The following is a 288,358-nucleotide window of genomic DNA, read 5'->3' as shown; positions in this document are numbered from 1 at the left end:
TTTCATACAGTTGCCTTGGCCAGTTTTACCTCCTGTTTTATGTTACTGAGTTTGTCTTGCCCTCTGTTGCATTTAGGTAGGTGGACTTCTGAAAATACTTAGACCCTTGCCTTCACATGTTTAAATAATGTAAGACATTAATTTTATTCAGACAACACTGAGCCCAACTCACTTGGGGAAATGCATCTCAAAGTATAATTCATCATCCAGGGCCTGTCCACTAGTCTGTTACTCCCTGGGAGTAAATTAGGCACTTTGAAAGGTGCATTAAACTCTTCCTGATACTAGGTATCATTTAGGACTTCAGAGAATATAATTTATTCAATAGTACCTTGGTGACCTCAAAAAGTGTATGTTGTTTTGAAAGTTTTTAATTTTCTTCTGAAAGGTAATTTATACACTGTGAGGTTGGATGCACTTATAAATATGTTTCTAGGAAGGCAACAGCTATTTGGTAGAATAAATAAGATTAAATTGTCATGGCACTACAGAAATTAAGTACTCACAAATGTGTGGTCTTGCCTATTCATGGGATTGATGCATAGATCACTTAACAATTCTTGCTTTATTTCATATTTTACTTTATAAGTTAAATTATATTAATGCCCCATAATGATAAAGATCTTTAGATCTACATAAAAAGATCTTTGTTTATAAAACATAGTTATCCAATGTTAAAATAAAGTGCCAAATATATGATTCTATCCATGTCAGAGTTTACACTACATTAAGTAAGTTGATTGTTGAGACTTGATGTCTACTACTTCAGCCTAAAATTAATCAAGTGCCTGAGAGACAGATCATCAGTTAAGAGTTCTGACTGCTCTTACAGAGGACTTGGCTTCAGTTTCCAGCATCCACAGTAGGGTCTCACAACCACCTGTAACTTCAGTTCCAGGGAATCTAACACTCTCTTCTGGTCTCTTTGTGCACCTTCCCATAAACTCATGGAGGCACACACACACACACACACACACACACACAAATAAATAATTTTAACAAATCAAGGTAAACTGTGTCAACTAAATTAATGTATTGATTTGTGCTTTTATTTGGAGAAAGTGTGCTTAACAATTCTAAGAGGAAATTATTTTCCACACTTTAGTATCTCTAAAATCAGGATATATCTTGTAACTAATAGCTATACTTTTAGGCAACAGCTTTTCTCTATGATTTTCATAGTTGGTAGCCTCTTTCATGTTTTGGAATATGCCAGGCATATTATTTTGAGATATTAAAAGTAAAAATTTGAAAAGAATAGAGGATGACTTTAGTAGTATGAGCAGACTGTCATTTGTGAGGCAGAAATTCATATTTTTATATCCAATTTGTCACCCCTGTCATTCTAAAGACGAGTTAATTTCCATCAACCAGCTTTTTTTTTATGTTTCAAAGTGAACACACACTTAGAATTTTATAGACGTGAAAAATATGAGAAATTTTAGGGGAAAATACACATCCTATAACAAAGCAGTAGAATATTTATTTAAAAATAACTAAAGTTCATCATTATCACTCCCCAAGCAATAAGGGGTGAAATTAGCACTCAATAACAAAGTCCAGCTTTGGTAAGATTGATCCAATAGAATTCATGTTTATAACTGTCATATTTTCATTTCGTCAGAAAATAACTTTAAGAGACTGTCAGTTGGCATGCCTTTTTTGGAATAGCTTCTATACACAAATATCCTGACTTGGTTGCATATACTATTGATACTGTTCCCTTTGCATGCAACACCAAGTTTATATCTAAATTCTAACAGAGAAGGTGGGTGGTTAGAAAAACTACAAACAAAATTTCTTATATTCAAGAAATTTTGAATTCAAGCCATGAAGTCCAACAAATTCGCAAGCAACCCAAGAACAAGAATTGTTATATGTTCATATACTGTTGTGGAATAACCTGAATTTTCCATGTCTGTGAATAGAGGAGCTAAAGAAATGAAAGTTCTGAGGTTTTCTTTTTTCGTTTTTTGAGCTGAGGATTGAACCCAGGGCCTTGTGCTTGCTAAGCAAGCACTCTCTACCACTGAGCTAAATCCCCAACGAGGTTTTCTATGATGTTTCTGTGCATCTGAAAATTAAGTTTATTTAAATCTTCAACATGCATTCAAACTCTGAACATTTGAGTAATATCTTTTTCTTATCCGCAAATTGTGCATGTACCCATGGTTAGACTTGACAGTGTCTCACTGTCACAATCTTTATACTTATAGAAATGATTAACATGACCAAGAAAATTCTAGCTTTATTAGGAATAGAGGATAATGGAGCTATTTTTTTTTCCTTTAGGGTTTGCTTTCAATGATACATGTATTTGTACCTCACATGATTATTCATGGTCTGACAGTCAGAGGTTAAGTATAAACAATACAATTTGAGCCCTCTTTGCTACTTACTACCTCCCTATTAACCAGCAATTCATTACTTTTTTTTTTTTTTTTGCCTCTGGTTCCACATCCCTAAGAAGATAATGGTAATAGCTATCTTTACAGTTATTTAAACAATTAAGTGAGTTATTGTGTGGAGGATACTTGCCACATAGATATATTCCTTCACTTATAACTAGTCTGTAGCAATTGAAGACTAGCTTAGCTTTTTTAGTTCTGTGTAACCAGAATGTATCTGGAAGATCAGCTTTAATTTTTCAGTAAGGTTCATCAATGATGCTAAAGTTTGAATATGGTTTTCCCTTCTAAAATTCACACTGAAATTTAATCCTTTTATGAAATTTTAAGATGTGGGGTTAGGTAGAACCTTTGTGAAGCTTTTACAGCTTTGCCCTCCTGAATAGATTAATCATTCAAGGGACTAACGTATTATCTCAAGAGTGGGTCTGCTATCAACTCCAGTTTGGCTATGTTCCTCTTATGCTTCCTGCTCCATGTGGAGCCCTGTGCCAGCTGGGAACTCTAGCTGCAAGAAGATCATCACCAGATGGGGACTCCCAACATTGAATCAGAAGTATGAGCTAAAAGAAATCCTTTTTCTTTATACTTTACCCAGTCTGTGGTATTGTGATATGAGCAACAGAAAACAGATTAAGACACATAAGTTTCAAATGCAGTCAGTAGTTCAACTGAATAAATATTTGCTAACTACAGTGATAGAGCCAAAGGAGAGAGAAAGTATGCAGGGTCGCCCATTAGTGTGTTGACAGAGCAAGAAGCTGCATCAGTACACATAAAGAAGTTCTCTTAGACTCCTTGCAAGTCTTAGTAAGAAATATGGGACTCCATTTGATGAAACATGGTATGGTAAATTAGTTACAACAGGAGTCATGAAATAACTTCTAGAAGTGGACTTGAAAATTCTCAAAAGAAGTGGGGAGGGAAAGGAAGGAAGTAAAAAGAAACAGCATCCGTAAAACAATTAAAGGTGAGGAAAGCCATACAAAGACAAACTGACATTCAAAGAATTTTCAAGATATCTTGGAGACAAGAGCCAGCTAATATGTCAGGTATGAATAGTTTCAAATGAAGATTTCAGCCACCTGAATAATTTGGTAGGTAAAACCCGTGTTGTCTTTATCACGGAACAGAGATAGATTATCAGAGAACAGTTTTTCATAGTTCTTGGATCAGGGTCACTGGGTCTTTGAAGAAAAGCCAGTGTCTCTTGTTTGAAGCCAAAGGTCCACAGGCATGGGTGATTTATTCTCCTGATAAAGAAATGTATGAAGGGAGAAAGGGAGATAAAATATGACCCAAGACTTCGAGGGTCATGAAAGGGGCCTTTATCACGGCTCTCAGCAGCTCTTGTATCATTTGTTCACATTTGCCTCCAACATCACCAAGTCTTCCTCTGACTCATGCAGAGCAGATGGTCTTTCCATTTGGCAATTTAGAATCACAGCTCTATCCAAACAGCCATATCGACAACCCTCCCCCAAAGGCATTTTCTTCCATGTGAAAAGAAATTTTGTGCAGCTGTTAGGAGAATATTGTGTTCTGCATTTCAGCACACAGACTATCAGAAATACCTCCAATTCTCACGCCTTCCTTGCTCTGCTCCAGTAGTCATAAAGCTTTAGGGAAGAGCTTTTAAAAGCACTGCCTAATCCTACCACCATGCACAATTACCTTGTTACTGAAATCAGTAATAAAATTAGTATCTAGTAGTGGTGTCCTTGACAATGACGCATTAGATTAGTTCACTGACTATGCAAACTTCTCAAAGAATTTCATTTTCTCTATATTACTTGCTTGTTACAAGTAAAAAGAAAAAGTTTATAAAATTATTAGCAGAATTCAAAGCACACAAAAATGCTAAATTTTTTACTCACTCCCAAAAATTGCTTAGTAGCAAAATTTCTTCGATGATTTTATTTTTTTGTGAGACAGGATTTCATTCTCTATCACTGACTATCCTGGAACTTACTAGATCAAACTAGCCCTTAACACAGAAATCTGTCCAACTCTGCCTCCTACATGCAAAGATTAGAGGTTTGGGCCACATCTAATGGCTCAGTGATTTAGAGTGATTATTACCTATGCAGAGGACTTGACTTTGAATCCAGTGCCCACACAGTAACTCACAGGATACCGTACTTCCAAATCCAGGGGATCCAACACCCTCCTGACCTCCTCAGGCTGCTGCAAGCATATAGTACACACATACACTTGGGTATACACACATACACATTAAAAAAATATCTAAAAATCAATATTTTAAGAGGCACACATAGGCCACCATACCCAGCTGATACTTCTTTTTAGCCAAAAAATGTATTTAGAAGGAAAGATGGTAACCAGAGATAATACAGTAAAAGAAGCCATGTGGCTGATAGAATGAAGAAATTTGCCTGGTCCAAATGGGATTTTTTAAAATATTTATTTATTTACTATGTTCACAGAAGAGGGCGTCAGATCTCATTACAGATGGTTGTGATCCACCATGTGGATGCTGGGAATTGAACTCAGGACCTTTGAAAGAGCAATTGACGCTCTTAACCTCTGAGTCATCTCTCCAGCCCCCCAAATGGGATTTTTAAGAGGGAGAAAAAAGTATATATTCCACAGTAAGGCATCATCAAGTTGGGGGGTGGGATGGGACATGCCTTTGAAACAAGCCTCTAGTACTAACACTCAGGAGGCAGAAGCAAGTGAATCTCTATGAATTCAAGGTCACCCAAGTCTACATAGCAAGCTCCAGTCCAGCCAAGGCTACACAGCAAGACCATATCTGAAAATAGGGGTTGGGGGAGGGAAGGAATCATATAGATCTGACTTTTCTTTATAAGCAGTAGATACTGCTGTTTCATTATGCATTTCACCACAGAGATTGAACCATATGGAGCCTCAGGTGTTATGTGCGATAGAAAATTATGTATAAGCAAAGCATACATGTATGTGTGTATGTGTACATAGGTTTCTCTGAAGGCCAAGCTCTTGTTTATTTTCACACTTTGCACAACTCCACGCATAATGTAAGACTCCAACATGGCAGGCATTCAATACTCACTGGAGCCAAAGAAGAATGGCTGCACATTTGTGTTCATTAAGGTGTACATATTGTAAAATATTGGTGAAAGCATGGGACTGGGTGCTGCAGAAAGTGACAGTTAGATTCTGGGCTTGTTAAACAGTACCCTGGGGATCAGATGCAATTTCTGGGGAGCCTGGGACTCTCTCCTGCCCCTGAAAAAGCTCTAAGTTTACTACCTTCATCTCACACATTCCTAGGTGATTTTATTTAGCATTGATAGATTAAGCAGCATTCAGCCAAGAATTCTGTCAGTTCTCCTCTGAGATTCTTTAAGATTCAGTCTGGTTTCATATTGTTGTTATAGCTATAAGATAAACATCTCAGAGAGTACTTTCAAAGAAGGGTGATGGAAAGCCCTTGTTTACAGCACCTGCCACTACTGTTTAAATTACTTGAGATGATGAAGTGGCCCCCACAATAGCAATAGCCCCATTCTTATGATATGTTCTAGGTAACTTAGTATACATTTATCTTGTGCTCACAGTGACCCGTCAACAGCTACTCTCATAGACAACACTTCTTGGAATAACTATAGCCATGACCAGTCAAAGAAAGGGTAAGTTGAGACTGGGAATTTGGGAGAAAAGCCCACTTCTTCTTTGGATCACAACTTTTGTTGTTACAGGAAAGTTTTTGTACAAATTTGCACTTGTAGTTTGAGTTTATAATATACTATTGCGAGTAGGGGTTCTTTTTTATGGAAAGGGGAGAATTTAGGGAAGTTTGAATGGGTCCAATGGGTACTATCAACTTTCATTGGAAATTTCCTTTATTAAGTTTTCAGATAGATCTGTTGGAATTGGCTTTACTCTGTAAGTAGACAAGATTTATGATTATTAAAAAGTGGAAAATATAAAACAGACTAATGGAATCTATCAATATCATCTTGCCAGATAAACAAATTGTAGATCAATATGGTGTATTCATGGAGTCAAACTAATATACAAATATGTTAATATATACATATGCTTGCCATTGCAACTGTCTCAGGAAGACATAACTAGTCTCAATTATTTTTAAAGACAAAATAATAATAACAACAATAATAATGTTATTTAGAGCATGAAGGCCTCCTCCTTCTCACGTAGTTAATGGTTGTTAAATTAAAATAAAATAATTTGGTAGGTTTTGTTTAATGATAATATTACTTTCTGTCAGAAAATAAAATACCTAATTATAGCAAAATGAATACCATTCTGCAACAATTTATCATTTCTAAGTAACTCTTCAGTCAAATATTCATTCAGATTAAAGTGATCTTAAGACAATAATTGTTATTTTAGTTTATCTTTTTTTCCAGTTCTAGTATGCAAGTTACTTTGAAAATAGAAACTAATTAAATATGATGGCCATAACAGTCACCCTCCCTGTACATGTTCCCCATGAATCTCAAAGCCTAACCTCAAAGATAATAACCAGAATTTCAAAGGAAAATAACTGCAAAAGCACTTGGTTATATACTGGCATCAGACATAAAAATACAATGATGTCTGCAAAGCTTCAGGGACTGATTAAGACTTTAATGTGGTCCCATCATTATCTAAATATTAAGAACTATGATTCAAGAAGCCCTGGGTCTCACAAATGAAAACAAAAGTAACAGAGGCAGTTTATTAAAGTGTTCCAGGACTGAAGTTTAATGAAAAGCTTTAATAAATACACATTGGATCATATTTTATCATTATCAGAGGGAATCATTAGGAAAATTAAGACTGTTATGAATTGCCCACATTCCCAGTTTTTATTTTTTTTTAAGTAAGGTCAAAAGGTAAAATATGACAGCTGAGCAAGAGAAAGAAAACAAACTGTAAATTACCTTCTGCAGATGGAAGTGCCGAACCCAACACTGCAGTGGTTTCCATTTTCATTGCCCATTATAGTTTGACACCCTTGCTTAGGAACTTGGATTGAAGAAACACAAACCTGGGTGATGGGAGTGTTCTGTTTCAAATAAGAGGATGGGACCCAGAAATTCTCAGTTACAGAGGGAAAGGGACAAATATAAGCCACCATCAGAACTGAGAAATCTGCAACAAGATGAAGAATAAAGAAGTCAGCCCTAATTCTGGGGGAAAGGTGGAGAAAAGCTCCAACATCCTTTTCCATTTATGTTGACAGCATATAGAAATGAAATGAAAAAGGGAAGTATCAAAGATGAGATCTGTTTCTCATTATCTGGATCGTAGGAGGAAAAACATAATGCATATTTGTCTGACATCAGTTACTGATGGTCATACCACTGAACAGGAACTGAATGTCCTGAGCATGGATACTAGAAGCACACTTCTCATCCAGTAACAATCTTGTATTTCTTTTTTTTTTTTCCTTTGAGATAGGGTTTCTCTGTGCAGCTTTGCACCTTTCCTGGATCTCGCTCCCCAGGCTGGCCTCGAACTCACAGAGATTCACCTGGCTCTGCCTCCAGAGTGCTGGGATTAAAGGCGTGGGCCACCACCTCCCGGCTTGAAGGTGGTGTTACATCCCCTGGAATTAGAATTTTAGATGGTTGTAGGCCACAGAACATGGGTTCTGGGAACTGAACCAGGTCCTCCGCAAGAGTACAAGAGTAGCAAATTCTCTTAACTACTGTATCATCTCTTCAGCCCCTGTAATTTTTTCTTTCTTTCTTTCTTTCTTTCTTTCTTTCTTTCTTTCTTTCTTTCTTTCTTTCTTTCTTTCTTTCTTTCTTTCTTTCTTTCTTTCTTTCTTTCTTTCTTTCTTTCTTTTTTTTAAGGGGTATGAGGCAGATTAAGACTGAGCAGGAAGGAGAAAACATGAACCTGCCCAGCTCCATTAAGACTGAGCAGGAGAAACATAGTTGTCTGCCCTGGGGGGGGTGGGAGTGGGGGTGGGGAGAAAACATGGGCCTGCCCAGCAGGCACTGTCTGGCACTATTGTGATTAGCAAATATACGACGACGGGATATGGAAGATAGTGAGACAGAATAGTTCATGTCCTGTGGAGGGCGTTGGTTGAGGTGGATGGCCTGCTTGTCACCAGGGGCCATAGTGACAAGAGGGCCTGGGCTGCTGCAAAGGCATGTCTGGGCCCATGGTCCTGCCACAGCCATGGTCTGCGCTGATGTCCATGGCTCCTATTACCACTGAAAGCCGAGGATAGGGCTGCTCAGAGTTAGCTCTGCTCCTTCTGGCAGCAGCACGCGAAACAGCAGGTCCTGCACCAAATGCAGGCAGCACAATAGAGCTAACCCTACTGGTGGGGACATAGTGCCGGTGAGCCTGTTCTGATGGTATGAAACTGGGAGAATTGGTCCTGCCCCCACCCTGTCTGCCATGTGGTGGTGTGCCTGAAGGAAAGATGGGTCTCCACTGGCCATGGCAGGTGGGAGAGCTGGCCCTGAGGTCACCAGAGTGAGAGAGCTGAGAGAGTTGACTGCCTCTCACCAGCTGCAGCACTTGGGAAAATGGGCCTTGCATCTCACCTCTGCAACACAGTAGAGCTGACCTTGGAGATAGATGTGTGTCTACATGGAGGCTTCGAGCTATACTGGATTAGTGCCAGCAGTCCTGGGGGAGTAGACGTGTTAAACTCGCTGTTGCTTGAAAACTGTGAATTCTGGTGCATGTGTATAACAATAATAAAGAGAGGAGACCATAAATCTGAGAGAAAGAGGAGGATAATGTGACAGGAGGGGTGAAGGAAAGGAGAAGAGAAAATGCTGTAGTCCCCCTGCCCCCCAAGACAGGGTTTCTCTGTGTAGCCTTGGCTATCCTGGAACTCACTCTTTAGACCAAGCTGGCCGCAAACTCACAGAGATCTGTCTGCCCCTGCTTCCTGAGTGCTAGGATTAAAGGCATGCACCACTCCACCTGAAAAAGCAGTTTTTAAATTGACAAAAGATTATTTTAAATCTTCCAAACAATATTCCATTTCTGGCTACCTATATGTTAAAGCTAAACTCTTAAAGCCAAAGGTAACTAATTATAGATGCCCCAAATTTGGGTTCACTCTTCTGTTCAAATTATAACAAAAGCCATCAGCTTCTAATAACAACATCATTCATAACGATTTATCCCTTATGTAGCAACAATTCCTGATCAATTTGAAATCTAAGATGTTAAAAATTAAGTAAGCAGTATTTGTAATCTAATAAAAAGGAAACGGAAAGTACTAGAGTGAATCTTCTTGGGCCCCACATTAATTTCTAAGTATGAAAATAAAAAGCCAGGTTTTGTTATGGCTAAATAAAAAGCTAAGACTATATTATGACTCTAAAATCTGGATCTCTAATAGATCTGGTTCCTTGTTTCTTCAATGTTATTAATATTTGGTCCATAAAAAGATAATCTTGGTAAAAGAAAGTTTCAAAATACTATATTGTTATTTAATTTCTCCTATAATGTGACTTTCTTCTTTTTAAAAATAAATCTGCTATAATACCAATATAATGACACAGACCAACTCAGAACCCTTAGAAAGAGCTTTGATAATTTGTGATTAAAGATCGGTTTTCCCTGGAGTTATAGGTGGCCACTCCATCAAATCAGACAAAAAGGTAGAAGATAAGGATTTGTTTAAACTCTCCAAATATAAACAAGTTATTTCATAAGTACAAATAACTGAAATAGCAGGGGAAAGATAAGAAAAATCGATACATTTAAAAATATGTACATTTTGGTTAAGATGGGTGTTTCCTTCATCTTTTACCTTTACTCCTTTAAGCCAAATAGTGCTCTTTGTTATTTTAATTTTAAGCATAATACTCCTATTACACAACATATGCAAAAGTTACATCACATATAGAGGATAATATTCTTTAAAATTTCAGATCTGGATCATGATGACTAATAGTTTTCATATGGAAATATATTCTATTACTGTTGGAAGGAGCATTATCATCCCATGTGGTGTGACTTTACTTAAACTGTATGTATGTATACATGTATGCATGTATACACGTATATGTATGTGTTGAAATATTGTATATATTTATTTATTTAATATGATTCCCTATGGGTTTCTCAAACATACTGTTATTTATCTCTCTTCTATAACTCTTCTTCCATATTGGCCCCCTTCCTCCCCAGTTGAAGCTCTGCCCCTGACATTTCTCATTCCCCCCTTCATAGCACCTGTGTCCTGCTGTTCATTCCCATTTCTACGGTTCTTCCCACCACCACCATGGTCTCTTTTCACTTTCCTAGTTTCTGTAGTCACTCCAAGTTATGTATGTACATCTGGAGATTTGGATGTGGGAACCATAAGTAAGAGAGAACAGCTTTTGCCTCTCAGGTTCTAGGTTATCTCTCTCAGTGTATTCCTAGTGTTATCCATTTACCCTCAAATATCATGGTTTTTTTCTTAACATCTGAATAGTGTTCCATTGTGTATATGTGCTACATTTCTATTGTCTATTCATCGGTTGAAGGCATTAGGCTGTTTTCAGTTCCTGCTATTGTGAACACAGCAAAAATGAACACAGCCAAGCAAGTATCTGTGGTGATATTTTGTTTGTGCTCTAACAGATAAGTCTTGCCTGGAGATCAGAGTATGGAGCTATGTGGAGCTAGCCCCTAGTTAACCATAGAGGCCAGGCAGTGGTGGCTCACACCTTTAGTCTCAGCCCTTGGGATCTCATGCCTTTGATCTCAGTACTTGGGAGTCCCACACATTTTGGATCCCAACACTTAGGAGGAAGAAACAGGAACTGTTACAGCTGGGTGGAGAGAGGAAGTGAGAAGGCAGGTTGGAGACGGGAGCTTGGCCCCTTTTGGTCTGAGGATTCCTAGAGGCAAGAAGTCTTTCTAGTGGCTGGCTGCTCTGCTTCTCTGATCTTTCAGCTTTCCCCCTGATATCTTCCTCTGGGTTGTTACTATTAAGACCAATTAGAATTCTCACTATAAGTATCTGGGGAGCAGGATGTCTAGTCCTATGGGGTATGACAAGGAGTGGCAGAGCTGAGTCAAATGATAATTTATTTTTAGCTTCCTGGGAATTTCCCACAGATTTCCGAAGTGGTTGCCCCCAGTTTTCAATCCCACCAACAGCGAATGAGTGATCCCCTTTCCCCACAATCCCACCAACAGTGAATGAATGATCCCCTTTCCCCACAATCCCAACAGTGAATAAGTGATCCCCTTTCCCACAATCCCACCAACAGCGAATGAGGCCCCTTTCCCACAATCCCAACAGCAAATGAGGCCCCTTTCCCACAATCCCACCAACAGCGAATGAGTGATCCCCTTTCCCACAATCCCATCAACAGCGAATGAGTGATCCCCTTTCCCACAATCCCACCAACAGCGAGTGAGTGATCCCCTTTCCCACAATCCCATCAACAGCGAATGAGTGATCCCCTTTCCCACAATCCCAACAGCATTTGCTGTCAGTTGCTTTTTTGAACTTAATGATTCTGACTGGAGTAAGATGAAATCTCAAAATTGTTCTACTTGGCATTTCCCTAGAGATGATAAACAGTTTATATGATATTTATTGGCGATTTTTATGTCTTTTGTTTGTTTATTTGCTTGTTTTTTGAGACAGGGTTTCTCTAAGTAGCTTTGGAGCCTCTCCTGGAACTCGCTCTGTAGACCAGGCTAGCCTTGAACTCACAGTGATCTGCCAGCTTCTGCCTCCCAATTAAAGGTGTGTGCCACCACTGCCTGGCTATGCCTTCTTTTGAGAACTGTCTATTCATATCAACAGCCCATTTTTTTAATTGGGTCATTTGTTTCCATGACTCTTTAGTCTTGGTGAAAGTTTCTCTCTCTCTCTCTCTCTCTCTCTCGTGTGTGTGTGTGTGTGTGTGTGTGTGTGTGTGTGTGTGTGTGTGTATACATGTGCTTGTGTTTATGTTCATGTAGAGGTCATATATAAACCTCAGATATCATTCCTTGGGAGCTGTACACTTTGTTTTTTGAGCCTGAAGCTTGCTTATTTGTCCTGGTAGCTGCCCAGTGAATTCCAGGAATCCCCCTCTATTGCCCCTTGTACTGAGATTTTTAAGTGCACACCACCATCCTCAACTTTTTATGTGGGTTCTGGAAATTGAACTCAGCTCCTCAGACTTGTACAGAAAGTTCCTTATTGAGTGTGCTATCTCCTACCCTGGATTTATTTTTAATATTATTATATTCATATTGTTAAGATCATTTAATAATGATAATGATATTTTTACCATATTTGACATTTGATTGGATATGGTGCCTAACCTTTTAATGCTTACTCTAATGACCAGCAGATTGCACCTTAACTAACATAACCCTGATCTGCCATGATGAGGACATTACTGGCAATAGCCTATCCTGCTCCCTTCTGGATCCCATTTCCTCTGCAGTATTCCATAACATCTTCAGTCTGTAGGATGCAGGCCAAGCCTGGCTAATTCTTTGTCATGACTTAGCATTTGAGTCATTTTGATTGTTCTCTGATGTGTGTTCACTGAATGTCCTTTGACAGTGCTATGTGCAGAACTGTGCATAGCAGCGTTCCCCAGTGCTACTTCATCGGCACTTTATGTAGTGCCAGGACACCATCAGCACCAGGAAGGATGCTTCATAATAATCTGACTGGCTTCCCTTCCTCACTTGTCCAAGATCACGAGGACAGGTTGCTGAAAAGTCCACATTTACTCCCACAGTGTGTTCCACACTTTAATTTGATAATAACCTCTTACTTTTCATTTCTAATCAGTTTTATTATTAAAACAGCTTTGTTTTGTGGTATAGCAACAGCTTTCTCCAGATGAGAGAATGGAAGCCCATTCCTGGGGAGTGAATGATTCACCACAGACCATGTCTTCTCTGTAGTCTTGACTGTGGTTTAAAATACTGGAGAGGAGAAGGTTGACAGGATGCTCCAGACAAAGTTAGAAGCTCCAAAAGAAATTTCCTTTATTATCATTTTATCTGCATTATACAATAATTATCAAGCCCTTAAAATGTGGCTGTTGTGCTGGGGAAAATAAGCATTTAACTTACTCTGTTTTGACTAAGTTATAATGAAATATCCCATGTGGCTAGTAGCTATCACATTTCTATCATAGTCCCAGAAATTAACATGATAGGACCAGGGGCCCAGAAGCCAATAAAAAGTTAAGCAGGTATCTCTGCTTCCAGCATTTCTGAAGTCCTGTTTTGAAGAACATTCTGTATTTGACTCCACCTTACTAACATGGGAAGGGGCACTATATCTGCCTCTCTGGGCTACAGTGAAGGGATAATCTATGCAGAATGTGATCCTTGTTACATGTATCCTTTGGATATATACTTTGGACAATAGTTGGCAGTACAGTAAAATGTAGATTCAGAAGCTGAGATCAAGTTTCCTTTTCACACCCAGTTCTGAGGATAGCATTGGGTAGTAGAGTTCCAAGGCCGCAGAAAACTCTTTCCAAGTGAGCTTTGCAAACTAGGAGCCTCAACTTCCTTTTGCACACACACAGTTTCCATCTTGACATTTGATTCTTTTTTGTTGTTTGTTTTTTTTTTTCTCTGTGTTCTTTTGGTTCCTGTCCTGGATCTCGCTCTGTAGACCAGGCAGGCCTTGAACTCACAGAGATCTACCTGGCTCTGCCTCCCGAGTGCTGAGATCAAAGGCATGTGCCACTACCACCTGATGATACTTGATTCTTAAAAGTTTTCATTTTTCACTTTATCTTACTGTTAGATGTTTAAGGATGTGTGAATTTTTCATAAAATTAATTTAACTTCATGTTCCCTATAAGATCATTGTAGAAGCTAAGAGATGACTGTGAATAAAACTTTAAAATAACAGCACCCACCTTTGCAGGTGGCATATTCCCATACTTACAGAACAGAGCAGTTACTGAGAATAATCACTTTTGCAAGTGGTATGTTCCCATAATTAGGGGACAGAGCAATTACAGAGTATTTAGTTTGTTAATAGGGCTTTAAAGTAGTATGACAATTCAGAAAGAGAACATTACTTTGTTATTTGACAAATCAGTTACATTTCACCAGATGTTTTCAAATCTTCACTCCAAAATTAAATTACAGTAATTTAACCTCCAGATCTTAACTGAGGTGCTCTTCCTATGCCTCAGTCCAGTCAGGTAAGTTCTAGGAACTAGCCTACTGAGACCAATTCCCAGACATAATCCTAGTAGGACACACTGTGCATTGTCCCAGTCTTCTTCCCAACTGAATGACTGAATAAATACAGTCAGTATAGCCAAAGAACAGTCTCCTCCCACATGTTCCTAAAAATCCAAGAACTCTGCATGAGGTAATATCCACTAATGTCCCTTTAATCCCTTTAATTCCAGCATTTGGAGAAGTCTGTCTTTTGTAATAAGAGGAATTTCTTATTTTATGATTCATTTTTAAAAGTTTTTAATTAATTTATTTTTATGTGTGGGGTGTTCTGAATATATGTATATTTGTAGATCATGTGTGTGCTGGATGCCCATGGAAGCCAAAAGAAGGCGTCAGATCCTCTGGAATTGAAGTTACAGACCCTTGCAAGCTGCCACATGGGAGCTCAGCATCCAACCTGGGTTCTCTGAAAGAGCATCCAGTGCTCTTAACCACTAAACTATCTCTCCAGCTCCTAACTGAAATTTTTTAATAAGAAAAGAAAATAGAATAAAACCATATCCACTGCAAATTTTATATAGAAAACAGGTACTATACATTAAAAGCATTCTGTGTATGTACTACATAGTCACCACCACTTTAAGAACATAGAACCAAAAATATGCCTAGTGCCTAAGAAGAGTTTCTTGAATGTAATGTGATTCTTAAGATGAGAGAAGAAAGAACAGCAACAGTATTGTGAAATACACTTTGTAATAACCTGGCTTGCTTTTCTTTGTCTACCAGTTCCTTGGTTGGCTTATCTCTCTGTCAGCCTAACCCAAGCATTTTCTCCAGGGCTTAGCGGTTTGCAAATCAAATGGTGAGGATTGTTTCTTCAATGGTAAAATAAGAATGCAACTCCTATTATGCAACAATCGCAATATAAAGAGTACCTAAGAAGTTCACTGTGTAACTGGGGAATTGACAGTTCATGGTGAAAAGGACAACTTGGAATATGTATATATCCTTAGGAATACAATAAAGACAAGAAAGTTGAGAATTACTGAACTGAGCTTGTAGAACATCCATGAAGTAAGAACATAACCTGTGAGTAGTGTGATACATCACATTTTTTTATTGATCCTATTAGGGACTTAAAATTGTCTTAACTATCTTGTATTATCACCATAGTGTTAGGGACCAAGATGTCAGGAACCAAACATGAACCATGGGAAGTACTAGCTAAGCCAGAGAACAAGTCATAAGCCCACTGCCCCTTCCCAGAGCAGTAACCAGAGGCCCCCAAAGATAAGAGAACATCCCACAGTCAGGTGCCATGACAACCGAACGTAAAGAGCATTCCATGGTCAGGTAGCCTAGCAACAGAATAAACGGCCCCTGACCAGTGACCTTAGCTGACATCTCGCAGTTGCACGATCTGCCTCACACGTTTTGCACCCCTTCCATGTTCTGCACGCCCCTTTTCCCTTCCCTCCTTCCTGCCCCTTCCCCTCCTATGCTATATAAGCCTTGCGGAGAAAAATAAAATTGGCAGCTTGATCAAAATCTTGTCTTGCTGTCCATCTCTCGTGCCCTCTGTCCCTTTCATTCACTCCCACAGGTGGGTCGCCCCCATTGAAACCCCGCTGGCCGGGGCATCTGGTGCCCAACGTGAGGCTCGACCCTCGCCTCGTTGGGAGTTGAACATCCTTCTCCAGGAAAGTCCAGACGTCTGGTGGAGATTTGAAGCCCATAGAACCCACAGAAACATAAATATAACTGGAGAAGGACCCCCTTCCTCCTAAGTAGCATATTCTGTGAGTAGATGTGTCTAATTTCATGGCCAGTTATACAAAGGGCTTTATTTTATTTTTAGGATTCAGCTATTTCCCTCTCATATTTTCTTCAAAGTCACCTTCTATTTAAGTATGGTCAGTTCTTTGGGAAACTATTCCTTCTCTCCCTGCTTGCAGAAGACCCCAGTTGTTCCTGTGATCTCCTCAGCATCACTGGATCTTCTGACCCATAACTAAATCAAGCACAGGCCCCAAACATCATACTGTTAAGCAGCATGCCTCTTAGCTTGGGAACTGGGCTAAGCATTTAACATGCCTTGTCTGTCTCTAATAACCCACATAGAAAATACCTATTTTTCTCTTTTATAGAATACATATGAATCTTAACTATAAACAGATTTTCTATGGCTCCTAATAAATAAGTGGTTGAATTACTAAAATAAGCTATACTAATATGACTCGTAAGTGCAAGCAAGCAAGCTCTTAGCAGACAATTAAAAAAATAATTTTATACAATGTTTTAATGATGTTTTCCCCTGCCATAATTTCTCCCAGATCCTTCACACTTCCATCCCTACCAAATTTTATGTTCTTTTTTCTCTCTGCTTAAAAAAAGAAAATAAATACATATATAAAATCAAACCCACAAAAACAGAAACCAAAACAAACAAGCAAGAGACTACAAAAACAAACACACAAACAAACAAACAAAAACAGACAAATGAGATATAAAGTTTACAAAACACCTTTGAGTTCATTTTGTATTGGCCAATTACTCACGGCATGAGGCCTGACCTGAAGTATGAGTAATATACCCAGTAAGAGTCCATTGGAGAAATTGGTTTATTTTTCCTTTTCCAGTAGGTATTGATTACAGATAGCTTCTTCATAAAGCATAGGAATCTGTGTCTACTCCCCTTCTCAGTGCTGGGACCCTTTTGGGTTGAACATGAGTAGGCCTGTGCAAGGTCTCTGTGAGTGCATATGTGCATCAGTCTTGTGTCTGGATGATACTGTTTCCTTGAAAACATGCATCCTTTATGGCCCTTAAAATCTTTCCACTTCCTCTTCATAATTAACCCTGAGCCTAGAGGGAAAGGTTTTAATGAAAGCACCCCATTTAGGACTAAGTATTCCAAAATCTCTCAATTTCTTCAACTTGTCTAGTTGTGGGTCTCTGTAGCTTCTTTGATGAGGCCTGAGTGAGACACTGATTTATGAAATAGCAGTGTATCATTAGGAGTTATTTTATTGCTATGTTTCTTTAGTAGAATAATAGTATTTATTGGGTTTTCCCCTAAGCCTTAGAAATAGCCTGTGAAGTTGGGGCATTTCCATGGAGCCACTTTGGCCAATGGCTCAACAAGATGAAACCCATCCCTAGAACTGGAAGTTTTACTTCATGTTGTAAGATATCTAATTGGATGATTCTTTCCCCTATCATTCAGTGACTCAGTTTAATATTTATATATTGCAGGAAGCTTCTACAGTAGTAGGATTCCATATATTTTTTCAAATAGCCCTTAGTGTGTGTTGTGCCTCTCCATAGTCCCTCCTTTACCTTCTCTTCCATCCCCTCCCTATTTAGTACTGAATAGATTTGGAGAGAGTGTACATCCTCATCTTGTTCCTGACTTTAGTGGAAATGCTTTGAGTTTCTCTCCACTTAGGTTGATGTTGGCTGTGGAATTGCTGTAAATTGTGTTTAGGTATGTCCCTTGTAACTCTAATATTTCCAGAACTTTTATCATAAAGGCGTGTTGGATTTTGTACAAAGGCGTTTTCTGCATCTGATGAGATGATCATATGGTTTTTGTCTTTTGGCCTGTTTATGTGGTGGATTATGCTTATCCATTTACATATATTGCATCATCCCTACATCTATGGAATGAGTCTGTTTGATTATGTATATGAATTTCTGATAACTGTTCTATTATATGTAATTTTAATATGTTAAACTTAAAACATTCTTTTTTGATTAGACAGAAAAGGGAAAGCACTCTGGAATGTTGTTCTGTATGCTGTTAAAGTGTGTTGCTCTAATTGGTTGATAAATAAAATGCTGATTGGCCAGTAGCCAGGCAGAAAGTATAGGTGGGATAAAAAGACAAGGAGAATTCTGGGAAGAGAAAGGCTGTGTCAGGAGACACCATTACATATAATGGTTTATACGGCCTATAAGCTGAAGAACGATGCCCCAACACAGCAGAGGAACTTAGGGTAACTTTCCAGGTAGCCAGCTGTCTCTGTCATTCTAGATTTTGGGGAGTTGCTTACAATGTATTTTTTATTTACTTAGGTAGTATTATATCCTTCTGGGATCTTTGATGTAGTTGAAGACTAGTTATACTGTCTTCTTTGGTTACGATAAAAGATAAATTAGATATGAAACTTTAGACTCACAAATATAGGATAGAATATTTTCTTTAATTTTGCCAACTACAAATAGACTAGATATTGTAACTGTGATTCTTGCTTAATAACTGTTTTGTTGCATGTAATTTTACTATGTTGAAGTTAAAACCTTCCTTTTGATTAGATAGAAAAGGGGAAGTGCTGTGGAATATCTTTCTGTATGCTGTGAATATGTGTTGCTCTGATTGGTTGAAAAATAAAGCCGTGGGCCTATGGCAAGGCAGCTTAGAGACAGATGGTAAATCCAGGCAGAGAGATAGGAGACAAGAAAGGAGAGTGGGGCAGACACTGCTAGCCACCATCAGGAGAAGCAAGATGTAAAGTACCGGTAAGCCACAGGTATGTGTCAAGGTATAGATTTATAGGAATGGGTTAATTTAGGATATAAGCTAGCTAAAAAGAAGCCTGCCATGGCCATAGTTTGAAAATAATATAAGCCTCTATGTGTTTACTTGGGTCTGAGCAGATGCAGGACCAGACAGGACACAGGAAAACTTCCAACTACACTTGACCATTGTAATTAATCTCTTCTTTTGTCCTCTTGATGTCAGTTTATAATTATTTTATTGAGAATTTTTGCGTCTTTGTTCATAAATTATATTAGTCTGTAATTTTCATTGTTTGGTGGCTTTTTATATTGTTTAGGTATCATGAAAATAGTGATAGTAGTGGATTTATAAAAAGAATTAGAAATTTACCCTAAGATTCTATTTTGATGAATAAATTCAGTGATGTTGGTGTCAGTTCTTTGAAAGTCTGGTAGAGTTATGCACTGAATCTATCTGGTCCTGGGCTTTTTCAGTTCAGAGATTTTTTTTCATTACTTATTCTATTTCCCTAAGGGTTATGGGTCTATTTTAAATGTTTCATCTTGATTTGACTATGGTAGTTCATATATATCATATACATCCATAAATCAAACCATTTCTTTGTAATTTCATTAGCTTTTGTTGGTTTTCTTGTACTTAAATAAGTTTTTTTCTGTCTTCTCCAAGTTCATCCAAGTTTTTTCTTATATCATCATGAAATTCCACAAGTTATTTAATCACATTATATTTGTTCTTTTAAATTGTGTGTCCTCTGTTTCATTCAAGTAACTCCCATTGGAGAACATTTACATAGAACTGGTTATCGTTGGAGGGAGTGTGTTGTCTTGGTCTACCATATTGTTTGTGGTTTGTGACAGGACCTGGGTGTGTGGATTTTGTTTGTTGGTTGTATGCCTGATATGTGATTTTAGCATGCCTAAATTTTGTGGAAATTTGGTTCTGTTTTTGCTATTTCCCAAACTCTATTAATTGCAAGTCAGGAAGGATTGAGCATGTTAGTGTTGATTATTGATTAGAAATACTAAAGTAACTCCAATCCACTAACAGCTAGTGTGACAGGGTAAGAATCGGTCTTAAGAATACTGTGAAATTGGGTGAGATCCAAAAAAGCACTCTTGTGCAGGTCTTAGCTTCATAGGCTTTTCTCCATCCAGTTTGGCATGCACATTGGTGTCATCCTTTTTAGCTCATGTTTGATCAGTCATGTTGGTGAGACTTTATGGGGGCACCTTCTGCTATTAGTAGGAGACATAACCTCACAGCTTCCTGGTCCTCAAACCCTTAAAATCTTTCCACCCCACTTTCTACAATGTTCCCTGAGCCTTAGGTATGGGAGTGTGTGGTAGATGGGTCCATTTGGATGGAGCTCCTCAACTCTGCATTTTGATTGGTTGTGGTTTTCTGTAGTGGTCTCGTATATTGCAAAGAGAAGTTTCTTGATGAGGAATTTTTATTTATTTTTATCTGTGGATAGAAGGAAAAATGTTCATATATTGTTATTAGGCTTTATACTGGTTTAGTAAATTATTGGTTGTAGATTCTCCTGCCATAACCATGGCTTCATTAGCAGTGAGTAGTTAGCTAGGTTTCTCATACCAGAAGGTACCATGCAAGTTTCCAAAGGAAGGAGGCAACCAACAGTCCTACCCAGCTATGATTCCTGTGAACTATATCAATGGCCAGAATAGCACAATGTCCTTAACAGTACAGTAGTGGCACACATACCTTGGTGATGACCAACATCTCTCTAATTGGACGTAAGACTTTCTCAACAAGAGGGATACGATGCCAACCTTATTTTTAACATTTGAAATGAGTATATTTATCATTCAATCTGTTTTATAAAATGTTGAGTCATGACTAAGAACATACTAATAATAATCAGGATGGTGTGTTGGTTTGAATGATAATGGTCCCATAGGCTCATATATTTGAATCTTTGGTCCCTACTTAATGGAACTATTTGGAAAAGATAAGTAGGTGTAGCTTTGTTGGGATATGTGTGATCTTGGAGAAGGTTTATCACTAGGGGTGGAATTTGAGCTTTCAAAAGCCTGCACCAGGTCCAGTTTCTCACTGCCTGCACTTGCTCTCAGCTACTTCTCCAGCACCATGCCTGCCTGCCTGCCACCATGCTCCTACCATTATGGTCATGGACCATAATTAGACATTTCCTTCCATAAATTTCCTTGGTCTTTTGGGGAATATTATTTTAAGGTATGCTATTTTTGTTTATGTTGCACTTGTTTAACTCTGTAAAGCTGTGATACTTTGCCTGTCTAAAACACCTGATGGTCTAATAGAGAACTGAACAGCCAATAGCAAAGCAGGAGAAAGGACATATGGGGCTGCCAGGGAGAGAGACTATATAGAAGGAGAAATCTGGGGAGAGAAGAAGTTGCCAGAGAAGGAGAAAGGCCCAGGGGCTGGCCGCCCAGCTACACAGCAAGCCACAGAGTAAGAAACAAAGAAAGATGTACAGGAATAGAAAAGGAAAAGCCCAGAGGCAAAAAGTAGATGGGATAATTTTAAGTTAAAAAAGCTGTCAAGAAATAAGCCAAGCTAAGGCCAAGCATTTATAATTAAGAATAAGCCTCCATGTGTATGTTATTTGGAATCTGGGTGGTGGGCCCTCAAAAAGAGCAAAAACAAACAATGTTGGTCATGGTGTTTCATCACAGCAATAGTAATCCCAGCTAGACAAATGGGATGGCTGTTAGCCTTCACAGTCAAAATTAGGATTTCATTTTCAGATGAAACATGGAATTTTGCCCTTCAATTCCCTAAATTCTGAGAGAGACCAAAGGTCATTTTCATTGGTGGTAGTCATAGCTCCAAGACATTTACATTTATTATTTCTGCTAAAAAACAGGTCAGAGTTTTGGCTTGCTAGGGCTTCAGTAACAAACTACCATAAACTAGTTAGTTTAAATCACAGAAAGTTATTGCCTCACATTTCTGGAAGATACACTACTAGGGTCAGGGGTGTTGTTTCCTACTGTAGAAGCACTGCTTCTGCCTTTATTATCTTCGTGTTTCTCTCTCTCTCTCTCTCTCTCTCTCTCTCTCTCTCTCTCTGTGTGTGTGTGTGTGTGTGTGTTTGTGTTCTTGTTCAGTGTTCAAAGATCTCATTTTTAGTAAGAACAATTGCCACATTAGATTAGTGTTCATTCTCATGACCTCAGTGTAATGAATTATCTACGGGTTTATTCCAAATAAGACCTTATTTCAGAGATACTGTATAACAGAACTTGAATTTTGAGGGACACAATTCAACTCTTACTAGTCAACAACAACCATTCCAAGGCCAAATAGCCCTTCCCCAAGCTCATGCCTGTCGATGGGTACCTACTGAAGGTAATATGAAGCATTGGGTATAAGCCTCTGTCTGACCACTGCCTGCTCATGTTAACGTTTATCAGAGAAAACTGGCACCTCTAGCCTGTAGCTCACCCTGTCCTGGACTTCTCAGTTTAAGGAGATGCCCTGTGCACACCCAGCTGGAACTCATAGGCACTGTGATCTCTGGCCCTGTGCCGGTACTGGTTCTCCAAGCAGATAAATGGTGAGCCCCCAGAGTTTCCCACTTGCCTACCTCTTTTTGTCAAGCTAGTTATCCCAGTGACTGTCATAAAGTGAGTATTTCACTGTTCATTTCTCAGACTCTATGAAGACCCAGGACAGCTTAGCGATGATCTGCACAATTCCGTTTAGGTCTAATACAGGCCTTCAGCTTGCTTAACAGCCCAGGGACTATAACACAGACTTTGATGTTCATATAATTTTGGTTCATTTGTCCATTTTAAAATAAGATGTGTTTAGCAAGTTTTTCTGCTGTTGTTATAATTCTGAAAACTGGCTGCTTCTTCTTCTTCTTCTTCTTCTTCTTCTTCTTCTTCTTCTTCTTCTTCTTCTTCATCTTATTCTTATTCTTATTCTTATTTTTATTCTTTTATTCTTATTCTTATTCTTATTCTTATTCTTATTCTTATTACCCAGCAAAACGCTGCGGCAGATTTAGGAACAGAAACTTAATCAAAGAAGAAACCATAATCTAAGATTCCAAAAGCCTGCCACAAATAGCTTCCATGATACTTCTGAACATGAAAATTATACCTTGTAAGTCAGAAAAAATGGTTATAGAAGAGCAAACACAGTGGAGGCTGAGTTCTCCAATGATGATGGTAGAAGTGGTATAATCCTGTCCAATTTCCCTGTTCTTTAGAGCAGTGAGACTCAAAACTATATTCCCTAGAGTCACAAAGCAGCATCACCTGAGGTCACAATGGAAATGCAGGTGCTGGAGCCACACTCCTGGCACAAAGTCAGAACCTGGAGGATTTTAACTAGCTCCTATGGGAGAGGCTTTACTCTACAGAACTGGATCTTATCTGTGACTTCACATTAGCATTTTCAAAGCTATAAAGAAAACAAACTGTTGTCAGAGTCCTAAACCCATGGTTAGATCATAAACTCTTTGGTGAGGCTGGGGATGGGAATTTTGAGGAAGCTCCTCAGATGGTCTAAAAGGGCAGCCAGAATCCACCTATGAATCAGCCACTTCAGGCCCTGCTCCAAGGAGGAGGAACCCCTATGGGTTGCTGTCAAAGGCATGGGTCCAGCCTCCTCCTCTGCCCCCTCCAAACCACTACCCCCCAAGAGCAGCTGGAAACTTATCTCTTTCCCACGTTTGAGTGCAGCACAATATATTGTTTGAACAATGGTTTCTGTGGCTAAAAAGTACAAACATTAATTCTCTAAAGGATAATAAATTGTAAAAGTCCAGAGCCCCTATTTCCTTCTACTTCTGTGTCATGGGGAAAGTGTAACAATAAAATAAATTATCATCAGAGACTGTAAGGAAAGAAGGGTGACAGGAGACTCCTCCTGAGGTGAGAGGAAATGGAAGACCAAAAATGAACTCATGGGCAGGCAAACCTGTAGGGAACTTCAGGAGGCTGCAATTCCAGAAGCCGCTTAGCTAACCGTATCCTCTGAGACCCCTTGCCCATCAGAGCAGGAGTTACCCTACCACAAATGACAAAAATGTTCAACTTTTGATAAAATTTATGGCAGAAAGGCACAAATTAGAGGCCTTTTCCTGGCTCTCAGTATCCAGTATTAAGTCAATAAGTAGAAGTCAGTATACATGAAGTACAGTGGTTTAAAATAGTGAAATCATCAAAGATGGGGGGCAACCACAAAGACAGCCCATACTGGAATTTTTCATGGAAAAATTTATAAAAGGAAGTAGAATTTTAGGATATCTATTTTAAATATATTATTTTAACTGGGGTCATTTAAGTACCTCAGTGAAGGTATATAAGGAAGAAGAAATTTTTTTTTTTAAAGTTGGATAGTTTTATTAAGCAAGGTAAGTTGTAGTTTGAAAGTCAGTACTCCCTCTTTCCTGTCCCATACACACATATACACACACTCAATAGGGCTTTCCCACTTATTTGATTAGGAGCTGCCAAATAGCCACTAGGTCCTTGGAAAAATGGAACGTACTAGCAGTGGCCAGGCCGATGACAGGTGTAACCTCTGAGTAAGCACAAAAAGAGAACAATAGTTAGATTTGAAGAGGTATGAAAACAAAAGGCGACATATGTCATCAGTGTCAACCAAACGGATGGAGAGGGTAGCAAGCCTGGCAGTTGGGAAGACAGAGGTGGCTGTCAAAGGTTTTGAAAACAGGAAGCTCCAGTGGAGGGGATGCATGCCTAGGATTATACCACTAAGTGATCACCACAGGCTCTTTCTTCCATTCCTCACTCCAACTGAACAAATAAGAAATCAGAGTCGGATGAACTCCCCATAAAATACTCACAAAATTATGTTGTGATTTCAACTGTCATGAATGTGCACCTTGCTCTGGAATTCCTAACAAAAGACCACAAGTATCCTGTCAGAGAAGAGCTGAAATGAATTTTTTTCCTTTGGGGGAAACAAGAACCAAGAAATAGTGAAAAACAAAACAAAACAAAACAAAAAAACAACCCACACACAAGTGAAAATACACAGCCCTGTAGCTTGACTTCAGGGACCTTTTGTGATGACTTTGAAATTCCTGAAGGACAGGATCTATGTAACTCATGGTTTATGACACCCAACAGCAAGCACAGGACCTTTAATTTGAAAGAAACTATGCAGAGAAACATAAACATGCACAGAATGTTTGCATTGCTTCCCAGGGCTTTTTGTAAAAAAAAGTTCCTATGCTTTATCTAATAAACACAGATTATATTTAAAAAATAAATGAAAATTAGAGTTAAAAGTTCTCCAACCCTATTTGTATAATATTTTTAAATGATCCATGGAGATGACATGTAGTCTCTATCTATCCTATGCATCTATCTATCCTATCCTATAGTATTTTCAAACACCAGAATCCTGTTTATCCACTCACTCTTACAACCAGTTAGCAAAACTGAAGCTGAAGTTTTCTCCAGTCCCATCAGGACCCATAGCCACTCAGACCTAAATAAACACACAGAGGCTTATATTAATTAAAACTGCTTGGCCATTAGCTCAGGCCTACCACTGACTAGCTCTTACATTTAAATTAACCCACAATTTTTACCTATGTTTAGCCACATGGCTTGGTACCTTTTCTCAGTTCTACCTTCACATCTTGCTTCCTCTGTCTCTGGCTGGCGACTCCTGACTCAGCCTTCCACTTCCCAGCATTCTCCTCTCTGCTTATTCTGCCTATACTATACTCCCTGCCTGGCTATTGGCCAATCAGAGCAACACATTCACAGCACCCTCCCTTTTTAGAAAGAGATTGCATTTATAATCAACTTGCTTTAAATAAAAATAAATATTCATAAACAACCCAAAGGGTACTCAGAGGAATTAAATCTGGCAGATAGATGTGTTTCACTTTGCAGAATTTGGAAAATTGAAATATGTACACCATACCATTGATACTTAGTCAGGATTTCAATGGGCAACTGCTTTGAGTTCTGAAAAAATCTGTTTCTGTAATCACATATTTGCTAGAAGTTATGGCCATCATGGGTATACCTGAACAAATTAAAACTGACAGTGCTCCAGCATATGTCTCTGGTAAAATGAAACAGTTTTTTGCTTATTACAATATAAAGCATATTACAGGTATACCACATAATCCTACAGGCCAAGCAGTTACAGAAATATCAAACAGAACTATAAAGGATATGCTAAATAAACAGAAAAGGGTTACAAATCCCCCCCCCCAAAATAGACTGCATAATGCTCTATTAACTTTGAATTTTCTCAGTGATAATGAGAAAGGCACAACAGCTGCAGAGAGACGTTGAATAATGGAAAAAAAAAACTACACAATTTAACCAGCCAGGTATTATAACCGCAATTATTGCTTGATAACTGTTTTTTATATGTAATTTTACTCTGTTAAAGTTGAAACATTCCTTTTTAATTAAACAGAAAGGGGAAATGCTGTGAATGTGTTGTTCTGAGTGATTGATAAATAAAATGCTGATTGGCCAGTAGCTAGGCAGGAAGTATAGTATAGGCAGGATAAGCAGAGAGGAGAATGTTGGGAAGTAGAAGGCTGAGTCAGGAGATGCTGCCAGATGCTGCTGCCATGAGAAGCCAGATGTAAAGTACCTGTAAGCCACAAGCCATATGGCAAATTATAGATTAATAGAAATGGATTAATTTAAGATATAAGAACTAGTAGCAAGAAGCCTGCCACGGCCATACAGTTATAAGGAACATAAGTCTCTGTGTGTTTACTTTGGTCTGAGTGGCTGTGGACCCAAATGGGACTGGAGAAAACTCCAACTACACAAAACTAATTAAACTAGAGATTCCCTAGGTGCTACAAGGGCAGAAAGGCAGGCAGTTCAGATGCTGCTGGGTCACCTTCTCTTCATTCCAGATTTACCTGGAAAGTCTTCCATGACCCACTGGGGCACTTAGCAGAGCTCATTGAAAACCACATCTGGTGTTTATAATGTTATATAGCATATGAAGCATATGGAACAAGCTAATACAAATAAAGTGATGTTCAACCGTAGCAACTGATCACTACTTAAGCCATTAACATAATCATTGATTCCTATGTCCATCATCTGGGTAATATCTGCATAGACTTGCTTGTTCCAAGATTATCAACTCCTCAATTCAAGTTTTATTTGGGGAGGAAAGAGTTCCCCTTAAAAGAAAAGATAATAATGAAAGCAGCAAAATGTAATAACCAAATCTGTAATCCCAGCTACTCCAGAAATTTAGGCAGGAGGATTACAGACTGAAGCTAGTCTGAACTATATAACAACTCAAGACCCACAGATTTAGCAGATCGGCAGTTTTAGCAAAATTTTGCTAAAGATTTGCTAAAAGATTTGCTTCAGAAATAAAAATAAAGGAGTTGAGGTGATAGCTCAGGGCAGGGTGCTTATCTACCACAGACAACCTAGTAAAACTCCATCACCTGGTGAGAGAGGCCCTCTTTTAAGTTGTTGGTCAGGGTTGTCCATGAGGCTCCCAAAACATTGCAGCCTATCTCTACTACCCCTTGTTGCCCCTGTGAGGTGGAGTTAAGTCCCTATTGCTGAAGACACCATGCACTTTGGACACAGGGCCCAAATGCCCTGAGTTGGAACTCACCTGGAAACTTCTTCCCTGAGGACAAGTGTTTATGGAACAGAAGGTATGAAGGAAGCTTCTGGTGGGGGAAGAACCAACAGCTCTCAACCTTCTGGTTTCCATGCACTGAAGGAACTGTCATTCCACATATCCTTCTGTAGCTTTCCTGCTCTTACCACTGCCTTTACACCACCACCACCAGCCCGGCCCTTTGTCTACAGTTACCTGTTTTGCTATGTTCATCATCCTCACCAGCCCAGCCCTGTGTCTATAGTTATGTTTTGCTATGTGGCTTTACTTCACAACAACTAACATATTGGAATGGAAAAACTGTAAGTACATCTGACAGTATCACAATAGTCATAATGGCAAACATTTACATAACATGTGCTATGGGTTATGCACTATGTTAAGCATTTTATACAAATTAGCACACTCAATTGTGTTAAGAACCTGTTTCATAGATGAGGAAGCTAAAGCAATAACCAAATTGCCTAAGGTCATGTGGCCCCTTACTCATAAGTGAGTCTGGCTGCAGAATCTTTGTTACAAACTCCTCGCTTCCGAAAATAAAAATGGTTCATGGGTACAGGATATAGTAGGGAAAGCCAACTGAACATGTTTGTGATAAATTTTTATATAAAAAAAAAAGTCGGGGATAACAGACATGGGGAATTTATCTGGCAAAGATCCCTGGAAGGAAATGGAAGATAGAAAAAATTCCAAAAGGCTTTAAAGTATCCACTTCCATGTAAATACCAGAAGGAACAGAACTAGTCATCCGGCCAATGTTACAAGGAGGAATTCCTGACGGAAATGCAGTGACTCATCTACAGAGAGGGATATTTGGGGGTACTCCAGAACAATTACTTAGACTAAGTTGATATTTATAGATTAAAGTATAATGACAGCCCATACATTATAAAAATTGAAAGTGCAAGTGCATTGCTCTCTATCATGCATCAAATGAGGTGAGCTAAATGGGTAAACTAATTGATTTGGCAGAAATTAAACCACATGTAATTTCTTCAAGAACATAGATAGCAGTTAATTATTTTCCATATCATATTCACATTTCAATATGGGAGCTGCTACACTTGCATGGATGTGTGGTGGGAGTAAAGGTGATGGGTGTTTGCAGCTGGTTGGGAAACCACAAATAGTCAGGAATTGTTAAACCATTACTGAGACAGGTGTTTTGTGCCTTTCAAGTTTTTTTTGTTGTTTTGTTGAGATAGCGTCTCCCTGTAGCTCTGGTTGGTCTATAGACTCATAGAGAGTGACTTGTCGCTGCCTCCAGAGTGCTGGAAGGCTGGAGTTAAAGGTATGTACCACTAACTATGCCAAGCCCCACTCAATAAAAAAAAATGATAAATAATAAAAAAGAATAGAAAGTGGCATTCCAATTTTCAAATAAGAAAATTGAGACCCAAAGTGATGGTGTAACAGCGTGCTGAGGCAAAGAGAAGTGGTGTAACAGGCACTCCAGTAATGAATTACAGGCAGACGAAGAGAGCAAGGCTGGCTGCTACAGCGGGAACCAGAGCCAAAGTCAGAGACGGAATGGTGCCTATGAGCTGTCCAGATACCACTGTTAGTAAAGTGTTTGCCTCACAAGCTTGAAGACCTGAGTTCAATCCCAAGAACCTTCGTGAAAATGCTAGGTGTAGTGAGGCATATTTACAATCCCACTGCTGCTGAGGTGGAGACAAGAGGATGCCTGAGAACCATGGCCAGCCAGACTGGCCCTACTGGTACATTCTAGGCCAGTGAAAGACCCTGTCTCAAAAGACGTAGGCAGTGTTTTTGAGGCTAGCAGTCAGGGTTATCCTTTGCACTGACCCCACACATGCACACACCAACATATTCAATATATACACACATACGATGTTTTTAGGTTATATCCATATGAAGCAGTTATTATGTAATTGTTAATTAAAAGGCATCACAGAGATGTGAGATGTTTCATCTAAGATTACCATGATGTAATTCTGCCTTTTCTTCCACATACCTTTTGTGGTAAGGCCTGAGTTCTGCATGAAAAGGTCATTGGTTGGTGACTACACAGTCCAAAAATTCACTAGAAGTGAATAATGCTAAATATTTCTGTTTTCTATGCTTTGAATATTGTTCTAGCTTACCTAAACTTATTTTATTATGAAATTATGCTAACAGTATTGCACAGAAAATTACTCACTGTTTGCATTCTATAGCAAGAAAGTAACTTCAGGTCTACACTCACGCTAGCACCTTAATCTATTGCTTTTCACTCTTGACTTCAGGCTTTCTCCTTGGTTTAATTCAGCTGATACACCTTGTCTCGTGACACCTCCAATATTTAGTCCCTTTTCTCCAGTGAGTATATTTTTAAACTTAGGAATGATGTTTGAACTACATTCATGGTTCACATATTTTGTAATGGGCTAATAACAAACAACATCAATATGAATAAATAATGATAGACCATTTGGAAATACATGTATTTTTGTTTGTAGCCAGATAAATATATTTGTAGAAATTTTTCTGTAAAAGAGGTGATATCCACTGAATTTCAAACTTTATTGAAACAATAAAGTTCAAATCGACACCAAAGTCAATGCATGAGGTTTCTGCACAGACAGGAAAACAGACAGATGTGGGTGGGAGCTTGGATGGATTATTGGTTTCATCTGTCATTCCTGACTGGTCAATAGTCATGAAATCTTTTGGTTGACTAATATTCAATAAGTGCCTTTTCTCCCAACTTTGTTCAAAACCTAGAAAAATATTGACAGAGATTAAACATGAAGAGTAAGGTAAGCACTCTGGTAAGACCATTGTACACATACTTGAAGAAGTCTGATGTACATGCTATGTTAGGAGCACTGACTCTATTTTATTGTTCTGGTCTGGCAGAAATAAACCCTGGCACAGCTGATTTACAACTTTGGGCACTGCAGTCACTGATCAGTCCAAATGCATCAATCCTACAAAAGTTGTGTTTCTTGTGTGGTCACTGGTGGCTATTTGACAACTATGATTTTTATCATCTGCAAAAAGAAACATGTATTATAGACACTTCAAGGAGGCATAAACAGAGAAGAAAGCTCAGTGCAAGAGCTCACAGTCAATGACAAAAAATGGAAATGCTCTATTGTCAAAGTATTTTTGCTTTTCCTTAACTTGTATTATTTTAAGTGATTTTATTTTCAGTTGTTTTTGTCTTAGAGCACAGAATACAAGAAGAGCCAGGACTGTGATTTCCATTGAATTCTAGATTTGAAAAGGAAGAATTCTTTGAAGGTAAACTGTGAAGGCTGTGTTATAATTCTTCAAATCTAAGATAACTTTGCTTATGAAATGGAACTCTGGTTCAATGTTGGCTCTAAGAAGAAACACTATTGGCAGTCAAACACGTGCCCCTTCTGTCTGAGAAATATTTCTACTTCAGAGAAGGTAGGAGATGGCAACACCACTTGAAACTGGTAAAAGATGAGTTTCCTTCCTAATCATCATCGTATCAACATCTTTCAAAGGAAACTACATACACACTACGTAACAGAGAAAGTCAGGAAATCTGCTCATCTTGGGCGGGGGTGGGGTGGTGGGGTGGTGGTGGGGGTGGTGAATTTACTTTGTAACTGCCCAATGGGATAGGGCATTGGTCATTGATTCTGTCATCTAGAAACCCAAGGGATCCTTAAACCAGCCCTCTTCCCATCAGCTACTGCAAATGCCAAAGTAAAGAAAATGTTCGCTGCTTGTAAGTGGAAATTGAGGTGTTCCTCCACGGTATTGTATAGAACAAATGATTCCAGGAAGAATCCCAATTCTCATCCAGAATAAACTACTAACGAAGGTACTGGAGTAGGAAGTCTGGGGATCAAGAAATAAATATTTGGAGTCTCAAGATGATGGTGAAAATCCTCTGAGAGTGCGTCAGGGTTCCCTTCTCCTCAGTAGCCCCATTTTAATTCATGGAGCCATAGCATGAGGCATTTCATCACTCTGGAAGGTACTAAGGACAAGAAGTGGAAACTGTGTTCCAAAGGGGTTGCTGGGGCTAAACCAGGACAGGAAATCTCAATACTAATGAAGGAGGCCGAGGAAAGCAAGCCGACAAAAAGAAAAAAACTGGGTCACAAAAACAGGAAAGGAAACTGACAGTGACCAAGTGACAGAGTTCAGTCTATCCATGTTAACTTCAGAGATAAATAGAAGGGTGCACACACTTCTATTCTGGTCGATTAGCCACAATATCCCACAGGATGAAACCAGAAGCAATCAGCCAGAGTCTTTTACTGGTTTCTTTAACTCCCAGTGATGAATGAGGCCACCCACCAGGACTTTCAAAACTATCTCACCACAAAGTCTCAGGAAAAAAAAATCCAAATTTTAAAGAGAGTATAGGGATGCTATCAATGCCCCAACATTCTCATATCTGTATGCCTTAGTTACAGAGAGAGAAAAAACAAAACAAAAACAAAAAACAAACACCTAAAAGCGAAATCTGCTCTCATAATACAGTCTACTAACTCTCTATAAACCTTTCTTAGTAAGAATCTTAAAACGTTGCCCCTAAATTTGAGATTTTTGGTTTACCTTTTAGTCTCACTAAATATTGCTCCTTCTTTAAAAGGAGGATGGAATAAATAAAAGATGTATAGGACTAATGTCTACTTGGCAATCTACATAAGCAACTCATCACAATGAGAGTCAGATTCTAGTGTGCCAAACTTCAGGAAGCCGAAATCATTGAACCCAAACTGGGGTGAAGGGAGGGCGGGGTGGAGGGTGGGCGGGGTGGGCTGTATTTAAATTTAATCCCAAGTGAGCGTAGGAATCTACGGAAAGGACAAAGTAAGCCGGGTGTAATTCCTCGTTCAAATAATTTTTCAGCTACTGTAATTTCAAATACGTGTGGCTTGTATATGCATGACTCTACAATTTTTGATAGATTTCAGGAAATCGGTTCGGCTCTGGACCTCAAGGCTTGCTAGCGTGTTGGAATGCTGCCCTTAGCTCAGTGGGTGCTCCAGGGGGCGAACAGCTGCAGCACTTGAAAGGCCTCCCATTGTGCCTTTCTCACTGTGGCCCTGGGAACTGCAGCTGAGGGAGGTCTATCCACCCTGCTCTGCCTTTATTGCTGCTCAGTGTACCTTCCTTTACTCTTGATGCCGAAAATGAGTTTCTTCCCGTTGCCTTCCATTTTGTATTAATAAAGTTAGTCTACTACGTTCCCACATAAAGAATTTGGCTATAAAATACAATTTCCTCCTCAGTTTGAAGTGACTGTTTTACTGAGTCACGTGATGAAAAGGACACCGATCCTTGCAATTTCCTAATGGCAAACCTCCTAAGAAATATTTGTGCAGGTTGAACGGAGACTGGCCTGGCCCTATGAAACAGAGCCCTCCTGGGGCTTGTTCCACCAAAATAGCCATACTTTTCTTCTTTAAATGTCAAAGACCCTCCTCCAAATACTCGATTCACGCAACTGCTGACTATGCGTGCAGACATTGTCATCCCTTTAACCATATAGGTTCTGCTGTCAAAGGGCCCTGAAAAAACAGGAAGCAGGTTAGTTTGCTTTATATTTTGTCACACATTTATCCTGTGTTGAGTGCTTCCTCATAGCTTTCACTTCTCTAGTCTTCGCAAGCCTGAAATGTACCTATTTAATACTCAAATTTTAAAGAACAAGGGTCCAGGGATGTTCAAGAAATTGTTCACAGAAAAAATTCAAGTGACAGAATTAGATTTTGGACTGAGTTTTGCCGACAGTTTAAGCTATTTTTCATTTTATTTCTAAAAAAGCATGCTGGTCCTGGCACTGTCAGTTACCATTTTCTTTCCTTTTATCAAGGCATGCTTCAGTGGAATTTTCCTCAGAGGTGTAAGGCATAATTGCATTTGGGCAGCCATAACAAAATTTCGTGTGGGAGGGAGGGAGAGAAACAGAGCTGGGAGAAGGAGAGAAGGAGGGAGACAGAGAGAGGAAGGGAAATAGAGGGAGAGGGAAGGAAGGTCTGTGGGGAGGCGTGTTCACTTGCCAGGTAAGAGAGCCCAGTCCCACCCTAGGATACAAAAGTCTCTCATGCAAGGGTCTGGGTTGAACTTCCCCTTAGCAGTTTGATTAGACACTGGTTAGTTCTGTAGCTCTCTCAAAGGCCTGGGTATCTTGTTCAAATGTTGATCCTGGTTTTCTGGATCTGGGCTGGAGAGTTCAGCCTTTCAGGTAAGACTCTGGATGCCGCTGTGGCTAGTGGTTCACTGACCACACTTTGAATAGCAAAGGTGTAGAGGCTATACATATGACAATGGGAGGCTAATCCCACTTTCTAGGACAGGTCGTCCCCCCCCATCCCCCCCCGCCCCCCCGCAAAGGAATCCTCTTGCAGACTTTCTTAGCTGGAGGAAGCCTTTGGTGTTCAGAGATTTGCATGACTCGCCCTGTTGACAGAAGGACTTGCTTTGATCACTCTTGCATGATCTTGTGATCCATTTGTTTCTTTTCTTTCTAGAAGTGCCAAAAACTGCCAGCAATAGGTAAAAAGGGATATTTTCTACATCTATGCTCTGATAACTGTACCCTGCCTTTAGCAAGACATGAATTCCAACTTATTAGGTATGTTTGATTATAGCTCATTCTTAACAGACTTACTGAAAAATTTTTGACTAAATGTTAATTAGAAACCCATTTGTGTGTGTGTGTGTGTGTGTGTGTGTGCGTGCGTGTGCACGCATGCGTGTGCATGTTTTTAAATATAGCTATGGTGTTAAAGTTTTGCATATGAAGTTTTACCATTATAGCAAACATACAGGAAAGAAAGTTGAGTAAAAAAATTACTTATTAGTAGTGGCATGAGAGTTGGCTTCAAATAGCAGTTTTATATGTCAGCATATGTTCGTGTGTGTGTGTGTGTGTGTGTGTGTGTGTGTGTGTGTGTGTGTATGATATGTGTGTGGTGTGTATGCATGTGTGTCTGTGTGATTTGTATGCATACACACGTGTGTACACACATGCCATGACAAACATGTGCAGAGACCAGCTAGGAGGAGTCAGTTTTCCCCTTCCACTAAGTAGGTTCCAGGGATCCAACTCGGGTTGTCAGTCTTGGCAGCTAGTGCCTATACTCTCTGAACCATTCCACTAGCCTGAAAAATAAACATAGTTTGAAATATTTAATGAGCAGTTGCTGACGTACTTAACAGAATGAATGTTGTGTCTGCCTTGACTGTGCCTGCTGTGATTTTTGTCCTGCTGTCTGTCTGTGCTGTTGACTGGAGTTACATTTCTCATCGAATTCTTTATGAAGTCCAGAGTCCACGTTTCTGGAAAAGTGCTACACTCTTGGTTTGCTCCTAGAGAGCCACCTTCTCTTAGACCTGTCAGGTGCTAAGCATGCTGGAGGGATTCCTTCTGTAGTAAGTGTGCTCTAGGTAAGTGTGACATGTGGAGGAGAAGGAGCCGGAAGAATGAGCCTATCCTAATGTCTGTTCAGATGAGAAAAGAGAGTTTATGATGGGCCAGGAGTTAGCAAAACCTGGTGGAAAGTGTGTTTCAAATTCTGAGTCACTCAAGCTGTGTGGTGCTAAGATATGCCTGAATGACAGGGCAGTGGCATAATACAAATAATTTAGAAATAAATTTAAATAAATAAAGGAATTTGGAATATAAAAGAAGCATCTAATCCAAATAAGAAGAAAATGCACATAATTAAATAAATGATTGGTTCAATAGAGAACACCTTATAGCAAATGTACATTTCTAATAGGCCAAAGGTTTAGATGTCTGAAAAAAAATGCATAGACTTAAAGAGAAAGCAACAGAGAAATAATCAGTAATTTGGGTATAAGAAAAAAATCATGATGGGGTAGGGGAGACATAGCTCAACAGTTAAAAGCACTTTCAGCTCTTGCAGAGGACACAAGTTCTCTTCCCAAAACCCATATGGGAAAGCTCACTCATAACACCAGTTTTAGGGGTTCTAATAGCCTCTCCTGGCCTCTGTGGGTACCTACACTAGAACACACATAGATAGATAGATAGATAGATAGATAGATAGATAGATAGAGAATTTAAACTAAATTTTTTTTTTAATGAATCAGGTGTCTTCTCCTTTTATGTACCACTGTATACCATACACCACTCTATCACTCTGCTTCTCACCATATCTTCTCATAAGACTTTATGAATCAGGTAATTCCTAGCCAAGAAACAAAAGCAAAATGGTCCTGTTCACCCAGTGGGTACGTATGAAAACTGGTAACAAAATCAAGTACAACTCCACGAGAAGACACTGGAGGAGAACCAAGTTGGGCCTGTAAGGATTCACACACAATCTGTGACTGAGGGTTTATGCTGAATCATGGTCATCTATCCTACCAGATGGAGCTGAATGTCTTTAAGCTCTGGAGCTGTTTAAATGTTTAAACTTAAACTCAGTCATATTTAAATGGTGGTCTTACTTGCTATTATCCATTCTACATGAGATAATTGGTTTGTTCAATAAAACAATGTAGACCCTATCAAAAAAAAATTAATTGTGGGCTGGTGAAGGTTAGGAAAGGGCACTTTCCAAAATGGATGACCTGAGTTCCATTCCTAGGACCACAGGGTGGAAAGAGAATATGTGTAGGTTGTCCTTTGACTTCCACACACAAGCATGGGCATGCACACCTAGACACACACACACACACACACACACACACACACACACACACACACACACTAGATAGATAGATAGATAGATAGATAGATAGATAGATAGATAGATGATAGATAGATAAATAGATAATAAATCAACGTAATAGCAAAACATGTAAATGAATGAGAGCAGGCTCTGAAGATATAAAAGAAAGGAGAAGACAACTTTCTACACACAGCCTTACAGCCATTGCTCCACTGTACCAGTGGACTACAGGACTTGAGTAGCAGATATTACTGGTTCTGAAGCCCCTTCTTGTCTGCTCTTATACCAGTCTTGACTAAAGCACAGAATATATTTCAAATCCTTGACTTTCACTCAGCCTTCCACTTTACTGTGTTTGAGCTGATCACTGATTGCCTTTCTTCCATGCCACCCAACAATAGAGCCTTTCTGTGGTGGGTATTGTGTTCCCTGAAATATTGTGTGTTCCCCAAAATAAACATATCTGGGGTCAGAGAACAGACAGCCACTAGAACAAAGCCAAAAATGGTGGCTAGAAAATGGGTCAGAGAAAGCCACAACAGAAGTTGGGCAGTAGTAGCACATGCCTTTAATCCCAGCACTTGGGAGGCAGAGCAAGGTGGATCTCTGAGTTCAAGGCCACTTTAGAAACTGCTAAGCATGGTGACCCATGACTTTAATCCCAGAAACCCAACCTTTAATCCCAGGGAGTGGGGGCAGAAAGAGAAAGGTATATAAGGTGTAAGGACCAGGAACTAAGGAGTTAAGCATTTAATGAGTTAAGCATTTGGCTGGATAAGCGTTCAGGCTTTGGAGCAACACAGTTCAGCTGAGATTCATGTGGAGGAGGACTCAGAAGCTTCCAGCCTGAGGAAACAGGATCACCTGAGGAACTAGCAAGGTGAGATAGCTGTGGCATGTTCTGTGTCTCTGATCTTCCAGCAATCACCCCAATAACTGGCCTTGGGCTTGAGTTTCATTAATAAGAACACTTAAGATTCATTCTACACCTTTCTTTTAATTTTGCTGTTTGATAGCCTTTTATATTTGTTTTCTCATGCTTTCTTAGATTAACAAATGAAACCAAACATTTATCAACACTGTCAATGGCAGAAACAAAGAGGATAAGAATTTCAAGACTTAATCTGGTTTTTGAGGACAATATCCATCTTACTTGTCTTTGCTCCCAGAGAAGAATAACCTTCTCTTAACAATCAAATACTTGTCTATCTTAATTAACTAAGTAAGGAGAGTACAGAGCCTATCTGCTGTACTCTTGCTCCTGAAAACTGTGCTTGTCCACACACTGAGTTGCTTAAAAGGAATATTTCTTCCTAAAGCACAGACCAAAGATATAGAAGATAGAACTATTCCTGCAGTGGTTTGAATGTAACTGGTCCCCATAAACTCATAGAGAGTGGTACTATTAGGAGGTGTAGCTTTGTTGGAGAGGTTACAGCCTTGTTAGAGGGAGTGTGTCACTGTGTAAGAGGGCTTTGAGGTTTGCTATGCTCAAGATATCACCCAGTGAGTCAGTCAATTTCCTGTTGTCTGCAAGATGTAGGACTCTCAGCTACTCTATCACTACATCTGCCTGCATGGTGCCATCACGATGATAATGGACTAAACCTCTGAACTGTAAGCCATCCCAATTAAATGTTTCCTTTATAAGAGTTGCTGTACTCATGCTGTCTCTTCACAGCAATAAAAACCTAAACTAAGACAGAAGTTGATACCAGGGACTGGGGTGTTACTTTGCTAGGCCTTGATTTTGTGTTGGTTTGGAGGAATTTGGACTTTGGTACTTGGGGTTAGGAAAGCAGTGGAGTGCATTAAGCAGTGCTTAATGGGCCATACTAGTAGGAGCATGGAAGACAGAGGTGCTAAGAGTTATTTGAACTGTCAGTGACTCCCTCAAGAGTTTTCAGAGGAGAAAATTTTAATATGTTGCCTAGAGATCATTCTTATGATATTTTGGTAAGAAGGTTCCTGCCGTTTGTCCTTGTCTGAAGAGTCTGCCTACGGCTAAAGTGAAGAGTTTTGGGGTAATTCTATTGGCAGAAGAAATTTCAAAAGTCTAGTATAGACTCTGTTGTGTGGATATTAGTAGTAACTCTAGTAAAGATTTATAATGAAAATTAGTAAATTTAAAGATGTAAATTTTGAGGGAAAAGAGAGCACCCAGGGTGAGATCCCACCCAGCTAAGTTTCCAACTTGTGAAAAGTAATTTTTTAAAAAAGCTTAAAACTGGGTGTGGTGGGTCACAACTTTAATGCCAGCACTGGATCTCTGAGTTTGAGGTCAGCCTGGTCTAGAGAGAAATTTTCAGGATAGCCAAGCTTAGGCAGTGAAACGCAGAAAGCTGGTGAAGATGTAATTGAACAAAGGGGCCATGTTCCAGCCATAGTGAGCATCAGAACTTGGCAGCTTCAGCCACATTGTTCTGGCTTAAGAGTTAAGGATAGAAGAAATGGGTTATAGAATTTGCCTCTGTGCCCAAAAAGAGCTGCTGAGGCCAGGCATGTGTCAGGAGTGTCCTTGAATGGACACTAGTAGAGTGAAGCTGTGAAGATGAAGCCTGGATTGCCTTGGAGACCCAAAGATATTAAAGGTGCTAGAGCTGTGGGGTACCTGCTGAGGAGAGCTTCTAACAGGAAGTGGGAACAGCCCAAGAGAAAGAAGCTGCAGTCAACAAAGCTGAACAGAGTTGGAGATCTGAAGAGCATGTTGACATCAGACATGGAGATGCAGAGTTTGGGGTTTGCCCATCTGGTTTTTTATCTTGCTTTGGTCCAGTGGTTCCTCACTATGCTCCATTCCCTATGTTTTGGAATGATAAAGTATATCTTGTGCCATTATAAGTTGGAAGTATGTGATCTGCTTTTTAATTTTGATTTTTATAGGGGATTAAGTTAAGAGATTATATGAACTTCAGAAAAGGCTTTGGAATTTGGACTTTTAAATATTGTTGAGACTGTGATAGACTATGGGGACTCTTGAGGTTGGACTAAATGCATTTCATGTTATGATATTGTTACAAGCTTATGGGGGCCATGGAGTGGAATGTGGTAGTTTGAATATAATTGGCCTGCATAATATCATAGGGAATGGCACTATTAGGAGGTATGGCTTTGCTGGAGTGGGTATGGCCTTGGGAGAGTCACTTTGGAGGCAGGTTTTAAGGTTTGTTATGCTAAGGATACTGCTCAGTGTCTCAGTCGACTTCCTGCTAGCCAAGATGTAGCCAACACACATATGCCTGCATGCCACCGTGCTCCCTGCAATGAGGATAATGGACAGAGCCTATGAAATTGTAAGCAAGCCACCTCAATTAAATGTTTTTCTTTATAAGAGTTGCCATGGTCATGGTGTCTCTTCACAGCAATAAGAGCCCTAACTAAGACACTTCCTTTTACAGTTGTTTAATTAAAAGAACATAAATCAGGGACCACAAATGCTCAAAGGCAGTTCCTATTATAACTTAAATAAATCAGTAGTGGGATGTCTGACATTCCTGATGAAGCTGATAATGGGATTAGTAAAGGTTTCATGAGTCAACCCTCATTACCAACTATCCCAAGTATTTAAATATTACTAAGCACCACTGATAAAACATATTCTGTTCCAACCATTGGCATATTAGGGCTAGAGTGTGCTTAAATATAATCAGAGACTATTAAGAGCATATGCAAAATTAAAACTTAGAAAACAGCAAAAGAAGTTAGGTTTGAAGAAAAAACAACACTGCATTGAAATGAAGGAAAAAAAAAAACACAACAACAACCTATAGTTCATGGTAAGTTTAAATTACAATTGGAGGAGTGCCAGCTAGTTACAGCATGCAGAAAAGGTGAAAATCTCCCAGAGTACAATTGATGTTGCCTGAGCTCTCTGGAATCCTTTCCAAATATATTTCCACATAAAATGTTCTGCTTCGCTGTTGGATGCCAAGAAATGCTAAAGCCCAGGAATGCTAAAATGGGAATGTAAAGCCCAGCAATGGCCAAGAGCTCATTAACAAAACACCTTGGATGGGCCCATTTCTCCACAGGACATGAGAGAAAAGTTTTTCTTCTTACAAGCAATCCTACTCACCAGGCATTCCACCAGTTACTAACAATGCCTTGTCTTTGTCCCTTTGCTAGAAGATGACCTGTAGACACCACTAATCATAAAACTACCAGAAAAGTCTTCACATTGATTGACTTCTCAGTTTCTTGTTTGGTGGATGCTGGCCATTTTCTTTTTCTTCCTCCATATCACTGAAATGTGTCCAGAGATGAGTGGCATAAGATGAATTGCAAGCAAACAGTGGTCTTTGCTTTCAATTATTATACTTAGTTAGTAATAACACATATTTACTGGACACTTTGAGTGAGAGTATGAACAAAATTCTTTACACACATATCCACCCATACTAGAGTTACACAATAACATTCATACCCTAAAAGTACTATCCAGAGACAAAAGAAATCAAAACCGTACGATATGATTGCTAATAATCCAAGCATAAATCTGACAGGATTATTGTGTAGCTTTTTCTGGGACTGGAATTGACTTAAATTTGGGGATATACTTATAGGGAAGGAAAAATAGTTTTCCCTCACCTATTCTTGATTCATGGTTGAGTCCTATACAGAAAAAGATAAATTACCAAGAGAAAAACAATCAATTTTAAGTTTCATATGACATGTCTTCATAATGAAATGAATTCCCAAAGAAACTCTTAAACATATGCATTTTTATGTTAAATCCGATGATGAAAGTGGATAGTCATGGATAAGTAAGATTGAACAGTAGGGAATGTGGCCAAATGACATGAAACAGGGGAACATAACAGGGTCTGCTTGTCCACATTTTCCATGTATTGTAAGAGTCATGTCTCTTCATGGGTTAGAGAGCAGCCAAACCCTGAATGAGAATCTTATGATCTGTTTCAGGGGAAGGTTTTAGGACCTGCTGCAGGGTAGAAGATTGGGAGATGGGGACTGTTCTAATTATGATTGTTTATCTGAAAATTCCTCTAGTTTAAAATATTTGGGGTAGCCTGTCTTAAACTCCACTACAACTATACCTAACTTTTATTAATATTGAACATAGAATCATCTCAAACATCATGTCTCAATGATTGTAGCCAATTGAAACACTTAGCACACAAATGTAACTTGTCATTCTCTAGTTTCTAGCAGCATCTGATTGTTTAGCTGATATTTGGAAATGAGGTTGAATGTCAATTGTTTTAAACTGAAATATAGCTAGAGTTTTCCTGCCTGGCCCATGGTCAGGACAAATCTCTCTCACCCACCAGTCCTGCAGCTGCTCAGACCCAACCAAGTAAACACGCAGAGAAATATATTGCCTACAAACTGTATGGCCGTGTCAGGCTTCTTGCTAACTGTTCTTATATCTTAAATTAACCCATTTCTATTAATCTATAAGTTGTCACCTGGCTCGTGGTTTACTGGTATCTTAACATCTTTTCATGGTGGCAGCTGGCAGTGTCTCTGTGCCTCAGTCTTCCATTTCCCAGAATTCTCTTCTCTGTTTGTTCCGCCTATACTTCCTGCCTAGCTACTGGCCAATCAGTGTTTTATTTATTAACCGATCAGAGCAACAATTTAACATACAGAACATCCCACAGCACTGAAAATCCATTGTCTTTGATGCAAAAGACCAATAAAAAGCTCACTAAGCCTAGGTGTTCCCACTGCAGTTTAGGCAAGAGAAAGAAGTTGGGAAGAACTTAGATAACATAGAATTCACTTAATAGACACTAAGTAATACATAAAACTAAGAGGAAGGACTGTCTTTCATAACACAGACTGTCTCATATCATTATGGTGGTCCTACTTCTTAAATGAAAGATGTTTCTTAATTCTAAAATTTATATTTATTCCCAGATACTTGTGGGTGACAATCAATAGAAAAAAAGAGATACAATAGAGACTAATATGGAGATACCAGGTAGTGAGGCAGCTCATTGGGCCTGACGTCAAGCTGGATGACATGAGTTTGATGAGTTTGGCAGAATGAGAGAATCTTACCTTACCTTGCCCTCTGACCTCCACACTAATTCCATGACACATGTGCTCCACTCCACTTCCAATAAATAAGAATAGATTTACATTTTTATATATTTATTTTTATAGTAAGAGACTCGTTTTCTTGATCTCTTTGTCTCTCAAGGAGCCTATGATTTTTGAGTAAGCAAGACGAGGCCAGATGACAAAAGACTAACACAGATTATAAGAATGGTAAATTATATTTGGATTATGTTAGCCTTCTACCAATGTGACAAATAACCTGACAAAATCAACATACAGGCAGGGAAGTTTTGTGTTGGCTTGCGATTACTCAGTTTTTCAATCCAGTGTTGCTTGGCACCGTGATCTTTGGATCTGTGATAGCACAGCATGTCATGGTGCCAGTACACAGGAGAGGGTCTGCCCACCCCACAGCAGCTGAGAAGCAAAAAAGAAGAGGAGCAGGGGCCCCATATCCATTCCCCATACCTTCCTTCTAGTAGTGCCTGCCTTCTAAAGTTTTCAGCACTGCACTTTGTGTTCTGGCTTCAAGGGAAAGCCTTGCACATATGGGCCATGGGAAAGACTCAAGTCTGCAGCAGACTCTGCTCGTGTTGATTTTCACTTTGATTTACTACTGAGTTACAAAACAAATGGTGTATGTGATAGGTCCAGATAAACATGCCAGAGAGAAAGTGTGCAGCTTTCTGAACTCTGTCTGAGTGTCAATGCTCAGTACTACAGCTTACAGAGTGAGAAGCCCATCTTTTCTCCAGAGCCAAGGAAGGAAAGATCTCATCCTGTTCTATGCTACACTGGGAAAGAAACCACATTGGCCCAAAAATGTCTACTGTCTCACAAAGCAATTCTCTGCTGTGATATCATTCTGTGCCTTCAGGTTTTACTTTATGTCATGTGGCCTAGACAAGCTGTGGCCATCCACAGTAGGGAGAAAATTCTTAAGGGAGGAATGGAGAATGAGATGTGCCTAGAGTTTATTTTTTTCCAGATGGAAAGAAGGGTACATTTGGAGTGCCTGTGCCTCACTTTCCCTTCCTGCTTTTGAAGAGGATCATGTGTCCCAAGTTCAAACAGAAATATCATGGCTGTTCTGACCAGCAGAGAAAGGCCAACCACTGAGGCAGGCTGAGAAAGGTTAAAAATAATACTAGATTCCTGATAAATTATAAAACTGCTAAAAGTGTTAGCCCTGGACTCTTCTATCTCAATTAGAGAAGAAAGTGAAAGCTGCATTTGGTGGAGTTTATTATGAAGTTTGTATTGCAACTGGTTCACTAATCATCAAGAGCAGCAGCCCTTGGGCAGGAAAGGAGGCTGTCGAGCAAATAGTCCCTGAAACAAAATGAATACCAGCTCCTTATTTTCCTTGCTTTGGTCCTCATGGACAGTACTTCTTCAAACCATTTCTGATACTTTTATTCTTTCTTTTTAACAACATCTTTATTGAGCATGCATCAGAGTGTGAAAATTCAGGGACATTTTATAGGATTCAATTCTCTTCTTTCACCAAGTAGAAGATAGTACTCAACTTGTCAGACTTGGCAGCAAAACATTTAGCCCTAGAACTTTCTCACTGGTCCCTCCAATCCCTGATTCTTAATCGAGGCCCTATTTGCACATCCATCCTGTTAGCCTTCATTTATTACTTAATGATTTGTTCAGTGTCCATGGTCCTTGTGAAGCAGAGCACTAGCAAGCTCCAGAAGCAAGAGCAAGAACTGTAGCTGGATTTTGTCTCTCCAGGTCCTGTCAAGCCCCAACAGTCCCATAGCCCACTTATACAGTAAACACACAGAGACTTACATTATTTATACTGTTTGGCCTAGTGGCTCAGGCTTCTAGCTATCTTGTTCTTACATCTTAAATTAAGCCATTTCTATTCATCTATACCTTGCCACATGGCTTGTGGCTTACCAGTCAGTATCTTACATGCTGGTACTCATGGCAGTTGCTGGCAGCGTCTCCTGACTCAGCCTTCCACTTCCCAGAATTCTCTTCTCTGCTTGTCCTGCCTATACTTCCTGCCTGGCCACTGGCCAATCAGCACTTTATTTATACAGAGCGATATCCACAGCACTTCCCCTTTTCTTTTTATTTTTTCTAAAAGGAAGGTCTTTAACTTTCACATAGTAAAATTACATATAACAAAACGATTATCAAGCAAGAATCACAGCTCCACAGCAAAGAACTGACAAAAAACCTATGTTGTTAGCCATGCCACACATGGCACACAGTTTATATTGAATTAATATTTCTAATTCTCTGAAGGCCAACCTCAAGCTTCAGCAATACTCATGTGTAGGTGTCTTCAGTGGCTTCTGTATTTCTTTCCCCTCTTCCTTTTATAAAAATCCTGTACTTCCTTTGCTGCAGCCCTAACTTTACTTCCTCAGAACTCCTAAATCCAGGGGTTTAATTCTGTTCCCTCATGTAAGTCTTTCAAGCCAGATATAGTGTATAGTTCTACACATGCTTTTAATTATTTATGGCTAATAATATATACTTAAGAGATATTGAATAAATAAATACATGAGTGAATTAATGAACTGTGCACTGGTGCTAAGTGGATACTATCTTTGAGCCTTATTTTTTTAAATATGTTAAATAGAGATTTGACCCAAAAAATCTTCATTTAACAGGTCATATATACAAGGCACCTAATCAATGACTTTATGTTTCTCCACATCAATCCAATTATTTCACTTCAGTGGTAAGCTAAAATATCATATCCTTAAGGGTTTTATTTTTGTCATACTTGAAAATGTTCTAAGCTTGTGGGATAAAACTGATTAGCACATTAGTTTATATTCATTTGTTACAGTAATTAGGCAGTATCTTGGCCTCTGAAGGAAGCTAGCTTGGCCTGGGAGAGCAATCTTGCCATTGGACTGTAGCTTGAAAACCCATGTTCTGATGTTCTCAGTTTATAATCATTTTAGTAAATGCTAAAATTTGAACCCAAGTACATTTGTTTTTGTTGCTGTTGTTAATGATTTATTAGAAGATCAGTAGCTTAAATAACATTAATTTATCACATGTGGGAGATCACATTCCTCGTGGCTACCTTCTTCTCTCTCTCTGTAAAGCCTGAACACTCACATCTCTCTCACCATCCATCTGCTGCTGTACCTCATTCTGTCTGTGGTTGGAAAGTCTCTCCTAAGAATCTATATAAATTAGATTGGGTCAATCTAGCTAATTCACATATTCTGGAAATTAGGATGTGTATATCACTGGGGGGGGGGACACTATTACACCACAGGGAGAGTTCTAGCCATATATTAACTAATATATATGCATGAACTGTTCATGCAGAAGCACAATTCTCTGTTGAAGTGTACCAGGAAGGAAATATTAGAGGGAAACCAATCTAAAGACTATTGCTTCCTGGAAAGGAGAGACAGACATAGGGTGATGGTAATGAAAATGGAAGGAAAGGAACAGGTGATGGAGTAATAAAGATAATGGGCCACAGGTTTAAAACACTTACATGTATGAAAACTCAGCATTCATACTGACAGCTTGTGTCTACATATAATTTTTGTCTGGAGCATTTGGCAGAAAGTTCTCTAGAATTTTTTCTTAACTATAATGTTAATAGCTCTAAGACAATTCGGAGTTGAGATCCTGAGCCAGTGCTTGGAAAAATGAAACACACTGATTCCATCCGGGTGAGGAACCTTAGGTAAAGCTTTAGAGCTGGGAAATGAATCAAACAGGAAGCATCAGGAAAGAGATGACTGGAGGAGTGGGGGGAAGAGCTTTAAGAGCTTGATTTAGGGTAAGAAACAGCGTGAAAAGCATGGAATGGAGAGATAAGCATTAATAGACTGGTTAAGCAAACTTTTTTTTTCTTGGTTTGGTTTGGTGTGTGTGTGTGTGTGTGTGTGTGTGTGTGTGTGTGTGTGTGTAGGTGTGTGTTTTAGATTTAAAACAGTGTCTTGAGGGAAATAAAAGAAAAACAAAAAACAAAAACCCTCCAAGCTAAGTAACGAAAACCTAGGAAAAAAGAATACACCCTGATGAAGGTACAAGAATTTCACTATCCGCCAAATATTAGTTTAGCAAGGACTAAGGCCACAGTGCCGTGCTGCAGACTGAACCTCTGAGATTTGATTATATCTCTGAGTTCTCTGGAATATGTTCTGACATCCTGTTAGTCTCCCAACTTGCTATTTCAGAGTTAATTTTTCCAGAGAAAACCTGGACTGCCTCTTCTTTGTGAGCGTTGGCAAATTCTTAGTCTGTTGGTGGTATGGCTGGAGGCCCAATTCTCATCTAGTGAATGTAGGCAGTGACTGCATGTTTTTGGTATGCAGGCCTGTTTATGTGTACCAGAAAAAGAACTTCAGTGTAAAGGAAAAAGCCTTTAAGGTATTTCAGCCTTACAACTACTGCTAAGTGAGAGATGGGCTACCTCCTTATTACTGCACAGGTTTTCCTGGTTCTGTTAATAAAAGCCAGATTGTTATTTCCATGGTTACCGTATCGCAATGGTAGGTAAGAAGAGGAGAAAGAGCAGATGTTAAGAAGTTCAACAAGTAATGAAACTTATCCTTCTTTCCCAGTGTTAGATGCTTGCTATTAAAAGATATGGAAAGGTAGCTGACATATTTTCTGATTTGTTAATTCCATGTGGCTAAAGTAAAAGCCATTGCTTAGATAATAGTTAACATTAGCATTCTACCTTTCTAGTGTAATATCAAAAGTTCAGACTCAGTATCTTTAACAAATTAAATGTCTTCAGAAACTGAAAACTTTCAGTACACCTATCCAGATGTTTGGCCATATGGTACCAAACACCTGCACGTGCATTTTATATCAATTCAAACAGCTCTTGTTGAAATGTTCAAGCAATCACGTGAAGGTAAACCAGCTCAAAGAACAGCAGGCCTGGAAGGGGCCAAAGGTCATCTAGTTTCTCCATTCTAGAGGTGATGGTCGAGTGAAGAGAGCAGGATCAAGTGCTGGAAAAAGCTATAGTGTTTCCTGGAGATGATGATCACCCTAAGAAGTGATCTTTGCTGAGGTTCTGTTCATTTTCATCCTGTTAGCTGTCAGGCTGGTAATATTCTTGATTTTTAATACTTGACCAGCTAGCTGAGTCTTAGAGGAGTGTTACAAAGAAACAACTACCATCAAAAAGTACCTAGAAATCTAAAGAGAATTCTAATTCTCAGAGTGATGAGTTAGCCCCCAAATAGGAAAAAATAGAAGCTTCTATTCATTTACTACTAAAACTCCATTGTTCAAGGACAGACACTGGCCATAGTGTGCATATGAAAACAATTTGGTGTGCCTATCAATACAAAATGTATTAGCTAAAGTCCTTGGACTTGAAGTTAACAGGGGGAGGTTTAAGATTAATGGGTCTAGAAATATCATCATTTTCCCTTGGCATGGCCTTCGCAATGTGTTCAGATTCTTAAAAAATGCAACATTCTGCTATGAATCTACTATTTCATCCCTTCAGATGATTTTGTGAATTCCCCAGACCATGGAACAAAAAAATCCTGGCATGAGTTTTGTGTTCTGTGCCCACTTGTCTGGAGATTGCAGTGATTTCTATGAGATTATCCAATGAAATTAAATAATCTAGAAAATAAGTTAAACTACTATCACCTTAAATAGCATTATTTCAATATTAACAGCTTAAATTATATTTCATATAATCAGTCATGAGGTATTTATTAATGTTAAATGTAACTTTACATCTTAAATACTCTTTGAAGGATATGAGATAATTATTCGATTTTCCCACTTCTCTGACTTTTCAGTCCAGATCGTGAAATAAAATCCAGGTAAAATTAGATCAAAATTAGGCAAAAGCCTTATAATTACTTCCTAAGTACTAAGTTTCAAACTCCAGAAAACTTTAGGATTGAAAGCAAAGCAAAATAGTTTGAACAAATGTATTCCTGGTAAGCCTACACATAATTAGCAACACACAATTTCAAATGTATACATTGTAGGGCTTGACTTCTGACACCTCACTTCTGTTAATAAAATGCCACAGAAATGGTGACTCTCAATTGAAGATGTAGTATTTATGTGTGGCAATGACAGTTGGTAAGACTAGCAGGAAAAGTAACGCGTGCTTGAACTCGAAAGTTTTCAGGCATCTCCTGTACGTTTTCTTGTGTGGCTCTCGTAAGAACTTAATGAAGAGACGAAATGCAGAACACTCCACTGATTCCTCCCCAGGTTGCATAACTAGGAAGAGAAAAGTCAGATTCCAGATCCAGTATCTTATTACAACCACCTGATGGTTAATTCTCATGTTGTGGACACACGAGCATTTAAAAACGTAATTACCCCAGAGTTAAGATGAGAACATGAGACTGAGACAGACAGATGGACTCTAACTTAACTCTGTCACAGACTCAGTGAGTGACTGTGTTTCAGTCACTTCATTAGAGCAAATTCCACTTTTTCATATACAAAGCATAAAGTTTCTCTTGGTCATTTCGGAACAGCACAGCTTCCAAATCAAATGAGTGTTTGTGTCTCTGAGATGACAAATTGTAATGACTAAACCCATCAAAGGGGTAAGCAGATTTCAAGCCAAACTCATATTTAAAACCATGTGCTTCTCTAGGATCCATTTTGATAACTAATTCTAAGTAGCAAATATGGGCTTTAGTCTGTATTTGACAGCACTTCGTCTAGGAAACAAGTTAGGACATGCAGAGAAGAAATTCTTAAGTCTTCATAAATAGTATTCTTTTTCTCTTCATTACAAATATTATTTTGAATGTTTATGGCTTTTCTCCTAGGTTTTATCTTTTCTGAAGAAATCTTCATAGACTTGGTTAAAATTTTTTCAGGGAATTTTTAAAATAAAGGCAAAAAAGTAGAAACTGATTGCATAATAGTATTGGGATTAGAGGCAACATATAAAACCTACTTTGGAATAAAAATTCCTATCAATCAATTATACAGTGTGTCAATGGAGCCGTAAATATGGAAGGAAGACTGAATTTTAAGACATTACTTAGCCATCATTCTTTCTACTCATTTTCTTATTAAAATGAAAGGAATTTTCCCTCTATTTTAATGATATCTTTCCCATTTACAAACTCATCCAAATATTTTATAAATGGGGACTAATTTCCTGTCTCAGTTTTACTGTATTTTGCCAAAATATCCTGAGTCCAAAATCAAATAGCAAAACCATGATTCTGAAATGGACTTCAGTGAGTCATTTTCCCCTAACCTAACTCAAGGTCTGTTTCTTCTTCTCTTCTCTGGCCTTCCTTCATCTCTCCTATTCAAATGGTTCTCCCAGTCCTCAAACAAGCCATATTTTATCCATGGGAAAGAAAATCCTTTCTGGTAAAACAATAGTCTTTGCTTTTATAACTCAAAGATGCCTTGAGTTCTAGTACCAATCAATCATTATTTCCTTGACTTGAGTCTTAATAGAAAATATTTTTGTCTACTTCCTGCATGCTGACAAGTGATTACTGTTTCCCATCCAGCTTCCTTACTAGCTTAACCTGTGCTCTTGCAGTGAATTAGGAGATGAATTGTGAGTTTCAGACTAACTGAAAATAAAATACACAACTCAGTGAGTTTCACCACCCCAGTACACCTACAACTCAAATTTTAAGCATTGTGTTGCTACAGAGTATAAAAAAAATATGGATAGTGTTGCTTACTCTTCACTTAAGTGAGCAGGGTGGTATTTCTATCTCACATCTTATTGTAAACTGTAGGTATAGAATATAGTTAACTATGTAGATTTTAGGCAGGGTATGATGCTATTCTAGAAATATATATTATTTATTTTTACACATTTTGTTTTATTTAAATGCCTCTTTACCTTGCCCCACAAGTCCCATATAAAACATGTAGAATATTAGAGCAGAAGTATACGAGAATGAAAGCAAGCCAACAAAGTTTAATAGAGAAGCTGTTAAAGAAATGAAAACCATTACTTTCAGACCATCACTTTGGCTCTGTGCCTTCATGAAGCCAAAGTTGGAGGGCTGTAGAAGAAGGAAATATGATTATGAAATGATTCCCTACCCCAAAAATAAAGAACTCTAAAGAACTCAAAAAAAATTGAGTTGTTGAGAAGAAGAAGGAGGAGGAGGAGGAGGAGGAGGAGGAGGAGGAGGAGGAGGAGGAGGAGGAGGAGGAGAAGGAGAAGGAGAAGGAGAAGAAGAAGAAGAAGAAGAAGAAGAAGAAGAAGAAGAAGAAGAAGAAGAAGAAGAAGAAGAAGAAGAAGAAGAAGAAGAAGAAGAAGGAAGAAAGTAGGAAAGTAGGCCATAATCATTTCAATGACTGAAATTTGGAGTACTGTGAAGCCTAGCTATCATGCTCAATAATAGCCTCACTCTCCAAACAGTGAATGGCCAACAACTCTTTTCAGATACTGGTCTCTAACAAAGGCCAAAGGCACTTGAACAAAATGAGTTAACGGGAAGGAATGGTTCGAGCCACTGTGGTTGAAGTATAACAGTTGATGGTCTATTTCAACACAAGTCTAAGGTTTGAAATGTCTACCAAACGGACCTTCATCAACTAGTATGCCCTGGACTTCACATATAAATGTTGCTCCAGAAAACAAGTCATTCCATGCAGTTGACAGATGCAAGTCTTTGTCACTGTTGTGTCCCCACTGTGGGATCTATAATGGGGGCTTTGTGAAGAAGAGCATCTACACGGTACAGTCAGTGAAGACTTATTGCTTTGTGCTTGTAAGAAGGTGCTTGGTAACTATTTCTCAAGACATTGATACTTTTGTCACTAATATGATTTCTTGGGAGAAACTCTGTTCTTGGCCATGTCACGGTGGCTTGGGGATGCAAACTTCAAAAAGACCCTCACAACTCACAGAACTAGTAGCACTATGTACAAGACCTGCTCTGATTCAAACCAGACAGGGTCCCAGCCCTGAGTAGGGGAAATGGGCACAAGGTCCCACCCCTAACCAAAAATCTACTTGCAACTGATATTCATTGGAAAACAGGGGAAATCAGTTTTCTCCAATGGAGTGTCACTTGGTATATGGGCCACCCGCCAGTACAGGCCCTATGCCCAAGAGTAGTAGGCAACGTAAAACAAACTCTGTGGAATTGTTGTTGCTGCTGTTTGTGTGTGTTGTTGTGTGTGGCTTTTCATTTCGTTTTGTTTTGTTTTGCATTTGTTTTGTCTTACTGACTTTTGCTTGTTTGTATTTTTACTTTTGTGGGTTTCGCTATTTGGGTTTTTGTTTGTTTTTGTTGAGAGAGAGAGACAGAGAACATAAAGGTGAGTGAGTAGAGACGTGGGATCATCTGAGTCACAAGAGGAGGAAAAACACCATCAAAATATATGAAAAAATTAATCATACAAAAGACCCTCAGGATTTGCAGGCAAAGGCAAGAGAACAGGCTCACAAAGCTCTGAGCTCACTGATATGAAGTAGAAAAGAAGAAAAGAAGGCAACATATTTCCAACTAATTCAGTGTCAGGGAGATGATAAACTCAAGTGTTTTGTGTTTTCTCCTCTTTCTTGGTGAACTCAGTGGAGGTAGTCCTGACTGGAACAACCTGCATGGGGTCAGGTGTATAATATGTGCAGTTTCTGGTTTGAAAACTGAAATCAACTTTTAGTTTATTATTAAAAATTATTGAGTTTATCATTGAACATCTTAGGTAATTAGACTTCCCTCTAACCACATTAAACTTGGACTTCTCGAGTGGGGCCCAGTCTCAGCGTGGCTGGCTGCACATTCACACACCTTGCCCTTGAAGTATGCATGAGTAAGAACCACCTCCAAAGAGCACATGGATTTAAAAGTGCAGGGGTTTCTAGAGAAAACACTTCATACAACAGTTTAACTCCATCTTGCCAACTCAACTGCGCTAAGGAGTCAGCTCTGAGACCACAAGAGAAAAGGAGCAGAGACCTGTTTCATTGTGGCCAGAGCTTCTCTGCATAAGTTCCCCAGACACCATTAAAGTGTACTTTTCTAAAAGACTTAATGATTTAACTTCCTGATATAGGACAGTATATGCTTAAGAGGCCAGAGAAAGCTGAAATAGGATAGCGGATAACATGTCAGCTAAAGATCTTTCTTTCTCTAAGAAAACTTTCAAGGATGTTTGAAGGAATAAAATGCCAATTGTACCAAGAGTAGAAGTCAGGTCTGTGAATTCTCGTTAAATTCTTCCTATGAATTTGATTCTATAGAATAATTCTGAAAAGCAAACCTTATCATATCCAGGAAAACCACTGTATATATTTAAAACCTCTTAAGTTTCTATTACTTATGCTGTATATTGTATTAAGCCCATTTAAAGCATACACGCTGGCTTCCTTAAGCCAGTGTTTTTACAAGTTCATGACCATGATAAAATATATTGCTTTTCAGAATAAATACCCTTTATGCCTATCATAACTGTGTTCTACCAATTAAATTATAGCAACATTCATAGGAGAAAGTGTCTTAGCAATAGGCTGTGTGTAATGCCTGCAGTGACATCTACTGGTAAAGACACACACCTAGTTCTTCAAAACAGTAGACTCCCAGATTCATGTCTTCATTCTCCAGACATGAATTCACCACCAACCACAATTCCTCTCAGTTGACTTGTTTTTAGCAGCTTTTTTCATAATAATTTACATGAAAATGACATTTTACAAAATAAAATTTACATTTTATTTGAGGGGACTAGGATTCTCCATGCAGTCTTTTGTCTTGGGAGAGCATGATAAAGAAATGCCTTCCTGCTGGTAACAGGTTGCCACAAATCATCTTACTTATGCCCATGCAAAAGCAGAAGCCTTCCTCTTAGCCAAGATGCCCTTGAGAGATGGTGGTTCTGACAAGTTGAGAAGAAAATGAAGGGAAAAGAATTGTTTTTGCAGAAAAAATGCAGAGGTGTGGGTTGGTCAGTGCTTCTATAATCTCTGAGAGCCTTTGACACATTTCACTTCAGCTATGCAGACTTTCTGCAGGGTTCTTGATGCAAACTTCATTGATTTATCCCTAGACTGTACCTTCCGTCTGATCATGTTTGAAGGCAATATGCATTAATTGTGTCCCTCTCACGTGTCTCCCTCTTAAACTAATTGTGCACTGCTCTTCCTCACTCTTCTATATAAAATCAAGTTATTAAAAATTCTGAGGAAGCTGGGCCTGATGGTGCTTGTCTTTAATCCCAGAACTTAGAAGGCAGAGGCAGGCAGATCTCTTGAGTTCCAAGACAGTCAAGGCTACACAGAGAAACCTTGTATTGAAGCAACAACAACAAAAATTCCTGAGGGGCTAATATGATGTTTCATCAGGTATGGATGATTGCCACCAGGACTGATGACTTGAGATTAATTCCTGGGACCCATTTGATGGAAGGGGAAGATTGACTCCTGTAGGCTATCCTTTGACCTCCATGTGAGCTCTATGGTATGTGAGCTTATGGCTACACACACACACACACACACACACACACACACACACACACACACACACACAATAAATAAAGAAGAAATACTAAATAAATAAAAATGAGAAATTCTTAAGAAGGGAAATGGAGAGATGATTTGCTTGGTAAAGTGATTACAGAAAAAGCATAAGTACCTGAGTTCCAATTTCCAAAATCTAAAATTGATAGTCAAGGCCCTTATCTATAACCAGTGCTGCTGGGCCAGCCAGTTCAGGCTTCAATGAGAGACAATGTCACAACGAAGTAAGACAGATGATGTTCCTGATAAATACACCCAGTTTCCCTTTGGCCTCCACGTGGGTGTGTGTGTGTATCCCTCACCAAACACCACATGGAATAGAACTCTAAGATACCTCCCGTACCTTCCCATTGCCAGCACATTTCCTGCTTTTGAATTCTCATTCTGCATTGGTGTATATTACTCCAGTAAAAATTGTTTATGTCCTCCCCTGCTCTCTCTCTCTCTAATAATTAGGTGTCATCCAGTAAAGGCTGAAAGCATGCTAAGTGGAATGCAATTGCTTGATTTCTCATACTGGCCCCTCAAGGTATGTGCTGTCATCTCTACTTCTCAAGGAAAGAAGAGGACATTCAGAGAAGCCAGAATCCCTGTTCAAAGTAGTAGAGTTTAACAAAGATTCTAAATCTTATTTTTGTACTTACTTTCAAACATCTTGTTTCTATCTGATGTATAACTGTTATCTCCAAGTTCTTCCCACCCAACTTCCATCTCCAGTGACAGCTGGAACATTCCACCCCCACAAGCCATTCCTCTTCTTTAGTAATGTCATCTTCCTAGAAGGCTGGTGCTTTCTGTCCAAGACAGATCAAATGTATACTTTTGCCTAAAAGTTAAGGTTTCTGTCAGACAAGGGACCTAAGGTAATTGTGCAGAAAGTATCACGTGAGCATTTCTGGATACCATATATGCTGTGGCCACTTTTCTATACCGAGTGTGTCTCTGTGGACCTCCAATACTAGTGTATCTTATAGCAAACTGCCCAAATCTGCAAAAATATATAATACTAAAAGGGAGCTGTTCCTTAAGCAATGGCTTCTTAAATTGTGCCCCACATACCCATAAATTAATGTGAGGGTTGCAATAAAAAGGGCAATAGTAGAGGGTTCCTGAACACAAAACAACCAAAAGTTAGTTCAAAGTCAGGCCCAGAGAGAATCCAAGATGTTTCTGGAAGCACTAACCTGTGTTGCAGCTCTGGACATCACTGCAACTTTGTTTTGAACATACAACATGAATACTTTGCACCATATAAGCCACATATTGTTTTATGTTTAATTAAATATATATGAATATATATCTATGCCTGTATACTTGTACTACTTGGGGTGACAATGTTCCCCCAAGAGTCATTGACTGTTTAGCAAGAGCCCCAGTACTAGGTATGATAAATGTCCTTTCAAGTTATTGATCAGGGACAGCCAAAAGACTCTCAAAACAATATAAGCTATTGCTGTTGCTTTTGCTTGCTTCCAAGAACTTGCTAATATTGTATATGCTGAAGATAAATGTTGGACACAGGACTTGAAGAAATTGAGCTGGAAATGAGCTGGAAAAAATCCTTCTAGATGATTCACTGTCATAGTACCAAAACAAGCCATGCAAGCTGCCAAGGGAGAAAAATAGTCAATAGTCCAACTCAGCTATGAAGCCTGTGAACAACAATGACATTAATGGCAAGATATTCTGAAAGGTGCAATAGTTGCCCTTATATCTGGATGTAACCAACATCTGTCTAATTGGACTTGAGGACTTTTCAATAGAAGAGGATTCATACTAGGTATTGTTAACCTAGACAACTATCCCTGGTTAATGATGTCATGGACCTTAGAGGAGAATTTACTATTGCCATTTTCCTAAAGCAGTATAATTTACAACTGTATTCTAGATGTATATCCTTATACCCATGGATAAATGTAACACTCACTCCTCATCAAAGAACTCTTTTTTGAGCAGATAGAAGCTACTATAGAAATCCACATCTGGTTAAAATGCAGATAATAACTGTCGGTGAGGTTCCTATCCTCATCTGATATATCTGCAAAACAACCCCTGAACCCAGTCCTCTGGGAAGAGGAAGATGGAGTACACAGATTGGGCAAGCAAGAAGACCAGCATAGCCCATCTACTGTGACATAGTCTCTTCTGTATATAGCAAAGAACCTTCAACCAGGAAATTGTAGCATTATGATTGCCTAAGCAAGGCCTACAAAATGACACCACCACTTGGCATGACAGTGTGGATGGATTAAATTATCACAAGGCTTTACCCCTAGAATGAAGAGATTCAGGCAGTGGTAGTTGCTGAGAAAGGGAGAGTCAGTTTTCTCCAGGAACAAGAACTCTGATAAGTTATTAATTCCCAAGAAGTGAACCCTAAATACAACACACAAACAACACTAAATGAACTCAACAGTGTGTGTGTGTGTGTGTGTGTGTGTGTGTGTGTGTGTAAAACAATAATAATTAAAGAATAGGAGGCCATGAATTGAGGAGTGAGGGAGGATAGACATAAAAGAAGTTGTAGGGAAGAAAAAAATGAAATTATCAACAATTAAAATAGATTAAAAAAGAAGTATTAAAGAAATTTCAAAATTATTGAAGTCTAAAGTGTCATAAAAATCTAATATATAAAACTAGTTAAAGAAAATAAACAAATCTTTTTAAAAAGATTATTCAATGAATTTTGGTGAGGTTGACATAATCTGTGATTTGTGAAATGACCCCAAACAGACTTAAACCAATTTCTTCTACATACACATGGGAAGTAGTGTTCTCAGCTTGATAATGGTAAACTCAAAACTTTGAAAAATCTCCTGGTGGTGGTGGCACACACCTTTAACCCCAGTACTCAGGAGGCAGTAGCAGGGATCTCTGAGTTCAGGGTTAGCCCAGTTTATAGAGTTCCAGGACAGCCAGAGCTACACAGAGAAACCCTGTCTTGAAACAAACAAATAAACACACACACACACACACACACCAAAAAAAAAAAAAAAAAAAAAAAAAAAAAGATTATGGAAGATGCTCTATGTTCTGTTCTATTCACATATCCAAACAGGATTTAATTCTATACATTAAAAAATAACCAAGCATAACTATTTCACTAGTATTCATATTTTCTTTAATCTTTAATAAATGAAAGAATTATATATATAACAAAGAATTGTTTTAAAAAGAAATTTCTTATCTGGAGTGTGGCAGTGCATGCCTTTAATCCCAGAACTTGGGAGGCAGAGGCAGGCATATCTCTGAGTTCCAGGCCAGCCTGGTCTACAGAGTGAGTTCCAGGACAGCTGGGGCTACGCAGAGAAACCCTATAAAAGCCAAACCAAACAAAGAAGGAACAAAATTTCCTTATGATATACTATCAGTGAATGTTTAACTTGTACGTATCAATTTTAAAAGTCTTGGGCAAAAGGGGGTCTGGAATGGAAAGAGTTTAAGAAACCCTGATTTAGTGCACAGTCACATATGAGGAAAGCCTGCTGTGTAGGGGGAATTCTTCAGATGTAACAAGTGCACCATTCTTCTTCTGGATGTTGACAGTAAGGGAAATTGTACATGTGTGGAACCCATGGCACATGAGAAGTCTGCAATTCCTGCACAAATTTAAATTCCATGAATCTAAAGCTGCTCTAAAAAAAAGTGTATTAATTTTTATACTTTATTAAATAATGGATGGCAGGTCCATTGTTTTAAAATCTCTGGGGCCAGGCATTTGGACTTGTAGCTGTTTCTTTTACCAGGTGACTCTCATGTGCAGCCCAGGTTCAAAACTGCTGTGCTGATATCTCCTATGTACCTGCAGTGCTCTGGTTCTCAGTCTGCGCCAGCTAGAAAGGGCCACTTCAGGCTTTGCTCTTTGTGCAAGCATCCTGGGGCCATCTCTATTGTTACTCTTCAGCTTCAGCCTTCCTTGTTACAATGATCATTGTTATACCATACATGACAATATAATGCATTCATATCTTACAGAGACCACATATGTATCTAACACAGAAAACCACTACCAACCTCATTCCTGAGTCTTTGTCCCAGAACCCCCAACATCTGACTTTAGTTCTGTATCTTCTAGGAGACTAGAATTGCTAACAGCTCCATTGTGGCCTTGATTTGGCCCTCACATCCCAGAGCTCATGCCTTTTTGTCTTCTTCCATCAAGAAGTCTCTAACATGTTTGCTGAGGTCATGAGGTTACCCAGGGTTAGTCTCCTTGCCGTGGACAGCATTGGTCTGCTACTTCTTCCACTGTTAGTCTGGCTCATGTTATACCCATTCACAAAAAAGTTGCAGGCCTCTTACATCCAAGGCATCATGGGATCTCTAAACTCATTCTCTATACCTTAACAGACAATTCCTTGGCTTGCATGAGCATGTGCATCACAGTTGACATCAGATGGCAAGCTCTTAGAGGGCAGGAGTTATGCCTTATTCATCTCTGCCACCTAAATAGTGCTTGACAAGCCTCAGTAGATGGAAAATGTAACCCCCACCTGTAGATGAATTTCTAAATGGTCTTATTAAATAAAAAACATGGAGTCAAATATAGGGGTGAAAGCCTTAGAGAGATCAGCAAAATAGGGAAAGCCACCAGCCAACCTTACCTCACCAACTCTGCAGCTTCCAAATGCGAGTTACTTCCTGTCTACCTATGCTTATATGCCTCACTGTTCTGCCATCTAATTTGCTCTCTGTCCATCTACATCACTTCTTCTTCCTACACAGCTCTGTCACTTTCTGTCTGTACAGACCTCCAGACCTCCATGGTTAACTAGTGTTGGAATTAAGGTGTGTTGTCACCACACTGGCTCTGTTTCCAGTATGGCCTTGAACACTCAGAGATCCTGCCTGCTAAGTGATAGAATTAAGGGGATTTGTTTACTTATAATGGCTGGCCTTTTCCCTCTGAACTCCAGGCATCCTTTATTTAGTAAAGTACAAATAAAATATCACCATATTTCAGCACAAATAAAACACCACCTCACTCATCTACCTTCCTGAGGTCCTGAAGTGTGTCTCGAGCTTTAATGCTATTTATTGTTCATATTAAAATATGTACCTGGTATATTTTTCACATTAGTGACTAAAAGAGTTTTTGTTCATTTATTTGAGCACTTCTCTGAGAGACTCTTGATCAAAGTTTAGACTGTGAGACAGTGATATAAAGCAGCATCATTTGGGAGGGGGCATCTGCTCCTCATTCTAAGCAACCACAAGGATCACCAGAGAGCTATGAGATGCCATCTTATTAGATATTTCATTTGTGGACAATGGTAAGTTGCCTCCCAATAGGAAGTTCTTTTCTTAAGGAGAAAACTCAGAACCTGCTACAAAGCCTCTGCTGTAACACAGTGTCTGAGCTACATCCTGTGAATTTTATTATTATGTATTTATTAAAGTAAGAATATTGTAACAGGCACAGAGAACATAATGATGATAATCATCATCCTCATTACTATAGATATTTTCTTTACTTTTCCATTAAAAAATGAGGATTTACCTTACAATTCAAATATGAAACTTTGCATCAATCTACACTGTATTAGACAGTTTTGCAATCAGCTAGATCAGCCAATAGTCTTGGAATCTAGCCTTGTTTTCCCAAGAATACATTATTTAGAACTGATCTGGCTGCCATAGCTCAGAAACTTGATTATGTCAGGAAAATGTTACTAATGCAACTTGTATTTATTTATTGTCTACATCAATCAAGTTGTGTCCCAATGTCCCTGGTCTCAGTAATTTGCAGGAACACTCTAGATCTATGAGACTTTTCTATGACTCACCTGAGCAGTAGAGAGCTCTATGGTCAGCTCCACTTGTTATAGCACAGCCAGGCTTCTGGTCAAACACTGGAATATTTAATTGTCTGATATTGTTTTGATGGCCTCTAAGTAGAAGATTAATATTTTGGAATAGGAATGCTAGAGCTAGACAGGCCAGATGTTTGGCTCAGCGTGTTTGGGCTGTGATTGTTTAAATACAACCTAAAGGAAGGCCTAATGAGTACTTGCTGTGGTGGTGAAAGTTCCCACAATGCCTCCAGGGTTGCCACAGCAGTAGGTTTGCATTTCAGCCTGATGTCAGGACGCTGGTGGAGGCCTATTAATGCTATTTAAAATACGTTTTTTGTGTGTCTAATTTGGTATACATTTAAGTGTGTACATGTACACACATAAATGTTTGTGCTTGTTATTTAAGGTATTCCAAGTAAGGCTTAAAACATTACAACCATCTGATTTGCATTTTTCAACAAGAACCAACATTCATATGTATTTATGGAAACATTTTTGGCATAAGACTTTCTACTAAATTATACTAAAAAGCTTTCTCTATCACCCTGGGGAATCTGGCCATTAGCCTACCTCCTACCCAGATCAGTCTTCTCCACCTGCCCCTGTGCTCCCCCACCCACTGTAGACAGAACTAACAACTCTGGTCTTTCCTTGTTGAGTGGGTATTTGAGGAGAAACAGAAAGTTTGGTAAAACTGGGCATGGTAAGATGGCTGTGATTCCCTTGTTTTCTGAGGAGATTTAAGTATTCACAGACTGACTATCTATCATTTACATAGCTCTATTTTCATTTTCCTAGACAGTGGGCACAAATATATTTCACTCTTATGTTTTAAATTTTAGCTTTTAATAGCACCCCAAAGACTAATTCAATATGATTCTGGCCTAAGGCCGATACAGCCATATCACATCAACACTTCTCATCTATAATCAACCTATCTTTGGAGTCCAAATTGATCAATAACTAGTTCCAAACTAAACTTATGGTTTTAATTATTATTACTTACTCCTACCAGGATAATGACCATAAGACATACTGAAACTGTATCCTTCAGGCAAATGCAAGAGTCAGGTAAACACACTTGTGAGCAACCATGACTTCATTTAGTTCTCAAGATATAAAAGTTGCTCAACTCACAGATGGCAAATCCATAAATTCAAAAAGCTAAAATGGGACTGGGAAATGGAACAGAGGTCAGTTTGTCACACAAATGTCACAACCTGAGTAGAATCGCTGGAATCCATGTGACACTGGACACAGAGGTCTGCAAATCCCAGCATTCCTGCAGAGAGCTGAGAGGCGGAAAAAGGAAAGTCTCCACAAGCTGTGGGGTTAGCTGGCCTGTAATACACAACAACAAACAGTATGCGTCTCTGTCTCAAACTAGGTGGAAGGTGAAGATCAACATCCAAAGTTGTCCTCTGACCTCCACCTGTGCACTGTGCCAGGAATGTACACATTGTGTGCCAGGGGCGGAGTGGGAGTGTCCTGTAAAGTGACTTGTCCAAGATCATATAATTAGAAATTTATGGTAAGATGGATTAGAGGATAAAGGCGACTACCACCACGTCTAATGAGTGATCCAAGTTCAATTCCTAAAGACTCGTGTTGTGGAAGGGGAGAACTAACTCTCTCTGGTTGTTCTCTGACTTCTACATGTATGCTAGTACATATGTGCTCCCTCCAACATATTCATTAAATAAATAAACAAATAATTTGTAAAGACAGTCATAATAAAGAAATCTCATTTCATTCTAAGATACATAACTATACTAGTCCTGGGCAGCTAGCTACATTTCCAGTACCAGGCATGATTTCCCTCCTATTAAACAAGCCTAATGTCTAATTACACAGCTGTTGGTCATCATCAAGTTATGCATGCCACTATTGCACACTGTGGTGGTCATCATACTTCATGGGCTTCACGGCTAAGTAGGACTATTGTTTGTTCCCTGCCTTGGAAGCTTATTTAGCACCTTCCAGTGCTATGAAAGCTAGTTCTCAGGGAGGAGGCTTGCAGGTCAAGTTCAGCTCCTATCTCCATGATACAAGCTAAGCAAGTATCTGTGGAGTAAGCTGTTGAGTCCTTTGGGCTTGTATAAGGAGTTTTAGAGCTAGTGGGTCCTATCGTAGATTTACTTTTAGCCTTTTGAATGTTCTCTACACTGATTTCCAAAGTGACTACACTACCAAAGAGTGAATGAGGATTCCTCTTCCCCACATACCTCCCAGCATTTGTTGTGAATTGTGCTGTTGATATTTGCCATTTGGACAGGAGTGGGATGAAATTTCAAAGCTGGGGATAATGAACATTTTGTGAGCTATTTCTTAGCCACTTTTATTTTTTCTTTTGAGAACTCAACTGTAGCTCTCGCTCCTCACCAAAGAAATTTCTCTTTGAAACAGAAGAAGACCATTACAGAAAATCACAAGAAGTCAAAACACAAAGACCATGTTGTCATGGGCTTGCTAGCCTCCAATACATCTACAACACAACCTGTTTACCTGTGGTTCAGAGATCAACAAAGAACAGGAGGATGGGAAGATTATCAAAGCCAGAGGACCTGGAAAGCTGGTGTGAGATTGTGTCTCATAGAAATGATAAGGAGCTTCATCCATGATACCCCTTAACAATATGGCTGCTTAGACAAGCCCTGAAGAAGGGCACCACCAGAGACTTGCAGACATGGAAGGTAGGGCTCTAGGAATAGACAACAAGAGGCATCTGAGAAGTGCTGAGAGTGGAAAAAAATGGTCTTTCCCCAGGGAAGAGCCCTTTAACTGGCAATCTAATGTCAAGTGGTCAGCCATGAAATCTTATACATACAAGCAACACGAAACTGACTGAGCAGGTTGCATTTATATATTTACATATATGTAACAAATAACAGCTACAGAAAAAGAAAATGTGATTTCAAGAGAAAACTGGAAGGAAGGAAAGGAAAGGGGAAAATGATGTAATTATATTTTATTTTTCAAATTTAATAAATAAAAAGAAACCTAGTTTAAAATGCAAATATGTGTTTATTTCATTTTGTGAATATCATGTTTCTACTTAAATAAATATCTCTAAGTACATTAATATTCTGACTTACTATGAAATCTACTATAGATTAGTAGTTTTTAATCAATAATAGCAAACATAGGACTGGAGTTTTGGCTCAGCAATTGCTATTCTTGCAAAAGACTGAATTTGGTTCCCAGCACCAATATTGAGTGGCTCATAACTGCTTGACACTCCAACTTCAGGGGATCTGATGCCAACTTCTGGCCTCTGTGTATTCCCACCCATATGCCATGCACAGCCTCCCTTACAACACAGACATTCACATAAATTATTTTTTTAATGAACACAGATAGGCATGCATTTTCCCCTTGGTTAAAATCACATTCAATTCTCAAGTAATTCTCACATACCTAAACCTGGGCATAATTAACTATACCAGAGGCCTTTTCTCTGCCCATATTGGCAAGTCTTGGTTGAGAATTGAGAATATCTAAAATTAATATTAAAACCACAATATTTAACATTGGAGAAAATGTGGGAAGTATGGGAAGGGTGTGTGTGTGTGTGTGTGTGTGTGTGTGTGTGTGTGTGTGTGTGTGTACACATAAATGCTCCTACCACTTTAAACTAGCGATGCCTCATCAATAAACAAATTCACCATAACTAGGAATTTTGTTCTAGGTAAATATTCTCAAACATAAAGGACTTATCCAAGTTTATTGGCAGCATTGTTTCATGTATAATAGTAAAATCTGGAAGTTCTGTAAATCTATGGTAGTACACATTTAGTTACAGTTCAGATGAGTAAACAAGTCTACAGAGATCTCAAAATTCCTTTGTTGAATAGAAAACAAATGACAGAATAAAGTGCACATGGATATTGGAAAATAAAGCATGGCTATCTCTGAAGTGATCCCGGGAGTTGCTTTAAGGGAGAGACAGGAAAGGCACCACAAGTGGGATAAAAACACCCCATCTTAGTGATGTTGAATTATGCATAAGCAATCACCGAAAAGGGGGAGATGATTCAGAAGAGCCCCGTGCAAGCATGAGGACCTGAGTTCTGATTGCCAGCAATCATATGAAAAGCTAGGTCTGGCCGTATGCACACCAGTGATTCCAGCACTGGGGAGGAGGGTTGGGTAGCAACAGGAGGATTTGTTGGACAGATAATCGAATGAATCAGTGAGCTACAGGCTCATGGTGAGATCCTGGAACAAGGAAAAAGGTGGCAAGAGCAATAGCGGAAGATGCTGATATCCACGGGCACATGCGCAGGTGAACGCACCTGTAATACAATATGCATGCACACTTCACTCACACGCAGAAGCAGCTAAAGCGAAAATGTCAAAAATATCACCATCACCTGCAAATTCTGCATGTGAGTAAAGGAGAGCTAGACTGTATCCTTTAAAGAGAAGGAAAATACATCTTCATGGGTCTCTTACCATTTTTAATGTTATTTTTCAATATTCTCTGCTACTCTTGATGAACAATTTTAGTTTTACAAGCAGTGAAATTCAGTGACTAAACCTAGAAATAACTATAGAAACCAGGACTAGAGTTTATCAGCTTATTATATATTACATTAACCTTTTGCTAATCTCAGTACAAGAAGGTAAAATCTCCCAATATATACTTTTCAAAGGATTATTTGTGTACCTATGTACAGGTGTGTGGGTGTCTGTAGAGGCCAGAAGAAATCATTGTATCCTCTGGAGGTGGAGTTACAGTCACTTTTGAGTTTCCCAGTGTGGGTGCTGGGAACCAAACTCCAGTCCTCTGAAAGAGCAGAAAACATTTTTAACTTGTAAGCCACCTGTCTAATCTCCCCAATGTATCTTAACACTCTTAAGATCTATTTTTTTGCCAGGTGGTGGTGGTGCACACCTTTAATCCCAGCACTTGGGAAGCAGAGCCAGGCAGATCTCTGTAAGTTCGAGGCTAGCCTGGTCTATAGAGTAAGATCCAAGACAGGCACGAAAACTTCACAGAGAAATCCTGTCTCATTAAAGTACTACATGTATTCAATACCCATGTCTGCTTTATTATTTTCTGTCTTACAGTAAGAAGAGGATTGGGAAAACCTTACAGGAAAGGGGCTAAGGAAGCAGGAACTGAGTCAGCAATGGGGCAAGAGCAAGAAGGACAAAATATAAATGGGTGCCTAGGGAGTAGAACACAGGAGCAAAGAGGTCTGTGAAGCCGTCCATATTCTCAGTCCTAACCTTCACTCAGAATCAAGGTGTCTAGAACACACCAGTGTGGATGACAGTGTTGGAACTGGGAACTGGAAAGTTGGACAGTATGGAAACAGCCTTTGGGTCAAAGTGAACAAAGTACTGGTTGTCATGAAGAAAGTTGCTGCTCATAGCTGGAAGGTCTTCCTATTGAGCTTCCAGATACCTCTACAAAATTTGGAGACACACATGATAAAACAATATTTGAAAGCTCCAAAACCCAGATGCCTTAAAGCTGGACAACCAAACAGCCTTATTTGTAATATTTTATATCGAAGAGAATAAAATGGGAGTCAAGAAAGGTCTTGTGAACATCCACCTCCCTTGAGTGTTCTGCTAGAGATAAAAGTACGCCCACTGAGCTGTGGCTGTGTGCAGCTGAGACACCCCACTACATGGCAACTAGCCATGCAGATGCATTCAATATTGTTTGACATTCTCTCAGTGTACCCTATGGAAGCAATGGCTTCAACAATGAAATCATATTCCCTAACATAAAGTTGATGGGTTCTTTTCTTATTATTGTAATTTTTGTCATAAAATTAAAAATATTTTTGGATGAGTATGAAGAAATCTCACTTTGGCAACTGTAGAGTGAACAACAATGAATCATTTTAACAGATGAGCTAGGGATTTAGTGTTCCTGGACAGCAAGTGTTGTACTGCACGGCTTACAGCAACTCTGGGATGCATGAAGATTTTGCACGCATGTGATATACGTGCCATGGAAAGTTAAGGTTTGAACAAGTCCTGCAAACATTTCACTTGGCTATTGTAAGGAAAAACCAACGGCCAATTAGGTAGGAAACAAAGAGAAAATAACACCTAACTTGAGGAGGCTGTGTCTTAAAACAGGAGAAAGCATTTCACAAGACATAAAGCTAATAAAGCATATATACAACTTCCAAAAGAGTGGAGAAGTAGGAGTTTTAACTTCCTGCTAACTTAAAACGTTGTTGATAAAATAGTTGCCAGTTGAGTTTTCTTTCTTGTCTTCATGAATAAGTTATTTGTTTTAGCTGTTTCCTATCTGTTCTTACATGATTAGTAAATGCAATTCCCCAGGTTTCCTACATCGTTGCTTGGGAATTTTCTTGGTTTGGTTTTCAAAAGACATTAAGAACATTTTCCAAGAACTACTCCAGATTCTAACTCATTGAACTTTCAGCCAAATGAATTTTACTTATCAAGCTTCTTGGTTTATTCTTTTAAGATACTGTATCAAAAGTTGATCAGAGATTTTTTTTTTCAAGAAGAGAAGAAGAAAGAAACACAGATTGAGCTTTAACAGATGTTCAGATATTTTAATTTTTGGAGTCTCCAATTCCCACTTGACTTTAATGAGCTTGTCCAATAGTTCTGGCTTTTAGTGGAGGCTGTGTGTTCTCACGCTTATTCCTTCAGCTCTAAACCACACAAGAATACTGAAAGGCAGAGCACGTAAAGCAAGTGTACTGTGTGGGAACGGAATTCTCACATGCCTGTGGCTTCAGAGTGAGAGAGCATCCTCAGCTGGGGGGTGGGAAAGGAGAAGGGATGACAACAAGAAAACACTTTACTAATAAATGCTGCACCATGGAGTTAAATGACTTGTCTCACTGCAAGCCAGCTCTAAATCTCCTTGGATATTTTTAACTTTCTGATCACAAGAGGAATTTTATTATTGATAGTTGTTTCCTGTCAACTTTTCCATGGAAAACATTAAATTTCATATTTTCAGATTCTGTCCAATTGAATCACATCGAATCAAGTTTACTGTCTTTTGAAAATAAGAGAGCAACCCTTGGAGCCTTGTGCCTGACTCTTCTGTAATGGGCCTAAATGTCAGTATTTGTTTTCTTATGTCAATAGCTCAACAATTATGTTAACACTCTGAAGTTTCTAGTTCTTGGCACTGAATGCATAATCGCTTCATCAGTTAGATTACTCTTACCCACTCCAGACTTTTCTGGATGATGGTGATGGAATTAACTGATGGGAAACAAAAGAAAATCCATGCTAGATACCATATACAGCATAGTACAATAAGGATAAACCTCTGAAATTATAGTTTACTTTAAATTGGTATACCAGATTTTTAGAACTATTAGAAGTACGCAATTAATCTCCTAGGGAAAGTCTACTATGTAGACTTCTAAGCTATTGCTGGGTTCTAACTTCATAGTGATTAAACTAAAATAAGGAACACAATAAAAAGAAGAGAGTATTTATTTTTCAGAATAAAAGAAACCTAAGAGGATGGTTACTAGTTACATCCGATTAAAAACTAAAAACAAAACTGTAGGAAGTATAACAAAAAGACAATTAGGTTAATAAACCTTGGATTATTAAGCAGTGTCAGTTCCAGTGCTCTCTTGTCTGCAATTATTATTTCAAATGGTGTCACATGTCTATCATTCACTTCAAAGAAAGTTCTAAAACTGTAACATGAAGTAGTAAATTTATTAGATTATTCTAGCTTTAAAATGACAGTTCATTGATGAAAAATTACGAAGATGAAATAACAGGTCAGCAATTCAAAATTAAAATCAAGCTATATACATACATATATGTTTAAGGCTAAAATGCAGGTGATAAATTCTAATAACACTTGAATAAATCTCAGAATATCTCAAAGAGAATTAAGAACTACCATGCACAGTGTATCTTAACATCAACTGCCAAAATCATATTAGATGCAAAGAGGCACTCTCAAAAATATGATAAAGATAACAAAGACACCTCTGTGTGTGCCCTTTTCCTTTGGTCGAGACCCTAGTGGGAAACAGGGAAGAGACAAGCTGTATTATGTGTAATGGGGACATTACTTAGGCACAGGTGTGAGCCAGAGAAACTCCAAATGGTCCTGCAGTACACAGACTGCTGAAGACCGCTGAGAGCAGAGATACACTAGCTAGCGGGAGACCATCTGCATACAAAAGGCTCTGAAAAGGCACAAGAGTCTGGAAGGATGCAGTTTCCTGACCAGCTAAGCAGAGCAGGAGGCCTGGAGAGAAATCCCTCCCTTTGGTTTCATCCCCTCTGATTTCTGGTCAGGACTCTCACTGGCTGACATGTGTGGGATACAGTGCAGGAATGGAGCTCTGGGTGGTGGTGGTGGGGTGGGGTGGGGGTGGGGTAAAAGACAGATGCTGAGACAATCAATTGTGCAATCCATACAGAAGGGACAACCTGGCTACAAGACTGGGTTTATAACTCCTGCTTCGTTCCAGTTCTCCCCAACCATGAAGTTACTATGTGGGTGCTCTAAAGGGAAGGCTGATTTTAAACCCAGTGGCAGAAAAAAAAATGTGTCACTATGTAACAATACTTAAATCATAAAATATACAGGAGTAAATGTTAACAGTGTGTAGGGACTACAGCAAGAAAGCATTCACCAAGGATGTTAACATGATATGTGCCTTAGTTGAAAAGATAAAATAGCATTCCTTCCAAAATTAATTTTAGACCTTAACCTAACCCAGTTAAGTTCTTCTTAGCATCTTTAATAGAAATTTATTTTAAGATTGGATTTAAAGATAACTTGCAAAGGAGAAATCAATGATTACTTTTACTAGAAATTATTAAGTAACTACTTGCCCATTAAATCGAGAAATTAAACTAAAAAAATTCAATGATAAAACACACTATATTAAAAATCAGATGTAGAGAGTAGTTCTTAATCTTTTCTATTGGTATTTAATAACTGTTCAAAATTGTCATTATGACAATTTCATAGGTACATAAAATGTACTCTGGTCATATTGACGCTCTATTATCCCTGTTCTGGCTTGCTCTTTCATTTCATATCTATTTCCTGTAGGTTCTACACATGATATTTGTTTTTCAGAGTCTCACTTAACATAAGATGAGTCTCTAGTTCCATTCATTTTCTTGTAAATGACACGATTTCATTTCTATTTGTGGCTGACCAGTACTCCACTGTACATTTTTGCCACAACCTTTAAATCCATTCTTACAGGGATCATAGCTGACACCACAGTTTGTCCATTATGTTGTGATAAATACGGGCACACAGATGTCTCCAGTGTCAGCTGACTTTTATGACTTCAGAGTCCTATCCTCCCGCAATGTACTATAGCTGGATCACATGGTGTCTTAGTCACTTTTCTATGGCTGTGATAAAACACCATCACTAAGGCAACTTATTAAATCCTTTTGTTGTTGTTTGTTTGTTTTTTGTTTGTTTGTTTTTTGAGTCAGGGTTTCTTTGTGTGGCTTTGGAGCCTTTCCTGGAACTCACTCTGTAGCCCAGGCTGGCCTTGAATTTACAGAGATCGACTTGGCTCTGCCTCTCAAGGGCTGGGATTAAAGGGATGTGCCACTGCCACCGGGCTCTAAGGCAACTTATAAAAGGAAGTGTTTAATTGGGTTTATGGCTCCAGAAGGTTAGAGTCTGTGATAGCAGAGTGAAGACATGGTAGCTGGGACAACTGGAAACTCATGAAGGGGACTCCCACACTGCAGGAGCTCCCGTCCAGACTCTGGGTTAGGCACAAACCACACCCACACACCTGTTTCCACAGAGATATACTTTATTAAGAGGGCTAAGAGGGGAAGAAAAGTTAAAATGGCTGCTTTCTGACTCAGGCAGAAAAACATCATCAAATGGCTATGCAGAAGTCCATTCTGAAGAAGAGAAAATGGGTCGGCGGTAGTGGCACACACCTTTAATCCCAGTACTCGGGAGGCATAGCCAGGTGGATCTTTGTGAGTTCAGCCTGGGCTACACAGTGAGTTCTAGGAAAGACACAAAGTTACACAGAAAAACCCTGTCTCAAAAAACAAAAGAGAGAGAGAGAGAGAGAGAGAGAGAGAGAGAGAGAGAGAGAGAGAGAAGAAAGAGGAGGTCTGTGTTAAGATGGGCTAGGATGCTAGAAAAGAGACAAGGGGACAGAGATATTTGTCCCTGAAGGACAAAGGTCTGCCTCTACATAGAGAGGGGACAGACTTGGCACATAGGCAAATGGAGGTTTACAAAGGGGGATACCCTGTGTTAGGATGAGGTGTTTAATTTTAATTGGGCATGTTAATTAGGTGAGCCAAAGTGAGGCTTCTGATTGCTGGATTTTTGGTAGTCAGCCTCAGGAGGAAGAAGTAGCCAAATAAGGGAATAGACCTTGGTGACTAGCTTTAGGAATGTAATGTAACAGTTTTTAGCAAGGCAGAGGGGATAGGGAGAAGGTCAAGGTCTGCCAGGTTCACATGCTCTAGTGGGCTAGTGTTCCTTCAGCTCACATCTCAAACTGCAAGCAAGAAGCAGAATGCACACTGGGAATAACACCAGTCTTTTGAAACCTCAAAGTCCACCCCTAGTGATACACCTCCTTGACCAAGTCCGCACCTCCTGATCCTCCCCACACAGTTCCACCAACAGAAGACCGTGTATTCAAATATATAAGCCTATGAGGTCCATTCTCACTCAAACCACCACATTTGGCAAGTCTATTTTTAGTTTTCCTGAGAAACTGCCTACTAATCATGGCTAGAGTAATTTACATTACCACCAACTATGTAAAGGGGATGTTAGACCTCACAGAGCAGATTTGTAATCCCAGCTACTCAGGAGCCTGAAGCATGAGGGATACAAGTGCAAGGGCTTCCTGGGATACAAAGTGAGCTCTGAGCAATTTAGCAAGGCCTCTGAAAACAAAGTATTTAAAGAGAACTGGGGATATAATTCAGTGGTAAAGTGACTGTCTAGCATGTAAGAGGCCATAAGTCCAATCTTAGTACACTTAGACACACACACACACACACACCACAAATTCATTTCCTGTAACTTCACCAGCATTGAATGATCTTGTTTCTAGATAACAGCCATTCTGGATGCCAGAAGATAGAATCTTAATGCAGAATATTGATCATTATTAAGTTTATTAGTTATATCCTCTTCTTTAAAAAGGTTTCTTTTAGTTCGTTTTCCTACTTATTGATCAGATTACTTCTCATTTTGAGTTGAGTTTTCTGTTGAACATATTATGTATATTAATTCTGTAAAATAAATTGCTAGTAAAATTTTGTGGGCTGTTTTGTCATTCTGATATTTTCTGGAATTAAAAAAAAAGCTGTGTGGGTATGGGGGTGTGTCTGTCTGTGTGTATGTCTGTGGGAGTACATGTGAAGGTCAGAGGGCAACTTGTGAAACTTGGCTTTTTCCTACTACCGTGTGGGTCCTGGGATGGAACTTAGGTCCTTGGGCTTGGCAAAAAGTGCCTCTACCTGCCAAATCGTCTCACTGGCTCCTGTTGGTCTTCTTTCTAGGAAGAAGCTTTCAAAACTGATGCAATCCCACTCATCAATTCCTGTTATTATGTGCTCACTATCTAAGAATGATGTAGCTGAACTATACTGGCTTGTATGTGATTCTTTTATTTTGCAGTATTGAGCTACATGTCTTGTTTATGTGTTGTTACCATGTCTTTGTTACAATGTGTTAGTTCAGTTTGAAATTACCCCTTTTGCTCAGGATTGCTCAAGGCCTTTTGTCCTTCCATACAAATTTTTGAACTGATTTTTTTTCTCTCTGTGAGAATGTCATTGGAAGTTTGGATTGGAATGGTGTTGAACCTTTACGTTACTGTGGGAAATAGAGCCATTTCAACAGTTTCAGTTCTGCTCGTACAGACCATGAGAGGTCATTTCATTTTCTAGTGTCTTTGTTTCTTCATTATGGATTGCATGGTAAAGTTCTTTTACCTTCTTGCTTAGATTCATTGGTAAGTATTTTATTTAGTTACAGCCTATTTCCATTAGGATCATTTTCATGATGAGTGAGTTCATCATTGGTATATAGAAAGTATATTTATTTTTGTATGTCAAGTCACTATCCTGCTACTTTGTTGAAATTATCTGTCAAATCTGAGGTTTTTAGTGGTTTCTGTAAGATGTCTTAAAAATAAAATTGTGTCATCTGCAAATAGAGATAATTTGATTTCTTTCCTATTTGTATCACTTTTACTTTTTTTCCTTGGCTTTATTGATTTATCTAAGATTTCGAACAATTTTTGAATAAGAGTAGTGAGAGTGGACACCCGTGAAAATCCCCGAGTTCAGAGAAAATCCTATCTAGTATTCTACTGAGTGTAGACAGACTATATTTTCTTAATTCACTCATCCATTAATGGATACTTAGGTTATATTTGTATCTTGAATCTTGTGAATAATGATGAAAAACATAAGTCTGTTCAATTATTATTGTCCAATAATAAGAATATGCCTTGGGTCTAGGGAGGTGGGTTAGAAGTTAAACACTTGCAATGGATCTCCAGCACCTACATACATGCCAGGGGGATGTATCAACTCTCTGGATGTCCCAGCACACAGGAGGCAGAACAGGGGATCCCCAGAGCAAGATTGGCAAAACTGGTGAGCTCTAGGATCAATTGAGAAATGATGCCTCAATATATAAGATGGAGAACAGGTGATTGAGGATGATATATGAAGCCAACCTCTTGCCTCCACACTCAACACACTTGACATGTGTACTCACATGTGAACACAGATACATACAAGTATAGTGTGTATATTCCTTGGACACCATTAATACACAATTCAACTAGATTTTAGCTTTAACACATTTTCATGTAGTAAACTTTCACTTAAATTTTAGAAACTAAATATTTTCTGGATCTAAAGCAATGCTTCAGTGGTAGAGAGCACTGTCCATTCTTCTAGAGGACTTGGATTTAATTTCAAGTATATGGTAGCTCACAATGAACTGTAATTCCAGTCCTAGGGAATCTGATGACCACTTCTATCCTTTGAGGGAACTGCATGAAAGAGGTATACAGATATGCATGCAGGCAAAATAGTCCCCATACATCCACAAAAATATTAAATAGTATATATGTTTATCTCCTTCTGGCCATATAAAATATACTTGACCTTAGAAAGCCTAAATATAAAAACAAATACAAAGAAGAACCTTGCAATGCAGTAAGTAATAAAACCATATCTCCCTAAAGCATGCTCTTAATGTACATGGGTGATACTTAGAAATTAACAGATATCACAGGGAAGCAAATTATGTATGTATAAGGGAGAAAGATCAGCCAATCAGAAAATGACGAATTATTAAACAAATCAATCTATCTTTAATTGTTTATTTACATTTTACTAGTGTTTATTTTGTGTACGTGCGTGTGTATATGAGCGAGTGTGTAGGTGCATTTGTGTGTGTGTGTGTGTGTGTGTGTGTGTGTGTGTGTGTGTGTACGCAGGCAAAAGAACAATCTGGTGTCATTCCCTATGTGTCATCCTTCTTTTTTATGAGATCACTGGCCTGGAACTTACCAAGGAGTCTAGGCCAGCCAGCCAGTGAGCCCAGGGAATCAATCTGCCTTTGTCTCCCCAGGCTTGAAATTACAAGTCACACCACCATGCTTGTTTTCTTTTTTTATGGGGATTTTGGGAAACAAACTTGGAAACAAAATTTTTGTGTATGTAAGACAAGCACTTTACTGAGCTAGCTTCTAATCCAGTGTTTACTTTCTGTGTGCAATTACTACACAGATACTATAATGGAAAACTCATGCTCACATAAAACAATAGAAAATAAGTAGAGAAAGAATTTTAAGTCTTTTTTACTTACAATGCAGTTCCTATTTCCAACCCCAGAGGTAAAGATTGTTTTAGTAGATTGAAGTCCATCCATTTAGTAAATTAATTTATACATCTATGTACATAACATATTTTTAAATAAAAACATCGGCCAGTGAGGTAACTCAGTGGGTAAAGGCACTCGGTATGCAAGTCTAGTGACCTAAATTAGATCCCTAGAAAGTACAGGAAGGTGAGTAGAGACAACCAACTCCAAAAATCTAGCTTGTGCCCTCCTCACAGATGCCATAACATCATTATGTGTGTACATGTCATGTACCATGCACACAAGCACACACTCAAAACATTTTCCATGCAATCAAACCAGAAGTTATCTTGTGCTTTCATTCTCTAATTAAATGTCCTAGAAGTACTTCTATGTCAGTATATGGACATTTATTTTATTGGTAACATGGTTTTCAACATACATCCTGCATGTTTTCCCATTCCTTCCCTTTCAATGACTACTGGCATAGTTGATGGATTTATACTTTGGACTTTTCTTCCTGTCAACATCTTTACCTGAATATAACCATAAATAAATTTAAGATTCAAGTAAATGCTCATGTGAAACTATAGCAAATATCTCCAAATAGCCTTAGAAAGTAGCTCATTTGTTTAATTTCCACCAATTTCATCTTATTTTCTCACACACTTTCCCCAACATTTGAAATATTTTTAATTGAGAAAATAATATATTTATAGTGTATAGCATGATGTGTTGAAATATGAGCACATTGTAAGTAGATAAATTGACTAATTAACGTCTATTTCTTCACATGCTTATCTCTTCATTATATGAACATTTAAAACTTACTCTTACCACTTTTTAAGTATGGGAACATTATTACTCACTATCCTCACTGTGTTGTATAACTGAACTCTTGAGCTTGCCCCCCAGTAACCTGAAATGTTGCATACTTTGACCAACATTTTTACAATTCCCCTTTCTTTCCCCCTAAGCCACTGGCAACCACACCCTACTCTCTGCTTCTGTAATTTCTATTTGGATCAATTCCACAAGTAGGTGAGAATGTAAAGTATCTACCTACGACCAGCTTATTTCATTTAACATAATGTCATGTGTGTTCACCCATGCTGATGAAAATGACAGGCTTTCTGTCTTTTTAAAAGATAAATTTTCCATGGTGTAGATGTACCATTTTTTTTTTTTATCATGTATCTATCTGTGTACATAGGCTGCTTCTATATTTTGGTGTTTCAGAATGATCTTCATCCACAACACGACATTTGCCCTTTTAATTTTCCAGAAACTGTGATTAACCAGAGGATATGTTCAAGATTGAGCCCATTAACTTCCTGTCATGGCAAGGAGAAGGGCTCCTAGGAATCTGTGCACCCCCAAGGATTTCTGTGCAATTAATAGTTATTAGGGGAAAGTTCACAAGGCCACGCCCCCTTCCCAAGGATTGATACACCGTAACTGTTGTTAGGGAGAAATACCTTCTTCAGTGGTGTAGCCACCCAAAAGTTGCCAATGCTCTTTCATCTAACCCTTCACCCATGCAAGTACCCCTAACTTAAACCCACTGTTTCACAAAACTAGGCTTGAGTTCAGTCATTTCACCAAGCCATGCTGAACTCGGCACTCTCTAGAGTGAAGAGAGATTTGTTGTTTCAGGAAGAGGTCACAGAAAGTTTGGCTATTGTGAACAATGTTGAAATGAACATGAGAGTTCAGGCATCTATTCTTGTGGGTTCACATCTAGTAGTGGATTTCTTGACTCTGTGACAGTTCTGTTCTGAACTTTGGAACAATGGCCATATGTGTTCCACTATGAGACACCAATCTATGTTCTCACCAACAGTGTACAAAGATTCTCCCATCACCTCCCACATCCTTGCCAACATTTATCTTTCCTCTTTTTTTTTATTAGAACCATTGTAAACAGGTTTGAGGCAACAACATTGTGGTACTAATTAGCATTTTCCCTATGGTCAATGATGTTATCAATTCCTAATATACTTAACAGTTTAACTACTCAATGAATTATGCTATTTATACATATTGGATAATAATATAGATGGAAAAATGCAACCAAGAATGCCAAGAAAATTTAATTAAAAACAGTCAAAATGTTAATTTCAGGGCACAAAATATATTTGTAAAACAAGTGGTCTCATTTCTGCACATTTGTGTGCACATGTGACAGAGTCAATAATAATGGTTATTGAATACTTACTGTATGACATAACCTGCTCTAAGTGTTTTTTCAAGGTCTGCTTTTCTCAAGTCCAAATTCATCCTTTTTTCCTCCTGTGCTTTTCTATATGGAGCAATCTCAAGCTTTGTCAGTAGAGGGTGATAGTGAGACTCTTCAGATACAGCAGTCCTCAACCTGTGGGTCGCAACCCCTTTAGGGGGGGTCAAAGGACATTTTCACAGGAACTGCATATCAGATATTCTGCATAACAGATATTTACATCACAATTTATGACAATAGTGAAATTGTAGTTATAAAATAGCAATGAAATAATTTTACGGTTTTGGGTCTCTACGACATGAGGAACTGTATTAAATGTTCACAGCATTAGAAAGTTGAGAACCAATGCTGCAGGAGATTTTACTTTCTGTTTGTGTGGCTTTTCTGGCACCAGACCCCAGCAATCTTGTAAAGTAGCATAACCATCATCATTAACCCCTATCCCTTCCTGCTGCACTCAGCTTGGTAGTAGAGTCTCCTATGATTGAGACAACCCACACCACCATGATTCATGAAAGCTTGTCCTGACCATCTATAGGACAATTTTTTTTGGCAAATTCCACCAATATGTCATTAGAGTAAATTCTCTTCCATTGATTGAGCTCCATCTGATCCTTATTAATGATGAGGTTTGGGTGAGAAGGGAAGGAATTCATCCTTGGGCTCCTTTAAGTGGATTATGTCATTAATGCACATAGGAACTCTAATAACTGGATGAAAATGAGTAAGTGACCACTCCAAGGTATAGTTGAGAAGAGGAGTTTATTAAAGATATGAGGGAGAGAAGAGGAGTTTATTAAAGATATGAGGGAGAGAACAGGTCGAGGCACTTGAAAGAGTCCAGACTGAACTGGGCCATGAGAGGAGGTAGGTGAAAGGGGTGGAGCTAGAGAGGAAGGGAAAAGGAGAGAGAGAAAGAGCAGAGGAGAGAGGGAAAGGAGAGAGGGAGGGAGGGAGGAAGGGAGGGAGGGAGGGAGGGAGGGGAGGAGGGAGGGAGGGAGGGAAGGAAAGCGGAAAAAGAGCAAGCTAGAAGACCAAGAGGCCAAAAGAGATCAAGCCTGGGAACCAAGAGAACAGTAGCCAAAAGGGCTGAGTTACATAAATTTCAGAGTCTGGGGAAAGGGAAGCCTGGTCCCTGGGCTGGAGAGGTTTAGCATAAGGGGCAGGGTGAGAAGTCCTGCAGGGAGGCACAGGTACTGAATGAGACTTGTCTGCGGTTTCTTTGGGACCTGACAATAACTAGAAGAATCTAGAAGCTAAAAGATTATTATTTGTTACAAATGAGTAAAAAGAGCCATTCGATGAGACAGAAGCTGCGGAACTCCAAACAAAAGCACTTTGGCCCCAAGTCCACACTTGTAGACATTATTAGAAAGGCTTCTGAACGGTTGAAAATACACGCACAAACCGTGAAAAGGTCTTTGAAGAAGAAACTTACATGTATGTGGTCGGTCGCTTATATGTTACATGTTTGTGGTGGTTGTCTTTATATGGCAAAAATCACAGGTGTCTCGTGTAACTGATGTGAAATTTCCCAATTTCCTTCCCTGTGTGAATATTAATTTTATAATCAGATAGATACATGTTTAAGCTAGTAAATAAAATTCTGAGGCCTCTTTTCCGGACCACATTCTTCATAAAACCATACTACCTATTCAGCAAGGCAAAGTCACCAGAGCTGACTTTCCCTTCACTTCAAGCCTGTTATGTTTGAAAGGACTGTGAGAGGACAACACCACACTTGCAGAAGAGCTGTGCTGGCAACCTACTTGGCACTGAAGAAAAGGAACTTTAGTTAACTTGTTATATGCGTAATTACAAACCCACACAAATAAAAAGCATTTGTTATGGTTGCAACCGAACTGGCACCAGCTTTTATCATTCCCTGGACTATACACAGCTAATATCTTCCATGGTGCATAGTATTTTAAAAATAAATCTGAAAAGTAAAACTATGAACATCATTTCCTGTGCTGGTCAGCTTTAGACAAGCTAGAGTCATTGGAGAGAAGGGAGCCTAAATTGAGAAAATGCCTCCATAAGATCAAGCCATAGGTAAGCCTGCAGAACAGCAGTTCTCAACCTGTGGGTCGTGACCCCTTAGAAGTCAAATAACCCTTTCAAAGGGGTTGCCTAAGACTATCTGCATATCAGATGCACATGCATTATGATTCATAACAGTAGCAAAATTGTAGTCATGAAGTAGCATAGAAAATAATTTTTCTGGTTGGGGACCACTACAACATGAGAAACTGTATTAAGGAAGGTTGAGAACCACTGGTTTAGGGCATTTTCTTAATCAGCGATCCCTCGGGGAGGGTCCAGCCCATTGTGGGTGAGGACATCCCTGGGTTGGCGGTCTTGGATTCTATAAGAACACAGGTTAAGCAAACCATGTGAGCAAGTCAGTAAGCAGCACCCCTCCATGGCCTCTGCATCAGCTCCTGCCTCCAGGTTCCTGTCCAGTTTGAGCTGCTGCCTTGGTTTTCCCTGATGGAATGTGACATGTAAGCCAAAGAAAGCTTTTCCTCTCCAGGTTGTTTTTCATGGTGTCTCATCACAGCAATAAAAACCCTAACTAATACATCTCACAACTTCAAATTGTATGAATTCTTTCTCTCTTTTGCATTTTACCAAATGTATTTTTCTTAAAATTTTAAGCCATACTCTAATAGAATCTGAGGGAAAACCAGCTTTGTTTTCTAACTCTGTTGCAATTCTGGACAGCTTTTAATGAAATCATCTTTTCCATGTAGTGTCTTGTAGGCACTGGTCTCTTCTCCCAATTGATTGAAGTTTCCTGACAATGTTCCCTAGTTTCCATCTAGTTTGACCCATTTCATGCCCAGACTTGGAAGACAGAAAACTCACCATATTTAGTTACAGGGTATCTTCTTGAACTAACTACATAGCAATTTTCCTCTCTGTGTTTCCTTTGTTACTGTCTATATTTTAATCTCAGCTTGAATTTCTCCCATATCTTGTCTTTTCTTGCTTATTTCCTGATTTTTCTTTTGTGCTTTATCTCCTGGTAGATTTCAACTTAATTTTTAGAAAAGGGCTTTAAAATTCTGCCACTTTTTATTTTCCAACAGTTTATATTTTTTTCTTTTTAAAAACCATTCTAGTTTAATACGTACTCTAACGAAAGACTTTACAGATGGCATAGCCATATCCAAGGAGAAGCACGATGCCCAGGCAAGCACCAACTAACGGACTTAATGATAGATAAATTACATGTTCACACGGTTGGGCTTGCCCGGCGGACTGCGTAACTATTTCCGGTGTAGAATAGCCATCTCCGGGTCAGACATCTCGCGGGACCAGGACTCTGTGGCCTTACGTGGTTGCGTAAAGCGCGCGCGCAGCCATGTAATCTATGCGCATGCGTGGAGTACCCACAGGAGTCCCTGTACGCATGCGCGGCCCAACCTTTAAAAAGCCAGCGCCATTTTGCATGAGACCCCTTATCTCCTCACCCACGTGTGTTTCACGCAGGCCTGTCACCTCTATCCTCTTTAATAAAACTCTTCTGTGGTTTTGTCGTGTTCAGGACGTGTTCCTAGCGCCACATAACTAACACTTAGAGGTTAGGAAGAGCCAGAGCTGGACTGTCTTTCCATACCTGAGTTCTAGGCTGAATGCAGCCATCTCCACAATTGCTTGGCACCAGAAATAGCAGAAGATTTTGTTTTTTTCTCAGTGTCCCAGATTTCCTGGTGGTTTTGTACCTGGATTTATTTGTTTATTTATTTTAGATTTAACATCATCATTAACTTGGGTATCCATTTTTTCTATCCCATGTTCAATGCCAGAGGTGATTTCTTCTATACCTGGTACTCTATTGGTGAGGCTTACCTCTGAGGTTTTGTTTGATGTTGTAAGTTTTTCATTTCCAGTTTTATCTCAGGTTAGGTTTTCTTTAGTGGTTCCAGTTCCACTTCAGTGTTTTGAACTGTTGTCCTCATTTTATTTTACTGTTTGTTTATGTTTTTATAGATTTCATTAATGGATTTATTCATACCTTCTTTAGTGTCCTTGAAAAATACTCATTATAGCTGTTTTGCTTTAGCTATGTTACATTCCCCAGGGTCTACTATAGTAGCATTGCTGAACTCTAATGGAAACATATTGTCCTGGCTGTTACTAGGTCTTCTAAGTGTTGATATTTGGTCTTGTCTTTGCTAAGTAGGTTTTTCATTCCTTGCTTTCTGGTGCTCTCTTTGGATCATAAGAGAATGTAATGGCTGTGGTTTGGCTAGAAGGGAGTGCTTCTGAGTTCCTGCCAGGTATGGTCACTAAAAGTTCTGGTAAAAAGTATTTCTAGGTATTAGGGGCTGATATGGAGGAATGGGAATGGGCTAGAAGGATGTTGTTGTTGTTGTTGTTGTTGGTGGTGGTGGTGGTGGTGGTGGTGGTGGTGGTGATGGTGGTAGAAGAGAGAGTCTATGGGAGGCAGGGAAGCTGGATCTACCATGATGATTGGTGGTGCCCCCCAGGAATGGAGGAGGAGATGGAAAACAGGTCCCAGCAGGTGTTCTATTACTGGTCTAGGGATGAGAATGGGGGATTGGAAATAGAGGATAGAAAAGAGACTGAAGGTTGCCTACTTGATTCTCAGGCTGGATGTGGCCAGCAGGTTTCCAGGGAGAGAGATTTTTGTGTTACCTGCTGTGAGAGGAAGGGATGGGTTGAGGAGGGAGGGAGGCTGTAGAAGATCTGCTTTGTTCCCTGAGAATGGGGACAGAGAGGAAGGAAAGGACAAAGCAGGTGGTTTTCTAAAAAGCTGGGGATAAGACTGGGGAATTAAAATTAGAGGACCTTTTGAAATGTTCTTAATAAATCTTATTCAGTGACTAACTGTGGATCATTGTGCTAGATAATCTTCCTTCACTGGAAGAAAATAGAACCACCTATTCTCATAGTTATCAAGATAAGTTATAGTATTGTTACTATGGAAGGAGTTTAATAAGCTAACTTTTTAAAGATTACTATACTTTTCAAAAACACCTATCACTCAAAAGCATCTTGGTACTTTAAATTCAAGCCTAGCTAGTTGCTGAATAGTATGTGGACTTTGTAGCATATAACTATTTCACAGCTCTCATTATTTTATATTATGTGTAAATAAAAAAGGAATCAAGATTTGATTATTAAAACGAAAATAGAACTAACCATAATTTGCTACAGATAATATTTTTTGCCAGACATGGTGGCAAATGTCTTCAATCCTAGCACTCAGAAGGCAGAAGCAGACAGATCTCTATGAGCTCAGGAGTCCAGCCTGGTACACATAATGAGTTCCAGGACAGTCAGGGCTATGTAAAGAGACCCTGTCTCACAAAACAAAAACAAACAAATCTTTTGTGCATATTTAGACTTCTATGCAGTTCATCAGAAGTTCTGTTGTATTTCCTCTGCTAAAAGCTGATGCAATTGTTATAAGATTATTTTTTACAACAGTAGAAGTATTTTAATGTGTTGTAATTGCAGAATCCTCTTAATAGTTGTTTAAAAAAATCTCAAAGATGATAACATTGTAATCCCTGGTTCTACATTAAGGAGCAAATTCTTCCCAAGATACTAATGCATAAAGTAGGGTAGTAATAATAGGTATGTGCAAATGTGTGCCTGGGGAAAAATATAACCTTTTAAAATTACTTACAAGTAGAAATGCATGCCAAAATACATTTCATCACAAGTAAAACTAATTTTCTTTTCTTGCAAATACAATTACAAAAATATCAAATGAATTCCAAAGAGTAACTTAAGATCAAGTTTCCTAATTTCAAGTGCACATGTAACACTTGGGTGGGATTGCATGAACCATTCTCCAACACAGCCACCATTTCCAGGGTTTATAAAAAATAAATTTAGAGGTTTTTCTTCAAATAACTCTTATCTAGAACATTGCTTAGCACACAATTTTTAAACAAATGCTTTTCTACATAAAATAATCGAAGAAGTGACAAGAGGCCTCCAAAACAGGCCCTCTGACCCCAGTTTCCACCAAGCAGGTTTTCAGAGAGGTTCACAAAGCACTTCTGAGAAATAAATTACTAATATGCTCAGACACTTCATCAACAATATCTCATTGAATAGGTTTTACTTAATATATAGAAATTCTTTAATGGTCAAGAGCTCTAAACTTAACTAAGGTGTAATTTTAATCTCTCACCAAAATATCAAATGCAAGTAGAACAAAATAGATATTCTATAGCATGAGTATATTTAATATTCTGGCTAGGTTGCACTGAGAACATGGTAATTTACAGTAATTACAAGAAGCCATATTTTCCTAAAGAGCTTTTGATTCATGAGGAGTTTGGTTTGGGGCAAGAAATGTGTGTGCTTATTTTTCTTTATTTGTTAGGAAGATATTATTTTGGTCATATATTGAAAATCAGGGAAAATGTGGACTATCTTAGACTACTAGGAATAGTGTCTCCTCAGTTATCTGCCTCATTAATTGTTGTGTGTCTGCATAAGAGAGTTTAGAATAAAGTTATGGATAAATGTTGTCAACATTGTTCTTAGCCAGTATACTCAGTTTACATTGCACACTTGCCACAGAGAATTGAATAACAATGTTGTTGGGGAAAAATGATATTGATCATGACAGAGAAAACACCTCAGAAACCATTCCTGCCTCCAGATCTTGTTTGGCCACCCAGAGTGTTGAGAAGGTCAGTGTCCCAGTGGTGGTCTGTCATCAGGTGCAACATACCTTCTTAGAACAAGTACATAATCAGAAATAGCGAGAAGACCTAAGAAAAAACATTTTTCCCTTTCACCAAAAGCAGCCACACAAGGTATCCTAAAGCCAGCTGGCCAGAGCAAAGACCATCTGTGTGGAACAGAGCAAATGACCCCACAGAGAGCGCAGTCAGCAAGAGTACTCAAAAGCATTGGCAACAATTATTGAAAGAAGCATACAAGTACCTCCATCCCTAAATACAACTGTATCATTACCATCTATGTTGTCAACAGTATAAACTAAATATTTTACTCAAAAAATAAATAAAAGTCTATGCCTCAAAGAAGAGATTCCAAATTAAAAACCATTAGGATTTCCATACAAATAACGTATTAGCTGAAATCAAAGATTAAAAAAAAAATATACAATGCTCTCTGATAAGCCAATCTAGATTAAGCCTGCTATGTACAAACCAGGTCCATTCAGTGATGCTGGAGACAGGGAAGAAAATCTATTAATCAGTTCAAACTCTTTAATCATTTTACTTCTGTATAAACTAAGATACTCAACACTGTTTCTTTGTGACTGTTTGCCTATCCATGAATGTGTATTATAAGGACTACAATTAGAGTTGTTGAAAGATTAAAGAGTCACCTAGGTCCTACTGTACTGACCCTATGTTCTACACCATATTGGTTCAAGTGCTAACTTCATTGCATGCGGATATCTGCAGGTGCCTGGCTGGCATCTGATCTTTGATACCTGCTTACTGCAAGTGCTAGTCACTGTCAAGTGTCATAGCACATCTATCCACATGGTTCTTTCACAGTCTACACCTGTTCACATCCACAGAACACACATGCGTGGCAATCGTGCCTGCAGGTACCCTAAGAACTTATAACTGGGTAGGATAGAAAGTACTTTATGAAATTAGGCAAGCAGCTCAATAGGAACATTGCCTGTCCTTGACACACCCATGATAAAGAAATGCCTAGTATTTGCTGCCCTGTCTTTCCTCAGATAGCATTGCTTAATTGGCTTGAAGAGAAGACAGGAGATGGTTTTTCTTAAATAGGTAGACAGGTAGGGAGAGAGATGGTGCGTCAAATCAAATTGACCTCTGAGCAAATTGCACTTTAGATCCAAGAGGATTTACTCCCTGACATTTGCCCAAAAGAAAGCCTCTGCTTTGGGAGGCATTTTTCCTCTTTGGCAGCACCTGGGCTAATGGCCAGTTTGCATCCTCGTTCCCTCCCGATCCCAGCTATACTGCAGGCCACTGATAACAAGGCTGAGTGGCCTCCTCAGCTTTTCTTCTTTGCCACCCCTGTCTTTCCCAGTCAGGTACTTGATGTCATTTAAACGGGTTAAATGAAACCTGCCAGATGCAGTTCAAGAAGGAGCCTAGTATCGATCCACATCCTATGAAAAAGTGTGTACACCCAGACTCCCTGAGGGGAAGGGCAGCCAGTGCTCCCTGTCTAGATGGCACCCCCTCCCTATGTTATGCTAGGGGTCCTGGCTTTGTGTGCTATGTATGCTGTCTCTGCTGCAATAAATCTGACCTGAGATGGACTGCAAACTTCTGGTCCTGTGATTCTTTACTTGACAGAGAAACAGACTCATAGAAGGAGAGCAAGCAGACACCAGTATCTTTTCTCTTCCCCTCCCTTCCCCCATTCCTTCCTTCTTCTCTCTTTTTTTCATTTTCTCCTACAAAAAATAATAGGAAAACACAAAGGAAGCTTCAATTAATTAATCCATATAAAGATGTGAAAGAGCACAGGTGAGAAAAAAGAAAAGCTCAGTTCTACAATAAATACTAACTAGAAAAAAAGGGCAGGTTAATATCAGGGAAAAAAAATCACTATTTCTAATGGGCACCTCTAATTTAACAATTTAGTCTCCCCAAAATTAATAAACAGATCAAAATTTTGTGGGAAATAAGGTTTCCAATCTGTCACATTTGTGGTGGTTAATCTTGACTGTCAACATGATGGGATCTGACATCACACAGGAGACACCTCTGTCTATAAGGGTATGGCCAACAAGAATGAACTGAATGGGGAAGACTCACCCACAGAGTGAGTGGCATCTTCTTATTTGTTTTGTTTGTTTTGTCTTTCCAGACAGGGTTTCTCTGTGTAGCTTTGGAGCCTGTCCTGGAACTCACTCTATAGACCAGGCTGGCCTCGAACTCACAGAGATCCACCTGTCTCTGCCTCCCAAGTGCTGGGATTAAAGGTGTGCGCCACCACCACCAGGGAGTGGCATCTTATGATGCGCAGATCCAAGATGACGAAGTCGTAGAAAAACAAATGTGACCGCCTTTGCTCTTCTTGCTGAGCAGGTGCAGCAGCAGCTGTGGCTGCCTCCATGACTGACATCAGACTGCTGTCTCTCCTGCCTTCCAATACTGGGCCTAGCCCAGTTAATTCCTCTCCTTGGCCAGTGGTCTTCAACATGGCTTATGACCCCTTTGGGGGCATCAAACAACCCTTCCACAGGGGTTGCTTAAGACCATATGCATGCCAGATATTTACATTATAATTTATAACCAGTAGCAAAAATTGCCGTTATGAAGTAGCAATGAAAATAATCTTATGGTCAGGGGTCACCACAACACGAGGAACTGTATTTAAGGGTTGAAGCATTAAGAAGGTTGAAAACTACTGCCCTAGGCCATCAGTACTTACCCACTTCCACTAGCTTCCCAGCTTCATCCTTTCCCCAGCTATCATGCAAATGAGGGTCTACAGGAAAATTCACTGTGTTAGGACAAAAGTGTTTTTCCTATGAGAACTGACCATCTCAATGTCCCATAGTTTATTTTTTTATACTATATATCACTTACTCTACTTTTGTTGAGATAGAATAGTTGACCAAAAAGTAATGTAGAGAAGAAAAGATTTATTTAGGTTACAGTTCCACAGGGTATTCAGTCCATTGAGACAGAGAAGGCACCGCAGCAGAAGAGCTAGGCTGGCCTGGCAGTCAGGAAGCAGAGTGATGATCACATTTCATTCTGATACAGGAAGAAGAGACAGACAGAGAGACAGAGAGACAGAGACACACAGAGAGAGACAGAGGGAGGGAGAAAAAGAGAGGAGAACAGAAGAAGAGAGAGAGACAGAGAAAGAGAGACAGAGAGAGAGAGAGAGAGAGAGAGAGAGAGAGAGAGAGAACAACAGGTAGAAGGTGGGCTGTGCTATAAAACTCTGAATCACACCATTGACATACTTCCTCCAACAAAGGTTCACCTCCTAAACATTCCATAATCTCCTCACTGTCAACTGGGAACCAGTGTTGAAAAATACGAGCCTACGGGAGACATTTCTCATTCAAGACACATTAAAAATTGTGTTTGTAGTTCAAAGAGATTAGTTATCTTACTCCACATTCCTGTGGAATGATGTTATTGTCAGTTCCATTTCACAGATTGGGAAAGAAATATAGGAAAGTTAAGCAAATAACTTCCAGGACTAAGACCTGCTTGTAGTATTCTAGGACCTTTCAAATCTAGGACCTACTTTCATAGCTCACACACCGTGGCTTACGTTGCAAAAGATGAATATCACTTTTATTTTCTGTCTGTCTTATACTTTTACACATGAAATAATGCAGAGTTTGAAACTATTTTCTGTCTTTTGTGCACTTTTGAGATGAACTGACAGGTGTATTCACTAAAAAGTCAATGCTAAATGACCGATGCGAGCAAACTGTGGTTCCCCAGGGGTTGTTCATCGCATCTTCTTGGTCCTGGCCTGATCTTCTTTGGCCCTAGTTTCTCCCCAACTCTAACTTCTGGCCTGATCCTAATATTTGGTGAATTTTCCTGCCCTCAGCCTGCTTTTGCTTTTGTGTTTGCCCAGATTCTCTCACCGAATCCTTTCCTCTTCTACTTGAGAACTCTAATGAGCTGACTGGATGACTTTAGTCTTGCTGCACTTGGCATTAAATTATTTAAGCTATGAGGCTGAATCAGTCATCAAAGAGCAAGATAATTGCATTTTAATGCAGCTAGAACTGTTCAAAATTCAAATAATATTAGAAAACACATGAAATAGAAATTTGTTTCAGCAAAATCAGTAAAGATTAAAAAACGAGGGTGATGATGTTGGTACAATACTTGGAAATAATGTCTGACAAATTGTGCAGCTTACTTTGATTTACTGGTTGACTTAAAGATTTGTTTTTTTTTTTTTTTTCTTTTCATCGTGTGTGTGTGTTTGTGTGTGTGTGTGTGTGTGTGTGTGTGTGTGTGTGTGTGTATGTATGTGTGTGTGTATGGGTATGTGCACATGAGTGCAGTTACCTACAGAGGGCAGAAGTCTACAGGACCCTTGGAACTGGAGTTATAGGAGGTTGTAAGCTATCCAGTGTAGGCGCTGGAAACTAAACTCAGGTCCTCTGTAAGAACAGCTAGTGCTCTTAACCACTGAGACATCTCTGCTGCCCATTTTTCCTGGATCTATGGAAGGTCAGGCCCCTTACTTCCAGGTAGGATCTTGCAATTCCAGGTCATGCTGTGAGATCCACTGAAGCCTTTGTCACATTCAGTAGCATTTGGTGCTCCCTTTACCCAATTCTATTTTTTTTTAACATTCCTACCCAGGTGTGGACCCCAAAGTTATTTTCCAACAAATTTCATATTTCTCAGGAAATATGAGAAATGAAAAAAATCTTTAAATTGAAATGTATAACATAGCTACAACTAGAGTGTAGTATTTAAGGGTATTTTCATACAGAAATTTTCTTTCTCTGAAAACTTTGAAGACATTTATCTCTAAAAATAAAAGCAACAACAAAGGTTCTTTTGTTTATTTTTAATGTAGGATCCTGCCCTATAGTCCAGGATGACCCTCCACACAAGGCTCTGCTACCCCATCCTTTTATGAAGGAAGCACAGACGTGTCACAGTGCCTGGTAGAGGTGCTCTTGTTATGCACAACACACGCCAGCTCTTCTACAATGTCACCATCCACTCAGGCTGGCTTTCTTCTTTCCAGTGTGGGTACCTGGGAGCAGGAGCTGGGCCCTGGCTTTCATTTGCGTGGTTATTGTAGTGTCTGGTTCTTTTCAAGTTCTCAAATGTCGGTCATTAAATAAAGAGAGGTAGGCAATTACCTTATTGCTTTTCCCTGCCATGACCAAGCATATCTATTACTTAACAGTAATGAGACAACAGCCTAGATGGTCATGGCTGCCTTTACTAAAATAAGGTATTGTGTACTTCTGACCTCTTTGATACTGACTACTGTATGCAAATTTCAATAGTCTCCGGAGAAAATACACCAGTTCTTATACAATCTAGTTTCTTCTTATATTCTCTCAAATCTATCTGATGTATCTAAGGTTAAAAATCCTTGATAATTCAGATAATCTGTGTGTTGCATATATATAGAATTATCCTACAGTTTAAAACTAGAAATGTTATTATACATGCCAAGCCAATCTCTCTCTGTTACGAAACCATACATTATTTATCATGTTATCTAATCCCAGCAATTTGAAATATTCCACAGCCACATGGCAACAACTGCATATGTAAAGGGCTCAAATCCAGAGATTATGGAAGAGGCAAACTCTCTTCAGCAAAAACTTAAATATTCCCTCGTAATAATGTTACTGTTTTACTTGCTGGTTTCTCAAACTTACACCCAGTTCCTTTTAATTTTCAGTTTCGTTTCTTACTGAACTAAAATTTATTTTTAAAAATGTATTTATTTATAGGTATATATAATAATATACATGCAATGATTGTGTGTGTGTGTGTGTGTGTGTGTGTGTGTGTGTGTGTGTGTGTGTGTAGAGGTCAGAGGACAATTTGGTGCATTTGGGAACGAACTCAGGTCCTCAGGCTTGGTAGCAAGTACCTAAACCTGCTATACCACTTTGCTGTCCCCACTAAACTAGGGTTTCTAAGAATGCACCATGTTCGACTTATTTTTAATCCTTTTTCAGAAAATGCAACCCCATGTTTATTAGACAACAAAGATATTGCAGATTAAGTCATTCATTTTTATTTGCCAACACTACTTTAATTTTTCTCCAATTTGAGAGATACTATAGCAGGGAAACTGAGATATGATAAAGTAGAAGGCAGAACCTTTCAAGGAGAGTGTAGACTGGTGGAGCAGTTCAAAATAACCTACTTCTCTGCTTCTGTTAAACCAGAAGCTGCACGTGCGTGCGTGCGTGCGTGCGTGCGTGCGTGCGTGTGTGTGTGTGCACGCGCGCGCGCGTGCGCGCGCGCGCACTTGCATTCATCTGTATGTGCTTATGGATACCAGAGGTTGATGGCAGGCTTCTTCCTGACTTGGCCCACACTTTCTTCTTAATAACAACAAAGGGATATCATTGTCAGCCTACCTGATTGACGGGGTGGAAGACTGGCATAGAGAAAACAAAAACAACAGATTGTATTCAAGCAAGTAACAGCCCCCAACAGGACATGAGGAACCCCAGAGCTGGAAGTGGGGTGGCTGTTTTACATGGCCCCTGGAAACTTCTCCCCCACTTCCCTTCTCCCTTACTGGTACCACCTGGGTATCCTCCCATAGGCAAGTCTCTTCTTCCCTCAGAGATGAGCAAAGAGAGGCTTTTCCCACTATCAGTGACAAGCAGCAACCTTCTTGAAGAGGCAGCCTTTGATTTCTTTCTCTCAGCCTAAATTCTGCTAACTCTCCCTCAGTATAGATAAAATTCTAATCTAAAAAAGCTAGGTAGTTTTCAAGAGTAAAAATATAACAAGGGATTGATTCTAAAAAGATTATGGTAAGTAAAAAGGAAACAATACTATCCTGAATGAGTTTCTTACTAAAAATAACAACGTCTGGAGCCACAGTTAGAATCCCAAACAAAGTTGACACTTCCCTAAGAAATCCCAGCTGGGAGTTATCCTAAATAGACAATATACAATGGAAAATGTTGCCAGAGATTCAGTAAGTGACATATCTCTCACCCAGCCCCCTTTCTCTGAGTTGTCAACAAACTGAACCAAAAATGCCCAGCAGCTCTGTTACTCTTTAAAAGAAAGAGAATTAAACAGTAAAAAATTCCTACACAGCAGACATACAGCTCAGCTGCTGGCTCGCCACTAGCCAGCATCTAGGAAGCCCTGGGCTCCAGCACCAAGTCAGCCCCATGTGGTGGCAGGCCTATAATCCCAGCTCTTGGGAGGAGGATCAGAAATTCGAGGCCAGTATGGGCTACACGAGACTGTCTTAAAAATAAAAAATTGCACTGGAACATATCAGAAAGCCTCTTCAGACCCAGAATCAGAATGGACACCAAATGAGGGCTGTTTCTGTTAACAGTTATATAGAGCCTCTGGCCATGAGGGGCCCAGTGAGTTACAATGTAGTTACTCATCCTCCACAATTCTAAGTGCCCTAACTCTCTCTCTCTCTCTCTCTCTCTCTCTCTCTCTCTCTCTCTCTCTCACACACACACACACACACACACACACACACAGAGAGAGAGAGAGAGAGAGAGAGAGAGAGAGAGAGAGACAGAGACAGAGAGACAGAGACAGAGAGACAGACAGACAGAGAGAGAGAGAGAGAGAGAGAGACAGAGAGAGAGAGAGAGAGAGAGAGAGAGAGAGAATGCAAAATTAATTACAGTTGAGTTGAATAGTTTCTAGTAGGTTTTACTATGACAGAACATCCCAATAATAGGCACTATACAATGTAGTTCGCACATAAGACCACAGAGCATCTCCAATGTCAATTAAAATCAAGTTAAAACTTTGGTAAGGTGTCAGATCTGGAGGCCCAAGGGATATTTGACCCACATGTGCTAGGCAGAGTGATGGAGAAAGCCCCCAGTGCTGCTCAGAGACGCAGCATGGGTCAGCCCCTCCATTCTTCCTCCACTTTCAGGATGCACTGCAAGTGGAAATCCAAAGGCAAGTTTTCAGAGTGAGAAGTTCTTTGGAAAAACTGTATATTTGGTATGGAGTCTCATTTGTCCTGGTAGGCGTGGTCTTGTTTCCTCACTCTCTTCCTAGATAAAACTAGGGGACCTTCAAAAGAGTCACTCAGAGAGTCTGGATGGTCTACTAAAGGGAGCCACTTTGCTATCCAGATGCTTGCTGAACTATGAAACCCCTTCAGCCTTGCGTGGTGCAGCTACAAAAACTGATCCTAGTAAGAGAGTTTTTGGAGACTTGATGTGGGTCTCCTGGAATTTGTGGGGAGGGGGAAGAAGATCACTGCCTGGCTCTTCACAGACAAGCTGAACTACGGAAGACTGTATGGTCATGCATGGGTTCCACATCATAGATTTGGATATGTTGAGTTTGTCTATGGTCCTTGTCAGGTATTCACCCTAAACTAGTACCATGTTGAGATAACTTTGACAAACAGAACTGCCTTCCTAGATGTATGGGCCCTGGCAGGAAAAATAGTGGTATTTGTACTAGGAAAGTGGAGATTCACAGGCATTTTTATGAGGTCAGTGAGAACATACATCATTCCTATAATGGGCAGATATCCAAGGAGAGAGAGGAGGTCTCCAAATAACTCACTAAATCACCGGGTAACAGACAACGCCAGCCTTGGATATCTGCCATTGAAGGAAGTTTTTGCCATCCTGTAGAGTGAAAAGATACTTTGGCTCCTTTTCATATCATCTGCAGATCCGTACCCTAACAGAGAAATCAGAATCAGCAGTAAATAGAAAAGTTATGGTGAATAAAGGTGGCTTATTCCTCTAAACATGAGGGCAAGGTAGGTTTGCTTTAAACAGAATATATGATGATTATTTAAAATGAAATAGCTTGGAGGTTAGGTGTGGTGGTGCATACTTGTAATCTCAGTCTTTTGGAGTTGGGATCAGGAACATCAAGAGTTCAAGGCCATTCTGGGCTACCTGAGTCTGTGTCTCTGAGGAGGGTGAGAAAGAGGGAGATAGATAGATAGACAGACAGACAGACAGACAGATAGACAGATAACAAGTAAGAATTTAGTTTAGGCAGAGATGTTTAACACTCTGAATTAAAGGCAATTCTCTGCCATCCACAAATAGCAACAACAATAAAGGAATTCCTGGTGATTTTAAAGCATGTATGCTGTGGATATTGATCTGTATAAATAAAATGCTGATTGGCCAGTAGCCAGGCAGGAAGTATAGGTGGGACAAGGAGAGAGGAGAATTCTGGGAAGTGGAAGGCGAAGGCAGAGAGATACGGCCAGCCGCTGCTATAACAAGATGTAAGGTACTGGTAAGCCACGAGCCATGTGGCAAAGTATAGATTAATAGAAATGGGTTAATTTAGGATAGAAGAAGTAGATAACAAGAAGCCTGCCATGGCCATACAGTTTGTAAACAATGTAAGTTTCTGTATGTTTGTTTGGGTCTGAGCGTCTATGGGCCTGGCCGGTGAGAGAAATTTGTCCTGACGGTGGGCCAGGCAGGAAAACTCTAACTACACGTGTATACATTTTTGATATATGTTTTTAAGTCCCAGAGATAGAATCCTTATACTCCCCCTCTCTCTCTCTTGATACCTGGCAAGCCTTTGTGACTGCCCCCAATGAGGAGAGGCAGGCTCTATTAGACCAGACATTCAGCAGGCTTGCCAGGTTATCTGAGGATTTGTTCTGGAAGCCTGCAGCTGCCATGAAAACCCTGAGGTATCCAAGGTTACTCTGCAGAGGGTTTTTGGAGATCAAATTAAGGAGCTAGAGTGAGGGGGGCTAGAGATTGACAGTCTGTGCTGCTGTTACAAGCTACCTGGTGGCATGCTTCAGATCTGCACACTTTGGGTTGTTATAACTGTACAGCATGCTTGCAATGTCTAGAACAGACTTGGGACCTATTTTCAGTCTGAGAAATGCTAGAGAAATGTCTCAGAGGACCACTGAAGAAAAGTGTCCTTATCCTGAAAAGAACAGTTGCCATGTGCAGACTCTAGACATTGCTCATTGTGGGCATGATAGTTGGAACTGCCATGGCTGCCTAGCTCCCAGCCTGGGTGTGAAACAGGGGACAGAACTTGGGAGAATCAGGCATGGAAGCCAGAGCCCTCCCTGTGTTTGATAATGGTGCTCAACTCTGGATACTCTGAGATATACAGATGACAGCCTTTTGATTTTATAAACCAGTTTGAGTGGGTCTTTCTACTACATAGAGAAGGCAACAGAGACAGTGCAGCGGTGCCAGCCAGCAGCGAGCAGAGTCATCAGGCAAGCAGGAGGGGACAGGTGGCAGGGAGTGCCCCCTCAGGTGCGATCCTTACATGGGCTAAGAGTGGGAAATAATGATCTCTGCTTTCCTGGGGCTTGTTTCTTAGTGGGGGTAGGTAGATCCAGGGGAAGAGGAGCAGAGTAATTCTAGATACTGGAAAATAATACAAAGATAGTACAGAGTAATGTGAAACCCAAGAGGCAACTGCTTTCTTTGGAGAGCTGAGCAGTCTTGACTGCAGAGGTGACACTGGATCTAGATGAGAAGATTCTAGTCCATTGAAGCTGTGGAGAAAAAGCTTTGCTAAAAAGAGTAGCACATTCCTGGAAGGCAGCAACAAAACAAAGCAAAGATAAAGACATCGGAACTCTCTATGAACTTTAAAATGGGAATAAATCACCTTGGGACATAGTCACAGTGAAAGATGCTGGTTGGGTAGTCGGTCTGCTGTGGTGTCTGAGCTGATGTAGTCTCCCCATTCCCCTTCACTGGCCCTCCCCCTTTCCCTCTTTTCTGGGGACTTGCTGCATTCCCTAGGCTGACTTTAGCTCAGGATGGCTCTAAGCTCAAGGGCCCTTTTCCTCAGCCTGCTGCTGGCTTGTAGGTGTGTGTCATCAAGCCTGACTGGGACTGTGCATCAGTAAGGAGCCTCAGGTCCATGAAGATGTTTCTAATTTACAGACCATATATTGAGCATTGTTTCCCAAATGGGCTCTTACAGCTCGGCTGTAGTGGATAGCCATCCCAGCATTGGCCTGGAAGTTCCAACCCCCATTGAGGCTTCGGTAATGGCAAAGGTATAGCGCAGTCCGGCGGTGTTCTCTGGAGAACTCTGCTCCGTCTACCTCCAATGTCCAGGGTCCCAGAACCAAGAGAGAGCCCTCCTCTCTGCTTCCTCCTCTGCCCTGCCTTGTGGGCGTGACCATTACCGAAGCCTCAATGGGGGTTGGAACTTCCAGGCCAATGCTGGGATGGCTATTCACTACACTCGGCCCACAGAGAAATTAAAATGTAACCTTTACAGATATCTATAGCAGTTTAACACTGGAAATAACAAAACACAACACAACTTAAAATCCTGAATGTTCACAGGTTGAGAAGCATTGCCCTTGGCTGAGTGCTACAGTAAAGGGGTAAGCTAATTCAGCCGCGACCACAGCAGATGGGGGACTCTTCAAGACCAAGTACAATGGAATGAAAATGTCAGGTTTCTATGTCTGAATGAAAGACAGCAGTATCACAAAAAGTCCACCTTCTGTGGGTGACACCTCAGAAAAGCCGCACCCCTGGAGCTCCCTAAATGGCTTGTAGGCAGTTCCGCTGGGCAGAACTTGCTCTTTACAACAAAAGTTATAGCTTCTATAGCCTTGGTAGGGGGCTTGTGCATCTTGTCACTGCCTCAGTTTCCTGTGTCTGGTGTGTATCTTCAACTTCCTGCCTGTCATGAGCATCCCTCCTCCTTCTGGGAAATGTTTCTAGTCCCAGGAAATAGTCACACAGCAATTTTCAAGGAACAAATTAATCAAACACTTTTAGAAACAGAAGGAAGGCAAGAAACAAACAGGAGTAATACCAGATTACAATTAGGACAGAATCACCAGCCCTGTGATAAACTAGGAGAAAAACTTCACCTCTAGCTCTGTGTCTTCTAAAAGGACCTTAAGTTTTACTCTGTGCTTCTGTGTAAACTGAGAGGTCCCACACCTCTTGGTGAGACCAAGATCTTCCTTACAGACTCCTGTTTCGCTGCTTTTCCTAGCTCCCTTTTTACAAACATCCATGCCCTGAGTAATCTCAAGATTTGTTTTTTCTTTTAAATCTAAAAGGATTTATGCTGTTAGCTTGTTATGGATAGTTTAATATGTATATTTCTTCATTATGAATGTTTCTATTTTCAAATAGCAAAATATCTAGTACAAAGTAGTTTAGGAATGAAAGGAGATTTATAGACTTATATATGGAAAGAGAATCGATCGCATGGATTTGAAGTAATATGCAGATATAGGAATCAGCTTATCATTACTACTAGGGAGAAGGGCTGATATTGAATACCCAGTGCTTCAACATGTTACAGTGAGAATTCACTTTGGAATTAAATACACATTAGGGTGAATGCAGTGAGGCCAGGAACACTAGGGATGATAAACAAAGAAGGTCATAGCTGAGTGTAAGACAGAAAAATAGATCTCACAAAGGACAGATGACTTCTGAGAAGGTCTGTGTCAGTGACACAGCTGTTTGGCTTCCAAGAGACCTCCCCCGCCCCACCCCCACCCCAGGGAAACACATGCTGAACATTATTTCCCGTTTACAAATTCTTACTCCAAAGAAAGCTTATAGTAAAAGTTCCTAAGAGGGCTTCCACCTGTTTTACAAAGGAGACCCTAGACCATCCCATAGATGAGTAGTTAACTAAAAGAAGAATAACCAAGCCTTGTTTACATAGCTGTGAAAACAAGCAGAACTTGTATAACAAACAGCAATTGAGGAGTCTGTAAGGTCAAAGTCAGCAACACCAGCTAGCAGACAATCAAGGTCAACAACCCAAACAACTAGAGTTGGAAGTAGACAATGAGAGGTTTCAGCCACCCCTGAGCAGGGAAGAAGGAAGTAGCAGGTGGACCAGGAGAACATGCTTTGAATGTGGTCTTCTATATGGCCAACTAGTAACATCTCCCTAGTCTTTGGCCATAACCTGATAAAAATCTCCAGAATCAACTTGCTTTGGCAATCTACTCATTCCCTGTCTCACTGAAGTTAAGAATTTAACTTTCCTTCTATACTAAATATATCTTGAGAGTCTCTCTCACCTTTCACTAATTTCTTAATTTTTTTCTGGTTATCCTAAATAAAGTTTGCCTCAATTACTCCTACAAGTGTCAGCATCATTAACCCTCATTGGCATAAGAAAAACTTGAGACCCATTGTCCCAGACTGTCTTTGGTGTCTGTGCTATCCAGTACTCTGTGTCCTTAGATCTAGCACAAATGGCCCATGAAAGTCCCCTCTACTCTAAAAACCCTGAATCAGTGTGATCCAATGGCTCAATAATAATGTTCTCAAAAACCCAGTTTTAGAGGCCAGGGAGATGGCTAAGTGGGCAATGGGAGATGATGGCTAAGTGGGCAATGGGAGATGATGGCTAAGTGGGCAATGGGAGATGATGGCTAAGTGGGCAATGGGAGATGATGGCTAAGTGGGCAATGGGAGATGATGGTTAAGTGGGCAATGGGAGATGATGGCTAAGTGGGCAATGGGAGATGATGGTTAAGTGGGCAATGGGAGATGATGACTAAGTGGGCAATGGGAGATGATGGCTAAGTGGGCAATGGGAGATGGAGATGGTTAAGTGGGCAATGGGAGATGGCTAAGTGGGCAATGGGAGATGATGGCTAAGTGGGCAATGGGAGATGATGGCTAAGTGGGCAATGGGAGATGGCTAAGTGGGCAATGGGAGATGATGGCTAAGTGGGCAATGGGAGATGATGGCTAAGTGGGCAAAGCCCTTGCAGGCATGTGTGAAGATAGGAATATAAATCCCCTGAATCCATGAAAGAGATGTGGGTATGGTTGCTTGGCATAGGTTCCCAATGTATCTGATGGGAATGGCAGAGTTCATAAAGCCAGCACACCTGCTTAACAAAGATCCAGCAAAGCTGAGCCACATGATGTCCAACATGTCATCTTTGGTTTTCATCTCCACCTGTTACATACTTGGGAGACTTCTAATATTTGTACAGTTTGGGGACATTGGATTGATGGAAAATTTCTTATGAGTCATTTATACCTTCTTCCAGGAATGCTGGTTCTAAGCTTCCCCAGAGAAGTCCTGAACATAGTATCCCCTAACCCTGACCCTGGCTTCTGGGGAGATATCCTTATCTACTTGAAGGTCTTCCTTACAACTTGGAGGTTGTGACACACATGAAGAAGCCAGAGGTGTCTTTATGAGGCTGTGAGACATTTTTTGAAGCATCTGTCCCTGTACTTACACAGGAACAAGATACTCAAAACAAAGTAAACTCAAACAGGTCAACAAGATTCGGTGAGCTAGAGGAGTTGGCCATAGTTTCGATTTCAAGCTTCTTCCAACTATACACTCAGACAGTTATGTGGCATATACCTCTGCCCTACACAGAGACATATTGATGAGCAAAGTATGGAGTAGAAGATGACAGAAGTATGATGTGTCAGGACCTCCCTTTCTTAGAAAAGTCATCACATGCAGAGCCACTCTCGTGTCATATGACCAACAAACAATAGGATACCAGGATTAGATGTATAGACACATTGTATAAAGGTATAAACATTGCATTATGCCAGAATTTGAATAATAACTGCAGCAGCTTTAGCCTGAGGATTTTTATTGGGCACTCTGACCATTAAGAGTTAATAATATACTGTTTGGGGTGTGAAAATATGCCTGGGCTCGCTTGAAGATTTTTGTTTTGGTCTAATGTCTTTGTAGCCACAAGAGCCTGAAAACAGGCTGTCATATGCCTCTAGATTCTTAAAAATGTCAAAACCTGAGGGAAAATGATTGGAAATGATAACTCTGTTCGTTCCTTCATAGTTTATTAATAATGACTGGAAGATGAGCAAAAAGCAGTGAAACACATGTCCAAAAGCAAAAATGATATGATCTATGTTTGGAAACATCATGAATGTATTCCTGCTTACTAAATTCTGCATAAATAGAGAGCACTATGGCTGCTAGTCAGTCAGACTGCCAGTTTCTCCTAACCATCATCTCTGGCTCACCTCCTTCCCCTGATAACTCCTTACAAACTTTGCTGGGACCTTTCCATCGCTGGGGATGGCTCCTGGCCGTTGCCCACCTGTCATCCCAGCATCTGAGGGGCAAAGACGTGAAGCAGCAAGTTCTGTGTTCAAGTGAGAGACTCTGCCCCAATTTATATGGTGGAAAGCACTCCAGAAAGGCACTGACAGCTTCTATACACATTCAAACTCTCTCTCTCTCTCTCTCTCTCTCTCTCTCTCTCTCTCTCTCTCTCTCTCTCTCAGACACACACACACACACACACACACACACACACACACACACACGCACGCACGCACACGCGCGCATATGAACCCATACCACATACACATATGTACACACATGCACATAAACATCCAAGAGGTTGTACTTTTAAAAAGCATATACTTTCTGAACATATTTTCACTCTCTTATTTATTATTTACTTATTTTTATGTGTATGGGTGTTTTGCCTGCAGGTATGTCTGTGTACCACTTGCAGGCTAGTATCTGAGGAGGGCAGAAGATGGCATTGGCAAGGTTTGTAAATCATCATGTGGGTGCTGGAAATCAAATACCAGTTCTCTAAAGAGCATCCAGAGCTATTAACCATTGATCTGTCTCTCCAGCCCCAGTCCTGTACTTCTTGCCAAAGGAGAACTTTTACCTAAAAAATACTATACTACAAAACAGTCCCTTTTTGCTATGTTACTGCTTATGTTTCTTGGGGATAAAGGACTTATGACCTCAAAGCATAAATAGCAGGGGAGAAATGTTTTGTGTAGATAGATTCTGAGATGTTATGGTCTCTGGCATAAACTGAGATGGGGATTCTGGAATAGTGTTTATGTATCTCCTAAAAACAAACCTCATTCCAATGCTTTAGAATGCCCTTCCTCTCCAGAATGATGTGGACCTTAAAGCATTCGGATTTAAGGTCAGAAGGTCATGGCCTCCTAATGCCTTTTCTTTCCTCAGAGGACTGGCACACAATCAGGCACACTGTTGGTTTCAGAGCCTCCATCCTGCTATAAAAACTTTGTTATATGAAGAAAGACAGATTGCACCTTCTCAAAAGAAATACATTTTACATTTTTCTCATACTTGGGATTCTCTGATACATTTTCTCCCCCTTAATGGCTTTCTCCTCGATGCTTATACAGCTTGTACATCCAGTCTCCTCTTTCATCTCCATCTCCCCTTTTCCAATCTTGTCTATTTCAAATGGAAAGAAAAGGGGTCTTATAATATGTTTTATTTTTAAATGAATTATCTATTTTCTCTGAGAAACTAGAAACCAGTCGAAACTGTAAAATCAGTCAGCCAATAGATGAGGCTTAAAAATATTTCTGCCAACTATAATAAACTAGAACTGCACATGTGTTGGACATTAGCTACCCTTAGGCAGAGGAAGCCTAAGGAATGCCATCTAGTTTACATTTAAACAGTATTGCTAGTAGGAATCATGCTGGGGAAAGATAATGGGAATAGTCCGGTGTTCCACAACTGGAACCCCCTAAATCACATGGCCCTGAGGAATGGCTTTGGTAACTAGACTATACTAACCTCAGAGTCTTGCAGAAACACCTACCTGCATGTGGCTAACCACTGCTGGGACAGCCAAATGAAGGCTGTATTTGGGAAGCTCCTAAAAGAGACCTCTGATTTTCAGTGGAGCAGAAGTTTGATCTCAGGGATGTGCCTGCTCAGCTGACAGGAGTGAACATTTCACCTGTTTATGAATTAAAGAGTAGCCAGTAATGTAGAATGCTTAGCTTATGTTTGTATTTGATCAATTATACTATCAGATAATTTAATCTAGTAAAGAAGTCACCAAAAACTTTTTCATATAAAAATGGCACAAAATAGAGTCTCTTGGCAACCTGCATGAGATTGGTGTACCTGGGTCACAATGTGCATCAGGTTCTAATTTTAAAAATCTATTGATATCAAATTAGTTTTAAGTGTGTGTTTGTGCACATGTGGGTCTGTGCACAGGAGTGTAGATAACTGTATAGGTCAAAGACATCAGACCGTTACAGGCAGCTGCAAATATGGATGATGGGAATTGAATCTGGGGCTCCTTCAAGAACAAAAAATGGTCCTAACCACTGAGAAATCTCTCCACCTTCTTCAGCTATTGAAGAACTAACTGCCACACTGATGTCTATAGTAGACACACTAGTTTGTACCCTCATCAACAGAGTACAAGAGTTCTGCACCCCCTCCCCCCTCTCATCTGCATTTGCGGTATTTTGTTTTGTTTTGTTTTTTAATCTTAGCCTTTCTGACCAAGGTAAGGTGAAGTTTCAAAGTAGTTTTAATTAACAGCTAAGGATTGCGAACAATTGTAAACATTTTTCTCAGCCATTTGTATTTCTTCTGTGAACCCTCTGTTCAGTTCCTCATCCCACTTTTAAATTGCCTTGTTTTCTTGATGTTTCGATTTTCAGCTCTTTATAGAAAGAGACATTTGCTCATTCACGTTCATTGCTGCTCTATTTATAATATCCACCAGCTGACGGAGGGATAATGAAATTTTGGTACCTATACACATTTAGAATCTTATTTAATCATAAAGAAAAAATGAAATTATAAAGTTTACCGGTTAATGGATGGAACTGGAAGACATTTTATTGAATGAGATAACCTAGACCCAGAAAAACAAAAGCCACATGTTCTCATTCACATGTAGATCCTAATGTTGAATCTGTGAGTTTAAGTTGAAGCATCTGTGAAACCAGGAAACTAGAGAGGGACTATAGTGGTTTGAATGACGAAATGTCCACCAGAGGCTTGGGTATTCGTTCCACTTGGTCCCCAGGTGGTGGTACTGCTTGAAGAGGCTTCAGAGGTGTAACTTTGCTGAAGAGAATACATCACTGGATGTGGGCTTTGAGATTTTGTAGCCTGGCCCTACTTCTAATTCCCGCCTCTCTCTCTCTCTCTCTCTCTCTCTCTCTCTCTCTCTCTCTCTCTCTCTGTGTGTGTGTGTGTGTGTGTGTGTGTGTGTGTGTGTGTGTGTGTTTACAATTGAAGATATGAGGTATAAGCTTCTTGCTTAAGCTGTCATGTATGGCTGCCTTCTGCGATGCCTCCCTGCCATGATGGTGAACTCTTATCCCTCTGGAACTATAAGCCAACAGAAAGTCTCTCTTCTTTAAGTTGCATTGGTCATGGTACTTTTATCTAAGCAACAGAAAAGCAACTTCTACACAAGTCTTTGGTGAAGTGGGGAATAAATATCTTAAGAGATGGTAGCAAAAGGCAGGTAATATGAAGAGGAAAAGGAGAATAATGGAGATAGAGGTTTCAGTGAGGAGAGGGGTGGCAGGGTAGGAATTGGAGTGGTGAGCAATGGGATAACTAACACTAAAGATGTTTTAAAAGTTGCTTGGGAATCTAGTTATAAGACATATGTCCAATTAAACTCTTAAAGGAAACTGGAGATTAGTTCCCATCACTTAGTATGTGTATATGCGTTTAGTTATAGTTAGAATTTAGTTGGAGTTACCCCACACAGGGAATAATGCTCCTTCCAGAAGCCACAAGCTGACAAATAAAAAGTCAGATATGTGATGCTTCCATGGAGTTGTTGGTCAGAAGTATTCCAGAAAGTACCAACATAAGACAGGATTCTGTCATTGCTCTTTGCATTGCTAATCAGATTTTATAGTATTGGAGGTGCTTTGCAGGCTGCTGGTGAGGGGAAAATGTCAGCAATGGACTTACCTAGTTGTGAACCCTGTTAGCTACAATAATCATCAGCATGACATGATGTCAAGTGTGTAATAGTGGCATGAATGTTATGTGGGTAACCAACTGCTTTCTGATTGGGTTTAATTCCTGCTCCTCATGCCTCATCTTGTAAATCTGCCAAGAACCAATTGTTGGGAAACTCACAAGCCCCAGGGAGGAACCTGCTACTAATACTCTGCTGAATGGACATAGTATTAAAATGATCTCTACATCTATATCTCTCTACTCATAGATAGACCAGTATAGCTCTAAGACCTTACCATATTTCAGTTTCTTCATGCAGTGTATGGTGGTTAAAGCAAAAACTCACAAATTTTAAAAGGATAGGAGGTAAGGGTCTATCTCCACAATTTGTGTACTTCTCCACAAATAGGACTTCTATATCATACTCACTTCCCCAAGGCTGAGGAACCATTACAGGAGTGGGCATGGAAAGATTGTAAGAGCTGGAGGTCAAGGAGGACCAAAGTAAAGCAGTCTTCTTGACATGATACATGCCTTAGTTAGGGTTTCTACTGCTGTGTTAAAACACTGTGACCAAGAGCAATTTGGGGAGAAAAGGTTTATTTGGCTTCCATATCCTGTGTCATAGCCAATTGAGGGAAGCCATGTCAGGAACTCAAACAGGACAGGAACATGGAGACAAGAACAAATGGAGAGGCTGTGAAGGAGTGCTGCTTACTGGCCAGTTCCTTGTGGTTTGCTCAGCCTGCTTATTTTTATAGCACCCAGTACCACCAGCTTAGGGATAGCACCACACATGTTGGAGTAAGGACATTTTCTCAGTGGAGGTTCCTTTTTTCTAAAAAGACTCAAGCTATTGCCGAGTTGTTATAAACCTAGGCAGCACAACTGAACTGCACTCGTGAACTCACGGTGGCTGTGGTTACCTTCACAAGATCAAGCTAGACAATAGTCCACCATGGAAGGGGAAAGGAATCATGAACCCATACCTCTAGCTGAAGCACTATTTACAGCTGATGGTTTCTTGGGGAAGGAGAGTCAGTTTCATTTAAACATGTGGCCCCAGGTAGGTCAAACATGCTCCCTGGCACGGTCCCACACCCAGCAGTATATGCATAGCATAAATTGGATTTTATAGGATATTAAAAAATGTTAAAAGAGGATGCAAAGTCAGGAGAGTGTGGGAGAGGATCTGGAAAGATTCAGGGGGTAGAATGTGGAGTGAATATTATCGAAATATAATGTATGCATCGCCAAAAATTAAAGATTATTTCTTTTAAAAATAAGAACAGCTTAAGCATTGTTTGGGTCTAAGAAAAGTGGATGGCTGTGGAAAATGCCTCATTGGGGCTGTGACAGAAATGTGCGTACTGTAATGTTTCTTTTTGCTTTCAGATCCCTGATTCTATATCCAATATAAAATATAAGGAATCATTAATAGTGTGCATTAGGCAAACCAAGCTGTAGTTATTTTTGTTTGTTTTCTCTTTCTAGTTATTTTTTTGTTGTTGTTGTTCTTTGACTGTTTGGGGGGCCTACCACCCAGCTCCCAAAAAATGCATACAGAGACATTCTTTTTTATGAATGCCCAGCCTACCTTGGCTTGTTTCTAGCCAGCTTCCCTGGACTTAAATTATCCCATCTACCTTTTGCCTCTGGGCTTTTCCCCTTTTCTTTGGCATATCTTACTTTCCCTCTTACTCTGTGGCTGGCTGTGTGGCTGGGTGGCTGGCCCCTCATGTCCTCCTCTCCTTGTTCTCTTGCTCCTTCTCTTTTCTCTCTTTTTCTTTTTCTGTTCAGTCTCTCTGCCTGCCAGGCCTGCCTATCCTTTCTCCTGCTTTGCTACTGGCTCTTCAGCTCTGTATTAGACCATCAGATGTTTTAGGCAGGCAAAGTAACACAGCTTCACAGAGTTAAACAAATGCAACATAAAAGAATGCAACACATCTTTGCATCATTAAACAAATGTTCCACAGCATAAGCAAAAGTAACACCTTAAACTAATATTCTACAAGACCAAGCTACCTCACAGTTTGACAGCTCTTTCTGATCTCCTTTGTGCTGGTCTGTCTTCACTTTGTTAGATTTTACTTCAAACTCTGAAGTGCAGTGACAGGGCCCAGAAGTTAGGGTCTCTTCCAAGGCTCTGATGAAGAACAAGCCTGGTGGAGACAGAACTGTGGAGAAATCCTCTCCTGCTTCTCTTTCCTAGTCAAACGTGGGATGAGAGAGAGAAGATAGGATGAACTTCCCCTCATCTGAACTACATTTTCACCTTCAAAATCCTACAGTTGATTCATATCCATGGACTCTGAAGATATCAAGGTAGAGTTTGTATTTTCCTGCTGGGAAAATCTATGTTGATTCAAGTTTGTGGAACCAAAGGAACTGAGGGCTTGGGCTATATGTTTAACCAACTCCCATCAGCAGGCAAAAATACCCATCGAAAGACACCAGTTTCATTCCAGAGCTTTGTGTATTTTATGTGCTGCTTTCTCCTTCAATATTTAGTAAATGTTAGAGAAATGCAAATTGATTTTTAGTTGACAAGACAAAATTACAAATCTGACAAAGAAAAAATAGTATACTTTTATTCAGTGTTATATACCATTCTTGTAAATATTTTAAATTCTGAGTTTTAAATTATCCACTCTAATATTAGATGTGAGAGAGAGAGAGAGAGAGAGAGAGAGAGAGAGAGAGAGAGAGAGAGAGAAATCGAAGGTGGTGGGGTTGGGGATGGACTGTGGGACTCCAGAACTGAGATCAACAGAAGAAAGACAGTAGAAAAAGGCACAAAACAGAAAGGAGCATGCACTCTTCCCAGCTGCAGACAATTCCGAGCCCTTCCCCATGTTTACTGTTTTGTTTTGTTTTTCCTTTTAATTGGCTCACCAGGCTAAGAAGGCATCTTGATGTGCTGAGTAACTTCTCAAGAAAGGGCTTCCCTTGGCCACCGAGTTTCCCAACGGGTCACTAACGCAGAGGACGGTCCTCAGAAGGAACTGAGAAACTGCAACTAGTGCTAGAGTGCAATAGTCTAGGAGACGCGGAGCATAAAACACAAGAATTTCCTTCTCAACCGAATTCAAGTTTTTGATAAAATATGAGCAACATTTTAGAGCAACTATTTCCCGCGCAATATTTGGAAAATACTTCCACTAAAAACCAAACAAACGAAAACCCATTTCCTTGGGAAGTCACATTTAGGAGCCTGCCCTACACCCTGCCGCCGCCTTCGCGCTGTCCGTCATCCACGCGGGCCGGCAGGCCGGGGCGCCGGTCGGTCGTTCCATCCCGGCCGCGCCCCTGATTGGCCAGCGCGCCCCGCCGGCGTCACGGCTTCCCGCAGTCCCGCGGCCTCCGGGAGCCTGGTCGGCGCGCAGCGAGCCTGGCCGGCCGCGGGCTCCGGTTCCCCGGCCACGCGTGAACGTGCGCGCCCAGCCGGAGCTGCCAGGGCCGGGACTTCAGCGGAGAGGGGTGCCAGCGCTCTGGCCAGCCCGGGAGTGTCCGGGCGGGCCGCCGAGCCGGGTAAGCTGCTGCCCCGCCCGAGCGAGCACAGCCCCCCGGGACTCTGGAAGTTTCCCCGGCTGCGCGCTCCCCGCCGGGCTCTTCCCGCGGCCTGCGCCGGGGCTTGCTCGCCTGTTGCTCTGCGCGGGCCTGGGCGGTGCAGGGGAATGCGGGAGGGTCGGGGCCTGGTAGCTGGGAGGGGGCGTGCGGGAGACGCTTTGTGTGGGAGCGGTGCTGCGCGGGACACGATGGTGCGCTTTGGGCTGGCATTCTCGGGGGGCTCGGGGGCTAGGCAGTTCCTTCCCGGGTCACCGGCGGCGGGGGAGCAGGAGGGGGCGGCGGCAGCAGCAGCAGCAGCTGCGGACGCGAGGGGGCTGCTCTGTGCTGGGAGGACGCCGCGGGCTTGCAGGCCTGCAGGAGGAGGCTGGGGTTTCCTTCTAGCATCAGATATGAGGACGGTGACTTCATCAGCTAGAGGGAAAATCCCTCTCCGTGGTTTTTTTTTTCTTCCTCCCCAGTGCCCTGAGGGGATGTGTCTGAGAACTGAGCGCAGGCCACCTCATCCGGTGTTGTAGGACAGCTGTGCTGTCAATGTCACCTTTGTGTGTCCATAGACTTTCATTTAGGATGATGCCCTTTATAAAATGCGTCATCTGGGAATAGAGGGGATTGGGTCTCCGAGTTTGGGAGGTTTTATGTGTAGAATTTGTTTAAGGACAGTGAAGATTGTATAACGATCGAATTAATCAATTTAGTATATTATGGTTTTAGAGGCTCATTAAAAACCCTAATAAAATGTGAACGTCCTTGATTCGAACTTATAATACAAAGTTTTGGATAAGTGCACCTGGGCTGCGTGACCCTTGATAGAGTAAAGCTAATTTGGGATGCCCTGTAACTTGTCTTAATGTCTCTTCCTCACCTCATTGTTAAAAATAAGCAAAAATTGATGGGACGTTTTCTCAACATACAGATAATAGCTCGTATTGCACTGTCTTTCATAATGTTCTTTCTTTCTTGGATTCTACTGGTGTTTCATCTAGTTTCTTCTGGTTTTCTTTCTTCTCTTACCACGTTTTTCTTTTGCCACAGAAACCCTGGTGGTGGCTATGGGAGGGAGTCACGTTTGGTTTTAGGGTGCTCCAAATTCCAGGTACACAGATAATGATCTACTGAGTCCTTAGATGTGTCCTTTCACTTTAATGCTTTTTAAAGGGGGCACACCATGAGGGAGTAAAGGCTGTCTGTACAGCATACTTCTCTGCAGGTTGGGAGGTTACTAGAGAGAAAATTTTAAAAACGCAAATTTGCATTGATTCAGTGCTGGTTGGCACTTTCACCATTGAACTAATAAGGTAGGCAAACTGGTTTGCCAATGAAAGTTTGGACACATGGTTTGAAGGTAAGATTAGGGGATTTAGAAGCTGCTGAGCAACATGCAGTGAGTTGCTGGGAAGGTAACCTCCTGAGTTAGAGAAAGATTTTTCTGCAGAATACATCACAAGTCTGTCATCAAAGATTTAAGTGGAGTTGACTTGCAGATTGGCTGCACTTTTTACATTCATAATATGACCAACATACTCTGAATTTCATCAAATATTCTGAGGCAAAGATGACATACTGGACTGGATATGCCTCCAAATATGGTGTTTACCCCATCTGCCAGTGAAAGATCTACACTCAATAATGAAGAAAGAGTTCTCAGTGAATTCAGGATTGCTGGATAGTGCACGGGAAAAGATTATATATGCCCCACTTTCGTGGGTAAAATAGACGTTTGGCCTTAGGTAGAATTTCACTGGGTATAGTTACTTTGTTTCAAGCATCCCTTTGCTGATAAGAAAGGGATTTTCTCTTGTAAATTTAAGCATTGTGTACTGAAGAGTTATTTACACAAAATTGAGAAACTCTATTCACTGTGGCAAAACTATTATAATTAGACAATTTTAGTGGGGCTCCATGGGAGGAAAGGCAGCCAGGAGAAATCAGTGCTCATTAACCACTTGCCCTCAATGTCTTAGGTAGTTAGTAGACAATAGTTAGATGCAGTAGGTAGCTTAGGAGACTTGTTGCATTGGTTCAGGCATTGCCAGGGTTGTAGGGGGTTCTGGAAATACAAGACAGTGTTCTGGAAGCTTGACGCCTTTACTGATCACAGGGGAGAATAGAAGCTCTTACATGTGGTCTTGAGATTCATAAAAAAGCAGCCGATAGGTCTTAGGTCTCTGCACATGATGAAGTGATGCAGTTTTGTTGCTGATGCCACTGTTAATGTAAGTTAGTGGTTTTTCATTAAGAAATGGGCGTAGAAATGGCTGAGAAGAAGGTGGGCAGCAGGGACTAGAGGGGATCTCAGTTTTTACCTTTCTAGAGTAGAATTGAAGTTTTATGTCAAGGGGGGATGTTTGGGCGATGAAGCAAAAGTGCTAGGAAGCATGGGAATACAGACTGAGGTTTGCCTTGCGTTTCCATCTGGGACCTCAGGGAAGTCATCCAGTTGCTTCCCCTCCCCTTTTACCAGCAGCCCCTTCAAGACAATCCAGGCTTTCTGTCAGGTGCTTCAAAACTCTTCTGGCTTCTACCCATTGGTTGCTTCCAAAGCCACATAGTTTTGGGTGTGCATTAAATGGCATCCCATTCCCAGTCTGCTGTAGTTGACTCAAGAGCTGGAGAACTACAAGGGATGTGGCTGAGGCGACAGGGAGTGACAGCCTTGGTTTCCAGGGGCAGCCATCAACAAGTGTGGCATTTGGTTGGCTGGTTCCTGTCTCCTTGCCTTGTAGGACTTCTCTCTGAATTTTTTTCACGGTCTTCCTTCTATGTATGTGTTGACCTAATTTCTTCTTAAGAGGATGCCCAGTCTCATTAGATGAAGACCACCAATTACCCCATTTAACCTTACTTATTTCTTTAAAGAAACTATCCAAATAGAGTCATATTGTCAGGTACTAAGGATTTGGATTTCTCATGAGTTTTGGGGAAAGAGATGATGTATTCCTTAACCCATAAGAAAGAGAACTGATTAGAACCAGAATAAGAGGCTGGCCCAGTGAAGGGGAGAGGTCACGGAGGAGGATGCTGGGTAGTCTAAACGTTATTGTGGTAATATGATGCTTGTTAAGAAAGGGAGACTGCTATTTGAGGAAGGCTATTTTATCTCTGGCCCAAGGCCAATTGTTTTAAGTGTTCACTGGTTACTGTATATCTAGGGTCCTTGCTTTTTTGAAGATAGAACTTTAGTTTAGTTTTTTTTTTTTTTAGTGTTTTATAAAAAAATAATTTTCTTAAATTATTTTTTTAAGCCTTAAAAATAGTGAAACATTCAATGAAGAAGAAAAATGTTAATGTAAGTATGATGATTTTCATGTCTGATTAAAACAACACAGTTTGTTTTATTAATTAACTTTGTGTTTCTGGAGACAGGGTCTAATGTAGCCTCAGCTGGCCTTGAGCTCCTGATTCCCTTGCCTCCACCTCTGTGGTGCTGAGATCATATAGAGGCACACTACCACACCTAGCACAATTGCATTGATTTAGAAACTATGTTCCATGTGTGTTTTGCGGCTTAATCTTTGTCATAGTCTTTTCCCCTTTTGAAAGTTCCCCTTTTCAGAAAAAAAAAAAAGAAGAAGATTAAAAAGGCAGTGTAATCATATGTAATCAAATAACCAAAGCTCTCATTTGGGTGTTGAAATTACATTTGATGATTTAGACATGGAAAAACCATTCTTCCAGTTCTGACCATCTGGGTGAAGAAAAACCAGCTAAACAAAAGAGAACGAGACTATCATTTGTACACTTTCTTTCCTGTCTATCATTTTGCTTATGGTAGTTAGACATGTTGGGTTTAGGGAATTCTTATCTTTATTTTTCTTACTCTTATAAAATCATTTTACATCCAGATATTCTAAATAAACACAGGAAGGAAAAATGAGAAAACAAACATTTGTAAAAAAGATGAAAAGCACACACAATAAACTAAATACCTATGCACCCACGTCATTTTAAGCAAAAAGCCAGTTAGGTTGTGTTGAATATTTACTTTCGGTAATTTTGAGTACGTAGATAGATCATTTCTTTTATTGATTACCCTTTAAAGGCTATATTGGCTGTTCATAATTGTTTTATTTTTTTGTAACTTCTTTTTAAGGGTAACGGATATGAGTGCAGAGGTAGTTTGATTGATTGATTGATTGATTGGTTGTGTGTGTGTGTGTGTGTGTGTGTGTGTAGAGCTTAGTAGAGTGTTGCCTTGTCCCCCTTCTCCTTCTCTACCATGTTCACAGTTTTCATGGGAGTATTGAGCATAGTCATCCTGTGCCAATTTAGAAAAGTATAACATCAGGGTGTTTGTGTGTGTGTGTGTGTGTGTGTGTGTGTGTGTATGTGTGTGTGTGTAGGGATGGCTCAGCTGATGGACTGCCTGCCCTTTAAGTATAAGAATCAAAGTTGGGTTGGGAATCCCCAGCACTCATGTTAATGACAAGAGAAGGGCCATATGTCCAGTCCAGGATAGAGGAAGTAGAGATAGGAGGCTTCCTGGAGATTATTATCCAGCTGGCTTAGGCAAGGCAATGAACTCTTCAAGTTCAGTGAGAGACCTCAAATATAAAGGAAAACACCTCAGGTACACTTCTAGCTTCTACAGGTCCATGCAGCTCACCCACTCAGATATGCATACACAGGGACATGTACATACATCTAACATGTATAGATACATGTACATATATGTACAGCATTGCAATGCTGCTTGTATCGCTTGCTGAGTATAGATTGGATCAGGCTAAGTCAGGAAGCATTTTTTGTTCTGTCTTGTAGCTGATATGAGATAACAGGGCAGATCCTCTGAGCCTCCGCTGCTCTCTGACAGCTCCATTACATTTGGTGAGTGTCTCTTTGCGAGACAGGGTTCTCTGTGTAGTTTTGGTGCCTGTCCTGGATTTCACTCTGGAGACCAGACTGGCCTCGAACTCACAGAGATCCACCTGGCTCTGCCTCCCGAGTGCTGGGATTAAAGGCGTGCGCCACCGCCGTCTGGCTGGTGAATATCTCTTTAACTCAGGAGTTTAGACTTTAAGTTTGCTTAAGGAGGTATGGGGCTGTTTAACATATTTGTTAATCTAAGACATTTCCCTATGACCCTTTATATTTCTTTCTTGCTTCCTTACCTTCTTCAGGGACCACCAACTCTTTCTGTCACTACAGATGAGCTGGCACACAGAGGTGGACTGAACGGAAGGAATTGATTTTACAGGCTGCTCCAGAGTTTTCACTATGTTATTATTTTAGAGTTCAATGATGTTATTTATAGTTATAGCTTAGTTCTGTTTATTGCTCGGTGCTAGTTCACTGAATGGATATTCCATTAAAGAGATTTTAATGGTTTAGAATTCTTCTGTACTTCCACCGTTCGATTGCTGTATGTTCATTTCTTACTTCTGTAAATGAGTAGAAACTTCACCCTTTTAAGCTCTATAGTTGAGAACTGAATTAAAACAACAAAAGACAGATTGACTGGTGAAAAAAAATGTACACATTTAACCAGTGCTTGTAATTTTACTTGCAAATGAACACTTGACATGGTTAGACCTGGGGACAGATGGGCATGTGTGCGTGTGTTTATGTGTGTATGCATTTCATGTGTGCATTGTGTGTGTGTATACAGTAAGAATTGCTTTTTGATCAGTGTGGGAAAGCTAACATATTTACTAGTAACAATAAAGTGTATGTATATTATAATAGTAAGTGTATGTTATTTTAACAAGAGGTGATTTTTGCCTCATTTGGGGTGGAAATGGAGAAGGCAAGGAATATTTCTATCCTCTGGAACTCACTGCCTTGAGGTCAAAATAACCTTATTTTGCCAAAGGAGCATATTTTAGGATAGTGTATTCTGATCCTTGTGTTTTGGACTTTTGTATATGGCAGTGTGTCTCCATCTTAAGGTTAGGGTACTCTTGGATGGCCATAGAATTTCAGTGTCTTTATTTGATGTTACTTGATTTTTTCAAGATCTATAGTCAATAGTTTTAAAAACACTACTGGGACTTAAAAAAGATCCAAGGTACTTAAGTTTTAATAATATCAGGTGAATAAGTTAGAATAAATAAAGAAATAATTTGACAAATCCTTCCTCGTGAGGGTCTGAGCATAGTAGATTGCATAATGAACCTGTGCTTTATTTCCAGACTTCATGCCAAATGCTCTGCATGTGCTTGCATATTTTTAGTACTTTTAAAATGGTTTTTCTGTTAGAGTTATCTTTCACTCTATATGAAAAACTTATATAACAAGTATGTATGTAGCAATAAGCAGGAAATGAATAATTTAGTATTGGGATTATAAAAGTAGCAGGTATTCTGTAAATGTTTCAGTTAAGACCATTGAGTATACCAAGAATCAGAGATGGGATGAACTGCACAAGTATTGCATTTCAATCTATCTGACCAGCAGAAAAACAGGAGACATACAATCAACAATGATTTTGTGTGTGTGTGTGTGTGTGTGTGTGTGTGTGTGTGTGTGTGTGTGTACTGCATGTGCAGATAGATATAGGTGCCTGTGGGTTCATGTGGAGGTCAGAAGAGGAGAGCTGATCCTCTGGAACTGGAGTGAGTGGCGGTTGTGAACTAACTGCTGTGCGTGCTGGCAACAGAAATCTGGTGCTGTGTTAGAACAAGTGTTCTTCACCCCAGACTGTCTCTTTAGCCCCCAGATACATACATTTTAAAAGTTCCAGGAGCCATAATAAAGAAAAATGGAGAAATAACTGAAATTTATTTCAACAGTATTTTATTTAGGCCAGTTTCTTCAAAAAGTTATTTAAATATGCAATAAAATATGAACTACAGATAAAGCATTTGTCTTCCTGTTTTTCATAAAAAGATGTCTCTGAAATCATTTCTATATTTTATACACAGAATATCTCAATTTAGAATTTGCTAATTTCAGAAGCTAAATAGAAATGCTGGCTCCTGGCTACCATATTGGTCAATGAAGCACTTTAGAACATGCGTCTAAGTCAATGTTTCTCAACCTGTGGGTCATGACACCATTGGAGTCACATATAGTATATCCTTTATATCAAGTATTTACATTACGATTCATAACAGTAGCAAAACTGCAGTTATGAAGTAGCAATGAAATGATTTGTGGTTTGGGGCCAGGATACATGAGGAATTGCATTAAAGGGTCACAGTGTTGGGGAGGTTGAGAACCGCTGTTTTAAGCAATAAGGAAAGTGCAGTCCAAAAGAGGTGGCTTCCTTGCACCTGGAAAACGTGTTCTGCTGGCTGGACCCATTGAGCCTTCTTTGGGTCATCTTTGACTGGTTTTCTGAGAGAGGGTGTCAATGTCAGGCTGGGATCCTCCCACCTCAGCCTTAGAAGTACTTGGAGCCTAGGGCTAGGCCGTCTGTCCTTACTGGCCATTTTGAGTGTTCATGTGTGTGTTTCTACTTTCTGACCAGTTAATTGAAGTGTGAGAGGAAAAAAACACAACAAAGCAACATTTTAAAATTAATGTGCTCTTTTGAGAGTTATTGAAATACAGTTAGTGAATGTAGTTGAGTAGTAGATGAGTTAAAGAGAGATGTTTATTGAAAGAGCAAAAAAAAAGTTTTTTAATGACCTTTTCAGAGAGAAAATACCTCTTGTCCAGGTGAACCAGGAGATTCCTAGAGAATTGAATTTGGGAGCTAAATAATGAGGTTTATCCATGTTAGTGAATCAGTAATTGGGATATTGCATTGATGCTGTTTGTCTTGACATACCTAAGGTTTGTGATCAGGGTCCTATTATCATATACTTTTAAATAAGTTTTTCCTTATCTGAACTACTTGGAACCATACCAACAAGCTATGCATTGCCACCCTTTGCTGACTTTCCTCCTGGCAGTCCTGGCTACCAGCGACTGAGCTTCCTGTTGGACTTAGGCATAACATCTCTACTCCCAGTACAGGGTGTTCTCTAGTAATTATCCAGTACAGTTCATGGAAAATGCTTCGTCGTATTTAATCTTCTCCCTCTGTGTGTGCATATATAATTAAGAAGATCCAAGAGTAAATTTGCTTTGGTTTAGTGACTAAGATTGTGGCAGATTTTCTCTCTTAGATATGTTTCATTTCATAATATGTGAACTTTATTCCATTTATGGGATTATTTTTTGTTTGGATAGGAGTGTTACATTTACCCTTTAGATGACTGACTTTTTATTTAGGGTACTTTGATTTCCTCCTAATTTTAACTTGACTTTTAATCATTAAGATTATCTCCTATTAGTATTTTTTTTTAATTATTGCAGAAGCCAGAGTGTTATCAAGTGAGTTGTATTTAGTATAAGCTAAATAATTCATTTGGTTTGGTTTTTGCATTCCTGACAATTGAATAGCAAGCTGTCTACTATGAACCATATCCCAGCATCCCTCCCCCCCACATCTTTACTTTGAGTTTGAGAAAGAGTCTCCAAGCTGTTCATGCTGGCTTTGAACTTCTAATTATCCCAAGTAGTGGAAATTAGTGATCTATATCCCCAGACCTGGCTTAATTGAATGTTAATACTATAACCTGTCTAGTGTTTGGCACTAATAAATGTTTTACAAATCAGGACTGTTCAGCATGCTCAAACATGAAGAGTCTAAAAGTTTTACCACTTTTATAATCTTACATGTAACATTATATTTTCAAATATCCATTTTTGGAGTGAGTTTCTAACCTCAGTTCTCTTCCCCACCTTTTATTAAACATAAGATCTTTCCTCCTACAATATAGCCTAATGACAGTTCCCCTCGCTCTACTCCTCCTGGTTCATCTGCGCCTTTTCTCCCATCTGGATCCACTCCTTTTCTCTCATTAGAAAACAAAGCAGAATTCTAAGAGGCTGCAACAAAACATAACAAAATAAAATAAAGTAAGAGAGAACAAAAATTGCCACATCAAAGCTGGACAAGACAAACTAATAGAAGGAAATGAGCCCCAAGGGAAGGCACAAGAATCGGAGACATACTCAGGACTCCCATAAAAATACTAATCTGGAAGACAGGATATATGTGCAGAGGACCTGATGTAGACCCTGATGCAGGCTGTAAGCATGCTGCTTTAGTCTCTGTGAGTCCCTATGAGCTCTGCTCTGCTGATTCTGAGGGTTGTTCTCCTGAAGCCCTCCATCCCCTGGCTCTTACACTCTTCACCTCCTCTTCCACAGGTTCCCCAGCTCTGAGGGGAGGGATGATAGACACATCCTATTTTAGAGCCTGTGTATCCCAAGGTCTTTGTGTAAGTCTAACCTCAGTTTTAATTCTCTTTTTCATCTTTGCCTTCTTCATTGGTCTTTATGTTGAGGACTGATTTAGGGACCACTGATTATCTGCTTGATCCATTTTGTTTTCTTTCTTTAAACTTTTTCTTAGATTTCATTTATGTGTATGTTTATTTTGCCTGCATGTATGTATGTGCACTATTTGTGTGTCTGGTGCCCGTGGAGGTCAGAAAAAGGTGTTGGGCCGGGTGTACGCCTTTGATCCCACCACTTGAGAGGCAGAGCCAGGTGGATCTCTGTGAGTCCGAGGCCAGCCTGGGCTACCAAGTGAGTTCTATGAAAGTCGCAAAGCTACACAGAGAAACCCTGTCTCGAAAAACCAAAAAAAAAAAAAAAAAAAAAAGGTGTTGAATATTCAGGAACTGAAGTTCTACTTGGCATTGGTGCTGGGAGGGAACTGAATGGTCCTCTGCAAAAAGTGTGAGCCATCTCCTTAGGCCCAGGATATTTTCTTGTGTAATTGGTCATTGGCATATGTTTGTGTGATATCTCCTGTAGCGTGCCATTCATCCCAGGTTTGTCCAGTGTCTACTCTGTGTATCAGTCAGCACGTGGGTGAAGGTTTGGGCTGCTGCTGATACATCTCCAGTTATACTCTAGAACCATTTCAAATTCACTGTGTCTACAAGGAACCCATTTCTAGCTCCCTAGGAGGCTGTGCCATTTCTCTTAGCAGCTGCTATTGTTTTGGCTAACAATCTCACAGTGCAGCCAGTGTCTCAGATTAAAAACTTCGGGAGAGTTAGCCTCTTTTGATGCCATTTACCTGTCTCCTCTGCCCACTGCTCCTGGAGTCGATTGAGTCCACTTTAGCTGCGCTAATGAATGTGTTTATTTTATTCTTGCTGTTACCCTATTCTGGATTCCCAGTGGTGTTTGTTGTTGTTACTGTTGTCTGTGTTGTTGCTGTGGCACCATTGTTTCTTTTCTTTCTCTGGTAGACTATTTACCCAAAATTGTTTCTTTCATAAAGTAAGTTCTACGGGCTCCCAGTTCGCAGCCTCTTCCTTGCATCTGTGTGTGCTCTCCTTTGCCTGCGGGGCAGCCCCATGCAGGGCAGCCCCAAGCAGGGCATGGAAGTGCTGTTTTCCTAGATCCTCGCATTACCTCACTGAGAGTGACAGCTGTACTGTGACCTTTGGAATTTTTTATGGTTTCTTGCCTTAGCAAGTGTCCTTCCCTCAGCAAAGAATTCCTTTCCTTCTCCTTGATCCCTTCGTTTCTCTGTTAATACTTGAGAGTGGGGTTCATGTGTCACATCTCCAGATTCTATTGATTCCAGATGATGATGTTGGGTGCTTAGCACATCGCAATATAGTGGTGGGATATCCATTTTGCTGGGGACTCAGAAGGTAGGCTTGTGTCCTTATTCTTTGCCATTCTTGTGCCTTCAGTGACAGTGACAGGCAAATGAAGTTTTTTTTTTTTTTTTTTTTAAATATAAAGTTTGGGTATTTATCTTAAAAATATTGAAATTAATTATGAAAATGTGTAAACACTGGGCACTAAATTGTTCATGAAGATAAAGGAGATAAAGTTGTACAGATGGAAAAGAAGGAGGTTTAAAGTTGGAGACAGGAGTATTTAAAAATGTACTATGATTGTGTAAAAATTATTCCACCAGTGAAACTGTTGGAAATAAAGACTCATGCTTGGTCATGCTGAAAAATACCAGAATCTTCTTTTGAAGGCGAAGAGTGTGGCTTGAGTGCATTTCTAGCATGTGTGAGGCTCTGTGTGGTGACACAGTGTAGAGTCACTCAGGAGGGACACTTCTCAGCACACCTGGGAGCCATCTTCTTGATTAGGTTAACTGCAGTTGGAAGACTCCTAAAAGGAGGTGTCACCATTCCTTGGCTTTCAATCCTACACTGTAATAGAAAGAAAAGGTGAGCTGAGCACAAACATCCATTGCTCTTGGCTTTCTGAGCTTGGTGTAATGTAGCTGTCCACTTCAAGCTCCAATTGAAGTGGACCCTTGCAATGCAAATTGAAAGAAACTTTTCTCTCTTGATTTGTCTTTTAGGGTACTTTGTCATGACAATAGGAAAAGAAAGTTAGATTCTCTCTGTCATATTGGAATACTGAAAGAAGGAAGAGAGGAGGAAGGGAGGGTGAGGTGGGATAAAGTAGTTATTTGAAGGAGAATGGAAAAGCACTGGACTCTGAGCTTGCTTTAACCGTTCTTCTCCTTGTGCCTCACATCTAGGAAGATTTCTGTGTTAATACTTGATGAAATAATATACTCATTAACTTTGGACTTACTAATTTGTGTCAATGTCCACATTTCTAGATTAATACATGTAATTTTATTTTTGTGGTTGATTTTTCTAAAGCAACCAATAACATCAATTAATTTTATTTGGTTAATATTATAATAATAATGTCTGACACATCTGTAGTATTTCTAAGCATTCACATCTTTTTTCAAGCCACATGCTTTTTTCTGTGGTGAGAAAAGTGAAATAGAATTACTTTTTTTTTTTTTGAGATAAGATTTGACCTTGGTGAGGAAATGCTTTGGTTCCTTCCTAAATATGTGTCACCTCATTAAGGACACCTGGCTGTGCTTACTCTTGGCTTGCAAATGATGAGGAAGTCTGTTGGGTATCCTGAGCTCCATCTCTCTCTGTCTTTCAGCTTCTTCACTTTACTGTGGGCTCTTCCCTTCACCTACACTTGCTTCTCTGTGTCTTACAGTCTTGCAGAACTACTCTCTTTCCATTGACTTCTCTGTGTCTTACTGTCCTGCAGAACTACTCTCTTTCCATTGACTTCTCCGTGTCTTACTGTCCTGCAGAACTACTCTCTTTCCATTGACTTCTCTGTGTCTTACTGTCCTGCAGAACTACTCTCTTTCCATTGACTTCTCTGTGTCTTACAGTCCTACAGAACTACTCTCTTTCCATTGACTTCTCTGTATCTTACAGTCCTGCAGAACTACTCTCTTTCCATTGACTTCTCCGTGTCTTACAGTCTTGCAGAACTACTCTCTTTCCATTGACTTCTCCGTGTCTTACAGTCCTGCAGAACTACTCTCTTTCCATTGACTTCTCCATGTCTTACAGTCCTGCAGAACTACTCTCTTTCATTGACTTCTCTGCTCTTACTGTCCATCAGAACTACTCTCTTTCCATTGACTTCTCTGGTTAGTAACACTTCATGTGTCAGTACTTTGATGAACCTGAATTTTGGAATTTGCTATTTGTCAGGTTTACCCACAGGGAAGGATTTTTTTGGAACCTTTAGTAGTACAAAAAGTGTTCCAGGCTTGGGAGATGACTCAGTGGATAAAATATTTCCATTAAAGAATGAGGACCTGAGTTTGGATCCCCGGGACCCAGGTAAAAAAATCCAGGCAGCATTGGAAGTCTCCCATAGTCTGAGAACTGGGAAGTAGAGGCCAAGTTGTTTGGCAAGAATAGCTGGGGATCCATTAACTCTGGGCTCAGGTTGCATCAATTAAAAAAAAAAAACAAAACAAACAGAAATCTGCCAAGGATAACAGCCAATGTCAACTTCAGGCCTCCAAATACATGGGCACACATACACTCTTACACACATGTGAAGACACATATACACATATCATACCAACCATCCATACAAATGCAAAAAAGTTTTCAGTAAATGGGAAAGGTGTCAAAAAAAACTTGTGCTTTTCACATAGGTAAGAATAGGGTAGTTTGCAGCTCTTACTCCAGAAGTGAGTAACTGATTAAATTAAAATTTATTCTGATAGCTGTTTGTCTTAGTTTCTGTTGCTTTGAAGAGACATCATGACCTCAGCAACTCTTATGAAAGAAAACATTTAATTGGGGATGGCTTACAATTTAGGGGTCTAATCCATTATCATCATGGCAAGAAACATGGCAGTGTGCAGATAGACATGGTGCTGGAGAGGTAGCTGAGAGTTTTACACATGGATCTGCAGGCAGCAGGAAAAGAATTGGCTTGAGCTTCTGAGATCTCACAGCCCACCCCCTAGTGGTACACTTCCTCCAACAAGACCACACTTCCAAATAGTACCACTCCCTATGGACCAAGTATTCAAACACATGAGTCTATGGGGGTCATTCCTATTTGAACCACCACACTGTTGGAAATATAAAAATATAGAGATTAGTGTACAGTCATTAAATAGAATACAAACTTGTAATCAAAGTAGTTTTGTGTCTAGTGCTCATAAGTATTTTACAAATGTTTGCTATAGCTGGCTTTTCCAAGTGGTTAGAACATCTCAAAGAGGTCAAAACTCAACCTAAGATCTAATAGTTAAGAAAGTGAAGGTGTTTATTCAAGAGCATTATTTAAAATGCCACTGTGAAATGTTGGAAGCACAGCTGCCTAAGCTACTTAATCTGAAAGCATACAACTGTTGCCTGTCTGACATAATTATTATCGAACCTAAAAGTGGGACTTGGTGCAGGGGACTTCCTTGTTTTTGGCCCATGGATTCCAAGGTTAGGTGTCCATGCTGGCTCAGTTTATAGACTGCCTGCATGGGGAAAACATTGCTTTCCTGAGCCTCTTTCTTATCCAAAAATAGGAGGCTCTAAAAGTATCTGTGGAAAGTACATGTTTTCAGCTCAAGGAAACAGGGACAGATGACCAGTATTTCACAAATAGTTTTATTTTATACATTAAAAACGATGTGCATAGTATTTTGTTCTCAGGAAGAGTCATTATTACAGTAGACTTAATTACAAGAAATACTTATATGCGACTTTGTTTGTTTTTCAAGACAGGGTTTCTCTTTGTAGCCCTGATTATCCTGGAACTCTCTATGTAGACCAGGATGGCTTCTAATTCAGAGCTCCACCCGCCTCTGCCTCCTGAGATTGGGACTAAAGGTGTGCATCACCATACCTGGAAAGATACAATTGTATTAACAGCTGTTAGTTTAGTGAACAGCACATTTTATTTATTTATTTACTTTAAACTTTTGCTATTATTATTTTTAAATTTATTTTACATACCAACCACAGTTTCTTCTCCCTTCTTTCCTCCTGTTCCCTCCCACCACCTCCTTTCTACCCCACTGTCCAGTACTCTGAAGGGGTAAGGTCTCCCATGGGCATCAACAAAGCATGGCATATCAAATTGAGGCAGGATCAAGCTTCTCCCCTCTGCATCAAGGGTGAGCGATGCATCCCACCATAGGGAATAGGTCCCAAAAAGCTAGCTCATGCACCAGGGTCAGATCCTGGTCCCACTGCTAGGGGCCCCACAATCAGATCAAGCTACACAGTCACCCACATGGGGGGGCTAGTTTGGTCTCATGCAGGCTCCCTAGCTGTCAGTCTAGAGTCTGTGAGCTCCGTTGAGCTCAGGTCAGCTGTCTTTGTGGATTTCCCCTTCATGATCTTGGCTCCCCTTGCTTATCTAATCCCTCCTCTCTTTCTTCAACGGGACTCCTGGAGCTCAACCCAGTGCTTGGCTATGGATCTCTACATCTGCTCCTACCAGTTGCTGGGTGAAGATTCTTTGATGACAATTAGGGTAGTGACCAATCTGATTACAGGGGAGAGTAGGCCAGTTCAGGCACCCTCTCCACTATTGCTAGGAGTCTTAGCTGGGGTCATCCTGTGGATTCTTGGGAGTTTTCCTGGCACCAGGTTTGTCCCTAACCCCACAATGGGCCCTCAGTTCATATATCACTTTATTTCCTCTCCTTCTCCATCCTTCCCCTAACTCGACCGTCCCGATCCCTCATGTTCCCATTCCCCATGCCTTTTACCTACTGTGCCCCCGTGCCCCACATTATCCATGAGATCTCATCTATTTCCCCTTCCCAGGACGATCCATGCATCTCTCTTAGAGACCTCCTTGTTACCTAGTTTTTCTGGGGCTGTGCATTGTAGCTTGATTATCCTTTGCTTTATATCTGCTATTCACTTATGAGTGAGTACATACCGTGTTTGTCTTTCTGGGATACCTCGCTCAGGATGTTTTTGTGGTTTTTTTTTTTTTTTTTTTTTTTTACAGCTGAGTAATACTCCATTGTGTAAACATACCATATTTTTTTTGGTTGAGGGGCATCTAGGTTGTTTCCAGGTTTAAGATATTATGAATAATGCTGCTATGAAAATAGTTGAGCAAGTGTCTTTGTGGTATGATTGAGCATCCCTCGGGCATATGCCCAACAGTGGTATCATTGGTTCTTGAGGTAGATTGATTCCAAATTTTCTGAGAAGTCACCATACTGAATTCCAAAATGGCTGTACAAGTTTACAATCCCACCAACAGTGGAGGAGAATAGCACATGTTAAACAGTCAGACTGTTGCTTTTATTTGTAGATTACAACTTAACTTACATTTTAGATATTTCAGTGGTAAATATGTTTAAGGGAATATTTGAGGGTAAATTCTGTCTGAGGAGCATGGTTACTTTTCTTAATCAGAAAAATTATGTGGAATATGGCCAAGGCTTTAATCTTTCCTCCCTCCTTCCTTCTCCATTTCCAAATTTTTTTTATAGCCAAATTAATTTTAGATAAGTTCTGATATTTTATCATATACAGTTTTCATATGTGATATTTTATCATCTAGAGGCTCACAATGACAGCTATATTAAAGTCTCGGATACTGTGTTTTAAAACCTGGTGTTCGCAGGCATAGAGAGAAAACTTACAGAGATTTTACTATTCTAAAATAATAATCGTGGAAGAAAGTGTTGGAATATACCAGCTGAATCTGAGGGTTTTGAAGTGCTCCTTGGAAACCATTGTGAAGAGTGGGCTTAGAAAGTGAGGGTATACTTGCCAATGGCCCCTTAACCCCCTCACAGTCCCTGCATGTCCTTTCTCTGAGCTGACCCGGAACTCAACCAAGCCATTAGTCACCACAAACATAGTGCAGGAGAGAAAACTGTCACATTAACTAGTGCTCTAATGTGCTGTTTTCTTACCAGGCAACTTCTGATCAGAAATATGAGCCTGTCTTTTCTTGAGTTACTTGTAAACTTTCTCTTTACTCCTATCCATATTCAGCAAAGGGAAATCATGAAAGCCACAAACCGAATTTAGAAGTGCTGATTGATGAGGAAGGATAAAAATATCTAATTACGGGCAGTGTTTCATAGCTCAGGGTAACTACGTAGGCGATATGATAGACGACACTGTTGATGGTTTCTGTAGAAAAGATTCAATAACTGTAGAAACATTTTGGAAAGATAATGGACAGTGTTTGAGATCGAGTTACTCTTAAGGACTAGAAGGAAAACCCTAGAAAATGTCCTTGGAAGAATTTTATAAACGAGGTAGTTGGACAGAAGCTTGCCTCCCGCTCTACCCCAGTTTCCTAGGTCCATAGCGTTTTTTTTTCAGTGAAGGAAAGTTTGTCTCTATTACTACCTTCTAGGACTCCACTGAGGAATCTCTCAGTTAGAGCTGACAAAGCCACATATTGTTCTGCCTCAGGATTGGCACTTCCATCTCACCAACGCAATGAAAATCCTGTCACTGAGTAGGCAGCCACGGAATGACAGACATCCTCAGTACCAGCCCCCTCTCCTGAGCCACAAAGCACTGCAGACCAACTACCAGCTGTGTTTCTGTGTCTGTAGGGATGTGTGAGTCTCCATGCATTTTATAAGCACCAAGGACACAGTGTACCCAGGCTCACTGGGGAATTGCCTCATTCCAGGCAGGCAAAAGGGCAAACAGCAGGAGCCAGAAGTAACTTCTCTAGAGAATTCATTTCCAGTGTAGGAAGTACACCTGAGAATTCTGTGCTACAGAGTTATCCTCCTGTGTCTTTGAGGTCTCCCAAGAAAACACAGTGGCAGGAGTGAGTGTTTTGTGGGCTCCTGGCTGCATCTGGACTCTTGGATTGACACATTTATCTGCCAGAGCCACCCTGGGAAGAATCCCTGTGCCTGGTTCTGTCCAAGAAATATGTGTGGCATCTGGTATCTTGGCCCTTAATGTTGAAAGTATGGTAGAGAACAGGGGCAAACTGCCCAACAACCTACATTCCTTTGAGTTTCACTAGGGAGTGAGAGAACAGAAGAAAGTAAATCTTCATTCTTAGAAGTATCATTTCCTGAGTTATGCTGACTGGAGTTGACTTGAGAGCAGGGTCCTGTTATATAGGTGTGTGGGTGGAAAATACGAGAGATGAGTGCCAAAGACGAAGTATTTGAATGTTTATCCTGGATTCTTCAATACAAACTTGATGAAGGTGGAGGACAAAGGACATAAAGTGATACAGTGACTATAAGTAGAATTAATTTATCTAATACACTTTAAACGTGTTCCACCAGCTTGAGAGCTGAATGATAGCAACAGCTCTAAGTTACAAGCTCAGAAATCACTGATTTATATGGACCAACCCCAGTGAGCACATAGTGTGTCAGCTGGAGGTGTGCTGAGGCTTCTTCCAGCTCTAGAATTGATATCCTAGTAGAATACAAGCAGGGAATAAAGGAATTTAACTCAAAAAATTACAAATTGCAATTTAAATGTGTAACTCAGGAAATTGAGTTGATATAAGTCTTTATAAAAACTACCTTGATGTTTGGGAGTATCTGTAATGTAGGAAAGAAATACATGTGTTTTTGAAAGGATGAGAATACCTCTCATCTAGGCAAGCATCTAAAAACATGAATGTAGACACACGTGTAGACCAAACACCCATACACAGAAAATAAAAATGAAAGGGAAAAATAAATAAAAGCAAATTTCAAAACCTGCTTTTAGGTAATTTGAAAATTCTAGCAAAGTTAATGAATGTTTGTTAGTTTGAATGTGTTCGTTGTATAAATATATCAATAATTAATAAAATGTTCAAACTTTTATTTTCCATGTATTTTTTTGTTCTAGGTGGTATCTGTGTCTCTCTAAAAAGGGGGAATTCTTAAGAAAAGGAAGAAAGGTGGTGTTGGCACACGCCTTTAATCCCAGCACTCGGGAGGCAGAGGCAGGCGGATCTTGGTGAGTTCAAGGCCAACCTGGTCTACAGAGCAAGGTCCAGGAAAGGTGCAAAGCTACACAGAGAAACCCTGTCTCAACCCCCCCCCCCCAAAAAAAAAAGGAAAAGAAGGAGGCCAATAATAGTAGGAAATTTCTAAGAAATGGAATGAAGTAATACTATTTTTATTCAAGCTTCTTCAAAGCACTGGATTCTCAGTTAAAGCAATGGTTTCTGTCTGTGAACTTGTTTATATAACTACATTAATACAGTTTCCTATGGTAATGTCATATGTCATAACTTGATTATATTGCTTTGACATTTGAATATATGTGAAAGATAATGAATTTCTTTGAAACAGGTTTATGTTTTGGGCTACCCATCAATTCCTTGAATGAGATTTTTAAATATTTGTGTTGAGTTCACATCTAGAAGCCATCTGCAGCAGCAGGAGGGCCCAGCCTACTGTGGGTGATCTGAACCTGAGAAGGTGGTCTTGGGTTGAATAAGAACAGGCTGAGTGGCCATGGAAAGCCAGCCAGTAAGCTGAAACCCTCCATGGTCTCTGTTTCCGTTCCTGCCCTGACTTCCCTTCATGATAGACTGTAACCTGCAATATGAAATAAACCTCTCCACGTTCACTTTGGTCATAGTGTTTTCACCACAAGTAGGAAGCAAACTAAAATACTAGAACAGAGCATTTTCAGTTGCTAGTTGCTGTGAGATCTGTGTTGTGAGGATATTTACTCTTTGAAGCACGGATAGATTCTTTACTGTATAAGTTCTGTGCCCGCATACTTCCAGAACAGCTTGTCAGAAAGCAAAACTGCCAGTTAGTACCTGCTCCTCAGTAAAACCAAGTATTTGGTTTATTTTTCATTCCTTCTGAAAAAGGATTATCAACTCATTGTTGGGGGATCGTACAGTCACAGGTAAAGTCTTCAGAGACTTAGTAAGTATTTTAGAACTGTCATTATCATAAACATTTACAGAAAACACACAGACCTAAAATTATAAATGCTGTTTTAGTTTTAGTATTCCTAAACAAACACAAAGATAATAGGGCTGTCAATTAAAAGCTCACTTAAATTTACTTAAATTAGAATTTTATATTAAACGCCTAATTCGATTTGAGTGTATACATCTCTGAAGTATTGCAAGAGATATACACTTCAAAATTATTCCGTTTTCTTATAATTCAGATTTAAGTAGGCATTGTGTTTATATTTATTCAATCTGACTATGCTCAATTAAGATGCAAAATTAAAGAATGTAGTGCTCAGTGGTTCTTCTCCCCTCTGGCCTGACTGTGTTTCACTGTGAGCATTTTTATAAAAGCATGGAAATAGTTTTTATAAATATGTACTTTATGCTTCTTACAAATATGTCTCTATTTGTCTCTACCTATAATACATTTTATATTCTCTTATTTTGTACAGGTTGTAACAACTTAATACACCATCTTACACATTCTCTTTTAAAAAAATTGGTACCTCTACCAATAAGTAAATTGTAATTTTATTTTCAGGACAATATGGAAAATAGGTGGTAGAAGCTGCATTCAGCAGCACATAATTATCCTTGGTAGGCTGAGGGAAGAGGATTAAGAGCTTGAGGACTAAGTAATGAGATTGAGGTTGGCCTGTTCTACATGTGAGAACCTGGGTAAACAAATAGGGGTGATATGATAGAGTGTGGGCCTGGAAATCAGGCAGAGCAGATTTCAAGTACAACTTGCTGCCCTCAAGAGCTCTGTGACTTTGCAAAGCCCTCACACCTTTCTTGTCTGAAGGTGGGAGAACAATATACGGGGCACCGAAGGGTACTGTGGGCAACAAGATAATCAGAGTCCTTCTGAATACCAAATCCACTGCGTGATGATTGATGTGCCCTGCTCTTCCTCGTGCGTGGCTGCTGACACAGACTTTAGGTTCAGTGATAGCCAGATGGCAATACAGCTACAAGTAGAACATGTGGTGGTTGGAGTGAGGAGCCACTACTTCTGTGCCTCTCCCTGTGTTGGGGGATTAGTCCTAGCACTTGAAATGCAACAGCCATGTTTTGAACATTAGTATTAGTAGGCTTACTTTTTCTTGAGGAATTTTCTTAAAATACTGCATTTTAAAAGTGATTTATTTAAAATATATGAATGTCATGTAAGTGGTGAATGTTACCTTTCTTTGACAGGACTTACCAATACGTTCTAAAGCTACATAGTTCTGACTTGTTCAGATTGTGCTGACAGCTAGCTGTGTTGAATGTATACACTAGTCTATTTAATTTTAGACTTTATTTACATTGAGTTTAGTTTTCTTCATTGGTTTTATCTTGTATAGGTGTGCTGGTTAGTTTTTTTTTTTAATTTTTAATCAACTTGACATAACATAGGGTCATGTAGTAAGTGGAGGGACTTTTCTTGATTAATGGTTAATGTGGGAAGGTCCAGCCCACTGTGGGCTGTGCTAACGTTATGCAGATAGTCCTGGGTTGCATAAGAAAGCAAGCTGAGCCAGCCTTAAGAGCAAGAGAGTAAGCAGCATTCTTCCATGGCCTCTGCTTCAGTTTCTGTCTCCAGGTTCCTGCTTGAGTCTCTGCTCTGACCTCCTTTAGTGATGGATTTCGTTAGGGAAACATAAACCGAATAGACCCTGCTCTTCCCAAGTTGGTTATGGTCAGTGTTTTATCACAGCACCAAAGAGCAAAGTAGGAGATCAGGGCATGGTTTACATGGCAATGTTACCACTGAAAAGGGGAAAAAATGATGAGGTGATTTTTTTTTTCTTCTCCTGTTGAGAGGTAGAGTTTTGTAGCAGTTGAGCTGTGCACTCTGGAGCCAGACTGTGTGTTCACAAAGTGCTCTTTGGATGCGGAGCCTGAGATTCTGTTTCTCCATCACTGGCTTGTTGCTAAATGTGGGCAACAGTGTTTATCCCCATTGGGTTCTGCTTTGCAGATTCTTCATAAGCCTGCTAGCCTTGGAGCATGTCCTTAACACTGCCCATATTTCTGAGTTTTCATAGGGTCCTTGTATTGTCCAAGATTTTATTGAGTATACAATAGCATTTTTTCTTTCAAAACCTTTTTCATGTTACTTATTTCTAAATATACTCAGATTCAGAATAAATAAGTACATTAACAAGGGAAGTTAAGTTTATATTCTTTTACTTGATGGCTTTCATACAGTGTATTCTGATCATGTTTTACCTCCTTCAGCTCTGCATGGGAGCACACACACAGTCACACACAAAACCCACAAAACAAAAACCAAGCTAACAAACAAAAGACCAATAAGATTAAAAAAAAAAGTCAAAACAAAGCAAAATGAATCAAAAAAGCACACAAAACCTGTGAAGTTCATTTTGTGTTTGCCACCGACTCCTGGGTATGGGGCCTGCCCTGAAGTGCAGTTGACGTGCCCAGTGACTGTCCATTGGAGAAAACTAATATTTTTTTTCTTTGCCAGGAGTCATCAGTTGCAAATAGCCTTGGTTAGTGATGGGACCCTGGGTCTACTTCCCTCTTCTAGTTCTGTGACCCCATCCAGCACGAACCTGTGCAGGCCTCGTGCATGCTGCCACTGTCTGTGTGCTCCTATGTGCATTGGTCCTGTTGTGCTTGGAGGGTGCTGTTTCCTTGGAGTCTCCATCCCCTCTGGCTCTTACAGTCTTTCTGCCTCCTCCTCTGAAGAGATCCCTGAGCCTGGAGTGGGGAGGGCTTTGATGAAGACATACCATTTAAGACAGAATGAGAAATCAATTAAGCAGCAGAGAAATCAATCAATCAAGGGGTTATTTTTGAAAGGGTATCTAGTAATATGCTGTTTTATGAAGATGATTCAAATTTCCTTGTAACATTAAAATATTTGTGATGTATTTATAAGATCTCCCTGCAGCATTTGTAAACTAAAACCATGATATCCTTTTTATTTGTTGTAGAACACACAATAAGTGACTTTGTTCGCTGGGCAGTTGAGGTTGAGATGCTAGGCCCATTGTTTATGGCCACATAGCTATTTTGATTTCGATTCTAGGTCTGAACCAGGGCCTTCTCTTGATACTGGGGAACTGTTTCAAGGAAGCACCAGTCTTTGTGATGTCTCTCTACTTAGAATGGAGCTGGTATTGTCAGAGTATCTTCCAAATAGGGATACAGAAAGTAAACACTGCCCTCTGTTATTGGCCAGAGCAAATTGCAGGCATTCGTGTTCTATGCAATTGTTTGACCACACTATGTACTACCTGGTATTCTAAGTGTAGTTTCCTGTAAAGAAGTGGTTGGGGCCAGTTGGTGATTCTCAGAGTGATGACCTGTTTTTTCAAGACCAAGAATGAAGAACTTTTTTCTTTATTTTCATATATGTTGTAATTTTGTATTTTAAGGTAGCATATAAAGTAATATGCTTCACTATGGCATTTTTGTACATATGCCCTTATACTGTGTGGTATTATTTAGTCAATAACACTTGTTATTCTTTGGTCAATAACAACTTGTTCTACTTTTTAAAATGAGGAAGAATCATGTAGACTCCTTTTGGCTCTGGGCCAGTGACTGGCTATCTCCTGGAGACACTGTTTTGAGGTAGTGAGGAGATCAAGCTATGGAGATGGCCACGGAGAATAGCTAGCGGATAAGGGTTGGAGATGGTCAGTGACACGGGCTTTGCAGATTTGTGTCCACTATTTCAAGGGGCTTAGTGAATGAACGAAGTGTTACCTTAGCACCTTAGCAAAAGACTTGTGTCCGTTGAAATAATTGGGAACATTTGGGGGTTGGTGTTTTGTATTGTGTTTTTTTATTTTTTAATTTTTTTTTTTTTTATGGAGAACATTATAGTTACGGGACATTTTGCAAACCTTTGAAAATGTAACACTGTGCTTTTTAAAATTTATTCAATTTATAACCCCGTACTGTGGTGGTGTCATAGCATGTTTTCAGTGGTGTGTGTATTGTCTTCCCAGTTAGTGCTGTGAGCATCTGGGGTAAGATAACAGCTTTTCACAGTTTGTTCACAGGATTTCTTCAGTATACACAAGTGAGCCCTCTTGTTCTGTGGTGTGAGGGTCTTGCTGTAAATTCAAGACACCAGTGGTCCATCTTGAGAGGTTCCTAAGGAAATGCTTTGGACACTTTGCCATCTTGTTTAGAACAGAACTTTCTTTCCTTCTTATTATTACAAGTATTATAAAAAAATTTAAAATGATTCCTTCACTGCATATGAAGAAAACTGTTAAACTTAAGTCAATATAGTTTTAATAAAAGAATTATTGTAGCACCAAGCACTTTTTAGTCTTTCATTTCTTATTATAACATAATGACTCCATTTTATTTCCCTTTTTCCTCAGAGTTTCATTTTAGTTGGTGTTTTGAGTCATTATAGAGAACACTGAACTCTGAAAAAGATGCTAGAAACCATAGGTAAGACTTTTCTCCTTGTTTTTGTCAGAATTGAACATGCTCCCACTACTCTCTCGGTATGCTGTGTTCTACATAGCTACAGTAACTTAGTTTAAATTTTTTTATCCAGTAGCTTTGAATTAGACAGTGGGTTTTTGTGTTTGTGAAAATGTATTCATGTGTTATAAAAAAAACCTTTATAATAAAAATAAACATGTGAAATAGTCTATAAATTATGAGTTTTAATGAGCTTCATGGAAGCCCTGTTTTGTTTTATGCATATAGTCATGACTTTTGAGTATCACTAGAAGGATTAACAGTAAGTTAGTATTGAAGCCTTCCTGTTAGTGCAGGTAAGGTGCTGCTGAGTGCTTGGTTCTGCCCAACAGGACTGTAATAATCTCTCAAATTCCATTTCAAAGAGTTTAATTTCTGCATGAGATTTAGGCTGAGAGATCTGGATTTCCTTTGCAATGTGTTACTGTCTTGGCAAACCGCAGTGTAGTTTTAGAAACGATTATAGAAAGCTGTCAAGTGTGGCACACACTGCAGAATCTGGCACGTCAGCATTTGTCTTCTCCAGGTCACTCCTGGGAGAGGGCACTGAAGGGCAGGGGCACTTCACTCTGGTACCAGGACAATGCCTCAACAGTTGCCAGTGTTGAGGGATTAGGACAATAAAGGGGAAAAGAGCTGTTCGTGACACTTGACTTTTGATTCCGTTCCTACTCAGATCATAAAATTCTGTGTGGATACGTTTTCCATGCCTCATTCCGTGTTGAAATCGTAGGCCATAAAAAGTGCTGGAACATAGGCAAGTTCCTTATAATCCAGGAGAAGGAAAGGGACAGTGGTTCCATTAAACCATTGCTTTCTGGATTTTATTCTGTCAGCACTTACTAGTGATTAAGTAGCACACCTTTTAAGAATTGATGTAGATATTAGTAATGGATTTGTGTTCTGAGTTACCACGGAAAATAGGACACAAGAACAAACGTAATTTAAAAAAAAATGTATCTTTATCATTCTTCGCTTAGAATTTCTGCAGGAACAATATTGTTTATTTCAGCTTGTTTGTGTGTGTGTACTCATTATTGATATGATTTTGTGTTTAATTACCCAGAATCTGTGGAATGCCAGATGTGGTGCTACAAGTACTGTCTCTGGTGATCCCTCTTCTTCTGACTACTGTGATTGGCAATAGATGCATATGCTATTGTCATGACAGGGCAATGGCACGTTTGAACAATCTCCATTTGAAAAAACAAACTTGACTAAAAAATTGTAACAACCTATGTTTGTATAATTCAGGAATGTGTTGAAATTCACTAGTGGAAGTATGTGTGTAAGTTGCTAGGACTATTAGGGCATACTGTGAGAATGCTCTCTTCCATAACATATCTGATTCATAATATGTTTAATAGTAATTTGAATTATATTGGTTGGGAGCATTTGTAAATATGCTATTTAAATTTAGGGTAGAGCATTCCAAGAGTTGGAACAGTACTTATTTTTAATATTATTTAATATTCCTAAATTATCAAGTATAGAATACTTTGTTTTTTATAAGTGAAATTATTATATTTTGGAGAAGATTCATCAGTGCCATTCACATCCTCTTATTAATGGGTTAATTATCCATTTTTCTTATGTGTAAATATAATTTCATGTATCCTTTTTTAGAATAAGAGATTAGATTTTTAAGGCCATGCAAAGCTTTATGCGATTTTCACAAGAGCTGAAACATCTGGCACTGAGTTCAGTTACACATCCTTTGCGTCAGTTTCTGTGACTTTAACAACTGTTTGCCTAAGTGTGTACTATACCCTGTTCCTGCTCTTAAAGGAATTTCATTATAAAGACTTAAAAGCTTACAGTGAGAGGTTGTGGTCTCCCTTTAGGTTCTAATTCTAATGAAGCAGCTGGATTGTTTTGAAGCATATGTAAATACGTTACTTAATTTTGAGAAAAGTATTTAAACATTAAAAGAGTGTCCTTGTACTGAATTAAAATTATGTACTGCTGTATAGTTTTGCCTCAGTTAAAATATGACAAGGCTAGGCACTTAGGGAGAATTGTTTTACGATTTCTAAAGTCACAGCGTCTGTCTTCATAGATTTGACAAGTCTTTTGAATCCTATTATTGACTGATGCTTTCCTTTGGAATAGACAAAAACAGAGCCCTGCAGGCAGCAGAGCGCTTGCAGAACAAGCTCAAGGAACGTGGGGATGTTGCAAATGAAGACAAACTGAGCCTCCTGAAGTCTGTTTTGCAGAGCCCACTCTTCAGTCAGATTCTGAACCTTCAGACTTCTCTACAGCAGCTGAAAGACCAGGTAGAATGTCATCACCCAAGGTGGCCCTCATGGTGTCCTACAGAGCTGTGGAAAAGGCTTGTGCTTTCTCAAAGGCTGGCTTGTCTGTGCATTAATAAATAATGAAGTCACTTAAGTCACTCACAGACATTTAGACTCACTGTGGCTTTTCCCTGCTAGTTATTTTTGTCCCCGTTGTTGTGTGTAATGTGACACTATGTTGAAAGCTCGTGTGGATGCTTAGACACAAGCTCCTACAGGAGGAAGGCTGATGAAAGTGTTCGGGCTGGGTGGCTGCAGAATTGGTTTTCATCATCACCAAGCCCTGTTGTTCATGTGATCTTGCTCATTCAGATTCAGACATCCAGTACAGCTACAGGATTTAAGAGTAGCATGCATTTGTATGTTTAATCATGTGTGTGAGGAAAGGAAGTCACCTCTATTTTGACAGCAAAAGGATAATTACATTGTCATCAGTTAAAGGAACTGCAATTCTCACTTCTTAAGAGTGTGCAAGTAGCACTTGCTTCCGTGACAGCATCAGATGGTGATGAACATTAGGATTCCTAAATGTAACGCCATGTTTTTATTCTCTGTAAAAATTATGAACATTAAAAAGTTTGAACGTTTCTATTAAAACTGAAAGCATGTCACATGACAGAATGAAAACAAAGTCAGATGTTCTTTGAACTGACTTAATGTGATCACCATTTCACAGGTTTCAAAAATATTTTTAAAACAGTTCTTATCCTCGCAAGGTTTGAAGTCAATTGAATTACGTTCTCAGGTTTTTAGAATTAATTGAATGACTATGGGTGACTTGCCAGCAAATATTCTGTCTTAAAAGGATAAAAATGAAACTTAAAAACTAGTTTCATAATTCAGTGAAGGAACAATTCTAATGGGATGGATGTTCCAGATGCCAAGAGATAGAGAGTAGGGGAGCATGCTTATTGTTCTCCAACCTAACCCAGATTCTGGTGTGCTTTTGAAATTCCCTAGAAATGAAAAGAATCTTCAGCAATACTTTTTATTGGGGTGAGGAGATAGATCAGTCAACAGAGTGTCCCATCTCCAGGACCCTGTATTAACAAACAAACACATGAAAACAACAGCCACAGACAAGCTGGGTGGGAGTGCTGGGGAGAAAGAAACAAAGGATCCTGTGTGCACATACACCTACACATGGTAATGTGTAGACACACATACACCCTCACCAACTATTTTATTTTCTGTTGTAAATTTCAGCTTAATTATTTAAAAAGTCATGGTTCTACATTTAGAAAGAGTTTTTGTTGTATGTATGTGTTTCTCCTCTTGATAAGTTATTAGAAAGATTAGTTTTCAATATTAATGGATTAGCAAGCTTTTGGAGAAATTAGTCTCTAGAATGTACGCATAAATATGGTATGAGAAATTATCTGTTTTTTTTTTTTTCTTTTCCAGAGTGTAAGGAAATTGAGCAGAGGTCTTCTTAGTGTACTGTGTGAGCACATAGTTGAAATGAGGGGGGATTTAAGTCCTATACCCAGTGTTAAAATAAACTAGTAGTCAAGTGAAGTAGCTAGATCTCCGTCTACTAGGCAGCCTTCTGCAGGAAAGAGGCTTTTTGCCCACTGTGTCTGCTGAAAGGACTCCAGGGCCTAGAGGTTGCACTGCACTGGTTCTGCTGTTTCTTTTCTTTCCTTTTTCTTTTTTAATATTTATTTATTTAATGCTTACATGTGTTTTCCTGAGTGTATTATGTATACCACACGTATTCAGATGCACCACAGAGGCCAGAGTTTTATGTGGTTATGAGCTGCCAATTATGGGTACTGGGAACTGAACCTGGGTCCTCTTCAAGAACAGAAAAGTCTTTTAACCACTGACACATCTCTCCAGCCCCAACAGTGCTACTTCTTATAAAAACAAATCTAAAAAGTGAGACTATTTCTCACTCTCTTTATGTTTCTTGTCATCATATTTTAAAGAATATGGGAAAGATAGGTTTGGATTTATCAGTCAACAGAACAAAAACAAACAACAACAAAAAATGAAGACAGAAAATGTGTTACTGGGAGTTGGTTAGAAAGGTCTGAGGATTGAAGATGCTAACACTCAAGTGAACTTGGGGAAGTGTGTAAGACAAATGCTGGAGACTTAAACAATGGCCTCCTGGATTTTAAACCAGGTGTCTGAGGAGAGGCCAGTGTCCATTGGTACTGCTCCCTAAGGGGGCACATATTGAAATATTCTGAGCATGACAAAGCAAACAGAACCCTGCTTTAACTGACAAAATGAAGAGCATTTCCTGGGATGCCATGGGAATAGCCATCAAACAGCATGAATTCTACACATTGAGTAGGGGAGAGAGGTGGCTGTGGAGCCGAGAAACAAGTAGTCATGACCCCTCTGCACATCTCCCATTGTGGGACCCAAAGTTGCACACAGAAAGAGTAAGAATGACGTGCTTTCACTTGATAATGTGCACCAAGGCAGTAAAGAGCTTGCTGTATAAATGTAGGAACCAGAAGTTGATCACCAGAATGCATATAAAAAGATCAGGCATATTGGGAGGTAATCCAGGCCTCGGTAGGCAAACACAGGCAGAATCTTGCAGCTCACCAGCCAGCCAGCCTAGGCTAATCATTGTGCTCAGGCCAGTGAGAGACCTGTCTCCAAGTACAAAGTAGATTGCTATTAAACAGGACATTAAAAGTGCATCTCTGGTTTCCACATGTATGTGTATTAGACTATACTCATGCACATGAGTATATATGTACACACAAATTATATGACAGTCTTATGCATTTGTTTCTAACACACAACTCAAAAGAAAGCACATTACCACAATCCAGATGTTTGTATTTATGTATGTATGTATTTATTTATTTATTTATTTATTCATTTACTCATTCATTTATTTTTGGTTTTTCAAGACAGGGTTTCTTTGTGTAGTTTTGGTGCCTGTCCTAGATCTCGCTCTGTAGACCGGGCTGGCCTTGAACTCATAGAGATCCACCTGGCTCTGTCTCCGGAGTGCTAGGATTAAAGGCATGAGTCACCACCACCTGGCTCAGGTGTCCTTTTATGGATAACAATTCATGCTTTTCCCCCTGAAATCAAGTCAATATCTTACATGAATGAATAGGTTATTTCCTGAGACCCAATTGTAAAGTTCAAGAGCAGAAACAACAGAAGCCCAATCCGGAGAAGCACTTGTGGCTACAAGTTAATTTAGGTGATGAGAAAGTGGCTCAGCAGTTACAACTACTTGCCATTTATTCTTCCAAAGAACTCAATTTAGTTACTAGCACCCATTCATAACTAAAGTAACCACAGCTACAGGAGATCCAGTGTACTCTTCTGGCCTCTGTATGAACATACTTGGTGTACATTCACATAACCATACACATAAATTGTTCGGCTGTGTGAGGCTACATGATTCACGAGAAGCGTACTGGGAAATCTATTGAGTATTGTAGGGCATTTACCATTCTATGACCAAATATGGCCTGCTGTGATTTTTATTACTTATGTAGGAAAATCTCTGATACTGTAGAGGATACTGAGACAGATTATTCCATAGGGATGTAAGCTTATTTAACTCTATAGACAGATCGACAGATGACAGCGTGGCCAGAGCTCCAAGAAGTATTCAGGTCCCAGCACCAGAAATAGATAGCATGATGGGGATTCTGAAGAGAGAAAACCGGGCTACACACAGATCTTATTACACATTTATGAGGATAGGGGATGTTTTGTGGAGCAGTTCTGCAGTCAGGCTGTTGAATTCTCAGGCAGGAGGCAGGGTGGGGAGTGGGAGCAGGATGTGTCCATCAATACCTCCTTTGATATAAACCTACCAGGAAGTCTATTAACTAGGCACTCACAGACAGTGTCTCAGTAAGTAGGCATCTGTGAAAGGCGGAACTGTTGCAGAATATTGTGTCCTGAGTAGCCACTGGATTCTACATCACATTCTCACAATGAAGATGTGAGGGCCTTGAATTCTGCTACCATGTCTTAGATAGATTTGAACTTGTGTTTCCTTGGCTGTTTGTCCTGTAGAAGAGAAAACTAGTAGAAAAGGAGGGAGATGTGTAGCTGTGTCCTGTTTGTCATAGTGGCCCAGGAAGGTAAGTGATACTTTTATAAGGCAGAGCAACAAGTAGATGGTGGTTTCTTTACTGCCTTTGGGATCTGCAGCCTGTTTTAGATCTCTGGTTTGTTTCTTTCAAGGATAGACTTGATGCTTGTGCGTCTCTCAAAGGTTGGTGACTTTTCCCAGGACTTTGAGATTTTGGATTTGCATTATGTATTCTATGAAGTTTCTTCAGTCTAGTATAGGTGCATACTATCTTTACCAATTCCTTTTACTTACCAGTTTCTAAGTCCTGGTCCTTTTTATTTTTTTATATGAGTCTAGTAAAATTTCAATAATTATATTATTTTCTATTTTAAAATTTAATTATAAATTTTTAGACATTATTATGTTAGATTTAAGAATACTAATCTGTGAATGTTTATAATTTAATGATATAAAGAATAAAAATTTTTCATGCTTTTAATCCAGCAACCATACAAGTCACCCTTTGCTAGTTTTAATTTGTTACCTTATACCTATCTTATGTTTTCAGTGTACAATTTTATATGCACAGCGGTGGAAATTACTGCTTGCATCTTCTTTACTATTGCCAGCCCCCATGACCAGTATCATTCTCTGTCTTTTAGAAAAGCAGAGGAAGTGAATAATGGAAAAGCTCAGGGTGTGTATGGCATACTGAAGAACATGATCATATTGTTGCATTAATGACAGATGCCGACATGCCGTATTGAATTAAACCTGCAATTTTTCCCCTCCAACCCTTCTCATTACTTCTATTCAATGATGTTTAATTTTTCCAATTTGCTTCTACAGTATTAAGATTGCCCTTAGAAATCAAACTGTTTCCCTTTGGCAAATTAAACACTTGACAGGTGTGTAACTGAGAGGGCAAAAAGGCCGTGCGTGCCCTGAAGGGATGTGCTATTTAAATATTGTCAAAAATATTAGCAGGTCTGAGAGTATAATTGATGCCTCTGTTTAACTCTGCCACATTGTGTATTGTTCTAACGCCAGCTAAAAGGATGTATGCTATTAAACCTGAATAATCTCTAATCGCTCCAGCTCATTTCCTATTGCATGATTCTTGTTTAAGTGAAAAGGAACTGTGACTGTGTGTCAATGATCTGTCAAATGCAGGTTCTCAAGAAGTGTCCTCACTGTCACCTAGTCATCACAGCTTTTAACTACAGGGTTTAATGCGTATTCATGAAAAAATCTAGCTATTGTGGGAGAAATAAACACGTTAGCCATTTAATAATAGAAACTTGTCAGCCTTGAGGATATCGGATTTGCATATTTATTCGATGAAGTTGCTCCAGTCCGGTATCGATGTGGATGCTGCTTTTCTGATTAATTAATTGCCTTACTTTATAAATGACCATGGTCACTAAATCAATCCCCTGTGCTACTTGTAGGAACACTGTGAATTAAAATTATTAATTTTAAATAGAAATTTAGGACCAGGACTTAAAAACTGGCATGGCGAGATTATTTTTAAACCATGGCAACATAGACTAATTCTAAGATTGGAGAAATGGTATGGCTAGCTCAGGTTACCAAGCATGCTTCTCTGGGAAATGAGCCTTGGGCCAGTATGGGGGGCCACATGTTAGGGATCTTGTTAGCATCTGTGGCATATGGCATTGTGCTGCAGTAGTTGTTCCTAGGTCATCCACCCACCTACCCCCTTTTAAAAACATGTTGGTGAGTACACGTTTTATTTAGATATGTAATGTATATGTATATAACCTAAGATAGATTTCTCTTTGACATTTAAAATATCTTTTGAAATAACTGAAGAGATGCTAGGTTTTACATGGGATAAGAGTTGGCAGAGTAGTTAGATTGTTTAAAAAATGACTTTTATTTTTGAAGTGCCTTTTGCATGCTGTAATATTTTTTACATATATTTCTGTATTTGGAAGTTTTACCTGTTTACGTTCTAAACCACTCTTGATGACAAACAAGTGGAACAGTGGACAGCAGTGAACACAAATCCACATACACTAAAAATACAGAAGTAACCTATGGACACCTAGGGACCTTGCTTTGTAAAATCCATATCATTGCATTTCAGTTCCCACAGGTTGGGGCAAAACCAAACCAAATGACATAAGAACTGGGGTTATAAACTTCTTATTGTGGGACATTCATTGATTAAAAATTTCAGTGGCAATGAGAGTTTTAGCATGGTTTTATAATGTATTTATAGGCATTTATGCTATCATTTTAATATCTAAAATCAATGAAAACCAAGTAAATAATGAGGTAGAGTTCTTACTATCTCAAGGTGAAAACAGAGCACAGGAAAACAAGGTGGTAAATGCTATAATGAAAAGTAGCTTTGACTAAAGGAACAGTCCCCACTACAAAGGACAATATTTAAGATGGACCATGAAAAATGAGTACTTTCCTGCAGAGGTGGGGGAAACACTTTCAGATGGAAGTAAGAATAATTACATGTGTAAAGAGTGCTTTTTAAATGGGGTAGATTTTGGGAAAGTCACTACATACCGATCAGTGCCTAGCACAGGCGTGTCCTCCCCCACTTAGAACTGCTGGGTTTATTAGTCTGCAGGGCCCAGGTTGAGAATCCCTTGTACAGAAGAGTCACATGCACATCTTTATTTTCCAAGGTCCCTTCATAATAAAATCTTGGAGAAAATAGGGACACAGGAGACATATTTCAGCGTCATAAAGTTGATCCATAGGAAGCATACAGTCCACATCATCTCAAAAGGAGAAAAACTCAAAATCAGGAATAGGACAATGGTATCTACTCTCCTCTGTCCTATTCAGCATAGTATTTGAAGTCAGAGCTAGCACAGTAAGAAGTGAAGGAGATAAGAGGGATACAAATTAGAAAGGAAGGCAACCAAAGTTTCCTAATTAGCAGATATACTGTATGTAAGACCCTAAATGCTCCAGCAGAAATGTCTGCTTTTTGTGGTCTAAGAGTTTTAGTAACATTTTGAATGTAATTTTAAAATATATGAATTGTGCTCCAAAGGTATGCTATTTTTCATATTCCTGATGATAAGAATGCACCGTCACATCCTAATTTAGTAGTGGCCTTCCTCATGAAGGATACATGATGTCACACTAGGGATAAAGGTAAATGCTGCATGTGCACCATATAGAGTCTCTTTGGTTGTCTGGCATGAGCAGAGTCATGCCTGAAGAGTATGCTTTGTGCATAGATGTCTGTAAAACTGAGGAGTCAAGTTGTCACCCAGATGTGGAGATATGGTGCCTTTAAATCACAGCATCATCAGCTCTAATAACTTCTTATGCTTTGGATTGGTGGAAAGATGTGGTCTGGGGCGACGACTTGGGGGACAGAGCACTTACTTCTCAACTGCAAGGACCTGAGTTTGGATCCAAACCTTCACACAACCTGGATATGGTAAAATGTGTCTCAGTCTCAGCGTTTCTGAGGAGGTGGAAGGTGGAGACAAGCCCAGGCAGCTCAGAGCCAGCTACCCCAGCTACCCTAGCACACACACATAGTGGCGAAGAACACAAGACTGTGTCTCAGATACGGTGAAAGGCAAAGATGTACAGCCAAGGTCTTCTGGCCACTGCACGTATACACACACATATGCACACACACACACACACACACACACACGCACGCACACATGCACACATACATACATACACACACATACACATACATATGCACACGCACACACACACACATATACACTTTTTTAACAAAAGAGGGATGAGAAATTTTGGTACTTGGGCTTCTAAAATATTTTAGTATGGTGTGGGGAAGGGAGGCAGGTGTGTGTATATGTCATGGCATGTGTGAAGAGGTTAGAAGACAACTTTGTGAAGTCAGTTCTCTCTTTCCATCTTTATGTGTTTTGAGTATTTGATTCATGTTACTAGATGTGAGCGACAAAAATGTCCTCACTGTCTTGCTGGCCTGATACATGCATACATAAACACACACATGTGCACACATGCTCACAGAATTTGTCATTGTGTGGAAAATGGGCATGGGTGTATGTGGAGGTCAGAGGACAACTTTGTGGAATTAGTTCTCCCCTACTTCTGTGTGAGTTCTGTGTGGGTTCTGGGGATCAAACTCTGGTCACCAGGTGTATAGGCTGGCAGCTTTACCCACTGGAGCGTCTCCTAGCCCAGTACCTGAGCAGTTTATTATGTGATATGGCCTTTGTAATCTGAAAGATGCTATTTTGTGGTGTTTCTCTTAAAGGGTGGAAATTTCCAAATACTTTGTTTTAGTACAATAACAGGTTTAAATACTTGTCCCTTAGCTAAATGGTAAATGCAGAGGCACTGAATGGACTGAGTTTTTGTTTTCTCTGACAAAGAAGGCACTGTTCAAATGGCTCAGAGATGAATTCAAATCCATCCGCATTTTGCTGTTGAAATTTCCTGTGCATCTGAAACAGCAAATGGTGATAATTGTATGGCATTTTGTGATGAAGATAAAACTACAGATAATTAAAAACGTAAGTGAAGAGGTCTTAGTGCTATTCGAGAGGTTTTGGATTTAGTTCTCAGCATCCACACCAGATAGTTCAAAGCTGACCTGTAACTCCAGGTCCAGGGAATCTGATGCCTCATTGTCTGTACATGCACCTACACATGTAGTGCACATAGACCCACAGATGCCTCCTTGTTTGTACATACATCTACACACATGGTACATATAAACTTACAGAGGCCTCCTTACCTGTACATCCACTTGCACACATGGTGCACATAATCTCACAGAGGCCTCCTTGTCTGTACATGCATCTTTACACATGGTACATATAGACCCACAGAGACATCCTTGTCTGTACATGCACCTGCATGCATGGTGCACACTGACCACAGAGGCACACATGCATAAACATAATTAAAGATTTATCTTAAGAAAAGAATTTAAGAACAGTATTTCCTTTCGAATCTATAGCAACAACAATTAGCTTTAAGAAGCATTTAAATGCCTGGACCTTGGATTAGTTAACTGGTGTGTCAGTCAGCCTTATTCCCATCCTGTCCAGTGATGAGGCTGGAGCTTCTCCAGGTAGTCAGTCTTACTCAAGACCATGTAGATATTCATAGTAGATTGAGGAGGAAAGAGCAGTTCTGTCTTACCTGAAAGTTTGCCTCTCAGTTTGCATTATTTCTGACTTTGGTTCTCCCTGTAAAGAATGAATAAGACTTAAAGAAAAATTGAAAACATATGCCATACCTGATATTTTAAAATTAGATTAATTAACATTTGCAATTACCATGAAATTCTCTTCCAAAATTTAATCATTCTTCTAATTATAAGGTAGATGTTTCACCCTAATTTATTTATGTTTATATTTTTTCTAGATGTTAAGGTCAACTCAGCGGAATGAGTTAAAATGATTGGAGACGGAGAGTCAGTGAGGTGGGAATGGTGTTGCTTTCCTTGGGGCTCTGCCCTCCCAGCTGCATTTGTCTGCAGGGTTGTTTCATCTTTCCTCCCTGAGCAAGTTGTGAGCCGCCAATAGTTTCATTTGTCTTCTGGAGATGTGAGGATGATGGAAAAATGACCATTAAACACTCATGTCTTTTCTAAACTCCAGTTTGCCTTGGCATGGCAGGGGATTAATTTATTTAATCTTGGTACTTTCGTTGATGTAGAAAATTTGAGTATACTTTGATGGTAATATTTTTTTGTCAAGATACATTCCTTGAATTTTTCCTTTGAAAATTTGGCTGAGAAAACACATTTTGGAGATTTAAATGAGTAAATGCTATCATGAGCTATGCATGAGTATGTGCAGACTGCTGTGTGCTGGTATCCTTGAGTTGGTTCTAGCACACACCAAGAAGAGCTTTGTAGTTAGTCAGCGTTCAGGTTGGCTGGAAGTCCATTCTCTGTGCCTTGTTTATCTTTGAATACTTTATATCTCATATATACTCAAGCTCCAAGATGATTGCTTAACTAGTTAACATTTAAATACTATTAAACATTCAAAGTATCATTCTTTTTCCAAGAGAGCATTTTTAACATAAAAAGACAAGTAACCAGTGTTCCTTTGGAGGTGCTATGCTTTCTCTAAGTAGACACTTTCTTGAAGAACTATCTAGCATCGTTTCATCATGGTGAACTGTCAGAGTCTTATTCTGTGCCAAAACGTACACTAGGTACCGTACACTAGGTCCAGTTCTGTGTCATCATTATGTCAACATTAGAAAGTAGATGACAGGAAGTTCCTCATGTTTTGAGAAGGATATGGGAGCACAGTGAGATTACATAACAGAGCTGCTGTGTGGACCGAGCAGACTAAAGCTAGGACCCAAATTTTGACTTTAGAGCTTCCTGATGTTTATGTTTTACTGACTTCATAAATTATTGAGCATAATTTAAGGATTTCCTCATGACTTGAAGGCCCTTTAGGATTATTTATTTTCAGATTGTTGTAGTGTGATTTTGTGTTCTTTAGAGATAGACGATGAGATGTGTATTCTGTTACTGATAGGTTTTAGTAAGTGATCATAAGACTTTTAATTGTATGGTCTACACACACACACACACACACACACACAGACACAGACACACACACACACACCCTACCACCACCACCACCACCAGTTTCACCACCACCACCACCACCACCACCACCACTATCAGCACCACCATGCTTCTTCACTGAGGCCTTCTCTCTCTTTACTCAAATAATGGAACCTAAATGAAATGAATCTGAAAGGCCTAAAGAATAAGCCCAATACTTTATAGCACTAGGAAATAGTAGCCTTCTGCTTTATTGACTAAATTTTCTTACTGAAATTTAATATTCTAAGGCAACCGTTTTCAAACACTTTGATTTCATGATATGTCCTTGAAATTTATGAAGAGCTTTGGTTAGAGAAATGGCTCAGCAGTTAAGAGTGCTTTGCAGTCATGAGAACCAAAGTTTGGATCCCAGCACTCATATAGCGAGCCCTGCATCTTTAAATGCCTACAGCTCCAGTTGTCAAGGATCTGATGTCCTCTTCTGGCCTCTGCTACAATGGTGCAGGTCCCTCTACACTCAGATACATATCCTCTCACACAGATACATACACATGCACATACACATAAATAAAATAAATCTTTAGTAGTATTGATAAAGAGCTACAAAATATTTATGGATTACCCCAAGTATCGAACATCATAAAAATTAAAGTTGTGAAATGCTTTAAATATTTATTAATTCATATAAAATAATCATGGAAAACCCATTTTATATTTAAAAATTAGTGAGAGTAGCAACTTTGCTTTATTTTTTTTTTTTTGCACATTTCTCTGCTCTAATACTTGATAGAAGAAAGTTAGGTTTTCTTACCTGTTTTTTGTATTGATTCATTGATTGATCGATTTTTGGTTTTAGCTAATATATATGGGAAAAATGGAGCTTGCATGGCTGTGTACACTGAAAAAGGAAAATAAGATTGTGGCCATTCTTCTCCTTTTATTTTAAAGATTTATTGTTTTTGCCTGTGTCTTTGTGCAGGGATGTACTTATGCATGCAGTGCCTACATAGGGCAGAAGAGGGCATTGCAACACCTAGAACTGGGGTTACAGGCATCTGTGCACTGCCTTATGGGTGTTTGGAACTGAATTCAGGTCCTCTGCATGAGCAGCAAAAGCTGAGCCTTATCTCTAGCCCCTGCTGTTCTTTGATACTGTGCCAAGAGTTGCGATATTTCCCTAAAGGTTAAATAGAATATGGAGCCTGAAAGTTAAGAGTATTTCGTACTCCACTGCAATAAAACCTAGTTGTTTGTCTTGCGTTGTTATCTTTGTTTTTTACCCAAGCATAATTTTATGTTACTTTGGCCATTTGAAAATTTGGATATTGAAAAAATTGAATTTTATATATGAGATCTAATAACATTTGAGATCTTATCCACAAAACCTCTTAGATATGGAATGGTGTCAAAGCTCAGCTGGCAGATATCGATTCTAGAATTATAATTTTCACTTGAAAGCTCAAGTTTCTTAATTAGTAACAACTACAGTCAGCTGTTTTACTTGAGGTTGACCCTTGGTGTGACAGCTGTATTTTGTTCATTTTCGAGGAAGTGTCTTTCATCTACTCAAGAATACATACTCATAATTTGAATGTGGATCATATTTTACAATATACACATTAAAAACTTGGCTGGGGTAGCTTGCAACTCAAAAGTAGTAGTTTGCCTTGATCCGTCCACTAAGGTTTTTTTCTTTTATATGATACTGTCATTAAAAAGCCATGAACTCAAGGTAAGATTTTTTTTTTAAAGGGCATTTTACCACTACATCAGGAACTTTGGAGCCAGAAATGATGGTTTGCATTGGGGTGCTTGAGGCTAGAGCAGTGCCATGAGTTTGCAGTCAGCCTGGTCTTTACAGCAATGATTCAGTGTGAGACTTTGATTTCAAAAGCCAGACAGAAACCAACCATTCAACAAAGAAACAAACACACCCCTCTCCTGGCCCAAACCTTTGCAAAGTGATTTAAAGGGTGGGAAGGTAGACTGTTACTCTTGGTAGAGGTGCTGGAAGTATTTGTGGTCATCTGTGTTTTAATCTACCACAACATAAATACACCCCATTAAAATCAGTCAAAGTAAAGATACCATCAAAGCAGATGAGAGCTTGGTCTGGGCCTAGGACACAGTGGTAGTGCCTTGCACACCCCATGCCTAGAGGTGAACCCTAGGACTGCCAAGACATAATTATTCATTTTAGAATTAGAATCTCAGTGGAAACTAAGAGAGTAGGTTAAAAATCCTTTTATACTTCACTTAAGTATTTTATTACATTGATTGTGTGTGTGTGTGTGTGTGTGTGTGTGTGTGTGTGTGTGTGTGGGCACGCTCAAGTGTACATACACAGGCACAACTTGCATGTGGTGATCAGAGAACAACTTGTGGTAGTAAGGTTTCTCCTTCATGTGGTCCCAGGGATTGAACTCAGGTCATCAGGCTTGGTGGCAAGTGCCCTTCTTCTCTTGCTGAGCCATCTACAGGCCCAGAACTTGATGACTTGAAAAGGAAACTTTAGGTTTCTTTTATAACACCAGTGAAAAGTTTGAAACACAGTTGCGACTCTTCAAACTTTAGCTTCTTCTTCACAAAGATTACTCAATTATTTATACACATGTTATCAAAGTGGGGGGAAGGGAGCCCCAAAATTTTCACTTGAGAATCCTTTAGAAACATTGTCTTTCTTTCTGTTTTTGGAGCTGAGGATCGAGCCTAGGGCCTTGCACTTGCTAGGCAAGCACTCTACCATTGAGCTAAACTCTCCAACCCCTTTAGAAACATTTTAACATCACAGGCATTTTTCAGAACATTAATTTGTGTAGTCAGATGGAATACGTTGATTTTGCTGCTTGGATACACAGTTTAGTGTGTCAGGTGGTATACACACACACACTCACTCACACACACACACACACACACACACACACGTAATGTAGTTTCAGGAATGAATAAAATCTTTGTAGATATAGTTTTGAGTGAAAACTAAAATGTCACAAAATAGCATAACTTGTGAAGTGGCCGTTCATTTAAATTAATTGACATATTGAAGCTGAGTCTACAGTTTTGCACTTGATGCTGTCATTTACCTCACTAATCAGCATTGCACTGGATATATTAGTGATTATTCGTATATACTAAATACCAGAAAGGAAAAGTCAAGAGCCTTACACCCTCTTTAATTCATCTCCTTCTCTAGGCTTTAAGTGTTCTTTGCCTTCCATCTTGAGTTTTATAGTGGGTAATTTAAGCTTTCTAGTACTGAGAATGTTATAACAAATAGGCCACAGAAGCTTAACACTCAGCCCTAATAGGCACAGGTGCAGAGACTTTACGTCCCCGCCACTCAGAATGACTCCTTGAATTCGTAGGTTAAGGAATTATTTTCTAAATCGAATCCTCTTATTTGTTAAATCTATCAGTTGAAGGCTGTTAGAATCTACTTTACAAATATCTGTAAATTACAGGTTCTAGACCACTCTCTACTTTGCTTTTAAGAATTCATAGCTGAGAAAGAAAGTTAGCCATCTCAGTAGTTGAGGGAACTAAGCTGCTTGGAGTGTTTTATAGTTAATTTAAATACAAATTTTTATTTATATTTAGAATTGTGACTAGGGAAAGAAGTTTGTCACTTAACTGCCCCCAATACTGCCCAGTATCATATAACTTGATGCTTAACAAATATCTAAATGTGTGAAAGGGAGGCCCCAGACAACATGTAAAATTGTACTTACATGTGACAATGTTGTCTGTGCACGTAACTACGTTCCATTCTGTCTGTATTTCATAAAGTTTAGGAAGTATGAGTTCCTTTGGTCCACGGTTGTCTCCTGATGGAACACACAACTCAATTTCTCTAATTAGCTTTAAAAACAAGGATATTAAATCGGAGGGCTTCCATCAATCTGTTCAGAATTTGTCTGTTTAATAATGCATCAAGATTGGCTCTAATCAACACTGCACTGGAAGAAGTGGGGGAGGGGAGCCTCTCCAGGTCCCAGGCTTGACATGGAGTCCTGATATGTGGCCATTTTTTTTCTTGTGCTGGCTGTCATTTCAGCTGGTAGATTTCCTTGAGAAGTCTCAGCTTCTCTCCACCTTTGCATTTCATATTTGGGATCAGTTTCAGAGAGCATTTTACACATTTTTGTAAATTTGCAAGAAAGTAAGCACATTTTTTTGCTCTGTTAGAAGAAAAGACACAGTACAGGTTTCAAGTCTGCTTCTCTTAAGAGGTACACCTGGGGAGGTAAAGTCCCCAGGCAAGTCTCCCTTATGTTAGCACTAACAAATGGAAAACTACCGATATTGACAAGATTTTTTCTGAAATTTCCCGGAGCTGGCATTGTAAAAACAATGATCATTGCTTCCTTGCTAGCACAGTTGAAGATGACATATTTTAGCATTCAGATGACAGAAACACAGTGCCTGTCAGAGGCACACAAGCACTGTTACTACCATGTGTGTTCTCTGAGAGAACTGTGCTATCTTGCCATGCATTAGAATGCCCTGGGTTCTGTGCACTAATCATATTTCTCATATTGTAGACTTCAATAGAATTGATAAATAACAGTTTAGAAAAAATTGAAAGCTCTACCTTTTTTTTTTTACAGATGGAGTATGTATTTTCAGTTGTGTTAAAAGTGTAATGTGTATGTATATAGTCAAGACAAATATAGGAAATTACCAGCATTCCTAATGCCCTCTTGAACATATTCTCCCTTAGAACAAACCCTTTTCTCCAGAGAATTCACTGTGACTTATATATTATGGGAAGAATTTCAGTTTTATGTAAATGCAGGCTTTTGGTGTATATGCTTTGTGGCTGGCATGTTTGTCTCAGCTTGTGTCTGCGAGGTTCATTCATATTGCATGAATATGTAGTTCCTGCTCATATTCCATTGCTTGAAATACACTGCAGTGTATTTATTCTACCTTCTGCCAGTTCAAATTCTTTCCCAGTCCCCACTTACTGTAGATAACACTACAGTGAATACTGTAGAGGCTTGAAAGATGCTGGCTACGAAACTCAACCTGTAGCAGGAACAAGTTGAGGCTTGATTCATCCAGCAATCTACAGAACCTTGGTAACTGCTCTACCATCTGGGTACCAGGACAGGAAGCATTGAATAGAAAGCCTGAGAGTTTCTGAATATATAACCAGGGCCTCCTATAGAAGGGCAGGCCACACCCCACAAGGGCCCAGATCAGTGATTCCTAGCTCTTGTCTGACCTGATCCCTCAGTCAGCTGGAGGTAGTTGCTTCAATTGATTTATCCTCCCTTTCCCAAGAGATCACCTGTACCCAAGGTTAGCCATTATCTCAATATGTAGCAGAGGGTGACCCTGACCCTACCCTCTCCACATCCCATAGACCTGGTTCAGTTCTCAGACTCTACATAGTAGCTCACAATCACCTATAATTCCAGTTCCAAGGATTGTATGGCCTCTGGCTTATGTGGGCACCAGGACTGCATGTGGTGTATATGCAGGCAAAACATCAGATACATGAAATATAAGTAAATGATAAATCTAAAAGTAATTTAAAAAAATCTACTTGGAAAATCTTCATGCCCCAAATACAGGCTTTATCTCAAAAGATTTTTTATTTTTACCTTATAAAATTTGGATATGGTATGACAGAGATGTAAAATATGTATGTGTATGTGTTTATAATTTTTCATATGACCCAAAGCATTTTACTGAAAATACCTTCCTTTTATCCTATGTCTTTTATTCTAATATTATTGTAAATCAAATGGATCCTGTGATTTGTTTGTTCAAATAAGAAACCAATGTGTTTTCAAAAGAACAGTTTAAAAATTACTAGTTTCCAATTGTTCTTTTTTTGTTCAGCCATGCTGATTTATATACTAATTTTACATTGACTGCCTTATGAAGTACATTGTTTCTAGCAGTGTACCTGTTCATCCCTTGGTGTTTTGTTACATATGGCTATGTCATCTGCACACAATTTCAGGCTTTGCCTGTTTAGCTTATACCTTTATTATTTTTCTCTTGCTTTATTGTACTATGTGAAATGTGCAGGTAATAATGAATTAGAATTGTTGAATGTGTGATTTCTTCATTATTTATTTCTGTCTTTTTGGGTGACTGGATTTTTTTCTTGTTTTGTTAACATGGTGAATTAAACCAAATACTTTTCAAATATTAGTTCAACTTTGCATTTCCAGAGTGTCTATCTTGCACTCTGCCATTATCTTTGGATAGTGACACTCTTGCCTGGTATTTTTGTATTCGTCTTTAAGGGAGATTAATCAATAACATCTCTTTCTAGTAAAGTTCTTGGTAGGTTTTCATGTCAAGGTGGAGCTGACCTCAAACAAAGTGGAGAATAACTACTTACGAAAGAAAAATTTTGTATTAAGTGACAGTTTAAAAAAAAAAGTAAGTTTGTCAACTGTAAGCATTTAGAACTATTATGTTTGATGAAGGGGAAAAACAATTTTATTGACATTTTGGAAAATTTGTTTTTCAGGGAATTTGTTTTTACATATAGTTTAAAACATTTTTTGGCATAAGGATATTTGTTACATGCTCTACATTCTATTTGTATACTCCTTCCTCATTCCTTTCTGTTTTTCACTTTGTCAAACATATTAACATATTTCTTTTCTGTGTTTTACTGTTTTATTTTAGCTTACTGAAATGAATGCCTGACTCATTAGCATTTACATTTCCTCTAACATATCCATTTAACCCCATAAAGTGATTTCTAAGCATTTTCTTTACTACATCCTACAGTATAGAATAGCATGTTCATATTGTCATTCAGTTTAGAGTTGTTGCTTTTTCTTTGACTCATGGGTTTGTATAGAAATATATTTCAAACAGGCTGATGCTTGTATAAGGGAGAACATGTAGTTTTTTTTTTTTTTCCTGAAATTATGTGACCTCACTTAACATTACACATTACAAGTCTATTCATTTTCCTGAAAATGTTGTGGTTTCATTTCTTTGAAACTGAATAGTATTCCATTTTTATTTTTATTTATTTATTTATTTGGTTTTCCATGACAGGGTTTCTCTGTGTAGCTGTGTGCCTTTCCTGGAACTCTGTAGCCCAGGCTGGCCTTGAACTCACATGAACTCACAGAGATCTGCCTGCCTCTGCCTCCTGTGTGCTGGGATTAAAGGCATGCACCACCACCATCTGACAGTATTCCATTTTATATCTGTAGTAGATTTTTCTTATATATTCATCTATTAATAGACTACTAGTTTGGTTCCATTTCTTGCTATGATGAGTACTACAGTAATAAACAAGAAGATACAAATATCTTTATGGTAGTGTATGTTGCTCTCTGGATGTGTGTCCAGCTTTGAAATAACTGGGTCATATGATAATTACATTTTTGATTTTTTTGAGGAATATTGAAACGGAATTCTACAATTGCTGTGTTAATTTACAACCCCACCAACAGTGAATAAAGATCCTTTTCTCTCCACATCATCTATAACATTTGGTATCTTTTTATTGCAACATGTGGTTTTGCACATTTTGTTAACAGTTAAGGGGTTTTAGCTTTGTTGTCTTATTTCCAGGTCCTCTGTCCTACTCTGTTGTTTTACCTGTCTATTTTTATGCTGATGTCACTATAGCTCTGTAGTATAGTTTGAGGATGGGTATTATAAAATGTCCTGCAGCATACTTCGTCCTCAGAATTGTTTGGTTGTTTGTGGACATTAGTGTTTTTGTCTGAATTTGTGAACTGTTTTTCTAAATCTGTGACATGTGAGGTTGGAATTATGATGGTTATTGAATTAAAATAATGGTAAATTTTGGTAGTATAGTCATTTTACTAATAATCTGCTAATCCAGGAGCATGGGAGGTCTTTCCATTGTCTAGTATGGTCTCTAACTTTCCTTATTGTTATCATGAAGTTTTTTGTTGTGGGAGACTTTCTCTTTGGTCATGTATATTTCTAACTCGTTAAATTTTGGAGTTATTCATATCAGAGTACTGTTTTGTATATAAAGACTATTTTGGGGGGTTGGGGATTTAGCTCAGTGGTAGAGCGCTTGCCTAGCAAACACAAGGCCCTGGGTTCAATCCTCAGCTCAAAAAAAAAAAAAAAAAAGACTATTTTTTTAAACATTGACATTGTGTCCTGTAACACTACTGTATTTATCAGATTCAAGAGTCTTCTAGTAGACTGTCTTTTTTTAAAAGTAAGTTATCATTTCATGAAGATAGAATATTTTAGATGATTTTTCACGTAGTACAAACTCTTGAAATTTATCCCTTGTATCAATGTTCCTTTTTGTTACTGAGGAATGATTCATGGTATGGATATATCTACTGAAGGGAATTTTATTTGCTTTCAGTATTATTACTATTACAGATAAAGTTACTACTTCTAGCAGTTTTGTAGGTCCTTTTTTTTTTTTTGGAATACAGATTTTTGTTGCAATTGTTTGTTTTATTTTTGAGGCAGATTTCCACTATGTGTCTAAGGATGTTCTAGAATTCACAACCCTCTTTCCTTGGCGTCCTATATTACAGACTTATACCACAGTGTTTGGCCTTCAACTTAGGATTTTGTGATTGAATAATGCTCAGGAGGTTCTTTGGTAAATGCTTGCATATGTTTTTCAAAAAGTGCTAATTTATCTGCCAGTAAGAATGTATTTATCTTTTTCTACATCCTCACTATTTCAGGAGGTGTAAAATGGTATTTTTTATGCTTTAATTGACTTTTCTGAGCAACACTAACCATCTTTTGGTGCCTGTTATCCATTCCTGTATCATATTTAGTGAAATGTTCCTGCTTTTGGCTCATTTTAAATGACTTCTGAGTTTTCTAATGTATTTTGTACACTGGCTTCTTGTCTGGTCATTGACTCACCCCAATCTACTTTAATCAGTTCTATTTCCAATCAGAAGATGCAAAAACTTAAACCCTTGAATCCAGTGCATGTCATCCCTGCCTCTTGTGTAAATGAAGGCCCTGATCTCCAAAGATATCCTAGATTCTACTGGTTTATATTGTCTACTCTACTATTTTAGTGACTGATATTAATTCACTCACATTTTAAACCTTTTTGTGTTCTTTAATTATGAACTGTCTCTATTTTGGACCTTCTATCTAAGATTAGTCTCTTTCTGCACCCAAATTTACTCTGGTATTTTTTTCCCTCTCCAAATTTAAGGAAACAGCTGATTTTCATGCATGTGTTATGGAAAAGGGAGGCATTTGTGCCTACCTCCTTAGACTTTTATTTATTATTATGAATTTATTTATTTGGAGATAGAATCTCTTGAACGAAGGATCCTCCTGTCTGTCTTGTGTTGATATAATGGGTGTATGCAGTCACCTCTGGCTTATGTCTTGGTTTTAGACACCCTGCTCAGTTGTGGCCTGATTTCTCTTCTTTGATGACAAACTGAGGCTTTGCTGTTACAGCTGTCCAGATTTTCTTTGCCTTGGATGTGGGCTGTGTTACTGTGATACGTTGTAGTCAGGAGCCTCTAAAGTAGATGGCAGTGTGGTCTCTGCTATTGTGCGTGCCTGCCTTCTACATTGTGGGCTGTGACTACTTCTCTGTTTCTCATTGGTAGAACATGCCAGAATCCTTATTTCTTTTTCATACTTGATTTTTTTCTTGCTTTTTGCATACTTTCTCTTTGTTTGGTTTTGATAAAAGGCTTCTCTGATGTAAGCATTCCCAGAGGCTAAGCTTAATTTCATTTTGAACTAAAGTGAGTTTTTGTTTTCTTGGAATCCTGCTCTGCAGTGGCTCCCTAGCACAGTTCCACCTGAGTGGGTGACTTGAGATGCTGCCCATTTCTCCACTAGACAGCCACTGGACTTCAGCTGCCCATGCACTGGTTTATATGTATCTTATTAAAGATAATTTTAAAGCTATCTGCTGTCCCTGCTCTAGAGGCCAATAAATGAGGTTGACTGAAGACTCATGCCATAACCAACTTTATTCAGAGCATCAGACAATTTATATTCTGAGAGTTAAGAAGAATCACCTGAATAATGTGTATAATCACAAGGATAAGCCACATGTGGAAAAAAAATGTGTTTCCATAGATGCATATAAACAAATAACAGTCAACAGCTTTAATGAATAATCTGAAGAAAAGTCACTCCTTTCTGATACACTTGGGAGGAGGAGCACAAAAAACACATTCCAAGAACAAGTCTGTGTTTTGAAACAATGGAGGTCACAAGATTTGTCTATTGTTTTCTTGGCAATTTGTCAAAAGCACTCAGAATTGTGCTAACATGACTCCATTCATGGGCCATGTTCTGACAATCTGCCATTTATAAATGTTTAATTTTATGTTTTTATGAAGCTATATGATAGGTGTGATGTAGTTTTTTTATATGGAAACACAAAATTCTATATAGGTGAATGAATTAATTGTGGTGGATTGGTTATATTGACCAAACTTTAAGACTGAGAAAAGATCTGTAGTGATGCAGAAAGTCTTGTAAGAGGGATTCATATATTTTTGCGGTTTTGAGTTTTTGTTTGTTTATTTGTTCGTTTGTTTTTTGTTTTTTTGAGATAGGGTTTCTCTGTGTAGCTTTGGAGTCCTTCCTGGCCTCGAACTCAGATCAGTCTGCCTCTGCCTCCCGAATGTTGAGATTAAAGGCATGCGTCACCACCGCCTGCCTTGGGCTCTCATACTTTTAACAACTGGCACCATGCACTTACAGTTGAAAAATGTTTGTGTTCAACAATGTACATAATCTTCATTTAAGTTCTAATTTAAGTAGCAGCATTAACCAAAATTCAGAAGTTAATATATGTGTTTATAAAAGCTCTTTGAGACTCAAATAATCAGCCAGAAAATAATATGTAAGATTCATTCCTGTGTCTCAAACCATATAATAAGAACACCTTTCTTCTTATTTCATACTATTTTTTAGACATGGACATCCTTGCTACCTCTGGCTGCCTAAAACTTGAGAACTTCCTGCCTCGGCCTCCCTAGAGCTAGAATTGTAGGTGTACATCCGCGCCTGGGTTAGAAAACGGTTTTAATAAATAGTTGAAAATGAATCAAAATGTGCCTTTGTGCTTTTCCCTGAGAGTATACATTTTCAAACTTAAAAAGAAGTCTTTTGATGGTATAATTAAATGACAGTTTTAAAATATTTGGGCTGTTTTCCATAGGTAACCCTAGCTCTCCACTTATAGGAAAGCCCAAGAGCAGGGAAGAATCCAGGGAAGTTGGTGACCTCAGTGAGACCCTTTCTAGATGAACCTCAGAGTAATACTTGCTCTCCAGTGACTTAACTCTTGCACTGCCCCAGCCCTGGGCCTCCCTAACATCACAGCTTGTACTTCAGTGGTTAATTTCTTATACAGAGACCATCTATTCTCGGAATGGGGTTTGTTCACTCTGGCTTACTGTAGCAGAAGTCCAAATATTTTTCGCTATGCAAACATACCATAGGCATTAGGTCCTAGTGTGTGGGATCTTCAGCCTGTCACAAATTTTATTATGCCATCTGCTTCAACCTGAGCAGTGTGTCTTCTGCCGGCAGACTTTGCTGAAGTTGCCATGGCTCAGAATTAAAAAAAAAAAAAAAAAAAAAAAAAATCAGTCTTGGCAAAAGAAACTTGCTTTTGAAAAATAATAATTGATCATGCCTGCTGTAGATTTTAAAATAAGCATTTGAAAGAATTCCCAGAAGCTTCTTCCCTCTTTTTCATGGGTGACTAAAGGTAGCTGATATAATGGTACATTTTTTTGGTAACTTTGGCAGCTAAATAAGTTTTCTGTTTTATTTTTAAAAATGGGTGATGAACTCTTATTGGGGCACAGGATGAAATACTTTCCTAGAGTTCATCATTGGATGCTTTTTACCTTGTCTTTATCCTGGGATGGTATTACAAGTGACGGTATTCTGTGTGCCACACAAAGATGACAGCAACATCATGAACAAGCGTCTTTGTCACATGGTGTGATTAGGTTCAGGATTTTGTGTAATCCCGTCATCTATGGATTGGAACCAATACTAGTGGAGGAGTTGTGTAGATAAGAGTTTATTCTGCAAATACAAGTTGAAGGCCTGCTCTGTGCAAGGCATTCCTCTAGAGGACCGAGGCCTGGAAGTAAACAGAATTTTTGTGTGGATCCCTCCGCGGGGGAGTTTTACATTCTGGTTGTTCCCCCTGGCTGAAATGGAAGTGATTTGAAAGCGGCTGGTGTATCAACAGCATGGAAGTGCCGTCCTAGTCAGCATGAACAGTCAGTGTGACACATCCTAGAATCCACTGGAAAGGGAGTCTTCGTTGAGTGATTGTCTTCATTAGGTTTGCCTGTGGGCATGCTGGTGAGCCATTTTCTTGATTGGCAATTGATGTAGGAGGGCCCAGCCCCCCGAAGGAAATACATTCTGTGGGCTGGTGGTCCTGAACATAAGCCTGTGAGAGAGTGAGCCAGAGAGCAAGCTGACAAGCTGCACCCCCCCCCACCCCCTCCTGGGTCCTGCCTCCGCGTTCCAGCCTTGAATTCCTGCCCTTCTTTCCTTCAGTGATGGACTATGGCTGGGGTGTAAGCCACATAACCCTTTTTCTCTCCAAGTTGTGTTTGTTCAGAGTGTTGTATCTATCACGGCAGCAGAATGAAACTAGAATAAGAGCTCTGAAGAGAAGCTGTGCAAGGGCTGCCCACAGAGCAAGGGGGAGGGTCCTATCTGGGATAAGCTATCTGGGAGGGCTTCTGCATGGTAAGCTTGAGTAGGGATGAGTGAAATAAGTGAATGTGAATATTTTGACCTGGCTGGTGGTGTGTAAGGTGAGGATATCAGCCTAGCTGAAGCTAAGGGGGTGAGGAAGAGGGGCAGAGCTGTTCTGGACATAACACTGATGAATCTTTCTGACACATAGTTATAGACAAAAAGTTGCATTCCTGATTCTTTGCAGAAATATCAAGTTAGGACTGACTGTTTACACTGCACAGGAAAGATTAACTATCTGCATGGCACAGGTAGGGTTGACTGCATACACTGACTGCCCAGTTAGGACTGTTTATACTGTGCAGTTAGGATTGACTATCTACATTGCATAGTTAGGGTTGATGACTGTCTACACTGCTTTCTGTTACCTTTATGTGGAGCCATGTTAATAGCTATTGTGATATTCTGCTTTGCAAAATGAAATAATCATTTATGGTGTTGTTATTCTAGGTGTAGCAGGAGTTGGCCAGGTTGAAGTTCAGTATAATACTTTTGAGAACATTAACACAAAAATAAAAGAAATGTGGCTTCAAGGCCACTCTTGCATCTCAGAAGAGGGCAGAACCACTGCAGTTGGCTTAAACACTCTAGAATTGTTGCTGTCAATCTCTGCATCCTCCTAGGTAAACATCGCCACTTTGGCAAGTACAAGTGCTGACCCTGCCCACATACCTCAGCTCAGCTCCGCTGTAATTCCCTCTCTGCCAAGTGAATCGCTTTTACTATCTCCAAATAATGGGAACCTGGAAGCACTTCCTGGACCTGGTGCTCCACCTGTCCTGGAGGGGAAGCCTGCCTTTGAGGAACTTGATCAGCTCATCAAAAATATGGCCCAGGTAAGAGCATTTCTCTCTATGACTAGCACTGGGTGTATTTAAGAAGGTGTCTGAGTCCTGGATAATTTGAGGAATGCAGTAGCATTTATAACACCTGAACAATGTTGGAATGAAAAAGAATTTTGGGGAATTTGTATAGTTTAGATTTTTCTATTTTCTTATATTTTATTTTTTTAAGATTATAATATATCATTTCCCCCTTCCTTTCACTCCTGCCAAACCCTTTTAAATTCATGATTTCTCTCTCTCTCTCTCTCTCTCTCTCTCTCTCTCTCTCTCATGTTGTTACACACACACACACACACACACACACACACACACACACACACACATGTTGAGTAGATGACATCAATGAAGTAAAGCAGTAAATACTTATACCCTTATACCTGGCTGGCAGTGTGAGCACCCTGGCTGTGTGGGTGCAATGAGGTCAGAATAGAAGGGGAGTGAGGGACAGAATTCTGGGTGGCAGGGCAGAGTGATCTGGACAAACACCCGTGAGTCTTTCCAACATGAAATTGTAGATGAAAGTTGATTCCTTGATTCCTGATAAATGTACTTAGGATTGACTATCTACACTGCTTTCAGTTACCTTCCGTGTTCTCTCCTCTCTCTCTCTCTCTCTCTCTCTCTCTCTCTCTCTCTCTCTCTCTCTCTCTCTCTCTGTGTGTGTGTGTGTGTATGTGTGTTCATGTGTTCGTGTTCCTAAATACATAAATATGTCCTGCTCTGTGTCTGTATAATATTACTTGCATGTTTATGTCTGCAAGGCTGATCATTTGGAAAAATGATCCCTTTTTAAATTTGGTATTTTATGCCATATTCCAGAAATATTCTTCTGGAAAAATGAAATGTTCTATTCTAGGTGATGAGTGCTAAACTGTCCTTTTTCTACTTTCTTCTTTTTGATAAACAAAGTAATCTCCCAAATAAGATGACTGTTAGCTATAATAATGTTTCTTGTTTTGTGTAGTTTTGATTTTGAGATCTTTAGTTTGATTTTGATTTTGCTATGTGGTCTGGGTTGTAATGCTGGATTGCGTTCCCTGTGTAACCCAGGCTTGCATACAATCTCTATCCTCCAGTCTCAGTCTCAAAGCTCTGGTTTAAAAAGAAATGTGCCTTTGCTGCCTGCTTGTAATTGGCTTTTAATTTTATTTCCTGTTTTGTTTCCTGAACAGGGTCGCCATGTGGAAATATTTGGGCTCCTCAAACCTCCATGTGGAGGCCTTGGGTTTAGTGTTGTTGGGCTTAGAAGTGAAAACAGGGGAGAGCTGGGGATATTTGTACAGGAGATTCAAGAGGGCAGTGTGGCTCACAGGTGAGATTGTCATAGCAACTTCTTTGTTTTTGATGTAACAATCAGAAGGGTTTTGATCACTATGGGGGGAAGTGAATGCTCCTCCCCCCCAAAAATGGCTGAAATAATCATTTATTTTAGACGTCATTAATATTTTGGGAGTATAAAGCAAATCCATTAAAGTGAGTCACAGGGTGGGGAAGATGGTTGAATTTTGATGGTGTGTTTACTGTGCAAGTGTGAGGACCGAGGTTTGGAGCCCCATTAAAAAGAAAGAAAGAAAAAAAAAAGGCAGGTGAGGAAGTCCATGTCTCTAACCCAGCCCTGGGGTAGCAGAGATAGGCCAGTGCCAGAGTCTGCTGGCCTGCCACCTGCCAGGCTAGCCAGGAAGGTGAGCTTCGGTTTCTCTGAGAGACTGTCACAAAAGTGAGGTGCAGAGCCATAGAGGAAGACACCTGACATCCACCTGTGGCCTCCCTACACAGGTGCACAAGCAGTCGTGCACATACATGTATACATCACACACACACACACACACACACACACACACACACACACAAAGTAAAGTGAGAGCTTTTAAATGGTCATAAACTAATTACATTTTAGTTCGGAAAGAAACTTTTGAATATAATCTTTTCACTGTTATATTTGGGACTCCTTTTGACTAGAAATCACCAGAACTGCCCCATTATAATTTGAGCTGTACTTTATTAATATACTCAGACCACCAGCCCCCAAATCATGACACAGAGACTTATTATTAGTTATGAATGCCCAGCCTTATCTTCTGCTTGTCCCACTAGCTCTTATAACTTAATTTAACATGTTTCTCTTCATCTACATTTTGCCTCAAGGATTTTTTACCTTTCTTTCATTCTGTATGTCCTACTCCATGTCTGGCTGGCTGGTGGTTTATTTTTAAAATAAAGGACCTATTATAATGACTGCGAAGGTAGCCAGCAGTTGAGGGAAAAGTGGCCTTTGACAGTGGTTCAGGGAACAGCGGAATTGCTGCAAGCACCAGAGTCAGATCATGCAGTAGCAGCTTTAAAACCGTGTCTGTTCTACAGTAGGACTTAAGTGACCTGAACACAGGCCACAGGAACTGTCATTTCCTTGAGTGTTCACATCTTTCATTTCTTCATTTCTTTCCTTGATAGAGATGGCAGACTGAAGGAGACAGACCAGATCCTTGCCATCAATGGCCAGGTCCTGGACCAGACAATCACACACCAGCAGGCCATTAGCATCCTGCAGAAGGCCAAAGACACTGTGCAGCTGGTTGTTGCCAGAGGCTCCTTGCCTCAGGTCTCTAGCCCCCGAATTTCCCGCTCCCCATCCGCAGCCAGCACAGTTTCAGCCCACTCAAATCCAGTGAGTAGACAAGGACCAGGATGCATCACCTGTGGTTCTTTTCAGCTGGGCTCCCTCTCTGATGCCTGTCATTTTCTCATGTCTCTTAGAGGTTTTTCTTGCTTTTAGTTTTTAACGTTTTTTTAAAAAAATATATTCCTACTTGGGATATTTAAGTTTTGAATTTCTAAAATAGCCTTTACTTTGCGTGATACTTTGACAGCATTCACACAAAATAGTCTCTAAGTAAAATTTACTTTACCAGTAAGTATATAAAAATTTTTATTTCGATTTTTTTGTTTTCCTTTTTCTTCCTTCCCTCCCTTCTTCCCTCCCCCTCCTCCCCCTCCTTCCCTTCTTCCCTCTCTCCCTCCCTCCCTCCCTCCCTCCCTCCCTCCCTTCCTTCCTTCCTTTCTTCCGTGTGTATGTGGGGTGTGTGTGTGTGTGTGTGTGTGTGTGTGTGTACATGCATGAAGGTATGTGCCACCATAACTCATGTGGTTATAGTTATCAGTCAGTGATGGTATAGACTTATACAAATTAGCATCCTGCCTCAAGGCATGATTTGGCAGAGGACTATACTAATCTAGTGCAGTTGTTGTGTTGGAACTTGTTTTCAAGGAAGTTTTACAGATATCATACAGAATCAGTGCCTGTTTATGTGGGTTAAATGCAGTCACACTATAATGATATATTGATAACCATAGGAAGGAGCATATCAGTAGTGCTTGTGGTCTTTTGAAAGTGAAGTATCCCAAATGAAAAGCTGGACTTGGTTAGCATTCATGATTCTGTATGAACTCAGAATTTAACACCAACAAACGGCTCATCTCAAGCTTTCATTTTAGATTCATTGGCAGCATGTGGAAACTATAGAACTGGTAAACGATGGGTCAGGTCTGGGATTTGGCATCATAGGAGGAAAAGCAACTGGTGTGATAGTCAAGACCATTTTGCCCGGAGGAGTGGCTGACCAGGTGAGCTACTATGATGGATGTTTCTCTGTTCACCCAGAAGTGTGGCTTCATCATTTAGATTTTCTGTTAAAAGAAGGAAATTTCCATCAACTAAGACTCTTTTGTTTTATTGAACGGACCTTCAAGTATTCTCTTAGACTTGGAAGAGACTACTTGAAAGTGGATAGGGATCTTACTTAAAATACAGTTATAGGCAACACTGAACATTCTCAAGAACCAGTGACTGAATCAGGGTGGACGTTCCAATCCCTGCAGAAACTTCAGCCCTTTGTTTGGTAGTTATATATTTGTAAAGCTAGCAGCTGCTTACAAACCACATTATGTAAAAAGTACATTTTTGTTGAGGCAAAACCAACCCATCTTGTCCCTTTAGTGCTGAGTCCCTGGTTTCACCTTTGTTTAGGGCACCCAGCCTGTTTTCTGTTCAGTTTGTTGAGGTGTTGGTGTTTATGAAATGTGCCATTTGTTGTGTGCAGGAAAGTGCATTGATTACCTGTGTTTAACATTTTAACTTTAGAGAGTTATAAAACTATTTTTTTCACTCATAGATTTGAATTTAAATTGGGAAGCTGAGTTCATCAGACATCCTCATATTTATGAATGAAAGCCCCAGTTAAATGTCAACTCTTTAAATAGTGGTATTAACAGTAACATAACATTTAAGTGTTAGCCAACATCTAGCAATAGCAAATGAACTTCATATGCTCAAGAGAGAAGGGAGGACAACCATTTATATATTTCCCTTAGTACACATAAAATATAAAAACATTAAGCTTTAAATCCATTAAAGTTAAATACAATGTTAATCCTTAGTTGGACTGGCCACATGCCTGGTGTCCCTCAGCCACATGTCACTTAGTAACTGCCACTGGACAGTGCAGAGTAGCCCGTCATTTCAGAATTTTTCAGATAGCGATCATCTCTCATCTATCTGAATTTTCCTTTCACTAGTATGTTATCTGCAAATGTATTCTTTGGCATATTTGTCATTGAAATGGCCAGATAGAAATTGTAGGAGCATTCAAGTACTTTCTTGTGTTTTGTATCACAATCTAATTAATATGAGCTGTGTTTGAATAATTGTTGGAGCCCACCGAGGTTTCCTAGTAGCTTTACCCAGCAGGACTGCATAAGAGGATGATTGGACCATGGGCCTGGGTACCAGGTATTTGGAAAGGTCTACACTTGGCTGTATCTAGCAAGGGGGAGATCTTTTGCCCCTCCCCTTGGCATTGTTATAAAAAGCCCTTTTAAATAAAGTTTGGGGCTGGTGGGTATTGACCCAGGCCCTCCTGAGGCTATCCTTCATTTCTGTCTTTCTTCTCATCATCTAGGTCTCTCTTTCTATCTAATATGTCTCACTTCTCCCTACTCAAGAGAACCGGGGTCGTAAAAGTGGGGGCAGGTCCACCACAAATAGTAACTTCATCTATGCCTAAAGATACTTTCTTCTTGTTCTTCAAAAGAAAACACACACACACACACACACACACACACACACACACACACACACACACAAAAGTCATCTTTTGTCCCTGTGAATTCTTAACTAGAATCAAACTGAAAAAAAAATCACACTAGCTATTAATTTAACAAATGTCATCGATTTTCTAAACAGTCTTATTAAATAAGAAACACAGAGCCAAATACAGGGATGCAAGCCATAGAGATCAGATCAGTAGTCACCAATTAACCTTAGCTCACCACATAGCCGTAGCTTCCCAAGAGAGCCTCTTCCTGTCTAATCTGCACTTTTATTGCCTTCCTGTTCTGCCTTCTCATTGGCTCTAAGGCCAGCTGCATCACTTCCTCATCACTGCCTGTCTATATAGACTTCTAGGTCTCTATGGTTGGTACTGGGATTAAAGGCGTGTGTCACCATGCTTGGCTGTGTACTTTAACACACAGAGACTCTGTCTGCCATATAATTGGATTAAGGGCATGTGTTACCATAGCCTGACTTCTGTTTATGGCTGACTATGACCTCTGATCTCCAGGCAAACTTTATTTATTAACATATAGATAGAATATCACATTTCAGCACAAATGAAATATCACCACAAACAAACAATCTGTGAGTTTCACTTGCTTTCACCACATTGAATGGTGCTAGAGTGATTCAGAAGACAATTAATAGTACAATTACACATTTAATTCCATATGATTGACAGATGCCTTATTATTGCCTTTTTTATTATTATCCCTGGATCATTTAGAATTTTTCTAGTACAGTTATAATGACAGTGCCTTAATTATTTGAACTCTTTTTTTTTTTTTTTATTCAGCATGGGCGATTATGCAGTGGAGACCACATCCTGAAGATTGGGGACACGGACCTGGCAGGAATGAGCAGTGAGCAAGTAGCTCAGGTCCTCAGGCAGTGTGGGAATAGAGTTAAACTGATGATTGCCAGAGGTGCTGTAGAAAAAACTGCAGCACCCTCCTCTTCGGGCATCACCCTCTCCTCTTCTCTGGTTTCTACTTCAGTAAGTAGCTGAAAACAATGAATGTAAAGGCCTAAGCAAATAGTATGCAGAAGTTAGACTTACTGATACTGTATGTAAGTATTAAAAGAATGGAACAAAAATATATGTAGAGATAGCAATGTTTTATTTATTGACAATAGCTTGCTAAAGATTCTAGGTGACAATATCATACTTTCCTATAAGTAGCCTTTTATAAGGATATTATTTGGAAGTACATATGAAATTTTAGGGTTCTATTCTTCTAGTGCCCATATTTGAGTCTGTCTTTATCTTCATTAGAAGCCTCTTTGTGAACTGGGTCATCATTCTAATCACAGCCTGTCAACAATTTTTCTTTGGAAAGTTTGTTTGTGGAAGTTGGGGACTGGGAGATTGGATTGTAGGAGTGAGTGAGGTTTAAGAAGCTCCTTGTGTCATTGCTTTAAAATATGCAAGCTATGAACTATTACCAGATTGTGACGAGTGGTTGTCCTTATAAATAGTTGGTTAAAACAGCAGCAGCTGTGCTTTGGCATGGTACAGGAACATGCATGGTTCATGGGTGTTGTGTCCCAATTTGTATTAAATTTGATATGAAAAAATTGGAAATGTTCAAAATTCTTGGAAGTTAGAGGTTATCTCAGTTGGTTTATAGGCCATAAGATTATATAATGGATTAAAAAAAAGTCCATCCAGAAGTATCTTAAATATTTTAGAAACAAATTCTACCCATTTCTAGATTTTTTTTCTATCACATGCCAATCTTGTATCCATCTCCCATAGATGTAAAATATCTATGTTTCCTTTTATTAAAATTGCTCTAACCACTGGTTACAAATCCTTCTTTTTTTTTTAAATAGCCTAACATCTTCCATAAGCCTTTTAAAACTTTATTAGAACACTTGAATTTTCCATGATTCTGTTGTTTTTAGGACTAGATTTGGTTGCTATTTTTTACAGAGAGAAAAAAGAAAGCAAGCTTGTTTATGAAAGTGTTTAAATGGCATTCTTTTGTGGAAAACAAAACATTTTATTCAGCAATATAGAAATGAATGCAATACCCAAAACTACTTGATGTAATGAAAGCTTAGGACAGTGTCTATTCTTTGCATATCATCATTTCTGAAGCCTGTGCCCTGTTTAAAACCATTCGATAGTCAAATTGCCACCCTCTAAAATAGCACTCGAATAACTTATTAAAAATAGAAAACACATTTGTTTCAATTGAAGCAGATTTCATCCTGTCATTTTCTTGTAATTATCTAAACTTTAAACTTTTGCTAAGTTTGCACAGATAATTATGTGCAATAAAAAAATGAGTCCAACTTTACTTGTAAAATTATACTTTATTTAGGTGGACCATCAATGAGATAACTGTTTACTTTAAGTGAAGTCAGAAAATGTTACAGGCCAGCCCCTTCCTACATGCATGTTAAAGCCCATCGCCTTGATTTTTGTAGGGTTTACTGGAGAGTCAGCTGACAACACACTAATGTATAGGACCAATAACTCATAACATCATGTGCCAGTTCAATAATGCTTAATTTAGGGAGTCTTTTCTTTCCCCTTCATCTAACATACAATTAATAACTGTATTAAGTACATGTTAGAAAAGGCTCAGACCCCAGAAAGCCCTTTTCAGCTACCATTGCAGAGCAGGAGGATGCCAGTGTAGAGAGGCACACGTTCTTTGTGAATACCTTTAATTTACAAACAAATAAGAGACCATTATAAAAAACAAAACAAAACAAAACAAAAAAAACTTCCTTGGGGCCATTTAATTCTTTTTAAAATAAGTCACCAGCCTATTTATAACAAAGCTGTGGGGGAGACTCACTCACATTCATGGTGTTAGAATCAACTACAAATTGTAGGGAAGGAAGTGTAGGAGCTCTCTGTGGCCCTGTGTTGTACAGTCTTACACACTGTACCTCATTTACAAACTGGAGCCCTGCAAACACACTGTTCAGATTTGAGTTCCACCTCTCCAGATATTAAATGTTTGTCCTAGGAAATATGTATATGCCTCCTCCCCCAGGAAAAAAATCACTACAATTGTACCTGTTTTACTGGCTTACAAATGATGTAGGCAATTCTAGGTTGTTAGAAGAAACAAGAAACAAAGACATGCCAAATGCCTTACAATGAAACTCCAATGGCAGCTGGTCATTGCTCTTCTTGGTAGGTGGTTGTCCAGAAAGATTAAGTGGCAACACTGGATCTTAAATTTTTTTTTATATCAATTCAAAACATGACTTCTTTGAACTTTAAACATCCCGATTCCTTTAGAAATGATGATGAGCTCTGTCTGAAAATACTTTGTTAACTAGAAGCTATTTAATCTTTAACATTTTGTGTATACAGTTAGTCTGTCTGAGAAGGGGAGGTTCCACTTTCTTCTCTACATTCTTTTCTGAATGGAACTGTGATGCTCAGTTTATATTGTATGGATATAAAGAACCAATTCTGCAGTATAGTTGAACTGATACCTTAGGCCAGATTAATCGTGAATTGCATCTTTGGTTTTTTAAAATTTGACCTTAATTTTTTTCTTATATGTTGATTTTTCTAAAGATTTATTTATTAATATTTCTTTAGGTTGATGCATCTACTCAAAAAAGTGAAGAAGGCGAGATGTTTGATGTGGAACTCACGAAAAATGTCCAAGGGTTAGGAATCACCATTGCTGGTTATGTTGGAGATAAAAAATTAGGTAATAATGAACTTTAAATATTTTCTAAACATCGCAATGGCCTCTAATATCTGTCTTATGAGATATTCAATCATTGTATGGTTTTTTTCTTGAATTAGTAGTTGGCAGCTTTCTTAGAAATAATTTGGTATAGGTGAGTCTGATATTACAGGCTGAACAATCACCTTATTCTTTATACTAGATGCCTTTTGTGGCTTGTTACAAAGTACTTATTCATAGTTAAGATTTTTATTTGGAAGGTAGAAGATGGCTATTCTTTGTGTGTGCTTACAAATAGTGAAAAATTCCTTATTTCTAATCTTAGAGCCTTCAGGAATCTTTGTAAAGAGCATTACTAAACGCAGTGCTGTGGAACATGATGGAAGAATCCAAGTTGGAGACCAAATTATAGCAGTAAGTTGCACATTCAATAAACGTTTTCACAATTTTCATGATTAAGAATTATGTTCTCTGGGAGTGGAGAGATGGTTTGGTGGTTAAGAACATGTATTATTCTTCCAGAGAACCTGGGTTTGGTTCCTAGCACTTGTGTTGGGTAACCTAGAACCATATCCACACACATACATGTAAAGAATAAAATCTTAAAATGTAGAAATAATTTCTTATGTATTTATGTATGTACATGTGTGTGTGCGTGCATGTGTGTGTGTGTGTGTGTGTGTGTGCATGTGTGTGGTATGCATGCAATTGCATGTTTGTATGCACGTGTACACATTGTTCCATGTGTGCTGGAGGCCAGGTTTCAGTGTCTTCCTTTATAGCTTTCTATGTTTGTGTGTTTGTTTACTGGGACGGTGTTTCCCACTGAGCCTGGAGCTCCTCAGTTGGCTAGACTAGCTGGCAAGTGAATTCCCTGGAATCTACCTGTCTCCACCTCTTCCTTGTTGAGGTTAAAGACTATGCTGCCATGCCTAGGTTTTATGTAGGTGCTGGGGATCTGAACACAGGTACTCCTGTTTGTAACTAAATTTACCCACTAAACTGTGTATCAAACATTTTGATTTTACTTTGTAAAGAACTAAATTTATTGGCATTAATTTTTGTGTGTTTCTATTTGTGGTATGTACATGTACATGCATGTATATATGCAGATGTGTCTGTCTGCTGGTGTTTGCACAGATAAAGGCCAGAAGTTGACACTGGGTGTTTTCTTCTACCCATCTCTGCCTTATTTTTGAGATAGGGTCATCAGTTTGCTAGACTGCCTGAGCCCCAGCGATCTTCCTGTCTCCATCTGCTAGCACCAGGATTACAGACTTGTACTACCACAGTCATCTTTTCCCTTGGTTCTGTGATCCCAGTGTTAGTCCTTCTGCTTGCACAGGAAGCGCTGTACCAGATGAGCCATCTCCCCAACCCCGGATCCATTAATTTAATCTAGCTTTAGTGGTTTGAGACTGACATTATAATTGCCTATTTATTATTTTCAGATTAAATAGAACATTGAATAGAATTTTACTTTTCTGAAGTCTAAAATGGAAATTTGTTTCTTATATAATTTTTCTAATGTATTTGAATTATTATCATAATGAATTTGTTACATTAACATTATATAGTACATTTTCTTGTGGGTCTTCTGAAAGAAGACTAGGTGTTTACTCTACCTGGACCTACATTTCAGATCTGCGTATTTTTGTAACCTTGCAGAATGACACTGTCAATTAGATGATCTCCTTTCAGTCCTGTAAATGAATAAGAGTGAAAGAAATTAATCCAAACATCTTGAATCTGATCATTATGTATTGGAGTAGCATTGTGTTTTAAGTATGTGGCTGTTTCAGGTAGTTAAGAAAAAAAAAACCTCACCTGCTGTTCAGTGGATACTGGCTTCTTCAAATTACACTTTGATTTAGAAACTACTTTAGGTTAAGTGCACTAAGGAAACCTGTAGATGATATGATCTTTTAGGGATTCCTAGCATACAATGAACAACTGGAGACTGTGGGATGACCCACAAGTAGGAAACCTGTTTGTTGAGCTCCTCTATCTAAATGTCTGTGATTATAGGATCTTTCTCTTTGCCAGTGTTTATTTTAATATTCAATGCCACTTTTGAAGATAGTGGTGGAGAATGCTGACTTAACTAGTTTATCATTAATTATCAATCCATTGGAATCTTATTAATCAGAACAAGTCAAGTTAAGATTAAAGAGTCCTTACTCACAGCAGCGTTTTTACATTGTACAGACCAAGGGGCAGCCCAGATACTTTTGGTAGACAACTGGATAAACGAAATGTAGTATACAGATGCTATGGCTTGCTTTTTGACCTGCTAAAGAAGGAAATTCTGTCATACACTGCAACATTGATCAATCTTGAAAATGTTGTGCTAACTGAAGTGAGTATGTTGTAAAAAGACAAATGTGTGATCCCACTGACATGACCCAAGCTTGTCAGAAAACAGGGAGGGGGAGGTTGCGTTGTGGAATTGGGTGATTGGAAGTTGTCATTCAGTATGACAGTGATTCATCTACATGGTGAAAAAAAAACCCTAGCGATCTTCTACAAACTAGTCTGAAAATATTTAACACCAAGAACTGGGTGGTTAGAAGATGTGAAATTGGTAGGGGTTTTTGTTGCATATTTTCTATCACGTTTTAGGGAATAAAAGATTAAAGATTATTACTTCTGTCCTTGGAAAGACTACAGCATGTCGCCTAGAGTGTTCCTGACATCAGTCCTATGAATTCTTAACTGTATCTGTTTTCCCCTTTAGTCCAATTGAAAGATCAAGTTGAGTTTCCGACCCATTTGGGTATTAGCTAGGAAGGTTCCTCCAAGTGTCTCTATCTTACCATGAATGGAAATGAGGCATCATACACTTTTTATGTAGGGAGTAAGGGAGAGATGAATATAAAAGCAACTGGGGAATGTTTACACTCTAAAAGCTGTGGGACCTGAGAGAATGGGGCCCATAAACGAGATGGAATAAAGTCTCACACAATAGATAACTTTATTCAGAACATCAGACAGCTTATACTGTGAGAGTTAAGAGAGGTCACTTGAGTCAAGTTTCTCTGACTTCAAGCTATATACAATCGCAAGGACAAGCCACATGTGGCAAAAGCACTACAGTTTAAACACTTCATTGAATAACAGCAGAAGCAATAGGGAGTATCTGAAGGAATCTCCTTTCTACTGCACCTGTGAGGAGCACAAAAACGCATTCCCAGGACAATCCCGTGTTTGGAAGAAACTGGGATCACAAGACTCTTGGCCTGTTTTCTTTCACACAAGCACTCAGGATCCTCCCCCCCCCCCCCACACACACACACATGTGACTCCATTCTTGGACCATTTTCTGACAGAGGAGGAAAGGTTAATTGGTTAATTGGTTTAACATCACTGAAGGAAGTCAAAACATCAAAAGGCAGGAACCTGGAGGCAGGAGCTGGTGTAGAGGCCACTAACCAGTGCTGCTTATTGGCTTGCTGTGGCTTGCTCAGCCTGCTTTCTTATAGAGCATTGAATTAACAGCCAAGGGATAGACTGGACTCTTCCTCATTAATCACTAATTTAGAAAATGCCCTACAGGCTATCTTATAGAGGCATTTTTTAAATTGAAGTTCCCTCTTTTTTTTGTTGTTTGTTTTTTGAGGCAGGGTTTCTCTGTGTAGCTTTGCACCTTTTCTTTCCTGGATCTCACTCTGTAGACCAGGCTGGCCTAGAACTAACAAAGATCTGCCTGCCTCTGCCTCCAGAATGCTGGGATTAAAGGCATGCGCCACCACTGCCTGGCTGAAGTTCCCTCTTCTCAGATGACTATAAGGTTTTTTTTCTCCATTTTCTTGAGACAGGGTTTCTCTGTGTAGTTTTGGTCCTGGATCTCACTCTGTAGACCAGGCTGGCCTCAAAACTCACAGAGATCAGCCTGCCTCTGCCTTCTGAGTGTTAGGATTAAAGGTGTGCTCCACAGCCGCTGCCCCCACCACCACAACCTTCACTGCTGCTGCCACCACCACCACCACCACCACCACCCAACGACTAAGTTTTTTAAAATTTATTATTATTATTATTATTATTATTATTATTATTATTATATTTGTGTTTTAATTTTACACATCAACCATGGGTTCCCCTGTCCTCTCCCCTCCCGCCCCCACCCCCACCTTCCTCCCATACTCTCCCCTCCATTCCTATCTCCTTCAGGGCCAAGACTCACCTGGGGATTCATTTAAACCTGGTGGATTCAGTACAGGCAGGTCCTGTCCCCTCCTTCCAGGCTGAGCAAAGTGTCCCTGTGTAAGCCCAAGGTTCCAAACAGCCAGATTATGCACTAAGGACAGGTCCAGGTCCCACAGCCTGGGTGCCTCCCAAACAGTTCAAGCTATTCAATTGTCTCACTTATCCAGAGGGCCTGATCCAGCTGGGGGCTCCACAGCCTTTGGTTCATAATTCATATTTTTCCATTTGATTGGCTATTTGTCCCTGTGATTTTTGCAATCTTGGATTCAACAATTCACGTTCTAACAGTCCCTCCTCTTTCTCAATAATTGGACACCTGGAGCTCCACCTGGGGCCTGACTGAGGATCTCTGCATCCACTTCCTTCAGTTATTGGATGAGAGTTCCAGCTCGACTGTTAGGGTGTTTGGCCATCTGATCACCAGACTAGGTCAGTTTGGGCTTTCTCTCGACCATTGCCAGTAATCTACTGTAGCTCTATAGTAGAGCTTGAGGTCAGGGATTGTGATGCCTCCAGAGGTTGTTTATTGTACAGGATTCTTTTGGCTATCCTGGGTTTTTTGTTTTTCCATATGAAGTTGAGTATTATTCTTTCCAGATCTGTGAAGAATTGTGTTGGTAATTTGATGGGGATTGCATTGAATCTGTAGATTGCTTTTGGTAAGATCGCCATTTTTACTATGTTAATCCTGCCTATCCATGAGCATGGGAGGTCTTTCCATTTTCTGACATCTTCTTCAGTTTCTTTTTTCAGGGACTTAAAGTTCTTGGCATATAGGTCCTTCACAAGCTTAGTTAGCGTAACCCCAAGGTATTTTATATCATTTGTGTCTATTGTAAAGGGTGATGTATCACTGATTTCCTTCTCAGCCTGTTTGTTTATTGTATATAGGAGGGCTACTGATTTTTTTGAGTTGATCTTGTATCCTACAATTTTGCTAAAGGTTTTTATTAGCTGTATCAGTTCCTTGGTTGAATTTTTGGGGTCACTCATGTATACTATCATGTCATCTGCAAATAGGGAGAGCTTGACTTCTTCCTTTCCAATTTGTATCCCCTTAATCTCCTTATGTTGTCTTATAGCTCTGGCTAGAACTTCAAGTACTATATTGAATAAGTATGGGGAGAGCGGACAGTCTTGCCTTGTTCCTGATTTTAGTGGTATTGCTTTGAGTTTCTCTCCATGTAATTTGATGTTGGCTGTTGGCTTGCTGTAGATTGCCTTTATTATGTTTAGTTATGTTCCCTGTATTCCTGATCACTCCAAGACCTTTATCATGAAGGGGTGTTGGATTTTGTCAAATGCCTTTTCTGCATCTAGTGAGATGATCATGTGGTTTTTTTCTTTGAGTTTGTTTATATGGTGTATTACATTGACGGACTTTCTTATGTTGAACCACCCTTGCGTCCCTGGGATGAAGCCTACTTGATCATGGTGGATAATTGTTTTGATGTGTTCTTTTGGAGTCTGTTTGCCAGTATTTTATTGAGTATTTTTGAATCAATGTTCATGAAGGAGATCGGTCTGTAGTTCTCTTTCTTTGTTGCATCTTTGTTTGTTTTAGAAATCAGGGTAATTGTAGCCTCATAGAAGGAGTTTGGTAATATTTCTTCTGCTTCTATTGTGCGGAACAATTTAAAGAGTATTGGTATTAAGTCTTCTTTGAAGATCTGGTAGAATTCTGCACTGAAACCATCTGGTCCTGGCCTTTTTTCGGTTGGGAGAATTTTAATGACTGATTCTATTTCCTTAGGGGTTATTGGACTATTTAAATGTTTTATCTGGTCTCGATTTAACTTAGGTATGTGGTACCTATCCAGAAAATTATCCATTTCTTTTAGGTTTTCCAGTTTTGTGGAGTAGAGGTTTTTGAAGTATGACCTGATGATTCTCTGGATTTCCTGATTGTCTGTTGTTATGTCCTCCTTTTTTATTTCTGATTTTGTTATTTGCATGATTTCTGTCTCTCTGTCTTTTGGTTAGCCTGGATAAGGGCTTGTCTATCTTGCTGATCTTCTCAAAGAACCAACTCTTTGTTCCATTAATCCTTTGTATTGTTCTCTTTATTTCTATTTTATTCATTTCTGCTCTCAATTTGATAATTTCCTGGCATCTGTTCCTCCTGGGAGACTCTGCTTCTTCCTGTTCAAGAGCTTTCAGGTGTGCTGTCAAGTCACTAGCATGAGATTTCTCCAGCTTCTTTATGTGGGCATTCAGTGCTATGAATTTCCCTCTTAGCACTGCTTTCATAGTATCCCATAAGTTTGGGTGTGTGGTGTACTCATTTTCATTGATCTCTAGGAAGTCTTTAATTTCTTTTTTTATTTCTTCCTTAACCCATTGGTGATTCAGTTGAGCATTGTTCAGTTTCCATGAGATTGTAGGATTTCTGTAGTTTTTTTTTTTTTTTTTTTGGTTGTTGTTGTTATAATCTAACTTTAAACTATGGTGATCTGATATAACACAGGAGGTTATTCCAATTGTTTTGTATCTGTTGAGGTTTGCTTTGTGGCCAAGTATGTGGTCGATTTTAGAGAAGGTTCCATGGGGTGCTGAGAAGAAGGTTTATTCTTTTTTGTTTGGGTGGAATGTTCTGTAGATATCAATTAGGTCCATTTGAGCCATAACATCAATTAAGTCCATTATGTCTCTGTTAAGTTTCAATTTGGCTGATCTGTCCAGAGGTGAAAGTGGGGAGTTGAAGTCTCCCACTATTAATGTGTGGGGTTTTATATGTGATTTAAGCTTTAGTAATGTTTCTTTTACATATGTGTATGCCCTTGTGTTTGGGGCATAAATGTTCAGAATTGAGACTTCATCTTGGTGGATCTTTCCTGCGATGAGTATGTAATGTCCTTCATCATCTCTTTTGATTGATTTTAGTTTGAAGTCTATTTTGCTGGATATTTGGATGGCTACACCAGCTTTCTTCTTAAGGCCATTTGATTGGAAAGTCTTTTCCCAACCTTTTATTCTTAGAAGGTGTCTGTCGAATTTGAGGTGTGTTTCTTGTATGCAGTAGAAAGATGGGTCCTGTTTTAGTATCCATTCTGTTAGTCTTTTTCTTTTTATAGGTGAATTAAGTCCATTGATATTAAGGGATATTAATGACCAGTGATTGTTCATTCCTGTTGTTATTTTTATTTTTTGGTGGTAATGTGTGTGTACTTCTCTTCTTTGGGGTTTACTGCTGTGATGTTATCTATTGCCTGTGTTTTCATGGGTGTATCTGACTTCCTTAGGTTGGAATTTTCCTTCTAGTGCTTTCTGTAGGGCTGGGTTTGTGGATAAGTATTGTTTAAATCTGGTTTTGTCTTGGAAGGTCTTGTTCACTCCATTTATGATGATTGAAAATTTTGCTGGGTATATTAGTCTAGGCTGGCATCCATGGTCTCTTAGTGTCTGCATTATATCTGTCCAGGTCCTTCTGGCTTTCAAAGTCTCCATCGAGAAATCGGGTGTTATTCTGATGGGTTTGCCTTTGTAAGTCACTTGGCCTTTTTCCTTTGCTGCCCTTAATATTCTTTCTTTATTCTGTATGTTTAGTTGTTTAATTATTATGTGGCTAGGGGACTTTTTTGGAGGTTCTAGTCTGTTTGGTGTTCCATAGGCTTCTTGTATCTTCATAGGCATTTCGTTCTTTAAGGTGGGAAAGTTTTCTTCTCTGATCTTGTTAAATATATTTTCTGTGCCTTTGAGTTGGTATTCTTCTCCTTCCTCTATTCCTATTATTCATAGGGTTTGGTCTTTTCATGGTGTCCCAAATTTCTTGGACATTTTGGGTCATGACTTTGTTGGTTTTAGTGTTTGACTGATGAATCTATTTCTTCCACCGTATCTTCAACACCAGAGATCCTCTCTTCCATCTCTTGCATTCTCTTGGTTATACTTGCATCTGAAGTTCCTGTTTGTTTACTCAGATTTTCTATTTCCAGCATTACTTCTGCTAGTGTCTTCTTCATTTTTTCTATTTCCCTCTTCAGGTCTTGGACTGTCTCCCTTGCTTTTTCATGATTTTCTTTCAGGGACTTATTGTTTCCTTCTGCTTTAATTGTCCTTTCCTCTAGATTTTTATAGCATTCTTCCCATTTTTTGTTTGTCTGTTCCTCCACTTTATTTTTGATTTCTTCTATATAAGGATGTAGCCTCTTGATGATGTTACTTATAAGGTCTTCTCCTTCTTCTTCTTCTTCTTCTTCTTCTTCTTCTTCTTCTTCTTCTTCTTCTTCTTCTTCTTCTTCTTTTTCTTCCTCCTCCTCCTCCTCCTCCTCCTCCTCCTCCTTCTTCCTCCTTCCTTCTTCCTTCTTCTTCCTCCTTCCTTCTTCCTTCTTCTTCTTCTTCCATTCCGAGATGTTCAGGTCTAGCTGTTGGAGAAGGTCTAGGTTCTGGTGATGCTGTATTGCTCTTTATTTTGTTGTATGTACTTCTGCCTTGACGTCTGCCCATCTCCTTGTGGGTTCTTAGCCTTATCAGTGTACTTGGTCCAGACAGAGCTGACAGATTTAGGGAGCCTCTCCCTGTTCCAGATGGAAGCTCTGGGCCGGATGGGAGCTCTGGTCCAGATGAGAGTGTTGGCCGGATAGGAGCTGGGGAGCTGGACTCTGAGTCTCAGGAAGTCCCTGGGGTCTTCTTATCTTGTCCAGATGGGCGCTCCTCTTGTCCAGATGGGAGTTCTGGGACAGGATGGAAGCTCTGGTCCAGATGGGTGTTCCGGGGCAGATGGTAGCTGGGGGCTCTTTGGTCCAGATGGGAGTTCCCGGTTGGATAGGAGCTGGGGAGCTGGACTCTGAGTCTCAGAAAGTCCCTGGAGTCTCCTTATCTTGTCCAGATGGGCGCTCCTCTTGTCCAGATGGGAGTTCTGGGACAGGATGGAAGCTCTGGTCCAGATGGGTGTTCCGGGGCAGATGGTAGCTGGGGGCTCTTTGGTCCAGATGGGAGTTCCGGGTTGGATAGGAGCTGGGGGCTGATCTCTGAGTCTCAGGAAGTGGCTGGGGTCTCAGGCAAATGGGTGTGGGGGCAGGGGTCTGCCTGCAGTCTTGGAAATATACAGTCACATAGGATTTTGTGACTGACTGCTTCATTTAGCATAGAGCTTTCAAAGTCCATCTGTGTTGTAGAGTCAGTTCCCATTGCCTTTCATAGTTAATAGTTCGCTATGGGTGGGTTTGCCACATTTACCCATTAGTCTGTTCAGCCATGAGAGGTGTTTTCACTTGTTGGCTGTTAGAGTTAATGCTGCTGTGAGCATTCTTGTACAAGGTTTTATGAAGATGTGTTTTCACTCTCTTTTGTCTATATTGAGGAATGGAATTGTTAGAGCTTCCCAAATTCTTTTCAAATTTAGAATCGCCTTAACCCCTGGGAAGCATTGTGCAGCGCTCTTGACCTTGTGTTCACTTAGTGCAAAGTGTCACCCTCTTGTGGCCCTCCCCTAAATGGGTAATGTCTCCTTCCTTCCTAGTTGCAGTTTTACAACTGTAGCCTTTATTTGTTCTGGTTTTGTTTTGACAGCAAATATTGGAGTGATGGTCTATTTTTAATTTGTATTTATTGAGGTGCTGAGAAGACTAAGAAATTATTTACTATTTTGAGGAAGCATTTTAAGCTATTTTGCTTTTTACAGACTGTCATCTGTGGACCTCTAGTGTTATGCTGTGTATAGTACAGGGGCAGGAAAGTACACGTGACTCCCCCAAACCCTCTTCCATGGTGGCATTCTGTGTAACAGTTATTTGATAAAGGGATGCTTTTTCTCTTAGAATGTTAGCTAATTTTGTCAACAAATAAAATCAGGATTCGTAATATTTAGTGACACATAGTTAAAACCAAGTTAGAATTATGATTGATAATGAGAAATGGCAAATGTGCCTTTTCTGTGATAGATTCAGATTCTCAGTCTCTGTTAGTAAATGTAGGTTGCTGGAGGATGGCTTGGCAAGCTACATGGAGTATGCTAAGGAAGCAGGTTTTTCTCAACTGTGTGACTGGTATTTCTTCTCCTGAATTTCTCCTGCGAATTATGGAGCCCATATTACATGTTAAAATGATGGTGGTTGTGCTCTTTTCATGAATAGAGGTGGTTTGCCTTTTTACCTACTTCTGATACTCTCCTCTGTGTGGTATCACTAATGCAGAGCTGACCCCGTGGCTCTCCTGCAGTCAAGAGTTAGATGAAGTTTCTCAATTGGGTTTTGCTGCCTGAGGCTTAGATGTGGTTTAGCTGTAAATTGTTTATTCTCCTGAAACCTTGGGATTTCATGTTTATTATCTCTTCACTCTATTAATAATGCTAGCTTCAATGTATCCTAGTGCAGAGTGTCATACATTGGAGTTCTGGGAAAGTAGGCACCTTATTTCCATGTTATACATGAGGTTATTAAGAATCTAAACTGAAGTATAGTTTAAGATCTAGTCCATTATAGTATTTTGTTTGTTTTGTTTTCACTGGTACTATTCTGTGACATCTGGGCAATGGATACATTTTATAATTCAATTTACCAAGTTTTGAAAACAAAAACAAATGCATTTTCCTTACATGTTTTAACAGAATCATCTGTGTAAGGTTTCTCTCAATGAAACCTCTTTTAGAGAGTGATAAACATTGGTTATAGACCGAAATCTTGAAAGGAAAAGTTCTGTGAATTTTAAGAATTTTCATGGGTCTTCAGTGTTCAGATTTGGGCCATTTTGTCCACCCCCCCCCCCCCCAACACACACACCTACCTCTGCCAACGTGATTGGCTTTATAGTGCTACCAGGCAAGGTGCTGGCCTGTTCTTCTGAGTGTTGCAGTTGGTGGGAGATAGGGGAAGCTCTCCCACATCCCTCAGGTGTTGTTGTAGGGAGGCATCTCTCCCCTGCCCATGCCTCCATGTGGCAGTTGAAGGGTGGGGCCAGATGTCCCGTGTTCACATTCTTGGGGTGGCTCACCTGCTCCCCAATCCGTAGGGTCAGCTCCACTGTGCTGCCCAGGCGAGGTTCATGGTCCACTTTCTCCAGTGCTGCAGCTGGTCAGGGGAGGGTCAGCTCCCTCACCCACCACTGGTGGCAGGGGCAAGGTGGGGCGTTGGGCATCTTTCCCTCGCCCTGGCCACCACAGGCAGATGGGGGTGTGTGGCCAGCTATCCCTCTCTCACACCCTCAGGGCTATCTCACCCATGCTTCTGCCAACAGGGTCAACTCTATTTGCTGCCCAGGCAAAGAACAGGGCTGGCTTTTCTGAGGTCCAGCTGGTAAGGGTCAGCTTCCTCATCTGTCAAAGGTGGTGAGGGGTAAAGGGTAAAGGGGAGCATCTCTCCCCTCAGGGCTGGCTCACTCTCACCTCTGCCAACAGGATTGGCTCTATTGTGCTGCCCAGGTGAGGTGCAGGGCTGCTCTCCCAAGTGGTGCAGGTGGTGGTGTGCAGGGCCAGCTCTCCTCTCCGATGATCTCAGGGCCAGCTCCTCCTCTCCTATGATCTCAGGCATTGGTGGAAGGGGTGAGGAGGACAACTCTCCCCAGCCTGTGCCATCATATGAGAGGTGGGACCAGGTCTGTCATGCTTATAGTCCTAGGGCCAGCTCACCTGTGTCCTATTAACAGGGTTGGCTCTGCTGTGCTGCCCAGATGAGGTGCAAGGCCTGCTTTCCTGAGTGTTGCAGCTGGTAAAGGGGTCAGCTCTTTTGCCAGCTGGAGGCAATAGGGCCAGAGGGGGGCATCTTTCCCTTGTCCTCACCACCACAATGGGGGTGGTATCAACTATGCCCCTCTCATGCCCTCAGGGCTGGCTTACACACACACACACACACACACACACACACACACACACACACACACACACAAACTTTCATGTATCTTTGTTTAAATATTATTGTATTCTATTTGACATCTAATGTACCTTTTTACCACCTCCTGTGTGTGTGTGTGTGTGTGTGTGTGTGTGTGTGTGTGTGTGTGGTGTGGTGTGTGTGTAGGTGCACATGTGTGCCCATGAATGTAGAGAAGTTGATGTCAAGTGTCTTCCACAGTTCAGCAGTCAGTCTTTTACTGAACCTGGAGTTCACTAATTTGGCTACAGTGACTTGGTCAGCAAGCTCCAAGGACCCTCCTTCTTGTGCCTTCCATGTGCCATGGTATAGAGAGATTAGAGGGCAACATGCAGGACTCCATTCTCTTCTTCCACTGAGTGGGTCTTGAAGATCAAACTTAGGATGTCAGAATGGACAAAAATAACTCTGTGTCTGCTAATCCGTCTCCTTGGTTCTGTTCCCAGCTTATGTGTGTGGGTTCTAGGGGATGGAGTTTGTGTCCTCATGCTGGCACAGCTAACCCCTTACCAGCTGAGCCATCTCCACAGCCTGGAACCCCTCTTCTGATGGAAGACTTTGGGTTGATTTCTACTAGCATTTCTTTCTGACTAGATGAGCCACTGTTGGGCACATGAAGGTTTAGCTGGCTTGCCCTCAGCCTGCATTCCCAGACCATTCCTAGAAGTTCCTCCAGTTACTGCTGTAGGAACTTTTTTCTTCCTTGGCTATGAATTCTGTTGCAGTTTTTCCTCTGTTACTGTAATTTGCTAGTCTTTCAAAGGGAATCAGAAAAGTCAGTAGTGGGGAAGACCAGAGTGAGATGCCCGTGTCCAGGATCCCGTGTAACTCAGAGGGATTGCATAAGAGTTAAGGAAACGGAGTTTGAGGTTCTTCTACAGGGCAGTCTCTAGTGCCACTGACTATTTCCACAAGGGAAAAATTAATTACTCAGTTTGTCTTCTGTTGCCTTCTTCTCTTCTGTACATTCAGATGTCATGTATTGTTATATATGTCACACAGACAGCAGATGTGTCTATGCATGTATGTACTTATTTACACGTAAGTAAAACAAATGGGTTTAAATGTTTAATTTGAGGTTTTAATATATTCTTTCAGAAACTTTTGTAGTTAGGCTGGTCTGGATATCACAGCTTTTTATTCATCTAATAAATATGTGAGTGCCAAATGTTTCGCTTCCCTTGTTCACAGGCAATGTGAAGTACTCGGTGTATGCCAGGGTCTTGGGGGAGCTTTCCTCACTGACTTTCGTGTCTTGATCCCCTGGAATGCTGGTTTCCAAATTTGACTGCATATCAGGATCACCTATGGAGTGAGAGAAATGATTTTAAAAGTCACACCCTGAAACTCTACCACAGAATCTATAGAAATCAACGGAACCCTCAGAAAAGTTCTGAGCAAACCATCATTGCCCCTAGATAGTGTGTGCTAGGGCATTGTGGCCATTTCTCCATTAGAGACATGTCTATTCTGTGCCCCTTTCTCAGTACTAAGCAGTAAATCCACAAAAGTGCTGTTAATTTTTAATGTGTCTTGTTATCACAGGTAGATGGCACCAACCTTCAAGGTTTCACCAATCAGCAAGCAGTGGAGGTGTTACGGCACACAGGACAGACAGTGCGCCTGACGCTAATGAGGAAGGGAGCAAGACAGGAAGCAGAACTCACCTCTAGAGAAGACACTTCAAAAGATGTGGATGTGCCACCTGGTAGTGCCACTGTAAGCAAAGGTAATTCTGAGTGGACCTGGTTCTCACTTAGACTTTGCATTATTTTAGCATTTTCTCCTAACTCTAAAGTATTCGCTTCAGGGGGATACAGTTCTGTTTGATGCTTTTAGAAAATGTGTGTCTGTGTGTGTGTGCGTGCATGCGTGTGTGTGTGTGTGTGTGTGTATGTGTGCACGCGCATGTGCATGCATGTGTGCGCGTGCGTGTGTGTGTGCGCGCGTGTGTGTGTGCGTGTGTGTGTGTGTGTGCATGCATGTGTGTGTGTGTGTGTGTGTCTGTGTGCGTGCGTGTGTGCATGCATGTGTGTGTGTGTGTGTGCGTGTGTGTGCAGGATGCCTATGGAAGTCAGAGGATAGCCTCAGGTACCGGTCTTCTCCTTCTCCCTTATTTCAGATGGGTCTCGGTGTTGTTCACCACGTGTATGGCTGAGCTAGCTGGCCCACAAGCTTCTTGGGAATCTATCTCCTCTTTCCACCTCCCATCTCACCATAGGAGCACTCGAATTATAGATCCAATTTACTCTGCACAATTTTACATGGGTTTGGGGGATTCAAACTCAAGTCCTTGTGCTATACCCACTGAATAATCTCCCTATTCCATGCTTGGATTTTTATTTGAGACACTGATAACTAATTGCAGAGAATTTCCTTAAATTATCAGATTGAATTCTAGAAATGCCACTCACAGCGTTTTGGAGATGTGTCTGTTGGTAGAGTCCCTTCTACTCAAGCATGAGAACCCACGTTTGATCCCCAGCACCCATAATAGAAGCTGAGTGTGGCAGCTTGTTTGTGATCCCAGCACTAGAGGGCAAGACACCCTGGGGATCCCTAGGAATCTTTAGCCAGCCAACCTAGCCTACTTGACACACTCTAGGTCCTGCAGAGAGACACTGTCTCAAAAGCATAGCTAGCCAGCTCCTGAAGAATGGCATCTAATGTTGGTCTCTGGCCTCCACAGGCATGTACACATGTATCTAAATGTACATGAAGACATGCACCTACACCCACACTCAAAAATTCAAACACAAATGCCTTTCATAAGCTGAGATCCATGGGTACCGCCATGGATACTGAAATCTTCAATGTGAGGCTGTTGGCCAGGAGTTGTTATTTCTCACACTATTGAGTTTGTTGATGTTTGTACCATGTACTGTGTGACACATTCCTGGGAGATGGGCAGGCGGGTTTCAGTAAAGTCCTAGCCCATATACAGGATGATGATAAATACATATGATTACTATAGAGTTTGTCTCTTTAAAATTGACTCTAATTGGTGATTCAAACAAGCAATGTGGGTTTAGAAAAATTCAAATGCTTTTATTATCATATGGATATAACTATTAAAATATTTTTATCTTTTAGAAAATTATGAAAAAAATGAAGAGTCTTTATCTTTGAGGAGAAATCCCAGCATATTGCCATTTGAAGAAGAAGGTAACACTTAGAGCCAGGCTTCAGTGTTTGTTGTGTTTTAGAAAGGGTGTTTGCAAAGAGCTTAAGCCTTTATGACAATCTGTGAGTTACTAAACCATGATAAATATGCTACTAACCTCTCAGGAAAAGGATGTTGACATCCGGATTTGTCAATGGGACTAACTACTTCCTTATATTAAAATAATTTATTTATAGTTGGTTAATTTTCTTGCTGAATCAGTTTGTTCTTTGATATGTGTACAATGGGTATGAGTGCACATGTGAGTGTACACACACACATATGTGCACACACACAGATATGCACACGCACACACACATGCACATCCACCAGAACTACTCTTGAGGCAACAATTGGTAGTATATGTAGTTTTAACTTAGTGTTTATATATAGTTGACATGTCTCTACCCAACTATGAAACAATAGTAAAATATAAATTATATAAGAAACAAACATGGAAACTCTTAGATTTTTAGGAATGAAAATAATTGCTTTTTGCTGTGATGATTGTTTTCTGAGACAGGGTCTTGCTATTTGGCCCAGGCTGGCCTTGAACTCATGACCTGTCAGCCTTAGGCACCTGAGTGCTGGATTTCAGGCACATACTACCACTTCTGCATGAACTGTCTCTTTGGGGAGGCTGATATTTACATTTTACTTTTCCAGGGGTTGCAAGTTTTAATGTTAAGGACTTGGTTTGAAAGCAGTTCTGCAGAGAAATTGCTAAGCCTGTCTCAGCATGCTTCCTGTAGGTTTACTAGGATCCCTTGTTTTAACATATTTCACACCGGATCTGCCCTCTTTTTATGCTATGTGCCTCCTGCCTATTTCCCCTGTCCTATTGTTGGGTATTTGGTGAGTTGAAGCCTCTGAGCAAATGGGAAACCATTCCTCTCTGGTAGTGTGGACTCGGCTATTTAGCAGGTACACAGAAGCCTCTTCACTGTGCCTATGCTTTCATTATTGCATTTCTTCTGCTGCTGAAAGTTTTAGTTTACTTTTATTATTTAAAGGGATTTTTGTGTATGTAACGATATCCTGGAAGGAAAATGTGTAGTGTTCATACATATTAATTACATTCTGCCATTTTTACACTAATTAGTAAAGAAAATACTTAGGCTAAAGTGAATATCAACAGTGGGGGAAAGGATAAAAATACTTAGAACATGACTTGGAATAGGAAGTGAAGATAGGCATGAGAGGTTATGTTAAAGATTCGGAATCATCTGTTTTGCTATGGGAAAGGCAGCTAATGAGAAATTTGCATATGTATGTGGAAGGGCAGTTGGTGGTCGGCACCTCCAAACTTACAATCAGGAGTCTGTAAATTACTAAAAAATAATAAATCAGAAACCAGAAAATGGTTCTAATGTTCCTGCTCTGTCCATCCTGTCAGAGTGGGATGCCACTGACCTTCTGCAAAAAGGTGACTCTCTGTATAGGATAGTCACTTGACTGTTCACTAAGTTTGGAGAACAGAGCTCTGTGGCTTTTTGTTTGTATTTTTAAATTTCTGAAATGTAGTCTGAGGGGAGATAAGAACAGCATGGCTTTGGGTTTGCTGGATGAATATGAATCTCAACAGTGTCATCTGATCCCCACATTACATTTATAATCCCACATTATATTTTTGTTGAGCTGTGTGAGTATAAAGGAATGATTTAAGTTGAACTGGGGGACTCCAAAATGACCTCTGATCCCATAATTACGTTTAAAAATTCCTTATGAGCCCTACTCACTGCTGGTTGTTACCCTCATGGAACTAAATTTAATTTTAAAGAGCAAACACTTATTCATAGGGATGGTTTCCGGTCCTGTTTTGCTTTGTTCTCTAAGCTAGAAATTGAACATAGGACTTTGCACATGAACAAACTACTTGATGTCCTGAATCCTTTAAAAAGGGTTATCAACTCTGTACGTTTTCTCCAGACAAAATCAGCAACATTAACCAAAGCATGATGAGCCCAAAGTTCCCATGAAAGAGAGGCAACTGGCAGAAATCTGAATTTTGAAATATTCTTTAAGTTCATCTAGAGACTCCTAGGAGAATAGAGGATTTTAAAAGAAAGCCATTATGAGTAAGCATGGAGTGATGTTAGACATGTTGTGAGTAGGAACTGGAGCTCTGTTGAAGAGCTCTTTTGGAAATAGAGACCCACAGAGATGCTCCCTAGTCACTCCTAGCTTTCAGCTGCACATTCTGCATTTGGAACTACTTATCTCACTTGCTTGACACCTTTCTTTCCTTTTGTAAGTAGTGGGATTCTGACAACAGGCTTTTATCTTAATATACATTCTGTTTTTCATTGTTTCATGCTCTTATTTATATTGTCCTATTATTCATAGAGTTGTATGTTATTAATTTGTATTGTTTGTGCATGAAGTAATATCATAGCTCCCCTTTCTCCTGACCACACTTTTTACTGTAATATCACCAAATATCATCAGTAGACAAACTTGTGTATCTGAGAGCAGCCCAGAGCCCCTATCATTTTAATGAATGTTAGATAATATCTGGAGATGTTAATGAAAAGTCTAGTTAAAGTTTAAAAGGCGTCCATTTAAAAAGAATAGTGTTGTATATTTAAAAGGTGTCCACTAAAAAAGGATAGTGTTGCATATGCAAGCATTAGTCTAAATTAGATCATTAGAATTCAGTAAACCATGAGGAACTTATGCATTGACTAAAGAGTCTGACACAGTGTAACACAAAGGGTTTGCTACATCTCCTTTCCTCCCAAAAGGTGGAGAAGGTGAGTTTTGGGTGAAGGCAATAACTTCAACATTTGGACTATTTCAGGGTATCCATTGTTGTCAACTGAGCTGGAAGAAACAGAAGATGTGCAGCAAGAGGCTGTCCTGCTGACGAAATGGCAGAGAATTATGGGAATTAACTATGAAATAGTGGTAGGTTAGCTTGCACTTCATGTTTCCTGAATCTGCCTGTGTGTGAGAAGGAAATTCTTGGTGAAAATAGGATAATCATTGGAATGAACCCTGGAGAGAGATCAAATGTCTAGAGCTCTTCAAAGGCTGTAATGGTAGCTAAGAAACCAAAATACATGGTTTGCAAGCTTGAGAACTCATGTGTCATCATCCTTTAATATTTCTGGGAGTGGTGTAAATAATATCTGCACAAGAAATGTTTTCCTGATTTTTAAGCATGTGATTTACAGAAAGAACCACACTAGAATGACACTTTACTTCAAATAAGCTAAAGTTTATCATGACAGAGTTATAGACTTGCTTTCCTTTCTTCCTCTTCCTTCCTTTTTTCTTTTCCTTCCTTCCTTCCTCTCTCCCTTCCTTCCTCCCTTCCCTCCCTTCCCTCCCTCCCTCCCTCCCTCCCTTCTTAAAAAAAATCACTTAATGCAAGATCTCGTGTAGCCCAGGCTGACCTCAGATTCTCTGTCTAGACTAAGAGGACCATAAATTCCTGGTCCCTGTACCTCTACTTCCTGATGCTGGGCATACAGACGTGCACCATACTCTATCCCTCATCCCTTTTATCATTCTCATGTGTTTAATCTTCTGTAATAGATTGGTTCTGCTTATTTTTTCATATCACTTATATCATGGCAATGCTTGATGTTTACCAACAGTGTTTGTATCTAGCTAAGATACTATAGTTTGCTATTCTAAAAAGTCACAAAGTTGACACATTACTAATATATAGGAAACTCAAAAGCAAAGTAAAATACTACATGTAGTATAATTTTTCATATTTATAATATCCATATACCCTTGGGTTAGAAAAGGTAAAGAGAACAGATGATATATAATAAAGTAGCACTGACCGTCATTGCTATATGGTATTCTCAATTTTGTACTAACTTTCATACCAATACCTACTTTTAGCATTTTAACTCTAAGTTATAGGGGAATACAAAGGGATCCAGGTGAAGAGTATACTGTTCATTTAGCACTGACTTTGTGGGTGAGATTAATGTGTCTGGCATATACAGCAGACACCTGGTGTTTAGGAGGTAATTGAACAAGGGAGCCCTTGACAAGCCCTTTCATCTAGATCAGAACCAAGACTGAACTTTTAATGCCCTTTGTGCACCTGTTGTCTGGATACTATTCCCAGTACCCTGTTAGGAGTGGACGTGTGCTGTAAGACAGGACTGTGTCATTTATGATCCTTGCTCAGGTAAATGGGAGCAGCTCTGCCTTCTCCTTGCCTGCTGTGCACTTGGCAGCATTGATATAATCATAAAGGGGCGGGGTAGCAGAGATGGCTGGCGACATCAGTGGGGACCTGACAGTTTCATAGAATAAGTTGAGCTCTAAATTAGGTTTCCAGGGCTGAGAAGAATGTTGCTCAGTGTCACAGTTCAGAGTCAGGTGATTTCATTCTGATACTGACCTTCCCCCAAATACCATTAAGATATGAAAGGTCTTGTTTGGGAAATTTGTTTGTCAGGAATGGCACATGGCACCCCATGGTATTCATAGCTGCAGGTGACAGTTTTTCAGGCTGTCAGCTGTGCTTGGGTCTCTCGTAGTTTTTGCCTGCCTCTTATTCATTACCTTCATTCTACGCATTTACTACTACATTCTCAGTAGTAGGCCCTGAAAATGGTCCTGAGTGCTTGTGGCTGGGCATTTCCCTTTCGTCCTTGTTGGTCTGTGAAACTGTTAGACATCAGTATTTTCCACTGGCAACTCTCCAGTGATATGCAGCTTACAATAAAATTTTTGAAACTTTTGTGAGAAATTTGACTATTTGGGTGTGTGTGTGAACTTATTATATTTACATGAGTAGAAAAAAAAAACGCAGAAGCATGTCAGAGCTGTGATGATTTTTCTCATTTCAGGTGGCTCATGTAAGCAAGTTCAGTGAGAACAGTGGACTGGGGATAAGTCTGGAAGCAACAGTAGGCCACCACTTCATCCGCTCTGTTCTGCCAGAAGGCCCTGTGGGACACAGTGGGAAGCTCTTCAGTGGAGATGAACTATTGGAAGTGAGGAGCTCTGATTTCCTTTTTTCTACAGATACAAGATGGAAAGGCTGCTGGAGAACTCATGGTGATGAATAACTAAATCTTAAAGTCAACCCAAAGCTGAAATACCAAAACTTTGTGTGGACACCAAACTACAGATCCGGTTCCATACATTCTGTTTTGGTGGTGTTTGTTGCATTGTGTTTTATGCTGGTTTAGCTTCCAAAGACTATGAAACTTTCTATGACAGTTTTTCAGTGTGTATTCAGTTCTTGGAATAGGTAGCACTTTCATATGCTTCCATAGAGAATAGCAGCTAACAATGTGTGTGTCCTTTCTGTCCCCACACACTCAGTTCTTATCACTCAGCAGCTATCTACTGGTATTTGTTTCTCTGCAATCTGTCAATGTTTTTTAAATGCAGAAATAAAAAAAATGAAAAATTTTGTTCACAGTTTTAAAACCGTTTTCACATACTATATATACCATTTTAATTTTTTTCCACTAAATTAATTAAATGCTAATTCTTTACAGTCTTTTCTACTACATCCTTTGGGAATACTGTTTTTCTCCCTTCCTACCATACTCTAGCAGATCAAACCTAAGGAGAAAGTGAGGCATTTGCCCTGAGTGCTTAAGAAGCTCCAATTAACAGCAAGATTCTAAACGTGCACAGAGAACCTGTTAGGTGGCACTTACTCACAAGGGTCTAAATGTAGTGCTTGGCACAGCAGAACCACAGCCATCACCATAGTGAAATTTATGTTCATGGAAAAATGGTGTTCTCAGTCTTTGTATTATGAAACTTTATCTTATGGGGACCATGTGTGTTGCTCTGCAGGTGAATGGTATAAATTTGCTTGGGGAAAATCATCAAGATGTGGTCAATATTTTAAAAGAATTGCCTATAGATGTGACAATGGTGTGCTGCCGCCGAACTGTGCCACCCAACGCCGCATCAGAATTGGATGGCCTGGACATAAGTGAACTTGAACTAACAGAAAAGGTATCACTTGCAGAAACAAGGCTAATTTGAGCATTATCATGGCAAGGCTTAGGAATGTTCAAATGTTAAGATTTTTATTTTCATTAATACTTTTTTTTTCACATAGTCTATGCTTATAGAATAGATTTAGAAGTCACACAGCCCTGGGCTTGAATCAGAATTGATGCTTAGCCTAGATAAGTCACCTCTCCTTTGGGGACTTCAATTTTGTTTTTCTAAAATGTAGGTTAGGATGATGTCCATCTCATGGAGACTTTCTCTTCCAGTTATAGTAGTTACAGTGGGTACCACTGTATACTGTGTATTGACAGTAGGTACCACTGCATACTGTATATTGACAGTAGGTACCACTGCATACTGTGTATTGATAGTAGGTACCACTGCATACTGTGTATTGACAGTAGGTACCACTGCATACTGTGTATTGACAGTAGGTACCACTGCATACTGTGTATTGATAGTAGGTACCACTGCATACTGTGTATTGACAGTAGGTACCACTGCATACTGTGTATTGACAGTAGGTACCACTGCATACTGTGTATTGACAGTAGGTACCACTGCATACTGTGTATTGACAGTAGGTACCACTGCATACTGTGTATTGATAGTAGGTACCACTGCATACTGTGTGTTTGACAGTAGATATCACTCCATACTGTGTATTTGACAATAGATACAACTGTATACTGTGTATTGACAGTAGGTACCACTGCATACTGTGTATTTCATGGTAGGTACCACTGCATGCTGTGTATTTCATGGTCGGTACCACTGCATACTGTGTATTTCATGGTAGGTACCACTGCATGCTGTGTATTTGATCATAGGTACCACTGCATACTGTGTATTTCATGGTAGGTACCACTACATACTGTGTATTTGATGGTAGGTAACACTATGTACTTGGCAGCGTTCCCACTGACTAGTTTTGTTCCATTTGACAGAAGTATGCAAATAATGTGTGGTGGACAGATGTAAAAACATACTTTTATATACCTACCCAGCTGTTTCTGGTTTGCTTTTAACCATTTAGTAAATAGGTAAATATAGAAGGATACATTCCAGTGTATAGGTTTTAATTTATTTGTGCATTTTAGTGTGAAAATATAAGAAAGTTGAACTCATAATTCACATCAAATAATTTTATGTGATGTCCATTTTCCTGTCTGTGTATTTTTATCTGTTTGGTATCACAGTGCTCAAACCCAGAGGTAACCACCTTTTTGCAAGATGTGCTGAACACAGTTAGCATAGGATCCTAGTCAGTTCTCAGTAGGAAGAAATTCCATTTATATTATGCTGAAGGAATCAGTACAATGAATTAATTTTTCACTGAGAAGGATAAAGTGCATAGTTTATTTTTAACATCATAATAGGGCAGAACAAGAAGCAGCATTCTAAATTGTGTGCCACTTGATGGCTGAGCCATGTACATTCATGCACATGTTCACGTGGTGTCGATGGGATGGTCCTAGGAGGGCAGGGGAAGGAGATTTGTGTCCATGGCTCTAGGCAGTGCAATAGAATATCAAAAGCAAAGGCAGCACACAAACTAGAATTTGATCTTGACAAACACCTTTGTTAAAATTGGTATGTTCATACAGATGAATAGCGTTGGACTGGCCGATTTCACTTTGACTTGCTTTGCTTGAGAGAAGCTAACATTTGAAGCCCAGTTTCTGTGTCAAGTGTCTGTAAATGTCTCCCCTACTTAATCCACCTATTTCTGTGTGTTCTGGAGGTCTTACTTGCACACAATACAAAACTTTACACATACCCACATTTTCTTGAATTTATCTTACTTATCATGAGTTCTTTTTAGTTAGTAACAACACACTTTTTATTCTTCGTGTAAAGGTGATTCAAACTTATACAAGAAGAGAAATTTACCCATAAACCATGCTATAGATGCATAATCACTGACACTGAATAAACATAGGAAATTCCACGTTATATTTTTAATGCCTTTTATGACTTGGGCTTTTGAGAATGTTTTGTTCTGTACAGATACAGGAACTCAACTTTTTTTTTTGCAGTGTTGGTGCATGTGTCAAATGCTATTCTCCCTGAAATAAGAGATGCCTTATCTGTTACTCAGCCTCATATAGATTTAGGTGAGTTCATCGGGTCCTCAGAGACAGAGGATCCTATGCTGGCAACGCCTGATGTGGATCAGCATGCTGAGGAGAGTCAAACACCGCTGGCCATGTGGGAAGCTGGCATTCAGTCTATAGAGCTGGAGAAAGGGAGCAGGGGCCTCGGCTTCAGCATTTTAGACTACCAGGTAAATGGATCCTGTTTTCCTAATTGCTGAAAAGATGCCATATTTTAAAAGTAAATTGTTGCTAGCAGATAACAAGGAAATACTATTTTACAGTTCGTAATGACATTTAGTTGTTCAAATTAATTGCTCAGGATAGTAATGTAGTTGGTATGATTTTTTTGTTATAAAGGCTTTCTTCTATCATTATATTTATTAAACTGTTTTATGTTTCAGCTCAAGAATTTGAGCAAAACACAGAATGATTTTTAGGAGTATCATAACACAGTAGGTTCTTTTTGTCACTTGAGGAATCTTTTTATTTCCATGCTTTTAATTGACTGTTTGTATTTTAGTGGTAAGCCATAAAATATTTGCTATTTCTTTCTTTTGTATAATATGGAAGATGAGCTTATACTTGGACGTATCACAAATTATAACATTCTGGTCATTTTACTAAATTTATGATTGTTTATAAATTGGCTCAGTGTGGCTTGTGCCCTTCCCTGAATTGTTTTATGCCAAGCAAATGTGGAAATTCTAAACCCTATTTGATAAGACACAGGTGTTACTCTTAAGAGTTTTGAACTCAGGGTATCTCTAATGATGCCAGACCTTGTGCTTGTAGCACAAATACTGCATGGCTTCTTTTTGTATTTCTTCATTTCTAGAGAACAAGACCTATGTCAGAGTGCATCCATCTACTATACAAATACTATGGTTACCAATGCCCTTGGCATTCAGTTTCAAGTCATAGCATATTTTTTTGTTGTTGTTGTTGTTTTGTTTTTTTGAGACAGGATTTCTCTGTGTAGTTTTGGTTCCTGTCCTGGATCTCGTTCTGTGGACCAGGCTGGCCTTGAACTCACAGGGATCCACCTGGTTCTGCCTCCCGAGTGCTGGGATTAAAGGCGTGCACCCCCACTGCCTGGCCATAGCATAAAACTTAACAGTTTACCAAAAATTAAAATTTCATCTTGAAGTTATTTATTCTTGTCTAGTGGTCTATTCAACAACACTAGCAAATGAGGCTTTCTTGTTTCTGGTGAACTCCTCTGACCTTTCTAAAAGGAAATAGACAGCACCTTGTCCTAGGTATTTGTTAGAACCTCCAGGAAAACCTTAAGACACTCAACAATTAGCGGGGACAACTTGTAAAATATACTTCCGGTGTTGGAATGAGCTGACATCTTTTCATCTTCCTGCCCTGTTAGGACCCCATCGACCCAGCAAGCACTGTGATAGTAATTCGTTCTCTGGTGCCTGGAGGTATTGCTGAAAAGGATGGACGGCTTCTCCCAGGAGACAGGCTCATGTTTGTCAATGACATCAACCTGGAGAACAGCAGTCTTGAAGAGGCTGTGGAAGCCCTGAAGGGAGCACCCTCCGGGATGGTGCGGATAGGAGTGGCCAAGCCTTTGCCTGTAAGAACTTGCATTTTATTCATTTCTTGTAAGGGAAATGGTTGGGGAGACACTTTACTGCCACTAAGAAGAAAACAATAGTAATTTAGCAGCAGAATCTTTTTGTAGCTTGTTTCAGGACAGTATTTGATGTTTCATATTCTTTTTGCACTGAGATATACCATGAGTATTTCTGTCACTTCGAGTGGAGCTTGATTAATAATAAACTTAAATCTGTAGGCAAATGAGAAAAATGCTTTTCCTATAAAAGTCTTACATGGGTTACTGATACCAGGTGATATAGCGAGACAATTAAAATTTCCCTTTTTGATAGAAAGTAGAATAAAAGTGTAGAGTTCTCAGTGTTTCAGGATTGCAGTATGAGTTCAGGAGGGGAGCCCAAGCAGATGCTCTCCTATGCAGGTAGTTTCATTTGTTCCTATAAGCTGTGTTGTATTTAACATCTCAAGTTGTCCCCTCTTAATTGTAGGGGACAGGTGATTGTTTTAAGTGGTTTCAAAGTTTCTTGCAAGAATTCTAATGGCTACCTGGGAAGAGGTGCTTTCTACTTAGGTTAGAGAGGTTGAATGGGTTCATCATGTCCTCAGTAACATTCCTTGTCAAGTAAATTGCATCCTTTACAATACTTGAGAAAGAGAGAACAAAACATTGATTTTTTTTAATGCTATATTCTGCAGCTTTTATAGGCATAATACTTAACTTTGCCTTTAATTATTTAGCCAGAACAGTTAGCAGATAAAAATGACCAGAAGATTATTATAAAAATCATTGATTATGTTTGTCATTTGCAAGATAAAAAATAGTAGAAAGGGATTCTCATTTAATATTTGTTGCTTATCCTAGGGGAAAAAGGGCCTCTGTATCCTTTCAAATGAAATGACTAGGGTCAGTATTTGTCTAACTTTATAGTTTCCGTTCTGTATTGAAGTCAAATGTTATCATGTGAAGACTCCATTTCCTCCCTTCATTCTTCTCTCTCACCCTCCCTTCCCCTTTCCCATTCTCTTTGCTCTTCTTTCGTTCCCACAAACCCCTTCTTCACACCAATGTTCTGCAGCTTTCTCCAGAAGAAGGTTATGTTTCTGCCAAGGAGGATGCCTTTCTCTGCCCACCACACTCCTATAAGGAACCAGGCCTACCTGACAAAGCCCTCTTCAGGGCCGACTTGGCTCTGGTTAGTGGCCACAACTGATTGATTTTTTTAAATAAATGTTTTGCTCTAGATTTATTAAATCGCTTGCTTAGTATATGTGGAATCCCAGTGTGCACATATACTGGAGAGTGTGAATTAGGTCTTTGACATTATGTATTATGTCTCTTGAATAGCTATTTTTGTAATGTTTTGATGTATTTATAAATAAGTATAATACATTCACATTATACTTAAAATATGAGGTGACTTTGGCCCTCCTCCAAGGGCATTATAATTTAGAGAGTTTTGGACTTTGTGTTATGAAAGTCTTACCTTGCCATAGCAAATTCATTTTGAAATATCATACTACACAAAGATACCATTCATTCAACTCATTCCTTTTTTTTTTCCCTTCTTTTTTGAGATCGGATCTCACTATGTTGCTATGGCTTGTCTACAACTCCCAGTCATCATCCCTGTGCCTCTTCCTCTTGAGGGCTGGGATTAAGGGTATATGTAGTCACTCCCAGCTCATCATCTTTAAAGTACACCATGAAACAAATCGTCTCTAGGATTTGGATGGCATTTTTGAACCCCTTTAAATGAAAGCCAGTTGACAGGGTTACTTCATTTCATGGAAGCTCAGTGCCTTGTAGCAATCACAGGAATCCTCGATATTCTAATGAGCTCTGTTTTCTTGAAGTGGCCATTCAACTTCCTGCGTATTTCATGCTTCATCTCTACAGTAATTGAGCTAATTGAATTTTAGGATTGCTAAGATTTAAGGGTATCAGTGATAGCTGTACACATTCTGTTTGAGTACTCTTTCTAGTAGTACTTTAAAACAAATATTTATCTATTATAATCTGACTTAAGGCTCAGTTAATACTAGATAGCATACACTAATTATTTATTTCTCAAATTTTTTACATAATGTCCATTTGTAAAAGATTTCCTCCACATTGTAGCTTATTAGTGAATTTGAACAAATGCTTAAAGTATGTTAACAGCCTGTGAATTATATTTTGACACTCACTTTGAAATGTTCCAGTAGTATTTTAATAGCTTTTTACAGTAATACGGCCTGCCATGTTAAAATGTTTAATTACTTAATGCTTCTGGTAACCACTCCGTGATCAGGACCCTTCATTGTTAGTGTGATTCTACCTCAAACACAAAGCTGCCCTTGGTTTCTATATCTTAGACAATCACGTAGCTGCCTTTATGAATAACGGTTTATTAGCTGAATATGAAGAATGATAACCAAATTCTTTGCATCATAAAATGTTGTGTATTTTCCTTGCTTATGTAACTGTTTAAACTTGGTTCAAATCAATTCCTTGTTTAATTGCTATGTTGAGTTCTTTAGTTGATGGGATGCAATAGTGTCCAGTGGCAGCGGTCTCTGCTGTGGGTGGTCTGCCCATCTTGGTGCTGCCATATCCATACAGCTTTCAAGTGGGTAAAAGTAGGGAAGGCACATGCAGCAAGCATGGAAGACCAGGAAGGTGCAGCTGTGCCTTTTAGCTAAAGTCGTGACAGTGATGTATGACAGGGTGTGGTAACCAGCTGTTCTTATTTTATTCCCAGATAGATGCACCTGATGCTGAGTCAGTAGCTGAGTCAAGATTTGAGTCTCAGTTCTCTCCTGATAATGACAGTGTCTACTCTATCCGGACCTCCGTGTTATCTCTTCATGATAGTGCCTGTAGTGATGGCATGAACTATGGCCCCTCCCTTCCATCATCTCCTCCCAAGGTACAACAGAAATGTCACTTCATTTTAGAGAAAAGTCTGTCTATAACTTTTGGAGGTACGAGTTCCTTAGAATTGTAGGAGTAGCATGTCTTAGTCACTGTAGTATTGCTATAAAGAGACACTATGACCAAGATAACTTAAAAACAAAAAAAAAAAAAAAAAAAGAAAAGAAAGCATTTAATTGTGGGCTTGCTTACAGTGTTAAAGGGTAAGTCTACTATCACGACAGGGAGCTGGTAGCAGGCAGGGAGACAGGATGCTGGAGTGGTAGCTAAGAGCTTATGTCTTATCCACAAGTAAGAGGCAGTTAGATGATGAGACTGGGCCTCAAGTGAGCTTTTGAAACCTCAGAGCCCACCCCCAGTGACACACCTCCTCCAACAAGGCCACATTTCCTAATCCTTCTAGACAGTCCACCAACTTGGATCCAAATATATAAGCCTATAGGGGCCATTCTCATTGAAACCACCACATAGCATATTAATGATGTCACATCTCTGCAGTAATGGAAGTAGCTGGAGTTTTCTCCAGTTCTTCATGGGGCCTGCAGCTGCTCAGACACAAATAAACACACAGAAGCTTGTATTAATTATAAACTGTATGGCCTATTGGCTCAGGCTTCTTGCTAGCTAGATCTTACAATGTAAATTAACCCATAATTCTTATTTATGTTTAGCCATGTGGCTTGGTACCTTTTTCCCAGTCCTTCCTTCACATCTTGCTTCTTCGGTGTCTGGCTGGCAACTCCTGACTTAGCCTTCTGGTTCCCAGAATTCTCCTCTCTCTTTATCCCGCCTATACTTCCTGCCTGGCTACTGGCCAATCAGCACTTTATTTATTAACTAATCAGAGCAACACATTCACAGCTTACAGAGCGATAGCCATGTCACTTCCCCTTTCCTTTTTTTTTTTTTCAAAAAGGAAGGTTTTAACTTTAACATAGTAAAATTACATATAACAAAACAATTATCAAGAAAGAATTACAGTTACAATATCTAGTCTATTTATAATATCTAGTCTATTTGTATTTGGCAAAATTAAAGGAGATATCCTATATATCCTATATTTTGAGTCTAAGGTTTCATATCTAACTTCTCTTTTATCATAACTAAGGAAATTATAACTATATAGTCTTCAACTACATCAAAAACCTCAGAAAGATATAATATTACCTGAGAAATGAGAGAAGGATGCAAGCAACTTTTAGGAGTCTTACAAGAGTAGACAGAGACAGTTGGCAGCCTAGACAGTTATCTAAAATTCCTGTATAAGGTTGGGGCATCTGTCTTCAGCCCACAGGTCTAGTGTCTCTGAGTTGCTTCTCTCTGTGTCCTGTAAAATGTCTGGTAGTTTCCTCTGTGAAGCAGGAACCTGAAGGACCAATTTGCCAAGCAAAGTTCAGTGGTCACCTTCCTATGGGTCCTGCACGTCCAGTCGATCAAGCAGTCCAGGCAAGAACAGTTTCTTTCACAAATGGCTATTTTTGCCAAGAAGAAGATGAACTTCATATAGAGTGTCTTCAATGCCCATCCTCCTGTCTGAAGTAAATAGGTGCTGCTAGGAGCAGACATGTCTCACTGTCCAGAAAGTCTAAAATTTTAAAACATTTTCATGCCATATTCTATAGGTTTTTGAAGTATTTGAATATTAGCTACCTAATTGAATTATATCTCTGTATAACTAGAAAACTTAACATGACTACAAGTTTGACTATCATAGAAGACTAAATATTAATCTGTATTTTTAATTATTTATTACAATCTAAATGAGTTACATAAACATAATACCTCAAATGAGAGTAGAAATATATATACAGTATAACAAAATTAAGTTTAAACTTGTATCAATAAACTAAAATCCATAGCAATGTAAAACATTTCTAAACAAGTTGTTGCTTATTAAGTATAGGTTCATTAATCTACCCTTTCATTTTATCATATCTATACTATCCCATTTTATTCTTTAGAAAGAGATCACATTTTTCATTTATAATCAACCTGTTTTAAATAAAAATATTCTGATATAGGACAGAAGGACAGAAGAATCTCTTAACTTTTTTTTTTTTTTTTTTAGCAATATGTTTGGGTTTAGAGAAAGAGTGAGCCAATTCTTTCTCCAAAGCCAGCTTGGTATATTTGGAAATTTGGGTAGAGTTTCTCATACTACCTCCTGCTGGGGGATATAAAGAAAAATTTTAGGATTATGGAGTAGTCTGTGAGGGTGTTTTGTCTGAGCCGGTTGCCTGGAAACTGTTCTGGATGTTGAATCATCTGGGCCATGGTGTCATTGGAGACCTTTCAGGCAGTCTTGGCTGGTCAAACCTGATGTATCTTAATCTGGAACAAATCCATAGCCTCTTGATTTCTGTGGAAACAAAAGCAGACCTCCTTTCCAAAGAAACATATCCTTACACCCAAATTTTGAAGTCAAGGTCTTTAAAATATACAGATTGGCTGGGCGGTGGTGGCGCACGCCTTTAATCCCAGCACTTGGGAGGCAGAGACGGGCAGATCTCTGTGAGTTCGAGGTCAGCCTGGGCTACCAAGTGAGTTCCAGGAAAAGGCACAAAACTACACAGAGAAACCCTGTCTCGAAAAACCAATATATATATGGGTTTAAACAATCTGTGTGTGGCTTAATTGAGCAGGCTTTATAATCAAATGTCTTTCTGCAGTTAAAAATCTCAAAGACAACACAATCCATATTCTCTGTGTCCATCTTACATGGCTTATTTTTATATTACTTTTTCTTTAAAGACTTTATTTTTTAAAACTATATTTCTTTATATAACTGCATATATTACTTTTTTTCCTCTCTTTCAAGCCTACATACATTTTTACACACATTGTAAACCACTTACAGGTTTATCCCATCTGAATCTGTCTTATTGTGAATCTATTGCTTTAAGCTGCAGCATTTTCTGCCCACCTCAGCTTCCCAACATGGCAGTGGTACGTTTATCACCAGCTCTTGGTCTGGAGCCATTTACCACCAACTCTCAGAAGCAGTGGGTCTATGCTTCTATCAAAACAGCATGTAGCCCAGAAGCCTCTTTTTTTTTTTTTTTTTTTTTTTTTTTTTTTTGTACTAGCAAAGGCTAAATCCACTACACAGCATAATGTGCAGCTTGCAGATGCCTTATTCCTGCCAGGGTGCAGGTCAAGTCCACATGCCATGAACCGGTGATAGAGTAGCTCAAGCATGCAGGCTGTGGCTAACTTGAAAGAGACAACCAGGAAGCTGTTTCAGCTCCATTTTAGAATCTTTTTTTTTTAAAGCTTTGTCAGGTTTTAGGTGGAAACTCTTGCCTCATGTTCTGTTACCATTTGTAGCTGGAGTTTTCTCCAGTCCCGCCCAGGGCCCGCAGCTGCTCAGACACCAATAAACACTCAGAGGCTTATATTAGTTACAAATTGTATGGCCTATTGGCTCAGGTTTCTTGCTAGCTAGATCTTACAACTTAAATTAACCCATAATTCTTATTTATGTTTAGCCATGTGGCTTGGTACCTTTTCCCAGTTCTTCCTTCACATCTTGCCTCCTCTGTGTCTGGCTGGCGACTCCTGACTCAGCCTTCCTGTTGCCAGAATTCTCCTCTCTCTTTACCTTGCCTATACTTCCTGCTTGGCTATTGGCCAATCAGTACTTTATTTATTAACCAATAAGAGCAACACATTTACAGCATACAGAGCAATATCCACAGCACACAGATTCACATGAGATCCAAGTAGTTTCATTGTTGTTGATTGTTTAGATTACACTTGACTAGTTCTGATGTTTGCTAGACAGACTAATAGAACAAAGATTCAAAATTTTTTTTTAATATTTTCTCAATATATTTCTCAAATTATGCTTTTAGCAATGTGTTTGGAAAAATTAGAATGACTTTGTTGTTTTTAGTGTTTTTTTTTAAACTAACTTTTAGACAAAAGATTATAGTAAGTTTTTTACTGTAATTTAACAATTACTAGCTAATTTATACTTAGTGTTTCACTTTTTAATGTAAAGTGATGTCAAAGAATACTCTACATAATTATTATAGTGGAAGGCAGTATGTGTTGATGTCAGTGGATATTAATGAAGGGTAAAGTCACTGTGTGACACACCTGCTTTCTTTAAAAATGGTTATTAGTGTAAATGCTAATACTTCTAACTATCAGTGTTCTTGGTGACATACCCTATATTGTTCAGGAATATTATTTTAAAACCTGTGCAAACTTTTAAGTACAAACTGGAATATTGATATGTGTTTTAATTTGGATATTCTGATTTCTAGAGATTGTGCTTCTCTATTTTAGCCATTATTTTTCATTGATCTCTACATCTATTCCAGTCATTTTTATTTTATGTTGGCTGCTTATTCTATTCATTTGTTAGAATCTCAGACAGTTGAATTCAAAAGCAGTTATACATACATACATATATTATGAATATCTGTATACTTTCAGGTAGAGAAAAACCTAAAGTATGTGATGTGGTACTTCCCAACCCCAGGTTACTTCCAAGAAAACAAGGACATGTGGGGTCTCTGCTCTAGCTCTATTGTGTATAGTGGTGACTGGAGAATAGAGCATCTAGACAGACAGTTCATGTGTGGACATAATTTCTTTTCTGTGTTGGAAATACACAGTAAGTGAACATGAAGATAAAGATACCTGACAACATTTTTTCTTAAAGTGATACTGTGTTTTCTGCTACATTGAAGTCAGTGGGAAAGGGCTCCATTTGTGAGTAGGTTGGGGAGCAGAATCCCTCATGTCTGGCTTTGTTTCCCTTTCCTGATTAACAACTGGTTTTGGCCAGAACATTTGCAGAGCATTTTGTGTTATGTCTGAAGAGCACCTGTTACCCTTGCCCATGCCACCAGGCACCCTCCTGGAATTGGTTTGCAAGGTACCATCTTTAGTGAGCAGTCATTCCTCGCCTGCACACCTGAGGTCCTTGGCTACAACCTATCTGGATTGTGTTCATCCTTGACTGGCCCCAGGGCTGGAAGGAAGCTTGTTTCACATCCTGGTCGGATCTCCTAATCTGTAGCATTGCATACTTCTTGCCAGTGGGACAGATTGCATTGTTTAATGTAGTAATTATTACTTAAAGGGATTGCACAGTCTGCACACTGAGAAGCATATATTTCACAGGGCAAACACTGGCTATATGCAGCACAACATATTGACTTGCTGAAGTCTGTTGCCTCATTTTTTTCCTAAGCAGTTTACTCTTTTGTTGAATCAAAGTTTGGCAAGCTGGCCTGACAACTGAAATATTTAAACTAAAAAGCAACAAATAAAACATTAATGAGGGTGTTTAAACCTCCTGTGGGCTTTCAGTTTCCTTAGTTAAATACTGCAACTCTGCTGTTTTCTTGTGTTTTGCTTTTGTTTGTTTTTGTCTCTGAATTTTGGTACCTAGATTTCTACTAGGAAAAATCATAAAACTGAATAAATTATGTGATCTATCCTCCCTGTTTGCATTAAGTTCATCATAAGGAGTTTGTTAAGGAATTTAGAATCGACTTTTAGATAAAACATATTCTCACCTCAGGACTTCTCAATGAATAGAATGAGGCTATTACCATCTATGACTATTTATGCATATGTGGTTATGTACACTATATGAACATACCATACATATGGGTATTTAAGAAAAAAAAGATTTGCCCATTGTACAAATTTTAAGAATGAGGAAGTGGAACCCTAGGGCCTCAGTGTTTCCTCCAGTTTCTTAGTTAATATGTAGACTAGAAACAGATCTTCCATCTGTGGAGACATATCTTTACTGCTGCGTTGGTATGCCCCTGGGATTTATAAGTGCTGACCTTGGAGCATGTGCTTGCCTTTGGGGGAAGCCTTGAGCTTCAGAGCCAGTTTAGTAAAGCAGGCTCAGCAGCTGTGAGCTACTGCCTCTGTTCACAGAAGTCTCCCATTTGGGCAGGGGGGAAGCATATTATATTGTAGTTTATTCATTAGTACTTACAGATTTAAATTATCCACATCTGTGTCATCTGAATTACAGGCAGTTTATTAAATACTCATTTCATTTGAGCATGGTGGCATCCTCATCACTTGCAGACTTTTTTTTTTTTTTCTTTTTTTTTTTTTTTTTATACAGGGTCTTAGTATGTAGCCCTGGGTAGCCTAGAACTTGCTATGTAGACCAGGTTGGCCATGAAGAGTTCTGCCTGCCATTACCCCACCTCTACCCATCCCCAGTTCTGGGGTTAAGGCTTGTGCCACAAAGTCCAATCAATCAAGATTTTAGCAGGCAGATTTAGAGTTCTATGCCAGGTATGATTTGCATAGTGAATTCCTGTCCCAAGGGACCCAGGAAGTAAAAAGAAATAAAAGGTATAATTTGTTGTATCAATTAGCTATAGGTATTGAACTTTTTTCTTTTTCTTTTTGTTGTTCTAGATTTAAATTTGGGGGGGTTAATTTATTACTTTTTATTTTGTGCTTCTAAAAACATGACAAAATGTAGTAATAATTGTTTTCCAAAATTCAATGTCAGTTGACATCTGTTTAAAGATTCAACATAGTTTCTGAAGAAAAAAAAAGACCTAAGACAACAATTGGTAAAGATTTAATAGCTATATGCTATATCCCCTGCAATCTATTCTGTTACACTCACATTCTTAATCTGTCACCAGGGATGAAATTGTCTGTCATGACTGACAACTAGTTCTCTAGGAAATTTTGTGTGTTCTTGTACAGGAGGAAGTTGTGTTTGTTAGGATAACCCTTCTTGTTCACTTACCACAGCAAGCACTTTTCATTATGCATCCCATCATAATAAAAAGCAGCCCAGGCATCCTACAGATCTCTGTGGATCTATGTGGCATTCGCTAGCATATGATCCTGCTGCATATATAGTTCCATCCATTCTGGGATGGTTTTGGAGACAGGAATATGATGGAAAACTACCTGAAGCACTTGAACCAGCAGGCAGAGAACAACAGTGAACTGTCGGTGGAGGAATTGCTGGCGATTAAGAAGGAAAGATGCTGCCATTAGCATATTCGGAGCCATCTGAAAACAGTAAAAAGAAGTGTACCTTAACTCAGAAAATGGGACAATGGTGGTAAGGTAGAGGAGTTGATATATACTATATCAAGTATTAGTATATATTTTTGGAAGGCTTTATTTAAGATACCAAGAAGCATGGGAAAATGGAAGGATTATTTTGAACATTGGACTAGAGGAAAAACTGTTTTACTTTTAGATCCTTCTGATGTATAAACATAAAACGGTAGGCTGTTCAGCACCTATATGCTTCTAAAGTAGGCGTGTGTCATCTGTCTTGTTGATTAGCTGTCCCCTTTCTGTGTGTCTGTGCCACTTTTCATGAATAATGCATGGACATGTCATGGAATTTCCAGTAAGCCCCATCTAACAAAGGGGAGAGACTGCTTTTTCTTATGAAAAGCAGTTTTGATTATGTTTCGTTGAGGCATGAGTGAGATGATTTTCCAGTAATTATTATAATTAATTTAGTAATTCTGAAACTTACCAATCCTTTGGTAAGTATGTTATTTTTTATAAGAATAAAATAACTGAAAAAAATTTAAAAATTGAAAACAAAGAGAATAAAATAACTGAAGTTAGATACTGGAGCCAATTGTCTATCTAGTTTGTGGGGTGTTGAATTGGCCTTTTCCTATCCTTGGTTCCTAAGGACTAGTGATGGTAGATACTTCTGTGAGAGACCACTACATCTATTCTCTTTGCTAGGAATATGTGATAATTTGGAAAAGTGATACCTTAAATTGAATAGATTGTTTCAAACAGTTAAGTTCATGACAAAAAGGAAGAGACCCACATCTGAAGTAGATTTTAGATGTCTGAAATGTGAAACAGTTATTTGTAAAGTAGAGGAAAATACTAGAAGGTGTCACCCTTCTTTTGTGTGCAATTGAACATAAAGCCCAGAACCCCCCAAATGACAAATTTGGTTATATAAAGAACTTTATCTCAATAAAACATGACATGTGCAGACTTAGAACCCTGGTAAACTGCTTTCAGTTCAGACTTCACATCCCGAAAAGAAGATGTGACTGCACCTGGTAAAAGGTGCAAAAAGGGGTGTGGAGAGAGTATTCATATGGGGTACACAGGTTCACCTACACTAGTCGTCAGGAGTCTGCATGGTAAAATGCTGCCCAGTACACTTCGTCCAGATTTCATTTCTAAGAAAGTATAGGTTTTATAAGAATATTTCATAGGTACTCCACTGTCTCCTTCTGTGAGAGAACAGTGTGATGGATGAGCAATTGCTTTACTAATTCAAGCTTGGTTTGGCTATACAACATCATGTAGTAGCTAAGGTCTGTTGGGCATGTCCTATTAAGTCAGGCCTGCTTTTAACTCTTCTGGTTCCCCTCACAGCCCTGTGCTAGAATCTATTATTTTTCCCTTTGAAATAGGTGAGGGGAACAGAGTAGAGAGTGAGAAGTGTGAACTTTGCCAAAGCTTAAACTAATTGTGAACCAGTATCTGAACTGAGGCTTCAAGAGTGACAATCCACCATTGCCTGTCAGCAATAATTATACTCATGCGAGGGTGGAGTGGACTTTAAATACTGACATCAAGATATAAAGACAGTGGAGAAAAGTGTAAATACCACTTAACAATGGTTCTGTTTAGATGTTAGGATATTAACTTTATGTGCAAGTATATATACATACTTGCATGAATATTTTACAGATGCATAAAATGGGCAGATCAGTATCTGATTCCAGACATATGTCCTGGGGAAGTAAATGGACAAAAGAGTCACAAGTATGGGCTTCCATAGTATTCTCTGTCCATGAGCAGTATATATTTGTTCAAAATGAATCTTTTATGTGTGAATGTATTCTTAAGACCTTTGCACTTTAAAAGTATTGAAAATGCTATGGATGTTGTTCCAGGGTATGATGCTTGCATAGTGTGTACAAAGTCCTGAGGTTGACCCTCAACATCATAAGGAAAACAAAAATGTTGATAAGATAATCTAAGGGAAACATATACTTATTAACAGCAGTCTGTAAAGCAGATGCTTGCCCCAAGGGTGTAAATGCTAAAATATGTCTGTTGTGAGGAGACGTGTACATTCATATAGGTCTGTAGAATTTTAAACTTTTAAGAAATTTTAGAAGTTCTCTAATACATAGCTGTCAAGACAGGTTCTTTTATATACAGATTGCTAATAATGTAAACTAGATTAGAACATAGGTTTTTATGGCTCTCTAATATAGTATTACTTGTTAGATCTTACAGAACATACAGATTTCCCTACAGTAATCTGAATTTCAAGGCTTTCTATTCTTCTGCATGGATACCAATAGTTATCTATAAATGACTTAGTCCTGGAGGGTCCTGGGATCCCAGATCCAGGCTGTCATACTTGGTACTCTCAGTATACAGCAGCTTCCAGGAAGTGTGACTTGGGAATATGAGCTGTTTGCTTCTCTGTGTAGCTTTAACTTGGAATTGTTTTGCTTGTAGCTAGAACTAAACATTATATCTAAAATTCTTGTATTTGACCTTATTCTATAAGTGTAAACTAAGTAGAACATGAAATACAAGATTTATAAGAAATGTAGTAAAAATATTTATGACATTAAAAAATATGTAGGAAACATGCTCAGTGAAGAATATATATATGTGTGTGTGTGTGTGTGTGTGTGTGTGTGTGTGTTTTAAAAATAATGAATAAGTGTGTTTTATTTTTCACTAAATAGTAATTCACCAAAAAGTGGCTTATAATAAATTGATATAACTCTTAAGTCTCAGTTTTGATGAGTGGCTTTGTCTGTTTATTATCAGGATGTGATTGCCGGTTCTGAGGTAGTGCTTGGTCTTCAGTTGTCCCTGGAAGAACTCTATGCACAGAACCACCTGCAGAGACAGCAAGCTGCCTCTCCTCCCACAGACATGAGCATGGCAGCTACTTCTGGTTTTGCCATCAGTGACTACTCACCTGCAAATGCTGTTGAACAAAAATATGAATGTGCAAACACAGTAGCATGGACTAACTCACAGTTACCCAGTGGCCTGTGCACCACTGAGCTTGCTTCTGCACTGCCTACTGTAGCTCAAAAGGTATCCTGCAGCTAGCTCCTGGTGGTGTGAGTAGGCAGATGATCGATCGGGGAGGGGAGAGAGAAGAATTCCATCCCGAATCTCTTCTAGTTTGGGATGAGTGCTTGTGTGACTCTGAGGTGACCTATGAACTCAATTGATTGTGGGTTTTTGCTAAAGCACAACTCATGGGGAACATGTGTGATGTTGAAATGATCACTCCAAAGTCTAATCTTCTTTCCATGTGACTGTCTTTTTTCTTTCTTTTGGGGTTCCGAGTATTTAACTGAACAGAGCTCTCTGGCTTCTGATGCTGAGTCTGTCCCACTGCAAAGTATGTCCCAAGAAGCTTTTGAGAGGACAGTTACTATAGCAAAAGGCAGCTCTAGTCTGGGTAAGTTGCTCCTCAGCCCACAAGAGGACAGTGGATTTCAACATCATTTTTATCTGCAGAGAATGAATGCTAGAAATGTTCTTGCTTCTTTTTATGTGCTCGTTTTTGTTTTGTTTTTTTTCCTGACATGGGAACAGGTTTGTTTATTTCATACTAGCTTATATCCCTTATTCTCTTATTTCCAATATTCAAAAAATCTCATTTACATTCAAGTAAAAGGTATATGATGTGTGTGTGTGTGTGAGTAGTAGTAGTATTAGTAGTATTAGTATTAATAGTAGTAGTAGCAGCAGCAGCAAATCAGAAAAGGAATTCTTAGAAAATGAGAAGTCAGCCATTGGAATTCTAAGTTCTTTGAGAAAGTAAGTTATTACTTTCTTTGAATATTGCTAGTTATGCAAGAGTCAGATTGTATTTAATTTCTTTCATTCACCAATAGAAAGACTAACGACTGCCAGGTGTTGCCACTATCAAAATATAAATGCAGTTTATTCATAGTCTACGTTTGTCCCTGGAAAAACTGTACACACAAAACCTCCTGTGGAGATAGCCCTCTGTTACAGGCTTTGGCTGCTACATAATCACAAAACCTTCTAAATGGGCCCAGACTTCTTGAGGAGCTGAATCCCTGGTGACAGTAGGTAGAGCTGCTGGGACAGAGCACACCTGTTCCTGCACTGAAAGGCAGCTTCTCTGTTGTTGGGACTGATGGAGGACCATCCATCAGAACCTCGAATGCCCAAATGTAGCCCAGTTGTTAGCTCACATCTGATACTGTCTTCCTGCACTGGCTAGTCATCAAGCATCCTTTGCACAGGTATCCTATGACTGTGACTCGTTTCTGTTGAAACTTGAGACTCAGAAGGGACATTCTCAGAACCTCCCCAGACTCCTAGATTTTGTTCCGTTGGGTGGTAACTGAATACCTACCAATACCAGCTGATAGGAGAACTGTAGAATAGGATGTGTATTGCTTTACTACATGTAATTGCATATGAAAAAATGATGAAAAAGAAAATGAAAAAATGTGTGAGTCACTCAATTCTATTGATCTTTTTTTAATATATAATTTAATTTAATTTTACATATCAGCCATAGGTTCCCCTGTCCTCCCCCCTCCCGCTCCCGCCTCCCTTCCAGCTCACCCCCCATTTCCATCTCCTCCAGGGCAAAGACTCCCCTGGGGATTCAGCTCAACCTGGTAGATTCAGTCCAGGCAGGTCCAGTCCCCTCCTTTCAGGCTGAGCAAAGTGTCCCTGCATAAGTCCCAGGTTCCAAACAGCCAGCTCATGCACTAAGGACAGGTCCAGGTCCCACTGCCTAGGTGTCTCCCAAAGTTCAAGCTATTCAATTGTCTCACTTATCCAGAGGGCCTGATCCAGTTGGGGGCTCCTCAGCTTTTGGTCTTATTTAAAAGATACATGTATATTATGTATGATATGTAGAACATAGCAAACAGGCCTATGGCATATAAATATTATTAATGTATATGTTACATATTCATATTAATGTATATATTAAACATTCATATTACACATATACATATTATTAAATTCACTGATTGGCTTTGGTTCTGGGATCTTCCTTAACTCTCAGTGATCTTAAGATAAGTTTTACAGACATCTATTTAGCTCTGAGTGCTCCCCAGCAGAGCATCTGGAGCCAGGTGGTTTCTGTGCACACTTTCTAGGATGTTGCTAAGAATTCTCAGCAAGTTCTATACCTCATATTTTGGATTGTGGCAAATGTAACATTCCCCATCCTTGCAGCAGATTTGAAGCTGCTGTGTATTGCAGGTCTCTGAGAGATGATAATAGAATGTAGCATGGTGACTTTTACAGAAATGTAGAAGCCTTATCACAATCAAACAACTCATGATAGAGGAACCTCATTTAGAAAACACTACATACGGAAATGTATTTACTCTACCACTGACCAGTCGCTATTCTCTTGTCTTGGGCTCACTGTACAGAGACCCACAGTGTAACTCCTCCCTCCACACTCAGACAGGGGGTGAATCCTCCTGATTAAGTTTCTGTGCTGCATGTATGAGTAGAGTAGTAGACGTCGTGCTTCAGTGCTTTTATAATGTCAGATGGTGATTGGCCTCCTGTCTTAGGCTTATGTTTTTGCTCTAGTTATAAGTAAGAGGGCCATACTGTATTGACCTTTGGAAACTATTTCACATGGCATAATGTTTTTAAATCTCAAGTGGCATACATCAGAAATGTCCTTTTTTAGGCTAAAAACTATTTCATTTTAAGTAAACATTGCATTTTCTTAATATACTGCTGATTGACATTTGAACTGCTTTCATGTTAGCTTTTAAGTTTTGATGGGGAAATGTTATGAGTTAATTAAGATCTTGTTAAAAACCAGTAGGGATTAAAAGTATCCTTTATCATATCTGGAAATTCATTTAAACTTCAGTTACAATTAAAATATAAAATATCCCTCAATTGTGAAGAAAGTAATGTTGATGCAGGAAATCATAGCATATAACTTTATGGCTTGTGCTGCAATATTTGCATGTTAATGCTATTCAGTTGTGCTGATATTATTATTATTATTATTATTATTATTATTATTACTATTATTATTATTATTATTATTATTATTATTGCTGCATTTTCACTCTAAGAATTAGGCTACATACCGACTGTATTTTTTAGATGTTTAGGCCATGATTGTTTGATATCTTGGTATTCAGCAAGGTTCCTCTTACATGTATGTCCAATCTTTGGCTCTGTGCAGCTGAGTACAGTCCTGATTACAGCCCAAAACAAAATTGTAAGGTTACTTCAACATTGTGAGATATTCTTCTGCAACTTTTAAACTTGAAGGTTTAATTCCTGAGTGGGAACTTGTAAATGACATGTCACAATATCAAGATTTTGAAAATTCCTCCTAGCTTTTCAGAGTTAAAATTCAAAGCCTATCATGTTGACAACATTTCTCTTAATATTTCATTTGACAGGAGATTTCAATATTCAGATTTCCACAGTACTAACATATAAAGAAACCATGAAAAAGTACCATTTAAAAATGATATAAACATAAATATTAAACTAATTCAGTATGCATAGCTTAGATTTAATGTGGGAAAGTGTTTCCATTATAACCTAAAGTAACATAAAGCCTGATCAGTCATACCTTAGGAAATCTCAATAGGTGACTGCGTTCCAGTAGGCATGCAGTCACATTTGCTCATGTTCATAGTCTACTCTCAGCCTGCGTGAGTTCTGCAGCCTCTCTCTTCTGGATGGTTAAACTCTTTTCCTAGTGACAATGAAAATAAATCACTAATGAATGACAGGTTTCTGTAAAAACCCTCACCACCAATTTCTTTCAAGTTTTATGAAATATTTTTGCTGGTGCGGTTTTTGATTCTGTTCTTTGGAGACAGGCAGCCCTTAAGTTCATGTTTGGAATTTCAGGCATGTGCCACCATGCCAGTGGGTTATTCTTTAACCTTACTAAACTTAGAGATTTGAATATATAGGTGTGGGGATGGCCACACCCACTTCAAGTTCTGGTGGGTATACTTAAAGTTCTGATGGGTAACCAAGGACAATGTCAATATCCTGTCTTGTTTTGGAGACCTCTGGGGTCTCCCTGAGCAATAACTGATAGGAAGGTATCCCATGGCTTGCACTGTACTTTTCCTTAATAACTCATATCTTCTGAGACCAGCATTGTCCACCCATACAGGACAGTTCTTTTAGAACTTTGTTTTTAATTATATTTTGATATTAGCTTTCTAACTAGTGAGCTCCCATAAGACTTGCTCTTATCTGTGGTTTTGGTTAGTCCACACACTGCTAGCTCTGTAGCTTTGGATCTAGAGTGCTTGTTTTCTGACATTTTGGTGTGTATATGTTTAGAATTGTAATGTTCTCTTGATGGATTATGTGCTGATTATGAGGTAATATCTGTTCTGACTAGTTTTGTTTTGTAGTCTATTTTATTAGATACTGAAATAGTTACACCTGATTGTTTATTTGGTTATATTTGCTTGGAATAACTTTCCATCCTTTTATCCAAAAGTAATATAAATATATAGAGGTGAGCTATGTTCTTGAAGGCAGAAGAAAAAAACTTATTTTATTCAGTTTTCAAATCTAATCCAATAGTCTGTGCTTTTCTTGGGAGTTGAGACTATTAGTATTTAGAGTTGTTATTAAAAGATGAGTTCAAGCCCCAACTTTTCTGTGGCATTTTTTTGTGTTATCTTTTTATTAACTGACCAAGTATTGTTCATTTATTCTTTTGTCATCTGTAATGTATTTATTCTTCTCTTGAGGTAGTTTTCCTTCCAGTATCCTCTGTAGAGCTTGATTAGTGGTCATAAATTCCTTTCTCTGGTTTCACCATGGAAAGTTTTTTATTTCTTTCAATTTTAATAGGCAGTTTTCCTGAATATAATAGTCTGTGTTGGCAGTTATGGCCTTTCAGAGCTTGAAATGTATGTTTTCAGGTCTTTCTGGCTTTAACTGTTTCTGTCCAATGATCTGGTGTTATCCTGATATGCCTTTGTAAGTGACTCAACCCTTCTCTCTTGTAGTTTTCAATACTCTTTTGTCTGTTGTTAGCATTTTAACTATAAGATTTCTCATAGCCAGGGCTGTGGTGCTGGGATATAAATATTACAAGGAACATATTCAAAAATACTTTAAAAAGATATGATTTGATATAGTTGGTATTCTCATTTAGATAGATAATAAAATATATTTTATTATGAAAATAACCTAAAATGAATTTTTTACTTTGTCAAAGTTCTTATTCAAAAAAATCATTATGGTGTGATTTATCCCTGTAATCTTAGTACTTGGGAGGCAGAGGCAGGTGAACTGCTGCAAGTTCAAGGTTAGCTTTGTCTACATAGCAAGTTTCTGGCTAATCAGAGTTGTAGAGTGAATCCTGTCTCAACAAACCAACAAAAAGCACCAGGTATGGTGGCTCTTGCCTTTAATACCAGCATGCTAATCTGAGTACTTGGGGGCAAAGGCAGTTAAGATCTCTTTGAAGCCAGTTTATTCTACATAGTGACTTCCAGTCTGCCATAGCTGTATAGTGAGACCTTGTCTTAAAATAACAATACTAACAACAAAAAGGAAAGAAAAACACTCAACTAACAAGAAGAGAAAAAAAGGGACAAGAAAAATACTTACAGGCTGGAGAGATACTCAGCAGTTAAGAGCACCGGCTGTTCTTCCAGAGGTCCTGAGTTCAATTCCCAGCAACCACATGGTGGCCCACAACCATCTGTAGTGAGATCTGGTGCCCTCTTCTGGCTTGCAGGCAGAAGACAATACAAAATAAATAAATAAATATTTTAAAGAAAAGAAAAATACTTGATAGCTTTGTATCTCTTCCTATCTTGTTTATTCATACAGTCTTGTTTGAAAAGAAAATATTACCACTTTACTAAAGTGAATTACATTGTATTTGAAATGTATTAAATGTAGATTTAGAGGTTTTATGTGTGAATAGGGTCTGGATAAGCTGTTATGGTAACAATAATTCAAATAGCATATATTGAATGGCTGCTGGGGGAAAGTGATTCAGAAACATAGGGATGAACTAGCTGTGTTAAGCAGACTGCAAACAGAGTATCAGCTAAAGAGGAAAGGGAAGACAGTGACCATATATATGAGAGAAGGCAGCTATGCTGTAGCTGGAACTCCAGAAAGGAAGGACACAAGTGTCATGGAGAGCAGGTCTCCTGTGGTCTCTGTACTGTACCTGAGAGATATACTGCATCTTAGGAAACTGTTGAAGGGCTTCATGCAGAGGACACATAGGATATGATTTGTCTCTTCTGAATTGCTTTTCTACTGTGATTATAGTGCATTGGAAGGGACAATATCAGAAAGCAGATGACTAGTTAAGGGGCTGCAAAATTATTAGCAAGAGATGGTGTTGGTTTGATCCACGATTTATTGAGAATTGTAGAAAAGCAAATAGATTCAAGGTAGTATTTAGAGATAGAAATTGTAGATCTTATATGTGTTAAATCTAGGGAGAGATGTCAGATAGTAACTAAAATGATTCCAGGACTGGGGAGATGGTTCTATTGGTGAAACACTTACCAATCAAGTGTGAGGGCCTAAATTGAGATCATCAGAACCCATATTAAAAGCCAGATTGGGTGTTCTCAGTTGTAACGCCAGCTATGATGAGATGAAAGACAGAAATGAATGGGCTCCTGTAGCTTGCTAGCCAGCTAGCCTACTCTACCTGGTGGAAGTTCCAGACCAGTGAGAGACTTTGTCTCAATCAAAATATTGAAGATGCCTGAGGATGTCCTCTGACCACCATACACACTCATACACACATGTATCCATAGGCCCATACACATGCACACACACACACACACACACACACACACACACACACACACACACACACACACACACACACACACACACACACACACACACACACACACACACACCCCAATATACATACAAAGAATGAGTCCAGTGTTTCCTTTTGAACAATAGGGGATACAATGATAGGATGGCAATGGCCTTTATCACGAAGGGGAAGACCATAGAAATGAGAAGAAGTGAAAAATTAAAAGTTATACAGCAATACAATGACTTAAGATTACATTTTTGTCTTGATATGAAATCCAAAAAATATGTGAAGACAGTATCTAACGCCCAAGTTGGGACCTGAATAGAGTTAAGAGACAAAAATGAAATGGAAGAGAATTCCATTTCTCTTGGTTTGGATCAATAGACAACATTCAAACAGGGTAGGCTCTGGGTCAAGACTTTAGCATAGGCTGCAGGATGCTGTGAGTTCTGTTCTGTGTTTTATGTCTTAAGAAACCTGTGTAAGATTTAGCACATAGCAGCCACCTGCTATATAAACATAGATGAATAAGTGAACTAGACATAAGGTAGTAAGTGCCATCTTAGGCTATCCATTTGGACTCCTGCCTTTATTATCTTATGTGTAAAAGATGTGAACTGCTGTTAGAAAACTATTCTGATACCATGCAGTATTTTCTCTAGGAGAGCTTGTGTCTTGAAAGGTGGATCACATCAAATCATGTGAATTACATTCAATTTTGTAGTGTAAATTGTTTTAATGTTTTATGTATTAAACATGGAATAAATTACCTTTACACAATTTCACTAACATATTAAGTCACTTGAGAATATTTTATTATGAGCCAGCAAGAGGACCCAGCAACTAAAAATGCCTGCCATGCAAGCTTGATGACCTGAGTTCTGTCCCCAGAAACAATAGCAGAAAAAGAGCAATGACAAAAAGTTGTCTTCTGGTGTCCACATGTGCACCATGGTGCCCTCACACACATATCACACCAACACACCTATGACTGACAAGATAAATGAAGAACTATTTTTAGAAAAACTTTTTCCTAACTGAGAACATAATTCACATTCTTCTATGTAAAAAACCATAGTGAATGGTAAATTCTAGTGAGTTTGAAGGTCTTGTCTATGGTCCTTGTCAGCCTTGCTTTCTTCTCACAGGAATGACAGTGAGTGCTGATAAAGATGGCCTGGGAGTGATCGTACGAAGCATTATTCATGGAGGTGCCATCAGTCGAGATGGCCGGATAGCTGTTGGGGACTGCATCTTGTCCATTAATGAGGAATCAACTATCAATTTAACTAATGCCCAGGCACGAGCCATGTTGAGAAGACATTCTCTAATTGGACCTGACATAAAGTAAGTGTCATCTGGACCCAATTGTCTTGGGAAATTTGTGAATTTCATCTCATAAGAATATTTTTCTTACTAATAAGTATATATTTCTATTTGATGCACAGAATTATCATGTTCATTTCATGTAAACACTCCATGCTTTATTTCTGGTTAGTTCTTGATTTTAAATAAAGCATAGCTAAGATTGTGATACTGTTGAATTGTGCTAACAATGTGACGTTATGTTTGATTTTGCTTTTCTGGTGTTTCTGTAAGAACCCTAGCTATGAGAGAGTGCCCATGTTTCATATATCTCATAATCTCACACAGTCTCATGGGGAGGCTGCAGCCCTCAGTATAAGGAAGCATGCTCCGCTGAAGTGCCCCATAGGAATCTCAGGACCAAGCCAGTTCGCAAAGTGCCAGGCATGAAGAGCACAAGGCCTGTCAAGCACAAATTATATTCTCGAGCTCCCATGTGCCCATGGGGATTCACTGATCTGTGTGGTAACTTCTGCTTATAGGCCCTGTAGCCTATTTTGCCAGGAAGTGCTTGAAATTTCCTATAAGTCTATAATGTTCTAAAAACACATTGTGTATGTGTGTGTGTGTGTGTGTGTGTGTGTGTGTGTGTGTGTGTAGTTTAGTTTTTAGCTCATTAGATGTTCCTTGAGCCAACATGAAATGCAGCTCAAGTTTTATTGCCATGCCTCACCAATGTGGCTCTCCATTCTAACATTCATCATTGAATATTCATGTTTATTGTGCAAGGATCAAAGCATAAGCCAGGGCTCAGGGGAAGGCTACTTACCTTAAATTGGTAGTGGTTACTCATGTTGGGACACCTTTCTAGAATATTTTACCAATGGTATTTCATTGCAGAATATGCATTGTTAGAGCATACTGACCATGTGGTTTCTGCTCTGCCATTCATAAGCAGCAGGCGCCTCACATTGCAAGCAGCTCCTGCTGTCTTACGTAGGACTGTTACCAGAACCTTCACTTGTGCTTTCATATCCCACATGACCTTTTTACTTCACTTTATAGGAGAGTAGATCTTCAGATCATGTGGCTCTTTCTTAGGGTACAGGAGAATGTCGTTTTAAAAGTCAGTCTTTGTGCTACACAAATGGAGAAATGTTTCAGGTCATTCCTTATTGCTTGTGGCCAGCCCTTCCTTTTGCCTGAAGGCAAATGATGTAGAGCACATGGAAATTGTTCGCTGCAGGATATTTCATAATGTGTGTGGTATGACATGCAGATGGCCTGGTGATTGAACATTCAGTTCTTGTTCAGTGATGCTTGTGTTGGGTACTTGCAGCATCAGAATCCATACATGGTACTGGAATTCCCCCTAAATGATTGTTGAAATTCAAAAGTATCTCAAAGTACAGGTCCTGCATCTAGTTAATTGCAGAGAAGTTTTGAGTCAATTTAAAGTCCAAATGTCTCTTCCCCATTTCTTATTATTTGTAGTGTGTCTCTGCTTTTTCCCCTCACTTGCATACCCAGCCAGAAACTCCCAGTCCTCTGAGAGCAGCTGCATTCTTATAACTTTGAAAGACATCTAGAGGACTAACTTCTTAAACATGGTATCACATTTCAGAAGTCAAAACACAATGTGGCATTTACATGTAAAACAGGAAGAAGAAAAATCTGCCATCTTCAGGAATTAACCAGTTAATATTACACACACACACACACACACACACACACACACACACACCAGTATTTATCTCACACACATCCTAGTCAGTTCTCTCTCTCTCTGTCACTCTCTCTCTGTCTCTCTCTGTCTCTCTCTCTGTCTCTCTCTCTCTCTCTCTCTCTCTCTCTCACACACACACACACACACACACATACTAGTCTATCTTATACACACACACTCACTATTCCTCACACACTAGTCAGTATTTTTCACACAGACACACATCAGTCTTCTTCATACACACAGTCATTCTTACACACATATATGTCAGTCTTTCTTACACATTGTTCAATCTTTCTCTGTTACACACACACATCAGTTTTTCACACAGATATACAGACTTTCTCTTAAGCACATGCTAATTAGCCTTATCCACACACTTCCTTCTCATATTCATCTGCACCCACCCACCAGTATATTCATAAAATCCACCACTTCTTTTTGAAGGCCCACTAATGCTGACTCAGATGACTGTAGATGGACTTACTGAGCAAATGGTAGAAATCAGTTCATTCTTCCACAGTCCTTTTGCAGAAACAGAAAACATTATGTGAATCACACTGAGTAGGACTGCTGAACAGTGTTCTCTGGGTTTTCTCTGAAGTGTTATTGGCCCTACCCCTCTTCTGTCACTTCCATTTCATAAAGCAGGGGTTTAGAGCTACCTTGGGGTCACTGTCGCCATTCTCCCAAAGGGAAGTCTAGTTGTTCCTTTATTCTCATGGAACCATATCACTGCCTTTGGCCAATTAAGTTTTGTAGTCATTGCCTGGCTCTAAGCTCTGTCCAATCAATTTCTCTGTGTTGCTTATTAATGGGATGTGGTGAAAACTCTGAAAAAAAAAAATCAAAGATTCTGGCTCAGCTACAAAACTGATTGGCCATAGGAAAAGGATTGCTTGTTGAGACAATGCATGCCCTCCCTTCTCTCTCCTTCAGGAGAGATAATTCTGAAGTTTGTGTGCATTCGGACATGCCTAAGAGATAATTCAAGTTACTGGAGTGCAAGAACAGCCAGTTAAGCTCCAGGACTCCTTGTTTCCCATGGAAAGCCAGATGTGAAGCCTCACCAGAATGCATTCTGTTTCTTTTCACTTTACCTTGCCAGGAGCTCTTACACATTTCTGTAATAATAGCCAGGGTTTTGTGCTTAGCAGCAGCTGTTTATAACATCTGCCAGATAATTACTGAGCTGAATCAGAATTCACCTGCCTTAACCCAATGTGTGGGATGAATTCCTGATCAAGGAATAAAAGATTGATTGCAGTTACATTTTTCCATGCTTGTTAATAATCACTGCTATAGACACCAGGAAAGAGCAGATGCTTTTCTGGGGGAGGTGTAGATGAGAGGGAGGTGGAAAGGGGGGAAATATCCAGGAGCACCCACTTTTAACTACATATGTATGCGTCTCACATTCAGCAAAAGACATTGACATTTGTTAACACCATTGTAAAAAGATGCCGCGGCGTATGCTTCACATTCTAGATTCACTACAGCACCTGCTGACGATCGAGCCCCCTTTTATGTGTGAGTATCGGTGACTCAAAAGCTCATTATGGCTGTGTGTTACAACTTGTCTGTGAAAACCATTTCATGCTTTTGTAACATCCCAGTGCAGAAATAGATCCAGATTAGATTCAGTGTGTACAGTTTGGCTTTTTCTTCCTTTATAAGAACATAAATTCCAACAGAGCTATGCAGTTGCTACATTTTCTCATTGCAGTGATGGTTGTGAACTCATTTGGAAATCCCTTTTTGCCAGCCAGTAAGCTTTCAGACTCCTTTGTGAGGCTGATCCTGTCTGCATGTGCAGGCATAGCCCCCAGATTAGTAGTTGTTATTACATGTCAGCATCACTAAAACCAAGTCCTTTTTCTTCCACTCCATGTATAAGCATGTATAACCAGGTTACATTGAAGCTTTTAACGCAGCTCCCAAATAATCTGCTTCCATGTGTTTCTGCAGCTTGACATTCAGCTTTGCCGTCTTTGGCCCATACAGAGGTTTTATGGCTTGTGTGATTGGTCATGTGCTGGAACTGCTATGCATGTATATACTGTTGCATTGTGGGAATGCCTGTTCTGGTGGCCTCTGTCAGTGTTGGGCTGAATGACCATGGCTTTCTTTGTTCTTTCTCCTTGCTAACAAAATGTCAAACAAATATTTATAAAGCCTTCATTTATTACCCTCTGATAGAAATGATTAGCAAATACAGAAAGCAACTCATGAGTGGTGCTTGGGGTTTCAAGCTGGCTAATAAAGAAAGCAGGCGATGCTTGTTATTAGTATTATTGCTTTCATGCCCTACTGTCAACATATTTTCTCTTGGTTTTAAGAGTTTATTTATATGAGTTCTCTCAAATTTTAGAATTAACATGTTCTCTAAAATCCTGTTACCTTCTAGATTTTACATTAATTTTTATATATCAAATACAATAGGGTTTTCCTGAAATAAAATATATTGCATGTTTTTGACTCATGAAATTTGAAGAGAAAACAGCAAATCTATTCAGTATTTTTGTAACAACTCAAAGTATTTTATTGTTGTTTTTGTTGTTGTTTTCAGAGCTGAGGACCGACCCCAGGGCCTTGTATTTGCTAGGCAAGCGCTCTACCACTGAGCTAAATCCCCAACTCCGTTATTTTGTTTTTTTCAATAGATGAATAAATTAAGCTGGGCCACTTAAAAGCAATGCTTTCACCCTGCCTAAGGAAATTTTCCCAACTGGTGTTTTCTGCTCATAGTTTAGTTTTTGGGGTAGAAATGTCACAAGGAGATTCCCAGGGGAGTTGAGTGTTCTTTTGGTGGGCTGACGGTGGTGTAGCAAGCTGTGTTCTGAGAGGATCCTGCCTCACTGTCTGTGGTGGCATTTGGCTTATTTCTACAGCATAAAAGATCACATAGTTGTGGTTGAGGGTTTGGAGATTCAGCTGTGTTGTCTCACCTCAGAGCACGTCAAACCCATGAGACTGAACTTCTTCAACATGAAAGAGGGCATGTCTTTATGTTTGAAATATATCCTCTAACTCCAAAGTAGTGAATCTGTGATTTAATTTTCTTACATTATAAAAAATAGTCTGTATATCCTTACCCTCCAGGGCCAGGATCTTTTGGACTCGTCATAATGGATATATTGATTGGTTTAAGAGTTTTGTCATTTCTCTCTTGAGCATGTTTTATACATACTCTTTTTTTTCTTAGTTGCACATTCATGTCTGCCCTACTGATAGCAGGTGCAGTATTTCTCTAGGTAGGGGTTAATTGAAGGCTCTTGACCAGCTTCCTCACACATTTTATCAGTGTTGTCACTACCCTTACAGAATAGCAGTATATTTGAACTTTGCAGTGCTGGTTGCCAAGGCCATTGCTGTGTTCTGATTCTGTCTCCAGTGCCACGTCATCCACATGATGAGTACTCAGTTGCTACGGGTTGGATTTACTAGTTTACTTTCAAGTGTGAACAGTTGAATTTCTGCGAGGAAAAAAGATAAAAGAGGTTTCTACACATTAATGAATCCTTCTTTAACTTAAGTATGTTAGCTTCAGGCTTCAGGTTTTTAAGGTCGTAAATTAATAGAGCTCACTCAATCACTGATTATGTCAATTAATGTCCATAATTAACTTTATTATAAACAACAATAAATTCTAGATATTTAGTGCTTAATAAAGTAAACCTAATTTATTTCTGCTAGGGAATCTATCTTATGACAATAATATTAATATGGATATTTATTTACGTACTTATTTATTTTGCGGTACTACTGGTGAACCTAGGCCCTGGGCATGGTAAGCAAACATTCTACAATTGATCTATATTCTAGTCCTATTCATTCATTTATCAATGTAGTAACAGGAGCAAACCCAGGACTTTTCACTATAAATGCTCTGCTGTTGAACTGCCTCCCTTGCTCTCTTATCAAATTTTACAGCTTCCTAATCTCAAAAAAAATTACATTGGTTATCTCATTTGGAGAAATATATAATCCTACTTTCTTTCCTGTGTGGTTGTTAATAAATTAGTATTATATCAGTAGCATTTGCAATTTTTATTTCATTTGTTGTGTTTGCCTGTAGAGTATTTTGCCTTTTGAATTTTGGATCACCTATTGAGCATGCTCATTCCACACATCACATGCAGTGTAGATGTGAATGGGCAGTATGATTGTTTTCTGTGTTTGGAAGGCTTTCATAACAGAATTCTGTTCCCTTTGCTTTCACGGATTATGTTTATTTCCAGAATTACTTATGTGCCTGCAGAACATTTGGAAGAGTTCAGACTAAGTTTTAGTCAACAATCTGGAGGAATAATGGCACTGGATATTTTTTCTTCATACACTGGCAGGTGAGTAAATAAGTCTACAACAAAACAATCAATGATGCAGAAGATTTTTAAAAAATTAAGTCTCCTTTTGTGTCAGTTACTCAAGTAATTATAATTTGGAATTGAAAATTTGGGAAATATATGAATATTCAAATCAATAAATTAAAACAACCTTTTATTTGCCCACCTAGCAGCACTTTTAGCATTAAGTTTTGGTGATTCTCCCCACATTATCATGTCATGAGTTCTCTGGACAGCACATTTTCTGTGGTTTTATATAATGCTTTCACTTTTCCTAGAAATATCAAACAACTCGATCAGAAACATTTTTTAGCAAACATATTTATTCTCTTTGAAGACTCTTAGGCTCAGAATCTTGGTATAAAGGGATATTAGGAAACCTTGCTTAGCTTTTTAAGGAACTTTGTATACAGTATGTTAAGAACCTTTAAATAATAGGGTGTTCTTCACTCTTACAAAAAGACAGAATTGGGGCTCTTTGGTACTACTGACTGAGTTCACAGCAGGAGAGAAATGTCAGAGTGCTTTCTCTGGAAGGATGTTCTGTGGGTTGCTTTTTGCAGTTACACTGACAGTTGGATACCAGATTTCTCGTAAGCATACTGTAGAGCATAGAGCTTCAAAAACATTTGGAGGCCTTCTCCGAAGAATCCTGCACCCACAGAGGGTGTCAGAACACCCTGGTTCCCAGTAGCCCTGAAGGAATTATGATATAGCACCATTGTTTCATCTGCACATTATACAAGGCCACAGTGTGCAGAGAGTTGTTGAGAATGGAAAGACATGATCTTTGCTTAATAAAGGAAAAGAAAATTACAGTCTTTTGGGCCTCATGACATTTATGACAGGAAGACCCCACCCTGTACAAAGTTGGCCCAAGTATACTCCAGAATTCCTGTCTCAGGCTTAATAGCATAGGTCAATTGTAGTTTGCTAATGTTTCCTATCAAAATCAGAAAAGTAATCTTTCTTCTGTCCAAATAGAGGACCAGTTAAGATCTCATTACTTACGTTCATGGGCCTTAAAACAGAGTCCTTGCCCTGGAGGAGATGGGCACGGGGGTGGGGGGTGGGGTGGGGTGGGGTGGGGGGGGTGGAGGAGGGAGGACAGGGGAATATGTGCCTGATATATAAAATTAAATCAAATTATAAAATAAATTTTAAAAAACCATTAAAAAATTTTAGAAAGAAAGAGCTACTTTCACCACTGTTCCTCTCAGCATAGAGAGAAAAATGGCCTTGGTTGCCCCGACTAGTGATGAGCTGTTTCATTGCAAAGAAAGCATATTTGTTGTTAACAACATGATGCTTTCAAAAGGCAGTCTGCATCTTACAGAGGAGGAATCTACAGCAGCAAGTGCTTAACTGCTGGAGTCCCACAGCTAGTTTCAAAGCCAAACTCAGGATGTAATTGGTCAGGCTCTAGGATCTTGACCATTGAATCCAAAGGAAGAATTGAACAAGCCCTTAAAACAAAGCGGCAGTGTGGCACAGTACAATATGGCCAATATCGCTTATGCATAGTTTAGGCATAGCTTATGCATAGATCTCCTAGCTTGGGCTTTAGGGCAGATAACCCCTCCCCCCAGCCTGTGGCTGTCAGTAGCTGTTAATAGCAGCTGCTCACATTCTCTCTCTGTCTCCCAAACCTACTTTTTCCTTCATCTCCTTTTCATCTCTTTGGCTTATATTTCTCTGCTTCCTTACCAGAGGACCTGGACTGTTTCTCATTCAGCTCCTTGACATTTCTTTTAGAATACACCCCTTGGAACTGTTGCTAACCATCCTGGACCATTGTCAGGTTTAGACTCCAGAAAGCACAGCTTTTCCCAGATTTGCCCTCTTTAGTGTACATAAAAGGGGACTTCAAGCGCAAAGCAGCTGGTAGGGCCTGTGGCCGGTAAATTTCATTTTAACAATGTTTAAACAGTATTTGACCATTCAGGTCAAAGAAAAGGATGTTTGTGGAGAGCCAGGACATTGGTTTGTCAGTCCTATGAATCATGTTCAAGGGCAGATCCACGGGGTCACCTGACTTCTGGTTGCAAATCTGAAGATCACATAGTTTGAATGAGTTTAACATTCCTATCAGTGAAGAATGCTATAATTAGATGCATGTTTTCTTTAGATTTTTCAGTTCTATAAAATCAACTGATGATGAATTCTATCAAGGCACAGAAATATTTGCTGAGTAATTTTCCTTTAGAATCCCAGAGTTTGATGCAATTTCTCCATTCCTTTCTTTTACCCTCCTTTATCCTGCCACATTTCATCAGCAAAATGGAGAGGCAAGACTTCGTGTGCAGCAGCTGACTCTAGTGTAAAGTTATTGTTTGGTTGGTTTTGTTTCCTATGCTAGGAAGTGTTATAAATTTGTAGGTCAGATACAGTGAAAATTCAGACAGCTCTGGGTTTGTTGTTGTTGTTTGTTTGTTTGTTTGTTTGTTTGAACTAACAGCAAGGTAGTGTTGCTCGGAATTCTCACTGTATATTTCCTTAATCAGAGACATTCCAGAACTGCCAGAGCGAGAAGAAGGAGAAGGGGAAGAAAGTGAATTGCAGAATGCAGCCTACAGCAGCTGGAATCAGCCCCGGAGGTAAGGACTACTCCGTTCAGCCTGTTCAGTGAGTTTACAAGTTTGAAGAGAGAAAGAGAGAGAAGGACATGTGGTCTAGAGGACTGGCCTATAGCTTGCTACTTACGGCATCAGACACTCTTTTCAAGCACTGTTAATCCTTTATTTCTTCATATGTACACCAGAGAACATAATGTTTCACACAGTGTTAAAACTAACTTACACATAAGGGATCTATAGTAGAAAATTGACTAAAGTATGCACAGGTAGTTGGAATGAATAAGAGCTGAATAGTTTTAGATATAGCGCCAAATGTTCATTTACATTTTAACATTGTTTACATTTAACATGTTTACATTTAAAATGATATATATTTAACCATTATATATATATATATAACATACATATTATATTTTACATACATATATTAATATGTGTGTTGTTAGAGAGAGAGAGAGAGAGAAACAACTGTAAGTATGAAAGAAAGAAATACGAGCAAAGAACTTTCTGTGACAGGTTGAGTTTGTCTAAGGCCTTACGCTTGCTGGCACATTTCCTATGCAGCAAAGACGACTGAGCCTGAATATGCTCTGACAAACCACTGTATCCTGAGGACACACTAACATGCCCATTCAGAGTCAAGTCAGCTTCTGAGTCTTCAGTAGGTCTAAAACTAAGACATAATCCCTACCTCTGAGAAACATAGGATATCCTTGACCAGGCAAGATCTAGAGATAGAGATGAAGCATAGAACAATGTAGGATATTAAATATCAGGAGTAATGGCTCAGCCCCTTCAAACAGCCCTGAAGTTAACCATTATCACGAAGCCTTGCATTGTGATGTTGCCTGTTTACAAATGACCCTTAACCTGCAGCCATACATTTCAAAATACAAAAAAAAAAGACTATTTTTATGTCATTTTCAGAGAAAATTCAATTTGAATTTCTTCAATAGGCATTTAGCTTGCTGTCTCTTTACAGCATTATCCATGTTGAGAAAAGGCTATATGTGAAAGATCTTTGACAGATTATCCATTATAAGGTGTTACATGTTTTATTTATTTGTATTAATAGATGCAGAAAGAAATTAAAGCTATTTCAGAGCAGGGTGTTACAGATCAACTTAAATTTTGTTGGAAAAAGTAGTAACAATAGGGGAGTTGAGGTGGCTTAGTTATAATCACACACTGATAAGAAAACTAGTTCAGGCAGTGTGGGAGTGGTCGGAGGCAATGTGAACTGTACTTGAGTCCCTTTCCTTCTGCACAAGTGTCTTAAAGCTCTTCATTTGTATAACTGTGTTAGTTATGGAGTCTTTTAAATTTGGAGGAAGAGTCAGTAAGCCCTGCGTCTTAACTGCCCCAGATGGCAGTGGGCAGTCGTCAGTGGTGCCTGGTCCAGTCTGTGTGTCTTCTCTTGGGGGTAACCAAACAAAAGGAAGTTGTTACAGAAAAGGAAGCACACATCCTTGGATCTGGAAAGTTTGTATGCTGTGCTCCTCAGTTTTGTCTTCACATCAACCTAAGAATTCCCTCTGTGGTTGTGATTTACACTAAGCAAATGCCTAAGGCTTCCACAGAAGCTTTTTTAACAAGACATTTAACAAGTTACTCCAGGGGAATGTTCATAGATGGTGAATGGTTAAGAAGCAGACCAGCACAGCCAGAGCTTTCTGGAAATGAGGGCCTACTTCCCAGTGTTGGAAACACAACATCAGCAGAGATTTGTTTAGAAATAGAGGGTATTTGTTAGTTAAGTGTTAAGGATTGTAAAATGGGACTCATGAAAGGGCTCAGTGGTAAAGGTGCTTGCTGCATAAGCCAAATGACCTGAGTTCAATCCCCAGAGCCTGCAAAGTGGGAGAAGGGAGAACCAATTTCACCAAGTTGTCCTATGACTTTCACATGCACATTACATACATCACACACACAATAGTAATGTTTAAAAATTAAGATATAAAGTAGGCATGAGTAAATTAGATTTTTGCTAAAATGATTTCCTCATGTATCATTTTCCAGCTTGCTTACATTTTTTATCTTGTGCTTTGGAGATCTATGTTATACTCACTACTTTAAAATCTGATTGAGGCCACAGCTGATACTTGAGTGGCTTACAGTATGTTGTTACACTAATTCTGTGCAGCAAATATATATTTGTATGTATAAAATCTTATTTAGGGTTTGTATGTATGTATCCAGAAGTATAATTACTGGCTAAAAATTTATATGCATTTTAAAGGTTTTTTAAAGTTACCTTCTTTCTTTTTATGGTGATCATAGCAGCTTCCACTTCTTTTTCCATACATGAGTGTTCTCCAAATGACATGTGTAACATTTTTAAAAGTGTTCTCTCAATGGATAGAAAATGACACTTTGTCTTTACACACTTTAGGTTTGAGGGGGTGGGTTTACCTGCTTAACATACAGATAAAGTAGTATACTTCCAGCCATTCCTGTGAAAATCACCACCACCACCACCACCACCACCATGATCATCATCATCATCATCATCATCATCATCATCATCATAGATTTATCTGGTGCTTACTCTATGTTCTATGCCAGTGTTTTTGTTTTACAGTTATATATTAAGTAATTAATTCTGCAGAAGACTATCTTACTGGAGGTTTTTATTGGCTGCATTTCACAGCAGAGATAAATAAGACAAAGAGACTAAGTAGGTTGTGTCATGTGATTAAGTAGCAGAAGAGCAGGGCTAGAGTCCAGGGCCTCTGCTCACATAGCCCAGCTGTCTGGTCCCAGAGCCAGAATGTGCTCTGCAGTGTTTCTTGACAGGTGTCCTTCTTTCCCAGGGATATCCACCGTGCTGCGTCTAGTGACTGGTCAGCCTAGCTTCCTGCTTGTGTGATCATTTGGCTGTGGTCTGCCTTGTTTAAGGATTCACAGAGTATACATCACAATAGTATGTGTAAACTGTAGATCCACTAGAGTACTCTGGGCTGTTTGCCATAGTTCCTGAATCTTTAATACTTCCTTTGGAGGTCTAAAGAGTATGTACCTTCTAGGCTTGATATGAGGATTAAGTGGAAGCATATTTAGTTCCCTTAAAGAGTGGGTTATAGCCTTACTATAATTTGCTGCTGATATCACTTCAGAAATAATTTCAACACTTATTTTTCAATGAACAGCCTTAGGGGACATTTCCTGTCATTCCTTTTTAAAGTTTTCTTAAGAGCTCAAGAGTCCTACCTGGATTCTAATGTGTGTACATACGTTGGCTAAATTTCTTTGACCAAATTACTGTTAAAACTAATTCAAGAATTATTTAAGTGGGGCTGAAGACCCTTTTCTTTCCCCTTCATGGGCACAAGCATGCACATCTGCACATATATATGAGTTTACTTCACACTGACACATTTGCAAATACATGTACACACATCTGCATAGACATGTGTATATACCTCATACTGACACATATGCATTTGTGCATATACATGCATAGACATACAAACAGCTACAATAATATATAATGTTATTATAATAAAAATAAAATATAAAATTTATAAATATAATAAAAATAAATATTAAAATATAAAGGGATGTTGGTTTTTTGATTTTTATAATCTAGAGAGAAAAATGTTGAATAATATTTTAGTTTGTTTATTCACAAAGATCATGGTCCAATTTGTTCTAACTAAACAGATCAACTTTCTAAGACTATATATATTCAGTAAAGAAAAAAATTTGCTTGACCAAAGAAATATTTCTGTTGTGCATCTCATCTGACATACCTGCTGCCCCACACTAGCCCTTTTTTTCTGCTGGTTCATTCACTTTGCAGCAGGCCTATTTTCTTCTCATTGAAACACCCCAAATGTCAGCATTGAGGACACACTGGGCCATCCTGTCTTCTTGTCCTCAATGTCCAACATCATTGTCTTCCATGAAGTCTGGAATAGATGCAGCGTCTTATCAACATCCGGAACCTCTTCCTCACTCATGCTTGCATTCTTCCTTTTTCACAGGATGGTCCTGTAAGTCCATCCTTACCTCTTTTTCCTTTTGTAGTGCTTGCTAGCAAACACCAAACAATCACTTTACCAACTAAATCCTCAGCCTCCATTCCTAACTCTTTAGCTGTTTGACAGTTCTTCTGTGTGAGTTCTGTGTTTCTTGTGTGGATGGGGTTGGACAATCACTAGGGCTGCCAGGTACTAGCATATGATATCAACTTTCAGAACAGCGAGGAGCCACTGTGCTTCCTGGAGTGGAAGGTGCAAAGCAGTTCAGGGTATCTTGGGAGGTGCTGGAAAGATCATTTCATGTAGAATATTTTCAGCGACTGCCCTTCATGCCCTGACTGTTAATGACCAGGTCTGCTCTGGCAAGAAAGACTCCCACAGAGGCAAGCTTCTGATTAGTGTGTGCAAAAGTGTTCTTTCCCTGGATTTGGCTGCTAAACCTAGAAGCTGCCATCTGTTCAGTGGTAGCTGAGTCTCCTGATCATGTAATGTCTGTATTATTAACACTCCTATAAAATGGCACTTCATTGCTGGCCTGCACTTTTAGCCTAGAATGTGAGTCCAATATCAATACCAACAAAACATGTAAGTTGGAAAGTATTTAATTTAATCTCTTATGACTAGGGTGCCATTGTGATTAGACATATTTATTATTCTAAGTGTGTGAGTCAGAGGCTTTAAGAACCTTCACTATATAAATATAGTGCCATCATGTACAGAAGACTTTTCATCTTGTAAAACTAAGACTGTGTTCATTGAACAATACCTCCCTATCCACTTTCCAGCTGCGCAAACTCCATTCTATGTCCTGTCCCTGAGTACATCTCCTCTGGGCTTCTGTGAGTGTAAACATAGGCATTGGTCCTTACTTCATTTAGCTGGCCAATTTTATACAGCATAGTATACTGTTTGTGTATGTTAAAACATATAGCATTTTCTTCCTTTTTAAGACAGGATAAAATTCCATAATAAGCTATGTATCATTTTGTTTATTTTTAAATTTTAAAATTATCCACTATTGTATGTGTTTCATGTGTGTGCATGAGTGTGGGTTCATGGGCAGGTTGGAGAACAACTTCTGGAAGTTGGTTTATCTCCTACCAATAATTTGAGGCAAGCTCACTCCAGTTTCCTCTGCTCAGTGTATGCCAGGCTAGCTGTCTATGAGCTTCTGGGTAGTTCTTCTATGTCTCCCATCCCTTTATAGGAGTACTGGGATTACAGATGTGAGCCAACACATTTGGCTTTTATGGCCTGCAGGGAACAAACGTAGGTGTGTCAGGATTGTGCAGATAGCATTTTGATGCACCAAGCCCCCTCACCAGCCCTTACTTTTCATTTCTAGAAGACCTCTTAACTGTTGTGGATGGTGCTTTTCTGATGTAGGTATTCAAAAGATTTCTTCACAACCCTGATTTGTGTCCTTTTGGCTGTGTTCCCATATGGTAGCTGTGTCTTTAATTTGCTGTTGTGGCTGTACCTGTCACGTTCACACCAGCAATGCACAGAGCTCCCATCTCTCTCCAGTCTCATAGACACTAGTTATTTTCTGTTCTGTTAAAAATTTTCATCCTAATGTATTCTTGGGTACTGATTGCGTCTCTACAGATGTTAATCATTGTTTTATGTGTTTACAAACCATTTATAAGCCTGTAGCTAAATTTTTATTCAAGCTCTTAATTTTTGATCTAGTTGTTTGGGTTTTTGGTGACTGGATTTTAGAAACTTCATTCATACATTCCAGATATTAATTCCTTATCGGATGTGGTTCCCAAATATTGTTTTCTTTCTGTAAATTGTCTCTTTTGCCTATAATTTAAAGAAGTCCAATTTGTCTGTAACATTTTATTGCCTATGTTCTTGGTGTCAATACTGGCTAGTTTTATCTCAATTTGACACAAGCCAGAATCAGGAGAGAGGTGGGAGCCTCATTTGAGAAATTGCCCCCATAAGATCCAGATGTAAGGCATTTTCTTAATTAGTGTCCAGTGGGGCAGGCCCAGCACATTGTGGGTGGTGCCCCCCCACCCCGAGCTGGTGGTCCTAATTTCTATAAAAAAGCAGGCTGAGAAAGCCAGAAGGAACAAGCAAGTAAAAGCACCCCTCCATGGCCTCTGCTCCTGCCTACAGGTTCCTGCCTTGTTTGAGTTCCTGTTTTTAACCTCCCTTGATAATGAACAGTGATATGGAACTGTTAGCTGAACTAAACCCTTTCCTCCCCAACTTGTTTTTGGTCAGGTCATGGTGTTTCATCATCAATAACTAAGTCATCTACGGGACATTCTAAAGTTCAGGAAGCTTTTCCTTTGTGTTTTTCTCTGAGAGTTTATGATTTTATTTTCATTATAGGGTGGAACTTTGGAGAGAACCTAGCAAGTCCTTGGGCATCAGCATTGTTGGTGGCCGAGGGATGGGGAGCCGCCTGAGCAATGGTGAAGTGATGAGGGGCATTTTCATCAAACATGTTCTTGAAGATAGTCCAGCTGGCAAAAATGGAACCTTGAAGCCTGGAGACAGAATAGTTGAGGTAACCGCCAGTGAGCTTTCTGTTCAAAATCTTTTCCCTCTTTCACTTTCTTACCAAAGGAGTTGCCATCCTAGCCCCTGGTTAGAGTCAGACGTTTGTAATGGCAAGGGTTTTCTTTTCATCCAGTTTTTTTTTTTTTAATTTTTTGTATGTGATGACAAATTATGTTTGTCATGTAAAAATGGGTGTCTAGAAATATAGACAATGAATTTTAAAAGCATTGGTCCTAAGGAATATAAATTAAAAAAATTCTTAGGGGAAAATTAAAATGTTTAATATTTTGTATGTACAGGGAAAATATGCATCTCATAGTTAAGTTTTCCAGGAAGATATTATTTCACAAAATACTTTATTATAGTCATTTCTATGTAAACTTCATTGAATGAGGTTTTGTTCCAAGTGAGTCTTTTCTCCTAAAATTTTCTATGCTGTGAACTTGATGACTTTTTAAATGAATGTTTCAACAAAGCTAGGAGCCTCCTCCTCAGTACTGTGCTCTTTCTCAAGAAGGCCCTGTGTATGCACGTGCATGGCAAAGACTTTGTTCTTTGTAAGAAATCATATGCCAACCATAATTAAACTTTAATATCTTGCACAGGGTTCTTATGTGCAGTGGGGCCATACAGGCTTCTACTGATGTGTATGTATTATAAGAGCAGCTACAATGTTCCCAGTGCAGGGCTAGGAGCTAGTATCCACAGTAGACAGGCATTGGACCTGCCTGGCCAGAAAGAAGCAGAGAAGTAGCCAGAATACCTCAGAGCAGTACAATAAGTTATCAAATCAGATTAAGCACTGTTAGATTTAAAATGTTGAGAAGTGAGTGTGTGATCTGGATTTTCTAACCTACAGAGTGAAGTGAAAGGAGTAACTGATAAGAAAAGATGTTTATGACTCTAATGGACATTGTGTTTCCTTATACAACTGATTGTCTCATTTTCTCAGTCAATAAGACTTAGACATTAAAATGCCTTCCTGGTTCAGAAGGTTGCTTATTGCATAGCAGTCATAATTTAGAATGAACACTTTGGCTAGGATTTAGCTCAATACCAGGGTGGTCACTGTATGTGCATGCAAGGCCCTGGGTTTAAATCCCCAGAACTGTAAAGTGAAAATAAAATATCTTAGTGTTGTCTAGCTCATTGATTCATCTGTCTATTCTCTGAGCCTGAGGAAATGAGAGATTGAAGTTTGAGAGGAAACAGGCATCTTGTGCTATTCCTGTGACCATCTATAAGAACAAATGACAGGATAGACTGGCCCACTCACATTAAATTATATACTAGCCTCTTTAATGGAATTTTTTCTTATAGTTAGAACTTCATCTGAAGTTTCAATTTTAAGTTGTTACTAGGGTGTTTATTTTATGTAGTTTAACTATGAAATACTTTTTGCCTAAAAGAAAAATAAGAATTACTAATAGTCATCTTTAGACATGATTGGCCATAGTTTGCTCCTAAAATGCCAATAAATGCTCCTAAAATAATTAAATATTGCCAGGCAGTAGTGGTGCATGCCTTTAATCCCAGCACTTGGGAGGCAGAGCCAGATGGGTCTCTGTGAGTTCGAGGCCAGCATGGTCTAAAGAGCGAGACCCAGGACAGGTGACAGGCACCAAAACTACACAGAGAAACCCTGTCTCAAAAAAACAAAACAAAACAACCTAATTAATTATTAATTAAATTAGTAAAGACTAAACAAGATTAATTAAAACATCCTTTTCTAATTGAAAAGAATGTTTTGTGTGTGTTGTAAAACACCTGCATTTAGGTTAGTGGTGACTTCTTCAGTACATGATATGCAGGGTTTCTCCAGGAAATAGAAGCCTAGGCCCTTGTAGTCCTGGCATTCTAGAACAGCCCTGTACTATTGTGCTTGCTTTGGGACCTGAGTAACAATGTTTAGTTGACATACAGTAGGCATGAATATCGACTTGTTAGAAACATTAAAGACCATTTCAGTATGAGTTAAAAATTATTGTCATATCACCAAAGTGTCAACCTGAAAGGAGCTTTTAACTAGATGTGTATAATTCTGTGTCAGGACTTACTGACTGGTTTTCTTCTACAGAATTGTGTCTGCTCTGAGCTTTGGTAACTGGAAATGACAGCATCTGCAGTTACCTGGCAGGATTAACCTTTGGCCCTTTCTCTTTCTTCCTTCGTTCCTGACCATCTATCTAGTGCAGAAGCTGAGCTGACTGTTACCCACAAAGCATTACAAAATGACTTTTATTTTTCAAATTATTTATATAAGAAAATTACAAACAAGCACAATTTCTTGGCTTCCAAATTCTCTTTCGTCTACTGCAGATTCTTTTGCAAAACTAACCTAACAGTAGTCTCACATTTCTGAATATCATAATTTTGTTTATTCTTTACATTTTTTGAAGAGAAACCCATGAATAATCACTCTCTCCCCACCTGTCATGTCCTAAGTAAATCACTTTATGAAGAACTAGAAGAACTGCACAGGCTTCAATGAAAGGGACCCCGAATGCATCTTCCCAGACTGTTTCTTTAATGATGCTGATTTCTAAACTGACTCATAAACATAAAGAGCAGCTCATGCTATGAGGAATACAGATGCAGAGCCCTCAGTCCAACTGATTATGACTCCAGTTGACTTTGGAAGAACTGTATCCATACAAGGTGCCACAAATCCACGGAGGGATGAGAAGTATGCAGCCTAAAAACTCGATTTGATACCAAAACAAATCTCTAAGGATCTAAAGGAGCTTCGGAACTCCTGATCCAAATTGCTATTATGTTCTTCTAGCTTGTTGAAATGTTAAGCTGAGGCCTTCCATTGCAGGTGGATGGAATGGACCTCAGAGATGCAAGCCATGAACAAGCTGTGGAAGCCATTCGGAAAGCAGGCAACCCTGTAGTATTTATGGTACAGAGCATTATAAACAAACCAAGGGTAAGCAAACACAAAGGGCCAGGTAGGCATACTGAAACGGTGCTCAACTTGGAGTCTAATGTAGCAAGGACCAAGTTGTCTGCATGTACACCTACCAGTTTTTGAAGTCTCAGATGTTTACAAAAGGTTTCCTTTGCTGTATTGAAACATTGAGCTGCCCTGCAAATCTCTTCTACTGTATATATGAATGAAGTCTTCAAAATATGTGAAAGATGAATTAAGTTGTCACCATGTCAAGTTGATATCTTGCTAGTATCCATTCTGATTTTAAAAAATAAACAAATTACTGAAAGGAATAGAATGTGATATGTAGATTAAACACTAGTCGTTTTTAATTGAGACTCTTGGAAGCTATAAAGAGATTTTCCCCCAAATTTATTCTTTAGATAGAATCTCCTACCTATGCAGTCCAAATGATTTCATAGTTCTTTTCAGATAAAATCAGAATGCAGGTCATCACAGATGCTTGGAAACAGAAACCTATCAGCCCATTTAACCCTTCAGCCATCATTATTAAACTAGTTTAAACACTCATTTTAGGGACTAAGCATGGTGTTGTGTTCCTGCATTCCCAGTTTTCCAGAGGCCAAGACAGGAAGATTTGAATTCAAATTTGTTACTACTGGTAGTACCTACCAATGAAATAAAGAATGAAAATAAATTTTAAGAATGTATAAGTGTATCACTGGCTATTAGGGCTAGAAAGGATACAAACTGCAACTTAACATACTTGATATGCCCTAATGGTGCTGAAGGTGAACATTTTGCTGATAGTTCAATGCTTTGGATTCCTTCTTTATGCCTCACTGAAAAGTCTCTTCATATGCAGTAGTTATTAAAAATCTGTAACACATATACCAACACCATTATTCGGAAACATCTATGTGCCCTCCAAGTGGAGTTTTCTTAAAACTGATTTCCCAAGATTCCTGGAGCTCCTGAAACTCCATGAGATGCTGCTTTTGGGTGTAAAAGCTTGTGCACCTGTTCCCCTGACCTCTGTTTGCTGGCAGGGCTAGGGTTGGTTGGCTTTGAAAGAAAAGTGTTTGTACATGTGAGGGCAGCCAAAGACATCATGTGAAACTTTAAAAAATGTGGTGTTATATGCAAAATACATTAAACTTTAACCTGGAAAATTAAGAATTTATGATATGAATGTTGAAATGATGGAAGAAAGGTAGCAGGCACCCTGTGACATCAGTGAGATGAGCGAAATGAGCCTTCTGGTGTCCTGAACACAGAGCCCAGGTTCATGTTACTGCTCCATCTCCTTGTTGTCAAGACAGGTGTGGCTCTGGTTTGGGTTCACAGTGTGAAATGGATGGAGTGGTTCCTAATATAAGCAGTTCTCTTCACATCTGCAGTTCTTAACCATTCAGTTGTTTATTGTTAGGTAATAATTATCCATTCAGATAGAAAATCTGCCAAATGATAGGGCTGCCTCATGCCGCATTCTTTGCAAATGCTATTCAGTTTGTTTAAATAACTACAAATCTTCATACATTTGTTAACATTTGTTGTGTTAAACATAGACGCAGCATGGTAATATTGTAAATGGCTGTTTAAGTTGAGTTACAGCCATTTTTTGTGTGGGAGGGTTTATTCTCTTTTTTTGTTTTATTTTAATTTCTAACTCATATCATTTAGGATAATATTATAAACTGCTGAATAGTGATTCTTAATATTACTTTGAACACTTAAACTACAAACATTTCTTTCAATGCCAATCACATTTTCTAATGAGCTGGAAAGATATTGTCTCATACACCTGGAAAATATTCCTATTTTTTTTTTATTTGAGGCATAATGACACCTAATTTTATAGCAATTATTCCAGGATAAATCTTGCTTAGAAATGACATGTTTAGTCAAGTTAGACACATTTTGCTTTGGGAAACTAGAATTAATTTTGCATTTAAAATGAGATATTCTTTGTTAGTGGTGATTTACTTCCAAATGGAAGTAATCAGGCCTCTGGTTAGCTAAAGGAAAAACACCACCAATGCACTTAACGAAGAATCCCCGTGAGACAAAGTTTTCTTTGTGAGAAGAAGATAAAGCTTCTGGAAAATTTTGCACAGTTGAGAAGGCAGTCTGTCTGTCTGTCCTTTGACTCTTCAGGGATAAGAATATAGAGTTTTAGTGCACTGTCAGTTATAATGTTTCTTCCTTCGATTGTCCTAAGGACATTTTATCCTTGATTTTTTTAAAACAAACTATCAGTTTCATAACTGTCCCTGTTGATAGAAGTGACCCACCACCCCATGCACATTGCCCCTCCTCTGACCTTGGACTCTGCACAGTGCCAGGTTGAAATCGTGTAAGGTCTAAAGAAAAATGAAAACTAGAGTTCTCTCAGAATCCCATCTCTGGTCATCATAGTTCTGGTTTTGTTGATCCACGTAGTTACAAAGGACACTCAGGCCTTGAACCTGCCATGCATGATCTCCAGAAATAACCTCTTCCCACATGAATAGGCCTGCAGGATTTTCCACTGCCCTGTCATTTCTTCCATCTTACTAAGTGGTCATGTTTCTTGGCACTTGGAATCCCCTCTTGAGTAAAGCAGGAGCTGACATTTTAAACTGAAAAGCAGGGAGGAAGTTGAGAGGAACAGAAATGTCATTGTACCCATATCTTTTCCTGCCTTCCCTCCTGGGAAAACACATTGCAGGAAGCACAGATTGAAAGGGTAATGTAGCATAAGCGTTGATGCTGGCACTGAAGGACAGTGTCTCCAGCAAGCTCTCCCATGCAGGGTAGAGTCACATGACCAGTCCCTCCACTCCATGCCCAGCAATAGGGCTTTTGCAAAGAGAGTAACACAAACATTTAATTGGAGCCAACATGAATTTTAAATGTCTGCAATTTTCTTTGAAAGATACAGTCAATAGAAGGAAAAGATAGTGAGTGTGAAAGGAAGGATTTATTGTGCTAAGGAAATTACTTTTTTTCTTTTTAAAGATGAACGTGCTAAATTCTGTTTGGCTGACTTCCTGTCTTTAATACGTATATTCAGCTTTAACAGTCCTGGCTAGGGGCTTACTACAGGCAAGTCACAAAATCTAGGAGAAACACTCTAAACACAGACTTTAAATATTATCCAAAGCTGTAAATTCTTCAGTAATGAAGGAGATGTCAGAGTTTTTCTTTCCTCTTTTTAATATATGAATCTCTGTCAAATCTCCACAAAAAGTAGAACACACTATATAGTGGTTCATTTTCGTTTTCATCTTTTAAAGTTTAAAAATGTGACTGTTCTAAATCAGCATCTACTGGCTGGTCAGAGCGCAGTTCCGTTAATGGGGACAATGCAAAGAAATGAAGGTTACTAACAGGCTAGCAGGTAAGTGCACACTGTGCATTCTACACGGACTGTTGAGAAGTAATGTCATTCACGTCTAAAATTAAATGAAAAGTATGTTCCAGCTTTCCTTCTGAAACCGGAGTTTTGATACTCAGGAATCAGAAGCTAGTGTGTAACAAGAGAAGAACACCTGCATTTCACTCCGCAATAGTAAAACCTTCAGAGAAAAATGGAAGAAATTTGAGTCAACTTGACCGTCCAGTTCTCTTTATGGAGTGATTAGATTGGGACGTAGGCTTGGGTCATCAGAAACAAACCATTAGGAACTGGTTAAGAAGAACATGCTTTGACTACTCAGACAGACTTTGGTTTCTCATAGGCAGCTCTCTAAGCCAGTAAGTACTTTGGTCCTGAGGTTAGGTTGTTTTAAATACATTTCTTGTGCCTTCAGCCCATCTTCTGTTTCCTTTTAGAAATCCCCTTTGCCTTCCTTGCCGCACAACCTTTACCCTAAGTACAGCTTCAGCAGCACTAACCCATTTGCTGACTCTCTGCAGCTCACCACTGACAAGGTTGGATAACGTCCATTGTCTTGTCCTTGCCTTTGCAAATGTTTGCTGTTGGTTCTGTGCTGTTGTCCCAGTTCACTATTTATTACATGTAGTCAGAAGAACAAAAACAAACCACTGTGTATTCTGAGTGGGTATGCAGGTTCTTTCCAAGTATGTTGTCCTGCCAGAGAATATCGGTTATTTTGTACCTGAAATTTAAAAACAGAGTCCAGTGTTTTTCTGCTTTTTAGTGTGGTTTAATTTTTTAATGTTTGAATTTTTGTTGAAATTTATATAAACTACTTTTTATATATAATTTCCTTAACGCCTTCAGACTTGTACAAGATGATCATAAAAGCTCTGCAAATAATTGTGTGTCTGTCTCTGTCTGTGTTCGTGTGTGTGTGTGTGTGTGTGTGTGTGTGTACATGACAAAACTCCCTGAATATTCATAAAATAAGTCTATATGAAAGCCAGATCAGGAAATGTAAATGTTTCCGTGCTTGTCAGTCATACTTGGGTGTTCTCATATTCTAATGAAATCATAAAAGCAAATTTGAAACAAAAATTTATTTTAAAAAATCCTTTTATACCACAATTCGGTAATAGAAAGGGAGAAGCTGTCAAAATTTTCTTCTAGAAACCACTTTATGACTATTCACTGGATTTTTGTGTTACTGTGTCATGTATGAGAGAAGATGCCGTACCTGAAGGGCTATGTTTTCTATTGCTGTAGGAGCTACAACATTCAAGTACTTTCATCTCCCCTTGTTCCCCAACTGACCCTTTTGTTCCCACACCATTGAAGGTTTGTCTCCACGGGACATTTTTAAAGTGGGTGTGTTTTTGTGTGACCTGCATGTTCATTTTCCTGACTGTGCACAAGAGCTGGGGCTGATTGCCACTGCGTTTTTGTTTTTGCCAACAAAATTAAATTACTTTTGTAAAATATTTTTTTTTGTTAACAAATTTCAAGAAGTGTCAGTAACAAGTCATTATTTTGTTAATAATAAACATTATTTTGATACAGGCAAATAGAAGGCTTAATTGCCCCCCCAGAAAGAAGGCAAATATTAATTCTATAATTAGTCAGTTAGATTGGGGTACAATTTTGGTGTGTAGTCACAGTGTGAAAGTATTGTGCCTGTAATCCTGAAGAGTTTTTGAGATTAGCAGAATTTTTTTCTTCATTATTCAGAATAATGAAAAAGGTAGAAAGGACTATAAAATACACATCCATCAATCTGAATTAATTTATGTTAGCCAAATAATACTTTTTGATGATACAGAGAAGTGATTTCCTTTTTAACCAGAAAGCGTCATAAGTGCATATCTTGTCATCTTTACTGTGATGTCTAAATTTTGGTTGGATCAATTGAAGTTTCTGGTGTGCTTGTACATTTTTATTTGTACATTATTTGAGAGATTTATAGTACAGCATTCTGGAAGACAGCAGAGATTTCATGGCACTTGTAACTTCTTTTATTTGTTTGGTCAATGATGTGTAAATGGAACATTGTTCATACAGCAAATTCTGTTCCTAAAAATCAATTACCCATGAATCTGTCAATCAGCCCTATGTCTTGCTGGTAAACTATGTGCATTTTGAATTAGCAAAAGGATCATATTTAGTGCATGAAGTTCTAGTGCTGATATATCTCATGGCATTCTTAGCACCAGCTAATCATTCCTGATCCCTGATGTCCCTGATCCTGAGACACAGGTGCTGTCTTGTTCTGGAAACTGGAGAAGACAGCAAGGCTTAATACAAAATGCAGTGTTGTAAGAATTGAAGAGAAAAATGGCTACTGAGGTGGGTGGCTTAGCAGCTGAAGGTGCTTGCCACCAAGACCAGTGGCCTGATTTCAGTCCCCGGAAATCTCATGGTGGGAGAAGCAGCTCTGGCAAGCTGTTCTCTGTACTCCACACTCACTCCTCAGCATGTGCACTCACCCACACTGTCACACTAAATAAGTCAAAGTAATAGAAAAAACTACAGAGAAAGAAGTGTAGCACCTAATTTTAAACAAGATTTTCCCTTCATTGGCCTTAGTTGTTCATCTGCAAACTTAAGGTAACGAATTGGAGAGCCTGAGGGTTCATAGTTCTTTCAAATTCTGACCTGCTGCCATGTAATAACTCATACAAGAATTTGATTATACCAAATCATGTTTTGAAATAGTATCAGTAGTCTTAAGTGACAGCAGGCATGTCACATATGGCTTTGTATAAAGGATCCATTGTGAGCTACTGTGGCAATAAAAGGTTGAAAGTGATCTAAAATCCAAACCCAACATATCTGAGTCTGGCTCTTTGTTAACAAACAGGCTGTCCTAAGAGAACAGCCTGCATATGTAGTGCTATTTTTTGGATTCAATTAGCAATGAAGAATTGTTCATGTGGGGCTGGATCCTAGACTCAGTAAAATACTTACCTAGTATATGTAGGATCCTGGGTTCAGTCCCCAGATCCACAAAAAAGAGGAGTCTTCATGTGGAGTCTTACTGACAAGTGTTGATCCTGTTATTATGACATTTATTTATTTTGTGGGTATGGAAATGTGGGAGTGCACATGTAAGAGCTGTGTCATGGATATGGAGGTCATAAGTCAGCTTGTGGCAATCAGTTCTTTTCTTTTACTGTATGAGCCAGGTATTGAACTCAGGCCTTTGGGCTTTTGCCAAGTGCCTTTATCCACTCAGCCATCTCAATGGCTCCTACTAATAAGTTTTAAGAGATGTGTTCTTCGTTAATTTGCTTTCTATTGATTTGTTTATTTTTTTTGACAGACTTGAATGACCTATAAAGTCTTACACACATCCTTACTTTTTTTTTTTTCCCAAACAGGGAAATTAGAACAATTTTCTCTCTTAGGTCATTTAAGCCTTCAAATTGAATTATTCGTTGTTTACATTAGCCAATAACAATTTAATGAATTGTGTTCTGATACCTGAATCCTGTCTAACATTTCTTATATGCACACATAAGCTTTCTGTTATTTGGAGAACATTTTAGAGCTGGCCTTTGGTTTGGTAATTATATTCTTATTTGTTTTCCTTTAAGTTCTCATGAGATTGCACATGCCCACTGAATTCTTCTTGTTCCCACAGGCACCCAGCCAGTCAGAATCAGAGTCAGAGAAGGCTCTATTGTGTGATGTTCCTCCCTCCTCCCCTGCAGTGTTCTCAGAAATGGGGAATGATTGTGCAGAACCATCTGCAATCACAGTCTCAGAAGTTGTAGACAAAGAGGATGAGTTTGGTTATAGCTGGAGTAAGTTGTCTGTTTGTGGTGCTCTTAATTGTAAGAAGTATTAAAAATAGCTCTAGGTTTGTTTTGTATGAGCAAATATTTCAGCTTTAGTAATGTATACTGCAGTCGTATGTGGGAAAACTACTGTTTATTTTCCTTGAATCCAGCATGCATTCCTGAGGCATGACATCACATTCTTCCTTTACATTAAATGCACATTTCTCATAAAGCCCTCTTACTTCTCAGATGAGAGTTACAGCAGTCAAGAGGACCTCTCAGAATCCAGTACTAAATCAAATCTCTTGAATGACCACTGCCCTTTACAGGCCTTAGAATCCCCCTTGGAGCATCTGATTGTCATTAGTATTATGCCCTGAGCTTCTGGTGTTTGGGGTACTAGAATGGTGACATTATAATTATTAAGGTCAACTCTTTGGGCATCTGGGAAGTGGTCTCAAGTTTTGAATGCATGTCTCTCAGGCTACTAATATTATATTAGGTAGTATGTGAGGAATGCTGACACAGTTCCCCATCTCAGAATTGAGCCAGAAGTCATGAAAGTGTCATCTAAAATGAATTAAAAGTTTCATTTTAAAAATTGTTTTAGATTTATCTTTTTGACTGAACGTATGTGTATGCACCACATATGTTGCTGGAGCCCTGGGTGATCCTAAGAGGGCCTCAGATCCTCTGGGATTGGAGTTATGGGTAGGTAGGAAGCACTCTATAGGTGCCAGAAACTGAATATGGGTTCTTCAAAAGAGCAACAAATGCTCTTAATATGGAGCCATCTCTCCAGCACTCAAAAAGTTTTACTTTAAAAACCTAATTATTTGCTTTAAGAAGTATGCGGCACACATACTTAAGAAAGCATAGAACATGAAAGTTAGCCTGGTTAGTTATAAAAGGGTTGCAGAGACGTTTATTTAACCGGTGTAGAGAAGAACCAACTAAGTGTGGGTCATTAGCCCTGTAGGACTTTTCTAAGAGATGACTTGTCAAATGTGATCACTTAATCCAAATTACCTGATCTTACAGGTAGTTTGTTGTTTCTGAAATCAGGTACCACAAAAAACATAATGGCTTAAAATCAGAACTTATGACTACTCCTGTGGGATGGTTGACTTGCTCACTGGGTCCAGGCTCCTAAGATGACTCACTGTCATAGGCAACAGGGCTGGGCTTATCAGGTGACAGTGGCATGGGCTTTTGCTTTGGTCACCTACAGGGGGCCATACCCTCTCAGATTGAAATGGGTAGACAAACTTGAGCAAGATATCTGGTATCACATAGTCAGGGAAGATTGCCTCAAGCTGGGACCCTTGTAGATTGACTCGTCCTGGCCTGATAGCTCTGTACACCAGGGAAGCCCACTGTCTTCCATCTGAGTAGTTGCCCAGCATGATGTGACAGATGGTACAGGTTTTCTTCTGTTGGAGAAGATTCCACTGACCATAAACAAAAGTATTCTGGGTGCCTTAACTCTGCTCTCCTCTCCAAGTGATCGATTGACTTTTCTGGTTTAATCATAGTCTTCTGAGAGTTTATAAATTTGTATCACTTGTGTTGGACTCAGTGCCACCAAGGTGAACTGGTTAGTCTGACATTGTGCTGTACACATCCTCAATACAACAAAATCTCCCAGAGCTTAGTTATTCTGGGAAAACAAACCCAGGCAGCCAGTCTGTCTAACTTTTAACTGCCAAGAAATCATTTTGAAGCAAATAATATCCCTTAAGATAAATCTAAATAAGCTTTTACAGTAAAGCATTTGGCTGTGAATTAACTGTAAATGCATTTGTTGTTACTTGTAGAAAATATCCAAGAGCGTTATGGAACCCTGACAGGCCAGCTCCACATGATTGAGCTGGAGAAAGGTCATAGCGGTTTGGGTCTGAGTCTTGCTGGAAACAAAGACAGAACCAGAATGAGTGTGTTTATAGTGGGGATTGATCCCACTGGAGCAGCAGGAAGAGATGGCCGACTGCAGATTGCTGATGAGCTTCTGGAGGTAGGTGCTGGGAGACAGTTTTGAATTTGTTCTTGGCTTCATCAATACAGTGGAAACATCCATTTCCAGAAAGTCACCCAGACACTGCGGAGTGACTAACAAAACCATCCATTGCCTAATAAAAGTGATGCAGTGCAGCAAATCTGGCTCTCTACCAAATCTCTACAACATAGTTTGTGTCCCATTAACTCACATTAAAGGTCATGACTATGCAGCACCAGAAACAGTTTTTGCCCCGAGATAGTAATAAAAATCACACTTCAAAAACATTTTTGTGTGTGTGTCTCATTTTTATTAGGAGTTTTTGGAAAGCCAAATGACCAAGCATTCCCCAGTAATGATGCTGACCCAGTAGACATTCTGGAGGTTGAATCCCCAATGAAATAAGTATTGGGGGTGAGGTGAGATGAGGCCAAGGCTAATGCAAGCAGTAACTAAGCCTGCCAAACAAAATAGTTCTACAGACCATACTTGATAGTGTTTAGACTTTGTTCTTCCTTTGCCTCCTGATGCAGGATCAGCATGACTACACATTTATTTGGTATCTCTGCTGTCTGGACTAGCTCCGGTCACATTGCCTCAATGAATGGACACTGGGCAGGCAGATTCATTTCTCTAGAGTATTGAGCTGCTTACAGACAGTCTGCTGCTGTGCCCTGAGCCTCCCTGACATGAATTTAAATTCCCTGTTTCCCAAGACATGCTTCCTAAGACCAATTTAGAGCTGTGACAGTGGGCTTACCCAGGTGGTCTTTGCAAGCCGTGGAGTCCTTGTCTGTCAGGAAGTTCACTGTCTTCTCTCCACCTTTGGTCAACATGATGTTGCCACAAATTGCCCAGGGATATCAGAGCTCATGTGTGTCACCTTAATGTTTGCTTTAAACATGGGCTCTTCTGTATTCATCATCCCAATTTTGGTTTGCATTCTGGAGAGTAAAAATTTGCATAATATGATAAAGAGAGCAATTCACTTTTCATTAGCTAGACAAGATGATAAAAGCTTAAGAGATGAAGAGATTTAGGTTCCACTAATAATACTTATTCCTCATAGATCAATGGCCAAATATTATATGGCAGAAGTCATCAGAATGCTTCATCAATCATTAAATGTGCTCCATCTAAAGTAAAAATTATTTTTATCAGGTGAGCATTTTCTTTGTTTGGTTTACTAAATACTTAGTATTTTACCTCTGAATTATTTTCATATACATACATACATACATACATACATACATACATACACATATATGTTAAGCTGGAATCTAAGACTTTGGGGTTAGAGAATTTGTTCCTAATTATCTTTATGACTCTTCAAAATAGAGGATGGGAATGATATCATGATATGATAGATTGGTGTATTCTTGCGTTGTTTTAGAAATGAAGATGCAGTGAACCAGATGGCAGTATGTCCTGGAAATGCAGCAGACCCTCTGCCTTCTCTCTCAGAAAGTCCTCAAAATAAGGAGGTATCTGTAATATGTTTGTTTGTCTAGGAAAATACGATTGATACACCTCATTAATTTAGTTAACCATTGTAGAACATTACAGGGATTCAAAAATAAGCTATAATCTTAATGTTCAGGTTGCTACCACCAAACAGCATCCGACTATTGCAAAGGCCACCCGAAGAGCCTGCCTACGCAGCAGTAAGAGGAAAAGATTGGTCTGTTCTGCTCTAGAGAGACACTATGGAGAAGTTACATATGAAGAATATGGTGGAGGATTAGGGGACAAAGTGCTCAGGATAGAATACATAGGCTAAGGAATAGCACACGCTTCATGACTACCTAACCTGAAAACTGCAAACAGCTTTAAGGAATGGTATGAGGGAAGTGATATGGAGTGGCAGGAAAGGGTCATTGAGAAAGGAGACGTGCTCAGACCTTGAGAACCACTGGAAGACCATCCATTTCAACTCCATAGTCCTGAAAGTTCTGTTTTAAATAGGCGGGATATCCTGCAAGCTCTGCTGCTGCCAGAGAAAGGAACTGTGAGAGACCAGAAGGAAACCCAGTTTAACACAACCTAGCTGGGCTGGTTCAGACTTCTGGGGTCTGACCCCAGCCAGTTTATCTTAGACATATTTAAGTACAGTGCAATTTGGGAAAAGAAGTATCCTGATATCTGTTATCTCAACCCCATGTACAAAATAAAGCTTAAAATGTGACTCCATCAAAACTCTTTTGCAAAAAAATGTGTGTCTTATACCATAAAATGAGTTTTATAGCTCAGCTTAAGGGCCTAGAATCTGGTGTAGTCTTGGAACAAGATAGCATAGAGGTCACCGGGCTATAAAGTACATGCAATATCTCTCCTAAGGATAGGTTCTGTTGACTAAGAAGCAATACTCAAGATAAAGGTGTAGGGGGGAAGAATTTGGGATAAACAACAGTCTGAGGTGGGAGATTCAACGTTGGTAGGCCCTATAGACAGTACAAGGCTGTTATCAACATCCATTCCCAAGCTTTCTGGGCATAAAATAGGCATACAGCTCCCTTCTATGGAAGAAACAAGTCTGCATGCTCAGCATCCTGGTTTCCCAACATTCCTTATCTATGAGCATGAGGACCTTGTGCCCTGGATCCATATAAATGAGTGATAGTTAAATTTTCAAAATCTTATTATCAGGAATTTCAGGGCAGAGAAATGAAGTTCAAGGAATTACAGAAACAGAAGCAATTCAGGAGAAAATACAATGAAGACCTGTAGTACAACAAGGGAGGAAAGAAGAGACCACATCAGAGGTTTTAGACCCACTCCAGTAATACTCATGCCCACACAGATGTATTCATTGAGAAAAGAGCTGGGAAGTTTTCATTTAACAGACATTTCTTGAATAGCCGCATGATTTGGGTAAAGAATGAAACGGTGATTTTAGAAGAAAGTAGAAGGCTTTCTTCCATATTTTGGACTGGACTAGCTGTGAACCTCCGAAGGAGGAGTTGACACTTTCCTAACCATCCCACTGGCCACCTCAGGCTCCTGTTGGGGAGCGGGATACGTTTGCAGACTACTGTGATTTTTCTGGAGCTGTGGCGTTTTCAACGTGCATCAGTGGGCAGGCTGCAGGCTGGGCAGGCTGCTAAAGCATGCATGCAGATGCGTGGTGTGGAGTTTGGAGACAGCTCTGCACAGAGCACGTTGCATTTGTTGGCCCGGGGGCTGAGAATGCGGCTTACAAAGGACATTGCAAGAAAAGAGAGCAAGGGGCAGCCCGTGTGGTGTGAACATTAAGGAAGAAGGTGAAAAGGAAATTACAAAGGGGGCCCTTGTACAGCGGAGGAGAACAAAGAGGATCCCATAGCTGGAGGTGTGGCAGAGAAGGCCAAGAACAAGGTAGCGAGAGAGGCCCCTTGAATCTACAGCTAGGTGGCAACAGGAGAGCCAATGACACAGAGAGAGAGCAGCAGCTGGAGGGCCACAGAGAATTACATGTGGGTGGTGGTTTTTGTTTGAATTAAGAAATCTTTGGATTTGTGTCTGAGAACAATAAAAGAAGAGAACAGAGACAAAAGAGCTTAGAATTAGAGGAACCATGGGGTGAACCAGTGGTGAGGGCAGGATTCATTCTTCCTTCAAGTTAGAGCAGGGGGCTTATTCACAATAAGATAGGTAAAGAAATGATAGTCTGCTTCAGGCTGCTTCCTCATAGGACCTAAGTTAGGTAAGTTATAAAGTTATAGCTGGCAAACGTGTATTTTCATATTGCACCAACAGTGCCCCTTAAATATTTTAGCTTAATGATTTTTAAACTATTTAATTTCTGAATACCTATTACAACTTGTGGAGAAAGAATAATGCATGGCGCCCTTTCAGTCAGAGAGCAGGCTGCTGCTGAACTCCATTATGGAGTAAACCCAAGCAAACATCCAAGCCATCCAAGTGTGCTGTGCTACAGAAACAATTACTGTCCAATTACACCTCCCAAGCATTTTAATATAAAACACACATAACTACCATCAGATATTAAAAAATAAGTAATAGATAACATGAAATAGTTTTGATTAAGTGGTTCTTACATTTAAACAAACATTTATACCTAACAGTTGAACATTTTTCTTTGTCAGGTGGAACCAAGTGTTACTACCTCTGCTGCAGCTGTGGACCTCAGTTCACTTACAAACGTGTACCATCTGGAGCTTCCCAAGGTACATCTGTTTTGACTGGGACTTAAATGATTGAGTACCCTTACATACAGTCCTGTTCTCTGGCTCCCTGAAGTATGGTCTGTAGAGAGCAGCATCTGCACCATCTGGAGTCTTGTTAGAAATGCAGGACCAGGCAGTGGTGGCACATGCCTTTAATCCCAGCACTGGGAGGCAGAGCCAGGCAGATCTCTGTGAGTTTGAGGCCAGCCTAGTCTACAAAGTAAGATTCAGGAAAAGGTGCAAAACTACACAGAGAAACCCTGTCTCGAAAAAAACAAAGAAAGAAAGGAAGGAAGGAAGGAAGGAAGGAAGGAAGGAAGGAAGGAAGGAAGGAAGGAAGGAAGGAAGGAAGGAAGGAAGGAAAGAAAGATAGAAAGGAAAAGAAAAGAAAAGAAAAGAAAAGAAATGCAGGTTTTGGGATGCACCCAGAGCTTCTTGTGAGTGAAGAGCTCTGGGGTGGGCCTGGAAATCTGCTTTAGTAAGCCACTGTGACTGCATGCACAATAAAGCCTGAGAACTACTGTGCTAATTGGTCCTTTAGTGTGACCCAGCTTTTCCTGATTTTAGGAAACTCAAGAGGATGAAATCTGCAGTCTTTTCTTGATTCATTTACTGCAATGCTGCTTAGTGAACACAATAATGAAGAAACAAGTTCATAAAACTGAAATAACTAGATGTTCAGCTGATAGGCTGGTGCTCAGTGAGGTGTTTGCCTGGAAAAGGTCTCACTTTCAAGTTCAAATATGGAAGTGGTTTGCCGAAAAGAAACACGTTTTCTCCTACTACAACTCATTGAAAAGCAGGTGGATTGGGGGATATGAGGAATGGCTGAGGCATGGTAAGGCAGAAGGTCCTGTGCAGGAAATGCTGCAAGCATGCATGGCTGGAGTGGTCCATTTCCTCCAGTCAGGAGGCATTGAGGCCTGATGCTGTGAGCCTGGATCATTCCATCTGGGCAGAGGCTGTGCTTCATCAGAGAAGAGCTTCCTTTCATTAGTTTCCTCCCATATAATTTGGAGATAATAATAGTACTTTTGACTCAGTCAGTCGTGAAGATTAAATGATGAATACTTATATAATAGCATAATTCCTAGCACACAGCCAGAATATTAGAAAAATATGACTATATTGATTTTGTTTCTTTTTGTAAAGAAAATATCCTGTACAAAGGTGGGCTGCTGCAGTCTTTTTAATGTATTATTTTTATGAAATTTGTGAGAATGTCATATGTGCACAGGATATATCAAAACGTTTCCCTCCAACCCCTCCAAGCGCTTCCCAGCCCTTCCCAACTCCGTGTCCTGTCTTCCCTCCCCAGTTTGTGCTGCCCAAATACTCCTGGGCGGGGGACAGTCCAGCGGGCACAGTTGTCCTACTGGGGCAACACCCTTAAGCTGTCAGATGGCATGGGCTCACCACCACCATCACCAGTGCAGGAATGCTTGGTTATGTACAGGCTGCCACAGCTGCTGTGAGGTCTTATCACGGGTATAAAAAAGTTTTTATTATTAATTGTTTTGTTTTAGACAGAACGAACAGAGCAGAAGTCATTAAAAGCTTTTCCTCATATATTTTAATTACAATCCCTTCTGGTGCTGTGTCAGAGTGATTATGTCCTCTGTGTTCCTGTCTAGATTCCAAGGCTTAGTTTGTTTTAAATCTGTAAATACCCAAAACACTGTTTAATAGTATAATTATATACCTATAGTTTAATTATAGTTTATTAGGAAGCACTTAAAATGCATGCTGAAATTTTGGTATGAATGATTTTTTTTTAGCTTATGTTTATCTGTGGAGAAGTTGAAAATATGGTAAATGTCTCACATGACCTTTTATAGCAGTTCCAATTGATTTCCTAATGCTTAGTGTATGCTAGAATAAAAAGTGCCAACAAGTGCTAGAGAATGAGCATGGTGATGAATGAGGCTCACAACAGTACAGCAGTTGAGAACTCAGACTGAGAGCCAGACCACCTGGAGCAGAGCCCTGGACATAGCCCTTAATAGCTAGCTATGGTACTGTTACCTAGGGCAGATCCCTGGTTCTGCACATGGCTTCTTTGTATTAACTACCCCAACAAAAGCAACTTAAGGAAAAATGGGTGTATTTTGGCTCACAGTTCAGGGGTACAGTCTGTCATCACAAGTGAATCATGGCAGTATGAGTTTGAGGAAACAAATGGCATATTGCATCTGTAGTCAGGAAGCAAAGAGAAATAATGTTGGCACTCAGTTTAGTTTCTCCTTTTCATTCAGTCTAGAATACCAGCCTGTGGAATGGTGCCACCTGCAGTTAAGGTGGGCATTGCTACCTTTATTAGCCTAATATATATAATCCCCTACAGGCATATATAGCGGCTAACCTCATCCAGGTAATATTGTACAGGAATGTCTTGAGGCCTGTCTTCAAGTAATTCTAGATCATTTAAAATCAATAGTAATATTAGAAATGTAGGGTGTTGCTGTGATGAATCTGAACATAGAATTTTTTCCTTTTTTTATTTATTATATTTGTGTTTTAATTTTACACATCAGCCATGGGTTCCCCTGTCCTCCCCCCTCCCACCCCACCCCCACCTTCCCCCAGCCCCTCTTCTCCATTCCCATCTCCTCCAGGGCTAAGACTCCCCTGGGGATTCAATTTAACCTGGTGGATTCAGTACAGGCAGTTTTTTTGAGAGGATTATAACATTTTAGAGCTTTGGATTTGAAAAGCTGGCGAAATATCCAGGGAAGTATTTCCTCAGGGTCATCATGCAGAAGCTGTGGTCCAGAGGTGGCAAAGGCTGCATCTGAGGCTGATCGCCAAACTTGGTAGTGTGTAACAGTCACCCATGTGTCACTGATTTTTGTGGCATGAAAGTTACAGGATTGAAGTGATCATAAATAGGAGCTGTGGCTTGGCATTAGGGAAGGCTAGGAGAGGCCATTGGTGAAGGTGCAGCCTTAGCTTCAGTGGAGAACCCCAAGACTGAAGGAGTTGTAGAGAGAAGCTGAGGCTTGGCACCATGGGCCATGTGGCCATTAGTGAATGTATATCCTCAGTTGCAGTTGAGGTCAAAGGATTAAGGGAGGTCATGGAGAGAACCTGAGTCTCACACTGTGACACAGAGTCAGAGTCAGAGTCCCTGAAGAGAGCCCAGGATAGGCTCTTGGTGAAGCTGAAGCCTCGGTTGCAGTAGAGATCCCAGGATTAAAGTGATTGATGGAGCGCAGCTGAAGCCTGGCACCAGGGGAGGCCACTGGTGAACACATGGCCTAAGTGGGAAACGCCAGGACTGTGAGAGGACTACCAATGACAGCGGGAGGCATGGAATGGTGGAGTGGGGCTGAACCTAGGAGATGATGCTATGTGCTGTGGATGGCAGAGCTAGAGAGCCAGGGCTGTTGGAGTCCAGAAGATCATGAGTGAGTGCAAGATATTGGCCACTGAGCTATTTGCACTGTTTTAAAAGTTTGGTTTCACTTTGCTTTCATTGTTACTGTGCTTTGGGTCTTCCCTCTTGGAATAACAAACTATGAAAGTTGATTTTTTATTTTGTAGGAGCTCACAGTTTAAAAAAAGGATTTAGATGTTTAAAGAGACCTTGGACTTCCAAAGTTTTGAAAGTTTTAAAGATTGTGGGGTTTTTAAAAATTGCAAAGTTACATGAGATCTTGAGAATAAACAAGAAAGAAGATGTTATAGTTTAATAGTGGTGTGTTTGTGTGTTAAGTTGACAAGTAGTCAGTTGTGCTGGTTGGTTTCTGTCAAATTTGACACCTGTGAAGAGGGAACCTCAGCTGACGAATTTCCTCCAACAAACTGGTCTGTGTTCATGTCTTTGGTGCATTTTCTCAATTAATAATTGATGTAAGAGAGCCCAGCCCACTGTGGGCAGTTCCATTCCTAACAGGTAGTCCTTGCTTGATAAGAAAAGCTGAGGAGACAATGGAAAGCAAGCTGGCAAGCATTGTTCTTCCACAGCCCCTGCTCAAGTGCCTGGTACCTACCTTGGGCTCTTGCCCCATATTCCCTTGTGTATGGACTGGTACCTGGAAGTGTAAGATAAAATAAACCCTTTCCTCCTCAAATTGCTTTTGGTCAATATTTTATCCCAGTAACAAAAAAGCTAACTATAATACTCTACAAAATAAGGATAAAAAAATAGTACTCACTGTAGTTATAGTGATAAATACACACATATACATAGTGTATCTGCTACCTGGTATACATATGCGTGCACACACACACAAAAAAAAAAACTATTGGGTATTATTATAGTTGTTAGGAAAGAATAAAAGATATCTCATTGCTGACACATGTTTTCTCTTCCTGCCTTGTTGAGTTATTTCATATTTGTTTACATTACTTTCATCCTTTGTTCAGAACCTTAATTGATTTATTTATTTATTTATTTTATTTATTTATTTATTTTTATTTTTTGAGACAGGGTTCCTGTGTGTAGGTTTGCACCTTTCCTGGAACTCAATTGGTAGCCCAGGCTGGCCTCGAACTCACAGAGATCCACCTGCCTCTGCCTCCCTAGTGCTGGGATTAAAGGTGTGCGCCACCACCACCCAGCTGTTCAGAACCTTTTAAAAACTTTGATTGTCAAACAGATCAGTCAACATTTCTTTTGTCTGGCACTTAGTAATGAGGTAGACAGAAGTCTGCATTGTCCACAACATGCCATCTCACACTCTGAAAGGTCTCAGATGAGTCTTTAAGCTCATGTTCTTCTGTCTTCTTCTGAAATTAAGGCTGTCTGAGTCAGTTATTGTTGGTTGGATGAGATCTGGAGCAGTATTCCTTCATGCTTCATCCTAAGCTTTGTCTTTGCCCTTTCCCTCCTGAGGATTCATTCACGGATGCCTAGTCTATGTACTCCCCTTTCTGACGATGCTATCTGCTGAAAATCCAAGATGTTTGACAATGTCAACACCTTGTCCAAAAAAAAAAACAAAACAAAAACAAAAACAAAAAAAAAACTTCCATTGACTATTTAGTTTTTTTATGGTAAAGTATCAGGGAACTGGAATGTATTCTTTTATTAATTACCAAAGGGAATAAGGGAATGTTTAAGAATCTTTTAAAATAAGCTAGACAAAGATGAAATCATGATTTTCAGGATTTCACTTGTGACTTTGAAGTCACTAAGTTCTTTGGGTTTTCTTTCCTGATCTAAAAGGGAGAAATTACATATTCATAGTGGAGATACTATTCTAAAGATTAAGTGAAATAAATAGAGCACTTGTCAGGATCCAAGTTTCCATAATTGTTTTCATAAATATTTTTAAACCTATGAGATTCTGAGTGATCTATAGAATGTGTCCTTGGATGCTTCTTTTATGGAGGTGTTTGCTAAAAAATGATAAATGGTAGATCCTGCTAAGCCTGCCCATGTCTCATTCTGAGATGGCATGGGACTGAAATGCAGTGAAGTAAAGACACAAGAGCCTTCTAACACTGATGACTCAACTGCTTTGTCCCTTAACTCTCCAGAAATTTTCAAATTATGTTTGCTTGAAATATAATTTAAATGTAATAGAATGTTCATTATGACATTTACTGTTCGTGATAATATTTACTGCTTATTAACAATGGAAGAGTGTCATTACTGTTCCACTTTTAACTGCTGCTCTCTTCCTACCTGAGGCCACATCGCTGGTGTTCCTGAATGGTCTACTGTGTCCATCCCCTGTTCAAAACTTGGCATACAAGTGTGAACCTAATAACAGGCCATTCCTAGTTCTATTGCAGAAACTCCATTCAATTATCTTTTTCCTTTTAAAACTACTCTTTAAAAATGGGGATACAAATATGAAATAAAGTAGAGTGGCTTTCTGTGATGTTAATTCAATAATCAGAAAACCTTGATCAAAAATTTACTTTTAGTACTCTTTACCCTAGAAAACTATACATCATAGCAAGCAGCAGATTCTATGATTGGCAGAAATCACTTTCACATTCCTATAATTTTACATAGTGGAAATCTTCAAATAAAATTACAGGTTTTTCATCAGAACTTTAGAAAAACTTTCACTTTCTGGTAATAACGGTAGTTTGTTCAGTTCAGACACATCTGCAATCCTTGTTGACAGTTTTCTAACTGTGTGACTATATGACTTCTCCAGAATCACACCGCATGATTGCATTTTAAAACTAGCTCAAGACAGTGTTTCTTGTATCTTATCCTCTTGAGGAAGGACTTCACAGACTGTGGCCTGAAGTGAGCTGGAGGGTTAACAGTTACGTAGAAAAATGCACACTCAAAACATCTCACTCTACTTTTGTACGTTTCATCCTGCTCCTCTGAAACTGTTTGTCTACAATATTTGTACTTACTTCTATAGTGTCCTCAGTGGGGTTAGGTTATAATATACATGCAGATGTTTGGCTTACTGTTCCTTTAGAATTCCTGTTGCAAACAACAACAAAAACCACAAGCCAAATAGTAACGAACAGGAGAAAATTAATTCCATCAGGCTTAATGACAGAAGAAGATTTTTGGATTCAGGTTACTCTTCAGGTGTGATTGACTTCAAGATTGGCTAGTGTTATCAAGGGCCAGGTCTTTCTCCAAAACTGATCTCCATTATAGCCCTTGAAAGGCTGCCAGTTGTAGTTAGTGCTTGAGCCGCCTCTTCTACATGTGATGGGGTAGAAGTAAGGGTGCCTGCTTTCCAAATGTCAGAAGATCCATCATAACTACTAGCCCAAGTCACATGTGAACTCCAGCCAGGGACTGTGACTATGGTAATCAATTATAGACTTGACTAGAGGTACTCAATTCACATCTTTGAAGCTACTTACCTTCATTTACATAACAAGTCACCACAAAACCCCAGTAAACATAAAACAGGCATTTGTTGTATCATAGCTCTTGTGAATGGGGAATTTGGAGTACATCCTCTGGGTGATCAGGCTTAGAGTCTTGTATAGTTCCTGACAAACTGACAGGAACAGCCGCACTCACTCACTGCAAGCTTGGAGTATGGGTGGCAATTGCTTCTACTTCCAAAGTGATAGCCTTAAATAAATGTAGGTGAGAGATCCTCATTCTTCCTTGTGGCACACCTGAGTGTCCACTTGCCATGGCAGCAGGTTTCCCACAGATCCAAGAGAACCAGAAAACACAAGCCTTAGATTTTCCCCCCTTAAGTGGGAACATTAAAGACATCATGTGACATACTTTGGTAGAAGGTAGATTCAAAGCCAGTAACCCATTCTCTGATGGCAAGTGTGGCTCTAGGTGTGTGCTTCTGAGAGACTGAAAAATTGCCTTTTTCTTCATCCGACTTTGTGTGAAACTTCTCTGTGAGAAAACTACAGTGTAAAAAGTGGCTAGCTCTGTCTGGAACAGAAGCTCAACACTCCATTTTAAAAGCAGTCAGAAAGGAAGGTGAAAGCCACTGGTACTGGATTTTTTTAAATTTTATGTTGAAAATATAGATCCATGTGATCTATATAATGGCTGTGTAGCCTTGGCCAATTTGGGGTCATGATTTACACACACAGGCAAGCATGCTCATTCTGCAGCAAATGAAGACTCTTTTTCTTGAGAAATGACTCAGGGTTCTGCCCCAGAAGGAACAGAGCCTACAGCAGGAATTGCTCCTATCATTAGAAAGACTTTAATTGCTTTTGTAGCTTTAGGTTGATGGTGTGTTGGGTCCTCATGGCTCCATATATTTACATTTGAGTAAACTAAATCCACTTTGCCTCCCTTGACTGATCTTCATTTACTCTCCTAGGATCGAGGAGGTTTGGGTATTGCTATCAGTGAGGAAGACACACTCAGCGGAGTCGTCGTCAAGAGTCTAACTGAGCATGGGGGAGCAGCCAAGGTGATGCTCGTTAACTTTCTAGCTGCTAAGAAGTGGTGGAAGAGGGGATTGCTCAGAAATGTTGACTCAGATCTCTGCATTTCACCATAGGATGGACGGCTTAAAGCTGGAGATCAGATCTTGGCTGTAGATGATGAAGTTGTCGCTGGATGTCCTGTTGAGAAGGTATTTTTGCAAAAAAAGGCAGTGGTACTACCAACCCATCCTTTGGCCTGGCTCAAGTGGGACATAGTAATTAAGCCTGGGGAGATATGTGAAATGGATTATTATTTCCAAAAAGAGGTTTTTCCTCAGGGCTCCCAATTTTTGTTTTATCTTTTCTAGTCATGAAAATGTTGTTATTCTGCCTGATAAATTATTTAGTATTCATTGTTATTTTTGATAAATGTTGCCTCTGTTTTCTTTTGAGAAATCTGGAACTACAAAACAGTAGCTTACTTCATGTTGAGAATAAGGGTGTATTTTCCTTATGAATGTTTACCCTTAGGTAGCTGTCATGTATATTGTTATTAAATAGATTTGAAGATGCAACCATTACATGCCTGGTATTTGTGGGTGTTGAACAGCTCCTTGTATCTGGAGTCTGAGTGATGCTGTTTGTACATAAGTGCCAAGAAAAAAAGCTGTGTTTTCCTTGGGATGAGATATCTTTCTGCTACCCCTTCTAGGGTATAATCTATTTCTACATTGGCCACCAAGAAGCTTAAAGCTATTTTAAAATCTTTCAGTTGTAATCACTAAAGCTTGGGTCCTTTAACCTGTATATCTGATTTTGCTTTGCATTTGTCTTGACTTTACTGTTGCTGGGTTTGCTGCCCTACCTTTAACATGGGCACATCAGTGTGTATGTGGAAGTTTATGGAAGGTGCTTCAGATCACTTGCAGAATAAGAGTAGGCAGACTGCATTCTGTGTCATCTAGCATTGTAGGGGTCATCTAGTATCAAGGGAATGGACAGACTTGATTAGAAATGCAGTAAGTTGAAAGTCACTCCCCCAATATACTATATAAAGAAGAATCTTGACGAAGCTCTTCTAGGAGAGTAGAAATTAAGCATAGCCATACTCTCATTGGGCAGTTGAAGGACTAGAGGAGGCATTTCTTTCTTGGCTTCTCCAGGAACCACAGGGAAATCGTTTGTCTCTTTTTCCATGATAAAAGATGAGTTAGAGCCCAGCAGCACTGACTCTGGGTGGGGCAGGGGGTTGTAGCTCAGTCAAAGGAGTATCTAAGAGTCTGAATCTGTGGGGCTACAGTCAAGGTTCAGTGGTAAAGAGTGCTTTTAATAAGTTCTGTTCCCAGCACCCATGTCAGGCAGCTCCCAGCTGCCTTCAACTCCTCTCCAAGGGACCTGACACCCTCTTATGGACTGACTCCACAGGCGCGCGCGCATGCGCGCGCGCGCACGCGCGCACACACACACACACACACACACACACACACACACACACACACACACAAGTAAATAAATAAGTAAATATTTAAACATAAGGAACCTGAGTTGGATAGTCAGATCCCATATTGAAAGAAGGAAGAAGAGGAGGAGTAGGAGAAAGAGAAGTAAAAGGCTGGTGTCATGGTGTGCCAGCTTTTATAATCCTGTCATGAGGAAGCATAAAACAGAAATTCTCTGGGGCTCACTGGACATCCATCCCAGCCAGATCTATGAGCCTCAAGCCAGTGAGAAACCTTATGGCCTTGATATGCCCACACATATGTATCTATGCACACACATAAGCATGTATACAGGCATACACACACAAAAAACACAAAAGAGATTACAGCAATTCTGGTGACTTTATTTGTATATGTTTTCTCATTTGTCTTTGAATTCTGTTCTCCTTCACATCAACATCCGGCCAGTTTATCAGCCTTCTGAAGACAGCAAAGGCAACTGTGAAACTGACCGTTCGAGCTGGGAATCCAGCTTGCCAGGCTATTCCTTCAACAGCTTCTGCAGACAGTGGAGAAAGGAAAGACAGACCTCAGTCTCCTGCAGTCCCAGCTCTGGACCCAGAACCCATCCCAAGTAAGACTGGCTTGTGAGAGTCCTGCTATAGAGCACCCTCAATAATGGAGGGTCTTCCTTCAAAGCAAGCATGCACACAGGGCAGTTTGAAGGGCATTGAAGTCAAAACATCTTTGGTAGCTGAAGGGTTTCCAGAGGGTATAACTGAGGAGAGTATAGTTACCCAACTGTGATACCTTAGGAAACCACTGTAGTGCATGCTTCAGCCTCTTTCTCCCTAAACCAAGGGAGTGGTCTTCTTTGCTCTCAAGTTCGTGCTGGGTACATGCAATTCCAAGTAACCATGGACAGAGTCAGACATGTCATTTTGTAACTTCTGCTGGTGGAATGGGCAAGGAGCTGTTAGCTTCAGTTTCCTGGTATGTGAGGTGGATACATAACGATCCTGTTCATAGCTAGGATCAATACTGGTTACTATTGCTCTAAAGCTGAAAGTGCTAGGTATTGCTGTGTATATGATAGATCCAAATTGGGAGTTCAGATAACAGCAAAGCTCATGTCAGATGAGATACTGAAGGGTGAGACTTTCTTGTATCACCAAACTCACAATGGAACAAATGTTAATGGTGGTGCACACCTTTAGTCCCAGCACTCAGGAGGCAGAGGAAGGTGGATCTCTTGAGTTCAAAGTCAGCCTGGTTTACAGAGCGAGTACCAGGACAGCCAAAGCTTCACAAAGAAACCCTGTCTCAAAAAAAAAAAATTACTTGACTTACTTTTTAAAAAAGAATGTCCATGGATAATAAAATAAGAAATAACTGTAAACTCTCTAAAGCAGCATTTAGAAATGATTAAAACATTACCTTTTCTGTGGAAGGTGGGAAAAGAGACACTTTCTTGAATTATAATACAAGCTGAAATAGTCCATTCATTTGACAGTTTGTTAAGGAAAAACAGGCTGAAAGCATTTGTAATACACCTATTGAAAAGTCTTAAAGAAAAACATCGCTGATAACAGTAATCCTGTGTTTAGAAGGGCTGAGAAATTTATTGAAATAACCCATTAATACTTTAATGAACATTTTCTCATTTAATGTGGGATCCTAAATAGCATTGTGTATAAAATATGAAATGCTCAATGAAAACTTAACATAAATGAAAATATCATACACCTGTTCTCACCATTTCTGGAGTCAGAGCATAGTTTATTTCTGGTTTCCTGCAAAGAGAACATCTTGTCTACAGCATATACCTCCCCAAGAGGGGCTCCCCAAACCTGCCCTTTCCTGTGTCATCAAATGGGTGTCTTGTGCATATTCAGAAAACAAAGCAGGGGAATTGTTCTCTTTATTTTTTCATGCTGTGTTCAGAAAGGTATGTAGCAGGATTTAATGTTGAAAGTATAAAAATACCACAAGACTCAAGAAGAAAGATAAGAAATGAATAAAGGGAATATTTATGCATATATTTATATATGTGCAAATATGCTCTGAACTGATTACATAAGAAGAAATGCTTCATGATACAAAGAAAAAGAAGATAAAAACTGTTAAATCATGGTGCAGCACCATGACCAGAATCAGTGATGAGCTGCATTCCCCTGAGTGTGCTTGTGAGTCAGTGCAGGCCAGCTCAGCTCTGAGTATGACAAGTACTTCTTCCATAGGGAGCATGTTTGGCTCTGGAAAAGTATAGGCTACTGAATTCAGAGTAGAGGCTCAACCCGACTCTCAATTTATTTCCCTTCATAGTTTGTCCTATGTACCACCAGCAACTTAAAAAATACAAAATAACATTTAAAAAAGTAATTTTATGCCTAGACCCCAGCTTAATAATGATGAATTAGCCATACTACTTTGATCATTTAAATACAAAATGGCTAAAATATTCAAGACAGATTTGAAGTTGCCTTTCCCTCTAATCTCTTTCCTTCCTGTCTCATAGGTAACATGCTGAATTTGACATGCAGTCTTTCTAAGCGATTTTTATTTGCGGCTTACTCATTCTAAACTCATTTTCAGGTACAAGCAGGTCGTCAACACCAGCGGTCTTTGCTTCTGATCCTGCCACGTGCCCCATCATCCCTGGCTGTGAAACGACGATTGAGATTTCCAAAGGGCAAACAGGATTGGGCCTGAGTATTGTTGGGGGGTCAGATACACTGCTGGTGAGTACCCTACCCAGTACACAGTACCCTACCCAGTACACAGGCACTCAGGTGGTCCATGAATGAGACTTTTGTTAAATGTGATGTACAGGTGGAGAAAAAATATATCATTGGTAACAAAAACTAGGATTATGACTCGGACTTAGCCAAGACTGACTTAAATAGGCTCTGTTACATGTAAAATTTCCAAGTGTTTGTATCACTTCACTGGTCCTTGGCATTGTTTAACTTCCTTTTTACTTATACCCAGGTTATCTCAGCCCTATATTGAGAAGAGTATGAATACTTTATACATAATTTTTGACATGTCAAAATACTTTAAAAGTTTTTCCATTTGTAGATTATAATTGGACTATATGTATTATATTTGCATATGCTTTATAAATTTTGAGTTTTATTTCGAAATTTCTATATTATTAGGAAAAAGTATATGTTTTTTCCAGCTTTTAACAAAAATTATGTCATTAGACATTTCCTTACATTATGATGTGTGGCTCACATATGGACCCATAAAGTGCATGCCCCTTTAGCTATATACAAAGTACAGTGTCCTTGGATTCCCATCTTCTCAGCATTCCTAGGGAAAAGGGATAACACATGAGTATGTTGTGTTTTGGGCTCTAGGGTGCTATTATTATCCATGAAGTTTATGAAGAAGGGGCAGCATGTAAAGATGGAAGACTGTGGGCTGGAGACCAGATTTTAGAGGTACGAATGCTTATTTTTAACCTAGACTTAAAAGCAAAAGTCAAGGGTGATGGACTTTTCCTTCCTTCTCTCCCTTTTTCCTCTTTCCTCCTGCCCTTCACTCACCTCACCTAGCTCCTCACCATCAGTGTCCTGTTTTGTACAGGTGAATGGTATTGACTTGAGAAAGGCTACGCATGATGAAGCAATCAATGTCCTGAGACAGACTCCACAAAGAGTACGCCTGACACTCTATCGAGATGAGGCCCCATACAAAGAGGAGGATGTGTGTGACACCTTCACCATTGAGCTACAAAAGAGGCCGGGCAAAGGCTTTGGGTTGAGCATTGTTGGCAAGAGGTATGTTGGGGAGAATAAACCCAGGGCCTTATTGAAATTGATTGTAGCCTTCATTGAAGGTATTACGTTCTGTCACTATCAACATTTATAAGTCAATGTGTTGGAGGGCTATATATTCTTAAGCAAAAGGTCATGTGGTATGAAATGTCTGCTGTGTACCAAGAGATACGCTGTGACCTGAGGAGCAGTTAAATAAGAAATAGTTCTTGACCTCAGAAAATTATCCTCAAGGGCTGGAAAGATGGCTGATTTGCTTCTCTTCCAGAGGATCTGGGTTCATTTCCCAGCACCCATACTTGGTGGTAGCTCATAGCTGTCTATAACTACAACTTCAGGGGATATGACACCCTCTTCTCACCTCCTCTGGTACTCACACACAGGTAGCATACACACACACTACAAATAATAATACAAATTTTAAAATTAAAGTATTTTTAAAAATTATGCTCTGATGAATGAAACTCTGATTCTTTTAGCAGGTGGATTTATTGAGAGTAACAGGCACATTGGGAGTATTAGAAAAGGAAATATGAGAGGGACCAGCTTAGTTCCCTATTTAAGAATGAGGACAGGGGAAAGGTTACAAGAAAAGAGGAGACAGGGTAAATAGTCTAGGGAAGAGGGTCATTGTGAAGGGCATGTGCCACCAGCGGAGGACTAGAAGCATAAAGCAGGGTATTGGGGAAGATATATAATATTTAAAGGACATTGGTATGTAATCTATATTAACTGATGTTTATAGAAGTAATATTATCCAATAATGATTTTTATAAACATTTCTTCCCTTTTGCATTATAAGACCATCAGGATTAGAATCTATGGAATAGTTAAGCAGATGAGTCAGAACTCAGAATCAGCTCCTATGTAGGCTGCAGTAGCATAGAGTTATCACCAGCTGTCCTTAGGCTCCACAAACCACCTTGTCAGAGCAGCCTTCCAGTGAGGGCACTGTTCATGGCTTGTGCTTATCTAGGCTGCAGCCACACTTCTGTATTGGAATTAAAACATACATTTACCAGTTGTTTGTTTGTTTGTTTGTTTGTTTGTTTGTTTGTTTTTCAGAGAAAATCAAAGACCTAACTTTTTTTAGTGCATAGAGAAAGTGCATGATGCTACTTGAATCTCAATGGGAATATATCTGGGAAAAGTAGGCTGTTTGGGGGATACAGTACCACTTGCAAAAATCATTTCAGATGCAAGGCTTCTGTGGTCTATTAGATGACCAGAACACTATACATTTGTCTGGTAATAAATCCTACCATCTAATTTTAACGTCCTGTTTAAAAATGAGAAAAGCCATGGTTAGATGGAGTGATTTTGTGGTCAGATGGTATGTTTGAAGTCTTCTTGTGCAATTCAACTTTTACTGTACAATCCTATTTACAGTTGCTTTTGTATCTTAATGGAAAATTCCAGAGGTTTGTTTTCAGTCTTGTGAAACAATAAGATTAATGTTTGTTTGTTTTGAATAAATCTATATTGGTATGTAAAAGTTATATCTGTTATACATAATAACTTAAAGACATCATAGTGATGTGGTTAAACTGTTTCAGTTTGTAGTACATATCTGTCATTTATTTTCAGTAAGGTTAATGGCATTGATGATAATCTCAGCATACTCACATAACTGCAAGTGTTCATAGACAACTTCACTGTGGTGTGGGAAAAAAAAACATGCACTTAGTACCCAGCCACTGATTCCTTAATGCTGGTTTTACCATCTCCTAGGTGCTTTGCCCATAAAATAAGAATTGTACTCACTTATTCAGAGTACATAACTAAGGAATACTAAATATGATCTGAGAGATACTTTCAATCTATGAAATATCCTTTTAAGATATAATTCACTGTTATTTCTCTTATTCTGGCAAAGCTACCCCAGCATTACACAAAACTGTAAAAATGTTAAAGATAGACAAAATTTTCACTTAGAATAACTACTTCTGATTAAATAAGCCTTGCATTGAAGCTGAGAACCAATCTTAATGCTGAAATACACTGTTGCTTGCAGAAATGACACTGGGGTATTTGTATCAGATATTGTCAAAGGAGGCATTGCAGATGCTGATGGGAGACTGATGCAGGGGGACCAGATTTTAATGGTGAATGGAGAAGATGTCCGTAATGCCACCCAGGAAGCAGTTGCTGCCCTGCTAAAGGTAGAAATCAAGTAACAAACTTAATTTTGTATAGTAATTATATGTGTTATTAGTCACCTCCGATAAAACAATAAATTTGTGATCATTTATTATGTTGTATATTTGACTAACAACTTTGTTAGAATTTATGACACAGATACCTGAAATAATAGCAAATTTTTAAAGTTCATATTAAAAGAAAAATATATATTCAGATCACAAAAGTTTTCACATCTATACATACCTCCATATTTCTTTCTGGATATATTCTTATAACTTAGTTTAAGTAAAGTCACTCATTTGAGGCATTAGGAGGCCACCCGGGCCCCACAGCACCCCAGGAGGTAATGTTTTCTGGCCTTTCTTTTTCAGCCCCTTCCTGAACCCCTTTCTAGGCACAGCAGAATTGGTATTTAGTTTTGTGACACCAAGTGGCAGAATTCCACTTTGTTTCACACAAGCCCAGTCCCCATCTGACTCAACACTGTTGCTCTATTTTAAAGTGAATGTCAAACTGTCCTCAACTGTGGCGTCCTCTTGCTCTGAAGGGAGTTTAGTACAGACTCAGCCATAGCGCCAACACTAGGAATCACTGTGCAAGTCGTAAGGCTCCCGCCCACTGCTGCAGCACTGAGAGTTTCAGTGCATCTTACACTGTGAAGCAGGTCTCCCCCAAAGAAAGCCTTCATGAGGAGCGCTTCTCTGTGGGAAGGTGGAGTCACCCTGAAAATAAGCTGTGAAGTACAGAATATTCCTTAGAAAACAACTTGTGGGAGGTAGAGTTCCCTGTCAGGAAACAGTTCAGTTTCTCGAGGAGATTGTGTTAGAAATGAGGTGTTGTTTACTGTGTTTGCCTTTGCCTGATGTATTTTTCTCCTGAAGTTTAATTCAGCATGGACTTGAAGACACTGTCATTGCTTATTCCCTACATCTGGGTCTGAGGGAATGTGAGCGTGTACGTGTGTCGGCTCCACAGCTGTTAGGGCTGCTGGGCATGTGCTACCATGGGAACCTCTCAGGCTGAAGCTCCACCTTAACCTCTGTGGTTTGGATAGGACCTGGCACTACATTAATTATTAGCTATCATTAGTTATTAATGGAGCACACATTTAATAAACCTGTTGTTTACTAAAGTCATCAAAACAAAGTGATCAAAATTGTTTCTTTATGTGGACTCAGGGGAGCGGCGTTTGAGGCAGGGTCTTACTGTCTAGCCTAGGCTGTCCTAGAACTCACTATGTAGCTTAAGCTGGCCTGGAACTCATGGTGACCTATTTGCATAGCCTCTTGAGTTCTGGAGTTATAGCCTCAAGCCTTGCTTAGCTAGTGACCAGAATTTTTTAAGGAAGAATATCTTCATTTTGGAGATAAATTAGGAACGTTTGTTAGCCCTGTGAGACTGGCTGATCTTACAGAAAGAGAGAGGAGGAGGTCACAGCAAGATAATATAAGTGATTTTAAAGTCAGTCTAGCTAGCTATTTTAAAAATAGTCAGAAAACATACAATGAAAGCCATAAAAACTTATATTTGTATGGTTGGCTTGCTCCAGGTTATTGCTGTTTTGTCTAATTATTTTATAAATAATTAGGGTCTTAAATATACAAATAATATATATATATATATATATATATACATAAATTTAATTGAAGTGTTTTTGGAATAATAGGAAAATTGACTCTAAAAGCCCTGGATCTCAGACACCTGCTTGTGCCCCTTCCGTTATTATTAGACCATATGCATTTCTTGCCTGGTGTCAGCTCATAACGTTACATTTTTAGAAGTATTTATCTAAGTATTATAGAGTAAGTCTGCTCAACTACCATGCACCAAGGAAATTTGACTGAATTATTTGAGTATTTTTCCTATTAAGGGAAATGTATGTTGTGTGTGCAGTGGATTTGAGCTTTGGTTTGCATTTTAAATCCTGGGTTTCCTCTGCTTTATTTGCCCATGATGTTTCAGGAAAAATTACTTCTCAGTTTCTATTTGTCTTGGTAGGAATGATCTCCATGTGATTTGTGGAATGCCGAGATGGAAACTAATGGCTACTATATTACTATTATTTTTTATGAGTTTAAATGTTTAAAGACCATTTTTCAAAAAGGATCGGGGTTGCCCTGTCTTTGGAAATCACAAAAGGAAGATACCTTTAGTTTTAGACCATGTTTTTCTAAAGATGTTTGTAGAATTTCATTTTAACATTTTCATAAACTGTCTCCCTTAGTGTTCCTTAGGCACAGTAACCCTAGAAGTTGGAAGAATCAAAGCTGGTCCATTCCACTCAGAGAGGAGGCCTTCTCAAAGCAGCCAGGTGGGTAGATGTAGAGTTCATGAGCAAAGCCAGTCCACATGCAAAGAGGAGTTCAGAGATGTCCCCAGAGAGTCTGCCCAAGGTCCCAGATCCAGATCCAGCCCTGGAGCAATGTGGACCTGAGTGCAGAGTTTGACACTGAAGAATGGGGGAAACATGGCTGGTAGGCTCCTGGACCTTGGAGGTTCTTGGCAGTTCAGAGGGACTTTGTTTCCGGCATTCTTCTTCCACAGTCTCAAAGTTAGCCACCTAACCAGTGTACCAGATCCAGTCACGGTGACATACTTTTAAGATACTGTCAGACAAACATCAGTCTTCACCTGGGAAATTCTAGGTAGGTGATTAGAAGCCATCTCCTTTATAGAACTATGATATTAAAATTACCTGATTCATGGGCTAGGGAGAGAGTGTGTGCAGAGTTAGCATGATGACTTAAGTTAAATCCCCAGGACCCCAGTTAAAGAGTTTTTGTGGTGCTTTCGATCCCAGTTCTGGGGTGGTAAAGGCAGCTTGGTGTTTACTGACCTGCCAGCTTCACCACATTGGTAAGCTCCAGGCCCCAGTGAGAAACCCTGGCTCAGAAAGCAAGATGAATGCCTCCTGAGGAGTGGTATCCAAGGTTCAATCATGCATGCTTACATGCACATGTAGGCCCCCTGACACACACACACACACACACACACACACACACACACACACACACACACACAAATACACACACACACACACACACACACACACACACACACACACAAATACACACACACACACACACACACACACACACACACACACACACACAAATACAATAAACTAACAGTTTGATTCTTGGCAAGCCTTTCTCCACAGTGTTATCTTCTGATGACAGTCTCCTTTTCTTAAGTCTGGTCACAAAGCACATTTACTAACTTTTTATTACTGCCCTCAGGTTCCAGCACACTGGCCCTTGTTAGATAGTTTGAAGCCCTGGCAGTTATGTAGTTGTTTAAATTCAAAGGAAGTTAAGTCTTGAGAGAGACTATGAAAGACCACTAAAATTGGACATAGGTTGAAATCAACTTCAACTGCCCTTTTATCTTCTATTATTTGTATAATTCCTTAAACAGAAAAAGGAAACCAATAGCTACGCTTAAGTTGCCCTTTAAATTGCCAAATACCACTGTAGTGTGACAGTGTTTCTTATTAGATGAGATAAACAAATGGAATTGTGAAATATTTTGTACTCAGGGGAATTATAATTTCCCAAACTGTCTGTAATAATTGCTGTATATTTTAGGTGAGTGACAGTAGCCTGTCATCCTTCACTCTCCCGCTTTCTGGAATAAATGCATCTGAATCACTGGAAAGCAACACCAAGAAGAATGCGTGTAAGATTGCCTTAACATTTTATGCATGAAGTGTACTGCTCTGGTTTTGGCTGTTGACACCAGTTTTTTTTTTTTTAATTGTTTACCACTGAGCCCATTTCTTCCCCAAACCATCTCATATCCTAATGTAAATATAAAACATGCACTGGCCAAAATCCTGAGCAAATGAAGGCATGCCCTGTGGCAATTTTTCCCACTTATGTTTGCTTTACAAGTTATAGATTCATTATTGCCAAAATTCTGTAATTTTTTTCTTACCAAACAGAGTAGTATATTTGATTTTGTTCCTTTTCTGTGTTGAATGCAACTCCAGTAAGCCAGAAAATACCACTAAGCAAAGCCTTAATTTTTTTCATTAAAATTACAAAAATTTTGAAAAAATTGACACAATTCTCCTGTGTTTTAATTACATAAAATCATGGCGCAGAGGATTTTTGGCTTGATGCATTGGTTGAGAGTTTTTCAAATTGAAGGAACTCGCCATATGGCAGTCTCTATTTGCAATGTGACTAATATTCTAGAAATTTAGACACTTAGTGCATAGATTTTTTTAAACTCATCCATAACTATTCCTCTCAGCTGTGTGAGCAACTTTCTATCCAAAGTATATCCAAGTCTGCTCTTGATTCAGTCAGAGTAGATTGTACAGTTATGTAATCAAAGCTGAAATAAAGGGAAGAATTGAATGGCATGTACACTTTTCCATTGGGGGAAAAAGAGTTCCATATGAAGTAGATTTAATCATATGTTCTGCTGATAACCAAGTGCACCCTTATGAAAAAGACATAGCCCATGCTGTGCCATCCAGCTCCTTGCATTGGCTAAAATAGTAATAAGCGTAAAAGTGTTTTAACAGACATTTTATCTGCTTCTGCCTTTACAGTAGCTTCTGAAATTCAGGGATTAAGAACAGTCGAAATAAAAAAGGTAATTTACTTTCTTCTAAGGCATTTTCATTTGTATTTTCTTGTTGAATAGTTCATAGTGCCCATCTGAAAAATCTGTATGTACATTGTAAGCAGTGGAAATAGTGCAATTCAATCATTGCCAAATTCCTTAGACATAAGGAAAAGTTTTTATTTACATTTTCTGTACTGTCAAAAGTGTCCCTACACAAAATAATTCCTTGTCTCTCTTGTGCTGATGAGTAAACCTTTACTTCAGATAATAGCCATGTGTAAGAGAGAACATAAGGCATGATTTGCTGAGACTTATTGTACAGCCTCCTCAACACTGGATGCCATCATAATATGCTTCATGTTCGCTGATGGCCTCTGTAAGACCCAGAGTTTTGTTGGGGACAGTGCATGTGCTCCAGGCCTGGCACTGGAAAATGTCAGGCCCATGTTCAAAGTCAGGAACTATCTGGTTCTGTAGTCTTCTCGCTTCTGGAGTTCTCCTGCCTTTTATCAGTCTCAACAAGATTTAGTATGTGTTGATTGCTTTTATTTCCCAAACAGATACTTGCTCTCCTAAACCTCTTGTGTCAAATGAAGTATATTCCACCCTCATTCCTAGAAGATCCTATCTGATAATAGAATATTGTGTGTAAAGAACCAACAAAAGGTTGGCTTAAAATACTACTTTGACTGAAATCTATCTGTTCCATGACAGGGGCCTACTGACTCACTGGGAATCAGCATTGCTGGAGGAGTGGGCAGCCCACTTGGCGATGTTCCTATATTTATTGCAATGATGCATCCAAATGGTGTTGCGGCTCAAACCCAGAAACTCAGAGTAAGTTTTCCTACTAACCAGGATGGCCTTAGCAAATCTAGCCGGTGTTTCCAGCTTCTCAATCCAGCTGCCTATGGCCAGAGATTAAATCTGCTTTAAATAGTTAGTGAAGCTTAGGCTGCACTTACTGTAAATGAAAGATAAAGAATAGCAAACGGGACCATGATGTCATCAGATGCAAGACTGAAAGGCAGTTACAACTGTGGAACATGTTGAAAAGGTAACGAAGTATGTTCAGAGCACAAGTACAGAGGGAAACTCCCTTTAGATGTCTTCCTGGCTTAAGTGCTGATTTGACCATACCAAATTGAAAAATGCTATTTATTTCATCTTATTAAAAATTTTACTAAGTTTAATGCAAATATGATTCAAAATACTACAGAACATACAGATTTGCTTCAAAGTTGAGAGAGGCCCGAGTGTTGAGCAGTGTTGGAACACCTGCTGGCCCAGTAGACCTGACTTCAGTGGCTGGGTCCCTGAAGGAAAATCTCTTAGGCCCGAGCTGCAAACGAAGTCTCCAAAGGAATCATATCTCAGTTTAATGGCCCCAAGTTTGGGAGTGAGTGGTTAGCACTTCTAAATTTATCATGGACACTGAGAAACTGATTATACCATAGTGCCATAGAGTCCATGAACATCCTAAAGGACAGCAAGTGAACACTTTAAACTGGGGCATAGGACTCTCTTGCAGCTGCTCAGCTCTGCCCTGTGAAATAGCCAAGCAAGCATGCTATCTTCCAAGCAAATTTTATGAACTGAAGTGGGCAGTGTGTCAGGTTAGCTCTGCTGCCCTTAGTTTGCCAACCTCTGACTTACGGTCTCATCTAACACTCACGGTGATCATGTCCAGAGAAAATCTGGCTTCCGGAGGACACTGGTGCTTTCTGGTTTTAATAAGAAGTGCTATCTTTCTCAGGAGAAAGGAGGGCCAGGAAAGAGTGACTTTCCTCTCATCCCTCCTCTAGAACCACCAGCTTCATCTGCACCGAATCCCTTTTTGTAGTTGCTTCTTAGACGTGAGCTAGTGGTCTCCTTGGTTATATTTCAGTGGTAGGTGACAACTTAGGTGTGCTGAGTGGTAGAAGAAGGACTGTGCTGGCCTGCTAGCCCTGCTCTGCATAGTGGCCATTTATTTGTCTTGCAGGTTGGAGATAGGATTGTTACCATCTGTGGCACATCCACTGAAGGGATGACTCATACACAAGCAGTTAACTTGATGAAAAATGCCTCTGGCTCCATTGAAATGCAGGTACGGCTTTTATCCCAGAAAGGTTCGGAATACAGGTAGCCTGAGGACACGGGAGCTCTGGTGCTAAATAAAAATGATTCAGTCCCCTGCTACTATTTTATTTAATATATCCCTTGAAAGTCAGTGATTCAGATGAGAGCTCCAAGAAAGTATTATGAAACATGTTCTGTACCATTTCATCCTGATGCCTTCATTATGTCTAAAGGGAAAAACACAGGGCCATAGCAACTAATGATTAATTGTTAGAGTTTTGTGTGCTCTCTGAGTGGCATGTCTTCTAAAGATCTTTGAAAAATAATTGCACATGAGGTCATGATTTATAAACATCAAAGAAAATTGTAGAATTTAATTTAGGATGTTTTTACTATCTGGACGGTTAAGAGGTGTCTGGGCATTGTGAAATTCCTTTCTTTTTAATAATATTTTAATCATTTCTTTGACTAAGTAGGTAGTACTCATTTTAAGCCAAGTTTATTTCTTGGAGAAAAGTCTTTTGGGGTCTCTTAAGCTACATGAACCTATGTTCTTCTCTTTTTGCTTTGCCCACACACAGGTGGTTGCTGGGGGAGATGTGAGTGTGGTCACGGGTCATCAGCAAGAGCTTGCCAGTCCGTGTCTTGCTTTCACAGGATTAACATCAAGCAGTATATTTCCGGATGATTTAGGGTGAGCACATACATTGTTGGTGGTATATCACTTGTTGCTTTCAAATCAAATGTTCCAGACAAATGCAGTCTCTGTCCCATGTTCTGGCACTCAAACAGAGATAGAATAATGGGAGAGGTATGACGTCGAAAGTGCCAGTGCTTTGAATTTCATCCAGTTAGAGATGTCATTCCAGTCAGCTGCTGGTCTGAAATGAATAAGTTACAGACAGTTACCTGGTCGAAGACAGTTACTTAGTCAGAGATCGGTAGATTACAGACAGTTACCTAGTGTAGAGACAGTTATCTAGTCAGAGATGGGTAGATTACAGTTACCTAGTTAGAGACAGTTATCTAGTCAGAGATGGGTAGATTACAGACAGTTACCTAGTTAGAGACAGTTATCTAGTCAGAGATGGGTAGATTACAGACAGTTACTGGTCAGAGATGGGTAGATTACAGTTACTAGTCAGAGATGGGTAGATTACAGACAGTTACTAGTCAGAGATGGGTAGATTACAGCTACTGGTCAGAGATCGGTAGATTACAGTTACTAGTCAGAGATGGGTAGATTACAGACAGTTACCTGTCAGAGATGGGTAGATTACAGACAGTTACCTGTCAGAGATGGGTAGATTACAGACAGTTACCTGTCAGAGATGGGTAGATTACAGACAGTTACCTGTCAGAGATGGGTAGATTACAGACAGTTACTGGTCAGAGATGGGTAGATTACAGACAGTTACTAGCCAGAGATGGGTAGATTACAGACAGCTGTTCAACCTACTACACTTTCCCAGTTTTCAGTTTGATTTTTTTTGAGATGCTATCTTACTCTTCTTGATTGAACTTTTGATTGAAAACATTGAATATATTGGAAAACAACACTAAATGTAAAAGTACTAGAAAAATGGAAGAGTAAAGAGTGGCACATTTGAATTTTCAAATTATTTGCTGCTGCTCCTACATTGCTCACAATTGATTTTCTACTCTGGAGTTGAGATCAGTGTTTATAACTCTCCATTATAGTCTTCTAAACTTTCACTCTCTTCTCACACAATAAACTGAAAACAGAATGAGAATTTCTATGCTGTGAGATCATGCCATAAATAACATCTTCCTTATTGATAACATACAGAAGAAGCATGTTGTAGTTTGAATCAGATAATACACAAGGCACAGAGTAATGACTGTGTGTGTGTGTGGGGGGGGGGTGTTATGGGGCTGTGTTGTGGGTGTATATGTGTATATGTGTGTGGTGTGTGTATGTGTTTAGTTACAAACCTCTTTTCTCCTTCCCTTTTCTGTAGACCTCCACAGTGTAAGACTATAACACTAGACCGAGGACCAGATGGCTTAGGGTTCAGCATTGTAGGAGGATATGGCAGCCCTCACGGAGACTTACCAATTTATGTTAAAACAGTGTTTGCAAAGGTAAGCTTTCAAGTTTTAACCATTCTGTTCCCTGCTAGACATTAATTAACACTGGTCAGCAGCTGGCTTATTAGTTTATGGCCTGAGGTGATGCCAAATGGTTAACATTGATATTTTCTTTCTAAATTCCCTGCAGGAACAGATCATTAAATATCTTTGTCCAATTTGAGGTTTAGTTATGTTTAGAGAAAAATAAGCTCAAATTGAAACTCCATGGAAATTCAGCAATATACACAAAATAATTAAGCCTGTTCTTTTCATTGGAAAGGAAGTTCTATGTGATGATCTTTTGAAAATGGACTTTCATAATGTATCTGTTGTCAAGGACTGTCATGTTTTCCTCTGTGTTCTTTCATAGTTGTGAAATACAACATAGGTACAGAAAAATACACAAAATGCATCTCATATTATAACTAGGGTGTTTATAAGTTTAATTGAAAAGAAAAGCATGTTTGAAATTTGAGGAGTGGTGAACAACCTTGTCATCTACAATGAAGCAGGATTACGATCAAGGGGTTTGATTGCTTTAGAAAAGAAAGCTCTGTAGAGAGTTGTAGTCATCTACTAAACTAGCTTAAGAATATTGACAATAAGAACAAAGAGACTATAATTTTGATGAGGTCGTTAAAATAATGGAAACACATACAGTGGTTGATACTGCGTTGTTAAGACTTATTTTCAAAGACTATAAAATTGAACAGTGTTCCCTGCAGAAAAAAAAAAAAAACAGGAATCCCACATTTTACAGTGTAAAAGAACAAAATGAATGTCAGGCCTGCAAAGACTTCATCTGGGCTCTTTAAAGTGCTATGGTCCTCTATTTTATGGAAATTTCATTCTATTATTTTAGAAAAATACTACTATTTTCAACCAATTTAAAGTGTTGTTCTTGTGACAAGCTAGCGGTAGGCTTAATTTGTGAGATTTTTTAAAAAGTTATTGGTATATCCAAAAATACAGACAGCATTTGCCAATGAATAGAAGCACCATGCAGTCCTTTTCGTCGGCCTAGGAACGATTTATTTAAGGCATGCTAGTTAAAACATATTTTAAGAATTTCATCATTATACACTCCTCATTAACTTTTCCATATTTTTAATCTTATATTTAATTGCATAATTATCTTCTATATGCATGCTTTAAGATGGAGTTCTTTTTTAAATAGGATGTCTGTGTTTAATCATAATTATTTAGGGCCTATAGAAATAGGAAGAATCGCTCTACCCTTACAGTAAGAACCTAGCTAGACAGCTTGAGCAGTTTTTCTTTCCAAAGCTTAGAAAAAATTACAAATAGCAGTGGTTGGGAGGCTTGTGTCTGGCTCTGTGCTGAAGTTGGAATTCAGGGCCTCATCCACCCTGGATAAGTACTGTACAAGCAGCATCTCCCCAGCCATGGAATGGCTTTTAAATAATCGCTTTGCCTTACCCTGCTCTGGTCAGCCTCCATGTGAGCTTTCTGTTTTTGGAAATGTATGGATTCTGGAGTCTATAGCCTTGTTTGATGAAGCTGCTTTTGCTGCTCACTGATCTCTTGTTGTTCGGTAGGTCTTCTTTATGGATAGAAATTCCTTGTTTCTATAAAATCATTCCTGCTAGGCAAATGCCCAAATAGTCTTTATTAATTTCAGTTGCTACCAACTGCTGTGCTAAACCGCCAAAAAAACATCCAGCTACTCCGTTGACTGCTAAATTCACTCCCAGATTGGAATCTCGGTGTTAAAACCATTTTGGAGAAAGGCCTCTTTTGTGTGTGTTCATCATGCCTAATGGGATGGGGCGCCGGGAGCAATGTGTGTGTACATGCAGAGCAATTTGCATTCTTGTTCAGCTCTTCTTTGTGTGAGGCTGAATTCTTTCACAAGTAAACAAGCCTGCTTTATAATTGCAGGGAGCAGCCGCGGAAGACCGGCGTCTAAAAAGGGGCGATCAGATCATTGCTGTCAACGGGCAGAGTCTAGAAGGAGTAACCCATGAAGAAGCAGTTGCCATCCTTAAGCAGACAAAAGGCACTGTCACCCTCATGGTTCTTTCCTGAACTGGCTGCCAGAGCTGAACCAGCCCAGCCACTTGCTTACCTCCTACTGTAACAGAGTGGAACTGTCCTGTGGACTTCCTATGCTGTGTTCATTCTGGGAAACCACAGGGGGAGAGAAACAGTTAGTGATTTGTTACTGACAACTGAGCACACTTTTTCTTTCCCCTAGCATTTCATGCTCCTAACCTCATAGAGAAGGAATATTTGCATAGGTAAACCTCATTTTTATTTTGAATATATTTAACAATTTATAGTCATGTGGACAAAACTATATGCTCATCTTGGTAATATGGAAACAAAATAATTCAAAGGTATCCAAGAAAAATATCTTCAGCAAATTAGGATAAAAAAGTAAAAATTTACAAGGAAAAAAGACAATCTTGAGTTTAAGAAAAGTGCCCCAATCTGGTAGACCCCCCCCAAAATGTTCTCAATAATCTTGACTGGTCTACTATTTTAAAAATGTTAACATTGTAACATATGGGATTGTCTTACCTCTAATATATATTTTTCTGCTAGCATTGTTTAGCAGTATTACTAAGCTTTAAAAAGAAATCATGTCTAATATGTATCTTGGTATTCACTTTCAGTTTGTGATCTGTTATATTTTCATGTCATTATAAGTACAATAATGATGCTACCCTGTGTTGGCAGTAGTTCTTCTGGAAAACCACCATCTAGCTATGGAAGACATAGGAAGGAAGGAGCCCACAACCTTCTAGTGCCGACTTAACAGACTGATACAACATTGAAGATATGTTAGTGTGCTATGCTTGTTGTTTTTCCATTAGTATTAATCTTAATGACAAAGAAAAAGGCAGTGTTAGTAATTATTTTTATTGTATGCCATTAATAAATTTACAGAAAAATTAAGGGAGTTACCATAACTTCACTTCACTGCCGTGTATTAACATCTTATAATACAATAGTTTAAGACTAAGGGGAACAGATGGAGCTGTTTACTGAGACAACTGGTGAGGAATTATCATGTGTTCAATCCCATTTTAGAGCGTGAAACTCCTACATTAGAATATATAAAGTCACTTTAAATATTCTCTATATTTGTAGCAGAAGTAGTGTACAGATATTTTATTATAGCATTCTTGTGTAAATGTAAAGTGAATAAATAAAGTTTCTGTGGTGCACAACAAAAAAGAAGATGCTTTCTTTGTTCTTTATAATGGGGAAAAGCTTTATTATTCAAGATTTACAGTTCTTTATTATCAAGTCTCACCATAGATGCATTTTAAAGAACTCTGGACAACATCCTTGTGCAAACCTCAATGTTCTTACCTCTACAATGTTTCCTAATAGCAGAAATATAAGGCTGCTCATGAGCTGGGGAAGACAACATAGGAAAAGTGTTCCACTCTTGTTTTTTAGGGATGCTACAAATGCAGCCGTATTATATTACTGTACACTTTATAGACTGCTAAAATACATCTAATGGAAGTTTTCTTACTGAACAAGGCCAGTCTGGATGGAAAACAGTGTGAGAAAGCTCTGTCTGTGGATTCTGTCTCAAATTCACTAGTAAGAGTGCATCCTTTCTTGCTGGTTCTCTTTGTAAAATGATAGCTCATTTTGTTGAAAATCTTTGAGTTAAGTTTTCAAACATAAGAATATAATTTTATATAACCATCCTGTGAGTTTAGTTGTCCATTCAAAACTCAAAATGAATGAACCAAAGTGCAGATTGTAACATATCTTGGTTAACAAAATTCATCTTTTTATGTTGGTAACCTATAGGCTTTTGGCCATCTTTTAATGACCCTCTCTCATGAAGATATGGCTAAATCCTTGCATGGTATACTGTGGATGCTGAACTTAGCCACTTCTACAAGTTTAAAGTCAAAAAGATTTTAATAGGGAATACTAGTATCAGTACTGAGAAAAAGTCAAGCAATCAAATTAATTTTTGAGGCAATATGTTGAAGTACTACCCCTAGTCCCTGCCCCCAGAAAAGAAACAGGCAGGTTTGTGTCTTCACTTAATGGTGTCCTAAGAATCCATATCCACTTGAATCTCAGAATGTGATCTTTATATATACAAAATTTTATAATTAACTTAATTTCACATATCATTTGATCTTTTGCCAATGTGGTTAAGGACAGGCTGTATTAGGATGAGTCCTGTCCTGTAATTGTGACAGCTCAGCCATGTGAGAGGAGATGAACATGTAAAGATGGAGGCAAGGACATCTGCCAAGGCAACCCTGGGACCATCACCCATAGAGGCAAGGGTCCGTTCCCAGGAAGTCCTTTAAGGCGATATCTTGATTTCCAGTTCCTGACCTCCAGAATTGTGAGAAAATAAACTTAACATTGTTTCAAGATACCAGTTGGCAGTACTTTATAAAGGATTCCCTAGATAATTAATAATGCACTTTTGTATCATGAGGTAATATGATTGGATTTCTCTAACAGAAGAAATTTTGAGCCGCTCTCAATGAACATGAGGAAGAGGGACAGTAGATAAAGTTTGAAAGGAAAAGAACGTAGATTCCACCAGCTTAGTAAAGAAGCAAAGGCATATTATTCTTTGCTGTAAATGTATGTTTTATGTGATGGAAGAACACCCTTAGGCAAACAGTTTAAAATTAATCATATAGTATTAGTGTTGTATATGATACAACAAGACAATGGATTGCCTATAAATTCAGTGTTACTGTTCAGTTAAACTTGGAGACCACCATAGATTTCTGGTGCTGTTCCTCAGTACTGCCAGGGGATAATTTTAGCAGTAATGATGTGTTAACTTCACACTGACCCATTTGTAGCATCTGGAGTAATATGGGGAATAATAAGTCCAAGAAATTCATGTATCAGAAGACTGAATCATGATGGAGAAGACACAAAGAGTTCTTTTTCTTTTCCTTCTTTCCTTTTGTTTTTTTTTTCTTCACCTTTAGAATCCTGAGAAAGCAGATGTTGACAGACATGAAGAGAAAAGGGAGCTCTTCCCTTGTCTGAGGTAGATGGATGGCCTTGTTTAGATTTGCTCAGGTAGTTTGTTGTCTGAATGCCAACACCACTCTTCAGATCTCCCAGCAAAGCTGGAGTTGAAAGGTTGCCTGCAGAGAGACAGGAGGGATGGGCTTTGTGCTTGCTGTGTGGGAAGGTAGGAACTCTCATCACATGCTTCCAGAGGCCCGCTGTTGTTTCCAGTTCCTGACAGATCTGGAATGCATTTGGTTTGTGCAAAGATGTCCCTGGACTTTGTCTACTAGGAATTAATGTTAAACTTTGCCCTTTGAAAGGGAGCCTTTGTGAGGCTAGATTGCTCTCCAGTACTTCAAGAGAGAAAAAAATAAAGCTGTTGGTGCCAAGAAAATGTCCATATAAAAGAGTAAGAGACCCAGGGAAAAAAGTATTCTTAAAGTGATTTGTGTGTGCTTTACATTTCAGCTTCTTGTGCCTCAGCATAGAAGTATTCCAAATTGTCCATTTCATTGTAAACTACAGACAAAATATTTCTATAGGCATTTGACTGTAAGCCATGTGCTGCAACTTTAACAGTAGGCCCGAGGTGAAATTCCATCAGAGAGGTAAATGTGTGGTAATAATCTCAGAATTGTCCCACTGAAGATATTTGTATTTTAAAGCATGGCACTCTGAAGACTGCCTTAGGCACCTTAGTGGAGGAAGCTTCTCTTTGTTTTAGCACTGACTGTGACTTCTTAGAAGAGTCTGTCTGTAATCGTGTGGGAAAGCTGCTCCATGCTTCTTCCATTCTCTCCCTTCATACCTATAATTTTGTCTTCTTGTGGTGCCACAAACTTCTTTCATGTTCTCTCTCTCTCTCTCTCTCTCTCTCTCTCTCTCTCTCCCTCTCTCTCTCTGTGTGTGTGTGTGTGTAAGTTTCTTTTATTCTTTGCCAATGAAGCATTTTCCAATACTCTATCTTCTACCTGACCCTTTCTATTTGTAAAGCTTTCCTGAGTTACTGAATTTTTCAATCCCACCTTCATTTCGGCTTCAGTTCTCTTGAATATTTCTTTCTCTTACTAAATTCAGTTTTCCAGTCCAGAATTGTCTTTGTCAGTTCTTTTAGCCATGTGTTTGTGTAGCCATGGACATCGATAGGGTGTTTATTCCTATCATCTTTAAGTTCATTCAGCTGTTTCTTATGTCATTGAATATCCTGTGAGTCTCTCTTTCTTCTTACAGTGTGTGTTCAGAAATATACTTATGTTTGGGAAATACACATTTTCTTCTTTCTAGAAATGATGTTTCTTGCCTAAGTCTAGCCAGCAGTACTACACATTAATGCTTCCATTCCCCTGAATATCCTTAACTCACAGGTACTTTATTCCATTCAGTAAAATTTACAGGTTTACTTTAATTTGGGAGATTAAATGAGATATCAGAATATAAAATATTTTTGTCATGCCAATAATAAGCAATCAAAAATTAGTTTGTGCTTTCTTAAAAGATACAGACAAAAACATTTAATATTTTCTTCAGTCTTCAATTTTCATTTTTTTATTCAATATTGTCTGTCTTTTTTCCTGTACACAAATGAATACAAAAGTTGGATACAAAGCAACTTACAGAAAAATTTCAAAATTCCAGTGCTTTAAAATCTTTGTAATATTTACCCTGCTTTCATAAACCTGCAATATTAATTATTAATTTTTCTTTTATAAATATTAGTTATTGTCCTGGTTAGTTTTATGTCAGCTTGACACAGGCTAGAGTTATCTGAAAGGAGGGAATCTGAGAAAATGCCTTCATAAGATCTAGCTGTGGGGCATTTTCTTAGTGCTGGGGTAGGGCCCAGCCCATTGTGTGTGGTGCTATATCTGGGCTGGTGATCTTATGTTCTATTAGGAAGCAGGCTGAGTGCATCCCCCTCCATGGCCTCTGCATTCTCAGGAACCTCCAGGTTTCTGCCCTGTTTGAGTTCCTGTCCTGACTTCCTTCAGTGATGAACAGTGCTGTGAAAGTGTAATCCAAACAACCCTCTCCCAACATGTTGTTTGGTCATGGTGTTTCATCACCACAATAGTAACCCTAACTAAGACAGTCCTTCAATTTAAATTGTCTTGAGAGAAATCTTATCTCACTACTTTGAGAAGTCAGTATGACAAAAGTTCTACCTAGAATCTATTGTCTTAAGTTGATGCCTGCTCTTTATTAATAAGGGAGAATTGCTGTTGTCAGCAACTCAATGGAGACTTTCCTGGTCTTAAGAAACTGAAAATACTTTTCTCTTTCTGTGATGCTGTATTTGCTAGTGCATGGGCCACCTGAAGTGGTATGTTTCTCCCTTGAAAAATTATTCCAATGCAAAGAAAACTTTGTTGATAGGACTTTTGTTCTTCAGCTGTGAAAGCTACCCAGTCATTTCCTAGCTACAAAAATTGCTTAATACTGTTCATGATATAAGGTGTTCACAAAGATAAATCAGGACATGATATCTATTGATTTAGTTTTGGCAATCCTAATTTGAAATAAAGGATGAATGACATACATTAATGAGGTAAAATTAATGCTGTGGTAATAACTAAATAAAGCAAGTGCCTCTTGCACCTGGAGGGTTCTGCAGATGGCAAGCTTTCCTAATTATGCTCCCTATTGCTTTTAAGAGTACTAATAATTTTTGGTTGTGAGCCTAGCCTTTAACGGCTGAGCTATCCCTCCAGCCCACAGTGATCTATCCACTGTAGACTACTGGCAATGGTGGAGAGAAAGCCTGATCTGACTTAGTCTGGTGATCAGATGGCCAAACACCCTAACGGTCGTGCTGGAACTCTCATCCAATAACTGATGGAAATGGATGCAGAGATCCTCAGCCAGGCCCCAGGTGGAGCTCCAGGAGTCCAATTGTCAAGAAAGAGGAGAGACTGTAAGAGTGTGAATTGTTGAGACCAAGATTGGAAAAAGCACAGGGACAAATATCCAAACTAATGGAAACACATGAATTATGAACCAAAGGCTGTAGAGCCCCCAGCTGGATCAGGCCCTCTGGATAAGTGAGACAATTGAATAGCTTGAACTACTTGTGAGGCATCCAGGCAGTGGGACCCAGACCTGTCCTTAGTGCATGAGCTGGCTGTTTGGAACCTTGGGCTTACACAGGGACTCCTTGCTCAGCCTGGAAGGAGGGGACTGGACCTGCCTGTACTGAATTCACCAGGTTGAATTGAATCCCCAGGGGAGTCTTGGCCCTGGAGGGGAGGGGCTGGGGGGAAGGTGGAGGCTGGAGCAGGAGGGGGGAGGACAGGGGAACCCATGGCTGATGTGTAAAATTAAAACACAAATATCATAAATAAAAAAGGAGAAAAACAAACAAAAACAGAGTACTAATAAAAAGTTTCTCAGCTGAGTATACAATGTGCATTTGCTGGCTCTAGAAAAAGTTGAGGGAGACAATCAATATACAAATCTTTTATTGAAAAAAAGTATAATTCTTTAAGTGAGATATTTATGTGATTTTTAAAACAAGTTATTACAATCATTGTGTTTATCTTTCCTGTGAATGTTGGGTCTGAAAATGATTTCCCTCAAGCCAGTAAGGAAGTGCTTACATGCAAGCATGCTCTTACTAAAAGGAATAATGTTAGTAGAATTTTAAATAAGTTAATTTTCTAGGTATAAGTTAAACTGGTCAGTTACTGCTACGATGTTTATTAACCTAATTCTTTAACAAGTAACTTCTCTAGAAAATATATCACAATAATTAGATTAAGTATATAGGCAATGGTCTGCTACAGAATTTGCAAAAAGCCTGAGCATTGAATCCACATATGTACTTGCGACACACGCACCACCAACTACTTCTTTTAATTTCAGAGTGATGGTTTAAATTATTTATTTGTTTGTTTGTTTATGTTTTGGTTTTTTGAGACAGGGTTTCTCTGTGTTATTTTGTTTTGGAGACTGTCCTGGATCTCACTCCATAGCCCAGGCTGGCCTCGAACTCACAGAGATCCTCTTGGCTCTGCCTCCTGAGTGCTGGGATTAAAGGCATGTGCCAGCACTGCCTGGCTAAGTAAGTTTTTATAAAAATATTTGGTATGCATACTTATTTTTCTCACATTTAGATATATATTGGATACTTATTTCTCACAATTAGGTATATGTTGGTTACTTATATTTTCCAAATGAAGATCAAGAAGCCGGAGGCAAATATCTCCATCAGTAGAGTGCCTCTGCAAAAGCAAGCGGACCTGAGTTTAGATTCCCAGCACCTATGCAAGTGCCAGGTGTGCTGGCACACAAGTATAACCCCAGCCCTGGCAGGGGGAGAAATAGAAGGATCCTTTGAGATCATTGGCCAGCCATCTCGCCTAATTAAGTGAGTTCTGCGTTCAGTGTCCAGCCCTATTTAAAAATAATGTGGAGTCATGGAGGAAGACACTCAGCTGTGCTCTTTGGCCTCCACACCTGCTTGCACACAAAGACACTTGCACACATGCTTGTACACGCCCACACAAACCACAAATGTGTATGTGCTAAAGGCACTAAAGAGAAGACAAGCACTATGGTTTGGGTCTTAGATGTCTTTCACCAGCTATGTGGGGAGCCTGTTACCAGAGAGAACTTGGAGGAGGCAAGGCTTGCCTAAAGAGGGAAACTAAAGCATTTGAGGAATGGCCTTGAAATATGTACTGAAACCTGGTCCCTTCTTCCCTCTGGGGCTGACACCATGTTATTCTGCCGTAGTACAGTCCCAGAAGCAATGGGCAAAGTAACCACAGACTGACACCTGCAGACCCTGAGCCAAAATAAAGCTTCTGTCCTTGTGATCAGGTGCTTTCACCTCAGCAACAGCTAATTAGTAAACTATGATTTTGCTACCTAGGAGCCCTATTTATTTTCAACTTCCAAGTTGAAAGGTAAAAGGTGACTAGAAGTTCTATGACATTTCAACATGAGGATTCTGAATACTTGAGAAATTTCAGTTGCTAAAGAACTTGATGAGATTTTAGAACATGTTGATTTAATGGAGAAAAAAGAGGTTAGTATCACAAATCGTTTGCCTTCTCTAAATAGATTTCTTTGTGGGAATAATATACCCCCATGAAATTTTACAACTCTAGTTATGTAACAAATATGATTTAAAAAAAAAGATTTGTTAGTTTTAATTATGTGTAGGTGAGTGTATCTGCATGAGTACAGGAGCCTAGGGCAGCCAGGTATGGGATTCCCTGGACCTATAGTTACAGACAGTTGTGAGCTGCCTAACATGGGTGCTGGGAAGTGAACTCAGTCCTGTGGAAGAGCAGCAAATGCTTTTAACCATGGAGCCATTTCTCCACAGCTGCCAACAAATGTGAGCTTTGAAAGCAGTATAAAACTGTATTATTGGGATCATTTCTGTGGTTCTTTAAGTGAATGTTGGTACATATTGGTCATTGTTCATATATATGTAGTATTTCCACCATGTGTTTATAGCTAGTTTGATTAAAAGTCATTAATTACATTGACAAGGCACTCTCTACATATAGTGTCTGTCATTTTCCTGATGTATACTCTAGAAATGAAATCTTTCTACTGGTATAAAAATTAATGAATAATATACCACATAATTTTGCAAAAAATGAGATAAATAGACTTTTTTTTGCCATATGTAAGCCCGAACTCCAAAGACCAAAAGTTCTCTGATGTGAATGGGCTTGTTGAGTCTTTCAAGGTTCCATCAGGAAAGAAGTAGGTCCAGGACAAGTTCCACAGCTGGTAACAAAAGAGCTAGGTATTGGAAGTGCATCTGACCAGCAGGGAAGCTAAGCATAGTTTTGTATCAAAATTCATGGAAGAAAAACATTGTTTGCACTGAATCTATAAATGGCTATAGAAAAGAGAGGAAATGTTTAGGGGTAACTGGACAGTCTGTAAGGAAAGGTACCTGTTGCTTCCAGATTCATGGAGATTATAGTAGCCTAGAAAGTTGACTAAGCAAGGTAGATTGGCTTAAAGTCTGCTAGTCTCCTGTCTGGAGTTTGTGTTGAAATTTTGGCCTGCTTCTAGGAATTTTATTGTCTTGTGCATGATAAGCCCACAGGTAGACATTAGCCGGTTGTGTTGTCTCACCTCTCATTCCTCTGTGCCACCTTCAGGCCTTTAGAATCATATTTAGTTTCACAAAATATTTCAACATGAGGATATAGTTCTTTAAAAGCCACAACTGATCAATTGAAGGGAAAGCCCTCATCCTCCTGTAGCATGGCCTGTCCATCATCTTTAACAACTCTCTGTTGTAGATATGGGTGCTTTATAGCATGTTTTACTGTTTCTAATCTGTATCATGAACTCAGTTTACTACATTAGAAACATTAATGCAAGAATTTTGCTCAGAAATGGAACTGGTGGCAATAGGTGAGAAATGGATGAAAGGGGAAAGAGGAGGAGGAAGGCATGAACATCTTCAAATCTACTCACTCATTTCCGCCCCAGGCTATGAAAGTCTTCCTCCGTCAGGGGGTGAGCCCATTTTCTAATTATAATTTTGGATGAAAGGCAGAACTTATAAAATCTTGGATACAATTACTAACTTTATAAACACTTGCTGAACAACGAATGTGAATTAAAGGTTGTAAATATGTGATAGAATCATTTGGGGACAGTCTTGGAAATGGAAAAAGGATAAAGTATACAAGAATAATGCAAATTGGGTTAATAATAGTTTTCATCTGCTGTCTCTTCTATTCATTTAAAAGACCTTCAGTTTATGAAAAAACTGAGAGAATGATGATGTGTAATGGGTATCTTTCACACAGTGAAGAACCAGGGAAATGTGCATTGTCTCCAGCCTGTGAGTTTCAGAAAGCAACTGCTGTTCATCTTTGCAGACTCCAGAAGCAGGGCCCAGCAGCTGGTTTCCATGTGAACGCACGGTGTCTAAGCAGATGTAGGCAGCATGATTCCAGCCTTTCAGAATAGTAGTTGTTCTGAATTAAATCTGCTTCCAAGATGGTATTGACTATAAAATCAAAAAGTGGGTGATGTGTACCTTACTTAAACCCACTTTCCAAACTAAGTGCAGCATCTACTGACAATATGTCTTTATAGAAATTACCATCTGGGTGTTATTTACTCCTAGATTTACACCATGGGAAATATTAATGATAATCACCATGTTCCTATCCATTGTTCCCATAGTGGCTGTCTTTTTTGTTTTTGTTGTTGTTGTTTTTGGGGTTTTTTTTTTGTTGTTTTTTTTTGTTTTTTGTTTTTTGTTTTTAACAATAGAGACTTTCTGAGTTCTTGGTGAGTTTCCCTTAGAATGATTGGGTACCAAACCATCAATGATCACCAAAGCCACCCTTAGCTTTTGAAGTTATTGTCTCACACCCAAGAAAAATAAGAAAACACAGACATGGAGTGAGAGGGGCAAACAGGCCGATTAAGGAAAAAGAAGAAAGAAACCTGAGGAGTAGATGGACTCCCAGTGAGAACAACAACCAGGATGGTCTAGCCGATGACTCTGTAATGGGTGTGTGGAAGAAAATGGATGGAGACTAGGGTATATTCCCTGTGATTAATCATTGGAGCTCATCTCAGACCAAGCTGGTAAGGAGATCCCGTATCATATGTATGCTTCCTTGACCCAAGCAGATGTAATACAGTAAGAAGAGTGGTCTCAAGACTGGCTCATGACCACCATGGCCCTCTACCTTTTGGTTCACAAACTTAAAGGCTTTCAGAGGCTCATGGCAAGTGGTGTGCAAGATGTGAATTAAAGTTCACGTCTAGATAATCCAGATGACATTTGGAAGGTGAAACTATCAACCACATTGGCCTTTCCTTATAAACACCTCTCTAGTGTAGATTTGGGGAAATATAAACAAAATAAAGCTTTAAACTGACTGTGTACAGCAGTGAATTTCATATCTGAGTTGAGGAACATTTTTCGCCAGCATCCTGTATGGACATTTTAGACAATATTTTCCAAACATGGATGACCATGGTCCTAGACTCTAAAGACAACACTGATATTATCTTTCCTCCATCTGCTTCTTCCCCAACTATGCTCCCCTAGTGCATAGACAGGGTATGCCCTTGTCATTCATATCTCATTGCAGTAGGTTCTTGGTAATTCCAGCATGCCTTTGTCTCTGTGATTGTCTGCATTCTTGTTCTGCTTATGGGGAGAACAACTCCTATCACTACCCCTTCCTGGAAGTGGAGTATAATTAATTAAGATGATAGGTAAGAGTAGCCTACTGATTACAGCTGAGCTGAGAATGGGAGGCCCGCAGGGTATAACCACAGTTCCAGAACACAGTTTAACTGCAAAAGCTGAAGTATACAGATCATCTGACTGTCCCATTGTAGCCTGCAACTGATGTCTGTAACCCCTTCTTAGGAAATGAAGAAACCAATGACTATGGGCATCAAGTGATGGCGTAACCACTGCAGTTTCTTTTTTCCCTTTCACCTTCCATCTTCTGTAGTAAAATATGGTATTCCTGACTGCTCTAAAGTGAACACTATGGAGACGAAAGCTGATTAGAATAAAGCCCAGTTTATTTCAAGGGCTTGTGCCTTGTGTCTCTTCCCCCAAAGACCTTGGGGACTTCAGTATGCACAAGCTTGCAGAGTGCAGTCCTTGTCACTTGGGCAATGTGTCTCTTTCCCCTGACAAGAACATTGTAATTTACTTTGGCTTCCTAAGGCTGGGTCCTGTAATTTTGTAAACAAAGTCATCTGCAGGTTAAACATAGAGCAGTTCTGTATACTTTGTGTTCACAAAGCTCTGGAGTAAAGAAAAAGGGGGCCTCTTACATACTTATGCTCTGGGTTCTATAAATCTAAGCAAAGAGTTTCCATCAGATAACTTCTTAAGGATTTAGGTGAAATCTGGATTTTTTTCAGAGTCCAATGCCACGAAGTGCAGTTTCCTAAGGAGTGGCCATTTGTGTATTCCTGCCTGTCATTATTCATCCATTTTCACTTCTGCTTCCTCTCGAGCTCATTATAAATCTTGCATCTATAAATGCTTTATCTCATGGAGCTGAGGTCTAAGGATTTTCACCAAGGCATAATCAGTGGTTTACTCATAATTTGTATTCAAAGAAACACAGACTGGCAAGGAGAAGAATATAGCTTCTTTTTTTTTTTTATCAAATCAGAGCTGTTAAACCTTTAATACACTTATTATATCCTTAGGCTGCCACAGTCAGAGAAAGGGTGTGAAACTATTCCCCCTCACATCCCCCAACAGTACTTTTCCTCATAACACTGGTTGCCCCATTCTCTTCTCCACCTCACACAGGGGGAGCCACTTCTGCCTGCCAGGTGTCCATTTACTCTGACTGTCACACATACAAAATACTCCTCATCTTCAACTCTGACCACTTTTCACTGTGTCCATCTTTGCTAAATAGATTCAGCATATAAATGAATGAAAACTTCTGCCGAGGCAGGAGGATCATAAGTTCAAGGCTCACTTGAGCTACATACATAGTGAGATTCTGTCCCAGAAAGAAAAACTGCTTGGAGAAACCATGGCTAGAGAAGATGGGTTAAGCACAGCTAAGTATGTATAATGTAGAGCACAGTCATGCCTCGTGGTTATTTCTTCAAGTAAAAATGTGTGTCTTTTTCACATTCTTTCTCATTTCCTCCCTCCCTCCCTCCCTCCTCCCTCCCTCCCTCCCTCCCTCCCTCCCTCCCTCCCTCCCTCCCTCTCGTGTGTGTGTGTGTGTGTGTGTGTGTGTGTGTGTGTATGTGTGTGTGTGTGTGTGTGTTTGTGTGTGTCTGTCTGTCTGCCTGTCTCTGTCTCCAAATCAGAGAAGCATTTCTTAGCTATCAAGGAAACATAAGCAAAATTTCAATCTTGCAAAAAAAAATTTCAGAAAGTGTGGGTTCCTGTTGAGTGCCTTTACTCTCCCATGGATTTCAGAACAGGATGGACAAGGAGAAAGAAAGAGAAGGAAGCCTGCACTGTGGGTACTGAGGAGTGGCCATGTCCAAAGTTGTCCATAAGTAGTCATTGCTATGCTCCTTTGCAATTGACTTAAGATGCTATGACTATGCCCTTTCTCTCCCTCATTGCTTGTGTATAGCTCACCATCTGGCAGAGCAGTCACTTACAAACTCCATAGATGAGTAGTAAGTTCAAGAGTGAATGAATTGAATGAGTTTAGTCATATGGAAACAAAATTCTTATCTCCTGCCTGGGCATGTGGGCACACACCTGCATCCTCAGGTACTTGGAAAGTTGGAGGTGAGGACTACTAGGGCTCAGCAGTTCTAGACCAGCCTGGAAACAAAAACATGGACCTCAAACAAACCACCAATAGCAGCAACAGCAAAATCTTAAAATGCCTGCTGGGAGTGGTATGGTATAGCATTTCATTTCAGGTGTGATATTCTCTAAGCCTGGCAACCAGGACTATGGAGGTTTTCCTTTCTGAAAATTCTTAAGTCCCTCTGCAAAGTAGGACTTAAACTCCTAAGGGCCTTAAGTTTTGACTTTTCATTTGAGACTAATTGGGGATGGTAGGGTGCTCTGTTTTGGATGTGGTCTGGGTCTGAATATGACCCACAAGGGCTCATGTGTTGAAAGCCTGGTCCCTGATGTAGCAATGTTATGAGATGGTGGACCATGTAGTAGGTAAAACACAGAGGGAAATAAATAAGGCATTGTGAACTCTGCCTTCTGAAGGACTGGATGGGACTCTTATTTGGGTCTCATGACAGGTTGTTATAAAGGAATAGCTCTGACCCCTTCTCTCATGTATGTTTCTCTCTTTTCTCTCTCCTCTCTTATATGCTCATACACTGCCCCATCACTGTAATGACACTTGCTGTGTGCTGTTCTTCACCATGTTGATCTGATGCACAGCTGAGATGATGTCAAGCTCTTCGACTTACAAGATTGTGACCTAGATAAGCATTTCTCTATAATGTATTCAGGGATTTCATTATAGCAACAGAAAATTGACTGATGCATGTGGCGTGGTAGTTGAAACCAGAAATTAGAAGTTAGTTTGCCACTGATATAGCTAATGGTTCTGAGTATAAACTGAGTTGAAAAGAATTCACTTTTCTCCCTTGAGCTTGCATAGAAATTATGAATTAAAAGAAAGGGGCCCCATGGGAAATGTGGCAAACAGGCCTTGGTAAGTTTCCCCAGTGTTGTACTTATAAACCACACCTCTTTTTGTCCTTCTGCCTTGTCCCATAACTTTCCACTGCTTACCAAATCTAGGGCAGACATTCCTAATGAAGATGTGCTACATCTATGTGTGTGCTTCTCTGTTGCTAATCTGTCTCTCAGTGCAGGAACTCCAGGGAAAGACATTCTCTCCCTCACATGTCCAAAGCACCCCTTGTCCAGTGCCTAAACAATGGACTTAACATTTTTGAGTATGGCTTGTATTTACTGCCAGTATCTGCCCATGCGTCGGAAGGGCCACAGCTGTGCAGCCTTTGCCTCCTCTTTGCTATCTCTCTATATGGGTTAGAAACACAGCTTGTATTGACACCCTCTGCCTGTCCACTGATGCCAGCAGTGCAGCACCCACCTTTCCTGAGTGGAAGGACCCTTTTATTCTTTGAATCCTTCTGGGTTTTTAAAAGATTGACTCTTACCCCAAAACTTGGCTCAGAAAATGGGTTAAATTTTATGGTTGATTGAATAGCAAACACTGCTACTGTGTATTCTGGTGAAATCATTTCCTAGAGAAGCTAGAATTGGGGATGTGTTGGATGAATGTGAGGGAAGCCAGGCTTAGAGAAGGAGGCTGAACAGAGAGAACATCTGCAGATCTAGAAGAAAGGCCTTGGGCATTCAGTGCTCTAGACTGAGGTGTAGGGCTTCCTTAGAACCCCACCTTTCCCTCCCACTCTGTGGCTTTGTTTTCTTTTGCTCTCCATATGTCTCCGAGGACATGTGTTTGGGGACCGGTTGTTCATTCATGCCACTTCTTGCTGCAGCTTGACTTAGGCTGCTGACTGCATGAGAAACAAATGTATTATCTCAGTATTGGGGTACCTATCACTTAGCTTTGAGTTTTTCTGTTTAGTTCTCTATTTTTGTCAGAGAGAGGGAGGCTCTGGATCATCGGTCTGCTGTGGATATCACTCTGTATAAATAAAGTGCTGATTGGCTAGTAGCCAGGCAGGAAGGATAGGGTAGGCGGGACAAGGAAGAGGAGGAGGCTGGAAACAGGAAGGATGGGAGGAGACACCACCAGCCGCAGCCATGACAAGAAAGAGATAAGGTACTAGTAAGCCACGAGCCATGTGGCAAAGTATGGATTAATAGAAATGGGCTAAATATAAGAGTAAGAACTAGACAATGGTAGGTCTGAGCTAATGGCCAAGCAGTTTAAATAATATAAGTGTCTGTATGATTATTTTATATGTGGGTTGTGGGACCACTGGGGCTTGGTGGAACCTGGAGAGAAGCTCTCCAACTACATTGGTCCTTTTTTTAAACTACCTTTCCAAACGTGATTGGCATAGACTGCCTTTCTCTGGGATGACCTTTTCCTCACCAGGCTGCCCTTAGTTCCTTCTCAACCCCCCTGCCTGCAATCCTTTGCTTTTTGTATGTCCTCTGCTTAATGAGATCACATGCACTGAAGTGTGCCACAAGTGAAATACCCAGAATATAATGAACACACATGCTTATGTGTTTATTCCTTATTAAAAATAAAATCTTATATGGTCCAAAAATAAAATGCTGAATATTGGTTTAATACATAGATGTGGTTTTGGAAAAACATCAAAAAGCATAGCAATATATCATAATAACTCTTCATTGAATGAAAAATATCCTTTTCCAAATCTCTTTGGTAAAAATTATCTGGAGGGTTTAAAGTTCTGAGCACCATGTTTTGGGAAACCCACCTCTATGGCACTCCACTTTCATCTGATATTCAGCCATATGTTCTAATCTCTTAGGGTCTGCAAGAAAGAGCTGTGTCTCTAGCCGTTTGTATAAATCAGAGCAGTTAAACCACACAGCAGGCTGTAACCCGTGCTTTCTTTTCCTCTTTTAAGGGGTGTGGTATTTTCTCCAAGAGAATCTGGACAGAGTTTACAGCAAGGCAGGACTTATATTTGAGGTAATATGAACTACATTTTGAGCAGCATGAAGGAAAACCTTGATGTGGTGATGTGGCATGGACATTGAGGATGTCTGGGGCTGGAGGCGAAAATGATGGACCAGTGCTCGGCTACTCACTAAGTTGTACCATGTAGTTTAGTTGATGTTGAAAAGTTGGAGTGAGGGTACAAACCAGTCCTTTGACGGTCCCTGTGTCCAACTAGCTATTCTCACATTGTACATTCTGGTGTGTGTGTGTGTGTGTGTGTGTGTGTGTGTGTGTGTGTGTGTGTTTCATATTCCAAACATCTGCCATCTTTATTGTCAACTTTTATGCAAACATGTTCTATAAGGTAAATATGCTACTATTCCAAGCTAAATATTTGTCAGGCTTGAATGTTCTTCACTGTCAAGAAGATTAAACAGTTTGGACTGAACATGGTGGCCCATGCATGAAATCCCAACATTAAGGAGGCCGAGTCAGGAGGATCATGAACGTGAGGTGAGCCTGGACACAACAAAGCACTGTCTCAAAAAAAAAAAAAAAGGGTTAATCTAGTCTCCTAATTTTATAGATGAGTCATTTTTAAAAATAGTCAACATTCTATTATAAAAACTGCCATTGAAAATCAGATTTTCTGGCAAGTGATTTTTTTATCGTAACTGAAGTGTGTGGAAGTAGGTTTCCTTAAAGGATCAAATAATTTAAATTTATCTTTCCATGTTCTATGTTGAGGGAATTGGCCAGGTATCAAACATATGCATTGGAAGCTGGGGTGAAGGGGACAAATGGACAGCAGCTCACAGTTTTTATTAGTTGCTTAGCTGAGCTCTCCACAATCCAGACAGTAGACCACCCCAGCTTCCAGCCATCTGTATACATGTTTCCACCAGGAGGCTATCTGAGATGGTTCAGCTTCCACTGCCTTCACCGAGGAGGCCCCTGCACGTGACCAACTTTCTCAGTGGTTCTTAATCTTAACTCCAAGTTGCTCTTATGGCTGTGCCTATAGTGATGTGAGGCAAGTGTCCATAGGTTCCTGTCACCTGCTAGTATTGAGACACTGAGATGGAAGACTAAGTCAATGAGGCATTTGGATTTCTGCTGTGTTCACTGTTGACATGCTGACACACACGTGTCTATATTTGTGTAATAATGATTGCAGTATCAGATTTTGTACAGACTTAATGACTGGGCAACTCACAAAGTGTGTGTGCACTACAGAGTCAGTTGAAGTGTGTGAGACGAGAAAGCTATTCACTAAGTAGGGGGACAGCAAAAAGGGGGTGAATCTCAGGTTAGTGCCGAACACCACTCATGTGTCTATATAAATTTGTAAAGTAAGTTTCAAAGAGAAAAAGTTAGAAACTGTAAAGTTAGAATTATCTAGAGTAAATAAAAATGATAGAAGAGTCTTGCACCCACATTAAAATATGTGGCTCACTGGGGACTGTCAGTCTCAGCCAGCACTGGTTTGGGCACATGCAGTGCCACAGTGACCCGACTAGACCCACTTCCTCCTCCATCTCTACCTTTCAAGGTGGAAAAAGGGAACAGATGCAAGTAATGAGGTAAACTAGGGATATTTTGTGTGTGTCAAGCAGGGAGTGAGATCTTAGCAAAATCCTTATAGTGCTGATGCTATTTGGCATGCTCTACTCAATAATATAAATAACTGAAGGACCAGATCTCAGCCGTCCTTGATGCCCCCATAAAATTGTCTTTAATTAAATTTACTTGAAATTCTTCTCTAAAGTAAACCCAGGAGAGAGGATAAAACAAATGCACTAAGAAGTTGTATTCTTGAGTACAACCACTAGAGGGCAGGAGAGCCCATGCTACTTCTGCTTTGCCACAGATGCTCCACACGGAGCCCCTCGTCCCTGCCCCACCCACTCACCCTGACTGACTAAATTGTCTCTGCAAAAAAAGGTGTCTATTCTCATTTCTGAAGTACCGATACTTTACAGTTCCCCAGAGACGTGTGTACAGAAGCATAAAGCAAGTACATCCTTTTCAGATCACATTGTTTCTGTGAAACTTCGGGGTTCGTTGTTGTTTTTAGCTTTGTAGGAAAAATAAAAGGATGGAGTCACAGGCTTACATGTTGAAAAAAAAAAAAACATGAACTACTAAATTAGCTAATTCTTAAGAAACAACTCCTTTATGGAAATCCAATTTTAAAATGGGACAATTTTTAAAATGCAGCTCATTGTATTCCAAACAAAATATTCCATACAAGAAACCTAAAACACTATCCACACTCAGTGCTAATGCTCAGGAGCCTGGCTTTTTTACTAATGTTCCTACTATTTGGCAGAGTTTTAAAGTGATGTTTAAAATACACTTTAGAGGTGTCTTTCCCTGCCCTCTCAATAAAGCTTTCATTCTGGTAGAATGAAACATTTGGCTGCATTTTTTTCTTGGACTTGGGTTGAAGTCGATTTTGTGTGTGCTCTGGTGCCTCAGTGGAAACCATTTCCTGTAGCACTGCTCTCCCAGAGGCGAGCCCTCTCTTCCGTTCTTCAGCATCTTGTTGGTATGGTCCAAGTTTGGAACACATGGAGGTAAGCTTAGCTGGCATCTTTGGTTTGAGAAATTGAGAATTACCTTTCTCTAAACATACAAGGGTATGAACTTTTCTCACTGCAGAATGGAATTATCTGAGAAACACTTTTTTTCTTCTAGGAAACACACACATAAAGTTTAGACTCCAGCCTGTGTGTGTGTGTGTGTGTGTGTGTGTGTGTGTGTGTGTGTGTGTGTATTGATCCAATGCTGGTCACAAAGTAGATTTCATTTTGTTCAATGGAAATTTGCATCCATTGAACATGAAAACTATGTCATATTACCTCTGCCTGGTAGGAGCCAAGAGTCACTAAATTAATAAATATCTAGCATTCCAACACTCCTGGTACCTGAGTAGTTTTTCTTAAAGTCGTTCTGCCTCGCAGAATTGCTTCCTGACACTTTACAAAGAACTGGTTGGAGTTTTTAAATAGAGATGATGGAGAATACTGTACTGTGTTATAATAGTGCTGGAAAATTATAGGGAAAAAAAGATGCATTTTCCACAAAATCCTTGGGTGTTTCCCCCCCCCTTTTTTTACTTTGGTAGCCCCACACTCTTGGTGCTCTGCCCTTTGGTGAAGGATTAAAAGCTTATTGGGTGTGGATGTAGCCCAGGGAACTTCCTGGAAGGTTTTGTGGAAGCCCCATTTTAAACTGAGGGTTCCTGGCTGGGTTTAGCTTTTCCCCTTAACGTGTAAGTCAACTATTACTCACGCTGAGGTTCAGTCTACACTGATCTTTAGGGAACTGCAGGAATGTGATAGTAAGGAAATACTGTACTGTCAAAGCATGCAATTGGCATTCTTAAAGGAATGTCCTTGGAAGGCTGCCACAGGCCATGGGTTTCCACTGTCTTGGAGTCTGCTTTGGCGGGCCATCTGTGCTAACCTCAAAGACGTTATCTTAATTTCCTTAGAGCAACAGATAACTTTGTGAGCCTCGGAGCAGTCATTGAAAACCTTCCTTTGCAACGTGGCTTTTCTGAAATTGAAACCTATCCCAACTCTAGCTCAGTTGGCTATTGACTCCCCCAGAACAGTGATTTCACCCTGCAACTTCACTGTGAAAGCCTTCCTTCCAGGGAGCAGCCCTTTATGAGGCAGTCATTTCTTTTCCACTGGATACAATTATATGTAAAAGAGATCATTGGCAATGTTAAGCTTGAAATGTAGTGACCTTAGTTAACCTTCTGTTAACCCCATTCAGATAACACTCCAGCGTGTGCTGCCAAGGTACCCTCATTGGACACAAGGACCAACCTGACCTGGAAAATAATAGTCAATCAATCCTTTTTATGTGCTGCTGTCTCTTTAGACTCCTAGCCTTTATTTGGGGGAAGGCTCCAGCATGTTTGCTTTTTCTTTTTTTTTCTTTTGGAAAACAAATCAAAACAAAACAAAACAACTCCAGTTTCTAAATTCAGCCATCATTTACACAGCACTTATGCACTGACCCTCTCTCCAACCACCTCCATCCAATCATCTTGCAGATGAGGGAAAGTAATGATAATCCGGTTAAACAGCTGGTCAAGAATCACCCTGAAATTAGGAACAGGGTAACAATCAAGGTCATGCTTTTGAAGTTGATGAAGACTTCTGTTTGGGCAGATCCAGAGTTGAAGTTTTAAGTCAGGTGGAGTGGGTGGGAACAGTAAACTGAGAAAGAGTTTGAAGCAGAAGTTACATCAGAGTGTCATGGCTAGCAAGTGGGAACAAGGGCAGGGACCCCCTAACAGAATCTTCAGCCTCTTCTGCCCTGACCTCTTTTTCAACAGGACAGCTGCCCTGCAGAAGCCTGTACACAGGAGGGCTGCTGCTGCACGATCCTGTCCCACCTTCAGGCACAGGGCCGTGATTTTACAGAGCAGGGGAACAAGTTCAGGCAACCTAGATTTTTATCTGTTTTGCTGAAAGGGGCTGGTTACGTTTTAATCTCAGTTATATAAATGTTTGTTTTGAAAGCAAACTGGCACATCTCTAGTCTTTTCCCTTCCTTTGATAACCAGTAAATAACCTCTCACTTCCGTCTCTGTCCCTCCTTCCCTCCTTCCCTCTCCCATCACCCCTCATCAAAGACAAGAAATATAGAAAATGAAGTATGTCAAATGATGTAGATTATTGAGTGTATAGTCTTGCTACTTGGGTTGTTTAGATGTTCTGTGATACTAGCCAATTAGAGTCTAGACTTGTTTGTTTGTGTGTGTGTGTGTGTGTGTGTGTGTGTGTGTGTGTGTGTGTGTGTGTTGTATGCCTATTACTTGTGGGGGTGGGCTGGGAGGGTGTATGGATGTAGGTGCACTCATCTGTGAAGACCAGAAGCTGAAGATTTGCATCAGTGTCTTTCTCCATTATTCTCCACTTGGTTTATTGAGGCACAATCTCTCACTGGACTGCTTACCCTGGGGATCCCCTGTAGCCACTGAGCCTGCCTAACTTTTATGTGGGTTTGGAGGATCCAAAAATCTGGCCCTCGTGCTAGCCCAGGCAAGGGCTTTAGCAGAGTCATCTCCCTAACCCTAATCTAGACTTCCTAAACATCAACTAGAATAGGCTTCATTTATTTTCAGTCCGATATACCCCTTTTCTCCACTGATTATGTCCATTTTCAGTCATGCAGACTCCTTCCCTCATCTAGAAGCTGTGTTGTCATCTGTCTCTCTATATCTCTCTCTATGGATTTAATTTTTCCTTATTAGAAATTCATAGAAACTAATTCACAACACCACGTTTTACTGAATTGATTTCCTTTGCTCAGTATGTTTTGGAGATTGTCTACATTGTGCCATTAGTCTGCCCCTGAGTAGCATTCCTTTATTACAACAGGCAAAGTTTGTTCTCTGTTTAATTACAATGTACCCTTGTGTTAAGTGTCCAGTTACCATAAATATTCATGTCAACAATGCACGGGAGTATTCTTATTAATGTAGCCCATACTTCACTTCAGAAGAGTCTACCACAATTTCTCTGTGGAAATGGAAGTATATCTTTGACACAGTAAGAAGTTTCAGCCCTTGCAATGGGATCTGAACAGTCTTCAGTTCCCACCAGTGAAGACTGAGTGCGAGCTTCATGGTCCTCTCAGCACTTGGGGAAGTCAGGCCTCTGAGTTCAGTAGTCAAAATGGATGCATAGTGGCTTTCATCACATCTGAGTTACAAATATTCTCCTCTAAATTGTGAGCACTTTTTATTTTAGGCCTGTAATTCATGTTGAGCAAGTTCTGTGTACGGTGTGAAGCGTGTACCTAAGTGTTC

At 39.4% G+C, this 288,358-nt stretch overlaps 2 protein-coding genes across 14 annotated transcripts; both read left to right on the top strand.

Annotated features, from left to right (window-relative positions):
- Window positions 1-97,240: 97,240 nt before the first annotated feature.
- LOC118577911 lies at window positions 97,241-122,749 on the top strand. The gene is made up of 4 exons (XM_036178559.1): window positions 97,241-97,427; window positions 99,576-99,589; window positions 104,139-104,547; window positions 122,664-122,749. The coding sequence occupies exons 1-4, from the start codon at window positions 97,241-97,243 to the stop codon at window positions 122,699-122,701; spliced, it is 648 nt and encodes a 215-aa protein (XP_036034452.1). The 3' UTR covers window positions 122,702-122,749.
- On the top strand, window positions 122,744-267,659 carry Mpdz (multiple PDZ domain crumbs cell polarity complex component). 13 transcript variants are annotated; one of them, XM_036179656.1, is made up of 49 exons: window positions 122,744-122,774; window positions 128,094-128,166; window positions 130,315-130,481; window positions 154,414-154,626; window positions 155,808-155,947; window positions 157,087-157,300; window positions 158,128-158,256; window positions 160,542-160,742; window positions 163,320-163,434; window positions 163,739-163,827; window positions 176,970-177,153; window positions 178,518-178,589; window positions 181,388-181,494; window positions 183,408-183,554; window positions 184,375-184,539; window positions 186,641-186,826; window positions 188,017-188,226; window positions 189,284-189,400; window positions 190,949-191,116; window positions 200,923-201,198; window positions 201,457-201,571; window positions 209,083-209,281; window positions 212,454-212,495; window positions 215,207-215,311; window positions 217,816-217,908; window positions 224,220-224,397; window positions 227,212-227,322; window positions 231,103-231,201; window positions 231,917-231,988; window positions 234,291-234,453; window positions 236,247-236,443; window positions 237,495-237,586; window positions 237,819-237,909; window positions 240,511-240,591; window positions 248,328-248,420; window positions 248,511-248,585; window positions 250,284-250,449; window positions 252,411-252,556; window positions 253,181-253,264; window positions 253,410-253,603; window positions 255,615-255,762; window positions 257,967-258,053; window positions 259,330-259,420; window positions 260,304-260,347; window positions 261,035-261,157; window positions 262,305-262,409; window positions 262,963-263,075; window positions 264,364-264,487; window positions 266,378-267,659. In XM_036179656.1, exons 2-49 carry the CDS (start codon window positions 128,151-128,153, stop codon window positions 266,522-266,524), a joined length of 6,294 nt encoding a protein of 2,097 aa, XP_036035549.1. In that variant the 5' UTR covers window positions 122,744-122,774; window positions 128,094-128,150; the 3' UTR covers window positions 266,525-267,659. The 13 variants fall into 13 exon arrangements, with proteins under 13 accessions (XP_036035549.1, XP_036035548.1, XP_036035554.1 ...); XM_036179655.1 differs by having other exon boundaries at window positions 201,448-201,571; XM_036179661.1 differs by lacking the exon at window positions 189,284-189,400 and having other exon boundaries at window positions 201,448-201,571.
- The last annotated feature ends 20,699 nt before the right edge of the window (window positions 267,660-288,358 follow it).

This window comes from Onychomys torridus, chromosome 2, assembly GCF_903995425.1.
Source record: "Onychomys torridus chromosome 2, mOncTor1.1, whole genome shotgun sequence".
In the NCBI taxonomy this organism is placed as follows: Eukaryota; Metazoa; Chordata; class Mammalia; order Rodentia; family Cricetidae; genus Onychomys; species Onychomys torridus.
The sequence above is the reverse complement of the archived record's forward strand: the minus strand, read 5'-3'. Positions and strand labels throughout refer to the sequence as shown.

Excerpts from the sequence above, each read along its gene's own strand:
- Mpdz (XM_036179655.1), top strand. Across the intron at positions 237,910-240,510 it reads AAAGTCCTCAAAATAAGGAG|GTGGAACCAAGTGTTACTAC; the intron begins GTATCTGTAATA and ends TTTCTTTGTCAG. Across the intron at positions 263,076-264,363 it reads ATATTTCCGGATGATTTAGG|ACCTCCACAGTGTAAGACTA; the intron begins GTGAGCACATAC and ends CCTTTTCTGTAG.
- LOC118577911 (XM_036178559.1), top strand. The coding sequence starts at position 97,241 with ATGGCTGCTAGTCAGTCAGACTGCCAGTTTCTCCTAACCATCATCTCT. Across the intron at positions 104,548-122,663 it reads CGGGCGGGCCGCCGAGCCGG|GTGGTATCTGTGTCTCTCTA; the intron begins GTAAGCTGCTGC and ends TTTTTGTTCTAG.